This window comes from Ovis canadensis, chromosome 1 (genome assembly GCF_042477335.2).
Source record: "Ovis canadensis isolate MfBH-ARS-UI-01 breed Bighorn chromosome 1, ARS-UI_OviCan_v2, whole genome shotgun sequence".
NCBI lineage: Eukaryota > Metazoa > Chordata > Mammalia > Artiodactyla > Bovidae > Ovis > Ovis canadensis.
Window position 1 is genome coordinate 30,089,326 of NC_091245.1, and position 288,358 is coordinate 30,377,683.

Sequence of the window (288,358 nt, forward strand, 5' to 3'; positions counted from 1 at the left end):
CAGCCTGCTCTAGCCTCCTGTGTCCCTGGGCTGGAGAGGGAATTGGTTTCCATCATTTAGGTGGGGAGTCCTAGGCCATGGCTGAAGGGAATCTGACCAGCCCCCTGGGCTCGTTGGAGCAGCTGGAAAAGACACAAACAAAACCCAGACGCCAGTTAGTCCAGAACTGCCTCCCTCTGACCCAGGTGAACTTGTTGAGGGCTAACCTGCCTATGACTTGGCCCACCCTCTGCACATGCTGCTCCTTCAGCCTGGAGGCTCTCCCCCCATTCCTACCCTTCACAACTCAGCAGTCCCCAGCAGAAGTTTTCACATACACGCCTCACCCGTGCTGACCCTTCCTCCAGGCTCCTGAATCACTTGTCCACAATACCTGCCTCCAGCTTGCACCTGTGAAAGGGTGACCTGAAGACCTGTGGGGTGGGGTCCCAGCCCTCCTTTGAGGCAGGAGTGGATAAGTTCAGAGAATTTAGGTCACACAGTAGATGGGAGGCCTTGTTCTCCAACTCCACTCTCCTTGCCTCTCACTGGCTGGGGCAGTGACTTGATTCCTGTAGAGGCTGGGGAAGAGCTTAAAGGCAGGCAGTTATTTCTGAGAACGCTTATCTCCTGGGGATGTTAGGGTTCGAAAGACCTGTGACTTGCTCAGGATGCCACAGCCCTTTCAGACTGAGCGCGATGGCTCTTGGAGGAGTTTCGTGTCCCCTTCCCAAGCCCGCTCCGTGGAGCAGTAGGGACGGGATGGCCCCCCGAGGACTGCGGATTGCAGACAGTTCACGGAGGTAGCAGTTAATAGGGGTCTTGCCTCTCCCCCGACCCCGTTCGCCCTGGGAAACCCCATCCCCAGCCAGCCGTCTCGCTGTTCCTTTAAGGTCGGGCGCGGCACCTGGAGCCACCCGGAGCCGGTCCACCAGGGAGTCTCCGCCCGTCCAGCTGCCAGCCGGGAGGACGCGGATCCGAGGAGAGGTGGGGCGGGCCGCGTCCCGGAGCCCAAGCGCAGGTTCCCCGCAGCAGTCTGCTAAGCCTGGGGCAGGAGTGGGGCTGGTCATCACCGGAGTCGACAGCCAAGCAGGACTCCGTGCGCCCCTCAAAGCCCCCACCCGGTGGCCGAGCCCCTGCGCGGTGAAGGGGACTTGGCACCGCTCCCACCGGGACCGGGACGGGACCCTTGAACCAGACCCCCCGCCGGACGTTAGCGTTTCTGCGGGGGCGTGGAGAGCAGGGCTGGGCGACGGTCGCCAGGGCCGCCCCTAACGCTAGGCGCCCCCAGCAGGCCGGAGGGACCGCCTTTCCCAGGTTCGCGCTGCCCTCGGGCTCGACAGCCACCATGTCTTCACCCCCGGTAGATTCGTCTGGCTCCTCGCGCGGGGACCACGCCTGACCCCACGGCGGGATGACTGCGCCCAAGGTGGGTATAAACTTCCTTAACCGCGCCCCCCGCCCCGCCCCCGTCTTCAGGAGCAGCTCCTCCTAAGCCAACCCCGCCTGGTCCCCTTCCCTTCTCCCTGACCTCAGTGGTTTAGTGCGCAGAGTTTGGACACCCAAGCCTCCTCCCATCTGTCTTGTGACTCGCTGGGTGGCCTTGGGCCATCGGTGCTTGGAGCCTCAGTTTGCCCCGGGGTTATGGTGAAGATAGTTCAGAACACTTCTAGTTCAGATGGTTTAGTTCTTTACAGAAAACTGCCACCTAAAGTTCTCTGGTTGGTAGTGGGGACAGTAGGATATCATTGTGCTCACTTCACAAAGGAGGAAACGGAGGCACGGAGGATCTAGGCAACTCACCCAGGGTCAGAGCCAGGCTTCCTCCTCTGTCCAGCTGTGCCACTGCTTGCCAGCCTCCCATTTCATCTTCACAACCTGCTCCTCCCCGGGGAGGCAGTAACTTGAGCTCAGAGATGTTGAGCACCCTGATCAAGATCACAGAGCAAACAAGAGTGGCCACAGTCAAAGGGACATTACTTCACCAACAAAGGTCGTCTAGTCAAAACTATGGTTTTTCTGATAGTCATGTATGGATGTGAGAGTTGCACCATAAAGAAGGCCGAGGGCCACAGAATTGATGCTTTTGAGCTGTGGTGTTGGAGAAGACTCTTGAGAGTCCCTTGGACTGCAGGGAAATCAAGCCAGTCCATCCTAAAGGAGATGAGTCCTGAATATTCATTGGAAGGACTGGTGCTGAAGCTGAAACTCCAATACTTTGGCCACCTGATGTGAAGAACTGGCTCATAGGAAAAGACCCTGAGGCTGGGAAAGATTGAAGGCAGGAGGAGAAGGGGATGACAGAGGATGAGATGGTTGGATGGCATCACCGACTCGATGGACATGAGTTTGAGTGAGCTCTGGGAGTTGGTGATGGACAGAGAAGCCTGGCATGCTCCAGTCTATGAGGTCGCAAAGTGTTGGACACAACTAAGCGACTGAACTGATAGAGGGAGTGATAACTCTAGCTGGTGGGAGGTGTGCGTGGTAGCAGCAGAAAGACTTCTGCAAGGATGTGGTGTTTGGCATGGGTCTCAAAGGGGGCTGTGAAATGAGGGCCCTGTATGGGGACAGAGGGCTCCCTAGGCCGAGGGAGCAACAGGTATACAGGAACCCAGGTGGCAGGAACTTGGTTGCATGGATTGGAATAGGAGGGAGCTGGAAGGAGGGGGCCAGCCTGGCAGCCTGAGTGCTGGATTGAGAATGGCACTTCTCTGGGGCTGGACTGGGGTCATGCCCTCCAGGGCAGGGAGCCCTTCCTTCCTCCCCCCTGATCAGGGTCCAGGGTGCACTCCTGTGAAGGGTGAGTAAACTGCCTGAAGACCACCTCTCTGAAATGGACCAGGGGAATCTTGAAGGTGAGCACATCCTGCTGATAATCCATCAGAGTCCCAATCTGTAAAAATAATGAAAACTACCACACAACAGAGCAGTCTGTCCTTCATCCAGCAGACACTGACAGCTTCCACTGCCCAGGGGTGGCAGGTCATTGTGCGCTTTGCCTGCCCATGGAGCAGGGGAATCCACATGCAGAGGGGGTGACTCACACAGAAGGAGATGACATGGCCTGCAGTGAGACCATGCTAGGGGTGATCCAGGGGCTTCTCTGAGGTTTGGAAGCATTCGAGTCAGGAAAGAGGGCAGGGCATTTTAGAAAGTGGGAACTGACTGAGCTAAAGACTTACAAATGCATCTATTCACAGCATGGTCTTGACTTTATATACTGAAAAATACAGATCTATCTAGCTGTGCACTCACAGATATTTGAGTTAGACGTGTGTGTGTGTTAGTTGCTCAGTTGTGTCTGACTCTTTGCAACCCCATGGATTGTAGCCCACCAGGCTCCTCTGTCCATGGAATTCTCCAGGCAAGAATACGGGAGTGAGTAGCCATTCCTTCTCCAGGGGATCTTCCCAGCCCAGGGATCAAACCTGAGCATCCTGCATTGCAGGCAGATTCTTTACCATCTGAGCCACCAGGGAGTCAGAGTAGACCTGGTTCAAATTTGGCATTGACCTCAGACAAGCTGTCACCCTTGCAGCTCCAGTGTCTTCGGGACCTAATGCTGTTGCTAGGATTAAGATGGGGGACACCTGTAAGTTGCTGGGTGTGGTTCCCAGCCCCTGTAAATGCCCAGTACACACCAGCTGCCACTATCATCAGGTATGCAGGCCAAGGGAGGAGGACCCGAAAGGAAGGGTCCACTGTGGACCGCGCTCATCTCTGATGGGCAGCATTAATGATATTTGCATTTTTATTCTCTTACCCACAATGAGGAACTATTGCTTTTGTAGAAATTTAAAAGCATCATAAGTTACCTTACAATGCAGGGGTTGACACACAAGCTGTATGCTGCTTTGGTAAAGTCTCTCATCTTCCTGGACTCACTCTCAGTTCAGTCGCTCAGTCGTGTCTGACTCTGAGACCCCATGGACTGCAGCATACACACATACACACTTCTTTTAAAAATTTTTATTTTTTAATTGAAGGACAATTGCTTTACAGAATTGGTGATGCTTTACAGTTGCTTTACAGTTGGTGATGCTTTACATCACCAACTCCTGGAGGTTGTTCAAACTCATGTCCATCGAATCAGTGATGCCATCCAAGCATCTCATCCTCTGTCATCCCCTTCTCCTCCTGCCTTCAATCTTTCCCAACCTCAAGGTCTTTTCCTATGACCCAGTTCTTCACATCAGGTGGCCAAAGTGTTGTAGTTTCAGCTTCAGCATCAGTCCTTCCAGTGAATATTCAGAACTGATTTTCTTAGGATGGACTGGTTGGATCTCCTTGCTGTCCAAGGGACTCTCAAGAGTCTTTTCTAATACCACAGTTCAAAAGCACCAATTCTTCAGTGCTCAGCTTTCTTTATAGTCCAACTCGCACATCCATACATGACTACTGGAAAAATCATAGCTTTGACTAGATGGACCTTTGCTGGCAAAGTAGTGTCTCTGTTTTTTAATAAGCTGTCCAGGTTGGTCATAACTTTTCCTGCAAGGAGCAAGCACCTTTTAATTTCATGGCTGCAGTCACCATCTGTAGTGATTTTGGAGCCCCCCCAAAAATAAAGTGTGTCACTGTTTCCACTGTTTCCCCATCTATTTCCCATGAAGTGGTGGGACCAGATGCCATGATCTTCGTTTTCTGAATGTTGAGCTTTAAGCGAGCTTTTTCACTCTCCTCTTTCACTTTCATCAAGAGGTTCTTTAGTTCCTCTTCGCTTTCTGCCATAAAGGTGGTGTTATCTGCCATAAGGGTGGACTCAGTCTAGTCATTTGCAAAACAAGAATTTCTTTCCCTGCCCCGACCATCTGCCTCAGTTGTGGTCAGATGAGATGCCAGGTGTGAAGGGGAACTGTCAAGTGTCAACATATAGGTGAGGGGTTAAACTGTTACCGATTTGCTGGGGGGTTTTTTTCTTTCAGTTTTTCCTTCTGACAGCCTTTCCTCGCTGTCTTTGGAGAGAGTGTAGTGAGGTTCTTTTTCTCCCCCAGAGAAAACGCCTTGAGCTGGAGATAGGAGGCACTTGCCCCATTGACAGATTCACAGGAAGAGAACCAAAGGTAATTTACAAATGGCATGCTTCTATATGCTTCTGGTGGCCTGGAGGCTCAGGAAGATTGGGGTCCACTCCTTGAGCACCTCATTTCATGTATACATTTTATCTTTCTCGCTCACATGTGTACATAGACACACATACACACTTTTTAAAAAATTGTTATTTTTTAATTGAAGGATAATTGCTTTACAGAATTTTGCTGTTTTCTGTCAAACCTCAACATGAATCAGCCATAGGTATACATATATCCCCTCCCTTTTGAATCTCCCTCCCATCTCCCTCCCCACCTCATCCCTCTAGGTTGATACAGAGCCCCTGTTTGAGTTTCCCGAGCCATACAGCAAATTCCTGTTGGCTATCTGTTTAACACTTGGTAATGTAAGTTTCCATGTCACTCTTTCCATACCTCTCACCCTCTCTCCTCCCCTCTCCCCACGTCCATAAGTCTATTCTCTATGTCTGTTTCTCCACTGTTGCCCTGTAAATAAATTCTTCAGTACCATTTTTCTAGATTCCGTATATGTGCATGCACATGTTTTTAAACACATCTGGAAACATGCCCTTTTGAAATCTAAAGTCTCACCTACTAGATCTTGAACACTTTGCCATGCTCTTCAGCTCCCTGAGCATGCTTCTCTGGTGGCTCAGAGGTTAGGGCGTCTGCCTGCAATGTGGGAGACCTGGGTTCAGGAAGATACCCTGGAGAAGGAAATGGCAACCCACTCCAGCATTCTTGCCTGGAGAATCCCATGGATGGAGGAGCCTGGTGGGCTACAGTCCACGGGGTCGCTAAGAGTCAGATACGACTGAGTGACTTCACTTTCAGCTCCCTGAGGAGTGTGTCTTTGAATGACTGCACAGCAGGGCATCGTTCAGATGTACCCTGTTAGGCTGGGCAAGCCCCATTTGGAAGGCTGACCATTAGTCTTCCTGAGGTCTATGAGTCCCCGGCCCTCTCCTTCACTGGCTCAACTTGTGGGCGAGGAGAGGGGGATTCTGTAAGTCTTCCTGCAGAGCACGCATCCCCATCCATCTATCTGTATGGATGAGGAGACAGGTCAGGCGCAGTCGGGAGGCTTTCCCAGGACACGGCTGGCGAGCTGCAGAGTAGGGCCAAAACCAGACTCCAAGGCTGGGTGCTGCGGCAGTATTCCCTCCCCTCTCCCAGTCCCTCCCAGCTAGGAGAGGGGCTTTTCACCCAACAAGGTTTATTCAGCAACACTCTTTCTCATTTAGGAGATTTTCTTCAACACCTGTTTATGGAGCAGCTTCTATGTGCTAGGCACTAGGGGATAGAGCTGTAAACAAGGCAGATACAGACCCTGCCCTCAGGGAGCTTGCTGTCTGGTGAGGACAAGACACAAAGAGAAGTCAAACAGACAGATAACAGCTTGGACAATGAAGGCCCAGGGGACTCTGAGTTTAAAGTGTCCGCTTTGAAGGCTTCTTGGGTGAGAGTCAAGCTGAGCGTGGAGAAGACATTGATGATAGCAAGTTACCAGGGAGAGGGAACAGCGTGTACAATGACCTGGATGTTGGTTTTGGAGAAATCCTTTCCTGTCTGTATAATCTGGAGCCAGGGTTCCTCCCAGGTGTTTTTTTCCACCCCCTGGGCATTTTGTTTTTCCTCACTGAGATAACACTGTGTGCTTAATTTGGCACCTAAGTTGGAAAAAGTCAGATATCATAAGAATTTCCCTCTGTTAAATATCTGTGCTGAGCTTGATTTTTTTTTTTAAATCAGCCATGAATATTCCATCTAGATTTTATGCCATGGTTTATTCACCCTTTCCCTATAGTTGGACATTTAGTCTCTTTCCAAATTATGACCATTAAAAATAAGGCCACAAAACCATCTTTTTGCATGAAATTTTGCTTTGTGCTGTGAATCTCAGCTCCAGGCTTCTCAATGCCCTTTCCCCACTGGCGCCGGTACCTGCCCCCAGTTTCAGTGTCTTCCTCTGTCAGATGGAGATTTGAAGTTGTTGTTTAGTCACTAAGTCATATCCTACTCTTTTGCAATTCCATGGACTGTAGCCCACCAGGCTCCTCTGTCCATGGAATTTCCCAGGCAAGAATACTGGAATGGGTTGCCATTTCCTCCTCCAGGGAATCTTCCCAACCCAGGGATCCAGCCCAGGTCTCCTGCATGGCAGACAAATTCTTTACCAGCTGAGCCACCTGGAAAGCCTATTAAATGGAGATAAGAGCATCACCCTTTTGAGATTGTGACCTGGGTGAAGTGAGACAACGCATAAGCAGCAAGCCCCTCTCCTGGCAGGCCTGGTGGACCCCACAGGGTTCACTTTCCTCCCTCCCAGCCTGCAGGAGACGCAGAGAGGAGTCTCATACCCACCAAGCAGATGAGGCCTCTGAGTCCTGGGGGAAGGCCGGGCAGGAAGGAGCCACACTGAGTCCTGCCAGGTCCCAGGTGTGGTGCCAGGACCTTGGGACACATGGTCTGTGGCCTTCAGAGCAGCCCTGGAGGGCTGCGAGCATCACCTCCATTCCACAGACGAGGAAGCAGAGGCACAGAGGAGTCAAGCGACCCCTCTGAGAGCGCACAGTGATCTCAGGCAGGACTAAAACCCACGTCTGGTACCCAGCAGGCGTCTCACAGCGCTTGTTTCCTCTTTTCTCTCCTTTCCTGTCCAGACTTGTGACAGGGCCCGCGTGGCCTCCACCCTGAGCTACTGCATGATGGCCAGCGGCATGGTGGTCCTAGTGGCTGGGACCCTCTGCTTCGCCTGGTGGAGTGAAGGGGACCCAGGCCCCCCGCAGTCGGCCCCGCCCACTGGATACCCTGAGCCTGAGGCCCCTGGTGCCCTGCTCAGGTCGGTCAGCTTCTTCTGCTGCGGCGCAGGTGGCCTGCTGCTGGTCTTCGGCCTGCTGTGGTCGGTCAAGGCCAGCACCCAGAAGCTGCCTCGATGGGACCCATACCACCTCTCCAGGGACCTGTATTACCTCACTGTGGAGTCCTCAGAGAAGGAGAGCTGCAGATCTGGTGCAGCTGTGGGGAGTGGGGCCCACAGGTAGGGCTCGGTCACACCATTAGGCATTTACTCAACAAACTCCCATGGGGTTTCTCCTCTGGTCTAGGCTTTAGCTATGCTTTGGGGTCCTGGAGGCTGATCATCACTCCTGGAAGTGTTTTAAGTCCCTTGACAGAGGCAGGCTTTGACAAACCAGAGTAGTTAAAGCTGTGAAATAGGGCAGATGTGGTCCTGTGGGACATGAAAAATCCAGGAAGGCTTCCTGGAGGAAGTGGCAGTAGAGATTAGCATGGTATTGGGCAGAGTAGTGTAGGGGTTAAGAACTTACCCACAGGAGTCAGACCCATAGGGATCCTCTCCTGGTTCTGTCACTAACTAGCTATGGGACTTCAGGAGATTATGCAACCCCACTGAACCTCAACATCTCATCAGAAATGAAACAGGAGTCATAAGAATGACAAATGTAGCAAAGTCCTGTATAGCAGTTGCACGTTGTTGTTGAGTCGGTGAGTCCTGTCTCACTCTTTGCGACCTCATGGACTGCAGCACACCAGGCTTCCCTGTCCTTCACTATCTCCTGGAGTTTTTCAAACTCACGTCCCTTCAGTCAGCAATGCCATGCAATCCAAACACCTTATCCTCTGGCTCCCCCTTCTCCTCCCGCCCTCTGTCTTTCCCAGCATCAGGGTCTTTTCCAATGACTCGGCTCATAGTACTTACCTGAGATGATGTATATGAAGAACTAAGCCCAGAGCCTGGCACACGATAGATACACAGCAAATGTCAACTTTTCCTTAAGCGGATAAGGTGGAGAGAGGTGTCTTAAGCAGGCAGAGGAGCATGTTCAAAAGCCCAGGGATGAGGTAGGGAATGGAGAAAAAATCTTACATTGACATAATATTTCTCATATTTTTCTAAATCACTCCCTCCCAGGAGACTGTTTAGGCCTTTTCCCCTTAATCCTCCCTCATGGAATGTTAATACCACAGATACACTATATATCTGGTCTGCATGTATATCTGTGCTTCATACATAAGCACAGTATCAGCAAGACTCCCAGAACCAGTTTTTGCCCTGTTGAGAATGCATGTGTCTTACATGCTCTTATTATGTACTTACTCTTTCACCAAGTGTCTGCTGTGCCTGCATATATCAGGGGCCTGCATGCACCTTCCCCAGTCCAGCCCACCTGCAAGGTAAGAATGACTACAGAAAAAGAAGGTAGGGTTATACAGCTAGAAAGTGGCAGAGCCTGCTGGCTGTGAGGTGTGTGTTCCCCTATACCACTCTGTAAGCACTGGATTTGCATGCACTAAGGGCTAAACCAGATGTCCATGAGTTGGCCTGGGACCTGGGAACTCTTCTTCCCTGAGTGAGAGAGGAAAATGCATCCTGAGTTAAAGAAGGTAACAGATTAGTCCCTGCTACTGGCCTGTGACTCCCTGAGGTCACAGACAATAGCATGTTCAATGGAAGTCCCTTAGTCCAGTGGTCAGGCCTTGATTTGACGTTAGAGGGAAGGGCAGGACCTTGGGGCCTCTTCACTTCTCAGATGAGAAACCTGGGTCTCAGAGAGACCAGTGACCTACCTGGTTACACAGTGAGTTATTGGTTGGAACCAGATTATGCCTCAGGGTACCTGTCCTTCCCCACCCAGCCTGACCTGAGGACAGAGAATGGGTGTTGTCAATACACACAGTCATGTTGATCCAACAGGGTCTGGGCCACAGCTGCATGTCAGGTGGAGGAACTCAGCCTTCTTTCCCAGCTGAGCCAGGGAGGAACTCACCCACTGCAGGGTACTCATGGTCCATCAAGTTCAGAGACCATGTCTTAGACTCAGAGCTGGGATGGTTTCATGTTGGTGAGGCTGCTTCTGCTAATGGTTTTTTCTTGTCCCTGGGGCTGAGCCATCCTGGCCCTCCTACTGAAAGCCCAGCATCTGGGCCCCATGGGAAGGTCACTTAGCTGTCCCTGCCTCCAGGCACCTTGCTCTCTGTGGGTAACTCCAGGTTCAAGACAAAGGCCATCTAGGCTGATGACTTGGGTGGGCCCATTTCCCTCTTGGGGCCTCAGAGTCCTTATTTATTCATCTGCTTATTCTTTCATGCATTTCACCAACATTTACTGAGTACCTAATTCTGCAGGGCACTTACAATGAAGCAGTGGACAAAATAGACAAAACTGCTACTCTCAGGGGCTCCCGTATGAAATGTGAGCCCTAGATGAAGTGTCTGGGTGGGAGGCCTCTGGGATTCCCCACTCCCAACCACAGTGAGAACAGCAGGAAAAAGCATGGGTCTAGTCGGACATAAGGCTGTCAGTGTCTACTCTTTCCTAAGCTGTGTGTTCTTGACTTAGACTCTCTGAGCCACATCTAGTTTTTCCTGTCTGGAATTTTCCCTAGGATTGCTGTTAGGCTCAAATGAGATGATAGATGGGGAGGTGAATTTACTGCAAAACTCAATCCTCTTCCTTTGCTTTTATTTGATGATGTACTTTCATGCCCACTGATTTAAGCCTCACTGATTAAAAGGCAATGTAAGGTCCATTTTACAGATGAGAAAGCTGAGGTATGGAGAGATTAGGGATCGGGTTGGGGAGGTGTGATGGTTGGCGTTGGCTGGGGCTTTGCCGCTTAGTTGATGTGTGGCCCTAGCTTACCTGTGCGATGACTGACCAGGCTTGTCACGAACGTGAAATGAGATTAGAGAGCTTGAGTGTAGGGCAAATAGTGCTTCACCCTTGGCCCCTTTCCCTACTATGTTTGTCTGACTGAGCTGAATGGTGGAGAAGCTGGTGCTAGGCTCGGATCTCCTGTCGCCTCCAGGCTCAGTGAAGCTTCCTGAGCACAGAGACCACAGCAGCCTGCCTGCCCCACCCAGCTGCAGGGAGCTGTGTCCAGAATGCTCCATGAATGGGTCTGCCCCTCGAGTGTGCGATGGGGTCCCCCTGCCTCGGGCTTCATGTTTGCCAAGCTTCTGGCTTCCGGGACCATGCCGGTGACCCGGGGCTGGGTGGGCCCAGCTGGCTAGGTGAGATGGTGTGAGGGCTACTGTATCTGCCCTCTGAGCAAACTTCCTGCTGTGGGCTGGTCTCACCTGGCAGCTGTGCCCTGCCCTGCCAGCTGTTGCCTGCTGAAACAGTGCCAGGGTACCCAAAGCCTGCCTTGTGTCTCCCAGGCTTGGAGAAGTAGGGAGTGGCTGGGGCATGGCCAGGAGGTGAGCAGGGCAGGAGATGTGGGCTTCTGGAAGCCTAATCACCCATATTTTCCTGAGTGTTGTTAAAGCATTTTCCCTTTTCCTGAATCTATAAAATAGTAATTGTTATCCTCATTTTATGGATGAGAAGAAAGAGGCTCAGATTGGGTATGAACATAGCCTAGGTCACGTAGCAATTGAACCTAGCTTGCCTGCCTCCAGGAGCAATATTCTTTGTCTGCCCTCACTTCAAATGACACTGTGAGTCAGAGGCGGGTGGGACCCCTTATCAGCTTCCTTGTCTGAAGTGCCCTGTATTACCTCATTTAATCTTCACATGGTCCTGTGAGGTCAGTGCCTGTATCATGCCTGTTTACAGACGGGGAAACTGGGGCTCAGGTTAATAGAGTTACTGACTGTTTGCAAAAGTTTTCACTTTCATCTCAGGTTTAAAGGATTTGTTAACAAGCCACTCGTTATATACAAGTAAATAATACAGATATTTATTAGAGAATTGTCTAACTTATTTTTAACATACTAACATTAAAAGAAAAGAGAACTAGACCAGAGAATACATCACCAAGTTGGGTTTTGACCAACATCCAGACTTAAACAGCACTGGGACATCCCGGGTCACAGCACATCTAGAGTCCCAATTGGGAAAGGGTCGCAGGCAGCGTGTCGGCTCTGTGGGTGAGACTTCAAAGACTGCAGTTTGGGGTTCCCATTTATAATCCCAGGATGGTGGCAAACTGACATCATCATCAATCTGTGACCAAACTGCAGCTCTGGCTTCTTGTTGCTGCTGCTGCTAAGTCGCTTCAGTCGTGTCCGACTCTGTGCGACCCCATAGACGGCAGCCCACCAGGCTCCCCTGTCCCTGGGATTCTCCAGGCAAGAACACTGGAGTGGGTTGCCATTTCCTTCTCCAATGCATGAAAGTGAAACGTGAAAATGAAGTCGCTCAGTCGTGTCCAACTCTTTGCAATCCCATGGACTACAGCCCACCAGGCTCCTCCGTCCGTGGGATTTTCCAGGCAAGAGTACTAGAGTGGGGTGCCATTGCTGGCTTCGTGTTAATTGCTGTTTACTTTGTCTTGTAAAACTTGGAATGTTGTTAAGCCTGGGGCGTGGTTGGCCGGGCCCCCTCTAGTGGCTCAAGAATCTCCAGATCTCTCCCGCATCTTATCTCTGGTGCTGCAAGACTTGCACTCACGGCAGACAGTCACTCACAGTCAGGGCAGTGCCCAGGCAGGTTAGAAGCAAGGTCAGAGGCCTGCTCTGCTTTGTCTCTGAAGCCTAAACAAGACTATTCATTTAATTTCCCTAACACTGACCCACGATCTCCCACCGAGAATGTAGCTGAGCAGGGAGCTGGACCAGCCAACACTGTGACTCATAATCAACCTTAGAGACGCTTGGGGTGGGAAGGGACCTCCAGAATCACCTGTCAGCCCCTGTATGTGGCAGTATCTTCCCAAAGCAGAAGCAGCCCAGACATAGGATCAGTGACATTCTTACCCCCAAGGTCCTGGGAAGGGAAGGAGCACTGACTCCCCACAGGTGATTCTCCAGGGCCCTGAGAGGACGGAGGGTCAGCCTCGTTTCCATCAGCTTTGGTGTGGCTGGGATGCAAGTGACCTGTTCTTGGAATCTAGAGGGCAGAACCTGGTCAGAAGAGCCTGGATGGATCTCAAGTCCCTCCAGGGTGGTTCATCTAGGGGAGGTGGGGGAAAGTCACAAGAAAGCCAAGCTGCTCAGTGATAGGTATGGTTGACTGGGTAGATAGTGAGCTCTCTGTCTCTGGAGGTATGCAAGCAGAGGTAGTCACTTAGCAGACTTACCATATCAGGGCCTCAAGCATTCAGATGGGCAGGGGAATTAAGGTCTCCCATCTTTCCCTGAGCGGCTGCAACTCTAGACCTTGTAAGGGAGATTGCAGTAAGATGGAAGTTTTTCTCCCCATGGATCATCATTTAGTTTTTCAACAAACAACCCCCCTGCCCCAGCATCAATCCCTGGACACTTTTTTTTTTTTTTAATTTTCTTCAAATTTCTTTATTGTTGGCTTTTGTTAATCAGGTTACATTTAGTCAGTTAGATAATTGGCACTTGGAAGTTTTGCTGTCCAAAAGAAATGATCTCCTTTTGGCATCTGTTTTTGAAGACAATGGTCTGCTTTTCTGGTTGCCTGATGTCCTCTGCCAGCCTACAGAAGTTGTTTTGTGGAGTTTGCTCAGTGTTGAAATGTTCTTTTGAGGAATTTGTGAGGGAGAAAGTGGTCTTCACGTCCTATTCCTCCGCCATCTTAGGACCGCCCTCAATCCCTGGACACTTAAAGTCAGTTCCTGCCCTAGGGGACCACCAGGTGGGGTCAACGCAGTGACAGAGGGGAGAGTCCTGTGGGGGCGCAGAGCAGGGAGTGGGAGCTTGGTGAGGGGAGGTCAGCAGAGCTCCCCAGAGGAGACTCCAAGGACAAGCGGGAACTGACAGGCAAGCAGGGAAAGTATGAGGGAGGTGGGAAGGACTTCCCCTGCAGAGAGAATTGAGGAGACAGAGGGTGTGACGAGCCCGGGTGGAGAGCTAACTGAATGGAGAGCTGACTACAAGGGAGGGAGAGCAGAGTCTAGGAGCTGAGGTGGGCAAGGGGTGGTGGCTGTCAGGTGTTTGCGGGGCCCAGGGAAGCCTGTAGCCTCCCTCCCCCTCTCCCTGGTGTGCAGTCGGGTTTTACCCCACCCCTGTTGATAGCCTCTCTTCTGTTCCTCTAGGACCCCAAAGGTTATTGTCCCCACTTACGAGGAAGCTGTGCGCTGCCCTCTGGCTGGGGGACTCTCGACACCACCTGCGTCCCCTGTGGAGGAAGACCTGGAGTGCAGTGCCTCAGGGGATGCCCTGCCTGGGGCCCAGCCCCCCTTGCCTCCACCTAGCTATGAGAGCCTCATCTTCGCTACTGGTGGCATCCCTAGAGAGACAGCACCTGGGGCTGCCTGCTCCCTCACGGGCCCTGTTCAGATTGCAGAGGGTGGAAGTTAAAGTCTTCTAGCAGGCCTGGAAGCTGGAGACCAGTGATGGGCCTCTTCTAAGTGTCTGGTCCAGTGCCTGATACACACAGGCAGTCAACAAATACTGCTGAATGCTGTTTTGTTTTTTCTATTGCTGTGTAACAAATGGCTGAAAATAAATCCATTTTATCATCTCTCATGATTCTGTGGATTGCCTGGGCCCAGCTGGGTGGTTCTACTGCCCCTTGTGATGTTGGTGGGGCTGCAGTCCAGGGGGCCCAGTATGCCCAAGATGGCACTTTCACATGGCAGTTACTGTTGGCTGTCAGCTGGGAAATATTCTTGTGCTGATGAGGAAATTGGGGCCTAGAGGCAGAGCCAGGACTGGCCCAAAGTAATACATTGAGTTTCAGTTATACCAAAAAACATGAACTCTGAATTCAGACCATCTGTGCATGAGTTCCACCAGGTACCCGCTGAGTGACTTTGGACAAGTGACTATACCTTTCTCTGCCTCAGTTTCCTCATCTGTTAAATGGGAATTACAGAGGCCCCAGCTCCTACCTGAGTGAGCTGAGTTTTGAGCATTAAATGAGATGATAGCAGGTGACATTATGAGATCACGCTGAACCTGCAGGCTTGGTGTTAATGTAGCAAACAATAAATGCAGACTTCTGAGCTCAGCAGCAGCATCTCTTAAGCATGCAGTGATTGTCGGATTTTGTTAGTAGAGGTAACTACCCCCTCCCCCTGCCGCCCCACTAGGCGCCTCTGCTCCTAGACCTCCTGTGACAGGGAGCTCCACACCTCTTCTGTATTCCAGATATGATAGAAATGTCTGCTTCCAGAATGTCATACTCTATTCACAGATGAGAAAACTAGCCCAGAGAGGTTAAGTAACCTTCCCAGGGTCACTCCACAAGCAGGAGTTCAAAGTCCTGGGGCTCAGTCAACTGTGTAGGTACAGCATTCCCTGAGGAGCTTCCCATTTGCCAGGCCAGGCTCCCTGCAGTTCTTTCACATCCTCAAGCTCTTTGCTACAGGCAGTGTCCCCATTTAACAGGTGTGGAAACTGAGTCTAAGAGAGGTAAAATCACAGAGAATAAAAGTTTTTCATATAAATAAATGTGTTTTCATTCAGGCCTGGTTTGGTTCCAGTCCTTGGATCCTCCCATTTAGGCCTGGACCAGCTCGTTACCTGCCATCCCATTTCCCTGTTCTGCCAGGGTCCCCTGACGTCTCTTCAAAGTTTAGTGGAAAGTGTTAGTCATTCAGTTGTGCTGACTCTTTGCAAACCCATGGACTTATGGCCCACTAGGCCACTCACCCATGGAATTCTCCAGGCAAGAATGCTGGAGTGGATAGCTATTCCCTTCTCCAGGGGATCTTCCTGACCCAGAGATCAAACCCGGTCTCCATTGCAGGCAGATTCTCTACTGTCTGAGCCACTGGGGCAGCCCACTGGAGAGAATGAGCCTGATCAATCTCGGATCTGTGACACCCCTCCTGGGCTCAAAAGCCTGAGTGGTTCCCAGTCACTCTGAGTAATGAAACCTCTAATGAGGATGGTGTGGGTGGGTCTGGGTCCCCACCCTTGCTCTCTGCTGCATTCGTCCCTCCTACGGGCCTTGGCTCCTGTCTTCTCTCTCTGGAAGTTCTCCTCCAGGCTTACTTCTCATACCCCTTACATCTTTGTCTGAACCTCTCTTCAAGATGCTATCCTGAGCCAATCTTTTAAAACTGTTATCCCACCTAGCATCCTGCACTCCCAGCCTCCTTCCTGCTCTACTTTTTAAAGAACACCTGTCATCATTTAATATTTAAAATTTAAAAAATATAAAAAATTGTTAGTTTATTATGTTTCTACCCCAGCAAACTCTCCAAGAGCAGGGGTATTCTCGCTTCTTTCCTTTACTATTATATGCATACAATGTATACAATTTCTTTACCTAAAGCTTAGAAACAGTGCCTGGCCCCTGGAAGATGCTCAGCAGATATTTGTTTACTGAAAATGAAACAAAAAAGGTCCACTGTCTCGGTCATTCCTGGGCCCTCTCTCGGCCACCTGAGCCAGGTCTTGTGGCTCTTCTCGTGGATCTTGTGGCTCTTCTTCCTTCCCCATCAGCAGATCCCAGACCGCTATCCTGTACTCCTACTCTCTCTCTTCTTGTGTGTGCCTTGTACTTCCTACTGTGATGGAGATGCAGGTTTGAATTCTGCCTTGGCCCTGACCTTTCTGTGGGACCCTGAGATGCACAGGTGCAGGCACATGTGTGCGTACACGCACACACACCCGCTTTCAGTGTGTACCTTGCGGATTTGGCTGGGGGAGGTGCAAGGGATTCATCAGGACCTCTGCAATTCCTAAGGGGTTAAAGGGGTTCCAGGCTGGGAAGCAAAGCCCAGCTTCCGTCCGTCCTACCTCCAAGCTGAGGAATTTCCCCCAGGCAGGTGAGTTAATGAGTTGCAGGTGTGATTTGGAGGCACCACCTTTGCCAAGCAGGAGCTGGAAGAGGCAGGGGTTGGGGAGGGCTGGAAGACTGGAAAAACTTTTTCTATAGTTCTAAGTCATTTGCGTCCCAACTGAAAGTCCCCAGGAGGGGCAGTGATTTGCTCAAGGTCACCAGCTCCTTGGAGGCCAAGCCAGGGCCACGCAGCCAGTCTCCTGGCAAGCCAGGGTCCTTTCTGAGCAGTGCCCTCGACTGTGAACTGGGAAGGACTCGGGCTGAGCAGCCCCATGAGGCTAGGTCTGTCAATCCAGCCCCCAGGAGGCACTGGTTCTCTTTCTGGCCTCTTTCCTCCCGGGCCCGGCTGACCAGTTTATTCATCCATCACTCAGAGCTCATCTCTGATGCCTGTCCCCAGGCCTGGGGCGTCAGGGACACTCTGGGCTCAGGCCTCTCCCCTGCTTGCACTGGGCTCTTCCTTTGCCCTGCTTTCCCCCTGGAGCTCACCACCTCAAATCAGTTGGAAAATTCCCACGCTCTCCATCCCCTCAGCAGCTAATGAATCTTTTAAAAAGTGTTCGTTTTAATCTTTATGGCCCTAGGTTTCTGCTAGGGTCTGGTGACTGCCCCTCACTTCCAGCATCTCCTTGTGCTTCTTCCAACCTGATCTCAGAACCAGAGGATGGGTACAAAATGAAAATCCAACCCGTGTCACTCCCCACATAACTCCCTTGGAGACTCTCCACTGGCCTCTGAAAGATGCTGGCTCCCCTGGCCTGACCCCAGGTTTCCTGCCTGCGCTTCCTCTCCGGCCTCCCTCTGCTCTGGAGCTGACAGTCATCCCTCCATTCCCAAGTGTGGATTGAGAGTCAACCAGGTCTAACCCCTGGAGACCAACAATGAACAAAACAAAACCCTGAGCCTGTAGGAACTCGAGTTCTAGTGGGGGAATTCAGACAAGCGGTGAGATTCAAAACTTATGCGTACAGAGTAATCTATGGTGCTGAGCACTGCGGAGAAAAGTAAATTAGGAAAGGAGGGCAGGGAACACCTCGGGGAGGGGTTCGACGGTTTTGGATGTCACACCAGAGAAGCTGACATCTGGATACAGACTTGAAGGCGGCAAGGGAGGGAGTTGTGCAGATACCTGGAGGAAGAACCTTCTAGGTGGAAGGATGAACAGGTGCAAAGGCCCTGGGGTGCTTGTGTATTCCCAGAAAAGCATACAGCCAGGGTAAGTGGGGTGGAGTGAGTGAGGGGAGGTGTGGCAGGAGTCTGTCTCAGAGCAGTGATAGGCTGGCAGATTATCTAGGGTTTTATAGGCCATTTTAAGTCTTGAGTGTTACTCTGATAGGGAAGAGAACCCTTCCAGGGCTCTGAGGAGAGAAGTGACATGGTCTAACCTGGCATTTGGGTTGGAAAGACACTGCAGCCGGCAAGGGTAGAAGCAGAGACCACTTGGAAGGACAGACATGATGGGCCTCAGACCAGAGTGATGAACTGCACTGGAAGCGAGAAGTGATTCGGTTCTGTCTCACGGAAGTGAAAGTCTCTCAGTGGTGTCTGACTCTTTGCAACCCCATGGACTGTACAGTCCATGGAATTCTCCAGGCCAGAATATTAGAGTGGATAACCTTTCTCTTCTTCAGGGGATCTTCCCAATCCAGGGATCGAACCTAGGTCTCCCGCATTACAGGCAGATTCTTTATTAGCTGAGCCACAAAGAAAGCCCGAGAATACTGGAGTGGGTAGCCTATCCCTTCTCCAGGGGATCTTCCCGAGCCAGGAATCGAACCGGGGTCTCCTGCATTGCAGGTGGATTCTCTACCAACTGAGCTATCAGGGAAGCCCTCCGTCCCAGAGGCAGGGCCAATAGCATGTGGATGAGCGAGAGGGGGTGAGGATGGCGGCCAGGATACCCGGGTGGTAGAAGGGTGGGGCTGCCATGGAGGTGCAGGTAGGGGAAGAGGGGGAGGATTCTGCAGTGTGGGGCTGCCATGGAGGTGCAGGTAGGGGAAGAGGGGGAGGATTACGCAGTGTGGAGCTGCCATGGAGGTGCAGGTAGGGGAAGAGGGGGAGGATTATGCAGTGTGGGGTGGTATGCGCGCAGCATTTCGTTTTACCTCCAGCCTGCGTCAGTGCTTACCTGCCTCCGGGCCTTTGCGCATGTTGATCTCTTTGCCTGAACTGCTTTTCCTGCCCTGACAGAAGAATGCCAACTGGCTTCTCAAGAATCCCTCCTGGGACTCTGACTTTCATTCCTCCCTTGGGCCACCCCCTCCCCAGTCTCTGCCTCTGGCTGCCTTGTGTACTTGCTGGACCTCAGACATCTCAGAGCCTTTACCGTGTTGTGTCCCCCGAAACAGGAAAGAAAGTGAAAGTGAAGTCGCTCAGTCGTGTCCAACCCTTTGGGACCCCGTGGGCTGTAGGCTGCAGGCTCCTCCGTCCACGGGATTTTCCAGGTAAGAATAAGTGGAGTGGTTTGCCATTTCCTTCTCCAGGGGATCTTCCTGACCCAGGAATCGAACCCGGATGTCGCACACTGCAGGCAGACTCTTTGCCATCTGAGCCGCCACCAGCCATCACGCTGAATAACCATGTTCTCAGACACCCACACCTCGGAGTGAGCTACATATAGCGGGAACTCAACAAGGACTGGCCTGGGGCCTCGTTTGAACCCTGGCTCTGCTCTTTACAGGCTCTGCCATTTTGGGCCGCTTATCCTGTCTTTGAGAGCCTCAGTTTCTGTCAAATGGGTGTGATATTTCACCTACCTGCAGACGCAGCTCTTAAGATCTTGCAGGGACGCTGAATTCTGTAAACGGGGAAGAAAACAGTGGTTAGCGCGCCCTCTGCTGCAAGATGGTAGAATCTGCAACTGCTCCTCAGGCTCACCCCGCTTTGCAGGGGTGGAAGGCAGAAGTCAGAGGCAGGTGAAAGGCGAGTGGGAACCAGGATCACCCAATACTTCCAATGCTCTGTACACATGTGTCCCCATTTCACCCTCACCACGGCTCTGGGAAAGAAGTTAGATTAGACCCATTTTACAGAGCACCTACTTGTCCCAGAGCTTCTTACTCTTGTCACTCCCAGCCCCCAACCTGTTTTAAGGAGAGAAAAGGCAGAAAGTGGGTGAATAGTGGAGAGGAAAGAAAAGATGGGGAAACAAGGAGAGTGCTGGGGTGACCAGGAGGCTTCTCAGGAAGCCCTAAGGACCAGATTCATCTACAATGGGACTGGGGCTGCGTGGATCCAGGTCCGCGTTCAGCCCCCAGGTCAGTTTGGGGAGATCTTTGGAGAGGTGTCCCCGGACTCAGTTTTCTTGCCTGTGAAATAGGCAGGGTAACCTCTTCCGATAGCCTTACGGGGTTGCGGGACTCTGGCACGACCTAGGAGATGCGAAAGCACCTAGCCAAGCGCGTGCTACTATGGCCACCAGGGGGCGCGAGAGGCTCCTGCTGGATTGCGACCGAGATCTATTCCCGCCGCCGTGGACCCGGCCTCCAGGACCAGAAAGGGCAGGCTGAAGCCCCTCTGGGCCCCGGATTCATGTTCTGGGAGAGGCGTGTAGCCTCCCTTCTCTGAGCCTGTATAAAATTATGATAATAGTGTTTCCCTGGAGGGTGTGTGCTCAGTCGTGTCCGACTCTGCGACCCCACCAGTCTGCTCTGACCATGGGATTTTACAGGTAAGAATACTGGAGTGGGTTACCATTTCCTCCTCCAGGGGATCTTCCCAACCCAAGGATCGAACCTGTGACTGCTGCGTCTCCTGCATTGGCAGGTGGATTCTTTACCACTGAGCCATCTGGGGTTCTGCCCTGTAAATAATCCCAGGTTGCAAAACGTTTTTCCCCTCTGTCATATCACGTCCCTCTGCAACCCCTGGGAGGTAACTTGACACCACATTCAATCAAAGACGACAAACTCAAGCCCAGAGCAGAGCCATTAGGCCAAGGTCACCCCGGAAAACAACAAACGTAGATGTCACCCGGTGCCTTTCAGCCCTTTCTGATCGCTCAGTCGCCTCTCACTGGAAGGGTCACCTGAGTTCTGCTACAGGACACCTCCTCTGCAAACTGTAAAGTGCTGGATCTGAGGGCTGGTGAAGGAGAAACTGCTTCATAATGAAACTCCAAGGTGCTGTGGGCAGTGACACCAGTGTATCATGTGAACGTAGGTGTGGTGTTGGGAACCAGTACAGCTTGCGTTGGGGGGGAGGGAGAGGGTGGCAATGACAAACAGGAAGATTCCCCAAGCCTATGAAATCAGAATGCCAAGTGAAAGCCTTTTATCCTGCAACGCCAATTCAGAGCCTGTTCAACCCCGTACAAACAAGTTAACGCTTTTTTTTTTTTACAGATACTATTGACCATCATTTTCCTATAATCCTCTATGAGAATCTGATTTTTCCCATCAGCCTGCTGCAGGACTGAAATTCCACCATTAGAATGTCAATCTTAGAATGAGGGCATCTTCCTAGGTTAGGAAGCAAGGAACTCACTATCAACCAGTCACACCCTAGAGGGGCATTGCTCACTAGAGCCTTTCCTGGCCAGCTCATGGCCAGTAGGACTGGAAGGATCGCAGGGCATGGGAAGGGGGCAGAGGCACCCAGGGAGGCCAGGCCTGGAGACAGACCTAGTCCTGCAAGTTGCTATCATTATCCCCATTGTAGAGAGGAGGAAGACTGCGGCACAGGAGGTAACAGGACCACACTGCCCCATAGTAGAGGAGCCAGAAGCCAAGCCAGGAAGTCTGTTTGACCATCAGAGCCTGCACTTTGAACCCTTGTGCTACAGTTAGGCAGTTTCACCTGGGGACAATACTAGGTTCAAATGCCTACTGCCCTGTCCTTTCTGGCTGTGTGACCTTGGGCAAGCTATTTTTTCATTTAGAAAGTAGGGATAATAGTGCCTACCTTATGGGGTTCCCTAAATGAGTTAATACTAATCACATGTTTAAAATAGAGCCCTGCAAGCAGGTACTGTTCATAACTAGTGGCCAGGTGGGCCCATGACCTTGAAGAGTCTGAAATTCTTCAGGATTCTAAAATGCCAGCCTGTGGGGTCCTGGAATCCCCCAGTGGCATTCCGATGCTTTGGGGCTGCAGTATTTACCTGCTCCCCCTGGCTAGATGGTGCAGGCTGCCTGTCCGCCCAGCTCAGCCCCACACAGGGAAATGAGGTGATGTCAAAGCCTGGGCTGGGGCCCAGCCCCTGGAACCTCCCCTTCCCTCCCTCGTGTCTCCCTCACTCGGATTCCCTCACGCTCCAGAGGGCCCAGAGGGAAGGGGAGAGGAGTGAAGGTGGGGGCGCGTGGCCACCTGCGCGTAACTCCTCCAGCCTGGAGCACGGGGTGTGCCCGGTGGCTGGGCTGGGCCCGCAGGGAGCCTGCCTCCCTCTCGGCTTAAGTCCTGATCTGCAGCGATCCCGGAGTGTCACTCCTCAAGTGTGAGTGCGTGTGTAGGTAGCTGGCTGCTTTCCTGGCCCCCTCTGCAGGTGGCTCACAGGCCAGGCAGCCATGACTGATGAGAAGGCCTTCCGCATCGGCTTCATCATGCTGGGGCTCTTTCTGCTGGCCCTTGGCACGTTCCTCATGAGCCACGACCGGCCCCAGGTCTACGGCACCTTCTACGCCATGGGAGGCATCATGGTGATCGGGGGCGTCATCTGGAGCATGTGCCAATGCTACCCCAAGGTAGGTGGGAACAGTGGCAACAGTGGGAACAGGTGGGCTGGGGGGCCAGGGCCCAGGAGGGTCTGGGGCTGTGCCTCTATTCCAGGCATCAGTCCCCCATCCTTCAATCATCTTGTCATCCTCTCCCCTTTACCATTTCTTTTCTTATCTCCACTCTCCTGAGCATCCATCCATCCATCCATCCATCCCTTAGCATAAAGATTAATCAGAAGTCCCCTGAATCTGGAGCCCTGAACTAGGTACCATGCAGGAGACACTAGGTACCATGTCTAGGTACCCAGGAGAACTAGGTATCATGGGGGAGACACAATCCAGGTTCTTGAAACCAGAGTTCTTGAGGGCTTGCTGCCTGCCAGGCACACCTGTATCCCTGGTGAAGTTCAGCATCCATCCTGAGCTTTTTGGTACCTTTGAAGTTCTATTTTATAGTGGAGAAGCCTGAGGCTCAGAAAGTGAGGTTCCTTCAGCTCCTGGGTATCAGAGTTGGGATCAGAGCTCAGATGTGTGGTGTCTAAAGCATAACCTTCCTCGGGAGGATGGTCCTTGTGTCCCAGAGCTGCTGAGAGTTCTGAGTGAGTCAGCTGGAACCTCCTGGCTTGGGCACTGCTCTATCTTTGGGGTTTTAATGTTCTTCTAATGAGTGACTTAGTGATGGGAAGAGCACTGGTTTGAGAGTCTTGAGTTCTTCTAGTTCTAGCTCTGTTCCAAAGTCTCCATGTGACCTTTGTCTTTCTGAGCCTCAGTTTCATTTATCTGCAAAATGAGGCTCCTATTCCTCCCAGCCTCACGGTTTTTATGGAGAACAGAGAAGAGATGAACAGTTTTGTGAACTGTAGAGTATAATATTCAGGTGAAAGGCTGTCACCCTTACTATTATTGATCCTCCTAACAAACGTGTGGAATGGGCATATCAAGTATAATCTTTTGGCGCCCAGAGAGGTTGAGTGGCTTTTCCAAGGTCACGCAGCAGCTGGTGAGCTAGATCCAGGGAGACAAGGAAAGAAGCACAGATTCTAACTTGCACTCTGCCTCTGATTACCTGGGAGACTTTGGTTAAGCTCCTTCCCTCTCTGAGTCTCAGTTCCCACATTTGTAGAATGTGTGAGTCAGGAAGAGGGGGTGGGAAAGAGGGTTTATCTTAAGGACCCCGCTGGTCCTGCCACCTGGGGCTCCAGTCCCCGGGCAGCCACCACCTCCCCCTTCCTCCCCACCCCTCCCCCCTCAGCCCCCTCCTCACCTCTCGCCTGGGTGGCTATGCTGGAGTTTGAAGGAGGGAGGAGGCTGCTGGGGCCTGGGTTAGGCTCTCCTAGCCCTGCTGCCTCCGTGGGCAGCCCCTGGCTGTCAGAGCATTTACTCAGCGCTGGGGCAGTCCAGGCTGGTTTGTAGTCATTTACCGAGCAGTTTACAGTCAACTCGACTCTGTGCAATGCCCTGAGCAGAGGTCACCGGGAGAAGAAGGCCTTGGGGCCGAGCCGCCCACGTCACCACCATCTTCATCACCATCCTCCCAATGAGGAGCCTGGGCCTTGGGCAAGGCAATGGCTGTGGGGGAGGGTGGGGGAGGGTCCTTCTTGCCCTGGCCTCCTTCACGGAGCTGGCTGTGGGCGGGGAAGGGGAGGGGGGCAGAGTGGCCATGGGGATGAGGGAGAGAGATCGGGGACAGGGAATATTCTCGGGTATTAATGAGTAACTGTTGACAGATTCACGTGCTCCTGTGCTGCAGAGGCTGCATGGTGGGGTAGAAGGAGCACGGCTTTCAGTGTCCACCAGGCCCAGGCTCAGATCTCTCCTCCCTGTGCCCCACTCCTGTGACCCTTGCAGAAGAATCCCCCTCCTCCCCGAGACTTACATGGCCGGGTGGGAGGAACCAATACGGTCTTGTATGTGGGGACCTGGCATCATGCCTGGCCCGGAGCCGATTCGAAGGCAGCCGTCTCAGGATCAGTGTTGTGGCTTTGAGCGGGTCTTTGTATGTATGTGCAGGTATGCGAGCACAGAAGTGGATGTGTGTTTCAGGGACGCAGGCTGTTAGGGCGGCACGCTAAGGGAGAGAAGGCAAGTGTGTCGTAAACCAGGGAGGTGTGCTAGACGAGGGTCCCCTCTCCCGCATCGTCCCACTGGAGCCTGGGCCACTGGAGCTCTCAGCAAATACTGATGCCCGTCTTCCCTGCCAGATCCTCTCCTGCCTCAGAGCCTGACAAATGGGAATTTTCTGGATTGAAAGAAATATAAAGGAATAGAATTAGACGATTATGATATGGGGGTAAAGTAAAGTAAGTAAGTAAAGTTGCTCAGTCATGTCCCACTCTTTGCAACACCATGAACTATGTAGTCCATGGAATTCTCCAAGCCAAAATGCTGGCATGGGTAGCCTTTCCCTTCTCCAGGGGATCTTCTCAACCCTAGGACTGAACCCAGGTCTCCCGCATTGCAGGCGGGTTCTTTACCAGCAGAGCCACAAGGGAAGCCCAATATGGGGGTAGGGGGTAGCCAATACCAGTGTGAATTAAGCTGTCCATCTTTAGGGGACTGAGGGTCTCATGGAGGAGACAATTTCTGCCTGCTGGGGAGGGAATGGGTTTCACAGAGAAGATGATTTGGGGTTTGTAGGTAAAGTAGAAGTTCACCAGGCAGAAAAGATGAGGAAAGACATTTCAGGCAGAAGGAATAGGGTGAACAAAGACATGATAAGAAGCAAGGCAAGTGGGTCGACATGGTGACTGGAGGGTGTGGGGAGCAAGGGAAGGGGGAGAGGGAGTGGGGCTTGGGCCCGCGGGGCCTGGATGCCATGCTGAGGAATTCGGACTTACATTGTAGTTGATGGGACAAGAGGGGGACACGAGCAGCTTTGCAGTTCAGGAAAGTTATCAGGCTGACATCTGGGAGGAGGAAGTTTCAAGAGCAACTGGCCAGTGGTGGGGGGACTCCTTCTCTGGTCCAGGTGAGAGATGATCATCTTCTAGATTAAGGCAGAACTTGAACCCAAGGCTGTAGGAGCAGAGAAGACATTTCCAGTTCATCAAACATACAGTACCTGCTGTGGCTAGGTGTGGCCCCGGTACTTCCAGCTTGCTTACCTTCTTGAATTTCTGAAGTAGACTTGCTCAGATTTAGTGGTCAGCAGGGTTTTGGGCTTGAGAGGAGGAGGAATTGGGACAAATCTAGCTGGTGGGACAGTCAAGGATGCTGTGCTTGTTAGCTGAGATGGGGCAAGGGGAAGGATTGGCTGGGAAAGCTGGACCTCTTTGCCTGGCTTCTGCTTCTACCCCCAAGTTCCCCACTCCCTAGTCCCCACTCCTGCCTGCTCTGCTGGAGCCCAGGACCAGACCCCTGATTGGCGACTGATGGACTGACCTCTCCGTGGGCCTCCCTCCATCATCCCTCCGTCCCCTTCTCTGGGAACTGCCCAGAACTCTGCCCAAACACAGATCTGTCCATGTACTTTTCAGCTGAGAACTCCTCCAGGGCGCCCTCTGCTTCTGGATAAAGGCTGAATTCCTTAGCCTGATGCTTTGCTGTCTTCATGGTCTCATTTCCCCTTCCCAGCTTTAACTCTGCCTGTCTCCCTCTCTTAAAAGATTTTGTGTTGTAAGATGCTCAGGACTTTCCTTCTCCTCCAGGCTTTCATGGTGGCAATGGCATTGATGCTCTAGGGTGATAATGCTGCTGTTGATGAAGGTGCTGGTGCTGATGGTGATGAAACGATTATGATGTTGGTGGAGATAATGGTGGTGACTATGATGATGAAGAGGAGGATGACTGGGGGAAGGGGAAGCTTCTAGGAAATACAGAACCATCTGGCAAGTGCAGAACATACTTAGTGGCTGTGGAAGATACCCAGGGCCCTCCCTCATTTCCAGACATTTGGGGGGAAGCTTACTACTCACAGGTGTTCTAAGAACCCCTCCAGCTATCATTCCCTTCTCCCCATCAGGATCGGGCTTTGATGGTGCAGACAAGTGACTTTCACTCACTGTACTCTGTGGGAAGGGAGAAAGGAGGCTGCTGCCTATGAATCTGGTGTAACACTGTAAAGTGAAGTGAAAGTGTTAGTTGCTCAGTTGTGTCCAACTCTTTGTGACCCCACGGACTGTAGCACACCAGGCTCCTCTGGGGCTCCTCTGTCCATGGGATTCTCCAGGCAAGAATACTGGAGTGGGTAACCATTCCCTTCTCACCAGGGCATCTTCCCCACCTGGGATCGAACCCAGGTCTCCCCCATCGCAGGCAGATTCTTTACCCTCTAAGCCACCAGGGAAGCCCAAGGGTCTTATAAAATATTTGTTGAGGGAATTTTCAGTTGAGGAGGACAAGACTCAGACAAGTCAGATAATTTCATCTTCAATAGCGTCAAACTATGATTTATAGAGCAGCTACTATTTGCCAGACACTGTGCTGAGGGACCCCTTATGTATTGTCTCATGGAATCCTCACAGCCAGGAGACAGGCAATACTAATCCTGCTTTTTTAAGCTGTGAAATATACATAACCTAAAATTTACCATCTGAAACATTTTAAAGTGACCTTTCAGTGTTAATTACATTCACATTGTTATGGAACCAATTTCCAGAATGCTTTTCATCTTGTAAAACTGAAACTCCATACCCAATAAACGATAACTCCCCATCCTCCCTGCTCCTATCTGTGGCAACCACCATTCTCCCTTCTGTCTCTGTGAATTTGACTATTCTAGATACTTCATTGGAGAAGGCGATGGCACCCCACTCCAGTACTCTTGCCTGGAAAATCCTATGGATGGAGGAGCCTGGTGGGCTGCAGTCCATGGGGTCGCTAAGAGTCTGACACGACTGAGCGACTTCACTTTCACTTTTCACTTTCATGCATTGGAGAAGGAAATGGCACCCCACTCCAGTATTCTGCCTGGAGAATCCCAGGGACCGAGAAGCCAGGTGGGTTGCTATCTTTGGGGTCGCACAGAGTCGGACACGACTGAAGCGCCTTAGCAGCAGCAGCAGCAGCAAACACTTCATGAGAGTGGAATCCTGTGGAGTTTGTCTCGTGACTGGCTTATTTCCTCAAGGTTCATCCATGTTGTAGCACGTGTCAGAACTTCATTTTTTTTCTTTTAAAGGCTGAATAATCTTCCTTTGTGTGTGTACACCACATTTTGTTTATCTAGTCCTCCATCAATGGGTACTTAGGGTGCTTCCACCTTCTGGCCATTGTGAACAGCGCTGCAAATATCTCTTCGAGGCAAACCCCATTTTACAGAGGATCACAGACAGGCTCTGGGAGGAGTGATGACCTGCTCAAGGAAGGCGGCTCACCCAGCCTCTCAGACCCCAAAGGCAGGGCACCTTCTGCCCCATCCCACTGCCTCCTTTGTGACCTGCCTCCCCTCCACTGCCCCGTGCCCACCTGTGATGTGGCACCTGCAGAGACCTCGAGATCCTGGAGAGTTCAGGGGTCGGGGCTGGGCACCACCCCGGCCGCCCCCTTCTCTGTCCTCTGTCACAGCCTCTGTTGGTGCCAGGAAACACCTGACAATGACCTGCTTCTCACCCATTCACCAGATACAGATGAAGGGCCTGCTCCATGTCAGGCAGGACAAGATATGACCTCCCCCAGGGAAGGGGTGCCTGTCTCATTCACTCACTGCTGCCCCCTACTGCCTAGAGGAGTGCCTGGCACACAGCTGATGCTCCAGGAGTGTTTGCTGGGTGAATGAAGGGCCAGTGGGAGCAGGAGGCCAGAGATGGAGATAGCCAACAGTGCTGGGCCCTCCTGTCAAACAGGGTGCGCTCCCTGGTGAGGTCTCTGTCCCAGGGTATCTGGAGAGGTTAGGCCCCTGCTCTGGGGGAGCAGCAAGTATGAATGTGTGCGGGCAGCTACAGAGAAGCCTTCTCCCCTTTGCCCTGCAGATCACCTTCGTACCTGCTGACTCTGACTTCCAAGGTGTCCTATCCACCAAGGAGAAGACACTGGGCCTTCTGGAGAGTGGGCTTGCTGCCGAGATGAAGAGGTGGGTGCTGAGCCCTCTGGGTGGAGCGGAGGGAGGGGAGGGTTAGTGACCCTCAGGCCAGTCTCCCTCTGCTGAGGAGAGTGATGGGGTGGGGCATGAGCAGAGGGGCAGTGTCTCCCTTCTGCTGCAGGCTCTGGCTTTACCTTCTTACTTACCGAGAACAGACTCTCAGAAACCATAGATTGTTTTGGCCTCTCAATTCTATGAGGTGGCCATTATTGTTCCCATTTTACAGATGAGGAAACTGAGGCTTGGGGATTTTTGTCTTGCCTTACAGCGAATTAGTGGCAGCCAGATAGGTGTGACCCTAAATCCCACACAATGGTGATGACTACTACGCTAGTAAACAAGAGGCATAATGATGGCCAAGGCACAGCCCTGGGGCCTTGCCACTTTTTGGCTGAGTGACTTTGGGCACTTGACCTGCCTCTCTTGGCCCCATCTTTGAAATACAGATATGGTGTATTTCAAATACAGCTTCAGTGGAAGGGCTAAATGAGATAATAATCGTCTCTTGGCATCTGTGGGGAACTGGCTCCAGATCCCCCTCAGACATCAAAATCTGCAGATGCTCAAGTCCCTTATATAAAATAGCATATTTGTTTATAATGTAAGACATTCTCCCATATACTTTAAATCATCTCTAGATTACTTCTAATACATAGCATGTAAATGCTATGTCAATACTTGTAAATATAATGAAAGTGAAAGTGAAAGTCTCTCAGTCCTGTCTGATTCTTTGCAACCCCATGGACTATACAGTCCTTGGAATTCTCTAGGATTGTATAATATAATGTAAATGCTATGTAAATAGTCGCTGGTGTGTGACAAATTCAAGTTTTGCTATGTGGGGCTTTCTAGAATTTTTTTCCTGAATATCTTCAAACCACAGTTAGTTGAATCCACGAATGTGGAACCTGTGATATGGATGGCAGACTTTATAAGCCAAGCACTAAGAACAGAGCCTGGACCATAGCAGGCCCTCTATAAGCCTTTGCCATCATTGGTAGGAAGCGCTTCCAAAAGCACCAGAGACCAACTCAGGCATTTTGCGCCCATGACCTCTTTTGGTCTTCATAGAAATCTATGAAAGGGGTGGTGGTGTCGGGCCCTTTATACAGATGTGGAAACTGAGGCCCAAGAAGTGCAATCACAAGGCCAAAACTTACAGTCAATACCAGACCATACCTGCCTTCATCCTTGGAAGTGCCAAGTGCTGTCTTGCCGAAACACGGCAGCCCTGGAGGGGTGACCTGACTTGGTCCCCTGTCCCCACCCCTGAAGCCGTGATGATTGTGCTCAGAAGTCCAGGTTGCAGATCCAGGATCTGTGGCCAGGGCTCTGGGACTTTCTCTGTTTTGCTTGGGGAAGGAGGTGGTGATGGTATTTTCTGTCCCTGGCACCCAGGTGACGAAATGTCCCAGGGGATGGAGGCAGATAGACCCTTGGTGGGTATTGGGAGCAGCCTCAGGACTGGTCACACGGAGAGAGCTGCTGGAATAGAGCTGGGGCTCAGGTCACCCTGAGCCTGGGCTCCTCCCTGTCACTCCCCAGCCCTGGATCATAGAGCAGTGGAGAAGGCGGTGCTTGGAGCCCCAGCCCCTTCCCTGGGTCTGTGTCACCCAGGCAAGCCAGCCAGTGTCTGTGCCTTAGCCTCCTCCAGCAGCTCCCAGAGTTCCAGCAAGGACTCGATGAGCTAACCCATAGAGCCCGGCCCGCAAGGACCACTCAGTCGCTGGGCCCTTGCTGCTGTGTCCTCATCTGAAAAATGGGAACGACCACTCGGCTTCAAGGGGTTGTTCAGAATAAACAGCATAAAGCCTTCAGGCCACAATCTGGAACCCAGCAAACTCCCAGTTAATCCAAACCGACCTTCATTTGGTAGTTGCAGCCTTGGGGTTCACTTTGGAGACACGGGGAGAAAGGAACGCTGGCCTGAGTATCTGAGCTCTGCCACTCAGCTTACCTTGCTGGGCCTCAGTCTCCTCATCCATGAATTGGGTATAGTAATCGCTCCCAGAGGCTTCTTGGAGATCAGGGGAGACCCGCTGCTCAGAACAGGTGGGCCAGGGGACAACACAGAGCGAATCTTTGCCTACCTGCCTATTCTCTCTCCTGCTGTCTCCTGCACCCCCATTCAGCCCCCAGCCCCCCTACGTCAGGCTGTGGGAGGCAGCTGCCTACGACCAGAGCCTGCCTGACTTCAGCCACATCCAGATGAAGGTCATGAGCTACAGTGAGGACCCCCGCCCCCTCCTGGCCCCGGAACCCGGACAGCGGCAACCAGGAGCCAGCGATGGAGGAGAAAGTGGCCCTCGTGACCCTCAGGGCTGGTTGGAAGCCGCCGTGGTCATCCACAGGGGCTCAGACCAGGATGAGGGAGAAAGAGACCCAAGTCAGGGCAGACACAGGTGAGTGTGCAGAGCAGAGGGGTTCTGGGGTGAAGGAGGAGGGGGTGTGGGCCACTGAGGGTGATGGGGACCCTGGGCAGGAGAGAGGCTGGGGACACCCTGAGGAGACACGTGGGTCTGGGCTTAGTCACCTGGGCGTGGTTCAAACCCCAGCTCCTCCTCTGTGTAACCTTCAAATGCTCCTCACCTTGCCAAGCCTGTTTCCTCACGTGGGGATAATCACTCCTATCTCAGAGTAGTTTGGACTCTCACCATGAGGAGCCAGGCAGGGAGCCAGAGGACCTGAGTTCAAATCCAGGCTCTGCTGCTGACGTGCTCTTGGCCTCGGGCAGGTCACTCCACCCCCTCCCCAACCCCCCACCCTGTCCCCAGCCATTCATGAACGGGAACATGAATATTCCTCATTCAAGCCTGTAGTCACTCACCCACCAGCATCCCTGGGCGCCTACTCCCTGCCAGGCCTTGACAGCCCCACCCTGAGGAAGCCCCTTGTCCAGCGGGGGGAAGACGAAGGAATGGAAGGCGACGCCCAGTGTGACAGGGGCGGTAGTCCCAGAGGAGTCCCTGAGTGGTTGGAGAGGCAGAGGAGTGACCTGGTTTGGATAACATAATGACGGTCCATTTCTTGAGCACCTACTATGTGCCAGGCCTCATGCAAAGTGCTTTGCACTCATTCTTTGCTATAATCCTCAGGGAGAACCATAGGAGCGAATGCTGGTATTTCTCTCATTTTACAGGGGAGGAAACTCAGGCCCAGACAGGTGAACTCACCTACCCCAGGCCTTGCAGCTCGTGGCTGGGGTTCAGACCCAGGCAGTCTGACCCAGGGCTACCCTCACCCTCTCTGCCTTTACCCCTGCAGCTCCCCGATCTGTCCCCAGGGTCCTGCACCCTTGGCTTCCTTCCAAGATGACCTGGACGTGGACTCCAGTGAGGGGAGCAGCCCCAGCCCATCTCCACCTGAGGAAGCGGAACCTCAGCCCCCGCCTCCAGAGTCCTGGACCTGCAGGTGCCAGCGGGACCGCTTCCATGACTTTGCCCTGATTGATGCCCCCATGACGGAGGATGTGCCTCCAGAGAAGCAGCGACGGGAGGCAGCCGTGCCTAGCTCCCAGCAGAGGTCCCCAAGGACAAAAGAGGAAGAAGAGGCTTCAGACACAGGCACAGAGGGGCCAGCACAGGAAGAGGAAGACCTGTACTATGGGCTCCCTGACAGCCCCGGGGATCCTCTCCCAGACAAGGAACTGGGCTTTGAACCTGAGGCCCAGGGCTGACATGGAACTGCTCCTGGGGTTTCAATCTGGCTCCACCACCAATCTCCGTGTGACCTCACAGGGCTTCCATTTCACAAACTGCAAAATGGGGTTTGATTTTGCAGACTCTCAGTGGGCCGAGAGCACTTTGAGAACCACACAGAGAGGAGATGATTACATTACTGGGCCATTGCTGTTTCGATTAATACATTTTTGGGGAGCTTTGAAGGTAATAGGATTTGTTGAGAAGATTCGCAGCAGCCAGGGCCCTCAAGCGCCTTTATAGCCTCACCTCAAACCTAGCCTCTGACCAGGAACCCTCCTTGGTGCTGCCCCTGGGTCCCTCATCCCCTGTGAAAGGCCCTCAGGGTTCTCATTCCTGATGAGTCTTTTGGTCCACTTGATGGATGGCGAAATGGGTCTTCATTCAGAGATGACATCTGGTCCTACATCCTTCCTGTAGCTTCTGTTCTGGGATCCAAAACCTCCCATGAGTGACCTCTGCTGACCTTCCGACTTTCTCCTGGTCAGCCCACCCCACACTCACCCTGTGCCTTATGCCCTTGCCAAGCTGTCTTCTCCACCAGGATGCCCTCTGTCCCTGTCTGCCTGGCACATTCAGGCGCATCTTTCAAACCTCTGCACAGACCTCCCTCTTCTGAAGGCTCTTCCTGATGTCGCTGCTTTTGGACCGAGTTAGTCCTGGCCCTTCCACATTTATCTTGGAGTGTGGCTGCCTGCTCAAGACCAGTACCTTTGATTCACTTGCCTTGGTCTCTTCTATGCTCAACTGGTAGTCCCTGAGGTTGTACAGGAGTGAACAGAACCCGGAAGGCTTTTGCAGGGAATGCCCCATCCCTCATTCCACTGACTCTCAGACTCCTGACTTAACTCATTTTGTTCTGGTGGCATTTATGGAGCATCTACTGTGTGCCAGATGGTAAGCTGGGATCTTTAGGTGGAAAGAGACACGAACTGATGACAGTTCTCACCCTCAAGGGGCTCACAATACTCTGAGCCTGGCATCTTGTAGGTTAGACACAGAGTGCAGAGCAGAAACTGAGGTGGGAACAGAGGAGTTAAAAACTGTCCCAACAGAGTGACACCCACAACCACTGCAGCCACGGAGCCCAGGAACAAACGGCTCTGGCTGTCTGAGCAGCCCCTGAAGGTATGGCAGCATCACTGAGTGATGCTTTCTTAGGCTGATCTCTGCAAAGCCCCTCTGGGCCCTAGCATGGGTGGTACCACTTCAGCCCCGGCCCCCACAATCAGAGCGGGCACCCTGGGCCTCTTAGGAGGGCTGACCTTCACCTGGGCCATGCCTCTGGGTCGGGACTGGGGTCATGGCCGAGGGAAGGGCATGCCCCTGGCACCCCCTCCCTCTCCTTTCTGGGTCATCGCCTCCTCCAGTAGGAAAGCCCAGCTGTTCCTGTGCTCTGCTCATTCACGCAGGGGCGGGGCGACCTGCATCAGAGAGAACACCAGTGGGAGGTTCAAATAAAAAGTTCTCAGTGTCTAGAATGGTTACCTTCATTCACCTGCAAATTCTTTTATGTGAACCCTCTTCCCACCCAACGCTGCTTCCGCTGTCCCCCTCTGGGCAGCGTAACCGAGGCGGATCAGTGAGGGGACTCTCTGGAAAGTGAACACGAGACGCAGCAGTGTGGCCGGCGGGACAGCTGTGCGGGTGGAAACTCGAGGGTGGCCCCTGCCTCCATGTCACACTGCAGGGCACCCCAGACCTCAGCAGGGAGCCGAGCGTCTGGCTGCCAGCCCAGACCACAGAGAGAAACCTGTCCCAAGGAGGGGCCGGGGACTGAGGCAGGGACACAGATGGCTGGGCCGGGCTTCCACTCCAGACCAGATCTCCCTTCATCCTGCTGCGTGATTGGGAGACCACATGCCTGGCCTGCCCTGGCAGCCCTCGTTCCGGCCCACTGTCCCTGCCTAGTTAGACCTTTCACCCTCAAATTATCCCCTCAGGATGATAAATTACACATTCACCCTAATCTGTGACCTTGGGCTTGGACCTCACTTTCCTCACCTGCAAGAGGGAGGTGATGGATCCTTGTGTTTGCGTTTTGCAGGGTGGGTGGGAGAGGTGGGGGTTTGATGGGATCCTTCTGCCAGTGCCCTGCAGGAGAGGGCCACCAGGAGCTCACCTGTGGTTGTTTATTGTTTGGTCGCTAAGTCGTGTCGACTCTTTGGCGACCTCCATGGAATTTCCCAGGCCAGAATACCGGAGTGGGTCTTCATTTCCTTCTCCAGGGGATTTTCCTGACCCAGGGATCAAACCTGCGTCTCCTGCCTCTCCTGCATTGGCAGGGGGATTCTTCACCACTGTTCCACCTGTGGTTACTTGTTGGGTTTGTTACTCATTGCGGGCTTTGCAGGTGGCTCAGTGGTAAAGAATCCACCTGCCAGTGCAGGAGACATAGAAGATTTGGGTTTGATCTCTGGTTCGGGAAGATCCCCTGGAGTAGGAAATGGCAACCCATTCCAGTATTCTTGGTTGGAAAATCCCACGGACAGAGGAGCCTGGTGGGCTCCAGTCCATGCGGTTGCAAGAGGTGGGTATGGCTGAGCACGTGCACATTTGTTACTCATTGCAGTGAGGGGAGAAACCCCAGGGGATCCATGAGGTGTCACTGTAAGAGGCTGTGAGAAGGGACTTAAGGGATATGGGCTTGTCCGAGGTGACTGAGGGGAGGGTCTATGGAAGCGGGTCTCTGCTCTAGACTGGATGCCATTGGGGAGTGGGGCTGATCCCATGATGGGGCATCTTGATTAAGATCGTACATGGAAGACCAAGCTAAGGATGTAGCTGACAAAGAAGCAGAAGTCAGGCTCCAGCCAGGAGAGGCTGTGTAGTCGCTGATGTAGCTTGGACAGTGTTCCTGTTTGCTGTGCTCGGCCATGGCTACTGAGGGGTCTGGACGTGTCATGACCCATCACAGTCACAGAGTGCTTATCTGATTCTGATATTCTGTGAAATTATTCAAGTTCATCAGACCATTGGGGCCCAGGTGTGAGGGCCTCTGGAATGGGCCCTCTCGTTGGCTGATTAACTGGGAAGGCAAGGTCTTCATGCAGGTCCCTGGGGGTGGGGGTGGAGCCGAAAGGAGTGACCTTGGCAAACCCTGGGCTTCCCTCTCTCAGCCTCAGGCTCCAAATTGGCGTACCATGGCAGCATTCCTGCTCTTTCCACCCCTCATCAGCTCAGAGGCACTTTTGGAAGTTTCCATTCTCTGGAGAGGGGTAGCCCCTGCCCTTTACTGGGGAAGAGTGAGCTGGGACAGTGAGCTTGGGCCCTGTGATTGCCCGCTGTGACCTTGGGCATGTGGTGACCCTCCCTGGACATCTCTCCCTGTGTTCTAAATGATTAGATGGAGGTGGACAAGATTCCTCTTCTACTCTTGGTCCTTAAGCATGATGCCAGACACTCTCACACCAATTTCCCCATTTAGCCCCTGCAACGGCCCTGAGGGACAGATCTGTCAACCCTACATTGCAAATGTTTGCTCTAAATCCCAGACTCTCAAGTCAGAAAGACCTGGGTCTTCACTCAGCCTCTGCCAGTTCCTTGTTGTGTGAACTTGAATAACTCACTGCCCCTCTCTGAGCTTCAGCGTCCGCGTTTATGCAGTGGGGAAGATACTACCAGCCTCTCAGGACGTCGTGAAGAATTAGTGGGTATGACGCCTCCGACACATCATAGGTGCCTGAATAGTGTCCGTGTCCTTCTCTCTCATCTGCATAGTGGGGATTAACTCTATCCCCCTAATAAACAGGGCAGTAGGTGAGTGGATTTGCCAGGGAGATCGTGCATGTGAAAGCTCTTTGCAAAGGGTACAGAACACGCCCAGTGTGCCAGGTGCTCGGGGCAGGGGAGCTGACGGCAGGCAACAGGGAGCTAAGCGTCGGGAGGAGAGCCGCGTGCTGAGAAAGTGGCAGGGTCCCAGGAGCAGGGGTGAGGTGAGCAGGACTGCTTGTGCCTGGGCAGACGGGGCAGCCCACAAAGTTACTACGCATGTGCAATGTGTCGCGTGCTGCCCGAATGGGACCCTCGCACCAGCCCTGAGAGATGGGCATCCCAGGGGACTGGAGAATGGACCCCAGAGCCTGTGCTCTTCTTCCAGTGCCACTGGGTCCACACATGTAACAAGACCCATAATTACCTATGCTGTGCTCACCTTCATTTCACCCTCACAGCCTGCAAGGTTGGCGTGCATCCCCAGGTTACATATGGGGAAATGGACTCTGAGAGGCTGAAGAGTATGCCCATCCTCCCAGAGAAGGAGTCAGTGGAGGAGAGGAGGTGTTGCTGTAGGGCCTTCCATTCCTGGCAGGAATCATCCAGTTTTAGTCCCAAGTGATCCCAGCCCTGGTGAGGACAGGAGACACACCCCAACAGTCCAGGCAGCAAGGTTGCCCTGAGTGTCTACCTGTGTTGGCCCTCAGGACAGACGCATCCCAGCTCCCCCACCTCTCATGGTCCCTACGCCCACAGGATAAGGCCAGACTCCTCGGCCTGGAGCTGAGCCCTTTTTAGCCAATTTGCCCACCACTTCCTCCAGTTCGGTAGCTGCTGGAAACCTGTCTGTCCACCCCTTCCGCTTCATGCCCTTCCTCCCCTTCTCTGTCGTCCCTGCAGGCTGTTGCTTGGAGCCTGAGCTGGCTTGCGCTCCCTCCTGGGGCAGAATCCCACCCTGTCTTCTGCATCCTTCCCAAAGGGCGTGCACTGCTCTGGTCTCTGTGCCCCTAGTTGTGAGTGTGCCAGTCTTCTTGCCTGGACTGGGGTGTCCTTCAAGGACAGGGACCTCTGCCTACCCACGTTTCTATCTCAGGACTTAGCAAAAGCAAGCGGCAATAGTGCTGGTAGAACAGGATGGAATTGACCCAAATTGAACTGAACCACATGGCCCCTCTGAAGGCTTGTGGCCCAGTTGCACAGACTACATATCACAGGGATGAGGAACTCTGGCTTAAGCATAACCAGTCCTGGGTTTGAGACTGGGCTTCCCCCAAAAGCTGTGTGACTTTGGTTACGAGGCTGACCCTCTCTGGTCCTCAATTTATCAATAAAATGAGATTAACACTATCTGCTGCTGCTGCTGCTGCTGCTGTGTCATGTCAGTCGACTGCTGTGTCCGACTCTGTGCGACCCCAGAGAGACGGCAGCCCACTAGGCTCCCCCGTCCCTGGGATTCTCCAGGCAGGAACACTGGAGTGGGTTGCCATTTCCTTCTCCAATGCATGAAAGTGAAAGTGAAGTCGCTCAGTCGTGTCCAACCCACAGCGATCCATGGACTGCAGCCTTCCAGGCTCCTCTGTCCATGGGATTTTCCAGGCAAGAGTGCTGGAGTGGGGTACCATTGCCTTCTCTAACAATATCTACCTAATTGCATATGAAGGTTAGACGGGATCATGCATGTCGAGTGCTCAGAGTGTATCTGGTGAGCCCTCAGTAAACGGTAGCTATCCTTTGCAGAGAAGAGGGGATTGTGCACAGTGTGTAGACATCAGGAGCCAGAGTAGACTTGGAGTTGGCATCCAAGCCCCATACAATCAGCACTTCCCAAATGCAGGTCCATGGACCCAGCCAGGCTAGTGGCATCAGACACTCCTGGGAGTCTTTAAAGGCCCAGTGCCCCAGAACCCCCACAGAGGTTTGGGGTGGTCTGAAATGCGAATAGGCAAACCAGGTAATTCCACAGGGGAGAAGGGCTTAGTCTTTTGTTTTTAAACCGATTATCAAGGACTGAAATGGTTGGAAGAAGACCCACAGAAGGTGGGGGTGGCAAGTCAGAAATTAAATAGGTTGGATGAAGGGGTATATAGGGTGAATAGGTGTATCTCAGGCAGAAGGCATGGTACATGCAAAGGTCCATAGGAGGGAAGGAGGAGGGATGGTCCCAGGAACCTGAAGGAGACTAGCCTGGCTAGAGTGATGGCAGACGGGGTCAGAGAATGAAGCTGGAGCTTGGTTGTGGGGCATCTTGAATTCCTACTGCAGAGCTCAGATTCCATGTGATGGACAAGTGGAATCCACTGATGGTTCTTGAGCAGAGGAGAGACATGAAGAAGGGAATCGTTAGGACATATTCTAGTTAGTAGGTGCAAAAGAGGGTGGAAGAGCACATATCAGTGGCGAGAAAGCCAGCTTGTGGCCTGTGGCAGGGTTTCAGTGCCTAACCTGACCTGTGAAAGGTTTTTTCCACCGTGAAGGGAGAACTGAGTGGATGGTAGGTCAAGACTGAAGCTTGGTGGAGCCAACGCCCCAGATTCCTCGTTGCTGACTACAAGCCCAGCCCAGCAGAACAGGACACCATGTGGCGGAGGCTGGACCTTTAATCCAAGTCTCCAGAGCCCTGTCCAAGACAGTGCTCAGTTCAGAGAGAGCCCAGGGGAAGAGGGGCGAAGGTCTGAGTGACGCAGGCAGTGCCCAGGTCAGATAACGAGCTCCACAGGAGATTCTGCAGATGGAGAAAACTCCCAAGCCACCTGCACATCCTCATGTTAACCTTGAAGAGAGCAGACCTAGCTAGGGTGGTGGGTAACTGGGCAACTGCATGCTTTAGAGCCTGTTCTGCCGGCCTGGAGTCAGAGAGGGGTCAATTTCATTCAGTCAGCCATTTGTTACTTCATTCACTCATAAGCACACTCTAATCACTTGCTTGGTGCCACCCTCTGTGCCAGGCAGTACGGGCAGAGAGATGTGTGGGACCCAGGCCTGTCCCCCTAGAGCCCCCACTTCCCTGAGGTAGCTGCAGAATGAACCGTGACAGGTCAAAGTTGTTTGTGCTGGGCAGAGGGAGGCACAGCGGGGTCTGATCCCACCTGGAGAATCAGTAAAATCGTCTCAGATTTGTCCTGAGCTACACCCTAAGGGTTCACTCAGGGAGAGTAGCCTGGACGGAGGCTGGAAGCCCTAAATCACCCCAAGTCAGCTGAGGAGTGACCAGGGGTAGATGCGAACGGAGCTTAGGATGGAGAGGATGGCTGGAGAGGACACTGGTGGGTGGGTGGGGAATTGATCAGGAAGGGCTGTGGATGCCACCCCGAAGCAAGTGGGAGAGCCCCAGGGGGCTGGAGGACAAACACACAAGTAGAGTCTCCACGGGAGGAAGACCTTGTAACACGCAGAGGTGCCCAAAGAGTGGCGGCAACATCTTACAGACAGAGCTCACAATCCTTCAACAGAGAGAGCGCGCCACAAATCAGACAGGAAAAGAAAAGGAGCTCACTCACAGGAAAGATCTGTGACCACGTAAAAGAGACAAATGGAAACATGTCAACCTCAGAAAGAATCAAGGGAATGCGCTTTAAAACATCAAGAAACCATGTTTCACCCTATAACACTGGCGACATTTCACAAAGACAGTAACAGAAGATGTGGAGGAACAGGGCAATTTCTTACATCCCTGGTGGGAACAGAAATGATAAGAGGTTTGGGGAGGAATGTGGCAGCCTGTGCTAAGAGCCTCAGCACATGGGTGGCTGAGATTCTGCACTTCCACAGGAGGGAACTCATCCTAAGGAAATAGATGCACCAAGATGTACTTAGGGAGGTGTTTGCAGTGGCAGTGTTTATTATAGCTCAAACATGGAAAGAATCTAAACCTCCAGCAATGGGAGAAATGTTGCAATAATGAGGCTACAGCTCTGCGAGGGAATGGTGCACGGCTGTTAAAATGGAAACCCTCCTGGTTGACTCACACCCCATTCCCCAGCCTCTCCTTGGTAGCATGTGGGATTGTTGTACTTGTGAATTTCGAGGATGACTTTCTGCATTTCCCATCTGATGCTAAGCCCCATGAAGGCCAGTTCTTTATTATGTTTAATATTGTGTCCTCGGTACTGACTTCAGTAGTTATCAAATGACTAAGTCTGTACTTATTTTTAGTGTGGTAAAATACCCATAACATAAAACTTACCATCTTAAGCATTTTCAAGTGTACAGTTCAGTGCTATTTAGGTCATTCATATGGCTGTGCAACTATCTCCACCACCCGTCTCCTTATTCATCTGCTCAAACTGAAACTGCACCCATTTAACGGTAACGTCCCATTCTTCCCTTCTTGCTCTCCAGCAACCACCATTCTACTTTCTTTCAATTTCCCCCTTTATCCCTGTCCCCCTGAGTCTGTATTTATGGATGCAGAAATATGTTCATGATATATAATTAATAAAAATAGAGATTATAAAGTAGAAATCAGCAAACATTGCTAATTCCCTCCTTCCTTGATTTTGTTTGGAGGGATCACATATCTGCAGCCAAGTGATAAACTATGATTGACCCAAAGTCAGTCATGGCAATCCTATTCTCTATCAACAATTCTAGCCAATGAGACCTAAAAAGGAATTTGTTGGAGTCAACCCTGAAAAAAACTTTTACTTTTTTCATTAGCAAGGCAGAAGTGATTAGCTTTGCTAGCCTTGAATACAGACGCAATGGTTGGAGCTGCAGCAGTTGTCTTGCAACCATGAAGGAAATGCTAAGAGAAACACCCTGAAATTGGCCCCCCAGGCCTTCTCTGCTGATTGGCCTGCCACGCAGGTTCTCAGCCAGCTCCAGGGCCGATGACTGGATAACTGGGAGGAAGTGCCCCTCTGGGACCCACCTGGGCCCGAGGCCCCAGGAAGATGGAGCGGCTATGGGGGCTGCAGCTGGGACTGATGGTCAGGCAGCACCTGTATTGGCTGTAAACACATTTACCCAAGCAGCGCCGTCATCTCTTCCTACAACAAACCCAGATGATCTCTGTGAAAGTGACCCTGGGACAAAGAGGAAATCCCACTAAAGGAGCACTGTTGACACTCTACTCGGCAAACGTCCCCAGGGTCGCTGCTGTGCCGCCGGAGACATGGTTGGCCGGACAACCGCCAGCATTGTTCTGTGTGCCCGATGGTGCCTCCTCAGCCAGGCACATGTGCTGGCTCATCAGATCTTCACCCGGGAGCAGTGCCTTCAGAGATGAATCAGAGGAAACTGTCCTGGAGAAGCGAGGGCAGAGAGAGCACCAGGGACACTTAAGGGCAGCAGGCTTTTATCCTGGGATAGGAGGAGGCTGGGCCGTCAGGGTGCTTCATGCCAGCATCCCCTCGGGTGAGGAACCTGGGTACCAGCTCTGTCCCCACCATCTCCTTTAGAATGTAGACCAGTCTGGAGCAGCTTGCCATCCCAGTAACCCGTTTTCTTACCTCTCTTTCCTTCCAGCCTCCTCTTTCCTCTTGCCTCTTTTACCCTCTGAGTTCTGATGTTCAGCCATCTGCATGAGCCTTGGTTTTTCCCAGTGAAATGATGGGGAGCTGGCCAATGCCGCCCACCTCTTCCCAGGGAACTTTTTTTTTTTTTTGGCTGCACTGTGCATCTTGCAGGGTCTCAGTTCCCCCATCAAGGATTAAACCTGGGCCCTGACAGTTTAAAGTCTGGAATCCTAACTACAAGGCCACCAAAAAATACATATATTTAAAAATTTTGGCCACACCATGAGGCTTGCAGGATCTCAGTTCCCTGATCAGGGGTTGAACCTGGACCAGAGCAGTGAAAGCACAGAATCCTAACCACGAGACTGCCAGGGAACTTCTCTCAGGGAACCTTTTGATCTTCCCTGTCTGGAGAAGGGGAGCCAAACCCCACCCCTTATTCCCTGTAGGATCTGCCCTTGCCTCAGTTTCCTCATCCCATAATGGATCAGCAGCGCCATGTGGCTGATATAAGGCCTAGGAGGGATTAAGGAGGTTACTGCTTGGCTGGGCTTCAGGGCTTCTGGCCCTCCTCCTGCCTCAGATGGCTGCCTTCCCTGCCCCATTAACACCCTGAGCAGCAGATGATGGAGATATTTTGGCCTGGGGGTGAGGGTTAATGGCCGGGAAGCTGCCAGCAGCACATTCCTCCTGGTCTCCACTCCTGGCCCTGGGGCCCTGGGGCTGCCTCGGATTCTTTCACCCCAGACCTCTGGACACTTGATGCCAACTGAGTGCATGCCTTGGGGTCTTTAGAATCAAATCGCCAGTCCATGATACAGTTGGGTGTTTGTATGGAGTGGGGGGTGGGGGGGTTGGGAGGGCTCTGCCATCCATCCATTTATACCTCCCATCACCTTCTCCCTCTATGTGTGTCTAAAATGTGATGAGGCTATAAAGCATTTTCAGATCTGTCATCTCTTTTGGCCTCACATCTCCCTGGTAAGGTTGAAATTATTGTCATCATTTTACTGATGAATCCACTGGAGCTTGGTGAGGAGCAATGACCCACCCAGGGTCACACCATGAGTTTAGTGGCAGAGCTGGGATTAAAATGGTGCCCCAGGTCCTGCCCCACCTGCTGTCCAGGCCTGCCTGTTCTGGGAGTGCTGGCTGGAGGAGGTGACTCTGAGTGAGTCTTAAAGGACGTGGAAGAGTTATCACCTGAGGAACGCTGGGCGGGCCGTTGCAGAAGGGAACAGCACTGTACGGAGGCATGGAACTGCCTGGTGGCTGCAGAGTGGAGCTGGGCAATCCAGACCATGCTAAGCAGTGCTGCGTCTTCAAGGAGTAAATCTGTGGCTGCGTGTTTCAGGGCTACCTCAGACTCTCCTCCTGGAGAGCTCATGACATGCAGGTTCCTGGGCATGTTCCTAGAGATTCAGGGTCAGTCTGAGGAACCTGCACTTCTCACAGACTGGGGCTCCCACAGCTCCAAAGCGGTGGTCCTTGGGTCCGTGGAGAAGCACAGCAGGGCTGCAGAGATGAGCAGAGCAGTGGGCAGGGGTCCGGGGGAGGCTGTGGGGGTGCGGCGAGTCATAGGAACAGCGCTGGAGCAGACCGTCTTGGACCTCCTGTTTGAAACTGCACCTCAACCCTTTCCTTTTCTCTCCTCTCCGTGGCTCTCGTCGCCCCCTCACATACTGCACACTTGACTTAGTAGTTTCTTGTGTTTTACTCTCCAAGATGGAGGGCAACATGAGGGCAGGAGTTGTGTCTATCTTGTTCACTGATGCCCCAGCGCCTGGAGCAGTAGCTGGCACATGTAAGGTGATAGAGGAGGCTGTATTCTGTTTTGATTATTTCATATGTCTTCACGGTGGATGATCTCGGAGCATCCTCAGAGGCTCACAAGCCTTAGTGCGCACAAGATGGGGACAGAACATCAGAGCACAGTTCCTGGAGGAAGCTAGCGGAAAGGACGGGCCCCTCAACCCGCTGGACATCTCCTCGCTTCAAACCTGCAGGGACAGAGCGTGATGGGGAGGCGGTGCAGGAGATGGGCGACACTGGCCTCATTTCCTCCATGACCTGCGTGCAGGAAGAGGGGGAAGGGTGGGGAGGTTCATGGATGGAGATGAGCCTAGAGGAGTTCCTGAGGGGGATTCCCTGGGGAGCATGTGAAAGCCTCACTGGGGCTGACACTCTGATCACCTCTCTCTTTTGTTCAGAACCTCCCAGGACCCCTCCACCCTCCAGAAGGGGCCATACCCTTCCTTGGCCTCAAGGGAATCATTAAGAGCTAGCCTCCTTCCCAACGTCCCCAACTAGGCCATGCACTGCTCACTAGGCATGTCACCCCATTACAAATGGAGCAAAAATCCAGAGTCATCTCCTCCAGGAAGCCTGCCTAGATTCAGTGTCCATTGGCCAGGTTCCACAGAACCTAGCTTTTCTCTCCCTTATGTAACTTGTCTCCTCCTGTCTCTCATCACAGAGGCCTGAGCTCTTACCTGCCTTGCTGTGGGCTCGCCAAGGGCAGAGCAGGGTCTGCTGCATCCTAGGGGCTGGAGCAGGCTGCCAGCGATGCCGGGACTATGCCTGGCCTGGGTGGTGAGCCATGGGCTCTCACACTGGGTGCTGGGAGCCCTCTGCTGGCACATCTGGGCATAGCCGCTGCTTGCAAGGAGATGGAAACTTTCGGGAGATGCCTCTTTCTCTAGGCCCAGCCCAATATATTAAAAGAAATTTTTGTTTCCTTTAGTAAACAATAGCCTTTATTTTTACACAAAGCAGTACAAGATGAGGCAGTTCCTCAAAGGGTGAATTGAAGCTAGAAAATCCATCCTGAGCATGACAGCGTTAGGGTTAGTTGCTCAGTTGTGTCTGACTCTTTGTGACCCCTTGGTCTGCAGCCCACCAGCCTCCTCTGTCCATGGGATTTTTCAGGCAAGAATACTGGAGTGGGCTGCCATTTCTTTCTCTGCCCAATATATTGACAGTCACTGTCATTTTACAGATAAGGAGACGGAAGCATTGGTTGGCGGAGGGGATGCAGAGCAGTGCTAAGTGGCCTGCACTAGGGCCCCATGCCCTCAAGCCCCCAGAGACCCTGCCTGGATGACATCACCCCTTCTCCTTTCTCCTCGCATCCCCAAGCCTTCTCCCATCCCTCCTCCCAGCTCATTCCACAGGTGCTTCCTATTTCCATGAGAAAACAGATGCAGTAAATAGAGACCCCGACCACCCCAGCAGTCCCCGCTCCACACAGACCCGGCTGCTTGTGCCTCTGCCCCCTTCTCCACCTCCGCACCTGTTAGGATAAAGTGCTTCTGCCCTGTCTCCACCACACCAGAAAACACCCCTTCTCACCCACCGAAATTCTCCCCCTCCTGGTTGCCAGCTTCCTTCCCTTCTCTGCTGTAACACTCCCGTCAGCTCATAAGCTTGCTTTACAAGTTCCCATCTAAGGAAAAAAGCTTTCTTGGCCTCATACTCTCTCTGACCACAACCTGCTTTCCTGAGCCCTTTCTAGGCAAGTTGCAACCCATTCCAGTATTCTTGCCTGGGGAATGTCATGGACAGGGGAGCCTGGCGGGCTACAGTCCATGGGGTCGTAAAAGAGCTGGACACGACTGAGTGACTATCACCCACTCACTCACTCCTTAAAGGAGCTGTCTATACTCTCTGGCTTTCTCAGTTCCCTTCCCACATTCTCTCTGTGAGTATATGCTATGTTGCTTCAGTCATGTCTGACTCTGCGCAAACCTATGACTGTAGCCCACTAGGCTCCTCTGTCCATGAGATTCTCTAGGCAAGAATACTGGAGTCGGTCGCCATGCCTTTCTTCAGGGCATTTTCCCTAACCCAGGAATCAAACCTGGGTCTCTTACATCTCCTGGATTGAAAGACAGGTTCTTTACCACTACCGCCAGCTGGGAAGCGTGCATTCTCTCTGCTGCTGCTGCTAAGTCGCTTCAGTCGTGTCCGACTCTGTGCGACCCCATAGATGGCAGCCCACCAGGCTCCCTCGTCCCTGGGATTCTCCAGGCAAGAATACTGGAGTGGGTTGCCATTTCCTTCTCCAATGCATGAAAGTGAAAAGTGAAGTCGCTCAGTCGTGTCCGACTCTTAGCGACCCCATGGACTGCAGCCCACCAGGCTCCTCCGTCCATGGGATTTTCCAGGCAAGAGTGCTGGAGTGGGGTGCCATTGCCTTCTCCATTCTCTCTAGAACCCTCTTTATTCAAGCCATTCTGGTGCTAAATCTGATCTTCAGGTCTGATCACTGAAACTGTTAAATCAAATTTCTGGTCTCACCTTACTTGACCCGTGGGCTGTGTTTGACCCGAATGGTCCCTTCCTCCAATTGGAAACATTCCCTTAGATCCCTGAGAGTCGGTGGCCCTGGATATCATCGATAAGCTGACAGCTTCCAGCCAGTGTCTCCCTGAGCTCGGGTCACATGTCCCACCATTGATATGGCAGCTTGGTTGTTTTGCGAAAGCTCCAAATAGGGGCAACCAAAATCCTGCAGCTGCCCTGCCAGGCCTCTCCCCCTGGACTTCCCTGCTGCCTAATGCCAACTCTGTCCTTCCAGTAGCTTTGGCTATAACTCGGAAGCTTCACTCTTCTTTCTCTCGAATGCTCATCTAAACTGCAAATGCAACAGCCTTTATCTTCAAAATACACCCAGAGTCCAGCCACTCTCACTGCCCCAGTGCTCCCCTGGGTTCAAGCCTCTAGCAGTGGCTCGTGGTCTGGCCTTGCCCCCTAACATCTGTTTTCTATCTAGCAGTCAAAACAATGCTTTAAATCATCAAGGCATTTCACTCCTCTGATCAAAATTTGCCTTTAGCTTCTCACCTTTTAAGACAGAAACCAGAGTTCCCAGAATGGTCTACATGCCCCTGTTGGGTCTGCACCCCAGCCCTGCAGGTGCCATGCTGCCTCCTGGTCACTCTGGCTGCGCCCTCCGTCACTGGTCTTGTGCGCCTGGCTCCCGTCTGTTTGGAGTGCTTTTCCCCCACCCCCTATCAACATGGCTCATTCCCTCAGCTCCTTCCTCCCAGTGTCTCTTTCTTCCTGAGGTCTTCTCTGACCACTCTATTTATTTATTATTTTTTGACTGAACCATGCTGTCTGGCATGTCAGATCTTGGTTCCTCAACCAGAGATTGAACCTGAGTCCCCTTTGTCACAGAAGCAGCTGGAATTAGGGTCTGGGTTCACTTTGACAGGTAATTGTGTGACATTGACAAAGTGCTCCCCTCTCTGGATTCAATTCCTCATCTTTTAAATACAGATAATGGTCCCGGCTCAGTATGCTCTATGGGATTGGGGCAAATAGATGGCGACTATGAAAATGCTTTGTAGACGGGAGACTGTGGGCAAAGGTGACGAGTTCTAAGTGGCACTAGGGGAGACACCACGTTTCTTTCCCAATTCCAAACATAGAACACATAGAATTCCCTCAAATTAGCTCAGGGTCTATAGCATTGATTTTGTTTTGATTACGCAGAGGCAAGCATCGTATATACACGTGTAACCATCTTATGGAAACGAGCATAATCGACTTTAAAAACATGATTACTTTTGGACATCTTTCCATATCAATATACATGCATCTTTTTCATTCTTTTTAACACCTGCAAAATATTCCACTGTGTGAACAGACTAAAACTTGCCCGTCCATATTGATGGATATTTGCTGATCCAGCAGAAGAATTCAGTAATAGTGAATTAAAATGCGACATCGTGGCCGATCAAAGTCAAAGTTTTATTCCAGAAGGCAGAAAAGCTGGAAGGAGAGAGCTGAGTGAATCTACATGTGATCGTGGGACCTTCTAGGGGACTAGATGAGAGCATCCCAACATGCCACATGGAGACTCCCACGTGTGCAAAGAGGCATGGATGAGGCTAGGCATTGCTGCTTTGTAGCAGCAAAAGACAGAAAACAGAGACTGGAACGTACACAGAATGGATCATCTGCCACGAGAGAAACGACAAAGCAGATGTAGCTGTACCAGCAAAGTTGTAACCCCCAGGATAAGACCGGAGTAAGATGATGGAGACCTGATATCTAAGGACTAAGATGACCCTCTCCACCTTGCCCATGTAAATAAAAAGTTAACAATGAGTCATAAATGCTACACTGTTTTAAAGTATTTTTATAAAAATATAATACCTGAAAAGTTATCCAATAAATGGGTATATTAGTTCCCTAGGGCTGCTGTAACAAATTAGACAATTTTGTACATAGTACAAAGAAAACAATTGGGTGGTTTGAAACAACAGATATGTGTTCTCTCACAGTTCTGGGGCCCAGAAGTCTGAAATGAAGGCCCTGCAGCCTCTCCAGGAGAATCTCTTCCTGTCCTTTCCAGCTTCTAGGGGCTCCTGGGTTCCCTTGGTTTGTGCCACGTTTCCATCTGTGCCTTTATCTCCACACAGCCTTCTTCTCTGTGTCTCCCTGTGTCTCTCTCTCTCTTTTTTTCTATTTATTTATTTATTTAATTTTTATTTTTACTTTATTTTACTTTACAATACTGTATTGGTTTTGCCATACATTGACATGAATCCACCACGGGTGTACATGTGTTCCCAAACAAAAAATATGGAACGCTTCACAAATTTGCGTGTCATCCTTGCACAGGGGCCATGCTAATCTTCTCTGCATCGTTCCAATTTTAGTATATGTGCTGCCGAAGCGAGCACTCTCCCTGTGTCTTAGCTCCCCCTCCCTTTTGTCTTCCCACAGCGGTCATCACGTTTGGGGCCCATCCTAAACCCAGGTGATCTCCCCAGGACATCCTTATCTTAAGCACAGCTGCAGGGACCTTCTTTCCAAACAAGGTCATAGTCACGGGTACCAGGAGTGTTAAAGAATCCACCTGCCAATGCAAGAGACGTGGGTTTGATTCCTGGGCTGGGAAGATTCCCTGGAGAAAGGAATGGCAACCCACTCCAGCATTCTTGCCTGGAGAATCCCATGGACAGAGGAGCCTGGCTGGCTACAAACCACAGAGTCGCAAAGGGTCAAACATGACCGTGCACACACGCACAGGTACAGCTCTTTTGACGGGAACACTGTTTGACCTACTACAACTGAATTGCCCCTGGGTAACAAGAATTGCCCCTGGGAAGGTGGGGGGTGGTCAGGAACGGGAGAGAAATAAACTTTTCACTGTATACAGTTCTGAGCTACTCACATTAAAAAAAAACCCAAACATTTCTTATAATTTTTTTTTAAATGAACATACACACAAAAAGGATAGGTCTCTTCTGAAAGTGTGCATGTTAAAAATGTTGACACTGCTAAATTGACCTAATGTCCACTCACAGCGGTAGTGGTGGCAGACTCCAAGTTTTCTGAGGCTGGAGAAGTAGAAGGTGCAAAGAGCGGGTTCTGTGTATTGTTCAGGCTGAGTGGGCGTCAAGGGGAGAGGGATCCATTTGGAGGGATGAGGTTTGCGGGGTGGAGAAGGCTTGAGAAATCGTACGTGGTGAAGAGGAAGAATAACAGGAGGTAAGGGTCTTGGAGATAGGAGGGGGAAAAGAAATTGTGGATACGGAGATCCCCGAGGAAGCCTGACTGGGGCAAGGAGGGGAGGTCCTCTGTGGACAGGAGGATGGTCCCTTCTGCCCCAAAAGAGAAAGGACTGAAGGAGGAGGGAAGGGTGGGTATTGGCCAGGAATCACTCAGATGAAGGGACAGATGTGCAAGAGGCTCTGTCTCCCTGATACCTGAATCTCTGGGGTGGAGATGAGGGTTGGTGAGGGGCACAGTGAGTGTTGGCTGGTTGTCAGCTGGCCAGATCAGAGGCGGGATGCATCTGAGAAGAGGGAGGAGCTGACACAGCTGCTTTGGACAACTCTTGCGAGTGTGAGTGGGTGTGAGTATGTGTGTGAGTGTGTGTGCATTTGAGTGTGTGTAGGAGTGTGTGTGTGAGTGTGTATATGTGTGTGTGTTGGGGGAGAAGTAATTAAAGAGGGACAAAAGCCCTGCCAAGTGGCAAGAGGCCTGGATGGGGCTGACCCCCAAAGGGTGCCGTGGAGGATGTGGGATAAGGGACTGCCCTCCGGGTCCACCTGTTCCAAAGTCCAGGTGCTTGCAGGGCTTCCTGGCTCCCCACCTCCATCTGAAGCACCCACTGCACACTCGACAGCGCCCCCTTTCTCAGCCTGGCAGCATCACGTCCCTCTGTGCCTGTGCTTGGTCATCTGCTGGTGGGTCAGGACCCAGGGTCCCCCAGGGAGCATCAGGGAAGCTTGCTCCCACCTCCCAAAGAGGGAGGCAGCCCATTGATGAGGAAGCTGCCCAAAGCACGTTTCAAATATAGGTCTCTTTATAGGTGACAGGAAAGGGACCACTGGCTGCCTGCTGACAGCCACAAGCTACCTCTCTTAGTGAACAATCAATGTGCCAGGGAGGGTGGAGTATTCCACGGGAGAACAAGGTGGACGAGATCCTGACATTGCAGAGGTTGCCGTCAGCCCACTGGCTGCACAGTCGTTGTTCAGTTGGCCGTGCCCTGGGAGTCAGATGTCTACAAGCCAGGAGGAAAGAGCTTGGGCTTTGGAGTCCAGTGACCTAGGCTCATGGTAAGTCATGTCTCTCAGAACCCACAGTTCATCTGCAAATTGGGGGCCGGAAGTCTCCAGGTTACAGGCAATGCAGCCCTTCTGGGAGGGGTGCCTGGCCCGGTGTGGCACACCGACCCAAGGCCTGGGGATGCTGGCCTCCTGCTTCCTCCCTCCCGTAGCACCTGTTCACCAGACCCTCAGCAGTCACGTTCTCAGACGTGGTTTGTAAAAAAAAGAATCTGCAAACTGAATCATTTAACACACACATGCCACCCGTGTGACTGGTGAGTAGCTGCCCTCAGCCATCATGATTCTGACAGCCCATTTGTCAGGCAGGGTCTGCAACAGGACCCCTTGTGCCAGGCTCTATGCTGGGCGTGGGGACTAAAGATGAGTCAGATAGATGGTGCCCTCAAGGTCGCTCAGTCTGATGGGGGAGGCAGATGCACAGAGTAGCCAGGGCTGTGTGGAAGGGAGCCCCCAGGAGGTGCCTGCCCACACTAAAGGTCGGGGAAATTTTCCCAGAGGAGGGACATTTCATCTTGGGTTTAGTGGATGAATAAAAGTTTACCTGGCAAATAAAACAGCAACTGCCAAGGCTCAGAGGTGTGAGAACAGGATTAAGAGAGTCGTGCTCTCGCTGTTTTTTAAGCATGAGATTGCAGGTGGTTTAATTTCTGAAGAACAGTTTGGTGTGTCCATGTGCATGCATGTGTGTGTGCTGGGGTGTCTGTGTGAGGAGTCCCAGATCGAGAAGGAGGGCTGGGCCACCACTGTCTCTCACTGCCTGCCCCCTGACCAGGCGGTGTGGTCATGATGCTGACCACCGAGCCAGAGCTCACCCTGGCTGCGCTGAGGCAGAGCTGATCTGTTTCTCTGCCAAAGATGTTATCAACAAGGCCTGGTTCTTCCGTGAGGACCAGCTCGGGAACCGCAGCCTGGTGGCCACACTGCAACCCTCCGCACCTATGGAGCAGGTCAGCAGGATGGCAGGGTGGGCAGAGTCCAGGCTGGGGCTTGGGAGGTCTTGGGTGGTCTGTGTGACTGGGCAATCTGGCCCCTCCCTCACCTATGGAGGGAGGATTCAGCCGCCTGCTTCTGGGGACTGGGAGAGATTGACAAATATGGGCTCTGAAAGGACTTTGCAGGGCTCCGTTGATGTGTTTTAGTGGGAAAATTGATCACCTTCTTTAAGGCCCCTCTCTCCCATGTGTGCAGGATAAGTCTCTTTAGTTGTGTCTGACTCTGGACTGTAGCCCGCCAGGCTGCTCTGTCTGTGCGATTCTCCAGGCAAGAGTACATCTGACTCTGGACTGTAGCCCGCCAGGCTTCTCTGTCTGTGGGATTCTCCAGACAAGAGTACAGGAGCAGGCTGCCATGCCCTCCTCCAGGGGATCTTCCAGATCCAGGAATGGAGCCCATGTCTCCTGTGACTCCCACATTGCTGGCAGATTCTTTACTGCTGAGCCGCCAGGGAAGCCCTGCTCTCTTCCACCAGGAGCCAAGACCTGGAGTCCTCCGCGGGCAGAGCCCTGATGGAGGCTCCCCTCCCCAGCCATCCCTCCTCACCCCAGGGCCTCCTTGAAGGCGGGCAGCTGCTCTGTAGGACCGTGTGGTCGGTGTACTCTGGGCCATGCAGATGGCATGACTGAGGCCCACTGCACCTCCTTGAGGAGTTGCTGGGCTGCTCCAACTTCTGCAGGGGCAGGAGGCCGTGGGGCGAGTGCATCGAGGTGACCTGTGCCCTCCCACAGGAGTATGAGGGGGGTTCTCGCTTTCAGGCCCAGATCTGCCTGGACCCCTTCCTCCTCTGAACTCCAGTGCCCCTTCTGCAAGTTAAAGTTAAATGGGGGCATATCTGTCACTTAGTTTGGGTGCTCTAGAAGGAGCCACGCTGAGGGGTCCTGGGAGACTCTGTAGGATGAGGCTGGATGGATTGCAGCACCTGCCTCGAGGGGGTGGGGCCAGTGTGTGTGCCAGGGACTCACTGCCTTAGGGGAGGGGAGTACCAGACGTGTGCAGGGGATTCGTTGCCTCTGCACACAGTGGTCTCCAGGGCCCTTTTCTCTCAGATGGTCCATGGTTCTGGCAGATGAGAAATCTCAAACCAGCAAAAGAGTGGGCCTGAGGTTAAGGCCAGAGAGCCTGGCACAGATGCCATCTGGTCATGGCCTTTTGGTGGAAGGGTAGCACTTAGGCCAGGAGGACAGGGGCAGGCAATCATTTGTGCCCAGGAGACAGTGTCCAGCAGCGTGCTTGACGGTGCCCTTGGACCTGCAGGTTAGGGCATGTGGGAGAGGCTGAGAGTGGGGCAGGGCTGAGCAGTCTGGGTCCTGGCTCTGGGGTCTATGATTTCCCTGTATCTGCATTCTGAAGTCACTCTCGGTGTCCAGAAGAACTTGATAACATTCAGAGCTGCCCATCTGCAGAACAGTCTGTCTTGGACAGCAGTGAGTTCCTTGTCTTCAGGGGCTGGCTGGCCCCGTGCTGGGACATTGGAGAGGGTTCGAGGGGCTGGGACCCAGTGTCTGAATTGGTCCCCTCCCACCCCTCATCCTGTGTTTTAATGCCCTTTCTAAGACAGGGTTTCTGTTTTTGGCTCTCAGGCCCGAGAGGGCAGTCATGTCTGCCTGGCCCACAACGCGTTTGGGGGCGAGGGTGTCTGCGCTGTTGCCAGATGCTGCCTGCCTCTGCGGGCCAACTGCAGCATCCACACAGCTTTGCCAGCTGGGGCTGGTGTGCAGACCCATGTCTGATGCCCCCAGCAGGGCTACGTGTTCACAGGTAGGAGGCTGGGCTCACCCTGGGGTGAGGCGGCATCCTTGGCTCCCTGTGCACCAGCTTACATCTGGCTGGTCCCACGCTGGAGTGCAACTGTCTGGTGGGAAGGCCAGTGCTACCCCTTCCATCTCTGGAGCCCTGAGCAGGCACCTCATCTGTCTCAGTCTCAGCTTCCTCCTCCCTAAGAGGGGCCGTGGTAGCTCCTGCTTCACCGCGTTGCTGGGAAAATGCATAACACCTAGAGCACCAAGCCTGGAGCTTCGCAGGCACTTAACCATGGGCAGCGCAGTGCATGAGGGGCCGTTCAGGGAGAGGCTCGGAAAGTGGACCTGGCCTTGGCTTAATCCTGGCTCTGCCAAGTCATCCGCTGTGTGACCCATGCAAATTACTTAACTTCTCTGTGCCTCCAGCGCCTCATCAATAGCATGAAGGTGACAGGTGCTAAGCATTTAGCTTGGCGCGAGGACAGTGTGCTGGCTGTCATGGGTATCACCCATTGCTTTAAAATCCATTCTTCATATAGGTAACTGTGGATGGGTTACCTTGTGTCTAAAACATGCCCTGTGTAGCTAGCAGGAGGGCATAGATGGGGACCTTGCGGGGGATCTGGGGATGGAGCCCCTCAAACCGGTGGAGGGACTGAGCTGTCCTGCTTGGTGGAAACGTGGGCTGCCCTGGGGAGGGCTGAGGGAGGGGGCAGGTAGTAGGCCTGAAATAACTAGCTCGAGCTGATTTGCCATGGAGTTTGTACTGGGGAGCCACTGAAGGCTGAGGAAGAAGATGACAAGGGCGAGTGACAAGTTAGGAGCCGGCTGTAGGAGTGGCTGATGAAGGCTGCAGGATGGCTTTGCAGTAGAAAGATGAGCCCAGAGAGGCGGAGCGGCTGGGACAGGCCCAGGGGGCCACTGGCCAGCTCATCAGGGTCCTGGCCTGATGGGAAGTCCGTGAGTTCTTCAGATCACCCAGCAGGTAAACTCCAGGGCACGTGCCATTTTGAAGGCCATAGAATCCACTACCTGTTAAGCAGCCCTGAAGTCCCACTTTACAGTGGAGGGGAGTGTGCCCTGAGTGCCTTCCGCAAGGCCCCTCAGCTAGCGCCCAGGGATTCTAGTGACCACGACCCTAAACGAAGCGAGCCCTTGCCCAGTGCCAGGCACTGTGCTGGGCTCCATGCGGCTCTCCTCATTCCATCCCTACAGCCTCCCTTTCTACTTCACATAGAAGGACATTGAGGCTTGCTCTAGACCAGGACCACTCTATGAGGTCTTGTAGCCAGGGTGTGTACCCTTGGGTCTTGTACCCAAGCTCTGGAGGGATGCCTAAGTCTCCCAGGGAGACATCAAGCTCACCCCTAAACTTCTGTCCTGGTGGCTGGGTTATGGCAGGGTGTCCCATCTCTTGGTCTAGCATCTCAGGCCTTGGAACCCCTTCCCCATTGCTCCCCATCTTGGGGTGAGAGGAGATGATGTTTTCCTGAGAGGCTCAGAGAAGGTGAATGGCTTTCCTAAGGTTACACAGCATGCCAGCAGCAAGGTTGAGAACGCCAGAGTCCTGTCACTCAGCTTAGTGCCTCTTTCCTTCCCTGACTTGTTTCTGGATTTCCTAGCTTCAGAATCAGACCCTAAAAAGATGGAGACTAATGAGGATGGAAGAGGAGAGACAGAAAGTCCCTGAGCACCCGAGTGTCTGAGCCAGTCCTCCTCTGCCCCAGGCTGCAGCTCCCACTGGGCAGTGGTCCCTGGCACCAGTGGTCAGCTCCTGTGACTGTCCTGGCTCTGGTGGTGGGGCTTAGCCAGGGAGGGAGTGTGCAGGATACTGGGCCCTGAGAGAGGAGCCCACAGCTCTGATGGACTGGCTGTGGCAGGGGCAGTGGAGGGGGGCTGCCAAGGTGTTTTCGCTTTGCCCCTGATGGGGATGGTGACAGCTGCGGGAGGCATGGTGTCAGGGGAAGAAGAGGAGCTTGTGTTGGCCTGCAGATATTCGCTTGTGCCCTGCAGGCCTAGCTTGCAGAGTGCCTCATGTGCCCTTTCTTTTGTCCTGGGGCCCTGGTAGGTCACCGTGGCCTGGGACAGCGCTGGACACTGACTGGCTGCGGGACTCACCTGGAGGCCTCCCACACCACGGAGACCTACGTGGTGGACAACACGCGTGTGATGTGGGGCTGGGACGTCGGTGTAGGAGGCTCCTGTAGCTGTCACCATCTGCTGCCGGAGCCAGCCGTTGGGGAGAGCAGGCCTCTTGGGAGGCCCAGTGACTGCCCTGCCCAGGACACTTGCACGGGGAAGGGGTCATGTCCTGGATGCTGTGGTGCCAGGCCTTGGCTGAGCTTTGAACTGGTTCCTTCTTCCCCCCTCTTCAGCCCTCTTCAGCCTGGAGCCCGGGCAGAGGCTACTTCCTCCTGGAGCTCTGGTGCTGGCACTTGGGGTGCGCCGGCTCCTGCCTGGGAAAACCCCAGGTCTCAGCCTGCATCACCCCGCCCCAGGCCTGAGCTGAATGGAGCCTGATGGAGCAAGGCTGCAGGCGCCAGGCAGGCCCTCCCTAACTGCGGGACGGGGTCCACATGCCACCGTCAGCACAGGCCAAGCTGTGCTCAGCTTCCTGCCAGCCACTCCGCAGATGCCAACATTGTGGGCAGAATGACCTTTTATGGAGCAGTCAGTCAGTGCTCAGGCCTCCATGAAGGAGGTGGTCATCCTCCCGTGGGGAGGCAGTGAGGCACTTGAAGGCTAGAAGAGGCCAAATATCAGTCAGGGGGACGTGAAAGGTAGAGATGGCCCCTCACTTCCTACCCACTTTGGGGAGGCCCCGTGAGGAGGCCTCCTGATTAGTGGAGGATGTTTTCCCTGCCTCTGAGGGTACTGGGTGGCCCTGATAAGGGTGATACTTCTCAGAAAAGGCCTGTGTTTCAAAATGTCCAAAGGGCTTCTCCACCCAACTTCTCACAGGTTTTCAGAACAGCCCTGGGGCAGAGGCAGGGCCTATGCTACCCGCTGGATAGATGAGGATGTTGGGTCCAAAGCACCAGCCCAGAGTCAGCTGCCAAGTCTCTTTGGCTGAAGTCCTTTCTCTTTTTCTGGAGAGACCTCCATCAGTTTGATCTCCACGGGGCACTCTTAGTTCTGCCATTAGGACTCAGCTCCTGAAGACAGCCTTTGTTGATAAAATTCCTAACTCTCCAGGCAATTATAGTCAATATATTGTAATAACCTATAATGGAAAATCATTTCAAAAATAATACATGTGTATATCTGAATCACATGCACAAAAAAGAATTCTACTTTTTGAAATTTAGTAATGTTTATCTTGCCAGTTTTTCTAAATGTCCTATGGACATCTAACATAGTATGAGATACAAAATTTTAAGTGCAATTGGGTAGGATATGATTAATATGGTGGTGTGTGCTCAGCCATGTCCAACTTTTGCAACCCTGTGGACTGTAGCCCTCCAGGCTGTGGGATTTTTCAGACAAGAATACTGGAGTGGGTTGCCACTTCCTTCTCCAGGAGATCCTCCCAACCCAGGGATTGAACCTGCATCTCCTGTAACTTCTAGACCACCTGGGAAGTCTATGATTAATATAAATTAATTAGATAAAGATATATTACATTAATGACATCATTCAAGATGCTTTTTTTTCTGCACATGATATTCTCAGAAAAAATGTTAGTATGTCTCACTACGGTTTTCTTTTCCCTTATATTTCTTCTGATTTTTGCTTTGTTATCTTTGTTGTTAAGGTGTCTAATGGTATATGATGATGTTTATCTTTGTGACTTGTATCTTTTATCATTACAATTGTTCATCTTTGTTTCATTAAAAAAAGAAAATCCTCTTTTACCCATACCTTGAGCCACCACCAACAGCATGACAGATGCAGCCAGATCTGTCCCAGGTGATCAGGGGCCATGCCTTTGATTCTCTTAGCTGTCCTCACCTTGCTCTGGTTCAGGTTTACAGCCTACTTGGCATCAGCCTGCAGGGGGATATCACCCAAAGGCTGACTCTGCATTTGCAGCAGAAAGCCACCAGCTCCATCCGGCTTCTTACCAGGTCCATGCATCCACCTTGCATAGCACACAGTCATCCCTGATTCAGGAGGAAACTGGGAACCAGAGATGGGGAGGTGGGTGCTCACCTAGCTCACCGAGCCAGAAAGTGAAGTAGTAACACGATATAAACCCAGATTTGGCCTTAAAGTCAAGACTTTCTACTGCACCAGTTTGGGCCACCTATCTTCAGAGCTTAGGTTTCGAAGGGGAACATAGACCGTGTGAGCCAGGAGAGAGCACTGGGGCCTGAGTGGAGAGGCCTTTGGAGGGATGCAGGTGGGAGGCGGGAGGCGCAACTCTCCCTCTGAGCTCCCTCAACCCCGCCCCTACCCAAGCAAAGAAACACGCATTTATCTTTTTGGTCTGTGTTTGTCATCAATCCTCTATTGCCTTTTTATAGCAAGCACCTTTTCTGAATCTGTTTTCCTTTCGTAGTTTGAGGATATTTATTCTGGGTTTTGTAGCAGTTTTATTATATGGTGACTTTTTAAAATAAAAACAACTTAATCATGACTTTTGCCTGAATTTGACCATCTAGGATGAGACCTTGCTTATATGAGGTGCTAGGTAACAGTGTGTGGGATGGTTGAGCAAATTAAGCCTTTGAAGAGTATGTGTATTTTGAGTATAAGTATTTGAGTACTTAAGCCTGTCCTGGGATAAAACTGGAGTCTGCCTGTAATTTCCAAGTCCCCCCAGCAACCAGGCCTCTCCCTCCTCGGCATCCCGTGCCTCACATGCTAGGTGCTCAGGGTCCCTGTGTCCTTTCCATTCTCTCCCAGGGCCTGGCACAGAGTCAGTGTATATGGCAAAGGTTTAAACAAGTGGCTGAGGCATCTGTAATGAGAATTATGTCCAGGGTCATATTTCATGATTTGAAATTAAGAACAGTCTCAGAACTTTCCACTTTGCAAAAAGGATAATTATCCCATGCAATGTGGCCCCCCATCCCCCAGCCCCATTTTGAGGGTGGCGAGTGTTGCTGTCTTGAGCAAGGCCTAGCTCTAAACAGCTCATATTATAAGTGATCAGGGAAAGTCCTCTCAAACTTGGACAACTTAGTGTCATGGAAAGTGTTCAAAACCTGCCAGTTGCTAAGGGCCGGACTGCCAGCTTGCTAAGGACCCAACTGCCAGAGGATATCTGTATAAGTGGGCCCACTGGCACCCTGTCTATGGTACATGCCAGAGACCCCTCTTCCCATCACCCAAGAGCCAGAGTTTAGCTCCTTAGCTGTTCATACCCAGAAGGCTCTAAGCTTTGAGAAAAGGAACACCTGGTTTTTGCAGAGGTTGGTAGCTGGTCAGTGGGAGCCGGGGAGGAATGGGTGTGGACTGCAGAGTAGCTGGAGCAGCAAAGAGCCCAGGAGAGGGGAACCATGTGGGCAGAGGCAGGGCATCAGGGATGAGGCTGAGACCCGTGGGGTCCAACAAGAAATCCGGCTTGACCAGGGATGTGACTTATGCTGGGGACCACGGGGAGGCCTGAAAGCTAAGGGGAAGACAGCTGCAGGCCACTGGTCTGAGCTCTGCACATCCTTATCCAGCTTTGCAAATGAATCCTCAGGATATCCAGAGGGAGAAATAGTAAAAAGCTTAGAAAAAGACCCACTGCCCTTCATTATGAAAGAATGGACCCTATTCACATCATTGGTACAAAGTATGAAAAGGAATCAGCCCTATTTCCTTCCAGATTACTGGCCCCAGGCACCCCTCCCCGAACCAAAGCCATTTTCTGGTATACACAGAAAAATGTCAGTGAGCCTCCAACTCTGTTTTTGAAAAATTTATTTTATACCTTTAGAAGCTAAGAACTCTGCCACTCAGTGAACCAAATTTAGAATGAAATTTCTTCCTTAGTTTATCTACTTCTTTTTGAAATTGTATAAACAAGATTTTGTACACAAGAGGTAGCAGAGGAAAATTCCAGTCTGCCTGTTCCAAGCTCAAAAGGTAACTGCACACACCTTGATGTTCGCAGGGAAAGTGTTTAGGGTGAGTCTGGTGACATGTGCTCTGGGCCCAAGTATGGGCTCCAGGGGAAGTTCACAGGCTGGGGTGCCTGTCCGAAGGCTCCTTTGCTTTCTTTCCCAGGACGTCTCTAAGGGACTGACTTGGCCATCCTAAGAAGGATCTCATGAAGGGAGCTTCTTGAGGACACACAGCACTGGGTTTAGTTGTGCAATTCCTATTCGACTTGCAGACCATTTTGAAAGATTTATAAAAACATCTTCATCCAAAAAGATTGGCAGTAAAAATGAACCTCTTCCAAGGTAAGCCTGTCGTAACTGTCACTTTGTTGTATGACATTAAAAAAAGAGTCATCAGCAGGTTGGTAGACTGCAGCCATGGGGAAATCAAGGTTACTGGCAAAGGGAAAGTGATGTTCACTGCAGCAACAACGTGAGCAAAACCAACCAGGGTGCCTCGTGTCAGCGACGGGTGGTCCTGGTCCCGATGAACGCTACTGTGAGGATAGTAGGTGCTGGGGGCTGTGGAAGGCATTGTTTCCATAGGAAATAAGGGACAGAAGTGGCAATTTCACTCCTGAATCTGGGCTCCTGAGTGCAGCTGCCAGCGCCATATCCTTGTGGCTGGCATTTCAAGGTCACATCCCGCGGGGTTGCTTTGTGAGGAGGAGGGCGGAGAGAGGGTGGGGGGGCAGCAGGGCGTGGGTATTCATGGACTCAAAAATCCACTTTAAAACATCACATTTGAATTTGCAAGAACATCAGAATCACATAAAATCTGCTGAGGACCTCTGGCCCTTTCTCTGGGGCGCAGCTCTGCTCTGAGGTGTTGGCCCTCCACCCAGCTGGTGTCTTTGACAGACATCACCACTGGCCAGCCATGCCATTACAGACTGCAGCCTGGCCGCACTGTAACTGCACCTCGGCAGTGAGGCCACTGAGTCTGCGGTGTGCGGCAGGAGCAGCTGTCAGCCCTGGCATGGGTCTTCTGTGCCTCTCTGACTCTGCAGACCCTTGACCGGGGCTGCTCAGTGCTTCCCGAGGCTCCCCTACTCCTGTGCGTGGGAGCACAGAACAAGGCAGAGCACGCAACTAAAGACAAACAGGACTGAACATGTGTGCAGTGACTCAGAACCCCAAAGGTACACAATATATGAACCATGTCGGCATCCCCTCTCCACTCCAGAAAAAGGAGTGGGCTGGCAGCTAACCTGAAATGAGTGAATGGTGCCAAGACCTGGGCAACACAACTAAATGGGTGGCTGTTCAGTGGCTTGCTAGTTATTTCTTATCCTTATCTTTTCAGTGTCAATTAATCATGCTGAGGAGAAATCAAGTCTCCTATTCCTTCTCTGTGGTAAAATGTCCAGAAACTCACAAAGCAGTGTCTCTCAACTCAAATATTTAACTTCATATACAACCAGTACTAAGGGTTTTAGTAATTAAGTTTCCAGCAAAAGCAAATGATTGCAGGTCACATAATTTAAGACTACAGTTTATTCAATATGTCTCCAAGCATTAAAAAGATTTTATGAAGTCAAACTCAATAAAATCATATCTTAAAGTGCTTTTTATTTTGCTCTTTGTAAAATTTGTTTTGGGAACAATTAGTGATTGATGTCAAAGAATGCACTCTATACTTCTAGAGAACACAACATTTTCTTATTGCTCTTTCAATCTCAATTTTATCAGAAAAATACCTTAAAGAGCTTAATTTCCCAATTTTTGATCCTGGTAACATTTCATTAAGATCCAAGTTTATGCCCAGGGCTCTCATCCAGACCCACCTGAAATTCTATACAAATAGGGAGACATATTAAATACAAAGGTCTGTGTAAATTGAATTCTTTAACTACTATTTTACAGTGAAAAGGAATTTTTATCACATATTTTTACATCATTTTAAACTTGATATTTCTATTCAATGTTACTGCAAGATTAAAAATTTGCCCCCATATATCTAAAGGCAGCTTGCTTTTTTTTTTTCAATATAAAAACCAAAGGAATTTCTTTTGTAGCATCATAGAGAAAGCAATAGTTTTATCTTCACTCACTCCTGTATGTTCATGTAACAAAACAGTCTGCCACCAGCTTTACTTCCTAAAATCTGTACAGAATTGTCAGTCCACACATGGACCATGCCCCAGGTAAGCTGAACTCCACAGGCTGGAGTATTCCCACTGCCCAACAGCTCCCAGGCCTTCCCCCGGAGGCTGAGAGTGCGTTCCTTAAAAACATGGGCTCCTCCTCTCATGGTAGGTTCTCCCAGTCCAGCCTCTGGGCTCTGCTAAAGGGTTCAAGAATGAGATTCTGATTTCAAGAAGGTGCTGAGCATCCAGTAACCATGACATGACTGCTCATCGCGTGCTGGGCATGGCCCCTAGGGATCCACATCATCCAGGTCACTTCTTAACTCACCGATCATCATGGGTGATTCAGAACCCTTTGGGAAATGAAAGGAATAAATACATACTTAATAAAGTTAAGAGAAAAAACTTTTCCTAAGCCGATTGACTGACTTGTGTTCTGCAGTTTAACATGTCCTCATTTAACTACTTAATGTTTATCAAAGGGCAATAAAACATAACAAGTGTATGTCTGACCTCATATTTGACAATTCTTGATTACACAGAGCTTCCATTTCTGTGTTCTTACTGAGTTACAGGAACAATCTAGTGACTTGCCTAGAGGCATAATGTGGCCTTGAGTTAAATCAAATCACTATGCTGAGTGTCAGTTTCCTTCTGTGAAATCAGGGGAACAGCGACCTCACTGGTTATTACCAGGACCCCAAAGATTATGGAAACTTTCAGAAAGTTACAGACTGGAGGGAAGAAATGACACATGTCATTACGTTTAAACCTGCTGCATTACTCTACATAGTAAGTGTTCAATAAATAATTCATTCCTTTTTCTACTATAGTGATTAGTATTGAAAAATACTTAAAAATTTGACACCACTGACAAGCACACAGATTCCAATGGCATGAGGCCCTTCTTTTCAAGCATATGTGTTTCTAGGAAGGCTGGTGAGAACAGAAGGGAAAAGCGGTAATTTTTTGTAACCCAGCAGAATGAAGTACAATCTGGAAGGACTGTATCTGCAAACCGGGCTTTACCAGGATGCTCTCCAAGCTGAGTAGAACAGCCAGCAGACTGAGACCAAAGCCTGGATAAACGTCACGGTGCAACGACGCTCTGCTTTCTAAGCACAGAGGATGAGTCCTGAGCAGAGGTTCCCAGGGGGCGGAGCTGGGGTCTCCTTTCTCTCTTGATGACTGAGGTTGTCCCCGGGAAGCCTCAGGGCAGCACTGCCCTCTCACCCAGGACTGGCCCTACGGATGTACCTGCTGTAAGAGTCTCTCTCCGCTCCCGTTCGCAGGACTGCTCTCCGACCCGTTGCTGCTCCCTGACTGCTCCTTCTCATTCAGCAGTGCTGTGGCGTACGCCAGCGTGTCCTGCCAGAGGTGGAGGCACAAGGAGAAGTCAGGGTGTGCAGTGGCAGCGGCACCCGGGAGACCGCCCTTCACTTGACCTTTGGAGGCGGTGCCTTCACGTCAACGTCTGCGGCAGGTGGGGCCGCACTGAGTGACCCCCACTGCTTTCCTTCCAGGCCAACGACTCACTTGCTGCTTTTTCACAGAAAAAGCAACCGTGTCTTCAGTACTTACTCACTTTTAATGAATACCTCTTTTCTGAGACAGAGGTTTCTGAGAAACACACTAAAAATCCTTACTAAGGGATTTCAGTCCACACAAAACCAAAAGACAACTCTCACCTGAGCTGAAATTGTTCGCTGAAAGGTTTTTCCAGTTGATGTTTCATTAGAGACGTTACTCTGCGGTGTCCAATAATGTTCTGACATCTGACAGGGAAGGTCAAAAAGGCCGTTAGAGATGACAAATAAGCCCACATGAATCTACAATTTCTACCAATACATATTTCAGTATAAAAAGCATATAGAATAGTATATAAGTTGACCCAGACTTTCTACCACATCAGGAGATTCTTTTTGATAAGACTGCACTTCTGCTTTTAACAGTTCACTGAAATACTACCTCTTAAATAATCATCCTTACCTTTTTATCCATAAAATTAAGACAAATGTATTAACATACAAATTACATGTATAAAGATAGGTATTAACTGTTCCCCAAAATGTGTGAATTCTGAAAATACTCTGACAGTCTCCAAATCAAGTCTGAGATTTTATTTCCTGATAAGATATGTTGTTATTGATTCCTATGAAATAACCAGAAAAGTGAAAAACTCCATTACCTTCTTCTGCAGCCACTGCACAGCCCAGCTCCAGTGGTGGGAATTCTCCTTGAAGTATTCTTTAGCAGCAGGACACCTGGTGATTGCAGGAAATTTTTATTAGCCAAACGCCTTCTTTGCAAATATTCTTGTTGAATGTGGTCCACTGGAGAAGGGAATGGCAAGCCACGTCAGTATTCTTGCCTGGAGAAGCCCATGAACAGCATGAAAAGGCAAAATGATAGGATACCCAAAGAGGTACTCCCCAGGTCACTAGGTGCCCAATATACTACTGGAGACCAGTGGAGAAATTACTCCAGAAAGAATGAAGGGATGGAGCCAAAGCAAAAACAATACCCAGATGTAGATGTGACTGGTGATAAAAGCAAGATCCAATGCTGTAAAGAGCAATACTGCATACGAACCTGGAATGTCAGGTCCATGAATCAAGGCAAATTGGAAGTGGTCAAACAAGAGATGGCAAGGGTGAACGTTGACATTCTAGGAATCAGCGAACTAAAATGGACTGGAATGGGTGAATTTAACTCAGATGACCATTATATCTACTACTGAGGGCAGGAATCCCTCAGAAGAAATGAAGCAGCCATCATGGTCAACGAAAGAGTCCGAAATGCAGTACTTGGATGCAATCTCAAAAACGACAGAATGATCTCTGTTCATTTCCAAGGCAAACCATTCAATATCACAGTAATCCAAATCTATGCCCCAACCAGTAATGCTGAAAAAGCTGAAGTTGAATGGTTTTATGAAGACCTACAAGACCTTTTAGAACTAACACCCTAAAAAGATGTCCTTTTAATTATAGGGGACTGGAATGCAAAAGTAGGAAGTCAAGAAACACCTGGAGTAACAGGCAAATTTGGCCTTGGAATGCGGAATGAAGCAGGGCAAAGACTAATAGAGTTTTGCCAAGAAAATGCACTGGTCATAGCAAACACCCTCTTCCAACAACACAAGAGAAGACTCTACACATGGACATCACCAGATGGTCAACACCGAAATCAGATTGATTATATTCTTTGCAGTCAAAGATGGAGAAGCTCTATATAGTCAACAAAAACAAGACCAGGAGCTGACTATGGCTCAGATCATGAACTCCTTATTGCCAAATTCAGACTCAAATTGAAGAAAGTAGGGAAAACCGCTACACCATTCAGGTATGACCTAAATCAAATCCCTTATGATTATACAGTGGAAGTGAGAAATAATTTAAGGGCCTAGATCTGATAGTTAGAGTGACTGATGAACTATGGAATGAGGTTCGTGACATTGTACAGGAGACAAGGATCAAGATCATCCCCATGGAAAAGAAATGCAAAAAAGCAAAATGGCTATCTGGGGAGGCCTTACAAATAGCTGTGAAAAGAAGAGAAGTGAAAAGCAAAGGAGAAAAGGAAAGATACAAGCATCTGAATGCAGAGTTCCAAAGAATAGCAAGAAGAGATAAGAAAGCCTTCTTCAGTGATCAATGCAAAGAAATAGAGGAAAACAATGGAATGGGAAAGACTAGCGATCTCTTCAAGAAAATTAGAGATACCAAGGGAATATTTCATGCAAAGATGGGCTCGATAAAGGACAGAAATGGTCTGGACCTAACAGAAGCAGAAGATATTAAGAAGAGGTGGCAAGAATACACAGAAGAACTGTACAAAAAAGATCTGCATGACCCAGATAATCATGATGATGTGATCACTAATCTAGAGCCAGACATCTTAGAATGTGAAGTCAAGTGGGCCTTAGAAAGAATCACTACGAACAAAGCGAGTGGAGATGATGGAATTTCAGCTTGTTTCAAATCCTGAAAGATGATGCTGTGAAAGTGCTGCACTCAATATGCCAGCAAATTTGGAAAACTCAGCAGTGGCTACAGGACTGGAAAAGGTCAGTTTTCATTCCAATCTCAAAGAAAGCCAATGCCAAAGAATGCTCAAACTACCGCACAATTGCACTCATCTCACATGCTAGTAAAGTCATGCTCAAAATTCTCCAAGCCAGGCTTTAGCGATACGTGAACCGTGAATTCCCTGATGTTCAAGCTGGTTTTAGAAAAGGCAGAGGAACCAGAGATCAAATTGCCAACATCCGATGGATCATCGAAAAAGCAAGAGAGTTCCAGAAAAACTCTATTTCTGCTTTATTGATTAAGCCAAAGCCTTTGACTGTGTGGATCACAATTAACTGTGGAAATTTCTGAAAGAGATGGGAATACCAGACCACCTGACCTGCCTCTTGAGAAATCTGTATGCAGGTCAGGAAGCAACAGTTAGAACTGGACATGGAACAACAGACTGGTTCCAAATAGGAAAAGGAGTACGTTAAGGCTGTATATTGTCACCCTGCTTATTTAACTTCTATGCAGAGTACATCATGAGAAACGCTGGACTGGAAGAAACACAAGCTGGTATCAAGATTGCCAGGAGAAATATCAATAATCTCAGATATGCAGCTGACACCACCGTTATGGCAGAAAGGGAAGAGGAGCTAGAAAGCCTCTTGATGAAAGTGAAAGAGGAGAGCGAAAAAGTTGGCTTCAAGCTCAACATTCAGAAAACGAAGATCATGGCATCTGGTCCCATCACTTCATGGGAAATAGATGGGGAAACAGTAGAAACAGTGTCAGACTTTATTTTTTGGGGCTCCAAAATCACTGCAGATGGTGACTGCAGCCATGAATTTAAAGATGCTTACTCTTGGAAGAACAGTTATGACCAACGTAGATAGTATATTCAAAAGCAGAGACATTACTTTGCTGACTAAGGTCCGTCTAGTCAAGGCTATGGTTTTTCCTGTGGTCATGTATGGATGTGAGAGTTGGACTGTGAAGAAGGCTGAGCGCCGAAGAATTGATGCTTTTGAACTGTGGTGTTGGAGAAGACTTGAGAGTCCCTTGGACTGCCAGGAGATGCAGCCAGTCCATTCTGAAGGAGATCAACCCTGGGATTTCTTTGGAAGGAATGATGCTAAAGCTGAAACTCCAGTATTTGGCCACCTCATGCAAAGAGTTGACTCATTGGAAAAGACTCTGATGCTGAGAGGGATTGGGGGCAGGAGGAGAAGGGGACGACCGAGGATGAGATGGCTGGATGGCATCACTGACTCGATGCACGTGAGTCTGAGTAAACTCCGGGAGATGGTGATGGACAGGGAGGCCTGGCGTGCTGCGATTCATGGGGTCACAAAGAGTCGGACACTGAGCGACTGAGCAACTGAACTGAACAGAACTGAGTACTTTAAAATTCTGAAACACAAATGCTACTTTCAGTTGTCTTTATATGAATTTGTATTTTCTTTTGCTTTGGATACATTCACATGTTTAAAACTCCAAAAAGCTGTAAAAGGTAAATATGTAGTAAAAAGTTTCTTATCTATCTCTAACTCATCCAATCAGTTCTACTAAAATCAAGGTTGGAAAATGAAAAATAACAAACAAAAATAGCCACAAGAAATTGTACATTTGATAAATAACCTCTTAAATATTTTTAAAAAATTAAAAGTATAATTGATTTATAAAGTTGAGTTTCTGGTATACAGCAAAATGAACCAGATATACATATACTTTTTCTGATTGTTTCCCATTACAGATTATTACAAGAAACTGAAGACAGTTCTCTGTGCTATACAGTAGGCCCTTGCTGCTTTTCTATTTTGTACATAGTAGTTTGCATCTGCTAATCTCACACTCCTAATTTATCCTTCCTCAACCTCCTTTCCACTTTGGTAACTGTAAGTTTGTTTCCTATGTCTCTAAATCTTTTTTATTTTTTTTTAATAAGTTCTTTTGTACCATACTTTATATTCCACATATAAGTGATATGACGTTCCTCTTTGTCTGACTATTTCACTTGCATAATGACTTCTAGGCCCATCCATGTTGCTGCCAATGACATTGTTTTTTTAAGAGCTGAGTAATATTCCATTGTATATATGTACTACATCTTCATCCATTCATCCGTTGATGGACATTTAGGTGGCTTCATGTCTTGGCTATTGTAAAATAGTGCTGCAATGAACACTGGGGTGTATGTATCTTTTCAACAGTTTTTTCTGGATATATGTCCAGGAGTGGGATTGCTGAATCATATGGTAGCTTTATTTTCAGTTTTTAAGGAACCTCCATATTGTTTTCCATAGTGGCTATACCAATTTATACTCCCACCAACAGTGTAGGAGGGGTTCCCTTTTCTTTACAACCCCTCTAGCATTTATTATTTGTAGACTTTTAATGATGGCCATTCTGATGGTTGTGAAGTGATACCTCACTCTGTTCTGACTTTGATTTACATTTCTCTGACAACTGGCAATGTTGAACATCCTGTCATGTGCCACTTGGCCATCTGGTATGTCTTCTTTGGAGAAATGTCTATTTAGGTCTTCTGCCCACTTTTTGATTTTTGTTGTTGTTGTTGTTGTTATTAAGTTGTATGAGCTGTTCATATATTTTGGTAATTAAGTCCTTGTTGGATGCATCAATTGCAAATATTTTCTCCCATTCTGTAGGTTGCCTTTTCATTTTGTTTATAATTTCCTCTGCTGTGCAAAAATGTATAAGTTTGACTAGGTGCCACTTGTTTATTTTTGCTTTTATTTCTATTTCCTTGGGAGACTCGCCTAAGAAAACATTGCTAAGATTTATGTTAGAGAGTATTTTACCTATGTTCTCTTCTAGTAATTTTAAGGTATACAATAAATGACCTCTTGATAAAATCAAACTAATCTTTAATTTTTATAATTTAAATAAGAAAGAATGATATGAGGGAAAAACAATTTTAAAACCTGCTTTTGGAGCCTCTCTCTCCCTTTCCATTTGTATTTGCCCACCTAGAAAGCTGTCCTTATTTGAAGATAGTACTGATGGGGAGACTACCATTAACATATGTACAAAATGGGATACGTGCAGGATAAGGAAGTACATATGAAGACACTACTAATATATGGACTTTGTGTTTGCTGGCATCAGATATGCTATGTGGCCCCAACACTACTTGGAAATACCACTCTTTTAGCTTTTTATGTCATGATGATGACATGCTGTCAGTATGAAGCCTAATTAATGAACCCACAATTGTGGCAGGGTGATCTCCATCTGTGTTTACAATACTGTCATCTGGAAAATGTGTGTTCATGTGCTGTTTCAATGGGGCTCTCATTTAAAACTGTTGAGGATGCTCAAATGCAGCAGATTAATCCCAACAGATTTCTCATTCTGGTATAAGTCCAAGGATAGCGAAAAATCTGGAGCAAAATAAATTAAGCTAAAGAGAGCTCAGTGCAAAACTCAGTGATGGCAGTGCTGTCTGCTCAATAATCCTGGGTTAGTTACGCTCCTGGGTATGTATCCTGAAAAGACAAAAACTCTAATTTGTAAAGATACGTGCACCCCAATGTTTACTCTGCAATACTATTTGCAACAGCCAAGACATGGAAGTAACCTGTGTCCACTAACAGAAGACTGGTTTAAGAAGATGTGATGTATCTATATATACACAAAGGAATATTACTCAGCCATGCATGTGCTAAGTTGCTTCAGTCGTGTATGACTCTTTATGACCCTATGGACTGTAGCCCGCCAAGCTCCTCTGTCCATGGGATTTCCCAGGCAAGAATACTGGAGTGGTTGTCATGTCCTTCTCCATGCTCGGCCATAAAAAGAATGAAATATTGCCATTTGCAGCAACATGAATGGACCTGGAGAATATTATACTTAGTATCCTTTATATGTGGAATCTTAAATAATACAAAAGAATCTATATACAAAGCAGAAACAGACACACAGACACAGAAACAAACTTATGGTTACCAGGGGAAAGGGGTGAAAGGAGGGATAAGTTAGAGGAGTATGGGATTAACAGACACAAACTACTATATACGAAATAGGTTAGAAACAAGGATTTACTGTGTAGCACAGGGAACTATATTCAGTATCTTATAACAACCTATAATGGAAAACAACCTGAAAAAATAATATTAACTGAATCACTTTGTTGTACACTTGAAACTAACACAATATTGTAAATCAACTATACTTCAATTAAAAAAAGTAACCTTGGATTAGCATGCAGTCACTCTGATCTTTTGTGGGCCAACATAATAAATAAATAGGGGAGCTGAAGTTGCAAACAACTCAGGTTCCTTCTAACATTGAGAACCTTTCCAAGGATCTACTGACAGATGAATGGATAAGTAAAATGCAGTACATATACATATCTGTACAATGGAATGTCATTCAGCCTTAAACAGAAAGGAAATTCTGATATACGCTACAATATGGATACACCTTGGGAGATGTCATGCTATGGGAAATAAGCCAGTCATGAAAGGAAAAATACTGTATGATTCTATTTATGTGAGGTATCTACAACAGTCAAATTCATGAAGACAAACAGTAGAAGGATGGTTGCTGGGAGCTGGAGGGAGGAGGAATGGAGAGGTACTATTTAACGGCTACAGAATTTCAGTTCTGGAAGATGAAAAAAGATCTAGAGATAGATGGTGGTGATAGTGATGGCTGCACAATGCTATAAATGTACTTAATGCCGCTGAACTGTACACCTAAAAGTGGCTAAAATGGTGAATTTTATGTCATGTATATTTTAGGGACCTCCCAGGTGGAGCTAGTGGTAAAGAACCCACCTGCCAATGCAGGAGACCTAAGAGACACGAGTTCAGTCCCTGGGTTGGGATGATCCCCTGGAGAAGGGAATGGCAATCCACTCCAGTGTTCTTGCCTGGAGAATTCCATGGATGGAGGAGCCTGGTGGGCTACAGTCCATGGGATTGCAAAGAGTTGGACATGACTGAGTGACTTAGCACACACATATTTTAGCACAATTAAATATAAGAAGAAAAGAACCTTTGCCTTGAAGTCAGTCAGCCTGTACTCGAGTCCTGGCTCTGTCAGCAGGCATGTCATTTAAACCACCCATGAGCACCTAACCTCATAAAATTGCTGAAAATGTTAAATGAGAATACAGGTGATATTTAGCACAGCGCCTAGGTTCATAGGTTTAAGTAGCTGTTATATGATTTGGCCTCTTGAGAGAGTGTTTTGAAAGTGGGGACCTAGAAGCTGACACAGCTGATAGTTAACTAAAGATATCCTGAGTGATAGTTCATGAATTCTTTCTGTTGAGGTCCCTAAACCTGCCTTGGACTTCTCTCCTTCCTACACAAAGCTGTCAGTTTAGCACTTTTTCCCGCCTTGGATTCCATAAGATCTGTTACTTTTAATACTCTCCTTTTATGTCTCTTTGAGATTGTCTGAATAATTGTCTGTACCATCCAAGCAAGTATGCCCTGACTGACTCAGATTCCCTAGGTACCAAAACAAGGGAATTTTTTTTTCTTGAGTAGTATCTGACTTGTAACTAAAAACATCATTTACGCAACTGCATTTTGAGTCAATACTTACTTTTGAGCCAGAGTTACAAGGAACTTGACACACTGGTAGCAGCGGCTGCTGTCCACATGATTACTGTGGTGCATCAGAGCTGAGGGATAAAGGAAGAAGTTTCAACAGTAAAGCACTGAAGTGAAAGCAGGCCCAGGTGCCAACAGGCCCAGGTATCCTGTTCCGAAAATTCACAGCAAACTTTTGATAAGCAGATGAAGAGCTTAACCAAAGCACAGTAGTGCTGACTTAACAGGGTTTTCCAAATTCTAATGGACAGAAACACTACTTTAAGTACTCAAGAAAAATACAAGATGGTGAAGGTTTGACTTTCAGAAGAACTGAAAGGAACTAAAATTTATATTCGCTGATTTTTCACCTAGAGACTTGCAAAGTTTTTCATTCACTACAATACTGACAAAGAGTAGTTAAAATACTTCAGTGTGATAAATGGAGACTTATGGTACTTTCACTTCAACAAGTATTTACTGGTCAGCGCTTTGGGCATTTAAAGATAAATATGGCCAACCCTTGAGCAACATGGGCTTGAACTGCACAGGTCCACTTATATGTGAGTTTTTTCCAATAAATATGTATAGCACACTACACAACCTGTGGCTGGTTGAATCCTCAGGTGCAGAACCATGGATATGAAGGGTAGACTATGGAACTAGAGCATCCATGGGTTTTGGTGTCCAAGTAGGTCCTGGAACCAGTGCCCTATGGTTACCAAGGGATGACTGCAATGCCTGCTCCCTGCCCTTGAGGCGTGTATGGTCTGTAAGTTTCAGAGAGCCTGGGTGCTGCTCAGAGCAGAGAGCACCATTTCAAAGCGGTGGCCTAGAACGTTGTAACTACAGAACATTTTAAGCATAAATTTCTTTTCTGCAATAAAAGGAGATGCTAAAACTTCCTTTAAATACACAGCAATATCTAAAATGACTCAAGTTAACTGGGAATACAGGTGGATGGTGGGAGTTGGATAAGACTATTTTTAACTAAACTTTTTCTAAGAAATAGCTCATTAAAGCCACTTTAGCCTTCTGAAAAAGAAAAGGCTGTCAAAAAACTTCTATGAGCAGATAATAAAAATTTGGGTGCATTCATACCACAGGTTAAAAGAAAAAAAGAAACTGCATTTCATGAGTTTGACAATATCCTGAGTGTAAGGTTTTAGTCTTTTCCCACTTCAATGGCTACAGAATGGAAGAAAGGTTTCTTGTTAAAGTGGCAAACCTTTAGCTTGCTGAAGAAAGTCACAGCACCCTGTGTATCTTACCTGACCCAGTAAAAGGACCTCAAGCTGTTGTCTTACGAAAAGCAGGGGTGTTCAGGGTAGTAAGATCCTCTGGCTTTAAATCTCCTGACTAGACTGAGGGAGTCTAACAGCCCTGACCAGACAACTCCTGGATTCCTCAGCGATCCTTGCCAGGCAGAGTGTGCCAGGCAGACCCTGGGGAGGAGAGGCTGGCTGGAATGATGGGCTCTTTACTGCAGGCGCTTCTTCACAGGGCAGCCATACTTGCCTAGTAATCCATTTTCTGTCTCAAACACAAACTTGACTCGTTCCACTTGTATGGGATCCTCGATGACCTGTGAGAAGCAGGAAACAAAGGCTGGTAAATGAAAGAAGAAACTTGTGTTACAGCCACTGGTGCCTTTAAAAAAAACTCGTTCAAGGGACTATAGTTACTAACATAGTAAAACCAAAACCAAATATGTTATTGCCCTATTTTGAACAATATATTAAATTTCAAACTAAAGATAAAAAAAAGTGTTAAGCAGTATTTGAAGATCCACACATTTCCTAATACATGCTCTTAAGAACTGACTCTAGGGTTCTCTGTGGGTTATAAGGACATGTATTTCATGATCCCAAAGATCAGAGATTTATGGTTCGCAAAATCCTGTCAAAAGTTTTGATATAATACAGGCTCTACAAGTCGATGTGGAGATTTACGCCACACCACACCAGGCTGGATCTATGGCACACTCTTGCTGGACTTCTAATGCCTGACACTGAGCTGTGCACAGTTCAGTAAACTAAGTGGGTCTGCTGTTGAGCAGATGAACATCACTCAATCCCACTCCTGAGAAGCAATGATCTTACAAAAGTGCTAGAACCAAAAGGAGGGAAAGGACCAGAGAGCCAGGCATTTTAGAAATGGCACCCATGGTGTATCTCCATATTCAAAAGTGTTTATTAAATGCTTACCCTGTGCCAAAGCCTTAGGGACCTAAAGGGAAGCCAGCCCCCATCCCACTGCCCACTCTTTATTTTAAATGGTTCTTGGGCTAGTCTCTCTCATTGGTTCACAACCAGTCACCAAATTCCACTGATTCTCTTTCTAAACACCTGTTGTTCTGGTCCTAGCCCCTTCTGCTCCGGTCTCTCCTTTATAAGCCTTGGTATTTCACACTCAGATTACTGCCACAGACTGCTATATGGTTTTCCAATTCCAACCCTGCTTCTTTCTTTAGCCCATCCTTTAAGACAACTGCCGGGGGAATCTTTCTAAGACATAAATCAGGTTATATCACTTTCCTGCCTCAAACCCTTCCATGGTGTCCACCACTGATGGCAGAGGTTACTAACTTAAATGTCTACAGAATCCGAGATGGTAAGAAACGAATGAGCCACGTGGCAGACAACAGCAGTGCCGAGGGCAGTGGGGACTGGGGACCACAAGCTTCATGGCAAGGATATGCTGTCACTGCTCTGGGTGGCTGGAGCATGCAGGAAACAGACCAGTGTGGCCAGATGACCTGATTTCTGAAGACAGGTTGGAATCCAGAAGTTAAAGAACAGAACAATTTGGGCCAAACAGACAAGACATGTAGGTGGAACCTGGCCACCAGTGTGTCACCACTGGCCATCAGGGAAAAAGTCCATAGGCGCTGGAACCTGAAACTCTTCCTGGTCTGGTCTGGGCTCCTTCCCCAAACCCCACCAGTTTCCACTCCTTTTAGTCCTATCTCTTCCAGTCACTCAGCAAACCAGGCGTTTGGTAGAGAGCACAGGCTCCACGGCCAGTCACCTGGCTCAAATCCTGACGGTCACTTAGTGACGACGTCCTTGGGCAGGTCACTCCACTTCTCTAAGTTCAGCTTCTAATAATACCTTATTTCACTGACTACAGTTGTATTTTCCCCCCTGCCTTTTGTATTTCCCAAACTGGGATGCACCCTATAGTGGATTACATTTCAGTTTTGTGGCTCATAGAGATATTTTCAGTAGCACATGGACAGGCTGCAGAGCCAGCCATTCACCTCTCTTGGTTCTTGCGAGGTTCACACAAGATCACACTTGAGCTGAGCACCATTTTCTGTGCATGGTAAGTAAGGCCTTCGCTTTCTGCACTAGAATTGCTTGCGTCCTTGTCTAGCTCCCTCACTAAACAGAAGGAAATTTATTACCACTCACCTCTGAATCAGTTAAGGAAAGAAGAATGGGTGATGTGAAGAGGGCTTGGTGAGTGCAGACCCAATGGATGCAAAAGCAACACAAGGACACACAGTGTTATCTGCAAACGCACGCTGCCTAGTAACTACCTAAACGCCAGCGAATCAAAACATGCGTGACTTACCAGTATCTCATGAAGTAGCTGGAATGTATTCTTTAACTCATGGGGTGGAGCTGTTTCTAGTTGGTTCTGAAATATTTTTTAAAAGCACAAAGATTCCAGTAAGTCTTCAGTGAAAAGCAGGTCCGAGTGGCAATCAACAGTGCTGGGACTCCAGCCTAAGTTCTACCATCACCTGGCTGACCTTGGGCAAGTCATTCCCTTCTCTGGGTCTCAGTTCCCCAAATGCTATGTCTGGGGACTGAAACAACACCACGACCCTCCCTGCTATAACCCTCCGTGATGTTTCACTATGAAATTAGGAAGGGGAGAGGGAAAGCAGCAGAAAGGAAGGGAGAGAGTTTTAGTCACTAAACAGGCCTCAATTTGTACTTATATTTCATTTATACTTATTCTGTTTTGTTGACTATTCTCGAGTAGCTGTGAGAATGCTAATTACAGTGTTCTGAGATCAACATGCTGTGAGTGAAATATAAGAAAAGTTCAGCTTAGGAAGTAGAAAAATCTGCTAAGACACACTAAACAAAGAAAGCAAGGTTGAGAAAACTCACACCCATGTGCATTTTAATAACCTTATACATGATATGCAGTGGGAAAGGACGCGGCATGACGACAAGGCATGTGCAAGCTGCCGGGTCTGACACTAAGTACTGCATGTATCCTGCCTCACTGAATCTACACAATCTGTGAGGCCCGGTCAAACTTCCTCCTGTTTTCCAAGAGAGGAAACTGCCCTTGCTTATATAATTAGTAAACAGTAAAGAGAGGTCTCAATCAACCCTGATACAGCAGACCTGTACAGAAAAGGCTGAGGGCAAAACATACTTTAATTAGAGCTTGGAGACATGATCTACTGATCACAGCTACTTGTTAACACTACCTGTATCACTGTTACAAATCCTGGGGCAGGCAAGGTGTGGGACAAACTAAAATATCTCTCGTAATTTCACACAAAGAGGACTGGAAAGACGCATAACCGATGTGACAATACTGGCCCATGGGGTAGGGTGGAGAGGAGACATGGCTGGCTGGTGATGTCGAAATGGACTTTGCATATTTTTTCACAAAGAGAATGAAGTCATGTATTCTCCATGTAATTAAAAATTAAAGATTAAAAATGAATAAAAATGGTATGCATAGGTTTAAAGGTTTTTCTAATAATCCCTAGCAAGGCAGTAGTTAAGAGCAGAGCCCTGGAGCCATACTGCTGCTATTCGAACTCCCACTCTGCCACTTACTAGCTGTGTGACCCTGGTGTCTTCAGTACCTCCAATACCAGTATCTGTACCTCACAGGACTTACGTACTAGAGAATTCAGTGAGTTAAATACGAAATATGCTCGGAACTGAGGTTGGCATCCACAAAGCGCAACACAAGTAATTACTACACACTGATCAGAGCTTCATAATGAACTATATATATTACTACTTCAGAAGGTGAGAAAAATCAATCTACTTTTGATTTTTTAGATGTGGCCTGGGGAAATAACCTGAAACTTTAAAACCATTTTATACAATAATGGTCACCACAGCATTATCACTAACTATAAAGTATTATTCTTAATAGTTAAAAACTGCACCCAATGCAAATATGCCTCACTGAGAAGGGAATGGCTGAGTAAATTGTGATACATGAGAGATGCATGAAATACACTCAGGTAGCTTTTAATGATATGGGAAGTACTTATAATGTCAATTGAAAAGAGAGGGCACAAACATCATACAGACAATAAAATCCCAATTATGTTAAAATATACGCATAGAAAATAAAAAAGGAAACATGAGAGAATATTCATGATAATCATCATAAATGGTGAGATTTTGAATTCTTTTTTATTCTTCATTTAAAAAATGAGCTATACTATTTTTATGATTAGGAAAACAATTTAAGTTATTAAAAGAAGCAAAGTGCCTGGGAGCCAAAGCAATGCTTTCCTAGGTCTCAACCAAAGGCTCGCAGGCTGCCACAGGTGTTTACAGGGTTCTACCTTAATGAAATGCAGCATGGTGAAGGAGAAATGCTCGTTACAGAAACAGCAGTACACCACCATCTCGATGAGCGCCAGCAGTGAGCCCGTCAGCTCTCGCAGAGCAAACATTACCTAGTGAGGGCAGAAGAGGAGTGTTTCTTTTGTCACAGTTCACTGTTAAAACGCTGTTTCTGACTTTCACTGAAATCTGCTCAGATTAAGGACCACCAACACTGCCTCAAAATAGTTTGAGTCTGTCTGAGAGTTAACACAATTTGTGCAAATGTGTACCTTTTTCTCACTTTTATCAGATTTTAAAGGGGATCTCCCCCATTAAAATAACCACTGATAGGTCCAAAAAATACATGATGTTAAGCTTAAAAAAAAAAGAAAGATATAGCACAGCACTCTGATGTAAATAAAAACCAGTATGATTATGTTCACCGAGTCATATATATAAACATCAAGGTACAGAACGAGGACTGGAAGATTACATTCTTAAGGTGTAGTAGCTCTGGGTGGAAGGGAGAGGGACCTCAACAGGAGGTTGTGAAGAGCTCACTTCTATACCCCTGAGGTTGAAAAACCCGTATGCTTCAGAGCTGTAGTATTTCAGGACAAAGGACACACACAAGATTGGGAATAAACCCTCCGATAATAAATGGAGTGACTGTGGCTCGGCCGGGGGTGGTGGTGGTGTGTGTGTGCCATATACACCTCCTCCTGGGACCTGGAGGCCCAATTCTTAGTCGCAGGGAGGACTAATTATATTCTTTTCAGGTGCCTATTTCTTTCTGACATACATACAGGAAGTAAAATTAATTTGAAATACTGCTTCTTAACTATACTCCCCTTTAAGAGAGTAACATAACAAAATGCAACTAATAACAAAAGGCATTTTTCCCTCAAAAAGAAAAAAACAAATAAAAGGAAAATGGCTTTAGTAGAACAAGGACATACCTCTAACAGGTAAGGTTTCCCTTCAGACAAGAACAACAGGGCTTCGACTTCCTCGTGGAGGGGCAGCAGGGGGCTCGAGGGGGCAATGCTAATAGGCGGCCGTTGTTTAAATACACCGGGAGCTTTAGGAAATCAAAGCAAAAAGCCACCTCATGTTACCATGTGAAACCGATGTCTACAAGGTAAGGCGACTGCCTCAAGATTCACACACCCAACTGCTGAACATGTACAGCTGTCTCTCACAGTCATGAGACTTGAGAAAAGGCTTCCTCTCTCTTTCAATGTATGCCCTGGACTAACTGTTAAATCCCTAGACTTCCAGTGATTCACAGCCAAGATAATCCTTTTGAAGAAGTTTAAAATGAGAAAAAAAAAGGCTCAAAGTGCCTCTGAAGAGACGGAAGACAAGGCACTTCTGCTGCTTAAACAACTGCCAATGCTGAGCAGAATCTCTCACATGGAAGGGGTACCCTACATGCTGGAAAAGCTAGGACTCTCACTCTCAATTTTCTTTCGCAGACCTGTCTGAACTCAAAATGGTGGTAGCTTCATCTTTTAGATTGGTGAATCAGGATTTAGGAAGCACAGTCTAGCTCACGACTATACGAGAGCTCCCCCACATCGCCTCAGAGAGCCAACGGCGTCTCCAGCTCAGAGGGATGCACTGTGATTTTTAATCTAGTTTCCTGGTCAGATGACGTGAAAACCCTTCCATAGGCTCTGGGGTCAGAGGCCTGTGTTCCACACTGGCTGCTACGCCTCTGACCTGCTGTGAGATGTGGGAGTCACTCTCGCTCTCCCCATCTTAGCTCCTGCACACTCAGAAGGGGAACCAACCTCACAGGTCTGCTGAGGGGAGCCCCAGGAGAGGCACAGCACACGGGAACACTGAGTGCTTTACAGCAGCTTTACTGTACTATCGTTGCTACTGCTGTTGGTGCTGTCACGAGAAGGCCTGATAACAGTATAGAAATGCAGCCTTTAATCCCAGTGTGTTTTGAAATGCTTCCATATCCCACCCCAAATAAATAAAGACTTTCTATTGTGACAAACTAGTAAAAATAAGGTGAAGCTTAACATGAACTGAAACAAAAAATTTAAAGCATCCCTCAAATATCAAATAGTCAAATGAGAAGCCACTAACATACATTTAATTCCCAACATTATCACTGTCTATGTGTTACTGACAAATCCACCATCTCTCCATTTCCTTGACATATTAAAGACAGGCTTTAAAGCTTACCAACATTCCTCTGGGAGGAGACATCTGAATGCAGGACGAGCAATGCCACTGTATTGTGGAGGTTCCCAAATTCTCGTGCTTGTGCAGAACTCCACCGACGTATCTGTTGTCAGAGAAAATAAAGTGGGTGTTAGTGCTCTGGTGAGAAACAAGTGACAAGGAAGGAAAAGTGTGTGGCTTCATGATATTCTGAGCCACGTTCTTTCCCAATGTTTGACAGTACGAGAGATCAAAGTACAAAAAACTCACAGGTTTTAAGCCAGCTTGCTGCTAAGTCACTTCAGTCATGTCCGACTCTGCGTGACCCCATAGACAGCAGCCCACCAGGCTCCTCCAGCTTAACACAGATATATACGAATTTCTATCCTAAAACAAATACTATCATGCAATCCTATTTAGGCACTGAGCTCTCACCATGTGCTAGGTAATTTTCCTGCACCCAGTACAGTGGGGAAAGCCTGTGAGGCTGGAGGTCTGCAGGCCTGGCCCCCTCTGCCACTCACTGATCTGTGAGGATGTGGGCGAGTTCTCTGCCTGACTTCCTTGTATCAGGACAGGGACAACCTACCCGCTACCTGTTCCGCACCCACCTCATGGTTGGGAGGACCAAATGAAACATTAAAAGTGAGAATGTTTTCAAACTTATGTGTTCCATAAATGCAAAACAATATTAATCATACAATATAACATCATTAATTAAACTGAGTATTATTTAAATTACAATGAATTTAAAATAATCGTCAGTGTCAATGGAGCCCCTGATAAGGCAAAGCTTGAAGTAAAAACTGATACTTAACATAATATCAGCACACAGAGCAAGCTACTGTCAGCGCATTTATTTATTTAGGCTGCACTGCGTGGCACGCAGGATCTTAGCTCCCTAACAAGGGGCTGAACTCGTACCCCACCCCCTCCAGTGGAAGTGTGGAGTCTTAGCCACTGGACCACCAGGGAAGTCCTGTTTTCCACATTAAGGAGTCAGAGTGGCTAGGTGGTATGACAGGAAGCTGAGAGGAGGCCTAAATGACAAGTCTGTCTCCCTTAATAAAAAGAGGAAAGCTTTCCTAGGCAGTGAATCACATGTAGTGGAAACTAGAGCTTAAGTCCTGCGATCCTCAATGAGTTACAATTTCTCTCAGCTGTAATTCTTGCCCAAGAAGGGGGATGAAACTACCTGTTTTACTGAACTGTGAACTTCAGAGGTAGAGCATGAAAAGTAACCAGTTGTGTCTGGCACATAATAACTGCTCCATACATAGTATTTATCATTACAGCATGTTGACATTTTGTGTATTTTAAGTCTATCAAACAGAAGAAATATAATGATTGGAAAAAACACACCAACATAGGAACTTCAAACAGCAGAGTCATTTGAGGGTATATTTGACTCTACTATTCCAAAACCATTTCCCTTCATTTTCTGAATATGAGTATTACATCTGCAGCAATGTTGCTCAGCACTTAATGGTTCAACTTCACATGTGAATAATGGCCTGTGACAGCATCCCATGTAAGCACCTCCACCGGGACCAAGCCTTGTGCACGGTCCCAGAGAGTGAGTGGAGGAGGACCCGTGTCACTCTTTCTGAAGGCTTTCGAATCCCCCAGGCAGAACCCATCTTTCCTCCTAGGACACTTGACACTTCACGTTTTGACTGATGTCTGAGTTAGTCATTCCCACTGGTTATGGCATTTAAAGTAAATTCTATGAGGAGGCTGTAAAAATAACTGAACTTCAAAGAATTTTAAAAGCTATACAGCATTTGTTGCACCTGGGCTCTGATGAAACTTACAAAGAGAGACACTGTGGCTCTGGCCAAAACCGTAGCCAGGCCACTGGGCTGCATGAAACAAAAGCAGGCAGTACCTGGGTGCTCTGCCGGCTGGCCCCAAGGAGGAAGCTGATCATGTGTCGCAGGGCAGAATGCTTCAGAAGGAGATCCCCGGCCTTAATCCCTTGCTGTCATAAGAAAGAGAGAATGACAAATGACGTTCTTACCCAGATAGAAAGCTATTCCAAAAATACAGCCAAGAGAGAAGCTTTAAGTAGTAAGTGTTTAAATGCCATAATTTACATATAGAAAGTACTTGTTGAAAACCTAACAGCCCTCTGGGGCTACACAATGGCCCCTCATTTCAATGCAGACTCTTGCTCCAACAAAGAGAAATCATCCCCACCTACCTATGCTGGGATTCTTACAAGTAATATAACATACAATTGAAGATTTTTTCAAAAACGAACACTTGTAAAATTATATCATACAGGTCCTATGTTGACCAATATAAATGTTTTGCATATATAAAATTCCTTTAGACTATAAATCCCTAGTGGAAAAAAAAAATCATTTACCTTTTGCACAAAAGTGTTGAACAGGAAAAAGTACTGAGCACAGTTTTTACAATTTTCGGGGACATCTTTATCCAACAGAGCAAGCAGGACCTCCAGTAACTGATGAAGGCTCTTTAACTGGTTAGAGGAAAGATGAAATTACATAAAGAAAAAGAAGGTAAGATGGACATCTGTAATAGGATTAACCTGAAATAAACCACCATAAGAACAAAAGGAAAAGTCTGATTGGTACAATCGAGTCTCAGATTTAGATGGATTTATGCTTTGGGGAGCAGAAACAGAATTATCCATTTGATCTTCCAGGGAAGACTGGTAGAACTGTAGAAATAATGAAAGAAAAGCCTAGTTTTGTTTCCTCGCCTTCAGACTCAAGGGCATGGTTCCACTGCCTAAAGGTCACATTTTCTAAAAAGCCCAGTTCTTTCTGTCTTTTTAAAAAAAGGCAGGGGTTTTAGAGGAAACACTTCTGAATCCCTCCCTCCACTTTGCTACTTCTTCACATAATCACAGATGCAAAGAATAAAAAACACAGACACAGGCATAGAGGCTAGGAACCGAGCCAATGGAGCGAATGGAGAGCAACAGCCTGACGGAATGACAACGGTAATATCAACTCAACTGTGAACTTACTTGAAAGCCCGCTGACGCCTCATGGAAAGCTTTGAAAAACATTTTATTTGTTTAGAAACCATCTTGGTTATCACATTGCTTCTTCTTTCCCTCCCACCCCAGCTGTTTCTGGACAAGTCCCTGGACATCCATGTGTGACCTGAGAACTGAGACCAGGCTTACTGCTCTTGTCAGCTCCTTTCCTCTGGAGAAGGTTCTCGCAGACTTTTGAAATGTTCCCATCCATCCTGTTATACTCATTATAAATACAGTAAAATCTACCATGTACGTGGCATTCCATTTCAAAGTGCTTTCCAATATAAAGTGGGTGGCAAGAGGCACCATTTCCATTAAGGGGGAAAATAGACATAATATAACAACAGCTGAGTATCAAGTGGAATTTACTGAGGCAAATGGTTTACGTCCTCCACCACTCTCTTCACTTTCTTCCCCCTGCAGTCCTGCTTTTAGAGGCTGGTGGGGTGATGTGCTATGGCCTGACCCCATCTGTAGGTAGACTGCATTGATTCTGCTTTTGTCCTTTGTCTAGGTTGGTATGTGGGAGGAAGCAGGAGAGGGAGAACATTCTTACGTTTACTATCTCAGAGAACTTCCACAGGGTACTTCAGAGCAACGGTATCTAAGCTGTCCTAGGCAGCTCCCAAGGACCTATTTTTTAATACTCTGCAACCAAGTAAGGTTTTGTGAAGAATGCTTCTGCTGTTTAAGCTGACTGAAAGCCACTGCCTTAGAGTAAACCTCCCTCCCCTTTCTTAGGATTCTTGGAACTGAGACGGACAGTGTTCTTCTTCTAGGTCCTTCCTGAAGAGTATATTTGGCCTCCTTCTCCATCCTGGACTGAAACTTGTCTGCAAATGGAGCGCCCGGCTCAGGAACGTTGAAGGAACCAAGTGCCGGGGTGCCATGCACTGGGGCTGCAGCAACAGCCTCCTGCACAGTAAAGCCAACAGCTGAATTTGAAGCAGCAATTCCTAGAATTTACATTTAGCTCACTGAGACACTGCCTCCAGCCAACGTTTATAAGGAGCCAATTCATTCTGAATACAACATTTTTCAAAGTTTTCCATGTAGTGTCAGCTGTTTGAAACAGCAAACTTGGGAAGTTACTGCTGTATTTGCTAGGACTTAACAGATTGAATAATCAGACTCATGTCATTTATGTCCAGAAGACTTAAAATCTGGGGGAAACTGAGAATGGTAATGAATACCATGTTGTTTGAGCATGTGTGGAATTGTGAACTAGAAGAGAATATGTTACAGAAAACAGGGTTAGGAGGAGGAAGAAATTCAGAATAACAGGAACAAGGATTAGGGATAACAGAGATCAAAGGAGGAGCTACTGTGGTCAGTGCCCCTGGATGGAGGGCACTGCCTGGTCCGTTGCCAAATGAAGGTTCAGATCACGAACATAGCTTCTGAGGAAAGAGACAAAGCCAGGGTGCTCAAAATGACCGCTGGTCTAGACTGCAGACTCTAGACTCAGGCTGGTCTTTATGCAGAGAGACTGAACACAAACTCCTGAGCGAAGACTCTGAGAGGGAAGAGCTCCAGACAGAAAGCCCTGATGCAGATCAAAGCAGATCTGAATTCTGAGCCTACCCTGATGTCTGGGATCTGAGGAAGAGAGGACAGAACGCCTTCCAGCCTGGCACTGATCAGGATGTCAGTTCACGGAACATGCATTTTTATGTAAGTTACCAGACTCTAATCCTAGGCTTTTTTTCTTATTATGTGCAATTTAAAACATTTGGTAAAAACAGAATGTGTAAACAGTATTTAGAAAACAAGACTAACCTTATCCTGATAAAACAAGGCACTGTCTAGGGTTTTCTCCAGGATTGTGGCCACAGCAACGCGTACTTCTCTCACATTGCACTCCAACAAGAAAATCCTAACACAAAGGGAAAGAGGTGTAAAAAAGCAAAATAGATTTCTATAACCCAACCTTCCCAACACGGGTCCCACCTACTTATCCAAGGAAAAAATTACTCCAAAATGTCAGTTCAAGTCTCCTGAGAGTGTTGGCAAACACGGGCCCTCATGAGAGAGGAAGAAGATGAAAGAGGAAAAATGAGACCTTTGAACTTGGAAGTTAGATTTTTTTCTGTTGCTTCCTTTCTTCCCCTAAGATGAGTAGCTGTATAAATGTAAATTTGGACTTCAAGAGATATAAAAGCAAAGAACCTAAGGTTTTATAAATTCTGTTTACTCAGGAGTAATTTTCCCTGGCACCCCTTCGATTTCTCAGAATAGGATACTAGTTAAGAGTTCTCAGTCAACACAGTACCTCCTAAACCCTCTTTTGACCTACAATGCCATCTGATTTTCACTTCCCTTTCCTTTCCTCTCCCAACTCTGACTTATTACGTGGTCCTCCTAGAAGCACGTGAGGCTGAAAATGTCCTGCTCCCTTCCTTTCTTCTCCTATGATGACAACGAGAGCAGTTAAGGTTTACCAGGCATGTCCATTATATTTGGTGCGTCCAGTGTTACACTCAGACACCACACTGTCCACTGAAAAGGCGTGACCTAACCCAACCCTTTGCACAGCGAGGTGGTAGATGCAGCGGCCTCAGGTGTGGTGGGGGCAGTGGGGCGGGGCGGAGGGGGCACCATCAGTATCCCTGGGGCTGGGTGAGAGTGGTAACTAACTACCTTAGAGCAACCAGGTAATTGCATGCATTCCCACATGCAGTGAGCCTTTCTCTGCTTCATACATGCACTCTGACATGACAACCCTTATTATAATCAGCACAGTGAAAACTTAACTGTTTCTAATATTTCTCAACAGAAAATTCTATTTCATGAGCACGATTTAAATACAACATAATTTTGATGACCCAAGTCAAAACGGTCCGGATGAGACAGTCTTCAGGCCACAGCAGTGAAAGCTGCCCACGTCTGTCTTGAGGGCAGGATGAGCTGACAGCCCTGCCCTCCTTCTCCTCATAGGAAGACGAGAGAGGAGCTTTCCAAGGCTGCTTCACTTCTGCTCATTCCAAGTCACTGTTAACGCTAATAAGCATTAGCTACTTCATGTGAACCCGACACAAAAGGCTGTTCAACATCCACTAAGGCTCTTTTCCTAGAGTTAGGAAAGGTAGGAAAGTTTAAAAGATTCCTTCTGTCATATTTGGCTCTAGGGGTCTGATTAGGTTCAGGCACAATTCTTTTGGGAAGAACATTTTTGGCGGTGCTCCACATTACCTATCACGGACATTAGGAAGCACTGTGAGGATGCAAAGGAACCCAGAATATGGGCAACTCTATAGGTCGAATGGCCTGTCTCACGCCAAATACATGGCATGACGGAAAAGGTGGTGGGGATATGGGACAATTACAGATTAAAAGAACAGGAAGAGACATACACACCAAATACAACATGTGAAGCTCATCTGGATCCCAATTTGTACAAATTCGATGGTAAAATGACACTTTTGAGGCATCTGGGGAAATCTGAACATGACTGTGCATAGGATGGTATGATATGAAGGAATTATCATTTTTGCTTGGAGTGATGATGGTGAAGTGTTTACTTTTTTTTTTTTTACCTTAACCTGTTAGAGATACATGCTGCAAAATTTAGAATGAAATAATGATGTCTGAAGGTTACTTTAAAATACCTCAGAGAATAAAGGTATGAGAATGTATAGAGCTGGAATAAGTAAACATGACTGGCCAAATGCTGACAACCTGAGCTGGGGATGGGTACAGGCTGTCTACTTTGCTGTATGTTTAAAAATTTCCACAGGAAAAAAAATTTTTAAAAAAGATGTTAAGTACCCTTCAGGTTAGTAATTTTTTAGATCAATTTAAAAGCAGTATTTGCTTCTAGTTTAATTTTTTACAGTTATAATTATAGTTAAAAATTTCCCCTGAAGAGGACTACATGGAGCGGCTGATCTGAGACAACAGCCTCTTCAAGTTTACTAAGATATTAATATAGTGCATATTTATTCGTTGTAACACTGACAAGTTGTATTAAAAGTGCTAAAGAAATTAGTATTTAGAGAAAAGTGAAAGTGAAAGTGTTAGTTGCTCAGTTGTGACCAACTCTGTGTGACCCCGCAGACTGTAGCCCTCCAGGCTCCTCTGTCCATGGGACTCTCCAGGCAAGAGTACTGGAGTAGGTAGCTATTCCTTCTCCAGGGAATCTTCCCGACCCGGGGATCAAACCTGGGTCTCTATGTTGCAGGCAGATTTTTTTTTTTTTTTTTACTGTCTGAACTACCAGGGAAACCCAATTAGAGAAAAAAGAGAATAGAAAATATTAATTCTTCAAATAATGAAATCAGAGCAATTGATAATGATGAGTAATTGGGCTTTATAAAGAAAGGGACAAAATATAATAAACTCTGTCAGAAAAACTTTAGATTAGGTAATTTACTAAGATTCTTTTTACCATGTAGGAATTCTAAGAAACCAAATCACACTATCAAAGGAAGTTACTGAGTTTTTCTGGAGATATTTAAGAGCAAGCCTGCTTGAACATAAAAGGGAGTCAAATAAATATTTTGCCATATTCCTTTCATATGGATGGCTCTATGATGTTCTACTGCTTAACACAATACTCAGGAGTCCTGACGGGAGGATATTTTGGAATTGAGCTGGAAAAATGGGTGAAAAATTATCTTAAAGTAAATTCTAAAAGGACAGGCAAAAATACTTGAAAGACACATTGATTTATTCTTTCTTTATGAACTGTATGCATGTATATATGCACAAATACTGAGCACTTAAGTCTGCCAGGCTCTATGTGTACAGTAGGGAATCAAACACACATAGCTTCTGCTTGTCAAGAAGCTGACATCTAGTAGAGGGGACAGGCAAAACAAAAGAACAGGGCAGACCTACTTTAAACTGGGTGGTCGGGAGTGAGCATCCTCTTTGCCATCTGATGGATGAGAAAGTGTTTGTTTGCTATGCAGAGATGAGGGGAAACTGTTCTAGGTAGAGGGAATAACAGGCAAAAAGGTCTTCATGCAGAACAAAGAGCTTAGTGTGTTCAGGAATCAACAAGCTGCTGAATGCTAAGATAGGAGGAAAGTGAAACACACAGGCAAAGCCCATATTCAAGGGAGGCCTTTTGTGTTCTATTATGGTAAAGATTTTGGTTTTATTATGAGCAGTGAGAATCCACTAAAGAAATTTTAAGCAGAGAAGTAACATGATCTACCTAGTTTTAAAAGGAAGGGGGAGGTAGAGATACTAAGCGAGCCAATAAATGAATGTTAGAAGCTCAGACCTAGAGATGAAGGGGAAATGGGATCAAGAGTTTCTAGATCTTAACTTGCCACTGGATGACAAACTCCCTGTGAGAAAGGAGTGGCATTTCTGAATTCCCGGTGGTCTGCTTTAAGTTGAGAGGTATGAGAGCGTATTTGTATGCTGACAGCAGTGACCTGATAGAAAATTCTGGAAGATAAAGATGCTGGAATGATAAAGAACCAACTTCCTTGAGAAGCCTTGCTCATGTAGAGAGATTCATTTTGAGAGGAGAGAGGACACTTCTTCCATCCTATCAGGAGGAAAGGAGAAGGTGGGAAGAGACTGGTTGGTGTGTAACTTGTGATGGGCGATGGTGGGCGCCGCTGCTCATCGGCTAGACTTGTGCCTGAGTGAAACCCGAGGCAAGGCCACTGGCTAGGGTGGTGAGCCAGGACAGCTGTGGCAGAGGGAGGAAGAGGTCCCTGGGGATAAAAGAGCCTGGACACTGAGAAATCAAGGTGCTCGCTGCAATCCCCATAGGAATGTTGAACTCTCTGAGGATAAGAGAATGAGAGGGAGCAAGGTATAAACATTCACAGTGATTGGACCATCTTGAAAAACAAAATTATGTTTTAACTACAGATGCACAAGTAAATATACTATCACAGGTAACACACATCAAAAGATTTTTGAAAAAGAGTGTTTTAGCCAGAATCCAAACATATCAGCAATACTGTGGTATTACTGTGCAGTAACCCAGGACTGCTGATCTTTATCTGACACCAGACTGTGAGTCCCTGAGGGGACAGACTTGTATTTGAGAATCCCCTGAGTGACAGCAGGGGGTTCAAGACATGCTTGCCTCTGAGCAGCTGGCTATCTGCTTAAAATTGATTCCAATCAGAAAACTAATTTCAAGTTGAAAAACAAAGCGTTACAAGAAACTTCAGCTTTAAATCACTGGAAGAGAAACAAATTTCTTTTAACGAAAAGATACTGACACTTACTTTATCAATTCTCGTCCTTCAGAACTAATAAAGTATTCAACTAGCCATTGACAAGCATCAAAACTTTTTGAAAGTAGTGCTTCAATAGTGGCAATCCATTCTTCAGTGTCGACCCTTTAAAAAAGCAAAGACAGTGATGTTAGATAGCCTGGCAAATAAATTCATGGAGTGTCTTTCACTTAAAAAAATTTTTTTAAAAATTTTCTCGGGAGTAGGGTGGAGGATAAGTATGTATTCAATGATCGCTGGACTAACACAGATAGTTAGTTCAATCCCCACGTCTGGATATAACTTTCCCCAGGTTCTAAAGATAAACAGCATCTAAACCTTATACCACAGTTATTTCTTTTTCTATTTTTTCCATCTTTCCTCCTGGATTAGAAATTCCTTAAAAATAGGAACTCATGTCTTCAGCATCAGAATGTATTAGTAATTGCCTTCAAATATTTAAAAGAATGTTTTGAATTTTTGAGTGTCTGAATTTATAAATTCAACTTTTGTTTAATTAATGCCTTTTGCAGAACAGACTGTGAGAACATAACATTTCTTACCTGAGTTTTTTCTTTGTTCGTAGGTAAGTTTGAAAAAGGAATTGAATGGCAAGCTGTAAGCTAACCTTTGCCATGCAAGGATAGTATGGATGCTTTAATTTAGTCTGTGAGAGAGGGAGGAAAAAAAGAGATTTTTTTTCACAGTTTTATAGATTACTATGCATTGTTACAAACTGAGTAAAAAGATATATAACAATAATAATATATATAATAAAGTTAAATACTAGTAAGAAAAATAAAGCCAGTTTGTTATAGAAAATGTTCCAGTTAAATTTTAAAAAGATTAAGAAAGATATCATCTGCATTTCTTACATGAAGCCTTCTCAAAATAGAGCCTTTAGACCATAAGATGTTAAGTAATGTACTAACAGACTAAGAAAGTCTTCCCCTTATTGGCAAACTGTGATCATGGTACTCACAGAAAAGAAGCACTTGGAGACTAGCAACGTCTGACTACAAATTACGATGATCAATCTCCTCACAGCACAATATCCATTTACGTCACTTATGGCTATTAAATTCTTTACAAAATATAATAAAAGCACTTAAAAAAGCCAATAAGTGGAAAGCTGTACTCATTCACAATCTGCACTGTACATTCTGAATACTGCCTGTATTTGAATATCACTCAGTGACTGACACATTTGTGAGAATTTCTTTGGGCATATAATCTAAATGCTAACATGTAAGAATAAGGATAAGTTACTGAATGCTTTGAGTTGAGTGAAAGTCGCTCAGTCGTGTCTGACTCTGCAACCCTATGGACCGTCCATGGACTGCTCCAGGCCAGAATACTGGAGTGGGTAGCCATTCCCTTCTCCAGGGGATCTTCCCAATCCAGTAATCGAACCCAGGTTACTGCACTGAAGGCGGATTCTTTACCAGCTGAGCCATAAGGGAAGCCCACTGACTGCGTTAGTGGAAAGATTTTCAACTATGATCCTTTCTAACGTCTCTAGTGAAACTCCGACTAGTACTTACGGCATTCAGTGATGCTAACGACAAAACAAAACTGAAATAATCACTACTGTACACATCTCTATTCTTCATAAACTTGAGGTTTTCGTCTCTCACCATCTACAAAACAAAAGTGTTAATTAGTTTTAAGAAACAGGGTAAAATTATTCAACATGTAAAAGATATTTTAGTGATAAGTTAGGGTAAAACAGGTTCATAAAATACTTCTCTCAAGCTTTGAAATTTTTAAAAAGGAGAGAGGAAAAACTTTCAAAGATAAAGAGTTGTAAAATGGTGAATTATTATTCACTAAATGACCCAATTCTTCTGGGAAATTCAGGAAAACCACCATGTGACAAGTCAATTCTAATCTGTTACTCTGAGTGGAAAGGGACAATCAGAGTTTTTCCAAATACAACCAACTCCATGCTCTCCATGTATCAGATGGCTTAATTTACCTTTTTTTTTTTTTTTTAAACCAAAGACTTCATATTTCTCTTAAATTTTTTGATTCTGGCTACTTAGCTCTTGATTACTTAGTGTATAAAGTCTGGACAGGGAAATGGGACAGTCTGAATTAAAATCCTGGCTCTGTGACGCTGGCAGCATTATTTCTCCCTTCTGAGCTTTCTCCCCTTTTCACCTGAAAAATGGGAATTAAACCTGCTACTCCACAAGAGTGTTTTAAGAATTAGGGATTTAAGCGTGTAGCACAGGGTAGGTATTCAATAACTGATGATCATCATCGTTATTATTAGTTCTACCCAAAGGTTATGAACCTTATTTTTCTTTCCAGATTTTATAAGTTAATTTCAGCAATGAGTTTCTGCACTGCCCTCTCCTTCCCCCTTGCTTACAGGGGGCACCCACAGGCACACAGCAGGCCAGGAACGGTGCTCATCAACCCTGAGTCTATAGCCACTTCTGGGACAAGGAGGGTCAGAGGACACTGTGCTAGGCTGTCGCTGAGTCAGAAGTTCTGGACATAACTATGTCCACAAGAAGGCCGGCAACAGTAGTTCTGGACCTATGAGATAAGATTTCGACATTTATCTGGGTTTTCTCCCTTAGAACTTGTTATACAGTTCTTACCTGGTATATTCGAACAGGCATTTTCTCCACAAATAGTCCTTTCTTCTCACCTTTTTTCACTAGCTTGGTTAGAATAGACAGTCGGTCATTGTTAGGCCTATGGGGCCGAGGAGACGACTGAGGTGAAATCTCTGGTGAAGATGGTGCTGACCTAAGAGACATAAATAACGTGTTAGATTTAAAAATAAACTGTACAGTTTCATGATCCAATGTATTAAAATGCAAATTTGTAGAAAATAGGACTTAAAAAAAAACACCTTTCAGACAGTGCTGGCATAGTACTAGGTTCTGGACATAAAGTGCACTCAATAAATGAGATTTTTAAAAATCTCAATTCTAAAATGAAATAATTTCTCTCCATGTTTCTAAATACAAAGAACTTCTTGCCAAGGAGGTAACCACCAAGGTTACTTCCCAACTTGCCAAGATAGCAGTGAGAAGAAAGACAGGGGGTAGAGGGATTTACTTACTTGCTTTTTAGAATTTCTCTTTAGTTTAGCTAATTACCTTTAAATACCAAAGAGCATGCTCTAAAGATCACAATATCACCTACTGAAATCACACAGCAAACTACACAGAGGAGACACTCACAGAGAGAGGTCCTCGGCTTCCTGCCGTACGACGCTGACTCGACTCTTCTTTGGTAACACGGGGGAGTTCTGATCAGACACCCTCTGGTAAAAGAGCATGTATGCGTTCCAGTATCTTCGGCGCACATCAGTATAGGGGTTCGCTTCATAATGAGACAACGGGAAGAACTCTTTGTAAATAGAAAATTTTCTCTTGACAATTTAAAACAACAAAAATCCAGCAAGTAAGTACTTCCAAAATTCATTAAATGCAAAGTATAAGTAAAGTGCATGTCTTTTCAGAGTGAGACTTAAAATCACTCAGACGGTGCTCCAGAGGGGCAGGGAGTAAGGGAGCTATATGGTAAAGACGTAAGGGAAAGAAGGTAAACTTTCCCAGGCAAGCTGAAATCCAATCAAAGGGCAAGTCACACTTGAAAGTCAATTCTGTGGCACCGTTTGGGGCTATAATTGGCCTCCCTTAACCATTTCTGCACAAAACAGCCAAATCCACGTAAATTTTGGTAAAGACACTATATTCAGCCACTAAAGGCTGCCACCTTTAGATACATGACTACCACGGTCTGGTATCAAGATCTAATATTGTGCATCTCACACAGGGGGAAAATTTTAAATGCCCCTAGACTATTTTGAAGTCAAGTATAAAAAATGCCAAGGTTTCTTCAAATAGTGAATTCTGATGGGATTCTGTCAAGTACTTTTGTGTTTTTTCTTCTGGGGGTGGGGGCTGTGGAAAGATTCGTTTGCCACACTAACAAATACAGCTTTAAAAACACAGGTGCTAGAGATATCTTCTCTATTAATCATATACCTCTACGTAAGTGAAAAGGAAATTCGAACATTTTAGTGGACAACTACTTCTTCTGAAACTATTTTTAAGGTTGAAATTCTTTCAAGTTGTTCTGTAATATTCATTTCTCACACTTAACTTACTCCTTACCCTAGGAATGTTGTAAAGAATCAAAAAAATTAAAAAAATTTTGTAAGCAGCTTGAACTTTTTCACTCTGGCTATCAAGGAGTTTGTGGATCTATATGCCTAGAGCAGCTGTAAGTAAACAAAATAAATAAATAAAATTGGTTCTATTTTTATATAAAAAATACTGCTTTCAATGTGATAGAAAAGTACATATTAAAAAATAAAACCAATGGAAAATATACATTTGTAAAAACTTACTTTGATCGTAAACTTTTGGTCTATATTCTCCTCCAAAGCATTCATACTCCAGGGTCTCATCATTAAGGTCAAATTCTTCTATAACTGTGTCATTAAATTTATACCACTTTCCTTTTCCACATCCCCTAGAGTGCACATTTGATAAAACAAACATGAGGTTAAAAAGCCAAACTTCCGTCCCCAGCATTCATCTCTATGTACTGTCTATAAATACAGAAGGTAATTACCATTTGAAAACACCTAAGAAAAACATAGCAAAAGTTACTTCAATTTTTTAAACAACTTTTCAGAATAAAGGGATAAAACAGTTGCAACAAGTTTTAAAAATCCAATACGGGAAATAAGATCAAAGAGCAATGTGAAAGCTTCTGCTCTACATAAGGGTAAGTGTGAGTAACAGTAGGGAAGAGGGAGCAGAAGACAGATACTGGAGGGCAAGGGTGAAGGAGGGACACCGGAGGAAGAGAATGCACAGAAGAGAGACAGGAGGGCGGGAGGGGGAGCAGGGGAGGGGCACAGGAGGGCGGGGGAGCAGAGGAGGAAAAGGAGGGCAGGAGGAGAGCCTGCCGGAGGGGTGGCGTGGCGTGAGAGCCGCTTACCGCCTATCCTTGATGAAGGAGTAGTAGTGGCCCGCATGCGCCTGCCCACTATGTACAATGACACCAACAAGTTCATAGTTTTCTGTGAGGGCAACTTTTTTCCGTGGAGATCCTCCACCTCCTTGATCTGTACTTCGCCCATTTTCACCAACTTCGGAAGACGAATCTTGGCGAGCCATTCCTGAAACCGTGTAAGGCTCCATGTTTAGCATCCAGGGAAACTATTTAAAAGCAAAAACAGCACATTGATGATGGTTAGCAACATACAGGGCCACAGCCACTGAATTCTGTACAAACAAGAGGGATGTGTTTTCCTAATTTAAGCAAGGAATACCCTCCAACTCAAGCACACCATCTCAGAATGGCTCGCAGGTCCGGGAGAGTCTAAGTAGTCTCCTGTTGGAGCATTAAGGAAGGGCTTCCTCTTCTGTCACCGGGACGCCTTCCAGATATGAAGGTCATTGTCCAGAATCTGCCTGTGCCGCTAGTACCAGTGGCTTAAGATACGGGCTGTGTTCTTCTCAGAATGCTAAGGTTTCCCATTTTAAATGAAATTTGAAAATACAGAAAAGGAAGCAATAAAGAGAGTGCAGTAATAATAGCTATTAAAAAAACTAGGAAAACAAAAGTTACCCTTATCTGTTCATCGTATTTAATGGAGCGTCCACTCTCCCAGTCAAATCCAAATCTCATCAGGTGAATGACCAAGACACTAGGTAACGATTTAATACAGGTCCTTTTCACTGTTGTTCTCTACAGAGAAGCAAAACCCAATTATTTCCATGGAGATGATAAAACATCAAAGTAATTAATACAGAGGTCATAGATTTGTACAGGGTTTTCCCATCTGTGTGAACACTAGTCAATACACAATCTAATGGAAATAACAACAGGAGGTTAAAACTGATCTTACATAAAACATGAATAACAAATTAAACCTATTTTTTTTTAAAGGGCAAATGTAATACCTTTTCTTTACACTTTTCGCAGTAATACGCATTACTTCCCTCAAGAACTTCTCCTCTAACAAACTGGTCCAAAGAAATTTCCAAACTCTGACAGGAAGTAACTCCTAGATTGAGAGCCATGAAAGCTTCTTCACGCTCGTATCTTGAATAGCAAACAACAGAAAAACCATGATCAACAATGGAATGAAAAAATCTTGAAATTACCACAATAATTGAGACTAAACTTAGAACTACATTCATAATCAGCGTAATTAACAATACCTTCCCTCATCCTTCTAAAAGTAAACTACCAAATAAAAACGCCAAATTTTGACCACTTAGAACTGCTTAAAATTAAGAATTTCAACAAAAAAACTTTAGAAATGAAACCAAAGAAATTTAATTCAAAAAACAAATATAGATCTATTAGGAGATATATCTGCAAGCCTCTCAAGGAATAAAAAATCTACACCATATTAGAAGAATCATTCAAAAAGGATGATGGTTATTTTTTTGATGTCAGTGTTATTTTCACTAACCTGTGAGGACAGTCTTTACAGATTTTCTGATCAGAATAGATGCCCTGAAAAGTATTCTTAAAGATTTGGTCTCTCCCCATTTTCTGTTGAAATAACAGAGTTAAAACTTCAGTTGACACCTTTAGAACTTTCAGGTTGTTTATACAGAATTTTATTTAGACCTAAGCTAAAGCACAGATTTTAATTTACCCAACAAAATAAACTTAGTCGGCTTGGTAGTTTAAGCTAGGAACTAATGAAAGCATTACAACCCGTAGACCCACTGTCAGAGGAACGTAAACAATCAGAAAAGGAAGAGCAGAGCCGTCGGCCACACTGATGACAAGGACGGCACTCTCCATGGTCACCTGAGTCCTTCTCCCCTTGCCACAGTCCCCAAGCTAGCAGGGACTCTCCATGATTTCTTTCTTCTTGTGGATAGAATGCTACAAATCTGTAAGTTATTTTATTTTGGGCCCCCTGCAGTAGAAGCAGAGTCCTAACCACTGGATCACCAGAGAAATCCCTGTACATTATCTTTTTTTAAAGAAACAGGTAACTTGTGCCTTCTGATGAGAGGACAGGTAATGCTGGCAGTGACGGAGGCGGTCTGTGTCTTAGAAGGCAACACCACTTAGGAAGCTTGTGACAGGTTTTACTGGGTAGTGGTAGGAAGCTCTGGGTCACGTAACCACAAACAACTTCTGAATCTGGTTCTTTCATTCCCTTTGACAAAGCAAGACAGCTCTGTGTGGAGCCACGGGTTCACTGCTGACAGCTGCACTGCTCTGAGGCAAGGTTATGTCAATGCAGACACATAGTGCACAGCTACAAATAGTCATTACTATGGGATATAGGTTAAGAACTACATACAAGTGTCAGATGAATTAAGAAAATAAATCTATAATCTATAGTGTTCTGTATATTTTGATATTCAAACCCAGATGAAATGAATTACAGTTGTGGTGTTAAAGATAATCACTTTCTGATTTGTAATCCCAAATTCTAAAGCACTGTTCTCATGCTAGACTTTGACAGAATGAGAGGGAAAAATGCAAGTTTTTTCTACCTTGAGATACTCATCCATCTGATCAATGAGACTGGTGAAGAATTCATATGCATCCTGCTGTTCTCTCACATAAAGTTCTTTGTTCCACATCTTGAAAATCTATGTAACAAGAATTAAATACATTGTTGAAGGAAAAATAGCAATTTCTGAAGATGGTAGAAAATGAATGCGAGAGAATCTTTAAATGCTTCTAAAAATCAAGTTCACTATGAGGATATAAAAGTTTTTACTGATGTGAGATTAGCTTGCATTCAGCCATCTATGTTTTTCCTCAGTCTCTTTATAGTAAGTGTATGAAACCATATAGGGTGAGATTTAAGGTCAAGGAACAGACAGTTTCTCTCCTAGAAACTATCCAACCTATGGGGGAAATATAAGGCAAACCATAATACAGCAATGCTTTAAAATATTCTTTATTTAGAGGTACTAGTGAAATTGGCATATGTGCAGAGGAGTAATTTGAACAAATATTTCAAACAGATAAGTAAGAATAAGGGGAAAACAGCCCAAACAATTAAGACTAGCAAATCTCTAGAAATTATCTAAATGACTATTTTCAACATTCTAATCACCTGAAGAAGAATGGTAAAGATATTTCTTTTATAGGTTCTTGGCAATGGCATTAGTCTAGAGTTAATAAACCAGAGACAGTTATCACTAGAGAAAGAATGTAGCCACATTCCAAATAGCTAACATCTTTCAATCTAAAGAGTTACTGGGTGAAATACCTTCCAAAAGTTCTCAGGTACATAGTACTGTAGTTTGCTTTCCATCAAATGCCCAAAGAGAGACTGTACTTGATAGAATACACTATCATCTGGATTGTCCGTGTCATCATCCACTGAAAGTAACGACTGAAAAGAAATTAAATGTATTAAATTAGAAATGTTCAACCACTTTCAGAAAACCTTGATTTCTATACTCCAAGTGCCCACCTGTTCTTTCAGAATGACATGTGTGTTTAGCTGTGGCTACAACTCTGCGCATGTTCAGCTCCAACACTGCTAGCTACTATAATAATGAACGAATCACCTCTGAGCTTCTGTTCGGCTATGAAAAACTGAGACCAGCAATACCAGGATCTTTACAAGAAATGAGTACGACATAGTGACACAGGATATTCTCAAAACTACTTGCTGCTATATCATGACCTACTAGTAGATTATTACAAAGTGCAAATGATAGAGTCTAAATATTTCTGAAACAGAAGAAACATTGATAGCTTTATGGGACAGAATTTGAGAATAATTTTAGGAGTTAAAAAATCACATTAGGAAAAAAAAAAATCACATTAGGTCAAATTCATCTGTCAGGCAGTATGAGACCTCAGCAGATTTGTAAAAGTTTACGACTATGAGCAATGTCATCTATACAGACTTCAGAAGTTACTACAGAGTCTCTAGTTAGGTCTAGTTTTAGTAAACCCCAAAATGCAATATATGAATATGGAACAGTTCTCAGGCACACACATTTACGAAACTAAACAGAAAAGAGGAAGGAAATCACCTCTGGGAGACCAGGTTGCATATATAGCTGTTGGAAGACTGCATTCATGTAACACGTAGCACCACCATTCCTCAGCCCCACAAACCCTGAGCTGGACCTGCTATCCACAGGGGGAAGGTACTAGGAAAAAAGGAGTAGAAACCGTAGAGACAGAGTTAGTATCTTGGCCACTAGCAGACTTCCTCACAGCAATGTCAGATATCCCAGAGGAAAAGAGAGAACCTTGCAAATGTATCCATCCAGTGTGTCAACGAGCTATGGTAGCAAACCCATGTCCACAAAGCATCTCCACAGATGCAACGCAATTCTAACTGACCATCTTAGTGTTTCCATTTAGTTCCTAAAATACCTCCCATATATGAAGCATGTATTTACATATTCACTACGTAGTCATGCATTTAGTCACTTCATTATCATTCAACAAATACTTCTTTAGAGTACCCTGAAGCCAGGGATATGAGAGAGCAGAAATATATTTGTTCTTTGATCTCAAGGAGCTTACATTATATAGTAGGGTAGACATTAAGTAAAAATATTGATAGATACGTATTTTCAAACTGAGGTAGTACTTTGAAAAGTAGGAAGGGTTCTGTGAAGCATTTACTAGGAAGAATCCTAACATGTCTGGATGGTCAAGGAAGGCTCATATTCCTCTTACTTTCTGAGAAGGTAACATTCTTCTACTGAATTTCCTCTAATAAGCATGCAATTAAAAAAATATGTAAATACTGTAGCATTTTACTTAAGGATGTTTTGTAATAATGCAGATTCTAGTACAGTGTTTTCCTAGGTAGAAATAATTTAGAAAAGGCATCCTGAATAAAGTTCAACATGGCACGTCTCCAAGTGAAAAAGGATACTGTAGTGACACACTCTGAAACGTGATTACAGTAGAATTTGGTGCGAATGCTATGACCAGAACCATATTTTATCTGCATATATCAAGTACCTGCATCCATGTAATAACTAACAAAGTGACAAGACCCTGGAGATCTTCTGGACTGAAAGGAATTGCTAAATATCATATACTTTTCATCAACATTCAACATATACTTAGAGCAAGGTGATTTTTATGATCTAATTAACACTGTAATTTATTTGTAGTCCAAAGCACAGATTAAAAAAAAGTTGCAAAACAAGAAAAAACTGGTTGATAACAGTGCTAAAAGTGTATTTATATGACAAATATTTTCTTGATTATGCTGATATAATCCCTGGCTTACTAAAGTAAGATTGTCATTTTAATCTGATTATTAAATGCATGTAAAACTTAAAGCATAGCATAAAGTAAGCATTATAAACTAAACAGTTCATACCAAAACAGCTCCCAGTTTACGCACACATTTCACTTTGCAAGTACTATTTCCTCTATTTAGAACACCTGTTCTCACTTCTCTCCCTGCTTGCTTCACAGTGCTCAGCTCAGGCATCCAAAGGGGTAAGGCTGCCTCTGCATGTTCATGGAGGGTGCTTTAAGTGTCCTCTTGCTCTTGGTCTGGTGCTCCAGGGCATCTTTCTGCAGCTTGTTTCCCTCTTGTAGATGTTGACATGGCTTCTCCTGTCTGAAATGACTTTCCCACCTTGCCTCAATTGGCTCACTACTGTGAAGGGCTCTATTTTAAATGCTATAATTTCTAAGAAGTGTTCTGAAATACCCACCATCTGGTGTCAAAGCGCCTCTGTTATCAGAGCATTCAGGATATACCTCTATCTAAGGGCTGGAATCAATATCTTCATTTTTGAGCTCCAGAAGCCTCAGTTCAGTTCAGTTCAGTTCAGTCGCTCAGTCGTGTCCGACTTTTTGCGACCCCATGAATCGCAGCACGCAAGGCCTCCCTGTCCATCACCAGCTCCCAGAGTTTACTCAGACTCACGTCCATCGAGTCCGTGATGCCATCCAGCCATCTCATCCTCGGTCATCCCCTTCTCCTCCTGCCCCCAATCTTTCCCAGCATCAGAGTCTTTTCCAATGAGTCAACTCTTCGCATGAGGTATCCAAAGTACTGGAGTTTCAGCTTTAGCATTATTCCTTCCAAAGAAATCCCAGGGTTGATCTCCTTCAGAATGGACTGGTTGGATCTCCTTGCAGTCCAAGGGACCCTCAAGAGTCTTCTCCAACACCACAGTTCAAAAGCATCAATTCTTCAGCACTCAGCTTTCATCACAGTCCAACTCTCACATCCATACATGACCACAGGAAAAACCATAGCCTTGACTAGACAGACCTTAGTCGGCAAAGTAATGTCTCTGCTTTTGAATATATAGCACCTCAATGTACAGTAAACTCAATAAATCTTAGTTGAATTTAAGTGAACACAGACTAGATTGTGCCAGAGCCAGTGTTTGTTTGAGTTTGTAGCCCTAGTGCCTGTCACTGTACCAAGCATAGTTTCTCAAAAAATAGGTTGAAATGCTAGTTTATACTGTGAATAATTATCAGTTGACTTAAAAATGTCAAAAGTCAAATGTCAAAAAGTCCCTTTTTTGGGGACTTCCCTTGTAGCCCAGCAATGAAGCATCTGCCTGCCAAAGCAGAGGACACGGGTTTGATCCCTGGTCTGGGGGAGATTCCACAAGACTAGCGGCAACTGGGCCCGGGAGCCACAACTACTGCTCCAGAAAAGTCAGTGCTCTAGAGCCTGTGAGCTGCAACTACTGGGCCCATGCTCCACAACTACTGAAGCCCACGTGCCTATAGCCCATGCTCCGTAGCAAGAGAAGTCCCTGCAATGAAAAGTCTGTGCTCCGCAACTAGAGCAGCGCCCACTTGGCCGCAACTAGAGAAAGCCTTTGTGTAGCAACGAAGACCCAGAGCAGCCAAAAATACGTAAGTAAGTAAAAAACAAAAATTAAAAAGTCTTCTTTTTTTAATTAAAAGGGTACCATTTAGTAATGTATTAGGATAATACACTATAGCTTACAGCTAATTTGAGTATGTGAACATGATAAGCAAAGGAATAACACTGACTTTGTGACTAGGATAATGCAAATATAGTTTTAAGATACTATGTTTAAACAAGAGCTCATTCTAAAAAAAAATCAAGTGCATCAAGGTCTAGAAAACTTACATCAAACTCCTTGGTAAGAGCAGGATCAGGTTGATGATGCATAGAAAGTAGTTCTTTTGTAATAATTTGAAGATTTGAAGGTGAGCTATCAGCCAGCATGACAAGGACTTCGTAGGCTGCCAATCGGCTGTTCACTGTACTACACCTAAAAACAAAAGACACAAGTGAATTTCAACAGTGAATAGCTTACTTAAGTCGCTCATTAAATTAAACCAACATTTGAAATGAAAATATAAGAGGTGCAATCTCTAAAACAGGGTTAAGTCAGAACCCAGGAATCTAGTGGGAGGTGATCAGGTAACAAAGGAAGAGACCATGAACAGAGGAAGGATGATTATGATTTAGAGCTAAGTATCTTCTTGGCCTGATGATAAAGTAGCAATTCTTTCCATTATGACTCCAGGATACTCTTATCTAAGGGATGATTAGCAAGAATATAAAGAGTCTGAAAACTTTACCAAAAAATAACATGGAAACAACTATCTTTCAATCAAAATAGGTAGGAAGAAAAGTTTTTGTATATATTACCCTGAAATTCAAATATCTACATGGCAGAAAGCTATACAAATCAGAACAGATGCCCATAAACATCAAGGATACTAGTCAACTTTCTATTTTGCTGAAAATGTGGAGACAGAAATAGCTTGCCAAGTCAGTGTGTTTATAAAGTGACAGTGAAAGATATCTTGCAAGCATTCTGCAGGAAACCAAAGGCTTCTTTACTACTCCCCTTTAGCAGAAATCATTTGGGGGATGGACAGTAATTTCTCACTGTCACCTAAGTCAACCTTGCATTTCTTAGGAGGTCGCAGGTTAGGAAGGATACACAGAAAAGAGGACATCCAACCTCTGAGAGAAACAATTATGGAATGGAGTGTAGGAGATGTGTTCAAGAGGGGCCTGAGGGGCATGGAGATCAGAACTGCATCAGGCACCGAGGATACAGGCCATGGACCTGGCACTATCCTCTGCTTTTAACTGCATTTCTGGGTTGCAAAGGACAGGTAAAGAATGAATAGAAGGTACCATTATAGAAATCTATATATACATTAAGAAGTTATTTTGTTGGTATGATACAAGAATAGTATTACTTGTGAAGAGAGTTTCTGTGTATTTTAAATCTCTTGCTGGCTTTAGAATTTAGGTAGGAAAAAGCTGTGAGTCGCTGTGATAAATGAACGCCATTCAGTACACCAGGGAGCGACGAAACAGTATTTCCTTTTCTATTCAAGGTACTGTATGTGATTTAAAATCAACTCCTTGTTGATGGATATATTACTTTTATAATAATAAATACAAATGGAAGGATTCATGAAAAAAACATTTCAGTGAAAACTGCTGAAGATTTGTTGTCTCTGTTCACTGAAAGCTGAGATAATCATGTGTTTCCACTGCTTTAACAAAAGACTCTCACGACTTAGCACCAAATCTTCCAGAACAAGACTAGGGCAGGGGTAAGGACTGGGGTCACAGTGTGAAGGGCACCCCGAGAGTTTTAATGAAGATTACCTAAAACAGATTTTGCTAACAAGGAATTTCTAGATAGAGAAATATCTATACATGATAAGACACCTCTTAAGATTTCATAAAATACTGCTTATTATGCCTTGCCCATTTCAATAATTACTAAAATTGTATGGGAATTTTTTTCCCTGGTTAAATACCAAATCCTCAGTTTCTTCAGGATTACCTCAATTAACTCTGGTTTTCATGAGAAAAGAACAAAGTAAGTTAGGTTGAGAGCAAATAAGATGGCAGCTTGTAGCTGCATCTTCCTCTCTCCAAGAGCATAAAGAGCACCCATGCAGGGTCAACACTTCCAAATTTCTACCCATAAAAACTGATACAAAATTGGATTTTAAAATTACCACTGTAGTAAAGCACTATCAGTTTTAATTATCAGGACACAGTCAATACTCAGCAAGTTGCAGGGTTCATGCACTGAAGCACCAATACTTTTCTGCTCACAGAATCCCTCAAGACTCAAAGCCTGATTTACTCTGGAAGCCATTCTTAAAACCTCAGTTTCTCTCGGAATTTGTTACTGATCAAGTTAACATTCTTACTCTTCCATCCTGATGATAGCATCAATTCTAGCATACTTGCTCAGCAATACTATGTGCCGGTAGGCTTTATCCTAAGCCCCCTTACATGCATTTCTTTACACAGAGGGTAATATCTTACAAGCTACACACACTCACAAGATGGAAGACAGACTCCAAGTTAAGCAAATCTTTTGGACTAAAGTTTCGAATTAGAATTTTTACCAAAACTGAACACAACGTGCATTTTCCATACTTTGGATGAAAGTCCTGTTGACTGATGGCGGCACTGCCAGCTGGAGAATGACTATTTAAAATAATTCTAGAAGCTCGGAAAAGGAAGTCATCTAACAATGGTTTAATGAGTGATGAACCTGGAATAGAGCATAATATTCATGTTGAGGATGAACACACATTTAATTGAAAGATCCTGTCTTGCACTTTCATATCAGAGCAGCAAAGGCTCCTGTGGCCACCCAGTGGCAGGACACTCATTCTACTTGATGCTCATTTTTCGAGCACTTACGGGACCTGGCAAAGCTCTGTGGGGCAGCAGGGTGGGGATGGGTGGGAGAGTCAGGGAACAGGATACAAAGATAGACAAGTGCAGGTACCTTCCTTTAAGAGCTGACAATACAGTGAAAGGAGTTACACTTTCACTTAAGGAACAGAAACGCCAAGAACACCACAAGGCGTATAGTTTGGGTGAATAATGTTCTTTACTCTGGGCACAGGGGGAGTCCACATAAAAGGTCTGAAAACTTTAAAAATCTTCAGGTAAGAATGATGTGCCCAATCTCACCCTGGTTTAGGATCACTCTTTTCTATGTATCCCCAGTAGCCAAGAAAATTTTTATAGAACTTAGTTTGTGTGACAGAAGTGATAATCAACATTTTGATTTGTTTTCTGAATATAATTTATAATACTGAATATGCCTTTACAAATTATATATGTATCCCACCACCCAGGGGGTGGTGGTTGGGGCCTGGCTCTCCAGACAAGAATAATCTGTGAAAGACATAGATACAATGGACTATATTTTAAAAGTATGTAACTGTAAAAAAAAGAAAAATCCATGATTTAGTAGTTTTTTGTTACGTGATCCAACTATTTTGAACACTTTAAAATTCTCTATATGGTTTTATGACACAGATAAAATACACCTTATATTGGTTAGCCAGATTGGTTAAAATTCCAGACAATCTCCTATTGTCTGAAGGGTTGGTTCTCTATGGAACACTCAGCACCTGTCTTATGTTCCCAATTTCATACAACACTATGTCAATACCTGAGCACTGAGGTACTCTGTCACATGATAAGATGAATAATTACCAAGCATTTCCTTTTCGGCCCCACAGAGTGAAAGAAGGGTCTTGATGAGCCGTAAGTGTCCTGCCAATAAGATGTTGTCTGCTTCACTGGTCTCACATTCAGCTGTACGATTGGGTTCAAAGTTATCCAGCCAGGTAATCTCATCTTCAAGCATGGTAGCTGGGCTGATTCTTAATTGCTCCATTTCTGAAGCTAAGATAGAAAAACAAGACAAAAGAAAAAACACCCCATTTTTGAAGAAAGAAGAATTTCTTTTCATAGAGTCAAAATCCTGAATTAAAATAATCAAGCAGAGACAAGTCTCAATCTTCCATCTCACAGATTAAAGAAATCATCACTGATGAACAGCAACTGCCCAGGGGACTACGAAGGCTCACACATGTCTGTTCCTTTCCTGCCTCCTCCTCTCAGTCACAGATCAAATGGCCCTGAGTGCATCCTCTGTGGGTCATGGTGCTCATGCTGGGATACAAGCTGAAGGGGACAATCCTTGTTCTAAAGAAGCTCCTGTTTGGTGGGTGTGAGCAGATGTCTCAGGCAAGGAATCCTTCCAGAGCAGGAAGTGCTCAGTCAAGGGATGAGAGGAAAGCCAGTGGTCTCGGAGTGTTACCTACACCCTAGGGAATGGTGAGCTCTGTGGAGAAGAGAGAGGTCCACAGCAGGTGGCAGGATCCAGGCTTCCAGACAATGAGCCAGCCTTGAGAGAACTACTCCGCTCTTTTGAATTTAGTATTTTGTTTTCCCCTCCAAATAAGGATTGAAAATAAAATTCCATAGTGGAAGCTGGGACTAGCAGGGAGAGCAGGAGTGATCAAACTCTCTTGCCGGTGCACTGGGGCCACAGGCACGCAGGGCCCCGTGGGGTGAGATGGAAAGATACTTCAGGGGACATTCTGTCCTGGTTTCCCCATTCACAACTGGGGCTAGCACCTACACTGCAGAGTGCCGTGTGTAAAGGGCCTAGGATACGCACTGGCATACAGACAATACTCCAGAAATGGCAAAGACTGCTCATTTCAAAACATATTCCCACTCTGCCCTCAGTATCAATGAAGGGATCTTGGATCCCTTACTCGATGGCTCAAAGGCACAGAAAAGGCCTCCACTAATAACCTGTTCATGCATTCTGAGGATGTACGTGTCCAGCCAATTCATGAGTCCAGTTCTCAAGCAGCAAAACAGAGTACCCTCTGTAAGCCCAAGCCACAGAGCAAGCCTTTTCGGGCTGCTGCCTAATCCCACACTGGAAGCCTGGTTGGAATATGCAGGGCCAGGCTATACGGACATGCAGTCCGTTCACTTCTCTAGACAGTATAGGTCGTATTCCTGAATTAAGACACAGACGGTATCATCTCAGGTTCCAACAAAACCAAAGTCACCACAGTGCGCAGAGTACTCTGTCCTCAGCCTCTGAGGGGCACTCATGAAACCCAGGATGGTGTCTGCTTTAAAGATGCTGCTGAGGTTTCCTAGTCGCTCTCCCTTTATGTGTCCGTTATCTGAAGACCTTTGTGTTAAGTTTCTTTTAGGTTCTTGTTTCTTTTGAGAAACCATTCTGTTTCTTCCTCTAGGGTATTGAGAACAACCGAAGAAATGTGATTCCCCTTTTACCTTTGTCCTCCAGGAACCTCACAACCTAATTCTGCATATACACAAGGTATTTTTTAACCTCCTGGGCTTGACATTCTTTTCCAATCAATGCTTTTGTTGATCCTGAATTTCATTTTATTTATATTTATTTATTATAAATCTTCCTTATAAGCTTTGTATAAAGGGTAGGAAATAAAATTAACAAACTCTTGATTGGAACAACTAAAATTCAGAGCATTCCAACGTGTATTTGCATTATGTAAGAGTAAGTACAGATGATTAAAAGCTAAACACTCTAAAAACAGTGTTTCTAACAATGATATTGCAAGTCACCTAACACTAAACAATTACTTGACTTTCATCACTCACTTCTATTACTATCAACATATCACAACAGAGCTTCCTTCTTTCCTTCAAACCTTCCAAATTGTCAGAATTGACTGTAATGGAGAGAAAGACTCTTCCTAACAATTCTGTATCAGCGTGATTAAAATATGAGCCTTTGACAATTTTTAATATCAACAAATCTCAATAAGTTAATGGTTGGACATATTATAGAGAAGAGCTAATTAGTACACGGGGTTACATACTATTGTAAAATATTTTCCAGAGAGTAAAATTCAACTTCAAACAATAATCATAAAGCTGTTTATAGCTCAGATATATTAAGCCAGATTTAGGAATGTCTGTTCGGCTCTCTTTTCCAGTTCTTCTCAACCCCTTCCCTGACATGAATCAGTTAGACATCTACTTACTTGTCAGATCATCTAATAACTGGCACCTCAGATCAAAATACTCCATGCACTGGGATAACAGTCTAAAAAATAGATAGATGTGAATTATTAAAAAGAGGCTGATTTGAAAATAAAAAAAATTACTTGTAAGAATAAGTTAATGAAACAGATGAATAAGATAATTTTCCTAAGCATAAAATAACTACATTAATTCAACTTAAGTATTTCAGCAAGACACACACTAGTGACTTTACTTAAGCAGATATAATACAGGAATAATAGTGTAAAGAGAAGAAACTTACTAAATCCATCACATTCTGTAATGATGCACACACTGCCTGCACACGTAATCTGCTGGTTACACTCACTGTTCAAATAGTAACTGACACACGCTAGCGCCTACTGCATGCTTGGAGCTGTCTGGGGACCAATGACCACGAATCAGTGGAGACAGACGACAGATGAAAAATACACACATGTCAACTGGTGGTGAGAGCCAAGAGGCAAAACGCAGCGGATGAAAGAAGAAAGAGAGAGCCAAGAGGCAAAACACAGCGGACAAAAGAAGAAAGAGAGAGCCAAGAGGCCAAACGCAGTGGACGAAAGAAGAGAGAGAGAGCCAAGAGGCAAAATAAAGCGGATCAAAGAAGAACGAGAAAGCCAAGAGGCAAAATGCAATGGAGGAAAGAAGAAAGAGAAAGCCAAGAGGCAAAATGCAATGGAGGAAAGAAGAAAGAGAAAGCCAAGAGGCAAAATGCAGTGGATGAAAGAAGAAAGAGAAGGGTAAGTTCTTTTTCCTAAGATGATCAATGGAGCTTTTTTTGGGCAGTTACAGTAATGAAGAGCACAGGTTTACATTTTAGAGTAGGGTGGGCCTTACTTTTACTCCTGGCTCCATTACTTATGGCTCAGACAGTAAAGAATCTGCCAGCAGTGAGAGAGACCTGGATTTGATCCCCTGGGTTGGGAAGACACCCTGGAGAAGGGAATGGCTACCAACTCCAGTATTCTTGACTGGAGAATTCCATGGACAGAGGAGTCTTGTGGGCTACAGTCCATAGGGTCGCTGAGTGACTAACACCTTCATTTTCCACTACTTAATAGTTGGGTGTCCAGGGATGATGTATTTCAGTTTTCTTAGTTTCCTGATTTCTATATGCTTACCAGAGTATTAGAAACAGACGTGCACACATATATACAAACAGAAAGGGCTCAAGAATGCACTAATGATGACACTGCAAATGAACCAAGAATCATGATTATGAACAAAGTGAGGATAATAACACTGCCAAACTCATTTGGCTGCTGTGAAGATTAAATGATAAATATATGCAAAGAACTTAGCATACTGTGAGGCACATAATCACCCCATAACTGCCATTAACATCATTACTATACCTTATACTTAAGCACAACAGCTTATTACTTGGAAATGGCTTACACATTTCAACTACAGATTCATTGAGCTTACTAGTTAAGAAAAGGGTCATCTGATTTTAGAAAACTTTTAACTAGGAAAAACTGGAACACTAAAGTAAAAAATGTACAAGCACACACAAAAAAGAAGTTTCTATAACTTTTTAATCCACGTCTTTGTCAGGGAAAAATCATTCTCTGAAATTTGGCTTTATACTATTAAGAAGAATTACTTTTCATTACAGCGACTGAACTGAACTGAACAGAAATATACAACTAATATCTAACTTAGGTTAAATGGGGTCAGCTGTAACAAAACTCTAAATTTTAGTTAACTTTTTAACTTTAAAGTCTCACTCAAAATTATCTTGTCTCAGCAACTGAAATTCTAATTTCTTCCTTATTTATAAATTTATAAAGTTAAAATAGGTTAAATGCTTCAAAACAATATTTGAGACTTAGATATGTGGGTCAGGAATCTCCACATATGAGAGATTATAAGAGATTATAAGATTGTACTATGAGCAACTGTATACCAACGAACTGGATAACCTAGATGAATGGAAAATCCTTAGAAGCATAACACTTCAGAAGACTGAATGAGGTAGAAACAGTGATTGTACACTATCACTAACAAGAACACTGAATCAATTAAAAATCTATCAACAAAGAAAATTCTTGGACCAAACGGCTGCACTGGTAAATTCCATCCAACATTTAAAGAAGAATCAACACCAACCCTTCTCAAACTTTTCCCAAAAAATTGAAGAGGAAGGAACACTTCCTAGCAAATCTAATTTGGCAGTAACATTAAAGAATTAAACACCATGAACAACTGAGACTAACATCTGGAATGCAAGGATGGTTCAAGATACAAAAACCTATCAATGAATATCCTACATTAACAGAATGAAGGGGAAAAAAACCCACATGATTACCTCAATTAACACAGAAAAAATGACAAAATTTAATGCCATTTCATGCTACAATCATTAGACAAAGAAGGAGCATAAGAATGAGAGAAAATAAATGCAATTCATATATGCAATAAGGGATTAATATTCAGAATACATAAAGAACAACCAAAAATGGAAAACCTAACTTAAAAATAACAAAAAGACTTGAACAGACATTTCTCCAAAGAAAATATACAAATGGCCAATAAGCACATGATGAGATACGGAAAATCACTGACCACTGGTGACATGCAAATGAAAACCCCAAGCTGCCACTTCACACTCAGGGTGGTTATTATCAAAAGCAAACAGCAAACAAGTGTCAGCAAGAGTGTGGAGAATTTGGACTTTTATACATGGCTGGTGGGAGAGGAAAATGGTGTAGCTACTGTGGAAACGATGTGGTGGCTCCTCAAAAACATCACACCGGGACTATTACAGGACCCGGCAATTCTACTGCTGGGCATATATACACAAGAACCAAAAGCAGGACTCAAGGTGGTATCCAGAGACTCATGGTTGATAGTAGCAATAATTATACTAGCTAAAAGATGAAACCAAAAGTCTACCTATGGGTGAATAACTCCAGAAAGAACGAAGGGATGGAGCCAAAGCAAAAACAGCACCCAGCTGTGGATTGACTGGTGTTAGAAGCAAGGTCCGATGCTGTAAAGAGCAATATTGCATAGGAACCTGGAATGTTAGGTCCGTGAATCAAGGCAAATTGCAAGTGGTGAAACAGGAGATGGCAAGAGTGAACATCGACATTCTAGGAATCAATGAACTAAAATGGAATGGAATGGGTGACTTTAACTCAGATGACCATTATATCTATTACTATGGGCGGGAATCCCTTAGAAGAAATGGAGTAGCCATCATAGTCAACAAAAAAGTCCGAAATGCAGTACTTGGATGCAATCTTAAAAGCGACAGAATGATCTGTTTGTTTCCAAGGCAAACCATTCAATATCATGGTAATCCAAGTCCATGCCCCAACCAGTAATGCTGAAGAAGCTGAAGCTGAATGGTTCTATGGAGACCTACAAGACCTTCTGAGAGTCATATCCTAGGCAGGTCGATAAGAAGTCTAGGGGTCCCCAAGGAGAAAGGGGTCTGGAATTCTCAAGGAGGAAGAAAGGACAAACTTTTTTTTCCCCCTCTACATTCCTTCAGTTCAGTCGCTCAGTTGTGTCTGACTCTGCGACCCCATGAATCGCAGCACGCCAGGCCTCCCTGTCCATCATCATCTCCCGGAGTTCACTCAGACTCACGTCCATCAAGTCCGTGATGCCATCCAGCCATCTCATCCTCTGTCGTCCCCTTCTCCTCCTGCCCCCAATCCCTCCCAGCATCACAGTCTTTTCCAATGAGTCAACTCTTCACATGAGGTGGCCAAAGTACTGGAGTTTCAGCTTTAGCATCATTCCTTCCAAAGAAATCCCAGGGCTGATCTCCTTCAGAATGGACTGGTTGGATCTCCTTGCAGTCCAAGGGACCCTCAAGAGTCTTCTCCAACACCACAGTTCAAACGCATCAATTCTTTGGCGCTCAGCCTTCTTCACAGTCCAACTCTCACATCCATACATGACCACTGGAAAAACCATAACCTTGACTAGACGGACCTTAGTTGGCTAAGTAATGTCTCTGCTTTTTAATATACTATCTAGGTTGGTCATAACTTTTCTTCCAAGGAGTAAGCACCTTTTAATTTCATGGCTGCAGTCACCATCTGCAGTGATTTTGGAGCCCCAAAAAATAAAGTGTGACACTGTTTCTACTATTTCCCCATCTATTTCCCATGAAATGATGGGACCAGATGCCATATCTTTGTTTTCTGAATGTTGAGCTTTAAGCCAACTTTTTCACTCTTGTCTTTCACTTTCATCAAGAGGCTTTTTAGCTCCTCTTCACTTTCTGCCATAACGGTGGTATCATCTGCATATCTGAGGTTATTGATATTTCTCCTGGCAATCTTGATTCCAGCTTGTGTTTCTTCCAGTCCAGCATTTCTCATGATGTACTCTGCATAGAAGTTAAATAAGCAGACGTACTCCTTTTCCTTAGGATTATATAAAAATAATGTATCCTGCTTGAGGACAGTCTCTGGATTAAACCTTCTGGCTAATCCTGTTATCTTAAAATGTAAATTATGGGAGTAGGTCTGGTGAGGTCTTCACACCCTCCAGACATTCTTTTGATTCACTGGAGAGTATATAACGCCACTGCTAACACTAGCAAGGGGGTACTCTTTCTGCCCCCTTCTGATACCTATGTCAGAAGCTTTCTCTATCTCCCTTATACTTTAATAAAACTTTATTACACAGAAGCTCTGAGTGATCAGGCCTCGTCTCTCGCCCTGAATAGAATTCTTCTCCTCCAGAGGCCAAGAATCCCAGTGTCTTTTCGTGGTTCAGCAACAACCTTTCATCTTGAGGGCTTGTCCGGGATTCTTTAGGACAAGGTAAGGATGCTTGGAGCTCTAGTTCTTTCTTCTCCTAGTGAACACGTTTTCTGCTGTACTTTACTAACTCTATGGTGTGCTTGCGTGAATGAAATAAACGCCCTGCGTGAAGCAAGTGAGGAGCCCAGCTCTGCGATTCCATGGTGACCTCATTTGGCTTATGGTAGAAATCTGTCGGAGGTTTATACCGACCTGCCAATGACCAGAAATGGGCAAAGCATGTGGACCGAACTCTCCTTTCTCAGTTAAACTTTTCAGTCTCTTTGACCATTTCATAACTCCTTGGAAATTAGAAAAGTGAAAGAAAGTGAAGTCGCTCAGTTGTGTCCGACTCTATGCGACCCCATGGACTGTAGCCTACCAGGCTCCTCCATCCATGGGATTTTCCAGGCAGGAGTACTGGAGTAGGTTGCCATTTCCTTCTCTAGGGGATCTTCCCAACCAGGGGATAGAACCCAGGTCTCCCACATTGCAGGCGGATTTTTTAACCAGCTGAGCCACAAGGGAAGCCCAGAAAGGAAATGAGAGGCATGAACCTAATCTGTCAGATCATAGACTTTCAAGGGACTTGTGATCTATGCTGTTACTGTGTACTACAACTTGGGTCCCAAATTTGGATTGGTAGTCAGGAAGTGCCTAGCCTCGCTAGGAACTGAAAGTTTGGAAGTTAGATGGGAGTTTTAGCCACAAGAGCATCTCTGAGGTTAAAGGTTACTCAGATTGGAACTACAATGGGTTTTTTTCCTTTGGTAACGCTGGCTCTTAGTGGACCAGAAGAGGCTCTTATACTGGTGTGGAGACGCTTGGAAGGAACATCTGTTTTATGTCTGTATCGGCCTTATCGTGGTCAGGAATATACTCAGGGTTGTGCATAGGCACTCAGGTGATGAGAATGTTTCCCCCAGCAGTCTCAGCCTGGGAGGCATTCTGGAGGGTTACTCTGATTGGACCCCAGGTGGCATCAGAGGCAAGCAAGGTTTTAATGGTGAGGAGCTGGATGTCAGTCAGGGATGCCATCAGGTCTACCCCTGATGCATGCCCACCCCGTCTCGGTGGTAGAACTGGGAGGGACGAGTATGTCGTCTGTGTCAGTAAGGGACAGACTAAGTCTGACCAGGAAAGAAAAGCTTTGGTGCAAAGTCTGTCTACATCCCCATCTGCAGCAGGGAGGGACGCCTCTGGTAGAAAGAGCGCTGGTCACTTTCTTCTCTCTTACAGATAGGAGCTAACAATTCTAGCTGTACTCCTTTGAACTGTATCCTGAAAAACTGGGATAGATTTGATCCCCAGGGCTTAAAGAAGACACACCTGGTCTTCCTATGTGATACTGCATGGCCGCGGTACCCACTGGAGGACGGTAAACGGTGGCCGGTTGGAGGCTCTCTTAAGCATAATACTGTTTTACAATTATACTGGTTCTGTAGAAAACAAGGGAAATGGGTAGAAATAGCATATGTGCTGCCCTTTTTCTCTCTGAAAAATATGCCAGACTTATGTCCTAAGGGTATAGATTTGGGTGTGACTCCTTCAGCTCCCTCCTGTCCTCCTACTTTGCTAGATGAGATGGAGGACAGGAGACAAAGAGATAAAGAAAAGCAGGTTTCTCCAATCTATCCCTGGGATCATATGTGCAGAGCAGCCAGAGAGACTGAGGAACGGCCACACAGGCTGCTGCCTCTTCATGAAGCACCCACCAGGAGAAATAATCAGTCTATGAGAGTTAATAAGCCTTTTTCTTATCAAGAAATACAAAGAATCAAGGAGGCTCTTGGAGACTATTTAGAGGACCCCCAAAAAATATATTAGAGCTTTTAAAGGTGTTACTCTGCTTTATGATCTTACTTGGAAGGATGTGATGTAGATCTTGGGACAAACGCTGACTCCCGACTCAAAGACTCGCGTTTTGGGAAAAGCGGTTGCTTATGGAGATGAATGGCTTGGTAATGAATCAGTAGGGAAGAGGCATGACAGAATAACTGCCCTGCCCACTGGGAATCAGGTGGTCCCAACTACAGAACCAGAATGGGACACAGCTAAAGGAAGATGGGATCAGAGTGATTTTCTCAGATGTATTCTTGAAGGACTCAGGCACTCACGTGCTAAGCCTTTAAACTATGGCAAATTGGCAAACACAGAACAGAAGGAGAAGGAAGCTCCTGGTATCTTCCTAGATAGACTGAGAGAAGCCCTTTGCAGATTCACTGAGATTGATCCCGAAAGTGAAGAGGGAGAAGTGACCTTAAAGGATAGATTTCTCACTCAGTCAGCTCCAGATATCTGCTGTAAGCTATTAAAATGGGAGTATGGACCAAAAAGTTGGCTTAAAGCTCAATACTCAGAAAACTAAGATCATGGCATCTGGTCCCATCACTTCATGGGAAATAGATGGGGAAACAGTGGAAACAGTGTCAGACTTTATTTTTTGGGGCTCCAAAATCACTGCAGATGGTGACTGCAGCCATGAAATTAAAAGACGCTTGTTCCTTGGCAGGAAAGTTATGACCAACCTAGATAACATATTGAAAAACAGATATTACTTTGCCAACAAAGGCTGGTCCAGTCAAGGCTATGGTTTTTCCAGTGGTCATGTATGGATGTGAGAGTTGGACTGTGAAGAAAGCTGAGCCCTGAAGAATGGATGCTTTTGAACTGTGGTATTGGAGAAGACTCTTGAGAGTCCCTTGGACTGCAAGGAGATCCAACCAGTCCATCCTAAAGGAGACCAGTCCTGGGTGTTCTTTGGAAGGACTGATGCTGAGGCTGAAACTCCAGGACTTTGGCCACCTCATGAGAAGAGTTGACTCATTGGAAAAGACCCTAATGCTGGGAGGGACTGGGGGCAGGAGGAGAAGGGGACAAGAGAGGATGAGACGGCTGGATGGCATCACCAGCTCAATGCACATGGATTTGGGTGGAGTTGGTGATGAACAGGGAGGCCTGGCATGCTGTGATTCATGGGGTTGCAAAGAGTTGGACATGACTGAGCGACTGAACTGATGGACCAAATCAGTCTTTAGATAATCTGTTACAACTGGCTCAGACAGTCAATTGTGGTAGGGAATATGAGGAAAAGAAAGAAAGGCAGAAAAAGAGAAAGGAACAGGCGGAAGCCCTTGCAATGGCTATGAGAACTGTTCTTAAACAGCCTGAGAAAAACTCTCAGAGGGACCCAGGTGGAAAGGAGGGGCACCTCAAACGGAATTGCCCTCAGGCATCTAAGCCTCCCCCAGTTCCCTGTCCGGTCTGCAAAGGACCACAATGGAAGAGAGACTGCCCCCAGAGGCATAGGTCTCAGGGGTCGGACTCTCAAGACAAACAGGACTGAAGGTGCCCGGGGGTCCCCACACAAGCTCCCATCCTAAATACACCTGAGGAACCCTGGGTATTAATAACTGGGGGGCCAATCCGTCAATTTCCTTTTAGATACTGGGGCAACTTACTTGGTGCTTACTGAAGCCCCTGGCCCACTTTCTTCCTTATCAGCTTCCGTAATGTGACTGTCTGGATGAGCCAAAAGGAATTACTTCAGTGTTTCTGTAAGTTGTGACTGGGATTCTGTGCTATTTTCACACAAGTTTCTGATTGTGCCAGAGTCTCCCTCACCCCTTTTGGGGAGGGATATACTGAGCAAGGTCCATGCCTCTGTTTTCATGAATATGGAGCCCTCCATTTCTCTCCCTTTAATTGAACAAAAGGTAAACCCTAGAGTATGGGCTGATGGAAAATCTGTGGGTTGAGCACAAAATGCTATTCTGTCAAGCTCAAAGACCCACACTTATTTCCACATAAGAAGCAGTAGGCACTGAAACCTGAGGTTAAGGAAGGGTTAAAACCCATCATCGAAAATTTAAAAGGAGCAGGGACTATTAATCCCCTGTAACAGTCCATGCAACACTCCTGTTTTAGGTATAAAGAAATCAAATGGTAAATGGAGACTAGTTCAAGATTCACGAATAATAAACGAGGCTGGAGTTCCTTTACACCCAGTGCTGCCTAATCCTTACACTCTATTGTCTGAAATTCCTGAACGAGCCAAATATTTCTCAGTAATTGACTTAAAAGATGCTTTCTACCCCACTCCAGTACTCCTGCCTGGAGAATCCCATGGAGGGAGGAGCCTGGTAGGCTACAGTCCATGGGGCAGCAAAGAGTCGGACACGACTGAGGGACTTCACTTTCACTTTCGGCGGAGGAAAGTCAATTTCTCTTTGCCTTTGAGGACCCTATGCAGCCAGCTTCTCAGTTAACCTGGACAGTTTTGCCCCAGGGATTTCGTGACAGTCCTCACTTATTTGGACAAAGTTTGTCATGGGATCTACAAAACTTTAATAGCTCCGAAGCAGTAGTGTTACAATATGTAGATGATACTTTGCTCTGTGCTGAGACAGAGGAAGCTTGTTCATGAGCCTCAGAAGACTTCTTAAACTTTCTGGCAGGCTGCGGTTACAAGGCATCAAGAGAAAAGGCTCAGCTTTGTCAACAATCAGTTAGATATCTGGGCCTAATCATATCAGAAGGGACTAGGCCATAGGCCCCGAGAAAATTAAACCTTTACTAAATCATCCCCTACCTATGACAACTGAGAGGATTTTGGGGAATCACAGGCTACTGTTGCATTTTGATTCTGGGTTATGGGGAACTTGCCCGGCCTTTATATAAACTTATAGCTAAAACTCAGCAGGCCCAAACTGACAAACTGCTTTGGTCTCCAGATACTCAAAAGGCTTTTAAGGTTCTTCAGACTGCTATCCTGCCAGCTCCCGCTCTGAGCTTGCTCACAGGGTCAGAATTTAATTTTTTTGTTATTGAAAGAAAAGGTATGGGCTTGGGAGTTTTGACACAACCCCGAGGGCCTCACCAGCAACCTACTGCTTATCTAAGCAGAGAATTAGATGTAATTTCACGTGGGTGGCCCCACTGCCTAAGAGTAATTGGGGCAGCGGCTTTATTAGCACCTGAAGCTTTAAAAATAATTAATGGACGAAACCTTACTGTACTGACTCCTCATGATGTGAGTGGAATCTTAAATTCTAAGGTTAATATTTGGATGACAGACAGTAGGCTTCTTAAATATCAGTCACTGTTGTTAGAAGGACCAGTAGCTAAGCTTAAAGTCTGTGGAAATTTAAATCCTGCCACTTTCCTTCCTGAGAAGGAAAATAAAACACCTGATCATGATTGTTCCGAATTCCTAACTTCAAACTATGCAGCTCGGGAAGAACTAATGGATACCCCATTAGACAATCCTGACACGGAAATATTTACAGATGGCAGTTCTTTTGTTCGGGATGGAAAGGGTAAAGCAGGTTACGCAGTGGTGACTGCTGAAGAGGTTTTAGAAGCAAAATCTCTCCCCCAGAGAAACAGTGCTCAGTTAGCAGAGCTTGTGGCTCTGACCTGGGCTCTAGAGTTAAGCAAAGGGCAGTGGATAAACATCTACACTGATTCTAAGTATGCTTATTTGACTTTACATGCTCATGCTGCAATATGGAAAGAAAGACAGTTTAAAACAGCAACAGGAGCACCTATTAAACATTTCAGAGAGATCAGATCGAGAGACTTTTAACTGCTGTATATTGTCCTAAAGAAGTAGTTGTTATGCATTGCAAAGGACACAACAGAGATGCGAGTAAAGTAGCTGAAGGTAATCAGCTGGCTGACTGTCAAGCCAGAAAAGCGGCACTTTACGAAACCCCTTCACAGACGCCTTTGATCTATACTGAGGAAGAATTAGAAAGATATGAGAAAAGAGGAGCAAAGATTACTGATAAAGGGTGGTTACAGTCAGAAGATGGACGATTACTAATTCCTGAAAATGCTCAATGGAAAATTCTTAAGGGTTTATAGCAGAGTTTTCATTTGGGTGCAGAGAGTACTTACGAGATGGCTTCTCGTTTGCTTGAAGGTAAAAATGTAATAAAAGCTTTAAAGATTATCACAAGGTGTGAGGTTTATCAGAAAAATAACCCAAAGACTGAAAGGCTAGCAAAATCTGGACTGCAACGAAGTGGAAAGTATCCTGGAGAGGACTGGGAAATTGATTTTACTCATATGCCAAAAGCTAATGAATACTCTTGCTTACAAGTTTGGGTAGATACTTTTACTGGATGGATTGCGGCTTTTCCCTGTCATAGTGAACAGGCTAAGGAGGTTATAAAGATTTTAATCCATGAAATTATCCCCAGGTTTGGGCTACCACAGAGCCTTCAGAGTGACAATGACTCCGCCTTTAAAGCTGCTGTAACTCAGCGGGTGTCTAAGGCTCTAGGAATAGAATATCACTTAGACTGCTCCTGGAGACCCCAATCCTCAGCAAAGGTTGAAAAAGCTAATGACATTATCAAAAGACATCTGCGCAAATTAACTCAAGAGACGCAGGACAACTGGATTAAAGTCCTACCCATAGCTTTAATGAGGGCTCAAACTGCCCCCAAAAAGGAGGGACTGTCCCCCTTTGAATGTATTTATAGAAGGCCTTTCTTACGCAAAGACATTGTTATAGACCCTGAAGCCTTGGAACTGCTCTCAGCTTTTCAACAGGCATTAACAGAACTCTGGGAGATGACTCCTGACCCAGCCTCTGAGTCAAGCAAGCCTATATTTGAGCCAGGAACCAAGGTCCTCATAAAAACATTGGGATCTGGCGGCCCATCCCTCGAGCCCCTCTGGGAACGCCCTTACCAGGTTATTCTTTCTTCTCCCATAGCTGTCAAAGTGCCAGGAATTGATCTGTGGGTACATCACACTTGAGTTAAGAGGTGGTACCCTGACCAGAACTAAGTGACTTCATTTTATGTCTTTATTTTCTATGCTCTGACTTTGTACTTTTCAGATGAGCCCGATAATCTACGTGAGCCTACTTATGCTGACTCCAAAAGTCCTGAGTGTGCCGTTTGATCCTCAAGACAATGCCTTCCTGTCCTGGGCTCATTCCTATGCTGAATTCCACAATCAGTCTAACTGCTGGGTCTGTGGAGCATTTCCCTCTTCATCAGTGGAAGACTTCCTGTGGTGGACACCTCTTCAAAGAAAAGACTTTCTCCAAGTCTGCAAATACCTTCAACAACAACCGCATGTGATGCCTCTTCTTAAACTGATACCATCTAACAATCCTAAGATGGACTGATGCAACTATGGACATAACATGACTTTTAATTTTAACTTGCTTTGATGACTATTTTGGCTTGCGTCTGGAACTGCGTAAGTGGATTTGTTTCTAATTGCGTGAAGGCTTTTAAGTTACAAATGGTTGTCCAAGCTCCTACGAGTGCCACAGCCTCCTCCAACTATTACTTGGGGCCCCTGGATCAGAGACTCTCAATACGAGGGTTAGGAGAATATGTTGCCTCAACAATTTAGTGACCATGCCCCTAAACATCAGGAAGTGGTTATGGAATGAAAATGATGCCCCTTCCTTCGGCAACATAATTCTCTTAAAAGAAAAGGGGGGAATGAAAGAGTCATTTCCTAGGCAGGTTGATAAGAAGACTAAGGGTCCCCAGGAGACAGAGGTCTGGAATTCTCAAGGAGGAAGAAAGGAGAATATTTTTTTTTCCTCTACATTCCTTAGGATTATATAACAATAATGTATCCTGCTTGAGGACAGTCTCTGGATTAAACCTTCTGGCTAATCCTGTTATCTTAAGATGTAAATTATGAGAGTAGGTCTGGTGAGGTCTTTATAACATCCAGACATTCTTTTGATTCATTGGAGAGTATATAACGCCACTGCTAACACTAGCAAGGGGGTACTCTTTCTGCCCCCTTCTGATGCCTATGTCAGAAGCTTTCTCTGTCTCTTCATACTTTAATAAAACTTTATTACACAGAAGCTCTGAGTGATCAAGCCTCGTCTCTGGCCCCGGATTGAATTCTCCTTCAGAGGCCAAGAATCCCGGCATCTTTTCATGGTTCAGCAACAACCTTTCACTTGTAGAACTAACACCCAAAAAAGATGTTCCTTTCATTATAGGGGACTGGAATGCAAAAGTAGGAAGTCAAGAAACACCTGGAGTAATAGGGCAATTTGGCCTTGGAGTAAGGAATGAAACAGGGCAAAGGCTAATAGTCTTTTGCCAAGAGAACGCACTGGTCATAGCAAACACCCTCTTCCAACAACACAAGAGAAGACTCTACACATGGACATCACCAGATGGCCAACACTGAAATCAGATTGATTATATTCTTTGCAGCCAAAGATGGAGAAGCTCTAAACAGTTACCAAAAACAAGACAGGAGCTGACTGTGTCTCAGATCATGAACTCCTTATTGCCAAGTTCAAACTAAAATTGAAGAAAGTGGGGAAAACCACTAGACCATTCAGGTAAGACCTAAATCAAATCCCTTATGATTATACAGTGGAAGTGAGAAATAGATTTAAGGGACTAGATCTGATAGAGTGCCTGATGAACTATGGACAGAAGTTCATGACACTGTACAGGAGACAGGATCAAGACCATCCCCAAGAAAAAGAAATGCAAAAAAGCAAAATGGCTGTCTGAGGAGGCCTTACAAATAGCTGTGAAAAGAAGAGAAGCGAAAAGCAAAGGAGAAAAGGAATGATATACCCATTTGAATGCAGAGTTCCAAAAAAATAGCAAGTATCGATAAGAAAGCCTTCCTCAGTGATCAGTGCAAAGAAATAGAGGAAAACAACAGAATGGGAAAGACTAGAGATCTCTTTAAGAAAATTAGAGATACTAAGGGAACATTTCATACAAAGATGGGCTCAATAAAGGACATAAATGGTATGGACCTTACAGAAGCAGAAGATATTAAGAAGAGGTGGCAAGAATACACAGAAGAACTGTACAAAAAAGATCGTCATGACCCAGACAATCACGAAGGTGTGATCATTCACCTAGAGCCAGACATCCTGGAATGTGAAGTCAAGTGGGCTTTACAAAGCATCACTATGAACAAAGCTAGTAGAGGTGATGGAATTCCAATTGAACTATTTTAAATTCTAAAATATGATGCTGTCAAAGTGCTGCACTTAATATATCAGCAAATTTTGAAAACTCAGCAGTGGTCAAAGGACCAGAAAAGGTCAGTTTTCATTCCAATCCCAAAGAAAGCCAATGCCAAAGAATGCTCAAACTACTGCACAATTGCACTCATCTCACATGCTAGTAAAGTAATGCTCAAAATTCTCCAAGCCAGGCTTCAGCAATACATGAACCGTGAACTTTCAGATGTTCAAACTGGTTTTAGAAAATGCAGAGGAACCAGAGATCAAATTGCCAACATCCGCTGGATCATCGAAAAAGCAAGAGAGTTCCAGAAAAAACATCTATTTCTGCTTTATTGACTACGCCAAAGCCTTTGACTATGTCGATCACAATAAACTGTGGAAAATTCTGAAAGAGATGAGAATACCAGACCACCTGACCTGCCTCTTGAGAAAGTGGAAAGAGTGGCTGACTTTACTTTTTTGGGCTACAAAATCAGTGCAGATGGTGACTGCAGCCATGAAATTAAAAGACACTTACTCCTTGGAAGAGAAGTTAAGACCAACCTAGACAGCATATTAAAAAGCAGAGACATTACTTTGCCAACAAAGGTCCATCTAATCAAGGCTATGGTTTTTCCAGTAGTCATGTACGGATGTGAGAGTTGGACTATAAAGAAAGTTGAGCACCGAAGAATTGATGCTTTTGAACTGTGGTGTTTTAGAAGACTCCTCAGAATCCCCTGGACTGCAAGGAGACTGGGTGTTCATTGGAAGGACTGATGTTGAACCTGAGACTCCAATACTTTGGCCACCTGATGCAAAGAGCTGATTCATTTGAAAAGACCCTGATGCTGGGAAAGATTAAGGGCACGAGGAGAAGGGGATGACAGAGAATGAGATGGTTGGGTGGCATCACCGACTCAATGGACTTTAGTTTGGGTAAACTCTGGGAGTTGGTGATGGACAGGGAGGCCTGGCGTGCTGCAAATCATGGGGTCGCAGAGAGTCGGACACAACTGAGTGACTGAAGTGAACTGAACTGATGGTGAGTGGATAAAGCAAGTATGATATACACAAAAAGGAATTATCATTCAGTCTTGAATAGAAATGAAACCCTCACTCACATTGTAACATGGATGAACCTTGAAAATATTATGGTAATTGAAATAAGCTAGATAGAAAAGGACAAACACTGTATGGTTTCACTTTTACGAGGTACCTAGAATAGTCAAATTTATAGAGAAAGAAAGTAAATTGGTAGTTGCCGGTGCCTGGAGGGAGGAGGAAAACGAATGAAGTATTATTGTTTTATGGGAGAAGATTTTCAATTTGAGATGATGGAAAAATTCTGGAAACAGACAGTAGTGATGGTTACACAAAAATGTGTATGTACTTAATTTCACTAAGTTACACCCCTAAAACGGATATAATTGTAAATTTTATGATATGTATATTCTACCACAGTAAAAGAAAAAAAAATCTGGCAAAAAAAAAAATATCATCTACAAGATTGTCTCTGAACTTTCTCATCACGTCCTTTGTCCATTTTTCTATTTAGCTGTTGGTCTTTTGTGGTTTATATCTCTTCATATGTATTATCAAAATTAGCTTGCTGTCTGTCACATATATTATAAGTCTATATAGTTAGTCTAACTGACTTTTGACTCAGGTATATTTTTTTTCATAGATATTTCTTGGGGTCAAATTTACCAGTCTTGCGTTTAGTGATTTCTTACTGGGTACAGACTTGCAGTTTAGAATGCTAAAGAGCTTGGCTGCACAACAAGGTGAATACACTTAATGTTACTGCACTGTACAGTTAAAAATGGTTAAAATGTTAAATGTTACGTTATGGATCTTCTTGACCCAGGGATCAAACATGGGTCTCCCACACTGCAGGCAGGTGTTTTTACTACCTGTGCCACCAGGGAAGCCCCTATGTATATTTTACTACACTTAAAAAAAAGACCGAGTTTGGTATTTGGAGTTGTTGTTTAGTCACTCAGTTGGGCCCGACTCTCTGCGGCCCCATGGACTGCAACATGCCAGGCTTCCTTGTCCTTCACTATCTCCCAGAGTTTGCTCAAACTCATGTCCATTGAGCCGGTATTGCCTTCCAATCATCTCATCCTCTGTCGTCCCCTTCTCCTCCTGCCCTCATTCTTGCCCAGCATCAGCATCTTTTCCCATGAACAAGCTCTTCAGATCAAGTGGCCAAAGTATTGGAGTTTTAGCATCAGTCCTGCCAACGAATATTCAGGGTTGATTTTCTTTAGGATTGACTGGTTTGATCTCCTTGCTGTCCAAGGGACTCTCAAAAGTCTTCTCTAACACCACAGTTCAAAAGCGTCAGTTCTTCAGTGCTCAGCCTTCTTTATAGTCCAACTCTCCGTACATGAATACTGGAAAAATCATAGCTTTGACCAGATGGACTTTTGTTGGCAAAGTGATGTCTCTGCTTTTCAATACACTGTCTAGGTTTGCCATAGCTTTTCTTCTAAGGAGCGAGTGTATTTTAATTTCATGGCTGCAATCACCATCCACAGTGATTTTGGAGCCCCAAAATGAAGTCTGTTACTGTTTCCATTGTTTCCCCATCTATTTGCCATGAAGCAATGGGACCAGATGCCATGATCTTAGTTTTTTGAATGCTGAATTTTAAGCCAGCTTTTTCACTCTCCTCTTTCACCTTTATCAAGAGACTCTTTAGATACTGTTTTCTGCCATTAGGATGGTGTCATCTGCATATCCAAGGTTATTAATATTTCTCCTGGCAATCTTGATTCCAGCTTAAGCTTCACCCAGCCCAGCATTTCACATGTTGTACTCTGCCACTTCAGCATTCTTGCCTTGAGAACCCCATGAACAGTATGAAAAGGCAAAGAGATACAACACTGAAAGATGAACCCCCCAGAACGGTAGATATCCAATAAGATACTGGAGAAGAACAGAGAAAGAGATCCAGAAGGAATGAAGAGGCTGAGCCGAAGTGGAAGTGACGCCCAATTGTGGATGTGTCTGGTGGTATTTGGAGTAGCTCTAACATTTTTACTAAGGGCTCTAATTTATAAAGCATATACAAAGGAAAATATATACTTATTTCACAAATCTCTGTGGTGTCTTCTAAGCCCCAGAGCAAGGGCTTGCTGGTAAAGTTGAGCTGGAAATGCGGCTTAAACTTGAGGTCAATGTGGGATTTCTGACTTCCCAGCCTGAGCCTACACTGGGGCACCCTTGTAGGCAGGCTTGCTTCAGGAGGTAAGATGGGGCAGGCAGAATGGTTTTATTCAAGTCTCTGAACCTAGACCACAAGCTTCCTTCCATGTCCAGGATGTATAAACCCAAGAAAAAGCTAGAAGGATACCCTAGTACCTCTAGACATGGAGTTATAAAGTATGCTAAAAATGTGATGTACAGATGTGAACTCTTTACACAGTGATCTGGCTCAAATAATGCAGTTTCTCAACCACCAGGTGAGTCTTCTTTTTGAGGAGGGGGACCAGGTAGGGTGGAGGTAGAGGTGGTGGAGAGAAAGAAAGCCTGGTATTGTTTCTTCTAACTCTTTGGTCCTAAATGGGAGGAAAACCTGAAATGCCTTCTTTCAAGGTATACATGCTGGAAGAGAGAAGGAGAGATTCTGTCATCTCAGTCATGCACTGTGGCCTGTAGGGGAGCAGTACACAAATCATTACTCCCTCTCTGTATGACGTGAACGTTTTCATCTTTATTACATACCTCTGATTGACTCCTCGCATGATACTGGTTGGGGACCAGAGAGGCAGCTGAGCAGTAAGAATCACACCCAGCAGAAACTGATTTGGCTTCTGCACATCTGGGTGGGCTGAAGTATCTGTCTGACTCAGAGTATACAGTTGATCGCAGGCCACACGGCGAATCTGAAATCACATTTTTAGTGGCCAAGGATGTACATCAACCAACACACAGACTGCTTAAAAAATGGTTTTCCTCCAAAGTCCATACTCCGAACGATGCTATAAGGGTGTGAGCATGTCGGTCAGTAAAGTTTACATTGAATAAACTAGGGCTAATTTAAATCAAGGGTGGTCTGGGTACTGATTTCCCAAATTATTCTAGTACTGTATTCTACTCAGATAGTAAAAGCATCGGCCTCCAATGCAGGAGACCTGGGTTTGATCCCTGGTTGGGAAGATCCCCTGGAGGAGGGCATGGCAACCCACTCCTGTATTCTTGCCTGGAAAATCTCCATGGACAGAGGAGCCTGGTAGGCTACAGCCCATGGAGCTGCCAAGAGTCAGACATGATGGAGTGTCTAAGCACAGCACATTCTACTCTAATCAGCAGGCTTATAATTTAATGCAAATGAAAATTAGGAAAAAAAACAACAACACCTAAAAACCTCTTCTTCATGTGTCTCAGAGTTAATTTCCAAGGTCATGTATGAAAATGAGAATTCTAAGATCTAATGAAAGTTCATGGCTTGAAGTTGGTCTTTCTTGATTTGGGCCAACAAGTTAATGTTTAATGTTGGCTGACGTGGCCAGCTATGGATGTTGAACACTGTAAGATTTTGTTTGTTATAAACAAACACAAGTTGATCACAGCACTAGTCTCTTAACTCCTGGTGAAAACCACAGGCAAGGAAGGAAGGTGTGAGTCTAACCGGTCACTGTCCTAATGGCCTGCAGCGTGCGCTATGACTCCCCAAGGGGGCTGACACCACTCCATCTACAGCCCCCACACTGCCACAGGCATCCAGGGGCCCAGGCAGAGTAAGGCCAAAGGGGCTTTGTGTAAAGGGACCCTTACCTCAGCACTTGGTGATCCAAGCAGAATGTCAATGATGAAGTCAGCAACACAGGGCAAGTTATAGAAAGAGGCTGATGGTAAGAATAAGGAGAATGGGGGCAGGGGAGGAAACTAAGTTAGGAAATGCATTTTCAAAATTTCAGAAGTTTTGAATAATTTCTTACCCTTAACTATTGTAGACATCATCTCTTCTTCCACATAGAATCAAATTCAGCACCTCCATAACTGCCCCCATGAGCACCTAAGGTGCTCGGGAGCAGGACTGTGTCCAAGTAATCTTTGTACCCACACTTTTCCCCACAATCTCTTGTGCTTACTAGTGACAGAACAAATATGTCTTGCTTTGATAAACTATCAATACCTCTGAACTATAAAATGTACTCTACAATAAACTTACAAATGATAAAAAAGCTTGAAGTTATAATTTTTCTCATCCTGATCTGAAAATATTTCTGTAATCAATTATAGGAAACTGAACTAAAAGCATGGCTTATGCTCAACAGTATTTCACAGTGACTTAGACTTCTCATATATAAGCCTTTAAAAGCAAATCTGACCAAAGTAAATCATTTTTGATACTGTACTGTCAAATTTTTGATACTTAACTGTCCCACAAACATGTAACTTTTTCTATATGTTTATCTTAATATCTTATATGGATCTTCCCTGGTGGCTCAGAGGTTAAAGCATCTGCCTCCAATGTAGGAGACCTGGGTTCGATCCCTGGGTCAGGAAGATTCCCCTGGAGAAGGAAATGGCAACCCACTCCAGTATTCATGCCTGGAGAATCCCATGGACGGAGAAGCCTGGTAGGCTACAGTCCACGGGGTCGCAAAGAGTTGGACATGACTGAGTGACTTCACTTCATCTTATATGATGAATTTGGATGTTATACTAAATAACACATAATGATCACCAATTCTATGTAACAGGCAGTCTGAACCAGTAATGATAGTAATGAATTGGGCTCCATGTATTGGTACAATTTTTAGAAGTCAAGTTGTTAAGACCTCATCTCCAAATAAGTATTTATTGAGGGCCTACTACATACCACACAGTGTTTGGGTGTTAAGGATTCATTAGGAAACAAATGGGACAAAAGTCTCTGTTCTTATGGAGCTTACCATCTAGGTGGGAAGGGGATAATGACAATAAACATGATAAGCAGAGAAATTGTACTGTATGCTGTACAGTGATAAGTGATAGAGAAAAAAACAACAACAAAGAGTTTATAGGTGAATGCTAGGAGAGTTGAGGACTGTGATTTCTCTAAAAAAAGGTGGGGGAAGTGGGAATAGCTAGTGCCAGGGCCCTGAGGCAGGCATGCGCCTGAGTGTCAGGGAACAGCTAGGAAGCCAGGGTGGCTGAAGCATGGTGGGTGAGGCAGGGAGTGCAGGAGGCGACGGCACACAGACATCACAGGCGTGGATGGTGTCAGGCCTGGAAGGCCGTAGGGAAGATTTGGCTTTCACTGGATGTGAACTGAGGCCACTGCAAGGCTGTAAATAGTGGAGTGATGCGATCTGACTTACATTTCAGCAGGTCCACTCTGGTTACTGTGTGGAGGATAAACTGCAAGGGTAGAAGCAGGGAGATTAGTCAGGGCACTGCTGCTATAATCAAGGTAAGAGATGATGGAGGAGCAGAGGGTACTAACAGCAAAGGTGGTCTAAGGGGTGGACTCCAGGTAGAGTCTCAAGAAGGCTGTGTGGGCAGATTAGAAGTAGGGTGTAAAGAGAGGAATGCTGGAGTAGGATGACTCCAAGAACGAGAAACGCCGTTAATTAAGATGGGCAATCTCTTGGGTGGTGTAGGCCAGACCAGTGTTCAGTTCTGGACATGTTAAGTTCCGGAAGTCTATTGTATCTAAGTAGAGATGTCAGGGGAGGGGCCCAGGTCACAGAGCCAAATTTAAGTGTTACCGACACATATAGGGAATTTAAGGCTGTGAACGCGGATGTGATTATGTGAATGAGTGATTGTGAGAGTAAGTGTAGGCAGAGGGAAAAAAGTGACCAGGGACTGAGCCCTGGAGAATCTAATGCCAAAAATATGTTTAGCAACAGCCCCAGTTTGTCAAAACCAACAATAAAGATAAAAGAATAAATCTTGTTTCATTTTTAATACTGGAGTTGTTATCAGTTTAGGGATTGATAATATAATTCTACTTTTATAGCTTATGACCTACAACTTTGGCTTGTTTTAATTCCTCCAACAGATGGTAAGCTCTCCTGGACAGTAGACATATTGCCTTTGTAACATCAACTATGGAACCGTGTATACAGAGGTGCTCAATAAATACTTGTTCAGAATTTAGGTACTCTAGCACTATTCTTACCTATTCCACACGCCAACTTTCCCCTTTCTATTAATATGACCTTATCTATGAAGGGATATAAATGACTCCCAACAGAAACCTGGCCATTTCCTAAAACACGAATGGCAAGCAGGCCTCCTGCATACCCAGCTGTTGGCTCCGAAGCTGCAGGCAGGTGACAAGAAGGGACAAAGCCTCTCCAGCAATCAGCGAGTCTTTGGTGGACACGGACTGCTGTCGTACACAGATGCCTGCGTGCAAGGCCACTGGGTCCCCTTCACTTCCAGAGCTGCAGTTGCTGCCTGGAAACATACAAAAGGAAGGTTACTGAAGGGTTACTGTGGATCCCACAGGACTCTCGAGATTATAACCCTTTAATGTGTCCATAATCCTCAAGTGAAGGTAAAGAGTTAAAGAAGACACTTTGGTCTAAGAAACAAGAGAGAATTAATCATTTACTTTGACCCCCACTGCTTTCTTTGTACTTAAAACACATTTGGAAGCACTGAAAAATACATTTATGACGAAAAACTAGTTTCAGGTGCCAGAAGCAAAAACAGTGCAATTTTGGAGGCATGTGGGAGTCTTTCTGGGTTATTAGAAATGTTCCTTATCTTGATCTAATGGGTTACACTTGTGTAAAAACCCTAAAACTTCTGTACATTTAACATTTCTGCCCTTTACTGTGTGTATGTCAAACAGTTTAAAAGCTCTATTATCAGTGAGTTATATACACAGCAGGGAAACCAAATGAAGCTGAGAAATAAAGCTATTTATAAAGACCTAACAGAAAATAATAGGCCAAACCAAGAAAATGATTTTTCCAGGTAAATATTCTAAATGAGTTTTTATTACAGCCATAATTATTGGCCTCATGACACTTTTACACTCAGCGAGCTAAAACTCTGCTTGGTTTCTCTGTTTATTTTGCATTTATACACTTTTTCATATGACATATATAAATGAAGGATGTATATACATACATGCATACTTGAATATGCAAATCTTGAGGGTTTATTTAGCTTGATGAATTTCTGTTCATGCTCAAAAGCAAGAGAAAAGGCTTTCTTCTTTCTGTGACCCTGAATAACCTATACAAAGACGATTCTTACAGCTACTTCCTGTTCAATATTCTAATTATTTTATCCTTCTTAATCAGTACCTGAACTGCTGAGTCTGTTTCGAATTCCAGCAGGAAACAGAGAATTACTTTCTTTAATCGGCTGGCTACTCCCCACGAGGTCAAGCCGTCCTGCAGCCGCAGCCCATGACAGCCGCATGAAGCAAGCCACAGTAGACGTGAAGTCACCGACTGCCATCGTCTAAGGAAGCAAGAAAGAGCGCTGTGAGTGCCTGAACACGCCCCACTGGCTTCCGTGACCTCCTCTTGGTCTCAGTTTGCAGTCTCATTTCCCTCCAATATCATCTACAAGACAGACAGCCTTTTTCATGCTTCTGTACTGTTCAAAGACTTACAACTGCCTCTCTGCTACTCACAGTAGAGACCCTGCTCTCCAGGTTCTGGCTTCAAATCACCCATTCTGCTGTCACCATTTCCCCTCTTCACACACAGCATCTGGTCTATGTGAACCACCATGTGACCTCCTACACAGGCTTCTTTTCTAATTGCTCCCACCTTCCCTTTTACCTGAACAACTTTCCTCTCTCTAAATGAATCCATGGATATGGAATCCCTACCTATTCTTAAAGGCTTAGCCCCTCCTACATAGAATCCTGTAACAGCCGCACGTGAAGATGACTATTTCATTCCTCTTAAGCCCTGTAAAATGTCTTGCTTTGGTAGTCTTCTTACAACAATGGATGTTTTCCAGCTGAATTACAGTGAACTCTACACTAGTTGATCTCTTTCTTACTTACTGTAAGCTCCTTGAGGATGATACTCACATCAATAATTTTTATATCTGCATAGGCCCTCCCCACCAGCGGTGGCTTCTGTAAAGGAGGCCCTTGGGCCTTCTTGAACAAACACAGGTCACTTACTTGTATTGCGACTCGTGCAGCAGGAATGATCTCCTCAACTCTGATGGAAGACCGGTCAGACACTGATACCTGTCGGTAGGATGACTTCTCTGGGGTGCCACATAAGGACATTTGCCTGCTCGTCTGCCGGCTGACATTTCGGAATGGGCGAGAAGAAAGTGCTTCTATGCCGTCTTTGGTGAGGTCTTCATCCAGTAAGGTTGGCAATGTCTGTCCCACGAGTAAAAATCTTAAAAGGAAATAAGCTAGGCTAAGCCAAGGTCATTTCATACTATGTTTAAAGGATGGGATCTGGAAGAAAGAGTCAAGAATAGCCATCTGAGAGTAATCAATAGATTTACGTACCTTGCCAGTTGTAGACAGATGGAATAAACGCCCTGCCTTGTTTCATAGTCTACTTCTGATGGAATGGAATCCCTCTGCATGACATTTACAACCAAACTTCAAAAAAAAAAAAAGAAAAAAGAAAAGGCAGGATATTTAAGACTTCTGTTTCTTCCACAGGCAATTTTCTATAAGTAGTTTGAAAGTGAAAGTGAAGTCGCTCAGTCATATCCGACTCTTTGCGACCCCATGGACTGTACCCTATCAGGCTCCTCTGTCTATGGGATTTTCCAGGCAAGAGTGCTGGAGTGGATTGCCATTTCCTTCTCCAGGGGATCTTCCCGACCCAGGAACTGAACCCGGGTCTCCCACATTGCAGGCAGATGCTTTACCGTCTAAGCCACTAGGGAAGCTCTCCATATAAGTAGTTTAATGCTTATCAATTACTTAAAATTCTTACATGATCCTTACATATAAATGGATCACACAGATTCCTATCACAACAATTTCTTATGGTACATATAACCTTCCTGGTTCAGAATTAAAATCAGACTCCTTTCTTAGCCAAAAAGATAACCAATACAGAGTGTTTGGACAGCTTTCCTTCTCACTAACTTGTATAAGTTCCTCAATCAACTGCTATCTTGGTATTAGAAGAGCTATCAATTCAAAAGTATATCCAGAATTGCTGTATTCTCCAAAGCTTGTTTTTCACATCTACTATCACCTACATTGCTGTAAAAGCTCCCCAACTCTTCTTCTTGCTTCTACTCTTGAAGCTTCACCTCCAAAATCTATTCTCAAAAGATCAACCAGAATGATCCCTTAAAAATGGAGGCTACCATGGGATTCCTCGGGACAAAATCCTCCCATGGTTTCCAATTTCCTTCACAGTAGCCTGTAAAATCCTGCATACCTTGACCTCTGGTATCTCTGTAGCCTCACGCCCCCTACCCTTTTCCCCTCACTCAGCCCCAATCACACTAGCCCCCTGCTGGCTTTACAGACACCAGGTCGACCCTCACAGGGGCTCGCGTTGGATGCTCCTCTGGACAGCTTTCCCCGGCATCTCCAGATCTTGCCCCCTTACCTCCTTCGGGTCTTTGTAAAATATCCCCCCAAGAAGTGAAGTCTTCTCTGATCACTCCATTGAACAAACCCTCCCCCTACCAACCTTCCCTAACCACCCGCTCTTCTTTGTCTTATTTTGCTCAATAGCTTTTATCGCCACCTGACATACTTTTACTTCTTTATTGTCTTCCCTTCTAGACTATCATCTTCACAAGGACATGGATTATTGTTTTATCAGTGCACTGCTCTGTTTCTAGTACTCAGAATGATGCCTAGCATGTACAGTGACATTCAGAAATAAGCCAGAATTAAAATGCCTTTGTTAGCATAGCTCTGTAATTGGCTGAGTGATCTGAAATGAGTTTTCACCCTCTATTTCCACTTCTGTTTCTAGTCCCCTTGATCTCTGCAAGGTCTCACCCAAGCTCTCTTCCCTAAAGGCCTCTAACAGAATTCCTTCAATTACCCTCTGCTCAAAATTCAAGCTGGTTTTCACTCTTTTCTTTCCTGAAGGAGACAGCAGGCCTACTTTATGGAACATATCTTCCAACTGCAGTGGAATTTAGCCCCACTGGTTGATTGCCCCCCTTTATCTTTATTCTTTTCTTTTTCATTGGCCTTTAGTCAGCTCACAATGAGAACCAAGGCTTCTCCAAGGTAAAATGGAAAAGCAAACTTTCTCTTCAGTTATCCTATCCTTCAAACTTCGGTCACCTCCTTTTCTCTCACTCGTACGGTAGAGATTTCCACTTACTGATTCTGCTTCCCAGCCTTTCACTTGCCAGGGTCTCAGGCTGCAAGGCTTTCTTTCCTTATACACGATGCCTCCTTCAACATCCAGTGCCATTCTCCACTTCTCTCAAAAGCATCATGTCCAAACCATCCCCTTCATGTGACTCACAGAGATCTTTTGCACAATCAAACTCACTTCTCTTGACTTTCCCAGTTTCCTCCATCTTATCTTCATTCCCCATATGGACTCAAGAGTTATCATTCACTCATTCTTCCAAACTAGAAATCATAGGGCCATTTAAAAAATGTTTCCTCCTCTATATCTGTGCTTCCCAGGTGGTTCAGTGGTAAAGAATCCACCTGCCAATGCAGAAGACACAGGTTTGATCCCTGCATTGGGAAGATTCCCTGGAGAAGGAAATGGCAACCCACTCCAGTATATTATTGCCTGGGAAATCCTATGGCCAGAGGAGCCTGGTGAGCTACAGTCCAAGGAGTCGCAAAAGCTGGACGTGACTTAGAGACTAAACAGCAACAACAATCTTGCATCTAATCATAAAGACTTTTCTACTTCATCTTAAAAAGGTCCCTCTACCACTGTCCCAAATTTAGAAGCTGTCATTGCCTCTCTGGAGCACTGCAACAGTTCTTACAGTCCTCCCTGCCTCCAGTCTCTTCCACCTGCATTCACCGTTTCTACTGCAGTCAGAGTAACTGTTCTAGCTAACTCCTGGCTTAGACACCTCCTGTTTTTACAAGGTAATGCTGAAATTCCTCAGTATGACCCCCTATTCACAATCTTTCTCCTTTGTCCTTTGCTCTAGTCTCACCAGGCAACTGTAGTTCCCAAGACAGTCCCGGGCTTCCATGCTTTCCCTCATCCCCACCTCTCCTCTGGCTGAGAATGTCCTTCCCCGCTTAATTACCTAGAGAATGGTGACTCATCTGTTTCCAGCTCAGATGTCACTTTCTGGGAAAGTGAAAGTGAAGTCGCTCAGTCGCGTCCGACCTTCAGCGACCCCATGGACTGCAGCCTACCAGGCTCCTCCGTCCCTGGGATTCTCCAGGCAAGAGTACTGGAGTGGGCTGCCATTTCCTTCTCCAATGCATGAAAGTGAAAAGTGAAAGTGAAGTCGCTCAGTTGTGTCTGACCCTTAGCGACCCCATGGACTGCAGCCTACCAGGCTCCTCCATCCATGGGATTTTCCAGGCAAGAGTACTGGAGTGGGGTATTACCCCAAGCAAATCTTACCATTTTAACCACTGCTTTCTTCCCCACTTCATCCCACAAAGCACCTTTTATAAGCCTCTGTTTCAATACCTGCAATAACCATTTGTTATTCTTTGTTAAACCCTGAGGCTCTCAAAGGCAGGGATAATATCTTCCCCCAGTGCTAATGCCTTGCACAACATAGATTACTAAGAATCAGATCCACCTTATCTCAAACTGATGTGGGAGTGACCAGAAACAGCACAGTCTCCTCTCCTCTTGAGAATTTCCCCTACCACCAAAGGGGAAAGACACATGCTTCTGTCAGTTTTCCAAATAATCAAAAGTCATTAAAATATTTAAAAATATTCTAAAGACAGAAACATCATTCCTTCTTATTACAACTCCTATAATACTTCAAATCACGTCTTGTAGGCATAAATAAGGCCTGGGAGGAGAAATTAACTAAGATAACTCTATTCATTTTCTGCAATTCCTATAATACAATATTGAAACTCTAACCTCAAACCTCCTGCTTTGAGGAAGTTCTCACAAAATGATTTTGCACAATTTCTTGCCATGTCATCATCAGCTGTTGGCATGAGTTTGGAGCTTAGAACCTTGGAAAAGAGATAAAGCATAATTAATCATCCCAACATTTCCAGTAGAAATTATTCCTTTAACCAAGTAAAGCAATCAGACACCTTGAGTCAGAATCTCTTGAACTGCTGCTCTTTCTACCTCCAGTAGTATAAGGAGGCTGATGTTTCACAAACAGTTCCATTTACTTAGCATGAAAAATCTTCCTGTTTTTAGAGAGCTAGTATGCTCCTCTTTCATGAAACCAGCAAATGTGAATGTCTCAGGCTCCAGACCTGCCTAAGAGCAGGTAACATTATGTGTTATGCGGATATGTTCTAAAAAAAGTATATAAACCGAAATTTTATAACAGTCCATTTATTATAAATACTGGATGAGTTTCCTGATAATGATTCGAACTCCTATTTACTCAGCAACTGTCTACCAGGTACTACGCATAAGATGAAGTACTTAATTTGCTCTGTCTCTTAATCTCGCTCTGTAAGGCATAGGTATTTTATTCTACAGGGAAAGACTGAGACCTGAGAGGTTATGTGACCTCCCACCTGTGGTCACACAGTTAGAATTTGAGTCTAGATGGGTCTCACTCTAACATCCATGCCCTTTTTACGACACTGTAGTGTCCACCTAAAGGAAACTATTTTCACATAAATAATCAACCTGTAGTATGAGACTACAAATTTAGCTCACATCCTAGTTTTACCACCGACTAGTCGGCAGATCTCACATACGTAATTTTCCCTTTTGCCTCAGTATTCTCATTGGGTAAATGAGGACAATAATTACCTTTCTCAGAGTATTGTTTGTAAGTAAGATAGCACAAACTTAAGGTGCTTAGTATAAGCACTGGCACAAGACAAGTGCCCAGGAAACAACTGCTTATTTAGTTACGACTTAAATTTTTTAAAGCTCATAGCCTCAGTTTTCCCAAGGTTTTAATCTAGATGTAATTCAAGATCCTTTCTTTATTAAAAAAAAATCTGCTTCTATGAACTTATTAGTAATTTTAGGAGCTTAGATTCTTAATGTGATATTTTTGTCTAAAGATGCTTTCTTCCTAAGTTGCCCTTTGGGAAACTGGTTTGCCAGCTTCAGATCACAACCATCATTCAGGAGAATGGGAACCTTCTGCTATCCTAACCCTTTCTAAGTGTTGACAGACACAGGCACACACTCCCCATGCTTAATGGACAGCAATTTAGTGAGGGTGAAAGGTTTTCCCAAAGGAATGGGTACTTGGAATATCCACTCTGAATTTCCCTAGAAGCCAAACATAAGTTAAAGATCGAAATGCAAGGACATTAACCTTTCAGGTAACAGTAAAAAGAATGCTTTGGGGGTGTTATGGTTTCTACATTTTTTATAGAGCAAAAGGCAACCTATCAGAGGAATTCCCAGTTAATCTGAAGTTCTAAAATAAGACTGGGGATGATTTATACAGTCCTTTGGCTCTAAGATAATGCAATCTAAGTAGCTGATAACAAACCAGACCCACTGCTGGGTCATTGTGCTTTTCAGGGTGCTCTCAAATGTGGGTGTTAAGATTTATACCTTAACTTTCTGAGACAATCATTCAAAAGCAGATAACAAATGTGGCAGCAATGCAAGATACAAATTTTATAAGACTGAATTAGCCAAGAATTTCTAGGTTATTTTCTGTTTTGGAATACTGTATGTATTTTTAAATGTTCACAAGAAATGAGGTCATACTTTATTTTTAAAATACACGCTAAATATTTTTTCCTTTTGGACCCAACAAACATTTACACAGGAACAATTATTTTAAGGCAACTAAGAAACATTATCACAGCTCTGCCATACAAACATAAATAATGAGTTAAGCACAAACATGAGTGAATATGACTTTATACTCCAAATTAGACTGTCAGATGAAATAAAACGTTGAAATCATGCCTGAGTAGGTACCTTCTTGCCAATTGTGACCTTTGTTGTGATTCAAAACCTACTGAAGATAAATGGTAATTTGATAATTAAGGTTGCTCAGGCACTGATCTGGATTCCTTAATAAACAACTAACTAAACAGAACAATTTAAGGTAAAACAAAATCATTCAGGGCTTTATATTCCCTAGAACTTTCTGTGCCCTGAGGGTCTGGCCCATCACTTTCTAAGAGCAGGGCAGTTTCCACCTCCACAGTGCTTTGCTACGGTTCTGATTCCAGGACTCGGCCTATCCAGCCTCTCCTAGGTCTTACTCATAAGAACCTGGAGCAATTATCACATCTTTTCAACTCTGTGGTAGTTAAAACTACCACAATGATTTGTAGACACTAAATAATTAGTAAAGTTTACTGAACTGAATCTACTAATTTAAAGCTACTGTTAGGAAGGAGGGCAACAAAAATATTCTTTTGCTTTTTAATAAAATAGCTTTCTAAAAAAACCCTAAAATAATAACGTTAAATGTGTTTCCTGAGAAACTACTTATAAAGCTTCATTAATGGCAACAAATTGCAACAGCTTTTTTAAAAAGTTAGGATGCATTTAGTAACAAGGCTGAAGATTAATAACTGACATTATAAACACTTGCAAAACTTCCAGAGGAAGTTAATTACACATTTTTATATACTAGGCTTCCTAATTATTTATTTACATGCTATTTTACAAGTATAACAATGCACACAGGTATAAGTTGGGGGAAAAAAGAGCATTTTCAAAGTCGAAAACAATAAAACACTTCAATTTATAGTCTATTTACTTATTTCTGACATCTGAAAGCATGAATTTTCACACCAAAATGAATCTATTAAAATTAAATTTTAAAAATAAGCTTTCTTACTTCTAAGTTGTAGAGCACTCTGAAGGTGGACATTCCTGGAGCGAAAGATCGAAACAGACTTTCTAAAATTGAACTGGCGCTTGGCTGATGCTGCTGCTTAGAAGACAGGGATGGAGACTTTGAAGACTGAGAACTTGTTTCAGACAGCAATGTTTTCTAAGTTTAAAATAATGAAAAAGGACACAGATGAAGGAGAAACATTATCACTATATATTATAATATTATTTTCCACTTTAATATACTCAAATCATCGACATTTTCTAAAAAAATTAACCTGAAAGCCACATCACTCTTCAATTATTAACGAAGCACTGAACTCCATCACACAGACCGTAAGTGGTCTACAGCATTCCATTCTATAGGAATGCCTCTGGGATTGTATTCTAAGCAACACTAGCAAGGCCATCCTAATTTATTTCCAGGTTTTTAAAATTTGTACTACTGAACTCTGATAATTAAATTATAAGATTGCAGAGTAGTAGTTTTGAGAATTTTGGGGGGTTAGTTCTAATAATAGAGTTTACAATTACATTAGTTCTCTTCTCCCTCAAATTAATAAATAATGTATATGTGATAAGGTTCTGACCTGATCTAAATAATAATCACTGAAATACAAAGTTCATAGCTTAGTTTTAACAACTTTGTTCTAAATGAATTTATTCTGAAAATACAATTAAACAATATTATAAATAAAACATTTTTAGTATAAACTCTTAAGGAACAAGATTCTAAAAATTAAACAAAAGGAACTTTAAATACCAACTGTGAAAAAATTAAGTGATAACTCATTTATGCAAGCAACTCAAACATATGCAACAATCACACTCAGAGAGGCATCATGACAGAAGAAAAACATCACAGTTGAATGAGAATGAGAGTCTGACCCTAGATGAGACACTTCATTACTCTGGGTTTAGGTTTCCTCATATAAAACATGAAGGCGGCAGAAGTAGATGACATTAAAGGTTCTTGCAGTTCTAAAGTTTGATGTTATTATTGGCTATAGATAATTTAAAAGTCATTATGAAGTTCAGATTTCCATTTAGAGCAACAGTATTTTTCTAAAGAAAAAAATCTGTTATGGGAAAGATGGTATCATATGACCTTTATGTGATGCTATGTTGCATTTTTACTGAATCATGATATAAAATTTCCATGCCTGTTAAATAACTATCCAAGATACTCATACCTTTCTTCCTAAAGAATCAAGTTGATCAAGGGCTTCCTGAATGGCTGGATCAGTAGGTATCAAGAGCAGAAGCTTTCGTACTCGTAGAGTTATCCTGAAATTTTTCAAATGTGAATTTTTTTTTCTTAAGAGCCACAGTTTCAAATTAAAAACAGTCAAATGTAGCAGGGGATGTGAAGTGATATACATATTAAGAGAACATTTATTTGGTTCCCTAACTTTAATAGCTTGCTCTCTTGCAAGCTTCACAAACATTTCTATTTACCTTGGCTCCTCCAGATTGGCCAGCTGGTAAAGCATGTCGAATACATTACACACAAGTGCCATCACCACACCAGGGAGGGATTTCTCCTGAGGGAAAAAGCAAAACAGAGATACAAACTCACAAAAGAATTTTCTTCTTTTCTAATCAAAGGTACAAACAATAAAATGACTGGTTCTGAAAGACTGGCTACTGTAAAACTTGGGGATTCCATGGCGGTACAGTGGTAAAGAATCTGCCTGCAATGCAGGAGATGCAAATTCAACCGCTGGGTTGGAAGATCCTCTGGAAAAGGGAACGGCCAACCACTCCAGTATTCTTGCCTGGAGAATACCACGGACAGAGGAGCCTGGTGGCCTACAGTCCGTAAGGCTGCAAAGGATTGGACACGACTGAGTGACTTTCACTTTGACTTCTCTGTCTTAATACTGCTCTGAGTAGGATTTCATTCTTAAATTCTTACTACATGAAGAATATGGCTGGAACGCAGGAGACCTCGGTTTAATTCCTGGGTCAGGAAGATCTGCTGGAGAATAGGCTACCCATTCCAGAATTCTCGGGCTTCCCTTGTGGCTCAGCTGGTAAAGAATCTGCCTGTAATGTGTAACACTGTACAGGAGGTGGTGACCAAAACCATCCCCAAGGAAAGGAAACGTAAGAAGGCAAAGTGCTTATCTGAGGAGGCCTTACAAACAGATGGGAAAAGAGACGCGAAAGGTAAAGGAGATGGGGAGAGATAAACCCAACTGAATGCAGAGTTCCAGAGAAGAGCAAGGAAAGGTAAGAGAGCCTTCTCAAGTGAACAATGCAAAGAAATAGAGGAAAACAATAGAATGGGAAAGACCAGAGATCTCTTTAAGAAAACTGGAGATACCAAGGGGACATTTCATGCAAAGATGGGCTCAATAAAGGACAAAAACAGAAAGAACCTAACAGAAGTAGAAGAGATTAAGAAAAGGTGGCAAGAATGGAAGAACTGTTCAAAAACCTCTTAATGACCCAGATAACCACGATGGTGTGGTCACTCGCCTAGAGCCAGACATCCTGGAGTGTGAAGTCAAGTGGGCCTTAAGAAGCATTACAAAAAACCAAGCTAGTGGAGGTGATGGAATTCCAGCTGAGCTATTTCAAATCCTGAAAGATGCTGCTGCTAAAGTGCTATACTCATTATGCCAGAAAATTTGGAAAACTCAGCAGTGGCCACAGGACTGGAAAAGGTTAGTTTTTATTCTAATCCCAAAGAAAGGCAATGCCAAAGAATGTTCAAATTACTGTACAATTGTACACATTTAAAATGCCAGCAAGATATGCTCAAAATTCTTCAAGCTTAGGCTTCAGCAGTATGAGAATCGAGAATTTCCAGAAGTACAAGCTGGATTTAAAAAAAGCAGGAACCTGAGATCAAGTTGCCAACATATGCTGGATCACAGAAAAGGCAAGGGAATTCCAAAAAAAAACCACATCTACTTCTGCTTCATTGACTATGATAAAGCCTTTGACCGTGTGGATCATAACAAACTGGAATACTGTTAATGAGATGGGAATACCACACCACCTGACCTGCCCCCTTGAGAAACCTGTAGGCAGGACAAGAGGAAACAGAACTAGACACGGAAAAATGGACTGGTTCCAAATTGGGAAAGGAGTACGTCACAGCTGTATATTGTCATTCTGCTTATTTAACTTATATGCAGAGTATATCATGTGAAACGCTGGGCTGGATGAATCACAAGCTGCAGTTAAGATTGCTGGGAGAAATACCAACAACCTCAGATATGCAGATGATACCATTTTAATGGCAGAAAATAAAGAGGAACTAAAGAGCCTCCTGATGAAGGTGAGAGAGGAGAGTGAAAAAGCTGGCTTAAAACTCAGCATTCAAAAAATGAAGATCATGGCATCCAGTCCTATCACTTCATGGCAAATAAATGGGGAAAATGTGAAAACAGTGTCAGATTTCATTTTTTTATGCTCCAAAATCACTGCAGAAGGTGACTGCAGCCACAAAATTAAGAGACATCAAGTGATAAAAGACACTTGCTCCTTGGAACAGTACCTATAACAAACCTAGACAGTGTATTCAAAAGCAGAGACATCACTTTGCCAACAAAGGTCCATCTAGTCAAAGCCATAGTTTTTCCAGTAGTCACATACTGATGTTGAGAGTTGTACCATAAAGAAGGCTGAGTACCGAAGAACTGATGCTTTTTAATTGTGGTGCTGGAGAAGACTCTTGAGAGTCCCTTGGACTGCAACGAGATCAAACCAGTCAATACTAAAGGAAATCAACCCTAAATTGGAAGGACTAGCACCAAAGCTGAAGCTCTAATAAATACTCTGGCCACCTGATGTGAAGAGCTGACTCACTGGAAAAGCCCCTGATGCTGGAAAGATTGAAGGCAGGAGAAGTGGGCGACAGATATGAGATGGTTGGATGGCATCATTGACCTAGTGGACATGAGTTTGCGCAAACTCAGGGAGATAGTGAAGGACAGGGAAGCCTGACGTGTTGCAGTTTACGGGGTTGCAAAGAACCTGACAAAACTTAGCGACTGAACAACAATGATGAAATATAAAAATGTTAAACTTGAAGATGCTATGTACATCACTTCTGCTATTGATAAACTGTCTTAATAATGCTCTGAGTGAGATTTCATTCTTAAATTCTCACTACATGAAGAATACGCCTGCAATGCAGGAGACCCCGGTTTGATTCCTGGGTCGGGAAGATACGCTGGAGAAGGGATAGGCTACCCATTCCAGAATTCTTGGGCTTCCCTTGTGGCTCAGCTGGTAAAGAATCTGCCTGCAATGTGGGAGACCTGGGTTTGATCCCTGGGTTGGGAAGATCCCCTGGAGAAAGGAAAGGCTACCCACTCCAGTATTCTGGCCTAGAGAATTCCATGGACTGGGCAGTCCATGGGGTTGCAAAGAGTTGGACATGACTGAGTGACTCTCACTTTCACATGTAAGTATAGTTAGTTTTTAAGAAACATCACAATATTAACATTAACCCTGTAAGCTTCAGTGGTATCTATAGCAAGACTATGCTCTCTAAGTTTTAAAGAGACAGCCACACAACAATCTTACATAAGTTATTAAATGAAAGAGCTATATATAATAATCCTCTCCATTACTTAAATACTTTTACTTCACATGAGAGCTGGTTACTATCTTACTTTGTAGACTGTAAATGCATAAAGAGCAGAATGTCTTTTTTCAGTTTTGTACCCCTGGTGCTGAGCTCAGTTCCTGCCACAGAGAAGGTACAAAAAACCTTGAATGATTCATAAAATCATTCAAGAAATACTGACTACCTATTATGTTTCACTATTGTTTTAGGTGCTGGAAATACAGTACTGAGCAAAACATTCAGAGGTCTGCTCTCACAGAGCTTACATTTCACTGGGGAGAGAAATAGGGACATTAAACAAAATGAATATTTTATATAGTATGTTGAGATGGAAATAAAGCAGGGAAGGGAAATGAGCCATGCAGGAGTAGGAACAGACTGAAAGTTTAGATGGGATCGCCAAGAAGGCTACAGTTGAGTGAGAGCAGGAGGAAGTGAGAAAGAACCTGGGTATCAGCAGAGAAAATGCCTGGGTATTGGGGAAGAACAAGTGCACAGGCCCTGCTATGTCTGAGGACCAACATCGAGGCCACTGCAGCTGGAACGGTGAGAGGGAGGGTGGGTCCTGGGGGAAGACCTCAGGGGAGAACACTAAGTGAGGTGGGAGGTGCTGAAGCCTCTGAACTGAGGAGTGGCATAATCTGACTGGTCTGTAAAAAGATCATGGGATGCTGGGTGCTATGCACCAGAGAGACTGAACTGGAATAAGGGCAGAAGCTCTGGGACCAGACGCACAAACGGTTACCCTCAGGTGGTGGGTGGGGCGTGATGGCTGCCTGGATCTGTGTGGAAGCTGTGGAGGCAGAGGAGAGTAGCTGGCTTCTAGATATAGAGGTATTTTAAAGGTAGAGTCAAAGATTTGGTGATACATAGATGTATAAGGGAAAGAAGGGACCTCAAGATTCAGGCACGAATCCCTAGAAGAATGAAATGGGCATTATCTGAAACAGGACAAGACTGTGGGATGAAGAGGTTTGGGGAAGGAGCAGGTGGTGGGAAAGCGGGCAGCAGCTCAGTTTCAAGAGTTAGAATGGAGTGTCTATCACACATTTAAGAGGAGATGCTGTGTTGAGTAGTTGGTTCCATGTAGAGATGGTAAAGAATTCGCCTGCAGTGTAGGAGACTTGAGTTTGATCCCTGGGTTGGGAAGATGCCCTTGAGAAGGGAATGGTAACCCACTCCAGAATTCTTGCCTGAAAAATCCCATGGACAGAGGAGCCTGGTGGGCTACAGTCCATGGGGTGGCAAAGAGTTGGACTAGACAGAGTGACTAACACAACAACCTACACTTCAAGCTAAAGATAAAAGTTGGGGTGTTATCAATGTATATGTAATATATATAGTTTTGAAATTGGATGAGATTCCTAAGTAAGATTCCTAAATAAGTGTAGACAGAGGAGAGGTCAAAGGACTGAGCCAGGGAACTTCTCTGCATACAGATCAGGAAGATAAAGCAGCAGCAGCAGAGGAGCCCAAAGAGGAAGACCTAGAGAGGGATGGAGAGGCCGGTGAGTTCTGGGAGACAAGTGGAGAAAGTATTTCAAGGGGAAATGATCACAAGGAACAAGTCTGCTGAGACGTCAAGAAGATGAGGATTAAGAGGTGGACAAAACATGTGGAGTCTCTCTTCAAGAGGAGTCAAGAGGGGATGGTAAAGAGAGTCCAGACTCTTTCAGGGAGCTTTGCTGATTTGAAAAAGAGAGAACTGAGGCAAACTGAAGCTGAAGTTTGGGTGAAAAGACGGCAGAAATAAACAGCACATCTGACTGTTAATGGTAATGACCCAGCAGAGGACAATCAATGAAGAGAGATGTAACAGAGCAGCAGCAAGCAGGGGCCAGGCAGAATCACTCAGACTCACAAGAGTCTGGTTCAGAAGACTGATAAAGGACATAGTCTTCTCCCAACTGCTACTGCTGCTGCTAAGTCACTTCAGTCGTGTCCAACTCTGTGCGACCCCATAGATGGCAGCCCACCGGGCTCCCTCGTCCCTGGGATTCTCCAGGCAAGAACACTGGAGTGGGTTGCCATTTCCTCCTCCAATGCATGAAAGTGAAGTCAAAGTGAAGTTGTTCAGTCATGTCCAACCCTCAGCGACCCCATGGACTGCAGCCTACCAGGCTCCCCCATCCATGGGATTTTCCAGGTAGGAGTACTGGAGTGGGGTGCCATTGCCTTCTCCTTCTCCCAACTAAATCCCAGCATTTCTGTGATATGGTTCTGAAGAGTCAGGACTTACTAGGAAAGGACATAATCATCCAAGCCTGTATGGGCTGAAGGCAAAACTTCATGAGGTTAAGTTCTCGCTTTGCACTTGAAGATTATCACTGGATACCTGTTCCATGGCGTATGATGAGCTGAACACCCCGCTGCTGCTGCTGCTGGAGCTGGTTGAGGAATCTGCGGAGCTCCCAGATGGTGTCCCACTGCCAGAAGTCTTCACTGTGAGGATTTGTTCATCAGAGAAGCCCAGCTGGTGGAGTAGCTTTTGATCTTTATTCACTGTCAGCTGCAGAAAGTGGTTTCTTAATTACTACTGAGAAGGAAAAGAGAGGAGAATATTGACAACAGACTAAAGTGACACAAAATGTGTATTTACACCTACCAGACTGTCATTTGTAAATATCTGTATACTGTCCACTGGAGAGCACAACTGCTTGGCTATCTTCCACCGGACACTCCCTATAGTTTCATTACTGTGAGCCTGTAAAATGAAGTGAAACAATATTGTAATTCGCTCATCGATTAATTTAAACAGCTACTAGTGAGCACCTTATATGTACTGGGCACTGCTGCAGAAGCTGGGAACATAGCAGAGAACCCAAAGACAAGAACCCTTGCCCTCATGAGGCTTCCCCGCTGCAGTAATTAAACATCCTATTCCATACGTCACTCCCCATCATGCATGTAATCAAATTTCAAATCCTTCCACTGCAGAGCCTTCCATTCTTCCCCTTCTCACTGTGCTCTAGTCACACCAGCCACTTTCCTTGCCACTGAATAAACCAAACAGACTCCCACCTTAGGACCTTTGTACCTGCTGCTCCCTTGGTATGGAGAGCTCCTCCCCAGAAATAACTTGCTCTGTCAATTCATTCAACTCTCCATTCAAATGTGACCACCTCAGAGACCTTCCCTGTCCATTCTAAACTATGTCATGTGGTATTCTTCTTATATCTTTATAACACTCATTATCACCTGATATCATGTACTTATGTATCTGCTTAGACCCTATCAACTTCCTTTCACTTCAGATCTTTATTCTAAATTTGTTTACTAAACAACTTTTAAAATAGTCATTCTTGCTGCTATCTTAATCAATGAGGTTCATATGAAAATAACAAGACAATATGGCTTCAGAACTTAATGGAAACCTACCTCTACAGTGAAGGTATCTTTGGTAGACTCATAAGTAACGTTAAGAGTTAAAAGATGTCCATGGAATGAGGCACCATGAGGTAGAATAGTTCGGGGAACAGAGTAAAAATCCTTGAAAAAGACACAGCAAGTCAAACAAACAGGACAGTGCCACAGTTAAATGTCACAAAAAAACACTCCTAACAGACTAATTATAGCATGATAAAGTTGTTTTACAAAGAAGAGAGGCTTACCTCTATAGTGATCACGTAACGTTCTGCCAGAAGCAGTAATCGTTCAATTATTACCAGTTTAGTGGATCTATGAATTAAAAAAATTTTTTTGAACATACTTGAATTGTTAACATGAGCTCAATTTCAGTCTCTTTAACCAAAACCACAATCACATTTAGCCCTCACTAAAATCTGCAAAACTAAACTTCCCTTTTACTCAAGGGGGAGATGGCTCAAGCGGGTCACAGCTGTCACACACAGATGGAGAAACAGTGGAGAAGCTGGCCCTGCCCCACATTTCCTTTCCTGTCCTTTTCTTTTTTTAAAACAGTTGTTCCACAAATAGAAGGCCTGCGCTTCTTCTGGGTCTGCAGACTTATTTGTTTATCAATTCACCAAGAATGAACAATCAGTGAGTTTGAATCTCATAATCTTACAACTAAAATATGCCATATAATTCTGTAAACACACAGAACTGACAAAGTTCTGAACTGTCTGAAATTTAGAAGACAAATGTAAACCATTTAGTTTGCCACAAATGAGAACTGCTGTTTAATTAGCTCAAGAATGAGGCAGAAGAAAAAGGACCCCCCACCCCGAAGTGTTCATCTGGTTTATGTGACTATCCTGTATAGTTAAAACATATAACAGAATATGGTATCCCAAGGATTTTCAAAATAGTTAAATCAACACACATCAAGAGATATAATCATCTGTGGAACAGAAAACACATAGCAAGGAAGTGCGGAGCTCTCAGACTCTAAAAATGAGACCTGAGGTCTCTTTAGGTCATAGTTGAGGAATCTTACATATCATTTGAAATAAGAGGACTCCAATATTCAGCAGCTTGTACAGTGACAGCTCCACACTTTATTAAACATGACATGTGTTAACACTGACGATCCAAGTGCCCTCAAACACCTGATATTCCAGAAAGTCTAAATAGTTCACATAGGTCTATTTCTAAATCTCAGGCATGTTGATTAGCAGTACTGGAAACTTCACTTTAAAAAGAGTTGGTTAGCACAGGGAATTATACTCAATATCTTATAATAAACTATAATGGAAAACAATACAGAAAAAAGTATACATATATAACTGAATCACTTTGCTATAAAGTGCTTTAAAGGCTTTAAAAAGAAAAGGAACATCCCCAACTGTAAATAAAGAGAAAGAAATACACACATAAAGTGATTCCAGAAGTAGAGACTCTATCAGCACCAACCACTGGAGGGCAGCAGAATGGGACACAGAGGGAGCTCTTTTGAGCACCTGAGCATCACTGATTTGGGGCTGCTCACCAGTAATGAAAGACTCATTAAAATCCCACAGAAGTAGTTTAGCTGCTTCAATTTAATTTTCTAAATATCCACCTATTCTCCTTACTATACCAAAGAAGTACAGAAGATGCTTAACTCAAGTTTCACTGACAACATCTGAAAACACTCAATACAGCAATGTGATTTAGAGATGTCAATTCCAACTTTTAACAATTATTTGAAAAATAAATTTAAGTACATAAATTTTAACTATGACTATCTTATAATGTACAATATTAATCATCATAAGCCACTTCATTTTGCTTACACTGTTGGTGTCATGATTTGTCTATTCAGAAAGTTATGTCTAAGTAAATATTTCAAATCTGAAAAAAATTATTCTTCATACAAAGAATATATCTTGGTTCAATCATAAAGAGTAGGCTACTCATATTACACAGCGTTAAAGTAAAATGAATCAAATGATAAAATATATGACAGGGAATACATAATTTTCAAGGATATGACTTATTTGAAAAATACATCAAATAAAATGAGGAAATGAACAATTAACTGAGAGATCGCCAAGGAAGAAAAAAGATCCCAATTTTATTTTTCAGCTGACCTGTCTTCGTGTGTTGGGTGCTTGCTGTGACTTCTGTAAGTGCTTACCTGTAAGGAGACTGGACTGATGTGGCTACAGTTGGCATGGCAGTCGCTGTCAGCATTTTCGTTGCTCTGGTCACAGCGTGTGTCAGAGTGGGGCCACCAAGTGCTGAACTGGCTGCCTATGTAACAAGAAATTATTCTACATCAGGGTTTCTCAGCGTCAGCTCTGCTGACATTTAGGGCTGGAAGGTGTTTCGTCATGGAAGACAGTCTTGGACTTTGTAGGACGTTTAGTGGCATTTCTGACCTGTACTCACCACCCACTGGCCACCAGGTACCCAGCAGGACCCAAATAGTGGCAACCAGGAAGTCTCTAGACACCGCCAAATGTCCCCTGGGAGGCCAATAGTCTCCAATTGAGGACGGCTGTTCTACACGTGTTACTTCTTACACAGCACCTTATTTAGGGTACCTGAATACTGTAAGTGTTTTTATGACCATGCATTTGGATGAAAGTCACAACCTGGGAACTCCTGTACAGATTCATCGCTAGCATATATTCATCACCAGAAAATTTAACTTTTTAACATTTGAGGGCAGTAGCATTTTATGCTTTTGGGACACTATTAGGTATTAAACTTCAACAAGCACAAATTAAGAATGAAAAGATGAATGCTTAATACTCTAACCATCATGCTAGAAATAAGGCACTGGAAATACACATGAGATAGTATTATGTCACAGGCTACTAATGGACAAAGACAGCCAGTGCCACCTACTACTGAGTGTGTTGCTGTGGCTTTTAACAGCATTTATGATATAAATGAAATGACACATGAGGAATGATGGGAAAAGAAGCAAGTGTGTATATAAAACTTCTGGACCAAGAAAGGAGAAAAAGAATCTATTAAAATGTACACTGTACAGAATACAGTTTTATACCCCAAAAGGAGGTGGGGAGTGAGGTGCGGCAGGGTAGGTGAAACAGGGAAGGCAGATGGTGGAGGGAGAAGGAATGATTTCCCATAAAGTTACATTTATTTCTATATTGTGGGCATCAAGGTAAATGCCTGTTCCCTATGCCAATACGATACTGCTGGCAAATTCTTCCAACGGGATCCAGCCAGAAATATCAGAACTATACATGATCTCAAAATACAAAATTATAAATGGAAGAAAACTCAAAGCATTTATTTCAAAAAAAGGTTAAATAAAATTTGCTACTCACTTCTAATCTTGTGTAGCAATCAGCAATGAATTTCTTATGTAATGATACAGAATCCTAAAAGTTAAGAGGTAAATGGAAATTAATGAGTCTACTATTTAGTTGTAATCATTATTAAGGATAAAACGTCAAAATAAAGAAGCTCAACTTTCAGGCACACCAACTTATCAATTAAAAATACATTACATTTTGTGTATGAGCACCTTTTCTCCTTACTTACCTTCTTTAACCTAGGATTTAGATTAATGTAACTGTAGTTTATAATTAACTGAATAGCCTCATTAGCAATTTCTTCATCAGGTGATTCCATGGCTATTTTCCAAATGAAATCCATTCCTATCAATTCCAGTTTTTCTACATACTGTTCAAAAGAAAAAAAAATATAGCACATCAAGGTCACAAAAATACAAGTATTTTCTGCTACACTGTAACTCCATACCTCTCACAGTTCACTATGAATTAAGGCTACAAAAACCAAGCTACACTTGAGAACATTAGTATATAAAACAACAGTTTTATATAATAATTTTTCAAAACAAAAAACAGCCAACAACAGAAACACTGGGCAACTTCTACGGAATCGGGACAGATAAGGAGATTTTTCTCCAGATGTTATCCTAAACTGAAGCTGCAGCTCTACTCAGATGGGGAGAGTCAAGCCAGAGGTGGTTACTAATCCTCAGGGCTCAATCTGGTCTTTTCAAAGCTCAGTTAGAAATGGCAAGATCGAGGGCTTACAAGATCTCGTAAAAATTCTAGGAAGTTAAGCCATGAATGAAACAGATCTGGAAAAAGAGTTATTTTTCGCCTTTTTAAAGCTACTCGACGTAAATATAAATGTAAGCTGTATACGTTCTCATTTTCCTGCTTTGTCTGTTCTTAAAAATTTTCCCCCAAATCCTTGCTGCTAAGACCCCAGAACTGAAGATTTTGGTATATTCTCAGGTACCTGTGAACTGTTGCATGAATCTGAGAGGTTAGAAGCTGGGCTAGAACTATCCCTACTCTGTGTTCACCCAGCCACAGGGGGCCACTGGCTCTCTCAGATCAGCAAAAACCAAAGAGGAATCTGAGTAGTCACCTATATGGGAAGCGAAATGCCCTCACACTCTGAGGAGCTCTCTGAATGATGCAGGAGACTGCAGTCAAGGGGGAGCCCATTCTTTTTAAAGAAGCCCATTCTTTTTAAAGAAGAGAGAAGACCTCATGTCTTCTCTCAATTAGAACGTTTTCTTTTTCTTTGCTGAATATCAAGTTCTACTAGATGACCCAAGTTATCTAGGTCTGAAAGCAACGCTGCTTACCAGCTGAGCTCCTTGTCTTTTCAATCGGTGGTCACACAGATTCACATTCTCAAAGAAAGTCTTAAATAAGGTAAACCCTGAAATTATACAATGTCAGATAAATTCATGTGCTCTTGGTACCACAGATAATCAATGAAAAGACAAAGTATATCAAGAGCTAAAACGATAAAACTTTCAGAACAAAACAGGCACAAATCCTCAAGACAGTCAATTAGGCAACCCTTAAAACTCAAAACTAAATGGGCAAATAACCCCATTTAAAGATGAGAAAGATTTTAACAGACATCTTTTCAAAGGGGATAAGTGACCAGAGAGCCCATGAATATCCTTAGTCATCAGGGGAATGCATATTAAAGGCCATGAGATTCCATCTCAAAACCACTAGGATGGCTAAAATAAAAATGACAGTTTATAATTATTAGAGAAGATATAGAGAAATCAAAACCTCATATACTGCTGTGGGATTATAAAATGGTATAGCCACTTTGCAAAAAAGATTGACAATTCCTCAAATGTTAATTATATCATATAGCAATTTCACCCCTAGGTAGATAAAAACTTGTACACGGACATTTACAGCAGCATTATTGACAATAACCAAAAGTGGTAATAACCCAGATGCCTATCCATTGATGAATGGATAAACACAATGTGTTATATCCATTCAATGAAGTGTTATCCAGTCATATGTAATGAAGCTCTGACACGTGCAAAAACCTCGGTGAACCTTAACCACATTATGTCTCAGCATGATCAAGAAGCCAAATACAAAAGGTGACATACTGCAAGATTCTACTGATATAGAATGTCCAGATCAGAGTAACCCACAAGGACAACAAGCAGATGCGCAACTGTGGAAAGGGGAGAACGCAGTGTGACTACTACCTAGTTTCCTTCCGCGGTGATGAAAATGTCCTGAGATGAAAAATGGTGAAGGCTGAACAACATTGTGAACATACAAAAAACACTTCGTGCACACTTTAAAAAAATAAATTTTATGGCATGTAAAATTCATATCAAGAAGAAAAATTTCAATTAAAATAAACAACTGAAAAGAGGATTTTTATACTTGGACCTTTTTTACCTTAAATGAATCCTTTTTATACTAATTTCATGAAAACAGTTTGACAGTTATTAGGCTGTGTAATTAAAAAATACCATTCATGTAAAAATAAGTTCATTTGTTTATATAAACATGTTTATATAGATGTATCTTTATATGCATAAGGCCAAGTCCAGAAGCATATACCAAACTGTGAAGCTGTTTCTCACAGTGGGCTGAAAAGAATAAAATTTAAAGAACTGAAAAACAATTTTAATGTTTTTCCTTACCATTCATAGTGATTTCATATGACTCCAATTTAAGAATTTTCTCCTTGAAGAGCTGCTGCTGAACATCACTCTCAAGATCATGTTGCCCTTTTGTAAACCATTCAAAACACATCTGTGAATCAAGACAAATATCACCCTGTAACTAAAACTCACTTCAGGCAAATACATAATCCAAATGAGGAAAGCAAAGACAAATGATTTTTAATTCTTCAGAAATTTATAATGCCTTCAGTTCATTCAGTTGCTCAGTCGTGTCCAACTCTTTGCAACCCCATGAATCACAGCACGCCAGGCCTCACTGTCCAAAACCAACTCTCGGAGTTCACTCAGACTCACATCCATCGAGTCCGTGATGCCATCCAGCCATCTCATCCTCTGTCGTCCCCTTCTCCTCCTGCCCCTAATCCCTCCCAGCATCAGTCTTTTCCAATGAGTCAACTCTTCACACGAGGTGGCCAAAGTACTGGAGTTTCAGCTTCAGCATCATTCCTTCCAAAGAAATCCCAGGGCTGATCTCCTTCAGAATGGACTGGTTGCATCTCCTTGCAGTCCAAAGGTCTCTCAAGATTCTTCTCCAACACCACAGTTCAAAAGCATCAATTCTTCAGCGCTCAGCTTTCTTCACAGTCCAACTCTCACATCCATACATGACCACAGGAAAAACCATAGCCTTGACTAGACGGACCTTTGTTGGCAAAGTAATATCTCTGCTTTTCAATATGCTATCTAGGTTGGTCATAACCTTTCTTCCAAGGAGTAAGCGTCTTTTAATTTCATGGCTGCAGTCACCATCTGCAGTGATTTTGGAGCTCCCCAAAATAAAGTCTGACACTGTTTCCACTGTTTCCCCATCTATTTCCCATGAAGTGATGGGACCAGATGCCATGATCTTTGTTTTCTGACTGTTGAGCTTTAAGCCAACTTTTTCACTCTCCACTTTCACTTTCATCAAGAGGCTTTTTAGTTCCTCTTCACTTTCTGCCATAAGGGTGGTGTCATCTGCATATCTGAGGTTATTGATATTTCTCCCGGCAATCTTGATTCCAGCTTGTGCTTCTTCCCGCCCAGCGTTTCTCATAATGTACTCTGCATAGAAGTTAAATAAGCAGGGTGATAATACACAGCCTTGACGTACTCCTTTTCCTATTTGGAACCAGTCTGTTGTTCCATGTCCAGTTCTAACTGTTGCTTCCTGACCTGCATACAGATTTCTCAAGAGGCAGGTCAGGTGGTCTGGAATTCCCATCTCTTTCAGAATCTTCCACAGTTTATTGTCATCCACACAGTCAAAGACTTTGGCATAGTCAATAAAGCAGATATAGATGTTTTTCTGGAACTCTCTTGCTTTTTCGATGACCCAGCAGATGTTGGCAATTTGATCTCTTGTTCCTCTGCCTTTTCTAAAACCAGCTTGAACATCTGGAAGTTCATGGTTCACGTATCGCTGAAGCCTGGCTTGGAGAATTTTGAGCATGACTTTACTAGCATGTGAGATGAGTGCAATTGTGTGGTAGTTTGAGCATTCTTTGGCATTGCCTTTCTTTGGGACTGGAATGAAAACAGACCTTTTCCAGTCCTGTTGCCACTGCTGAGTTTTCCAAATTTGCTGGCATGTTGAGTGCAGCACTTTCAGCATCATCTTTGAAATAGCTCAACTGGAATTCCATCACCTCCACTAGCTTTGTTCACAGTGATGCTTTCTAAGGCCCACTTTACCTCACGTTCCAAGATGTCTGGCTCTAGGTTAGTGATCACACCATCGTGATTACCTGGGTTGTTAAGTTCTTTTTTGTACAGTTCTTCTGTGTATTCTTGCCACCTCTTCTTAATATCTTCTGCTTCTGTTAGGTCCATACCATTTCTGTCCTTTATCGAGCCCATCTTTGCATGAAATGTTCCCTTGGTATCTTTAATTTTCTTGAAGAGATCTCTAGTCTTTCCCATTCTGTTGTTTTCCTCTGTTTCTTTGCACTGATCGCTGAGGAAGGCTTTCTTATCTCTTCTTGCTATTCTTTGGAACTCTGCATTCAGATGCTTCTATCTTTCCTTTTCTCCTTTGCTTTTCGCTTCTCTTCTTTTCACTGCTGCTGCTGCTGCTGCTGAGTCGCTTCAGTCGCGTCCGACTCTGTTCGATCCCATAGACGGCAGCCCACCAGGCTCCCCCATCCCTGGGATTCTCCAGGCAAGAACACTGGAGTGGGTTGCCATTTCCTTCTCCGATGCAGGAAAGTGAAAAGTGAAAGTGAAGTCGCTCAGTCGTGTCCTACTCTTCGCGATCCCAAGGACTGCAGCCCACCAGGCTCCTCCACCCATGGGATTTTCCAGGCAAGAGGACTGGAGTGGGGTGCCATCTCCTTCTCCCTTCTTTTCACAGCTATCTGTAAGGCCTCCCCAGACAGCCATTTTGCTTTTTTGCATTTTCCATGGGGATGGTCTTGATCCCTGTCTCCTGTACTATGTCACAAATCTCAGTCCATAGTTCATCAGGCACTCTATCTATCAGATCTAGTCCCTTAAATCTATTTCTCACTTCCACTGTATAATCATAAGCGATTTGATTTAGGTCATACTTGAATGGTCTAGTGGTTTTCCCTACTTTCTTCAATTTAAGTCTGAATTTGGCAATAAGGTGTTCATGATCTGAGCCACAGTCGGCACCTGGTCTTGTTTCTGTTGACTGTATAGAGCTTCTCCATCTTTGGCTGCAAAGAATATAATCGACCTTATTTTGGTGTCGACCATCTGGTGATGTTCATGTGTAGAGTCTTTTCTTGTGTTGTTGGAAGAGGGTGTTTGCTATGACCAGTGTGTTCTCTTTGCAAAACTCTATTAGTCTTTGCCCTGCTTCATTCCGCATTCCAAGGCCAAATTTGCCTATAACCCCATATGTTTCTTGACTTCCTACTTTCGCATTCCAGTCCCTTATAATGAAAAGGACATCTTTTTTGGGTGTTAGTTCTAGAAGGTCTTGTAGGTCTTCATAGAACAGTTTAGCTTCACCTTCTTCAGCATTACTGGTTGGGGCATAGACTTGGATTACTGTGATATTGAATGGTTTGCCTTGGAAATGAACAGAGATCATTCAGTCATTTTTGAGATTGCATCCAAGTACTGCATTTCGGACTCTTTTGTTGACCATGATGGCTACTCCATTTCTTCTGAGGGATTCCTGCCCGCAGTAGTAGATATAATGGTCATCTGAGTTAAATTCACCCATTCCAGTCCATTTTAGTTCACTGATGCCTAGAATATCGATGTTCACTCTTGCCATCTCCTGTTTGACCACTTCCAATTTGCCTTGATTCATGGACCTGACATTCCAGGTTCCTATGAAATATTCCTCTTTACAGCGTCGGACCTTGCTTCTATCACCAGTCACACCCACAACTGGGTATTGTTTTTGCTTTGGCTCCATCCCTTCATTCTTTCTGGAGTTATTTCTCTACTGATCTCCAGTAGCATATTGGGCACCTAGTGACCTGGGGAGTTCCTCTTTCAGTATCCTATCATTTTGCCTTTTCATACTGTATAATGCCTTAGGACCACTCAAAACTAAAATGATTAGAACTCTGGAACTAAATGAAGCAGTTAGTTACAGCAATCTTTCTTCTAGATAATGAAAATACATACTCATACTCTCCACTGAATCATTACATTTCAGTTTTTCACGACATTTACTAATAAGCTTCATGCTGTGTTAGGCTCTGTCACATACTTGATCCTTTCAATAACTCTATGATGTAGTTAACGTTATTCTGCAAAATGAGAGGAGGAAATAGCAATTCACTTTAGGAAACATTGAAGCAGGGCAGTGCTCCTGGTTTAATCCACCCTCAGCTGTGCAACCGTAGTTCTAAAGATTTGTCTAGGCAGCAATTCTTTCTTTAGGGTTTCTGGGATACAACATCATTACAGGAACTCAAAGTTTCTGCTGGTTAACTTAAAATTAGTTTCATGGGAGGAAAAAAAAAAACAAACTAAAGAATACACTAAGTTCGCTATACTCAGCTGAATTTGGTTTTATGCAGAATGGTTACCAAAATTACCAAAGATCTCATATGCTTGTGTATATCACACATATATAAAATATCTTTTCAACACTCTCAGCTCCTAGCTTATTATAAATGTATGCTTAGTAAACTGAAAAGTGTTTAGAATTGAAGATATGAGACATGCACAAAAATGTGAGATACACACAATAAAGCAAAATACTATTTATTAAGTCACACTTTTGTCTCACTTCATCCATAACGCCGTCTTCTTACCTCTCTATCTAATTCACAAACATCCGGGCCAGTCACAAGACACTCCCAGATTTCCTTGGCACGATTCCAACCCAAATACAGAGTAGCTTCTTGCAAGAAAAATGCCAGGAATTTAAGATGGGCCTCTAAGTACTGGAAAAAGAAATAATGTTAATTAGTCAACTTCAGGCATTTATACGTAAAAGCAAAAAAAAAAAACCAAAAACAACTGAAATTAAAAAGTAGTTTTACCTTTAAGTAAAAAGTAGTTTACCTAATGCTTTCTCTTGTAATTTAGGGTAAAGTAAATGTGAGAAATCCGTTTATGAGGTGACAATACAATGTAGCAGAAACTACGTGTCTATTACAAATTCAGGTGACTTTAGATGCCAAGCAATCTCAGAGTAAAACACCAGAACACAACTGATGAGTGAAGATACTTTTCTATTTTTTGGAAAACAATATTACTGACACCCTTGAGAAACAAAAAGCCATTGAGCCACAGAACTGACAATTATATTTTTGATCAAAGACAAAAGATATTTATTTTTAATACCATATGATATGCAGTTATGTTAGGTGATTTACTGAAAGATATATCCACAAATGTCAATTTTCTAACCTTTTACTTCAAGGTGGTTTTATTAAAGATTAAAAACTGTTCCATCATGACAAAGACACCTCATGCTTCCTCTTTAGAGTTCCTTCCAATAAATATTACTTTTATAGTTCAAATGCAAAAAGGTCAAATGGATGCTGTAAGTCATGAAACAACAGCACAATGCCAGGTACCTCCCGGTAGGTATATCGGCCATCCACTAGTGTTGAACCAGTTAAGCCTCCAGGTCCAGCCACAGCTGCTGCAAGCCGATGACAAGCTATCAAGCTTCCTGTTACCAGTTTTACTATTTCAAAATTTTTCTTCAAGTCTTGAATAATGCTCTTGGTGAAAACAAACAAAAAAAAGGTATGAGAATGTGCAGCTACTTTGTCAATTTAATATAAGCTTCTATTTGAGCATACAGTTGAAGAACAGCAAAAATAAAAAATTTTCACTCACATTTACTACATAAAAGTAAATGAAAACAATCTGATATGTACATTTACTTGGGAATTACTACAGAATAAACAAACTTCCCTGGTAAATTTCTGGTTCTAAAGGAATTTTTTGTTTTATTTATTTACTTATTTATTTATTTATTTTTTTTATGGAAGGTTTGAGTTTAATAACAAATATAGTCTTGCAAAAAAAGCCAAAAAAGTCTGATTGTTCCTCAAGAGTTTTCCTTCCCACCCCCTAAAACATTGAAAGCACAGAGACTAATACTATAGACACAAGTTGTACACAACCCTCAAAATTAATATGTAATTTTCCCTTCTCCATTCCCCATCAGATATTTCCAGGAAAAAAAGAAAAGATGTATTGCTCCAGTGCATATTTCTATGTATGTATTCAATATATGTATAACCATAAACTTTACAATGATAAATTTTATGAACATTTGTAATTCACATAAGTTCTGTCCTGTTATCCTGCCTCATAGAAATTTGCTACTTTCATTTAATATAATGTTTTGAAAACACATCTTTGTTGATACATGTGTGTACTAAGTCACTTCAGTTGTGTCCAACTCTTTGTGACCCTGTGGACTGTAGCCCACCAGGCTCCTCTGTCCATGGGATTCTCTGGGCAAGAATATCAGAGTCTGTTGCCATTTCCTTCTCCAGTTGATACATGTAGATCAAGGAAATTTTCTCTATGTGTTCCACAAAATCTCACTATATGATTATGAAGAACTCTTCCTTTAATCATTGATTTCTCTGTTTTTTTTTCATTAATTACATATCATAACTTTATATTGATTAATTTCATACTCATTATAATCATTCATCTTTTGTTCATGGAATATTTAGAATGTCTTGTTTAATAAAACAATATAATTAGTAAAACATCACTGATTTAATATACTTTTTTTTTTATTTTGAAGATATATATCCATCCATCAAGGTAAAAATATTTTCTTTGTTTTAATTGCTTTCATGTTTATATGATTTTGAATGGTTTTATATCTACTGTGTTCTTTTTATATATTTAGGTTATCTAGCTTTTGTAGAATTTATTAGTCATTTTTTTATTATTTTAAGGTTCTTCTCGTTACAGCAAAATTCATATATATTTTTTCCTCTGAGTCTTCATTTCAGTCCACTATTTAGTTCTATAATTTTGTATAAAACTACTAGATTTTGACTGGTATATTTTATAATATGTCTTCATTTTTTAGAATTGCAAATTGCTTTCTACTCTTTGGGTTTCTCATAACAGACTTAGATCCGTAGGCCATTTGTTATAATGATATTGTGTTTTGCTTTGTTTTCCTTCAAATGAAAATCTACTAGGTCTTTCAGCCATACTTTCAATTTTTTTTAAATTATGGTTTGTGGAAATTTTGTTAGGTCCATTCTTAAATATTTTTTTTAATTTTGTTGCTATTTAAATTGTGTCTACACAGTATTAACTTTATTTTGAAATGCTCTCATTGTTTTTCTTGTATTATCACTACTACTTCTTCCTCCCTCCTTCACTTCCTTCTTATCCTTGCTCTCTCGCTATCCTTGTCTTTCGTCATATTTTGCCTCTGAGATTCAATCATATACTGACGGTGGGCAGATTGTCTTAGTGGCAATATTCTCATTATCAGGATCTCTATTTTTCCCTTCCTACTACAAGTCTTTAGATTCCATACCATGAGAATTTACTGTGTTAAGGGTCCATATGATTATATTGGATTCATTTTGATAATCCACGATTTTCTCTCTATGATAACCATCATTGGTGAAAGGGAGCTGTCTGCAACTCAATATAGATGAAAATGAATAGAGATTAACTACAAATGTAACCTTGCTAGAGAAATTATAACAATTTGAGACACGTCTCTTAAAGATACTAAATAACTATATAATATAGTTTATGAAACAATGTAGTTTCTCATCTCTTTCAGCAAAATCAAAGCCAACTCCCTTTCTATTTCTTTCTCTTTCTTCCTTCCTCCATCCTCCCTAATCCTTTCTTCTTCTTTCCTTCCTTCTCTTTCTTTCTTTTCAGTGTCGCATATGTTAATTAATTTATGTCTCAATTTATTCATGTGTAAAATTGGGACACCAATGATACTTCTCATGATTATAAGGATTAGAAATAAAATGTTTTCAACTGTCTGTCATGGTATTAAGAATGTGTTGTAATATAATTTTTTCACATCCTTATCAATTTCTTACAAGACATTCAAGTCTAAACTTCTGTACCTTATACTGTGAGACAAGAGCTGTGATTTCCTCTCATAATGTGTGCAGTGGGCAGAATTCCTCTCAGAACTATCAATGCCTGATTTGCTAGAAGCTGTAAATATGTTACCTTACATGGCAAAAGAAAATATTTATTTATTTTTTTTAAATAAGTCTTTTAAAAGCACTATCTCACTTCTTGCATACTTTTCCAGATTTTTCTTCCGAAGTCTTTTACATTGAGGAGCCTCTAGTTCCTTAAGTGAACTGATGTTTTTTCACAATATAAAACAAGTCTTGCGAATCTTTTCAAATTCCTACAATACTATTCTAACTTTTAAAACTTGGCTTACTTCAGTAAATTAAGGAAATAAAATATAAATGAGTTAGGGATATATCAAAAGAAAAGCTCCACAGACGTGAAAGTAGAATGATGCTTAAATTCAAGATTATTAAATAATATAAATGAATTATATTAATAACCATAAAACTGTAAAACAGTCACTATAAAACTTAGCAATCTTTTGATGTTTAGTCATTACAAAAGGTTATGCAAGTAACTGCATAATAATCAAATATAGCAATCCTCTTACCTTGTCTTGCTTCTGATAGGTTTGTTTTATGAACGAGCGGGTGATTTCATGTAGCTGACGCAAAGCTGGTACCACCCATACAAACTGGGGATTGTTAATCTGAGACGACTAGAGTTAAAAAGAAGTTACATTAATTTAGAAATAAATGGCAGATTAAATTTATTAGCTATAAAAAAGTTCCAAGTGAATTAGGTTTTACTGTTACACATTCTATTATTTTTCTCTTCACATTGCTCATTTATAGTTTATCTCCATGCACTCATAATTCAGTCTCCAACTTCTTATTCTGCATGCAATCCTAAAGCCAAGAACTGCAAACAGGAGTGGATATGAAGTGACAGTAAATGTACAGGGGTACATCAGCAAAAAACAGACAAGGAATTAGCAACTTCAGAGGATAGATTATAAGTAGCACAGGCTGCTAGGATATGTTGACATAATAAAATAAATCAATGGCACAAGCTTAACTTGGATAATACAGACGTGGCTGATAAGTAAAATGGTATAAAAATATGATTTTCTACAATGATATGATCAAGATACCAATGATATGATCAAGATACTAACAGTGGTCTAAGTATTAAAGAAAATATCCATGATCTGCTTGTATTTCCTAGTTAAAACAATTTTAGAAGAGAGAATTCTGGTTTTACTAATTATTACAGCCACTTTATAGTTTATATTTTTCAAAACACTTTAAAATATGTTATTTCTGAAACTGGTGCATGACAATCCAGATCTTCACATACATATCTGAAAAGTCTGATGTTCATGCACTACTCTTTAAAAAAAGAACTGCTTTTTAATAAATGACATCTTTCAAACTATGAGATTTCATTAAGAATGTCATATTAACACTATTAATCAACTGATCAAGTAACTCTCTAAAAACTGAATAATAGTTAGCATTTACTTTAAAAACTTTATTTTTTTAAAAAAGCCTTCTTGCTTCTTCAAGTCTTTCTGTAAGATAAAGATGCCTATAGGGGAGAAAAATACTTTTGATGTCATTTGCAGAAAACGGTTGTACTACCAAATACGTAAATGTGAGACAGCTATTGCCAAAATAATATTGGCTTTCCTAGAGATTAGCCAATCAATCAGCAAATACCATATTTCCTGGATTCTAAGATACAAATTTTATAAAATTTAACATTTCTGATAGTGATACTTCTTAACAATTATATAAAAGAAACTTTCTGGCCATTAGGCATAGGAGTAAGTTTAGATACTGCTATCCTTATGTGGGATGTGCACATCTGACTGTTAAAAATGTATCTGTTCATCTACCCATCATTTCTGTTCTTACATGGCATAGTTAGCACCAAACAAGGATGGGTTTTTAATTTAAATGTAGATCACTGATTTGTTTCTTGAATACTATCAAAGGATAATACTATGACGTGGTATTGACTAGCCTATCATGTCTATCAATTCAATTAAAAGCAAATAAAACTGCCAGTCGTCTTAAGACTAAAGCATTTTCCAAAGCCAGGTGAATTTGGTGTGACAGACTTATACTCTGTGAAGGGTTACATCCTTTGGCATTAAACGTCTCTCTGCCCAAAGTTACAGCTTAATTCAAGAGGAACTATTTAACTTGTAGTATACACAACTTAATGAAGGAAAAAAGCAGCTTGAGTTTTACAAAAAAGACAAGGACACAAAACTCCATATTTCTCAACATGCCTCAAAATTCTATACTCTTAAAGATCTCAAAGAAGTCCAACGCACTACACTGCATAATGGAAAGCAGCATGCCACAGTGAGGCTGTACATACGGGATTAACCCTGTGATGCATGGTGCAATCACTGGCATCTTAGAATCAGAGAAATAAGGCATACATTAAAGGGCAACTACTTGCAAGACTAGCTAGGGTAGCTCTGCTAAGACATAAAAGTTGCAAAATGACAGAAACTAAAATTCTGAGGCTTAAGTCCAAACTGATACCTTCTGAAAGGATTACAAACATTGGGATATAAATATAAACCTTTTAGTAAATAATCAGGTATATTAGAAAGTATCATTATGAGTCAATTATGGTTAGATTATTTTTTTGACACTGAAAATTAGCCTTTGGAATCTGAAAGGTATTTCTGACATAGCCTTTCTAGAGTTCAGCAAACAAGACAGATGTTATTTATTCCATCATATCTATGCTATGACATTATGCTGCTAAGCTATAAGAAAATTTTTAAATTACTCTTTTCCATTTACAAAAGGGGCAAGAGAATATGGTGAACAATTAAAACAAAGATATTTGATAATGTCTGATAACAAAGCTGAGGTTTCATAAGTAGCAGTTAATGGTATATCCAAATTAAGACTGAACGTTAGCTGAAGCTGTAGAGGTCAACTAGTTTAGCCTGCAAACCTGTGCCTAAACTCTCCTTATTCATTTTTGTTAAAGAGTTGTCTTCTGGTGTTTCCAGTGATGAGAAACTCAGGAGACAGTGCATTCTGTGTCAGACTGTCTTCCCACAAAGTTCAGTGATCTATGATACTGAAACATGCCTTTACCATAACTGCTTATGAGACATAAAAACTAAGTTGAATTAAACGTCTCTAACAATCCTAAAAGTATCTATAAGAAAGCTTTCATATTCTTTCTTGAATTCTCACTTCTCAGAGCTGAATATCCCAATTCTTCATCTGCCTTGTTTTTTCAGACCTAGCCATTTATCTAGAACCAAACTAAAAATTTTTACAAGGGTGGACACTTTTAAAAAATATTTCCTCCTGTGCTAATCAATCACACCATTGTGAGACTGTACTGAGGGCACCTTGCTATTTTTGCTTTCAGTTACGTATTTTGTCAAGTGGGGGTCATTCAGGTATGTGTAAATGATTTTAGTGTCTTCACAGGTGAAGCAGAGGAAGTAAGAGGAAGGGAACCAACATTTACTGAACGGCTGCTGGGCACTGTGCTAAGGGGACTTCATATAATGACTTAAGGATATGCAAACACCACTGATCAAGTAAAAATGATTTTTTGTTGTTGTTTAGTAATATTTTTTGGATGCGTACATTTAAACTTTTTAATTTTAAAGTAAAAAAGAGTGAAATAAGAGGGAAAGGGTTGGGGGCAGACAGTGGAAGGTATAAAGGAAGCAAAGGAAAAGAGGACCAAGGAAGCCAAGGGTATCCTGGCAGAATCTACAGAAATAAAGTTAAGAAATAAAGGTCAGAATTTCTGAACACAACAATGGAACTTGGGAATTTTAAGAGTGTCAAAAGCAGAGGGAAAGGGAATCAGTTGGAGGAGTAGAGGTAGCTGGGGGTGGGAGGGGAGTAAGAGGTGGGTGATCTTGTCTTACCCTTTGCTTAGTTTCTGTGTAGCCTGGCAGGGAGACATAATTCCCAGTCAGCCCACCTTGCTGCCTGGCAGGAAAGGGCATAGCATAGAAAAACACCTTTAGTGGCAGTATATAACTCACCCCCCTGCCTGGAGTCATGTCGGGGGCTTTGATCTTCCCACTGCCCCCCTTCAGCCACAGGTACTTTAAGAGAGTATTGCAAAAGCACTCAGTCAATGGAGAAGCTCTATGTAAATGCAAGTTGTTATTATTCGCAATGAAGGAATGGTACATCAGAATTTCCTTACTGGGAGCAGTGGGATATAAAAAATGAAGGATATTTCTTTCAAGACTAACAAAATGACTCCAAAATTCTCCCTGTTACTTTTTGAGTTTTGTTGTAAAACATCAGACATGAGTGAAGTGACTGCAAAGAGAAGCAATAAAGATGCAGCGATGCTACTGGCTAGAAAGGCTAAAGTAATGCTCAGCTGTAACAAGGAAGGAACAGGGGTCAGGAAGGATTTTCTGGTTTCAAAAGTCATTTCCCTGGAGGGAAGAAAAAGTCCCTTCAGCTTTGACCTTCAGACCTATAAAGAAATGTATCTGTTACAGTGAAGAAAAGACCACTTTCTACAGATACCTTTTCTTTCTTACTATTAGTATCAAAAGATATAAACTGCTTAAATAGCTCTAGATGAATTTCAATCATAAAGACAGAGGGTGCTAAATTATCTGAATCGCTGAGCTGAGAAAACTGGAAAAATTCACATTGTATCTGAGTAGAAAGAGAGGAATGTTGTTGAATTAAAGGGATAATTTAATCATAACCTGAGATACCAGCTCCAGTTTATGAATAATTTTAATGTAGAAAATTCACTTGATCAAATTTCAATATCAGAAATATAACCCACAAAGTTCTTAAATGCCCCCAACTGAACTTTATGACCAAGCATAATTCAGGAGAATAAAAGCCTATGAGTTACCAAGGGCACTTAACATGAGTCTCTGAATTTACCAGCGTGTAAATTAGCAGTATTCAAGATCCTTTAAACAAATACTTATGGGGAAAATCAAGAAATACGGTTTACCAACAGAACTGTTCAGCGGTTAGCTATTTACTAAAGTCTTTTCTTAAGTCAACAGTGAAATGAAACCCCTCTTGCTGTGAGGTTTCATGTTTCATCTGAGCAACCTGAGGGCCTGCGTGGAGGAGGAAGACATGCTCTCATCAGGGCTGCTGAAACCACGGAGGCAGGCTCCAGGGAGTGGCCACTGAGGTCAGCCCTCTTCAAGGAGAGCCTTGATGTTTAAGGACCACAGCGACAGGAGAGCTACAGCCATCGCTGGCCGTTCTGCAGCCCCCCCTTACCAAGGACAGACGTGAAGCCTCCAGCCACCTGGAGGTCAAAGCCCTGGAGGGGAGGGGCTCCCATGCACTCATCCCTACGCAGTCCCAGCAGCAGGTGCTCACAGAACAATCACTCTTCTGAGGAAGCACTTTAGGACCACGTCTGAACCAAGCATCCAAAAATGACTACATGCCAGCACTGAATGAGCCTCCTTCTCCCCTTCTTTCTCTTTTCTGACTCTTGGGAATTCCTCCATTTCTCTCTTATGAGAGAAAAATGGGCATGATATTTATTAAACTTGTGCATATTTTGGATTTAATTTTAAAAAGAAAAACTAAGTTGAAGGTCTTATAATCTTATGAAAATAATACAGTAAAACTACTCTTTGAACGGGACTCTGGGTTTTTTTCCCTTTGTGAGTCAATAATTCCCCAAGCTTTAAATAATAAAGCACAGGTCATAAGAAAATATTCAAACAGCAGTCTGTGTCTGAATACTACTTGAAAAAACACGATAATACTTTACTATTATCTTAAAATTATAACTCAATTTATTAAAAAGAATTATTAAATTAGTATACCTTTTACTTATACCTCATCTGCAAATTCTTACCTTGAATCCATCCTTCTTGTTTTTATCCAGACCTGACCATTCTCCAGGCTGAAAATTAATTTTAAGAAAAATGTAAGTGACTTGGTAAAAGCAGTACCTATAATTTCCCAATTTTGGACTCTAAGGTTAAAGAGCTTCCACACAGGACATTTAGCTTAATTTAAACAATAGGGGAGGAAAATTATTTGGTTCTAATTACTAAGACAATACTATTACTCTGACAACAAAACTAGACCAAAGGTAAAACCAACCCTTTTAATATCTTCTATGCATTTAATTATGTAGCTCCTCTTGATTGCTTCTTTCACTGCATATGCGTCACTAAGGATTGTCAGGTGCTCCTCCAGAGCTTGCTGAATAAGGCTACTGGGCAGCGTGGGGAGATGAGCCAGTTCCCAGAGCACATCCAGCACCTACGGTAAACCACATGTGGTGAGCCAGCCCATATGCAAATAAAGCTGTTTTAAGCGCTTAGAGCTGGAAAAATTTGATTCTCCTGCCTTTCCAGAAGTGGTCTCAAAGCGAGCTTCCCGGCCTATTCGTCCAATAAGGCTCAACAGCTTCTGTCTCACTCTATCGCTCTCAGTCTCCCAGCTCTGTAGAACGAAAAAGACAAGACATAAGAATTGCTCCCCAGTCCGTTTTGATCCCACTGGCAAAATATGCAGAAACTTTAAACTTGGGCTAAAAAAGTTTAAGAAGAGTATGGTTAAATATTGCTAATCTAGAGGAAGGAGACCTCATTTTAGAGAAATTCAAAAGCACATTTGAGCACATACCTTCTGAATAAGAACAAACAAATGATTAAGCTGATCTGAATTAAACTTGACAGCTGCTGCAGCAATAATAGTATGAATGTTCTCAATCACAGTAGATGATTGTCCTGACTAGAAAAGAAGACATTGGGGAAAAAGCTAAGTCTTGGAACCTGGAAAAACACAAGTCTTTCCCCAGAGACATACAGAAAGCAAAAGTAAAACAGTAACAAAAATAAATTGATTCTAGACTATCAGCATACACTTGCATGATAAAACTGGTAAGACTACATGAAGCAACCATTATTAGTGGTTATCAGTTGGCCTTATTTTAATTTCTTGAAGCATTAAATTTCTAAAAAGAAAAAAAGATGAGAACCAAGTTCTCAATCTGACATATTCATTTTAAGAGGAGAACAAAATATTTTCAACTGGCTTAAAAACAATTTATACTGATTAAGTTTATAAGAAATACATACTAATCTTTCACATTTTATAAACAATCTTGAGGGCTTTGCCCATAGATATTTTGAGTTCAATTAATACTTATTTATCCATGGACAGTAAGTCAGCATCCTTCTCCTTCTCTGATTAAAAAATGTCAGAAAAGGGCAAAAGCAATTCTGATCAACTTACCTGTATCTTCCAAATTTTAGTGAGCTCATCTAATGACAGTTTACTGCCCAAGAGTTCAATAATTCCCTTTATACGATCACAGTATTGTGCTTGGTCTATGTTGCCTAAGAGAAGAAATACCAGAGAGGCAGACAGATAATGAACGCTGACTTTCTAAACATGATTCTATTAATTCAAAGCAACAGGAACTTGCTATAAGATTATTTAAAGGCTAGTACAAAATAAAGACGACAATAGAAAAAATAAATAAAGGCTAATATAGTCAAAGCAACAATTTCATACATTTTTAACACAAAAGTATATTATTATGAGTTAGGTAATTTTTTAAAGCAAGTTAACTTACCTTCCAATGCGATTGACAGAACTGAGTTTTCAACTAGCCAGTCTAACAATCTGTCTGTATCTATAGCATTCTTCACAGATTTGGATAAAGTGCTATCTTCTATGAGTTTGGTTACCTAAAAAGACAGGATTATTGTGATTTAATCTAATGCAAATATTCATAATCAAAATCTTCACATATATCTTGTGACTTTTACAGTATTACAATGTAGTCTGATAATTAGCCTAAATGTATCAAAGGCCAGTTATTAGAAGTTAATAGACTACCTATTTTTAATGTCTTTAAAAACAACACAGAGCTCACATTCCCTGGGCCACTGCTGATTGGCTCAGGGAAGCACATCCGACCCAAACTTCAATCAGAGAGCGTCTCCAAATTCTATACTTGGGACCCGAGAGAAAGCATCAGTCCTTCCCCGGTCATGAGAACTATCCGTGGCCATGTCTACCTTATGAAGACGCCACTCTACATGGAGAGAGAGAACAAAGAAAAGCAGAGATAAGACCTGGACAGAGTCCTGGCTGTGGTTTGGTCTTGGATTCTTGTTGGTCCTGTTGCCCCCACGTGTCTCTGACCTTACGAGGTTTGGCTATTTTTATGAGCTAGCCCAGCCTTCTTTTATTAAATTCTTCTTTTAATTTAAAATAATTCAAGAATCACTCAAATGATCAAGTGATTCACTCAAGAATCAAGAGTTACTTGTAGCCAAGGATCCTAATTAGTACAAAACTGAAGGAAAATAATTGGAATTATGGCTGAACTCTATTGGCCCCACCTATCACTCACCAAAACCAACTATGCTCATGGAAAGTTTAGGAAGCTGCAAGATCTTATTTCCATCATTTTGCTTAGACCATTCCAGTTGTAAACAAAACAAAATTTTGCCCAAACCCCAGTTAAAAGATTTGGTTTAAGTAAGTGCATATCTGAAATATAATAAAAGTAATTATACCCTTGGGGTAAAAAGTAAACCTTAAACTTCATATTCCGAGGAATTGTGTTTCAGAAAAATCTCACTAAAACACTGAATACTTCATAGGATGAATTCTGAATGTAATACATATGAAAGTATTACTTTATTAACAGACAATTGTAAACACAGACCATTTTATATATAATCACTGTTATCTCTTTTTGTGGAATTACAAGAAATTATTATTCATTTCCCAACATTTTTACATTAATAACAACTTTTGGAAGAACTTAAGAGTATCTATACTTTAAGCCTTCTAGAAACAAGTGCAAAACTTACTTCTTTGAGGGAATTCATTTTGGCACTGAAATGTGGTGATTTCAGCATGCGCAGCAGGATGTCCAGCCGAAGGTCGTCCACGACGGTCACCAGATCCGGCTGGAAGCGCATGCACAGTAACTTGATGGCAGACAAGAGCTCAGGGATGCTGACCAGTCTCTTTCATTTGAAAACAAAACACACACACACACACACAGAGAAAACAAAAAGGAACCGATAAAACATTTTGATACCGATTCTTCCACACACAGGAATAAAGGACATATTCAGTGACCAGGATCTAGTGGTGCTTCACATGGCTGATGAACTACATTCTGCTTTTAACCAAAAATCAGCGCGTGACTGAGCAAAGAAAAGAGAAGGGGTCTGAGGGAAAGTCAAGGCAGACAAAATGAATCATGTTAGAACAACTCTGGCTAGCTTTCAGTACCAAATTATTTTAAAGCTTCTTCAATGCTATACCAATTGTACTACTATCAAAACCAGCATGTTAGTTAAATTCTTAATGGTGTCACTTACTGAGAACCCTCCATTCATTTTACTGACTGAAGTAACACCAACCATTCGGTACTTCAGAAAATAACATTTTTTCGGTCAGGAAATGTAAAATTAATTTCATGTGAGCTGTATGTGACCAGAATCCAAAGAGCAATGACATGTGAACCTTGCCCCAAGTCCTGGTTCTGCTTCTGTGGACCAACATGCGCTGCAATCCCGAGACTGGGGATGCATTACCTTGTCTTTGAGGTCCTTTTCCTCCACACTCCGCACATCCTGGATTGTATTAAGGATGACTGGGTCTAGCATGGGCTGTAGGAAAAAAGTGCTAAAGTTAATAAGGACCCTTGAATCTGTCCTTAATCTAGAGAGGGGAATCCTTCTTCATTCACATTTCACAAAGGAGAAGGTACAATGCAAAGATCTGAATCTAGTATCAGACTTCCACTAACTAACTAACACCATCCCAAGTAAACCCTTTTAACTGATTCTGAGCCTCAGCTCCTTTACTATCATATGGGTGCAGTTCCTCTTTACTTTCTTATGAGGGTCCTTTGAAGGGCAGCCAAAGACAACCAAAGACACACAGACTGACTTAAAGTATTAAACATGAGTATGTATCATTTGGAATAAAGTATTTTGCATTTGATTTTTAAAGAATAAACAGAAGCACAAACCACAAAAATATGATGCTTTATGCACTTACTTTTGTTAGCTGATACGTAAATGAGGCCTACAGATAAGACTCATACAACATACTGTTTGTTCCTGAATGGTAGCAGAGCCAGATAACTAACTCTAAGTAATATGTGAGAAGTAGTGAAAAATTAGCACGGTCTAAATGATCACTTGTCTTTAAGTAAAATAATTTTTTTTAAGTAAAGTAAGTTTTAAACTTATCTGGTAACTAGAAAATATTTGGCTGTCAAAGCAAGAACACATCAGCAATGAATTAAAATGCCATCATGCAATCATCCACATAGAATTCCCTTATTTACACTTATGCCAACTGTATAGTGAAAACAGGGCTGTCAGGATAAGAGGCAAGTCACAATGCTCTTGTCAAGCATGTGCCAGCCTTACTTAGCTTTTACCACAACTCTGTGGGACAGGTATGGGCATTACTACTACTTTACAGATAAATAGGGAAGCCAAGTCCCAGAGGTCACTTTAGTCTTCTGAAGGAGCAAGTGTCAGAGACAGTATTAATGTACATAACTACAGCATGAATTTATTGCCAAGTGAATTTAAGGTTGGATGTGTTGTTGTTTCAGTTGCTACTGCAGGAAGTTAAGCATACTTTGGTTGGAAATTCATAAACTTTTTTTTAAAAGAACACTGTCTTATATATAAAACCTGGAATTCTAAAGAACTTAGTATTAAGTAGCAGTTGGAATATTTGCACTAAATCTCTTTCCATGGAGCAATACATGGATAAAGAGTATGCATTTAAAAATTCAATCCTGGCTTTGATTATTAAAAAGCCAATTATTAAATTGCTAATACAGATTATTAAATTGCTAATACAGATTATTAAATTATTAAGTCAAATCATTTTGCCTCTTTATGTTTCAGTGTTTCACTACAAAACAAATGATTACATTCATATGCTTATAAGTGAGAGAACACGAGATGTCTCTAAAGACTTTAATATCAGGATGAAGAAATACTTAGTCACTCTGCTTCATTTAAATAATTTTGCAGAATTACTCTGAAATCTAAAGAAGGCACTTGAAACTTAGAAATAACAGAAATTTCCAGAACCTACTAAAAAAAAAAAAACCCATCTCCCTTGTTAAAATGGCCTTATGTACCCTAGACATTAGACGTGAGGACGAGGGCATACTATTTGCTCCCAAAGGACACTAAGCTTTCAAAACTATTTATGGTGATTTTAAAAAAAATCTCTGTGACAGCTAAGTTTCACAGACATATTTTTATAAAGAAAATAATAAATGGAGGTATTTCAACATGACATTTTATTCAGTAAAATTTGTTAACTGAAATGGAAAGGCAACCCGAAAGTGCAATGGGCCCTAAGCCTCAGAAAGCTCAACACTCACAACTCTGACTATCCTATGACCTGCTGACGTGCAGACAAGATGTGCTGTCAAACTGTTACTCAGATTCTCAGTGACTTGGCTAGAGGGAGCCCAGCAGGCCACTCAACACTGTTTAACGAAATGCTGAATCCTTAAATAACCCTGTGAAGGGGGAAGAAAGTTGCGGGGGGGGGGTGGGGGTGGGGGTGGGTGTTGAAAGCTATAATCTGTAATTATATGTGATAAAATGATAAACTGAAAAGATAAGTAACCTTAAATGTTTAGACGTTACCTATAACTTATTAATCACTTTTATTTATCTTCTGATAAAATTTTCACTACAAGGATAGCTAATAAAAAGCAGTTATTCTGATTGGCACAATTCTGAACAACCTGATAAAAAGATAATTTTTACTGTTTGTATGCCTTAGATCACTTTCAAAATAAGTGTAAAATGGTTTATCTTACCTGTACCACTGAGGAATTGAGGTACTCTGCACATACCCCTAAGGGCTGCACTAGTGCTGAGACTGCCTGAAGAAAAGACAGCAAATGTGAGAAATAACTGTGAGCAAGTTCTTTCCTTTCAACATTAAACAAATCCTTTTTTATATGTCAGAGAACATTTTATACTCTTGGGCAGGAAAAGCTGATATAAAGATGTCAATTCATTTAAATTATTATAGAAATTTAATGTAACTTAAATCATACTATGCCAATAAAACTTCTTTCAAGGCTTGGATGAGATGATTCTAAAGTTCACATTGTAGAGTAATAAAAATTTTTATTTGAAAAACGAGAGAATAGTTGGGAAAGGAATGAAATGTGCCTTTAACAAAGAAAACATTTAAGACTTTCATTAAGAAATCTATAAAACTTTACAGAAATACACAAATGGTCCAAATAAATGAGGAAAGATCATGTTCTTGAAGGGAAAGGACTAGTACTATAAACATGTCAATTCTCTACACCTAGAAACAGAACACAGTTCCACACAGGATCTTGGTGGCACTTTCTGCAGGAGATCCTGACACGTTGCCTCCATTTGGAAAAATAGAAACATGAGAATGATCAAGAAAATCTGATAAAAGGAAGATGCTGAGCAAAGCTGGCACTACCAAGAATGAAAATAGTGGAGAAACAGTATCAAAATGGCAGTGACCGAGTGAGTGAACGACAGAAGTCCAGGAACAATTCACATATAACGAATACACACACTCAGACACTTACTAAAGTCAACAAATCAAAATAGTGGAAAAAAAAAAACCAAAACCTTGTGGGGAAAAAAAGGAAAGTTCTTCAGAAGATCTTAAAATAATTAGTTACCCTTTTGGAAGAAAAGAAAACTGGATTTCTATCTTATGTGACATATATAAACAAATTCTAAATGAACTCAAGAACTAAGTTTAAAAAATGAAATTGTTTTGAGTATAAAATGAAATGAGTACTTTTATAAACTTTGAGATGGCAACGAGAACATCCCTCAAGCAAATTAGAAAAATTTTAAGCCATTAGGGAAAAACTGACACAAAAAGACACCATCAGCAGAAATGAAAAAAGAAGAGAAAAATCTTAGAGAAATCTTTAGCCTCAAGACATCTGATAACGAGGACAAGCCTAGATTTCTATATAGCCACCATTAGCCAATTTTCATCCAAGTAGCGGAGAAACTTTGAGCTTCTCTGTTTAAATACACTTTGCAGGAAATTAGTGGGTGTTTCATTTAACCTTTTAAAAAAATGAAGTCGATTTCTATTATTGCCCAGTGACCTACATAGCCAGTTCTTGAGAAATAAGCAAGCTGGATAAAACCCTCTATGTGAATAGGTTTTGTCTTGCTTTTCCAGTCACTACCTATTATCTTCTAGGTCAATAAAGTCTTCTCTAACATACTTGATCTGTTTAATGGGGATCAAAAAGACAGCCTAACAACCTAGTCAAGGTTCAGGGAGGGAGAACAGGCCTCTGATCAGTGTCACTAGAAGTATTCATGATCTGCTTGACCTCTGGTCTTCAAGAGTAAGCAGCAGGCAGCAAGCAATAGTCTGTTACCAAGCAGAGCGCCAGTCTCTCTCCTTGATTGTTGTTACTGCTCTCATGCAAAGATGGACCATCGGGGTTAGCTGAACAGCCACGGTCCCACAGAAATAACGGGTATTACTCTAAGCACAATTTGTATCACTTAGGCACATTATTTCACAACATCGTTTTCTACTCTGGTCAATTTGCAGTAGCTGGCACAGTGTCTTCTGCATGGCAAGAACATAATAAGTAGTTTCTAATTGAATGAGTAGAGAACAGAATGAAGTGCTTTCAGTTACAAACAAGTAGTCTGTGAAAAATTAAAGATGAAGGTATTCCCCTTGCCATAAGGTTAAATTTTTTGAGAAAGTGAAGTTGACATGAAAACATACTGGTAACTGCAACCTAAGTGGTGATTCTAAGCTCCAGTTACAGCCCTTTATTACCTGCGAATCTCTGTAATACCAAAAAGCTGACTGAACAATCTTAAAATATTTTATTTGCTTCTGGTACTATAAATAAATTGTGACTTAACTGAGGCATAAGATTGCTATGTACATATATACTTGCCACACGCAGCAATTATCCCTAAGCAGCAAGATAATTTCATATAACCACTACAAGTAAGGAGTTAAGAGAAAAACATTACAAAGAGAAATGAATGCGGTGGAAAAACAAAAACGAAAAAACACAACCAAACGCTCTACCCTAAAATTTGGTTATTATGATTAAGAAAGAGTAAACATATCTGTGTTTATCAGAACCATGGGAGCTACTCCCATAAAGATTAACTTGAGTTTTAACATTTAATTTAATGTGTCCAGACAATGTCCCGGGGGTTACACACAAGCTCAATGAAGTGAACTTCCACACTGTGTACATACAGCGGTTTAACCTACCCCAAGTTCTATATCTTCTGAATGGAGCTTGGCTTGGATTACCGCAAATCCACCTAATTCTCCAAACTGAGAAGAAAAAAGGTATACATTAATTTAAAAATACTATACTTTAATAATTTAGCAAGCAACCACAGCTCATATTCTAGTTTATCAATGTGCTTATAACCCTGGTCTTCAGAGTCACCACAAAGATGATTCTAATGCTCCTGTGATACACTACAGGAAATGCACCAAGTCCTAAAGCTGATGTTTATCTGTTTAAACAGCACATATAAAAAAGAGGAAGAAATGATAAAACATATTTGATTATTCTCTGTAGCTGTCATCTACCTGAAACTCTAGGAAAGCTCATTAGAAAATGAAAAACATGCCCATATTAATAAAAGCTGTATACCTTATTTACCAAATCCACAAGCCATCCATGAGGCTCCTATGAGAAAAGAAAACAGAAATTGAAATGGCAATACAAAAACTTCCCTACTAACTCTCGTATTTCTTTTATCCTAAATCAGAAAGTTGGAAAACAATTTAACATTATTTCAAAAGGTTTTCCCAAATGTTTCTTAATGTGAATCTTTGACATCACTGAAAACAATTTTAGAAGTAAGTCTGTATGTTGATGGAATTGCTACAATACAAAGCATTTATGCATTTTGGGTAGGTGAGATCAGTTGTTTAAGCTTTCTGAGGTACAGGATAAATAATTATTAACTCAGAGTAGCAAATCAAGAGATTAAAGATTTAGTCCCAGCTGTACCATTAATTAGTGTCCCAGAGTAAGCACTTCTTTTCTCCTCCTTTTCTTCCTTTGTTTCCTCTCTCAGGCATTCACTGTTCTAGAAGCTGCATAATGTTCCAGTGGCTTGATACAGAACAGTGATGAAGAAGAGATGTGCTACGTGCTTTCATGGGATTCATATTCCAGCAGGGTTGATAAAGACAAGTAAACCAACACATGCATTTCCACAAAAGGCCGTCAAATGAGAAATAAGAGCCCACTCTGTTCAGAGTGGTGGTCATAGAAAATCTCTTTGAAAAGGCGGTCTTTAATCTAGAACTTAAAGGATGAGACAGATTTAGCCATTCAAAGAACAGTCCAGGCAGAGAGGCTAAAATGGAAAAGCTCCTGTTTGGGGAAGGCAGAAAAGCCTACCTTCATTTGAAAAACGGAGAGGCAACTCTCCCAACTGGGAGGTGGTGAGCAGGGGAGAATGGCACAGATTAAACTGTAGAGAGAAGAAAAGCTGGAACCTACAGAAATTTGTAGACTGTGATTAGAAGGAAAGCAACAGAGTTGTTTAAAGCAAGAAAATGATACATTTTATGTTTTAAGGGGACTCTTATAATTATGTGGAGAATGGAAAGGAAGGGATGAATGGAAGAGTGATGAGCAGAGATACCAGAGGGAAGACTAGTGTAGTAACTGGGCAGGACGCGATACCAGAGGGAAGACTAGTGTAGTAACTGGGCAGGACGCGACGGTGTTGGAGTGGGATGGTGGCAGAAGACACAGAGAGACGCCAACCGAAGATCTATGTGAGACTGAATCAAAGGGCCTGTTTATGCTTTGGATATGAATACGAATCATGGCTGATTCCTATGTTTTCAGCTTGGGTGCCTAGGTAGATGGTGATGCCATTTACTGAAAGGGTAGAGAATGAAGGCTGGGGAAAAATAATGAAGTTCTGCTTCAGGCACAGTCTGAGATGTCTCTGTGGTAACCAAGTGGAGACGGCTGGCTCTTCAAGTCTGCTGTGCTCAGGAAAGAGGTCTGGGCCACAGAGATATAACGCAGAGGGCCATCAGCACAAAGATGACACTTAGATCTGTAAGAATGGAAGCTATTTCTTACAGAGACTATGGTGAATGAAGAGAAGGCGGCTCTGGATGAGTCAAAAAAGGAGAGGTAGCTGAGGGGGCACGCAGAAAGCAGGAGACTGTAGGAAGGAAGTTTCAAGGAAGAAGAAACTGTGACCATTGATGCTGACCGGGGCAAGAGATGGTGTCTCTGGATCCAGAAGCACAGTACCTTAATGACAGCAGTTTCACTGAACTGGTGGCAAAAGGAGGAGGGATGGAATGCCTAGAAGATCTAATGGAGACTTCAGTCCAGCTGCCTCAAACATCTCTCCAACTGAAAACAACTAACATCAAACATTTAAGGGCTTCCCTGTGGTCCAGTAGTTAAGAATCTCCCTTGCAATGTAAGGGACTCCAGTTCAATCCCTGGTCTAGGAAGATACCACATGCTGTGGAGCAACTCAGCCCATGTACCACAAATACTGAGCCCACGTGTGCAACCGCTGCAGCCTGCATGCCTAGAAGCTGTGCCCCACAAGAGAAGCCACCACACTGCGCCTGCAGAGCAGTCCCCACTCACTGCAGCTAGAGAGAGCCTGCTCACAGCAACAAAGAGCCACTGCAGCGTCAAAAAAAATTTAAATTAAAAAAAAAATCTTTTAAAACATAGAACTGAGTCGGCAAAACGTCCTCAGAAGTGTAACCAAAAAAAAAAAAAAAAAAGAGAGAGAGAAAGCAGAAATCCTGTGAAGCAAACAAACCGTGAGGCCAACTGTCATGCTGCAGGCATCTATGGAACTGAGGGGATCTCTAGCTTCCGTTTTCATAGCCTTACGGTGGCTCAGAAGCAGGACACAACGTCAGTATGGGGCTCAGAGACTAAGAAGAGGTTGTCACAGAAAGCAAGAACCCAAAGCGCTACAGCCTGAATGTAGAGTGAACTGAAATAAACTTACTGTGGAATGGAAACGACAAGCCTACCTTGACTCTGATAGTGGATGGCGAGGAGAAAAAAATTCTCCAGGAATTTATAAACATCTAATTGTCCTCACATGGCTTTGCTGCTCTAATTCAAATTGACTTTATTGTCTGAAAAACCTTGAGTTGAATATTTATTCTAAAATGGTCCCAAATCATAGTATTCCCAGGCACCCAGAAGAAGTAAATCCTTTTTGGAGGAAAGAACTTGCAACTCAGGCCTCAAAAAATGTCCCTAAATTCCAAGAAACATAAGTTCATAGAAAATTAAAGAAACAAGTATAAATATGTTTTTCTACACACACATAGACAAACAAGTGAGTAAAAGTTGGCAGAATCAGACCAGCTTTTAGATATCAGACATAGCATATAAGTTAAGCATTAAACAAGGAGGAGACTGAAAATATGACTCAAGAATATGAGATAATTAGAAACAAGCAGAGTCGAACTGGACCACAGATCTGAAAAACGTCATCTCAAACACTGCACAGGAAAACAAACAGATAAAATATATGAAAGAGGTTAAGGGACATAAGGACAGAATGAGAAGGTTGAACATGTAGCCATAGTTCTAGAAGAGACTACTGGGGAAAAGGCAGTATTTTAAAAGGTAATGGCTGAGAATTTTCCAGAACTGATACAAGATATACAACCTTAGTTTTGGAAATTAAATGCATCTGAGGCAAATAAACAAAAAGAATATCTCAGTTAACTGTAGTGAGAGCCAAACTGCCAAATATCTAAGAGAAACAGATCTCAAAAAATAGCCATGAAAAGAGACTTCTTAAAAACAAATAATAGTCAGACCATCAGCCGACTTTCAAAAGCAATACTCAAGGCCAGAAGACACTGAAATGATATCTGTGATATTCTGACACAAAACATATGTCAATCTAGAATTTAAAACCCAGAAAAAATGTTCTTCAAGTAACAGGAAATAAAATCAACGTTAGGCCATCAAAAACAAAGACTCAGCCGCCAATGGACCCCTTATGAGAGGACAATTCACAGGATGTACTCCAGGAAGAAGGAGAATTATCCCAATGGAAGGCCTGAAATACAGACGAAATGGTACAGAGAGAGACAGCATGCAGACAGGGCTGAGTCACGGCACTGCCTAAAATCAGGTGGACGGTGCCTATTAGAGGGGAATAAAACGAGACAGGAGAGGACCAGGACAACGCATAATAAAGACAAAAGGAGGAGTCAGGTGAGGAATGGGCACACAGAACATACTAAGGTCTTCATGTACTGCTCAGAGGAGGGTAAGGATAGTGATGAAACGTATGCTTTGTTTAGGCTATAAGTTAGAACGTCAGAGTAAGCACTAAAAGAGTATCTGAGAGGGAAGGACATGGAAGCTTTCATCTGGTTGGTTGTGAAGAGGGACACACCACAATGCTGAAGCTAGAGGTGGATGCAGTGTCAAAGGCAGGATTTTTAAAAACGGGAAAATACTAGACCATGTAATACACAATGGGAGTAACTGATAAAGAGAAAAAATGAGCATACCAAAGAAAGAATAGAAATGCTAAGGTGTAAAATGCTTCAGAAGGCCACTGGAGAGGAGAGGGTACACAGGGCCTTTGCACGAGAGAGAATTCCTTTCACGATAATGAGAGGAAATTAGAGACTGAACATTTCTGGGTGTCTGTTGCTGCATATATAAACTGGGCAGGGGAGAGAAAGAACATTTGCTGAATACTTACTAAAGTGACCCACTGTGTTCAGTGTTTTTGTATACATTTGTCATTTCATAGTCATGACCATATTGAAGATGAGATTTTCATATCTTGAGAGGCAAGGCTATATTCAGAATTCAGCCTATGGAGCTAGCTCACATAGGTCCCTGCTATAACTAGGCTTGTGAATTTGGACAAGCAGTTAACCTCTGCGTGCCTCAAATTTCTCATCTACAGAATGGGGTAGAAATAATACCTAACTCACAGAGTTGCTGTGGAGGTTAAATTTCACAGGATATACTCACTGTCCTTTCCACTCAGCTCTCACCTCCTCCCTGGAGTACTGCCTGACCCTCCAAGGTGGCAACTCCTTTCCCTATATCCCATGAATAGCACATTATTATTATAATTGCACCTGTTGTTTGTTACACTGTGATTTTTTTTATTTCCTATTTCCTCTACTATGCTGTAAGTTAGAAACCATGTCTTATTACTCTATACTAAGGGTAAGAACTATCTATGCAAGAACTATTTATATCTCCAAAATCTAGAATAATGCCAGACACACAGCAAATGTTGAATGAACAATCACGGAACTAAACCTCTGCTTCTACTAAAGCAATGGACAAGTTTCTTATCTACTATGTTGACTTCTTTCAAATATTTCTCCAAAACCAAAACAGTGTTTGATCAACAAACTGTTTGAATTATGTGCTCTTTGTGGGTACGTTATTGGCACATTGTAGAGTTTTAAATATAAAATGAAGATATTGGCCTGTGCTTGAAAAAAAACAAAAGCTTTAAAGCTTGTGGAGTTTAGAAGAAAATTATATGTGAGATTAATTATTATTTTTTCTAGCAATAACTAGTCGTTTCAAGTAATTTCAAATGCTCTAGCTTCTCAAACGTCTCTAAGAAACTGGGACACCCATTAAACAGGGGTTCTGGTAATTCAGTAAATAGGGCACTTTTCATGTCATGCAGTTATTTCTTATTCACCAAACATTTCAAATCTATAAAGTTCCTCATGAAGTTAATTAACAGCTATGGAAAAATACGCTATAGCTAAAAAAACTGTTGAAATATTGAGCTATTTTAAGAGCTGCATGCAGTATTCGCGATTTTTCATGGGCTATTTTAATCTTTCCATGTACTGTCATTTTTGTGGTAGACAAATCTTTTTCAATACATAAAACTATGAAACAAAACTATGTTTACCTTTTGGAAAGTAGATACAGGTGAAATAGCAAACATATTCCCCTCTCCAAATACTTCTGCCCAATTCCTTTGAGATACTTTCATTCTGTTTTTAAAATGGTATTCATTATCAGGATTGAAAGCCTATTAGATTCAAACAGAACAGAGAAACATTATTATTATCTATTTCTATAGCAACACATATTAGCATTAGAAAAGAAGATAAAAATATCACCTTGGACTTCCTCATTAATGGAATCTTTCAAGTATCTCAACAAAACATACTCCTTAGCAAGTGCTGAGGAGCAAATGGCCAAAGTACTACTCTCCTACTTCGCTCAATGTTTGCTACGGGGAAAGAGGAGGGCTTGGGACCAGAGGTCTGAGCGAAGGCGAGGTGAAGCCAACGCTGCAAATGTACTAGGGCCGCCACCAGTGGAGATGGGCAATAAGGCAGTGAAGACAGAAGTTAGGAGGCAGGGACTTCCGGCAGTCCAGTGGTTAAGACTCCACGCTCCCAGTCCAAGGGGCATGAGCTGTGTACCTGATTGCGGAACTAAGATCTTGGATGCTGCATGAGACGGCCCCAGCAAAACAAGTTAGGAGGGAATACACGAGCCCCGCTTCCTCTTGCAGCTACTGTTACTAATCAGAGGAAAGCCTGGAAACCAAACTACATCCGCACCCTATATGATAGTATTTGTGATGTGAATAATAAGGGAGACAAAAGGGAAAGCAATTTAACCATTCTAATTAATCATTAAGCAATTTAATCATTTTATTCATTCTATTTAATATATTTCTTTAAAACTGAAAGCAGATTGGCTGCTCTACTTTAAAAATAAAATGGAAGAATGTCTTTAATGATAATATCACTATGACTCATTACTAATTACTAGTCAGAAGGTAGTAGGTATGTTAAACAAAACCAAAACGCAAAGCGCTTCATTTTAGACATCCTGTACCATTGTAAGCACAGCCAGCAGCCCAGTGGGGATCGGATCTTGTTTCATTCTTTCTGCAACCAGTTCTATTAGCAGCATCAGCATGTTGTAGATCCCTTCATGAATTTCAGTACCCCACTTGTGAACAGCACTTGATGTCAGGAGCTATAAAAACAGGAAGGGCAGTTCAGAGTCTTATTTGGAAAGAAAGAAAGAAAGAAAAATGTCTGCAGTTATGAGTGATTATTATTAAAATACTTTCATGCAGATGACTTGCTTTAACAGACCCATAGCTGCAGTCCATTTACTTGTTCATTTATTTCAGTCAACACTTAGCTTTTTGAACTTTAATTCCCTTATATTAAAACAGTTTGTTTAAAGAGAATGTTTATTGTTTCTCTACCTTTCATTATTACTAGGGGAAGTGAAATGGTGAAGAGCAAAAAAGAACCTGAGCTCACTTCGGTACTACTTCCTAGCTGCGTGGCCTTGGACAAATTTACCTGAGTTCTCAGAGACTCAGTTCTCCTGTCTCAAAACAGGCATAACTCCTACCCACTTAACAGAGATGTTACAAATATTAATATCAAAAGGTATACTGAATGCAAAAGTATTAGCAAGGTTTTATGGTGTGTTTTGTCACTATTAATCAACATTCCTGGAATCTAAGAAATGGATGTTGTATTTCATGATTTGAACATGCACATTCTCTTCATATTATTTATACCTCAGGAACAGAAATGGATCTTCCCACCTGTTGACCAGATGGCAGCAGGGCTCTGAGTGGGAAAAAATTTTTTAGGAATACCTTACCAATTCATTTTGATTGTGTTTTCCTTTCTGGTGTGCATAAAAGTTAATATTCAATTTTTTTTAAAGTTTAAGTAAATCAAAAATAGCTCTAAGTAATAAGGCATTATAACACTGTTTACTCTGCAGTTGTTTTTCTGAAATATAAAACACAGAGTATAAAATAATGGTACATCTTATAATCAGTATCTTAGATTAAAAAAAAAAAAGGAAGGAAGGAAAAGGCACATACAAATCTAAAATCTTCATCTTTGGAGTTTCCCAAATTTTGATCTAAGTACTAAGGGAAGTCTAACTCAGGAATAACCACCAGAACAGCGAATGAGAAATCAAAGGATTCCACTTAATAAAATACTAGCAAATGGGTACAGTGGTTTCATGTTTTTGTAAGATTTCCATTGAGAGGGAAAATATTGCGCTATAAAAATTTCACCTTGGCCACACCGAGAACTGCTTAACAAGAGGGTTAAGATCCTGAAATAATCCAAACTTCTTTAGCATCAAAGGAAAACCTCAGCTTCAGACTTTCTATATAGCAATTAGCTGCACCACTTGCTCAAATGAACAATAACCGTTAAGACTGATTTTATGTAAGCCAATGAGTTAATTTTTTTGCCAGAATTCTTTTGCCTGCCTATCTATCCTTCCTGTACTTAAAACGTATATAATAAAGCAAAATAAAGCAGAGATTAAGATTTAAGAAGCTCCATGTAACAACAAAAATGCCCACAGACAGAGGAGCCTGGCAGGCTATAGTCCATGGGGTTGCAAAGAGTTGGACCGGGCTGAACAACTAAGCACATGTAACGAACTAAAATTTATGTGAGCTAAGCACCACTCCCTGTGTTGCCATCTCATTTGTTCAGTTTTGCTACCTTCCAGAGAAAGGGGGGCAAGACAAGCAGCACCGAGCAGGGAAAAGGTATACAAGGGTTAAACATTACTATGCACTATTAACCAGATTTGCATGCTTGTGCCTGCCTGAATACACTAGAATCTAGGCCAGCCTGAAGGTGAAAGGTGAAGAAAGCAGAAATTACAACAGAACTCCTTTTCTGCACCTGACTCACACAACTGCTTATTATTTATACTCTTAATTCTTTTTTTTTTTTTTTCTGCTTTTAAAAATCAGGCAGCTTGTAAGAAAAGCCCAGGGAAGAGGGCAGGGAGAGATTTATCATATCAGGAAACACAAGTCTAAACAAACATGGAATTCTGTAGCTCTTCTGGTGTAGAGAAATCTTTTTAATAGCTCTAAATTCTAAGAACCGAATGACAATGAACACAATGCAAGGTACTTTTGTGCTCAGAGTTTTATAGGAAACAACTCCCAACAACCACTTGACCATTTGCTACACTATTAGTTTGCTGCTGTTGTTGCTGTTCACTCACTAAGTCATGTCCAACTCTCTGGGATTCCATGGACTGCACATGCAAGGCTTCCCTGTCCTTCACTGTCTCCCTGGATTTGTTCAAATTCAAGTCCATTGAGTTGGTGACGCTATCTAACCATCTCATTCCCTGTCACCTCCTTCTCTTCCTGCCCTCAATCTTTTCTAGCATCAGGGTCTTTCCCAATGAGTCAGCTCCTTGCATCAGGTGGCCAAAGTACTGCAGCTCCAGCATCAGTGCTTCCAATGAATATTCAGGGTTGACTTCCTTTAGAATTGACTAGTTTGATCTCTGTGCTATCCAAGGGACTCTCAAGAGTCTTTTCCAGCACCACAATTTGAAAGCATCAATTCTTTGGTGTTCAGTTTTCTTTCTGGTCCAACTATGACACCCATACATGACTACTGGAAAACCCACAGCTTTGACTATATGGACCTTTGTCAGCAAGGTAATGTCTCTGCTTTTTAATACACTGTCTAGGTCTGTCATAGCTTTTCTTCCAAGGAGCAAGTGTCTTTTAATTTTGTGGCTGCAGTAACCATCCACAGTGAATTTGGAGCCCAAGAAAATAAAATCTGCCACTGTTTTCATTTTTCCCCATCTATTTGCCATGAAGTGATGGGACTGGATGCCATGATCTTAGCTTTCTGAAACTTAGTTTTTTGAGTTTTAAACCAGCTTTTTCACTTTTCTATCACCCTCATCAAGAAGCTCTTTAGTTCCCTTTCATTTTCTACCTTTAGAATGGTATCACCTGCATATCTGAGGTTGTTATTTCTCCCAGCAATCTGGACTCCAGCTTGTGATTCATTCAGCCCAGCATTTCACATGATGTACTCTGCATATAAATAAGTAGAGTGACAATATAAAGACTTGATGCACTCTTTTCCCCATTTTGAACCAGTCTGGTTCTAACTGTTGCTTCTTGACCTGCACAGAGGTTTCTTAGGAGTCAGGTAAGAGAGTCTGGTATTTCCATCTCTTTAAACAGTTTTCCATAGTTTGTTGTGATCCACACAGTCAAAGGCTTTAGCATAGTCAATGAAGCAGCAATGGATGTTTTTCTATAATTCCTGTGCTTTTTCTATGGTCCAATGGATGTTGGCACTTTGATCTCTGGTTTCTCTGCCTTTTCTAAATCCAGTTTGTAAATCTGGAAGTACTCAGTTTACATACTGCTGAAGCCTAGCTTGAGGGTTTTGAGCATTACCATTCTAGCATACGAAACGAGTGCAATCATATGGTAGTTGGAACATTCTTTGTCATTGTCTTTCTTTGGGAATGGAATGAAAACTGACCTTTTCCAGTTCTATTGCCACTGTTTTGAGTTTTGCAAATTTGCTGGCATATTGAGTGTAGCACTTTAACAGCATAATCTTTTAGGATTTGAAATAGCTCAACTAGACTTGCATCACCTCTACTAGCTTTGTTTATTGTAAGGCTTCCTAATACCCATTTGACTTTGCATTCCAGGATGTCTTGGCTCTAGGTGAGTGACTGGGTAACAACATTGTGGTTATGTGAGTCATTAAGACTTTTTTATATAGGTCTGTGTATTCTTGCCACCTCTTCTTAAGCTCTTCTGCTTCTGTCAGGTTCTTGCCATTTCTGTCCTTTATTGTGCACAGTTCAATTCAGTTGCTCAGTCGTGTCCGACTCTTTGTGACCCCATGAATTGCAGCACGCCAGGCCTCCCTGTCCATCACCAACACCTGGAGTTCACTCAGACTCACGTCCATCGAGTCAGTGATGCCATCTAGCCATCTCATCCTCGGTCGTCCCCTTCTCCTCTTGCCCTCAGTCCCTCCCAGCATCAGAGTCTTTTCCAATGAGTCAACTCTTCACAGGAGGTGGCCAAAGTACTGGAGTTTCAGCTTTAGCATCATTCCTTCCAAAGAAATCCCAGGGCTGATCTCCTTCAGAATGGACTGGTTGGATCTCCTTGCAGTCCAAGGGATTCTCAAGAGTCTTCTCCAACATGACAGGTCAAAAGCATCAATTCTTCGGTGCTCAGCTTTCTTCACAGTCCAACTCTCACATCCATACATGACCACAGGAAAAACCATAGCCTTGACTAGACGGACCTTTGTTGGCAAAGTAATGTCTCTGCTTTTGAATATGCTGTCTAGGTTGGTCATAACTTTTCTTCCAAGGAGTAAGCGTCTTTTAATTTCATGGCTGCAATCACCATCTGCAGTGATTTTGGAGGCCAGAAAAATAAAGCCTGACACTGTTCCCACTGTTTCCCCATCTATTTCCCATGAAGTGACGGGACCGGATGCCATGATCTTCGTTTTCTGAATGTTGAGCTTTAAGCCAACTTTTTCACTCTCCACTTTCACTTTCATCAAGAGGCTTTTTAGTTCCTCTTCACTTTCTGCCATAAGGGTGGTGTCATCTGCATATCTGAGGTTATTGATCTTTCTCCTGGCAATCTTGATTCCAGCTTGTGCTTCATCCAGCCCAGCGTTTCTCATGATGTACTCTGCATAGAAGTTAAATAAGCAGGGTGACAATATACAGCCTTGACGTACTCCTTTTCCTATTTGGAACCAGTCTGTTGTTCCATGTCCAGTTCTAACTGTTGCTTCCTGACCTGCATACAGATTTCTCAAGAGGCAGGTCAGGTGCTCTGGTATCTTGGCATAAAATGTTCATTTGATATCTCCAATTTTCCTGATGAGATCTCTAGACTTTACCATTCTATTGTTTTCCTCTATTTCTTTGCATTGTTCAGTTAAAAAGACCTTCTTATCTCTCCCTGCTATTCTCTGGAATTCTGTTTTCTTATGGGTATATCTTTCCCGTTCTCCTTTGCCTTTTGCTCCTCTTCTTTTCTTAGCTATTTGTAAGGCTGTCTCAGACAACCACTTTGCCTTCTTGCATTTCTTTTTCTTGGGGATGGTTTTGGTCACTGACTCCTGTACAATATTACAAACCTCCATTCAAAGTTCTTCAGGCACTCTTGTCTACCAGATCTAATTCCTTAAATCTATTTGTCATTTCTACTGTATAATTATAAGGAATTTGATTTAGGTCATACCTGAATGGTCTAGTGGTTTTCCCTACTGTCTTCAATTTACACCCAAATTTTGAATAAGGAGTTAATGATCTGAGCCACAGTCAGCTCCCAGTCTTGTGTTTGCTGATTGGATAGTCTCTCCATCTTTAGCTGCACAGAATATAATCAATCTGATTTTGGTACTGACCATGTGGTGATGTCCATGTGTAGGGTGGTCATCCTGTGTTATTGGGAGAGGGTGTCTCCTGTGACCAGTGTGCTACATTATTAAAGTGCTGCTATTTTTAACAGCTACTATAATTCTTAACAAAATTCTTTAAAAAGTTACAACTGCAAAACTACAAAATGGTAGATGAATTCATCCAAAATGAAGAGAAATCTTGATTCTATACAATCCCGGCCCAAATGACAATTTTAAAAGAGTTCTCCCTTTTTACAAAGATGAAGCTGTTTTCAATCCTAAAATTAAGTTTTGTTCTCCCTTAAGCCTTGAATCAATGGAGATTCTGTCAAAATGCAGACGGGAATAATAGTTTGCAAATGAACAGTTTATTTTACTGGGTTTTATGATAAATACAAACTTCATCCATCTGTAGTTTTAGTAACTTACTTGCATGTGAGACAAAAATAGATGTCAAAACCCAGAACTATTCAGACTGCAGGAGACTCATTTATTCATTCAACAAAGATTTACTGAGCTCTTTCTCTGTTCTTGGCACTGGCTATACGCTAGGAAAAACAACAGTGTCTGTGACATGGTTTCTGCTCTTGCTGGGATTCAGGACTCAAGTCCTGCAAAGGCAGCCGTGCCGAGTTAGACTGCTTTCAGAAACACAAGTCCTGTGATCTTCTATCCTCACTATTAAGAAAAACTGCTTTGTAAGAGATGTGACCAGAATGGGGGCAAGCATATCAGTCTCGGTCCAGAAGAGGTGCTGCCGTCCGCAGGACGTTTTGCCAGATACAATATTCAATCCAGTTAAAACTTTCTGTAGTTTAAACATCCACTTCTGTCTCAGTAGAATAGTGAGTACAAAACAACCTATATTTTCATAAATAAATATTATCTAAGTGCCACAATCCATAGTTTAGTAAGATGTCTAATTTCCTAGTATAAACCTTTACCTACTCTTTAGCAGTTAAACAGAAGAAAGTAAAAGCGATATTAAATGAAGCAATGAGCAAACAATAAATATAGAAGAAACAAATCATTCCTGAGCCGCAAATTCAGAGCTACTTTTTTCATATTAGAGCATTCCTCAGTTGAACAGGATTCATAAACTGGGCTCACATATGAAAAGCTAAAACTGAAACAAAAAGCCTGTTCAGCTTCACCCCCACCAAAAAAAAAAAAAAAAATCAGCCCAGCATTTTTCTTACCTTTTTAAATGCTTCAGGCATACACCTATCCATAAATCTTTTACAATTCTCATCAGACTCGGAAAAACCTTAGTAAATGAAAAAATACGCTTTATTGAGATTTTAGGTAGTTGTAGAAATCACAGATATCATTCCAAATTCATACATATGGAACTACTTATCATAGAAACCTTGATTCTTAAGGGATTATTAAAAGCAGAAGATATACATTCTGATAAAGGAACAGACTGAGAAATAGTTACAGCATTATTTACTAATAGCAGGATATATTTATATTATTAATATATATTTACTTAGAGTATAATAAACACTAATTATAATTGAAATGGTTGGACTTACGTTTCCATGTCAGAGGAACTGCCAATGATCTGACAAAATAGCTAATCAAACAGCAACAGCAGCTACTTATTAGCCATCATTATTTTTCTAAACATCTCTACTAAAAACAGAACTATTCTCAATAAATGCCAAGATCACTCTTCTTCCCTAAAACAAGCTGAACTCTGTGCAGTAAAACACAGAGAACTATGCCTGGCACAGCGATAAATACTTGGTAAGTGAGTGAATGAATCCACTGTAAAAGTATCCTTCAGAATACACTTAAAAAAACCTCAGTAACAGATTTTGCTTATCAGTGGGGAGACTGCTGCATACATTTTCTTTTTTCAGGCCTGGTATTTAGCATAGTACCTGCATTCTCTCAGGCACTCAAGAAATGCTGCTGTGGAGAAGCCAGTCATAAATACACCGTGGAAGCTGGCCAGAATATTTCCTTTTGATGTGCCTCTACTTAATCAAGATGGTAAACTATGCACTTTAAAGGAGGAAAAAAATAATTCACAAAACAGCCCAATTTTATTTATAACTGAATTCAATATGAAAAACAAACCATTTTCTCTTTAGTGAAAGTGTCAGTTGCTCACTTGAGTCCAACTCTTTGTGACTTTATGGATTGTCGCTCACCAGGCTCCTCTGTCCATGGAATTCCCCAGGCAAGAATACTGGAGTGGGTAGCACTTTCCTTCTCCAGGGAATCTTCCTGACTCAGAGATCAAACCCAGGTCTCCTGTATTGCAGGCAGATTCTTTACCATCCGAGACACCAGGGAAGCCCCTTTTCTCTTTAATATATAATATATTCACAGTATAGAAGCCTCCTTATGATGATACATATTCTCCAACCTAGTGATATTTTATTTAATTATATAATTTAAAAGTGTGACAAGATTTCCTTTTCTTGGGCTCTAAAATCACTGTGATGGGGACTGCAGCCATGAAATCAGAAGACAATTGCTTCTTGGCAGGAAAACTGTGACAAACCTAGACAGTGTGTTGAAAAGTGAAGACATTACTCTGCCGGCAAAGGTCCATATAGTCAAGGCTATGGTCTTCCAGTGGTCACAAATGGTTATGAGAGCTGGACTGTAAAGAAGGCAGAACACCGAAGAGTTGATGCCTTTGAACCGTGGTGCTGGAGAAGACTCCTGAAGGTCCCCTGGACAGCAAGGAGATCAAACAGTCGATCTTAAGGGAAGTCAACCCTGAATACTTGTTGGAAGGACTGATCCTGAGGCTCCAGTATTTCGGTCATCTGATGTGAACAGCCGACTCATTGGAAAAGACTCTGATGTTTGGAATGATTGAGGGCAGAGGGAGAAGAGGGCATCAGAGGATGAGAGGGTGGCATCACCGATGCAATGGACATGAAAGTGGGCAAACTTCAGGAGATGGTGAGGGACAGGGAAGCCTGGCATGCTGCAGTCCATGGGGTTGCAAAGAGTCGGACACGACTGGGTGACTGAACAACCGCCACAAAGTACCTAAGACAGTGCCAAGCACTTAATAAGCATCAAATGTGTGTTAAATAAGCAGTACTTTCTCCTCTTTCAGTTCAGTTCAGTCCCTCAGTCATGTCCGACTCTTTGCGACCCCATGAATTGTAGCACGCCAGGCCTCCCTGTCCATCACCAACTCCAGAGTTCACTCAGACTCACATCCATCGATTCAGTGATGCCATCCAGCCATCTCATCCTCTGCCGTCCCCTTCTCCTCCTGCCCCCAATCCACAGCATCAGAGTCTTTTCCAACGGGTCAACTCTTCACACGAGGTGGCCAAAGTACTGGAGTTTCAGCTTCAGCATCATTCCTTCCAAAGAAATCCCAGGGCTGATCTCCTTCAGAATGGACTGGTTGGATCTCCTTGCAGTCCAAGAGACTCTTAAGAGTCTTCTCCAACACCACAGTTAAAACACATCAATTCTTCGGTGCTCAGCCTTCTTCACAGTCCAACTCTCACATCCATACATGACTACTGGAAAAACCACAGCCTTGACTAAACGGACCTTTGTTGGCAAGGTAATCTCTCTGCTTTTGAATATGCTATCTAGGTTGGTCATAACTTTTCTTCCAAGGAGTAAGCATCTTTTAATTTCATGGCTGCAGTCAACATCTGCAGTGATTTTGGAGCCCCCAAAATTAAAGTCTGACACTGTTTGCACTGTTTCCCCATCTATTTCCCATGAAGTGATGGGACCGGATGCCATGATCTTCGTTTTCTGAATGTTGAGCTTTAAGCCAACTTTTTCATTCTCCTCTTTCACTTTCATCAAGAGGCTTTTTAGTTCCTCTTCACTTTCTGCCATAAGGGTGGTGTCATCTGCATATCTGAGGTTATTGCTATTTCTCCCAGCAATCTTGATACCACCTTGTGTTTCTTCCAATCCAGCATTTCTCATGATGTACTCTGCATAGAAGTTAAATAAGCAGGGTGACAATATACAGCCTTGACGTACTCCTTTTCCTATTTGGAACCAGTCTGTTGTTCCATGTCCAGTTCTAACTGTTGCTTCCTGACCTGCATACAGATTTCTCAAGAGGCAGGTCGGGTGGTCTGGTACTCCCATCTCTTTCAGAATTTTCCATAGTTTATTGTGATCCACACAGTCAAAGGCTTTGGCATAGTCAATAAAGCAGAAATAGATGTTTTTCTGGAACTCTCTTGCTTTTTCCATGATCCAGCGGATGTTGTCAATTTGATCTCTGGTTCCTCTGCCTTTTCTAAAACCAGCTTGAACATCAGGAAGTTCACGGTTCAGGTATTACTGAACTCCTCTTTAGAATACGTTAATTTCAATTTCCATAATATCAATTTTCAAGTATATTTAATGACTCTTATACTCTATTGGAGCTAGAAGAAAGCAGCTGATTTCATACAACATTTTTATTTCACAGGGGTTCCCTGGTGGCTCAGATGGTAAAGAATCTGCCTACAATGTGGGAGACCTAGGTTCAATCCCTGGATCAGGAAGACCCCCTGGAGAAAGAAATGGCTACCCACTGCAGTATTTGTGCTTGGAAAATCCCATGGACAAAGGAACTTGGCAGGCTACAGTCCAATAGTAAAGAGTCTGACTCGATTGAGCAACTAACGCTTTCACTAAGAAAGACTAAGAGAGTATACTATCTAAGATAATAGAGATGGGCAACAACAGGAGCGAAGATTAAAGCCAGGCCTCCTATCAAAAAAGAAATCTCCCCCTGTGTCCTGGGGTATGGACTTACCAAGTCTTGCTAGGTAGGTAGACGCCAACAAGCATTTGCCTAGTGACTCTTCCCGCTTGTAAGGTATGGACCAGTGATCTGTCAAAACGCGGCTTTCCAGTTCATATAAATTTGTTGTAGGGAATTCAATTCTTTCCCCTGAGCAGTTTCCATTTTCATCATTCTTCTGACAAAAAGGGATTATGGTTTAAAGAAAAAAACAAACTAATTAGTGACTACTTAAAATTTTTTCAGTTTAACACAAAGCAGACACTTGACGGTAGCCATTAATGCCGAGTGTGGATTCCACATTTCTTTCACATCATTTCTATAATCACATCTTATACCAAGATTATCTGAAATATTCTCAGCTTTTATCAACGTGGAATCCTTACTCCCTCAGAAAGTGAACTCATCTCAGTCTTCAAAAATGAACTCTCTTTATGTCACTATAGTACCCAATCTACCTTTAGCTACAGCCATCCTCTTTCTTCTTTCCCTTTTTTCACCAAGGGCATAAATTTCTACTTAGAGGTATTATCTACACCTGCTATCTCCATCTCCTCACACTGACTCACTCCTGGTATTACACCAATATAGACTCCAGAGTCCCTGCTCTCTCAAGGTGGCAGTTGTTAAGGTCACCACACTGAATGCTGTACCATTCAGTCCAATGGACATGTTTCAGTCCTCATGTCACTCTGCAGGAGTGTCTGACCTGCAGGCTTCCTCTTCCTGGTATGCCAGATTCACTCCCCTAACCTCCCAGGATAGCCTGTTTCCCTCCTTTCCTCTGGGGTCTGCTGTTCCTGCTATCTCCTATTCTTGTATATCCTCCCCTTCCTAGCCATCAAACATTGGAGTTTCTCAAACCTCAGAGCTGTGCTCCCTTCTTTCCACTCAGTGAATGGTAGGTACCATATTCATTTGGCAGCACAGACAGAAATCAGGATCACATTCTTAAAACCCTAGTCTCCCATCTCCACCACTAAGACTAAGTGATCAGACTCCCTATATTTCTCTCAAACCCATCTATATCCGTCCTTCTCCATAGGGATGCTTCTATTTCTGAACTCATCTTTCTGTTCTTTGCAATCTACTTAACTCTTATACACTCTAAACTCTTTCAGAGAAAAGCCTTTAAAGTACTGCTAAACATCACCAAATTCCATTAATTATTTTATAACTTTACCATGCTGAACTTCTCCTTTATAACTCACAGATACAATTTTACATTTATAATATTTGTGATTTATTCTGTTTGTCCCCATTAAAACAAGTGAGCCATAAGCACAAAGACCCTGTTTCTGACAATTTCTGTATCTCTAAAACCTAGTGCCTAGCACAAAGCAGGTATTTAAAACATATTTTTAAATGGAAAATAATTCACACAAAGTTGAAACTATCAATGGAGTAACTGTCAGATTTCCATCAGTTCTTACTATGATAATCTGTGATAAATCAAACAGAACATCTCCTCCCAAATGGCCCAGTATCTAGTTTCTTTGAAAACCTATCCATTTTCACAATCCACTCTATAACTGAATAATTAAAAATAAAATAATTGCATTAAAAAATTCACCTTGAGCCTCAATGAAGCAAAGGAGCATAAATATAAAACAGAATGATTTAAAAGCACATTAAAAAAGAATTTTCAAACCCATACAAATGCTATCTAAAGGAATGCTACAAATTTTTTTCAGGTTCAAGGCTAAATTAGGATGAAAACAAGACAAAAAGCAGGAAGGTGATAAAAATAAAAATGGAGTAGAAGATGATATAAATTGGAGGTGAAGAATGAGGGGTGGTGGATGAAGTAAATTTAGAATTATGATATCTGGGGATAATTCAGGTTTTAAAGCACAACATCTTTAAGAAATACTTTTAATTAATAAATTCTGTAAATAAACCAACTGTACTTAAAGGAATTGAGAAGGACCAAATGTATAAAGAGTTTAAGATAGTATTAAAATTATACACTTGTTAAATGCTTCAGTTTATGAACCTAAGATCAAAGTAGGATTAAGGTATGTAAAAACAGAACTCAGTTGGATGATGGAACTATGTCATTACTGTGAGATGTCTACCATTAATTGCCACAGGAAGTTAACAGATCAAATCATGTATGAAGTATCTGATACACCTAGCAGCTATGAAAACTAAGAGCTTCCAAATGGGATCAGTGCCCCTGTGAGAGTCACAGAGGAGCCTGTATCCCCTCTCTGCTCTTCACACTGTCAGACAGCAGCCTGGGACCCAGAGGAGGGCCACACTAGGACTCAACCATGCTGGGATCCTGATCTCAGACTCCCAGCCTCAAGAACTGTGAGAAGTAAATTTCTACTGTTTACAAACCAACGAACCAACAAAACCCACCCAAAGCGAAGCGCTTCCTTAGGTGAAGGTGGAGGGAGACCTTTAACATCAGCAGTAATGACACAGACATCGTGTACCTCCTCAATGGACGCACTATAAACAGCACAGCATCATTTCTGTGACAGAAATGCCAAATATGCATCCCGACTCGAGGCACAGTTCAGTTCAGTTCAGTCGCATCCAACTCTTTGCGACCCCATGAACCGCAGCACACCAGGCCTCCCTGTCCATCACCAACTCCCAGAGTCCACCCAAACTCATGTCCATCGAGTCGGTGATGCCATCCAGCCATCTCATCCTCTGTCGTCCCCTTCTCCTCCTGCCCTCAATCTTTCCCAGAATCAGAGTCTTTTCAAATGAGTCAGTTCTTTGCATGAGGTGGCCAAAGTATTGGAGTTTCAGCTTCAACATCAGTCCTTCCATTGAACACCCAGGACTGATCTCCTTTAGGATGGACTGGTTGAATCTCCTTGCAATCCAAGGGACTCTCAAGAGTCTTCTACAATACCACAGTTCAAAAACATCAATTCTTCAGTGTTCAGCTTTCTTTATAGTCCAACTCTCACATCCATACATGCCCACTGGAAAAACCATAGCCTTGACTAGACCGACCTTTGTTGGCAAAGTAATGTCTCTGCTTTTGAATATGCTGTCTAGGTTGGTCATAACTTTTCTTCCAAGGAGTAAGCATCTTATAATTTCATGGCTGCAATCACCATCTGCAGTCATTTTGGAGCCCCCCCCCCCAATAAAGTCAGCCACTGTTTCCACTGTTTCCCCATCTATTTGCCATGAAGCGATGGGACCAGATGCCATGATCTTAGTTTTCTGAATGTTGAGCTTTAAGCCAACTTTTTCACTCTCCTCTTTCACTTTCAGGGAAACTCAAAATGAGGAACAATCTAAACAATAACTAGCCTGTATTCTTCAAAAATGTCAACGACATTAAAGATTGAGGCAGACTAGAGAAATACAACATGGGATCCTGGATTAGGTTGTGAAATAGGAATTTTTATTTGTTTTTACTTCTTGGGTTTAAAGGATGTTAGTACCTGATCAGTGTCAATATCCTGATTTTGATAATATACTGTGGTTACATAAGAGAATATCCATTTGTAGGAAATACACACTGAAGTATTTAAGGGTAAAGGTGTATCATGTCTTTATTCTCAAACATTTCAGAAAAAAACAACAAAACACACATATATTAATACTTTGATAGCTTGATAGGGATTGCATTGAATTTGTAAATTGCTTTGGGTAGTATACTCATTTTCACTATATTGATTCTTCCAATCCATGAACATGGTATATTTCTCCATCTATTAGTGTCCTCTTTGATTTCTTTCATCAGTGTTTTATAGTTTTCTATATATAGGTCTTTAGTTTCTTTAGGTAGATATATTCCTAAGTATTTTATTCTTTTCGTTGCAATGGTGAATGGAATTGTTTCCTTAACTTCTTTTTCTACTTTCTCATTATTCGTGTATAGGAATGCAAGGGATTTCTGTGTGTTGATTTTATATCCTGCAACTTTACTATATTCATTGATTAGCTCTAGTAATTTTCTGGTGGAGTCTTTAGGGTTTTCCATGTAGAGGATCATGTCATCTGCAAACAGTGAGAGTTTTACTTCTTCTTTTCCAATTTGGATTCCTTTTATTTCTTTTTCTGCTCTGATTGCTGTGGCCAAAACTTCCAGAACTATGTTGAATAGTAGCGGTGAAAGTGGACACCCTTGTCTTGTTCCTGACTTTAGGGGAAATGCTTTCAATTTTTCACCATTGAGGATAATGTTTGCTGTGGGTTTGTCATAGATAGCTTTTATTTTTATTATGTTGAGGTATGTTCCTTCTATTCCTGCTTTCTGTAGAGTTTTTATCATAAATGGATGTTGAATTTTGTCAAAGGCCTTCTCTGCATCTATTGAGATAATCATATGGTTTTTATTTTTCAATTTGTTAATGTGGTGAATTACATTGATTGATTTGCGGATATTGAAGAATCCTTGCATCCCTGGGATAAAGCCCACTTGGTCATGGTGTATGATCTTTTTAATGTGTTGTTGGATTCTGATTGCTAGAATTTTGTTGAGGATTTTTGCATCTATGTTCATCAGAGATATTGGCCTGTAGTTTTCTTTTTTTGTGACATCTTTGTCAGGTTTTGGTATTAGGGTGATGGTGGCCTCATAGAATGAGTTTGGAAGTTTACCTTCCTCTGCAATTTTCTGGAAGAGTTTGAGGAGGATAGGTGTTAGCTCTTCTCGAAATTTTTGGTAGAACTCAGCTGTGAAGCCGTCTGGACCTGGGCTTTTGTTTGCTGGAAGATTTCTGATTACAGTATCAATTTCCATGCTTGTGATGGGTCTGTTAAGATTTTCTACTTCTTCCTGGTTCAGTTTTGGAAAATTGTACTTTTCTAAGAATTTGTCCATTTCTTCCACGTTGTCCATTTTATTGGCATACAACTGCTGATAGTAGTCTCTTATGATCCTTTGTATTTCTGTGTTGTCTGTTGTGATCTCTCCATTTTCATTTCTAATTTTATTGATTTGATTTTTCTCTCTTTGCTTCTTGATGAGTCTGGCTAATGGTTTGTCAATTTTATTTATCCTTTCAAAGAACCAGCTTTTGGCTTTGTTGATTTTTGCTATGGTCTCTTTTGTTTCTTTTGCATTTATTTCTGCCCTAATTTTTAAGATTTCTTTCCTTCTACTAACTCTGGGGTTCTCCAACTCTTCCTTTTCTAGTTGCTTTAGTTGTAGAGTTAGGTTATTTATTTGACTTTTATCTTGTTTCTTGAGGTATGCCTGTATTGCTATGAACTTTCCTCTTAGCACTGCTTTTATAGTGTCCCACAGGTTTTGGGTTGTTGTGTTTTCATTTTCATTAGTTTCTATGCATATTTTGATTTCTTTTTTGATTTCTTCTGTGATTTGTTGGTTATTCAGAAGTGTGTTGTTCAACCTCCATATAAACTCAAAATGGATTAAAGATCTAAATGTAAGACCAGAAACTATAAAACTCCTAGAGGAGAACATAGCCAAAACACTCTCAGACATAAATCACAGCAGCATCCTCTATGATCCACCTCCCAGAATTCTGGAAATAAAAGCAAAAATAAACAAATGGGATCTAATTAAAATTAAAAGCTTCTGCACAACAAAGGAAAATATAAGCAAGGTGAAAAGACAGCCTTCTGAATGGGAGAAAATAATAGCAAATGAAGCAACTGACAAACAACTAATCTCAAAAATATACAAGCAACTTCTGCAGCTCAATTCCAGAAAAATAAACGACCCAATCAAAAAATGGGCCAAAGAACTAAATAGACATTTCTCCAAAGAAGACATACGGATGGCTAACAAACACATGAAAAGATGCTCAACATCACTCATTATTAGAGAAATGCAAATCAAAACCACAATGAGGTACCACTTCACACCAGTCAGAATGGCTGCGATCCAAAAATCTGCAAGCAATAAATGCTGGAGAGGGTGTGGAGAAAAGGGAACCCTCCTACACTGTTGGTGGGAATGCAAACTAGTACAGCCACTATGGAGAACAGTGTGGAGATTCCTTAAAAAATTGCAAATAGAACTACCTTATGACCCAGCAATCCCACTGCTGGGCATACACACCGAGGAAACCAGAATTGAAAGAGACACATGTACCCCAATGTTCATCGCAGCACTGTTTATAATAGCCAGGACATGGAAACAACCTAGATGTCCATCAGCAGATGAATGGATAAGAAAGCTGTGGTACATATACACAATGGAGTATTACTCAGCCGTTAAAAAGAATTCATTTGAATCAGTTCTGATGAGATGGATGAAACTGGAGCCGATTATACAGAGTGAAGTAAGCCAGAAAGAAAAACACCAATACAGTATACTAACACATATATATGGAATTTAGGAAGATGGCAATGACGACCCTGTATGCAAGACAGGGAAAGAGACACAGATGTGTATAACGGACTTTTGGACTCAGAGGGAGAGGGAGAGGGTGGGATGATTTGGGAGAATGACATTCTAACATGTATACTATCATGTGAATTGAATCGCCAGTCTATGTCTGACGCAGGATGCAGCATGCTTGGGGCTGGTGCATGGGGATGACCCAGAAAGATGTTATGGGGAGGGAGGTGGGAGGGGGGTTCATGTTTGGGAATGCATGTAAGAATTAAAGATTTTAAAATTTAAATAATAAAAAACTAAAAAAAAAATACTTTGATATACACATGTACATTATACATGCATGGGTATTTACATATACAGAAAGAAAGATTAATAAAGAGAATGTGATAAAATGTTAACATTTTAAGAACTTGAATAAAGTTTATATAAGAATTTCAGATTTATTATGGCTATTTATAAAGATCTACAGAAAGGTTGCAAAAATAGTTTTGTGCTATTCTTACAACATTTTTGTAAGCCTGGAATTATTTTAGAAGTAAAATAATTTAGTATGATATATATTAAAATACAGATTTTTGAAGAATCTAATAAATTAGAGAGGTAGGGATTCACCTGTAGGGGTTAAAAAAAAAATGGGTATATGTTCTACTGAAGAACTCCATTCCACTTGGTAACATAATTTGGTTTGTAAATACCTTTAGGCTTTTGTCTTAAATTACCAAATAAGTAATATATATTCATTGCAGAAAATACAAAAAATATGAGTAGCAAAAAACAAAACCCATTGTTAATTTCACCATTTAAAAATTAATCACACTGACATTTTAATAAATATTTTTCCAGTAAAATCCTTTTCTTTATGGATTTTTTTCTTAAAAATTCACAAATGTGAAATTAACTCTATTTTCATCACCTCCATGGCCCATCATCATCCTCTCATTAAAGACAGTATTAATGGAGTCTTTCTTCTATCTTGATTCAAAAGATAGATGCATAAAGCAATAATTGCAAAACTGTGTTAATGGGCTTATAATGATTACATGTGACCTATATGATAATAACAGCACAAAGGAGGGGTGAGAGAACAGAGTTATAAGGCAGGAATGTTTTGTATGCTACAGAAATTAAGTTGGTATTAACTCAAATTACACTGTCATAGATTAAGATGTTAAATGTAATCTATGGGGCAACCACTAATAAAGTAACTTTAAAAATTACACAGTGAAAGAAAAAACCAGGGAATTAAAACAGCACACTGGAAAATATCTCCTTAACACCAAACAGAGTGATAATGGAGGATTAGAGGATCAAAAAGGCATAAAACAGAAGACAAATAGCAAAATGGCAGCTGTAAACCTTGTTTTATGAAATAATTATATTAAGTTATAATTACCAGTAATATATTAAATGAATATGGACTAAAGGCTTGAGCCAAAAGGCAGAGATTTGCAGAATGGATTTTTAAAAATGGACTGAACTCTATGCTGTCTACAACAGATACCCTTTAGATTTAAAGACACAAAGAGGTTGAAATAAAAGGACGGAAAAAGATATGTACACACAAAGGAGCTGAAGCGGCTGTATTAGTATCAGACAGAATCTGGGCATACCTTGGTTTACACTGCTTTGCTTTGTTGTGCTTGGCAGACTTCGCGCTTTTTACAAATTGAAGGTTTGTGGCAACCCTGCATACAGCAAGTCTATCAGCACTGTTTTCCCGAGAGCATCTGCTCAATCATATCCATGTGTTGTGTTCATGCTACTGCTTCAGTCGTGACGGACTCTGCGAGACCCCATGGACTGTAGCCCGCCAGGCTCCTCTGTCCATGGGATTCTCCAGGCAAACATACTGGAGGGGGTTGCCATTTCCTCCTCCAGGGATCTTCCCAACTCAGGGATCGAACCAGTGTCTCTTATGTCTCCTGTACTGGCAGGCAGGTTCTTAACCACCTGTGACATTTTGGCAATTCTCACAATATTTCAAACTTTTTCATTACTGTTACATTTGTTATGGTGATCTGTGATCAGTTACCTTTGATATTACTATTGTAATTGCTTTAGGGCACTATGAACTGTGCCTGTTTAGAATAGCAAACAATAAACGTATGTGTTCTGCCTGCTTCACCAACTGGTTATCTCTGGCTTCTCTCCCACTCCTCAGGCTACCCTTGTCCCTGAGATATAAGAGTATTAAAATTAAGCCAACTAACAGCCCTGCAATGGCCTCCACATGGTCAAGTGAAAGGAAGAGTGAGTAGCACATCTCTCACTTTAAATCAAAAGCTGGAAATGATTAGGCTGAGTGAGGAAGGCAAGTTGAAAGCCAAGACAGGCTGAAAGTTAGGTGTCTTGCACCAAACTGTTAGCCAAGCTGTGAATGCAAAGGAAAAGTTGTTGAAGGAAATTAAAAGTGTTACTCCAGTGAACACACAAATGCTAAGAAAGCCAAACAGCCTTATTGCTGACAGGGAGAAAGTTTCCGCAGTCCAGGTAGAAGATCAAAGTGGCCACAACATTCCTGTAAGCCAAAGCCTAAACTAGAGCAAGGCCCTAACTCTATTCAGTTCTATAAAGGCTGAGAGAGATGAGAAAGCTGCGGAAGTTTGAGGCTAGCAGAGGTTGCTTCGTGAGGTTGAAGGAAAGAAGCCATATCCCCATAATACAAAAGTGAAAGGTGAAGAAGCAAGTGGTGATGCAGAAGCTACAACAAACTGTCCGGAATATCTAACTAAGGTAATTAAAGAAGGTGGCTACACTAAACAATAGATTTTCAGTGCAGGCAAAATAGCCGCATATCGGAAGAAGATGACATCCAGGAGGAGATATCAACACCAGATGTCAATCCAGGAGATCTAGAGAGGAGAAGTCAACGCCTGGCATCCGAGCTTCAAAAGACAAACTGCCTCACAGACACAGAGAACAAAGCAGTGGTTACCGGTGTAGGGGACAGAGAATGCAAGGGTGCGGAGAGTGACGAACAAACTCCTGAGTGAAAGACTGGCTCAAAGACGTACTGCACACCACAGGGAACAGAGCCAATAACTGCAAATGAAAAGTGACCTTGAATAGAATCTGTATCCTACTGTTGTGGGAAAACTGTATAAATCTTAGTTACGTGGAATTGGGTCACACGGCTTTTCAGGTCTACTCTATCATTCTACTTCTCTGTATAGCCTATTAATTTTTGAGAGCTTGATGTTGAAATTTCAAGTAAAAATCTACTAAAAATTTATCTACTTAAAAAGATAAAAAAATCTAATATATAGTGGAACTATATGTTACCTTGTTCTGTATTTTCCAAGTCTCCTGTAAACATGTTACCATATTTTCATAATTAAAAAAATAAAAGCAAAAAAGAAGAAAAAAAAAATTAATGGTTAATTAAACAAGCAAATATACCTCTCTTCCACCACCAAAAAAAGAAGAAAAAGAAAAGATGAGCTGACTCTCTTGTGAGGGACTAATGAAGCTGGTGATGTGAAATAGAAGCCAATGCTCATTTGTGTTTCCAAAGATCATAGGGTCCTTAAGAATTATACTGAATCTACTCTGCCTGTGCTCTACAAATGGAACAACAAAGCCTAGTGACAGGACATCTGTTAACAACATGGTTCACTGAATATTTAAAACCCACTGTTGAGACCTACTATTCAGGAAAAAATTTCTTTCAAAATATTACTGCTCACCGACAATGCACTTGGTCACCAAAAAGCTCTGCGGGAGATATACAATGAGATTAATGTTGTTTTCATGCCTGTTAATACAGTATCCGTTCTGCAGCCCAAGGATCAAGGAGTAATCTTACCTTTCAAGTCATCTTATTTGAGAAATACCTTCTGTAAGGCTTTAGTGCTATAGATAGTGATTCCTCTGATAGATCTGGGCAAAAGAAACTGAAAATCATTTGGGAAGGATTCACCATTCTACATGCCATTAAGAACATTCATAATTCATGGGAAGAGGCCAAAATATCAACACTAACATGAGTTAGGAAGAATTTGACTTCAGTCCTCATGGATGACTTTGAGGGGTTCAAGACTTCAGTGGAGGAAGTCATTGCAGATGTGATGGAAACAGCAAGAGAAACTAGAATTAGAAGTTGAGTTGAAGATGTGACTAAATTGTTGCAATCTCATGATAAAAGCTGAACAGATGAGGAGTTACTTCTAACGGATGGGCAAAGAGAATAGTTTCTTGATGGAATCTGCTCCTGGTAAAGATCCTGTGAAGACTGTTGAGATGTCAACAAGAGTCAGAATATTTATAAACTTTGATAAAAAAGCAGTGGCAGGGTTTGAGAAGATTGATTCCAGTTTTGCAAGAAGTTCTAATAAAATGCTATCAATCAGCACTACACGTTACAGAGAATCCATTCATGAAACACAGGGTCAACCGATGGAGCAAACTTCATTGTTCTTATTTTAAGAAAATGCCACCGCTAACCCTACCTTCAATAACCACCACCCTCATCAGTAAGCAGTTATTCACAAGGAGGCAAAAAAAAAATATATATATATGTATTACAACTTACTGAAGGCTCAGATGATGGTGAGTATTTTCAAGCAATACAGTCTTGTAACTGAGGTATGTACATTTTTTTAGAACAATGCTGTTGTTCTTGGTTAGTCACTAAGTTGTGTCTGAATCTTTGCAACCCCATGGATTATATACAGCATGCCAGGCTCCTCTGTCCTCCACTATCCCTGAGTTTGCTCAAATTCATGTCCACTGAGTTGATGATACTCTCTAACCATCTCAACCCCTGCTGCCCCCTTCACATTTTGCCTTCAATCTTCCCCAGCATCAGGATCTTTTTCAATGGGTTGGGTCTTCACATCAAGTGGCCAGAGTACTGGACATAATGCTACTGCATATTTACTGATGACAGTATAATATAAACACCTTTTTTAGGTACTGGGAAACCAAAAAGTTCATGTGACTCACTCTATTGTGGTATCTGCTTTACTTCAGCGGTGTGGAACTAAAACCACAGTATCTCCAAGGTACGCCTACAGATGTTAAGACAAGAAATATATTACTAGAGACAAAGAAGGACACTTCATATGACAAAAACAAAGGTCAATACAAACAGGAGATAGAAGAATGGAAAAAGATACACTATGAAAACAGAAACCAAAAGAGAGCTGAAGTGACTATACTAACATCGGAAAAAAATAGAAGTTATGTGAAAATTTATTACTAAAGATAAGGAAGGATGGCCGTAACAGTTCTAAACAAACATGCATCTCATGACAGAGACCCCAAATTCAGGAAGTAAAAACTGACCGAACTCAAGCGAAATACACAATTCAACAAGAGAGTTGGAGACTTTCACTTTCAATAATAGCTAGAACTAGGCAGAGGTCAACAAAAAAAATACTACAAACCAAGTATACCTAAAAGACATTTACAGAATGCTCCGCTCCATAACAGCTGCAGGATGTACATTCTTTTCAAGTGCACATGAAACATTCTCTAGGATAGAGTACGTGTTAGGCTATAAAACAAGTCTCAGTCTATTTGGAGGGATTAAAATCATACAACATATGTTCTCTGACCACAATGGAATGAACTTAAAAATCAATAGCAGAAGAAAATCCAAAAACATGTGAAAATTAAATAATATATATAAAATGGACAAAGACATCCCAAGAAAAATAAAACTATAGCCCAATGATCCTATGAATATAAACACAAAAATCCTTAATAATAAACTAGCAAACCGAATCATAAAAAGGATTGTACACCATGACGAAGTATGCACACGAGGTTGGTTCAGCATACAATAGTAAACCAATAACAACGTTGTAAACAGTCACAGAATAAAGATTAAAAAAAAACACAATCATTTCAATAAATGCAGAAAAAATATTCACAAAATCCATCACCTTGTCATAACAGTTAACAGAAAAAAAATCAACAAATAAATAAAATGGAATTTCTTCAACTTGATGAAAGGCATCTACAAAAACCCTACAATTAACATCATACTTAACTGTGAAAGGCTGAATGTTTTCCTCTAAAATCAGAAACAAGGATGCCTGTTCACCAGCTTTCATTTAACATTGTACTAGAGATTCTAGCTAGGGCAATTAGGCAAGACGAGAAAGCAAAGGCATTCATTCAGATTGAAAAGGATGAAGTAAAACTATTTCCATTCACTCATTACATGATCCTGTAGGTAGAAAATTCTAAGGAATTCATGAAAAAAGAAACCATTAGAACCAATAACTGAGTTCAGCAAGGTTGCAGAATAAAACATCAGTATCAAAAATTCAATTATATTTCTATACACTAATGAACAATCTTAAAATTAAGAAACCAATTCCATTTACAATAACATCAAAAGAAATAAAATACTTAAGAAGTACAAGATTTATACACTGAAAACTACAGAACATTATGGAGAGAAACTAAAGAATTAAATAAGTGGAAAGAGTCCACGTTCATGGGTTGAAATTTAATATTGTTAAGAGGGCAATAATCCCCAAATTAGTCTACAGATTCAACTCAATCAGCATCAAAATTTCAGCTTATTTTGCAAAAACTGACAGGCTGACTCTAAAACTCACATAGAAATGCAAAGAACCCTGTATTACCAAAATAATCTTGAAAAAGAATAAAGTTTGAGGATTCACACTTTCAACTTTCAAAATTTACTATAAAGCTACAGTAATCAGGATCATGTGGTACTCGCATAAAGATACACATACAGGGAATTCCCTGGAGGTCCAGTAGTTAGGACTCCATGCTTTCACTGCTGATGGAGCAAGTTCAACCTCTGACTGGGGAGCTAAGATCCTACAAGCCACGTGGCACAGCCAAAAATATAAAAAGGCACACATACAGAAAATGGAATCAAACTGAAATTCCACATATATGCCCTTATATATGTGGCCAATTCTCCCTCAACAAGAGAGATAATACAATTGAATCTCTGACAGAGGCATAAAAGCAACTCGGTGGAGGAAGGTTAGCCTTTTCAACAAATGAAACCGAGACAACCGTTAAGACTCAGGCAAAAGAATAAAACTGAACCCCTCTTTCACACCATATAAAAAAATTAACTTAAAATGTAACACAGGAGTGAACCTACATAATCTTGGTTTAGATAATATTTCTTAAATAGGACACACAAAAAATACAATGACAAAAAAGAAAAGATAAATTTTGAACTTCATCGAAAGTAAAACCTTTTTTGACTTCCCTGGTGGTACAGTTGATAGGCATCTGCCTGCCAATGCAGGGGACACAGGTTCAATCCCTGGTCTGGGAAGATTCTACACGCCACTGAGCAACTAGAGCCCGTTGTGCCAGCAACCACTGAGCTTGCGTGCCCTAGAGCCCGTGCTCCACAAGAGGAGCCGCTGCAATGAGAAGCCTGTGCACAGCAACAAAGAGTAGTTCTCTCTGTGGATTCGCAAATGTTGCTGTAGCCATCTGCTTCAATCTTACATTAATATGACAGAAAACGTAAAAATAACCAAAGGGGAAAAATGCATGCAAGGTTTCTTATTGGGGGTGATGAGAAAACTGTCTGAAAGAGTGGTGATGGCTGTACAACTCTAAGAATGTACACTAAAAAAGGGTAAACTTTAGCGTATGTGAATTATATCTTCATAAAGCTGCTATTTGAAAAACTTGATTAACAAATACGAATTCAAAGATGATAGTTATTAAATATAAATGAGCTTAAAATCTCATCTAAGAATTTCAAAACCCAGCTGTATCTAATGATCTATAATAAAAATAAATATGCCAGTTTTTAAAAATAATTTTAAAAATAATATATTTAAGACATAATAGGAGGAAAAATCTCACGTTGCCTTCTAAGCAGTTAACATCCTTGGTCTTTAAAAGGGGGGAACATACAAGGTACACATCAGAGTTAGCAAGCGATACAGAGCAGCACTGCATTCTGAGAAGGGTACTACCAACACAGATGAGAGACGGAATCACAGGAGGGGGAAACAGTGACAGGAACCCGCATTTAGGTTGCTTTAATATTCTGAGTCATCATTTTGAGTAGAGCCTGTCCCTGGCAAAAATTACACACTAAACAAGAGAACACATGCAAAGCAGCTCGGAATTATCCTATTGCAAAATAGCTCCCAACAGACATAATGGTACAGGGCTTTTAATAAGAACTCTGGAATGTAATATCTTATTTTCTCATTAGATGTCTAATGCAAGTGATACCCAAGTAACAGTTAATGAGCACTTAACCTAAATTGATAATAAATACACTTGTCAACGGGCTTCCCTGGCTCAGCTGGAAAAGAATCCACCTGCAATGCAGGAGACCTGGGTTCGATCCCTGGGTGAGGAATTTACCCTGAAGAAGGAAATGGCAACCCACTCCAATATTTTTGCCTGGGAAATTCCACAGACAGAGGAGCCTGGCAGGCTACAGGCCACGGGGTCACAAGGGTCAGACACAACTGAGCCACTAAACCACTACCACTACACTCATCAAAAGTTCACTATGTTCCAGACGAGGTGCTGAGCTTCGGGGACAGAGAGGAAGACACAGTCCTCATCTTCAGAGACCAGGACAATGTGCAAGAAGAGAAAGGCTGGATGCAAACCACGCTGAGGGTGGCGGTGTACACGCATGCCAACAGCTGATGTTTAAGGGAAACAGTATTATACGCAGAGGGTTACAGAGCTTTCATATTTCAAGACTGGTATTACTTTATTTTTCAAGTATAATAAGTGATAAAACTTCAACATTTTCAGCTTTTTTGACCATCTGAGGCAATGTCTTTTCTTTTTATTATGATAGCCCACCAATTTTATTTAAAATTGAAAGACATTTAAGTTTTGAAAATGCTTTACAATATTTATGTAAATTTAGCATGTTAGGGATGCACAATTCTGTCACTAAGGCAGAAAAGAAATAAGCTCACAAAAAATTCTTGATTATCACTTTTAACCTGAAAAATTTCTAATAACATTGAATCTTGTGTATCTGGTCATCCAAGAAAAATAACAAATGAGTTAATGCCCTACATAATGATTCCTAAACTAGACATTTTAAGATTAGAACCAAAACAATTGCTAGAAACATAATTTAGGCTATTTCCTAAAGCAGTAATTTTACTTATGCCCATAAATATAAATTAATACAAGTATAAACAAGATCTCTGTAACTCCCACGATATTTGATAATGTCATAAACACACTAGAAATTCATATAGTTGTGATTATAACCTCATTACTGGCAAATGGTTCAGAATAAGGCTTACTGTTTATCTATAAATGGGCTTAGCACTTACTGGAAATAGTTTTTCACAGAATTGATAAATGCTGTCTCTGCATAGTGTAAATCTACCTTCACAGAGGTAGAGATCTTTAGATTCAACATGTAGATTATCTTGACAAAAATATTTCTTTGCATGAAATCTTCTATATTTACAGTTAGACATGAGCATATATGTCACTATCCATATCTAGAAACTTGCCTGTTTGAAAAATGCAGATGAATCAACATAAACATTGTACAGGCGCTAACTATATGAGGGTTGCCTACACAAAACAGTATAATTTACTCAGCCTTTGCAATTGGGCTTTAAAATATGATTGTATAAGCATTAAGGTTAATCACAGCATTTTAATATTTACTTAGAAAACCATCTTCAAATTCAAAGAAATTAACAAACCTTCTGCTCTTAAACTCAATTTAAACCTTCTTTGATTAAAGAAGTGGAACTTACTGGAGTAAATACCGCCTGCTGTTCAGACATAAGCTCTGCTCCGGTATAGCCACTAACCCAATAAATACAGAAAAAAAAAAAAAAAAAAACTTAAGGGACAGAAGATTGCCAATATTGCTTTGCTACTGCTAAGTCACTTCAGTCATGTCCAACTCTGTGCGACTCCATAGACGGCAGCCCACCAGGCTCCCCTGTCCCTGGGATTCTCCAAGCAAGAACACTGGAGTGGCCTGCCATTTCCTTCTCCAATGTATGAAAGTGAAAAGTGAAAGTGAAGTTGCTCAGTCATGTCCGACTCTTGGCGACCCCATGGACTGCAGCCTACCAGGCTTCTCCATCCACGGGATTTTCCAGGCAAGAGTACTGGAGTGGGGTACCATTGCCTTCTCCAATATTGCTTTAAGTTTATGCTAATACTAAATTTGATTACTGAACTATTTTGTTAGCCAACAATGTAGTCAAAAGAACTTCCAAATGTTTGATTAATGTACAGAAAAATGAAGATGCCAAATTGATGCCAAATCATTTTTCCATGATTTTTAAAAACGCATCTGTCCATTGCCTAAAATAAACAATAATTAGCACCATATGTGTCAAGTGCTTAAGGAAAAAAAGATGAAAACATGAACATTTGATTCCAAATCACTAACTTAAACAACTTTCTAATGAAAGCTGAGGCCTCAGGCTCGTCAGTCTTATTTAATATTTTTCAAAGCAATTCAGAGTTAGTTCTATGCAAATCTACTAATAATATGATCTGTTATTCTGGACTAGATGATTCCTAAAATACTGCTTACTGAAGAAAGAGATGATGGACAAGTGCAGGCGGTTCCCAAGTCACTAATATACTTGTCTGTCGGCAAATTGCTTTCTTGAAATTCATTTTCATTCCATATTATAAGCAGTAGAGAATTTCCTAACTGTTCTACAAAAGCGGACATTTCTCGGGGTCCCTTTCTTTCATAACCCTTGGTGTTGATTCAATACATAGAAACAAGGTTTTCATGAAAAGTTGTCTTTGAATTCAAAGGTGGTATCTTACATACGGGCTTCCCTGGCGGCTCAGATGGTAAGGAATTCACCTGAAATGCAGGAGACCCGGGTTTGATCCCAGGGTCAGAGAGATCCCCCTGGAGTGGACAATGGATACTTACTCCAGTATTCTTGCCTGGAGAATCCCATGGACAGAGGAGCTTGGTTGAGTTACAGTCTGTGCGGTCACAAAGAGTTGGATACTACTGAGCAACACATAGGATTTATCCTTTATAATTTAGATTTAAGGTCTGAGATTTATATATCGTTGATCTCAGGAACACAAAAGCTGGTAGCTGTAGTTAGATCTTCAGTTTTAATAGACAGCAGGAAGAAGGAGTGAGATGGTAAAGGGGGATTTAGATATATGCAGAGAAAAATAAGTGCAAGGCAAAGGAGAACTAGCATGTCTCCTGACGACTTAGCTACTCTGTGTCAGGGATGGTGCCCAACCCAACGAGGAAAAACCTGTCGTGCCCAATATCTGTCATGGGCAAAACTGAGGCCCAAATAAGACAAGTTACTCAAATCTATTTCTTATGGTCTCTTGCCTAATGCTAACAGTCACTCATGGACTCAGAATGGGATGAAAATTCAGATCAAGGTTTCTCCGAATCTCGTGTCCTAGATTAAGCACTCTGGAGGTATTCCAGCTGCCCCTAAAACTGGTAGGAGGGCTCAGTTCCTAAAAGTATCACTCCAGAACGGAGGTAAATTGTTATTAAAAAATAATCTAACAAAAATTTTATATAATGTACCCTAAGCTAAGAGTTGACACGGTAAGAGAGAATTGATTCTCAACTGCTTTTCTCCCAAAGCACTCATATTTCTCAATCCATTGATATTCCTAAAGTTTTAGGTAAGAGGTTTTCTAGGATAAACAAATACCTTTTATTCTTAAATTCTGTTGAAAGTTCCTTTACTATATATTCCCATCCAAGTTTGGAAAACTCAGCAGTGGCCACAGGACTGGAAAAGGTCAGTTTTCATTCCAATCCCAAAGAAAGGCAACGCCAAAGAATGCTCAAACTACTGCACAATTGCACTCATCTCACATGCTAGTAAACTAATGCTCAAAATTCTCCAAGCCAGACTTCAGCAATATGTGAACTGTGAACTCCCTGATGTTCAAGCTGGTTTTAGAAAAGGCAGAGGAACCAGAGATCAAATTGCCAACATCCGCTGGATCATGGAAAAAGCAAGAGAGTTCCAGAAAAACATCTATTTCTGCCTTATTGACTATGCCAAAGCCTTTGACTGTGCAGATCACAATAAACTATGGAAAATTCTGAAAGAGATGGGAATACCAGACCACCTGACCTGCCTCTTGAGAAATCTGTATGCAGGTCAGGAAGCAACAGTTAGAACTGGACATGGAACAACAGACTGGTTCCAAATAGGAAAAGGAGTACGTCAAGGCTGTATATTGTCACCCTGCTTATTTAACTTCTATGCAGAGTACATCATGCGAAACGCTGGACTGGAAGAAACACAAGGTGGAATCAAGATTGCTGGGAGAAATAGCAATAACCTCAGATATGCAGATGACACCACCCTTATGGCAGAAAGTGAAGAGGAGCTAAAAAGCCTCTTGATGAAAGTGAAAGATGAGAGTGAAAAAGTTGGCTTAAAGCTCAACATTCAGAAAATGAAGATCACGGCATCTGGTCCCATCACTTCATGGGAAATAGATGTGAAACAGTAGAAACAGTGTCAGACTTTATTTTGGGGGGCTCCAAAATCACTGCAGATGTTGACTGCAGCCATGAAATTAAAAGACACTTACTCCTTGGAAGAAAAGTTATGACCAACCTAGACAGTATATTCAAAAGCAGAGACATTACTTTGCCGACTAAGGTCCGTCTAGTCAAGGCTATGGTTTTTCCTGTGGTCATGTATGGATGTGAGAGTTGGATTGTGAAGAAGGCTGAGCGCCGAAGAACTGATGCTTTTGAACTGTGGTGTTGGAGAAGACTCTTCAGAGTCCCTTGGACTGCAAGGAGATCCAACCAGTCCATTCTGAAGGAGATCAGCCCTGGGATTTCTTTGGAAGGAATGATGCTAAAGCTGAAGCTCCAGTACTTTGGCCACCTCATGCGAAGAGTTGACTCATTGGAAAAGACTCTGATGCTGGGAGGGACTGGGGGCAGGAGGAGAAGGGGACGACCCAGGATGAGATGGCTGGATGGCATCACGGACTTGATTGACGTGAGTCTGAGTGAACTCCAGGAGATGGTGATGGACAGGGAGGCCTGGCGTGCTGCGATTCATGGGGTTGCAAAGAGTTGGACACGACTGAGCAACTGAACTGAACTGGCAGATCTAAATGTTGATTCTGTCACCACCATCTGCTTGCTGTGTGACCCTGAATAAGCTTCTTAACCTCTCTATGTGCCGTAGTTTTCTCAACAGAAAGTAAGAACAGTGCCTGCCTTGCAGGATTATTACGCAGATGGGAGAGCATCCTTATAGAAGACCAACTACCACAAACAGGCACATCCTACCCAGTGGCCCAGACCGCTCTACAAGCTTCAGATGAGTGTTTCTATATCCCTGTCAGGCTCCTCAGCTTCCACGAAGCTGTTCTAATTTGAATATGTTTCTTCTCTGAAGAAACTATTCCAAGTCTCTGAAACTTAGTGTCATCTTCCCAACTAGTCGGTCCCCATACCACAGTGATTCTTCCTCAGAAGCTTCTCCTCAATAGTCTCCCCTGGCTGACCACCACTGTGGCTGAGGCCCTTGCTGCATGCTGCTCAGACTGCAGCCGACACTCATAATCAGGACTGCGTCCCTACTGCTGCTCTAGCCCCACTCTTCTGTCCTCTTCAAAATGCCAGTGATCTTTCTTAACAAAACAAAACCTAAACTGAACCAAGAAAAGGATCTGATCCCATCACTTACTTGCTCATAAACCTCCTTTAGACTCCCGCTGCCTTAAGTACCTAGAAAGTAAAAGCAGGTCTCCAGCACTGACTGGCATGCGAAGCTCTTCACCAGCTGACCACAACCTACACACAGACCTCATCTGCTTCTTTCCTAAACCCTTCTGCTCTAACCACACTGAACTCCTAGGCGCTTGAGCACACAGGACTTGCCGTGATGCCATGCTACCTCGATGCTCTTTCCTCTGCCTAGAGTGCCTTTTCTCCAACACAATAAATTACTACTTTTATTTTGCTATAGGCTGCATCTTTGTGTCCCTTCAAAGTTCATATGCTGAAACTGAATCCCTGATGAGATGGTATTTGGAGATGGGGCCTTTAGGAGGAGAGTCATGAGAGCTCTGTTCTTTTCAAAGAGACCACAGGGTGCTCCCTCGGTCCTTTCACCATGTGAGGTTAAAGCAAGGAGGCAGTTGTCCATGAATCTGGAAGCAGGTCCTCACCAGACACCAAAGCTGAGGGCACCTTGTTTCTGGACTTCCCAACCTCCAGAACTATAAGAAATTAATTTCTGTTCTTTAAAGCCATCCATTCTATAGTATTTTAACATAGTACCCTAAATAGGAAGTCAAGAAACACCTGGAGTAACAGGTAAATTTGGCCTTGGAATACGGAATGAAGCAGGGCAAAGATAATAGAGTTTTGCCAAGAAAATGCACTGGTCATAGCAAACACCCTCTTCCAACAACACAAGAGAAGACTCTACACATGGACATCACCAGATGGTCAACACCAAAATCAGACTGATTATATTCTTTGCAGCCAAAGATGGAGAAGCTCTATACAGTCAACAAAAACAAGACCAGGAGCTGACTGTGGCTCAGATCATGAACTCCTTATTGCCAAATTCAGACTCAAATTGAAGAAAGTAGGGAAAACCACTAGACCACTCAGGTATGACCTAAATCAAATCCCTTATGATTATACAGTGGAAGTGAGAAATAGATTTAAGGGACTAGATCTGATAGATAGAGTGCCTGATGAAATATGGACGGAGGTTCGTGACATTGTACAGGAGACAGGGATCAAGACCATCTCCATGGAAAAGAAATGCAAAAAAGCAAAATGGCTGTCTGAGGAGGCCTTACAAAGAGCTGTGAAAAGAAGAGAAGCGAAAAGCAAAGAAGAAAAGGAAAGATATAAGCCTCTGAATGCAGAGTTCCAAAGAATAGCAAGAAGAGATAAGAAAGCCTTCCTCAGCGATCAATGCAAAGAAATAGAGGAAAACAACAGAATGGGAAAGACTAGACATCTCTTCAAGAAAATTAGAGATATCAAGGGAACATTTCATGCAAAGATGGGCTCGATAAAGGACAGAAATGGTATGGACCTAACAGAAGCAGAAGATATTAAGAAGAGGTGGCAAGAATACACAGAAGAACTATACAAAAAAGATCTTCATGACCCAGATAATCATGATGGTGTGATAACTCACCTAGAGCCAGACATCCTGGAATGTGAAGTCAAGTGGGCCTTAGAAAGCATCACTACGAACAAAGCTAGTAGAGGTGATGGAATTCCAGTTGAGCTATTTCAAATCCTCTAAGATGATGCTGTAAAAGTGCTGCACTCAATATGCCTGCAAATTTGGAAAACTCAGCAGTGGCCACCGGACTGGAAAAAGTCAGTGTTCATTCCAATCCCAAAGAAAGGCAACACCAAAGAATGCTCAAACTACCGCACAATTGCACTCATCTCACATGCTAGTAAACTAATGCTCAAAATTCTCCAAGCCAGGCTTCAGCATTACGTGAACCGTGAACTTCCAGATGTTCAAGCTGGTTTTAGAAAAGGCAGAGGAACCAGAGATCAAATTGACAACATCCACTGGATCATGGAAAAAGCAAGAGAGCTCCAGAAAAACATCTATATCTGCTTTATTGACTATGCCAAAGCCTTTGACTGTGTGGATCACAACAAACTGTGGAAGATTCTGCAAGAGATGGGAATACCAGACCACCTGACATGCCTCTTGAGAAATCTGTATGCAGGTCAGGAAGCAACAGTTAGAACGGGACATGGAACAACAGACTGGTTCCAAATAGGAAAAGGAGGACGTCAAGGCTGTATATTATCACCCTGCTTATTTAACTTCTATGCAGAGAAACGCTGGGCTTGAAGAAGCACAAGCTGGAATCAAGACTGCTGGGAGAAATATCAATAACCTCAGATATGCAGATGACACCATCCTTATGGCAGAAAGTGAAGAGGAACTAAAAAGCCTCTTGATGAAAGTGAAAGAGGAGAGTGAAAAAGTTGGCTTAAAGCTCAACATTCAGAAGACGAAGATCACAGCATCTGGTCCCATCACTTCATGGGAAATAGATGTGAAACAGTAGAAACAGTGTCAGACTTTATTTTTTTGGGCTCCAGAATCAGTGCAGATGGTGATTGCAGCCATGAAATTAAAAGATGCTTATTCCTTGGAAGAAAAGTTATGACCAACCTAAATAGCATATTCAAAAGCAGAGACATTACTTTGCCAACAAAGGTCTGTCTAGTCAAGGCTATGGTTTTTCCTGAGGTCATGTATGGATATGAGAGTTGGACTGTGAAGAAGGCTGAGCGCCGAAAAATTGATGCTTTTGAACTGTGGTGTTGGAGAAGTGGTCTTGAGAGTCCCTTGGACTGCAAGGAGATGCAACCAGTCTATTCTGAAGGAGATCAGCCCTGGGATTTCTTTGGAAGGAATGATTTTAAAGCTGAAACTCCAGTACTTTGGCCACCTCATGCAAAGAGTTGACTCATTGGAAAAGACTCTGATGCTGGGAGGGACTGGGGGCAGGAGAAGGGAACGACCCAGGATGAGATGGCTGGATGGCATCACTGACTCGATGGATGTGAGTCTGAGTGAACTCCGGGAGTTGGTGATGGACAGGGAGGCCTGGCGTGCTGCGATTCATGGGGTTGCAAAGAGTCGGACACGAATGAGCGACTGAACTGAACTGAACTGAAGGACCCTGAATAGACTAAGACAGTCTTTAAGACCAGTTCAAGTATCATTTCTTTAATAAATTTTTCAAGATTCCACCAGACTAAGGTATTCTGTCTTCTGTTTTTATACTGAATTGTCATTCAGTACTATCTAGAAGCTGTGAATATATCAATGAATAAGACAAACACATTCTGTCTTTGAGGCTTTAAACACTACCTATCAGAAAAGACAATTACATAAGGGATTATAATTTCTTATAAGGAGCATGTATAATAATCAGAGTATTATGAAAGTGTATAAGGGGAACCCGTGGGGTATTATTTCGCCTTAAAAAGGAAGGAAATCCTGTTATATGCAATAACATGAATGAACCTTGAGTACACTGTGCTATTCCACTTACATGAGGTATCTGAGATAGTCAAATTCATAGAAACAAAAAGAAAGGTGGTTAGCAGGAGCTGGGGGGAGGGGAAAAAAGAGGAACTGTAGTTTAACTGGTATACAGTTTCAGCTTTACAAGATGAAAATGTTCTGGAGATCTGCTTCACAAAAGGTAAGTATAATTAACTATGCACTCAAAAATGGCTGAGATGGTAAATTTTATGTTTTGTGTTTTTCATAATTTTTCTATTTCATATTGAATAATTTCAATATCCTTTTCAAAAAGAAAAGAATAAGAAGGGGACCCAGCCTATCATGATCAAAGAGAGCCTAACAATGAACTGACATGTAGGCTGAGGCCTAAGTTAAGCGTCCAGCATCTTCAGCCTCGCACACAGGCTTACTGCTCAGTCCTCATCTGAGCTCACCCTCCAGCCACAGTTCACACTGCTGACTGCTCCATCCTTTCTGAAACACCTCCTCCATGTGGCTTCCAGGAGAGATCACTCCCTGGGTCCTCTTACTTCACTAGCCACACCTCACTCTCTTCAGCTGGTTCCTCTCTTGTCACCCCAGTCCCTAAACACTGGAGTTCCCAGGAACCCAGTCCTCAGAAATCTACGTTAGACACACGCCCTGCCTGGGTGGTCTCACTGAAATACTAAAGAGTAAGATTGTGTTGGGTAGGGCTGAGCTTTGGACCAAACCACTGTTTAATATCTAAGACATCTGTCAACCCTGAGAAACTAATTTTTGCTCCTTTGGAGGGCTGCTGGCCCTGCTGAGAATGCACAGTGTAATGGTCTTAAATACTATCCCCAAGCTGAAGGCCCTCACAGTTTATCTCCAGCATGGACCTCTTACTCAACACCAGGCACGTATCCAATGCCTCCTCTGACATCTACACTAGGAATATTTACTAGGCATCTTAAAGAAACACATCTGAAAACAAGCTCTGGATCTTTCCTGTAAGATCAGATTACGTCCCTGCTCAGAACCCTCAATGCTCGACTCCATTCTGACCAAAAGGCCGTTTCAGTGGCCTCCAGGGCTCTAGTGAGGAGCTGCCCTCTGCTTCACTTCTGAATCTCATCTAAAAGGCATACCCACCCCCTAGGCCAGCATGCTCTAGGCCCCATTCCTTGCTTCTTCTTTTTCTATAGCACTCACCATCTAACATTCTATACTTGTTTGCTGTCTGTCTTCCCTTGGCCAGAATATAAGCTCCTCCAGGGCAGAATTTTTGCTTTGTCTGTTGCATCAACAGCCCTTGATACAGAGTAGGTGCTTAATAAATATTTGGTGAATGAATGAATAAATGTTAAGCATCTAATAAATACTTAGGAAATGAAAGAGAAGGGGAAAGGATTCTAGGCCTAGAGAATTGTATGTGTGAGTCTACCACCAGAGAGAGAGTGTGGCATATTTAAAGCACATTCTTCTATCTCCATAACAACAAATACTGAGTTGTATTAAACTTTACCTATTTACAGCTGTGGGGCCCTAATTGGATTGTGTTACTCAACAAGCTGGGGGCTTCCTTGTAGCTCAGCTGGTAAAGAATCTAGGTGCAATGAGGAAGCCCTGGTTCGATTCCTGGGTACAGAAGTTCCCCTGGAGAATGGATAGGCTACCCACTAGTATTATTGGGCTTCCCTGGTGGCTCATACAGTACAGAATCTGCCTTCCACAACCTCAGAAATGTCCCAGAGCTTCTGCCTGCTAGTCAAGTAATGCTCAAAATTCTCCAAGCCAGGCTTCAGCAATACGTGAACTGTGAACTTCCTGATGTTCAAGCTGGTTTTAGAAAAGGCAGAGGAACCAGAGATCAAATTAACAATATCCGCTGGATCATGGAAAAAGCAAGAAAGTTCCAGAAAAACATCTATATCTGCTTTATTGACTATGCCAAAGCCTTTGACTGTGTGGATCACAATAAACTGTGGAAAACTGTTCAAGAGATGGGAATACCAGACCACCTGACCTGCCTCTTGAGAAACCTATATGCAGGTCAGGAAGCAACAGTTAGAACGGGACATGGAACAACAGACTGGTTCCAAATAGGAAAAGGAGTACGTCAAGGCTGTATATTGTCACCCTGCTTATTTATCTTTTATGCAGAGAAACGCTGGGCTGAAAGAAGCACAAGGTGGAATCAAGATTGCCAGGAGAAATATCAATAACCTCAGATATGCAGATGACACCACCCTTATGGCAGAAAGTGAAGAGGAACTAAAGAGCCTCCTGATGAAAGTGAAAGAGCAGAATGAAAAAGTTGGCTTAAAGCTCAACATTCAGAAAACAAAGATTATGGCATCTGGTCCCATCACTTCATGGGAAATAGATGGGGAAACAGTGGAAACAGTGTCAGGCTTTATTTTTTTGGGCTCCAGAATCAGTGCAGATGGTGACTGCAGCCATGAAATTAAAAGACACTTACTCCTTGGAAGAAAAGTTATGACCAACCTAGATAGCATATTCAAAAGCAGAGACATTACTTTGCCGAATAAGGTCCATCTAGTCAAGGCTATGGTTTTTCCTGTGGTCATGTATGGATGTGAGAGTTGGACTGTCAAGGAAGCTGAGCACCGAAGAATTGATGCTTTTGAACTGTGGTGCTGGAGAAGACTCTTCAGAGTCCCTTGGACTGCAAGGAGATCCAACCAGTCCATTCTGAAGGAGATCAGCCCTGGGATTTCTTTGGAAGGAATGATGCTAAAGCTGAAATTCCAGGACTTTGGCCACCTCATGCGAAGAGTTGACTCATTGGAAAAGACTTTGATGCTGGGAGGGATTGGGGGCAGGAGGAGAAGGGGACGACCGAGGATGAGATGGCTGGATGGCATCACTGACTCGATGGACGTGAGTCTGAGTGAACTCTGGGAGTTGGTGATGGACAGGGAGGCCTGGCGTGCTGCGATTCATGGGGTTGCAAAGAGTCGGACACAACTGAGCGACTGAACTGAACTGACTGAACTGAACCAAAAGCCTATGACACTTTAAGGCTGCCTGTCCCTTTTTTTTGCACAGATAAAAGTTCAACTGAAATCTCTCTCCATGTAATTTTAACTAATATCTACCAGACCACAGTCAGATAGGATATAGTATTTTCTGTGACCCTTCATTTCTACACTTGTGAAAAGGAGACTGACATTTGCTTGCTTCTAACTACAAATGGGCTTTGTGAGTACTAACTAAGGTAATGTATGTAAAAATGCTCTGTAAATGCAAACATTAAATAAAGTAAAGATCTGTTATGGTTATCTAAACTGCTCTTAAAAGGTTATCTTGCACACACTTTTGCTTACAGGAACAAAACTCCACTGAAAACACTTTTATATTTCTCTTTTAAAAAGATATTCCATGCTCTTCTGGTAACATGCTCTAATTCGCCTTAATCCTTACAGGCATAAAGAAATACATTAGGCTTAACAAAAGAGGTTCAAAGTGCAGAAACGGAGAATGAAGCCAAGGAAAACAAAAGGGAGTGAAAGTAAGGCACTGTATGTTTTGTGTGTGGAAAGAACACAGAACTGAGGGTAAAGACACACTGGTTTAAGCTCACCACTAGCTGTATGATTTTAGACCAGGGTTTCTTAACCCTGGCATTACTGATATTTTCAGGTGGATAATTCTTTGCTAAGGGGGGCTGTTCTATTCATTGTGGGATGCATGCAATATCCCAGGCCTCTACCCACTATGTGCCAGTAGTTCCCCTCTCGTGACAACCAAAAAGGTCTCCAGACATTACTAAGTATCCCCTGGCTGGGAACCACAATCTTATGTAAGACTTGGTATCTTCATACTTAATTTTAGATCATCTTTGAAATGAAAACTTTTACCCATAGATCTAAGATCCCTCTTTGGCTCTAAAAATGCTAAAATTCTATAAAAGATCAAAATAAAGATGACTGTAAGTGCAACTTCACTTTCACTTTTCACTTTCATTCATTGGAGAAGGAAATGGCAACCCACTCCAGTGTTCTTGCCTGGAGAATCCCAGGGATGGGGGAGCCTGGTGGGCTGCCGTCTATGGGGTTGCACAGGGTCGGACACGACTGAAGTGACTTAGCAGCAGCAGCAGTCTTATTAAAGAGAAATAAGTTATGTCATGAAGGAAGTTAATATTTTTGTTCAGTTTTCCTTATTACCTTAATCAGTTCAGTTCAGTCGCTCAGTCGTGTCTGACTCTTTGCGACCCCATGAATCGTAGCATGCCAGGCCTCCCTGTCCATCACCAACTCCCAGAGTTCACTCAGATTCACCTCCATCGAGTCAGTGATGCCATTCAGCCATCTCATCCTCTGTCGTACCCTTCTCCTCCTGCCCCCAATCCCTCCCAGCATCAGAGTCTTTTCCAGTGAGTCAACTCTTTGCATGAGGTGGCCAAAGTACTGGAATTTCAGCTTTAGCATCATTCCTTCCAAAGAAATCCCAGGGCTGATCTCCTTCAGAATGGACTGGTTGGATCTCCTTGCAGTCCAATGGACTCTCAAGAGTCTTCTCCAACACCACAGTTCAAAAGCAACAATTCTTCGGCACTCAGCCTTCTTCACAGTCCAACTCTCACATCCATACACGACCACAGGAAAAACCATAGCCTTGACTAGATGGACCTTATTCGGCAAAGTAATGTCTCTGCTTTTGAATATGCTATCTAGGTTGGTCATAACTTTTCTTCCAAGGAGTTTAAGCGTCTTTTAATTTCATGGCTGCAGTCACCATCTGCAGTGATTTTGGAGCCCCCCAAAATGATAAAACTTTCTTGTGTATTTAAAATGATTCAATTATAAAATCTTTTAAAAATATGAGAAGATAATTGGGTTATTTGTGAAAATGTCAATATCAAATGACTAAAAAGATATAAAGACTATTCTAGAATCTATATTAAAGGGATATGATAAACAAATGCAATGCATAATTTTGTATTCAACCCTGTATTTTTTTCCAACACAAGGATACATCTGAAGTGCTTAATATGGGGCCTAGTACTTTATCACATGATTTTTTTAAAGGTTATATTTCATTTATAGTTATTATAAAATATCTGCTATACTCCCATGTTGTACAATATATCCTTGCAGCTTATTTTATACCTAATAGTTTATGCCTCTTAATCCCTTACGCCTATGTGGCCCCTCCCGTCTCCTCTCCCCACTGTTTACTCACTTTATCTGTGAGTCCACTTCTTTGTTGTTATATTCACTAGTTTATTTTCAGATTCCACGTTTAAGTAGTATCAAACAGTGTATCTTTCTCTGACTTATTTCACTTAGCATAATGCTCTCCAAGTCTATCCATGTTATGGCACTTGGCAATATTTCTTTCCTTTTTATGGCTACGTAGTATTTCTTTGTATATATGTATATGTGTATATAGACACATCTCCTTTATTTATTCACCTGTTGATGGACACTTAAGTTGCTTCCATACTTTGGCAATTATAAGTAATGCTGCTATGAACATCAGCATGTATGTATCTTTTCAAATCAGTGTTTTTTTTTTTTTTCCCAGATACATACTCAAGAGTGGAATTGCCGGGTCATACAGTATTTCTATGTTTAGCTTTTTGAGAAACCTCCATACTGTTTTCCACAGTGACTACACCAATTTACATCCCCATCAACAATGGACAAAGGTTCCCTTTTCTCCACACCCTCACCAACGTTTGTCATTTGTATTCTTTTAGATGACACTCATTCTGACAGGTGTGAGATGACAATTTTTGATTCAATCCTGGACTGTTTTTGAAAACATCTATAGAGGATATTTTCGGTACAAGTGGGAAAATCTAAATATGGACCAAATAATAGAGAATATTAATGTATTGTTAAATTCCTCTGGTTGAGACAATGCTATTGTGGTTCTGTTGGACAATGTTTTTGCAACTTATGTTCAAAAGGTTCAGAAAAAAAATGTGTGTGTGTGTGTGTAGGTGTTTGTCTTTAGAGACAGATGAGATAAAGTCAGCATGACAGAATGTCTGTAAATGTTGAATCCAGGTGAAAGGTATGCAAGTGTTCACTGTACTATTCTTCCAACTTTTATGAAGGCTGGAAATTGCTCAGGACAAAAATTTTGCAAAAATACATCTAGTATACAAATCAAATTACATAAACACTGGATCTGTCATTGGCTAGAGCACATACACCTTTTCTAAAGCTTTATTAAGTACTTTTACCCAATCCTCTCCACTCCTGGGATAGCTGGGGGCCCTGTTGGGGACAAGTCATCCTGAAAACACAAGCTGATCTGTTGCTGATTACCCCTGCCACCCTTCAGGATCACTGTAATAGGCTACAAGCTCGTAAGAAGCAATAAGAAGCCAGACCAGTGCCAAAGGCATTCAAAAAACATTTGTCCAATGCTGCATAAATGCTCCCCATACTACTGTTTCCTTCCTCTTCCTACTTTTACACACACCATTTTTTCCCCCCCTTTCAGATTAGGGTAAGGAAGGAAGGGTAAAAACCAGTCAGAGTCTCAAATAGCTTTACTTAAAAATAAACTCACTTGGATTAATAGTAATATCATTAATCATTATTATATTGATAAATGAAACAAATAGGACAATCTGAAACAGAAAAGACACTAAAAATCAGTTTACTATTATAATTATTCTGTATCCTATTCTTCTTTCTTTTCCAGAGGTGACAGTTTCTGCAAATAATCTTCTCCTTATTGAAGGTGAGCTCAACTAAGACATGTAATAAGAACCGACTGGTAAACAGTTCTACAAAGGCTAAAAAACACTTTTGTTTCTTCTAAGTCATGTATGGATGTGAGAGTTGGACCACAAAGAAAGCTGGGTGCTGAAGAGTTGATGCTTTTGAATTGTGGTGCTGGAGAAGGCTGTTGAGAGTTCCCCGCACTGCAAGGAGATCCAACCAGTCAATCGTAAAGGAAATCAACCCTGAATATTCATTGGAAGGACTGATGGTGAAGCTGAAGCTCCAATACTTTGTCCACCTGATGCAAAGAGCTGACTCACTGGAAAAGATCCTGATGCTGAGAAAGACTGAAGGCAGGAGGAGAAAGGGACGACAGGAGATAAGATGGTTAGATGGCATTACCGACTTCATGGACATGAGTTTGAGTAAGCTCCAGGAGTTGGTGATGGACAGGGAAACCTAGTGTCCATGGGGTTACAAAGAGTTGGACACAGTTGAACTGATCATATATTATGTTCTTTCCTGTGTACAGTATTCTTCTATGAGCTACAGAAAAAACATACAAAGTAGAGGGAGTGGTGCCGAATACCAAGTTCACATTTAATGCGTTATGTCCGAAATGGTGTCCATTAGAAAGATACTGGCAACAGTTCAAAAAAAGCTGCCACAAACTGTGTGTGGTGTGTGTGCTCAGATGCAAAGTCGTGTCTCTTTTCGACCTCCTGGACTGTAGCCCACTAGGCTCCCCTCTCCATGGGATTATCTAGGCAAGAGTACTGCAGTGGGTTGCCATTTCCTCCTCCAGGGGGTCTTCCTGACCCAGGAATCAAACCTGCATCGCAGGTAGAGTCTTTACCACTGTACCACCTGGGAAGCCCTCCACAAACTGTAGAACAATGAAAATACCATGACAGAAATCTGCTTTAGGGCTACCAAACTACTTCTTACCTTCAAGCTACGGTACAGGTTATTACAGGCAAGATTCACTTTAAGAAACTGGGGTAAGAAAGGAGGGATAAAAAAAAATTTGAACAGTGTCTCCATAGCTTTACTTCAAAATAAACTCACTTGGATTTAACAGTAACATCATTAATCATTATTATACTGATAAATGCACCATCCCCAACATTACTTGACGTACGTAAACATAAGAAAATGTGTTCCAAAATGTTGACGCAAACGTAAGAAAATGTGTTCCAAAATGTTGATGCAAACTAAGTATTTTCCAGATCAGATTTTTTTATTTAGTACCTCCTATGTGCGTGGCCCCCTCAGACAACCGTATACTACTTTTCAAATTGGGAAAGGAGTACGTCAAGGCTGTATATTGTCACCCTGCTTATTTAACTTATCTGCAGAGTACATTATGTGAAATTCTGGGCTGGAAGAATCGCAAGCTAGAATAAAAATTGTCAGGAGAAATATCAATAACAACAGATACACATATGACACCACCCTTATGACAGAAAGCAAAAAGGAACTGAAGAGTCTCTTGACGAAGGTGAAAGAGGAGAGTGAAAAAGCTGGCCTAAAAACCAACATTCAAAAAAGGAAAAGAACAGCATCCAGTGCCATCACTTCATGGCAAATTGACGCAGAAACAATGGAAACATTAACACTTTATTTTGGGGGGCTCCAAAATCACTGCAGATGGTAACTGCAGCAATGAAATTAAAAGATACTTGCTCCTTGGAAGAAAGGCTATGACAAACCTAGACAACGTACTAAAAAGCAGGGATATTACTTTGCCAACAAAGGTCTGTATGGTCAAAGCTACGCTTTTTCCAGTAGTAACGTACAGATGTGAGAGCTGGACAATAAAACGGATGAGGGTCAAAGAATTGATACGTTCAAACTGTGGTGCTGCTGAAGATTTTTGAGAGTCCCTTGGACATCATGGAGATCAAACCAGTCAAACCTAAAGGAAACAAGCCTGAATATTCATGGGAAAGGTTGATGCTGAAGCTGGGGCGCCAGTACTCTGGCCAGCCGGTACGAACAGCCAACTCATTGGAAAAGACCTTGATGCTGGCAAAGATTGAAGGCAGGAGGAGAAGGGGACAACAGAGGATGAGATGGTTAGACGGCATCACTGACTCAAAGGATGTGAGTTTGAGCAAACTCTGGGAAACAGTGAAGAACAGTGAGGCCTAGCGTGCTGCAGGTGCTGCAGTCCACGGGGTGGCCAAGAGCCGGACGTAACTCGAGTGACTGAGCAACCGCAAACGTCAGGTGTTCCCCCGGACTTTGCGGCAAATAGAGATGATCAGACCCTGACCTCAAAAGACTCACAATTCAGTCTGGGTAACAAATATGTAAGGAATTCCAATACAAGGGGATAAATGCTATGACTGACCACTGTATGTATGGGCTTCTATTCAAACTCGAGAAGGGACTTTTACCTGGGTAGAGGGGAAGACTGAACAGGAGGAAGTGGAATAGAAGGCATCAAGCTCTAAACGAAAACCAGCAGCGAACCTAACAGCACATACGGTCTAGTTACCATCTGGAGTTTCATGGGACTCATGGGACCGAAACAGGAGGATGTCCAATATCTAACTCTGCCAACTACAAGCTTGTGGTAAATCTACTTTGTGGAGAAAGAATCAAGCACAAGGATCAAACTGATGTCACATAGTGCTGTTGGACTAATTCTCCTGGTCCAATATGACAAGAGAATTCCCCTTTCCCTAGGGGTGAAGATTGAGGGGAACAGGTAGGAGGAAAAGTATGAGTACAGGCTGGGAGTCATAAAAGAACCTGGCATGTTTTAAGGCTAATTTTTTTAAATGGATCCTCTAAGAGTAAATCAACACACACTATGTTTTATTTCTATATTCATTAAAATATATAATTAATGCAAGTATCATGTTTCTAAGAGTATTAATAGACTTTCAAAGTATCATTCAAAATGTTTTTATTTCAAACCTACAAGTGTATAATATTTCCGAGTGGATATATATGATAATCACTGTATTTGATACACAGAGAACAAAAAGGCAATTTTAAGAAAGTAAAAGATATACAAATCAGACATATGTTATTTCAAGAAATTTATATACTAACTATTAAGCTTATTTAAAAATATCAGTACCCATGTACAACTGTGGACACTCAGGCAGGGGATCACTAATCCTTGTGAGGTTTACAAAGATGCTAAGTAGACAGATGGACACAGCTCCTTCACAAATGACAGTGCTTCTTCAACCTTCCTCTCCTTAGTCCTCACCGCCTTTTATAAACTTACCAACAGCTGCTGACATTAGAAAGTCCTGAATGAGAAAGTAAGGTAAACAAGATAAATATCTTCAAAGGGGAAAAAAGTGAATCAAGTGTCAACTTTTTGCCCCCTAACTGAAACTAGAATCTAACAAAGGAAATGGTGGTGATGAAGATACAGCAAGCTTATGAGGAAGGATATACTAAAGATAATACAGTGAAAGACTTCCTCATGTCAGAAAGACAGTTTGGTCAAGTACACAAAATGCTTCTTGAGAAGCGGAAAGCTAGTTCCCTTCCTGACTTTGCTAATGATCCGAGCCAAGGTCCTTAGCCCTAAACTGACGAGATATAACATCACAAGACCCCGATGGTCTCTTCCAGCTTTGAAACACATCTTCAACCTTAACCTTTAAATTTATAACTTTTAACATTTTTATAGGAACAGAGAGAGGAGAGGACAGAAAATATTCTCAGTTCTACAGATAACTGCTCTGTTTTACAAAGTGTATCTTGCCAAGTATTCTTGATATTTCTCTCCCATGTTAAAATTACTGTGAACTGGGTGAATCCAAGGTAACTCAGCATGGATTCTGATAGTTGATCCTCCTTAACAAATACTTGGAACTTCTTTATCACAGACATGTTTTATACTCCAACCATAAAAACCCCAAAGTAATGAAAAGCAAACAGGACTTGCTTGTTATTCTCTACAGATGTCAGTATGTCTGCACACATCTCATGAACCAATTGTTTTTTATGGTACAAGTTTTATATATCACACACACATTTTTTGCCTGGTATAACTGAATAATGATTGCTCAACAGACAACAGATATCTTCTCAAAACCAAATATGATATACAAACTAGTGAAATATAGGATGATCTGTTGCTACTGTTGTTTAAATGTTTCATTTAAAAACATTTCAAATGAAGCAGAAGGAAATCTTACAAAATGAAAAGCACTAACATTTTAAAAGTATTATAGTATTTTAGTAAACATAAAACACTCCAACATAAAACTAACCACTCCCCCCCACACACAAATGTTGATAATAAACTAAGGATTCCTAATTCCTAATGTTACTAATAACAGACAAGTTTTTCATTTAGCTTTAAAAACAATCTTTTTAGGGGGGTATTATCAACAATTATAAGAGATTTTTAGCCTAAAAAAAGGCCAATTTCTAGAGCAATTTCTCTTTCCTGGGGGGAAAAATGCACAAATACGATTTTAGGACAGAACATAATGACATTTAGCTGAAATAATTAGCACCATTCTTAAAAGAGGTGCTGGTTGAGAGAATCATTAACCTAATATTAAACATGCAACAAGTACATAAATACAAATTCTGTACATTCCATGGCACTAAAAGAAATACCACTTGAAAGAATAGTATCACTTGGTTTCTGGGCAATGGATACCACTACAGATCAAATTACATCACAAAAAAATTCTTGAGGCACTACTTAAATGCTTTGGAGAGATCTAATCTCTTCATACTTAACCCACAACTCTTCAAGGCCTTACTTTTCTGAATTATAACATTATAATTTATTGGACACAGAGCAGAGGAAACCCATCAGCCTTGAAACTGTAACAGGGAAGGGACTCTGTGATTGGTTCACTCCTGTATTCCCAACATCTACTTAGGGCCAAGCATACATTCAATGCTCAATAAAAACTTACTGAATGAAGGTAGATTTAAGTGTTTTATTGAATGGACTATTACCTGTCTTGCTGCTCTGACATTTTGGGTATAATGCCTGTTTTTATCATTGGAATTTGATTTCTATCTTTATTTAATGTAAATCAGAGAACTCTTCTAAGAACTCTCTACCTTTTTCCTGTATTTTAATAAAAATTCCAGAAACAGCAGTCTTGCCCTCTTAGAAATAAGTAAGTAGATGTGAAAGAGTACATTAAGGTGAACAAATGACCGAAAAGAGTCAAGTGAGTGGACTGTTTCTCAAAAACAGCTGCTGCTGCTAAGTCACGTCAGTCGTGTCTTCTTGAAAACAGCAGATGAGGCTAAGTCTGGAGCCACCGAGAGCCCAACAGTCAGGAGTAGCAGTGCCCAGCTCAGCTCAGTTAGTCATGTCTGACTCTTTGCAAGCCCATGGACCGCAGCATACCAGGCCTCCCTGTAGCAGTGCTACAAGTCCCAGAAATCACAGGTGACCAGGGAAAGCCGTGATGGCCAGGTATGCATCTCTATTCCATCCCTTTGGCAATGCAAAGCTAAACAAAAAAATCTATGCTTTAAAAACTGCCGTTTCCAAGACAGAGTCATAGATCTCAGAGAGTCTCTAAATTCTGGTGGGTTAATCTAAAGGTGAGTCCAAACATACCTGAGTCATAGATAACAAAGTTCTAAAATCAGTCAACAAGGCAAAACGCTTGGAGATATTAGGTGAGGAATGGGGGAACATGGAGAAAAGGAGAAAGGCAGGAAAAGCAACTAAACAGAAGCTCCATTAAAGCTCAAAATGTGACTCAAATTTGAAAAGTCCTGTTGAACCACATCTTCTGAGCCAGTTTTCTTATAGCTAGAATTAGGAACTATCTAGTAAGTATATAATCAAATATGAAATTTAGATTAAAAAAAAAAGTTCCCAATTTTATGTTAGGAAGTAATATACTTTTTCCAGTTTTTCAGTTACATAAAACACAAAACCTTCCTATATTTAACTCTCCTCAGTTGCAAAGTTTTAAAACAATTTTAGAATCTAGGCAAAATTTTCCTAAGAATCATGAAATACTTTAATCATTCTTTAAAGCTATTTTCATTTTTAATGGACACCAGAGTTTGGTTTGTCTTCATTTAATAGAGTTTATATACTTTTTAAAAACTTAATCTTTTTTTAATTCAGTAATACAGAAGAGAATTACCTGTGTACCCATCACCCCAAAATAACAGCCATTAGTGTTTAGCATCAGTTTATTTAGAAAACCAAGTGCGTATATTTACACATGCTATTTTCTCAAAGGCCTCATAGCTTTTAACTTCTCAAAGAGATTAAAGAATGAAAATTAACCATAGAGTTAGTGTAAGATGCCCATTTCATGGATGAGAAAACTGAGGCTCAGAGAAGCAAACTGACTTGCCCAATAAACTTAACAGCAATCAACAGAACCCTGAAGAGAAATGTACTATCTCCCAAATTCCTGGTTTAATATTCTTTCAAACACCATTTGATTTTTTATTTCCTTAAGGTATTCCTTCTCCATTCATTTATTTACCCAGTCAAACACTGTGAGCCAGGGGTCTGAGGGACACAGAGATAAAAAAGAAATATTACTGCTCCTCAAGTCCAGTGGAAATACAGATACATACACGTAAATACACCTGTTTGTTAGCTAAAATATGATCATCTCTTTACTTGGTGTACCTACAAAATGCCGTTGGGAGAATGTGGCCACGTGAGACAAGCGTGCCTTGAAGAGAAACGGCATTTAAGGTAATCTCGAAGAATAAATCCATGTTAGCCAGAGAGATGCTTACTGAGGTTTGGGGAGGAGAGTGAGGGGACAGACAGCCCCTGAACACGGCATTGGAAGGCAGGAGGCATGGTGGGGTAGAGAAGGATGGAGATCTTGGAAGAAAGGAGTTCAGATTTTATCTACAGGAATTAAAGAGCTACCAGACATTTTTAAGAAAGGTTATCTCATAACTAAAATTTATATTTTACAAAGATCATTCTGGTACCCATGAGTGGCACAGAGAAACAGTAAGAAAGGGACATGAACAAAACCAGAGCAGTAACAGAGAGGGCAGGAGAGATATTTATGGTTAGAATTAACAGGCTACTTGATAAGAAGACAAAGTAAGGAGTCTTAAATAGATTAAAGATGGTGTTGCCACTGGCAGTATGGAATACCTTCATATTTTTTAGGATCTGTATTTTAAATTGCTATAATTTAAATTGCTACTAAAATGCTACACGGTAGGCTTCTAATGGCAAGTTGCAGAAAGCAATTCAATTTTCAACCAAAACTGCCAATATGAGTGAGGAATGGAAAGAAGGGGGAAAAAAAGCCTAAAAATTTTGATCTGTTTATGAAAGCTAGATTCTAAAAGAAGACAAAGTAGAAATTGAAAAGCACTGGCAACAGCAACTAACAAATCTTTCTGGAAAAGATTTTAACTTCAGAAACCATTTTGGAAGACTACTGATAAAGAATGTATCATATTTATTTTTTAATAAAATATTTCTAACATAAACATTTTAAGTGAAAGTATATCAAATGCTGTCAACTTAATTTCACAATGCACATAACTGAAACAACTTAAGATACTACAAGAAAGCAAACTATACTGGAACTTAAGAAGTGAGAAGACTTTGGTAGGCACTGAAGATATTACTTATTTCCAAGAAGAAAAATAAAATTTTCAACTTAGCCCCAGAAAAAGATTCACCTTCATGGCTAAAGATTTCTACTTCATGGCTAAAATATTTCAATTTTGGTAGAGGTTATCAAAATGAAATGCCAACTTAATTGTGTTAGCTCTTTTCTTCAGAACAAATAAACATACACCAAATCTAATGTCACCTACTACTAATATGAGCTTAAGAAAAAATTTTTACTACTCAATTGTGACTGAAATATATTTCAATACTGAATAATAAAAATTCCTACTATAATAATGAGAATGAGAAATACAAACTTAAAAAAGAAACTAAAACTCCCTGGAAGGAAGGTGAGAAAAAACATCTCCTCTTGAAAGTGAAGTACAACTTTCTTAGCAATGCCTCCACAATGCAAAAGTCTCAGGCTGATATGTCCCTTGTATCTCAGTTTTCCAGGTATCTGAATGCTTGCTTCTTTATACACCCAACTTTCTTCTTATTTTCTTATTTTTGAAATCAAAACCGTGGTAAAATGTATTACACACTCCAGAACTTTCTTAAACTGAACAGACTGTAACCTTTTCTAGAGTGCGGCATCAGTAGAAACAGCCTCCCGGGGGCATGCAGCACACCGAGCTGCATACATCACTCCACACACACTGCTTTGCTTTCAAAGCTTCCTGTCCCTTCCTTCAGCCCTGAGCTACTTGTCACTTCTCACTACTGTGTCTGCCTACAGCCGCTCATCACCTCATGTCTGGACTACTGCAAAACACTTCTAATTTGACAGGAAACCTAATATTAAAGCTTATTTGAACTATGTTTTTTTTAAAAAAAGACAAAACAGCTAGGACTTCCCTGGTGGCTCAGTGGTAGAGAATCCACCTGCCAATGCAGGAGACACAGGTTTGACCTCTGATCCGGGAAGATCCCACATGCTGCGGAGCAACTAAGCCCATGTGCCACAACTTACTGAGTCTGTGCTCTAGAGCCCGTGAACCACAACTACTGACCTCACAGGCCTCAGCTACTGAAGCCCTCATTCTCCAGAGCCCGAGCTACAAAGCAGGAGAAGCCACCGCAATGAGAAGCTAGTGCACTGCAACTTTAGAGCAGCCCAACTCGCTGCAACTAGAGAAGAGCATGAGCTTTTCTGGGCCAAAAAAGACCCAAACAGTCAAAAATAAAAGCAATTAACAAATAAAATAAAACAAACTAAAACATAAACAAGTGAAGTGCATGATCTTGAGTGCATGCAGAATATGAGGGTGTTTTGAAATGGTTTAATCTTACATATTTTACTTCTGATTTCTCTTTGGTATTTCAAATAAGAAAAACTTCTGGGGAAAACTGAACTCCACAGACAGGAAAATTATTACTGAACCAAATCTTCCTAAATATGTTAATTCTTGTAAGCAACAATTTTTCATTTTTGCACTCAAATTCAAATAAAATCCATGTTATATGCTTTTTGAGCAGTAAGCATGAAGCTGTGGAATACCTTGATGTCTGCTATTTAGGTTATATTACGGTTGAAATTCTTTCCTCAAATTATCAAAACAACATTTACTTTTCTAATATTGTTACTGGTTTCAAATTTTAAGCTAACAGGATTATTATGTTGCATAAAGCTGTCCCTACCTACTATGATTTCACTAGAATACACCTCACTGATACACAAAAGGTACTTCTTTCATGCCAAATTACATTCATTCTAATAGCAAATGGTCAGGTAATTACAAGTCAGATGAACTCATATGCCTAGTTCACAAAGGAGACACATATATACTAGATAATAAAGAAATTCTTATTTCAAAATTAATCTTTCAGAGTCTCTATTTATCACGTACTTTCAACTGAATTTTGGAATTCTTTTTTCCCTTTTTTTGGTCTTGCCCCGTGGTATGCAGAATCTTAGTTCCCAGCCCAGGGATGGAACTGCTGCCCCTTGTACTGGGGGTACAGAGTCTTAACCACTGGATTGCCAAGGAAGTCCTGCGAATTATTTTAGTTTTTTAACTCTAAAACTTATAAATAGATTTCACATTTTCTAATTTAACAAGTCACAGTAGATCAGAAACTGTAAATCATACACTCAAATCACAAATAACTAAAATTTATTTATAAGGTATTTACTCCACATTCAAAGGAGGTAGGATTGTGTATTTTAGAGGAAAAAAAGGACACGAGTTTTAATATAAACCTTAGAATATTATGTAATATATAATGTATAATTTTAATTCATGTATAACTACCCACTTAATACCAAAAGAAAAAAAAAGAGGCAAAAATAAGTTAAGGAGTTACAAATTAATGTGATTTTTATGTGATTTATATATAGTCTAGCAGGACCAACTTTGGGGCTCTTTAACAAAAAAGCAATGAAATCATGCAAATACTTCTGACAAAGTATTTCCAAAAGACTATCCACAATTAAATGGAACAAAACAAGGAGTTCACAATATTAGTGAGATCATAGCATTAAATGTCACTTCTAGGAATAAGAATTAACATGAAACGCAACAGTAAGGTATTTCTGTTAAAAGTCTCCTTGCAAGAAAAATTCCATTTTAGTATTTTCTAAAGACAAAACAAGGAAACTTAGTAACAAGTAAGGTATACTGCACAAGTGTTAAATTTTAAAACGTGCCTAAAAGGGTTCCTGCTTCTAAGTTCTAACTCTCTGGATAGGATCACAGTTCTTAAAAGGACCTACTCTGTCCCACCTCTAGGAGGGCAGAACCAGGGGGCACGCCCTGAATAGTGGTCAAGGGGGCTGACATTAACCATAAAAGAAACACTGAAGAATTCTAACAGTGGGGGTATTAAACATCTGGATAAGTTATTTGGAGCAGCTGTGAGATCTCACTCTTTAATAATAGAACAGACTCCTACCTGCTGTGGAAAGGCTGTGAAGTAAAGCTATTCAAAATCAAAACTGGTGAACTTTTCAAAATCCCATCCAGACCAAGACACCGAGAATTAAAACACATCTACACCCAGCACAACTTTCTGCAAAGCAGTACCTTTACGTCACTGGAAGATTATCTTAAAAAGTGGCTTTCTGTGCAGTGTTATGTATTCTACTAGGTATCTGAGTCTTTTCTACCTGCATTCTCCTTGGTGCTACTGAACCAGAAGTTAACTGCTTTTACTTTCCAAATTTTAATTTTTAAACCAAATCCTAATTATAGCACAAGCCCAAATCACTAAACTGATTTACCTAACTGCATGACCTTGGGAAGTCACTTCTTGTAAAACTAGAGGCTTGCACTAAGATCCACCAGAATGTAACCTCCACATTCTGTTCCCAGCCCCGGAACCTGGAAGGATTAAATGCTTACCAAATGAGAGGACTGTTCCTGTTACCAAATGACAAATACAAAATAAATGCAATCATTTTTTTTTCTTTTTTAACAATTGGATTTTGATCTGTATATTCCCAAACATTTTTCAGAGGACACTGAAACTGAAATTTCCTATTGGGCCAATACAAATTTATATAATTTCAGACCAGGACCTCACTTTAAAGAAATAAAACAAGTAGATTATACAAGAGCTGACAATCTTCACCTTGTTTATGACACTTTCTTTTCTCCAACCTTCTACTGTGTCCTGTCCTTTTTTCATTTGAAAGGCAGGCAGCTGGTAGGGAGAGAGTGAACTAGACTTGCAGTGAGTGGGCCTGGATCCTAGTCCCATTTCTTTCATGAACTGACTCTGTGGGGACATGTCACTTCCCCTTTGGGGCTTGCCCGCTTGTGTATGTAAAGCCAAGGAGACAAACTAAGCATTAATTTCTGAAGTCTTCTTTAAAAAGGTAGGATTCTCCCTTCATTCTGTTATCCTATTCCCAATGCCTTGATTCAGCCCTTGCAAGCCACATCTTTCCTAGCTTGTACAGGAACCTCAAATTTGTCTCTTTCGTTATTTTTCTTTTTTATCTTAAAATGAATTCAATCTTAAACCATGAGTTGAGTAGAATGAAAAACACACTGTCTTTGAAGTCAGAGAGACCAGTTTCAAATTCAGATTTTGCCACTAGCTAAGCAGAGCTCTAAAATAGTGATGTTATTAACTACCTCACTGGGGATTAAGTACAATGTATAAAGCACCTAACAGCACCTGACACCATACAGATGTTCAAAAATGATCAGTGCTCCTCCTTATTTCCCAAGATCAAATGCCTCAGGTTCCCACTGTCGACAAGGATGACCAACTGGCTGCACAAGCGGCATGCAAGTAGATTTTGTAAAACTACAGAGGCAACAACTGGATTAAATATTCTCCCCAGGTTCCCATGTGCCTGTATCCTTGTTAGTCTTCTGGGTAAAGCATCCTCAGTCACCAGTAGCACCCCCCACCTCCCACTGTGTGACCCTGCAAAATTAAATGGTAGAACCAAATCCACAAGTCAAGAGGAAATGAAAACTTGACACAGGTCTTCAGAAAGTCATAGATTCTCTAGATTTTACGTGAAAGCAAACTCCTCAGCCTGTCATTCATGTGAAAGGAAGCCAGCTCCAATTCTCAGTGTTTAAATATTCAGGCAGGGCAGCTAATGTTAGTATTTAAACATACATTAGTACAGTTAATGTTAAAGTACCACCAAGCATTATAATTTAGTTTGGTTTTGCAATTCCAGGAAATTAAAAAGTGTGATAAAAGAAAAAATAAGAGTAAATTTTTTCACAAAATGAGGATACACTGAACTTTGAAGAACTATAAAAGCAGCTTCAGAAAAAGCAGTGGCTTTCTTCTTGATTTCAAAACTGGGTCAAAACTAAAAGGAACAAGGAGAAGAGTGATGGGGGCTTGCAAACAGAAGCTCATTTCTTAAAGTGATTTAAGTACAATTATTTAATTATATGGGACCTTTCCCCCAAAGCAGGAATAATTACAACCTTTACTTCCATACACTAGTCAGGGATACAGCTGAGTTACTGGGTAACAGAGGGCAATCAATCAAGTGTGTGCAAGTCTGGAAACCAAAGAGATCTTGTGAAGAAATCTAGTTTTTTCAAGTGCTACTTTCTTTCCCAAGCTACTTCAGCCCATGCTGCCTAAGCATGTGACTAAAAAGACAGAATATTATTTATGAAAAAATCCTTTCAGGAGGCTTAGCTTCATTAAGAATTATCAAAATTCACATCTCTACTTAAAAACCCAAACCACTAGAGTAAGCCAACCTGCTCTACTGAACCTTTGAAATGTACTATGCAGCAAATCGGACCAAAATCCCTATCATGAGCTGTCATTTTTCTGCAAAGGAATTATTCACCAACACTGTTGCTTCTGGTTGATCCTTTTTTTTAAAAAAAAAAAAGAGAGGTAAAGTCTGTTTTCTCCCTCATGTTCTTTGCTCACATCTCAAACTAAACAGAAGGAATCGTCTCCACCCAGACTTGAGATCTCTGATCAAAGCCATTCACCTAAGATGGCCCTTTCTCCTTAACAGACTCCTCCAGTCCCTTTATTTCCCACCCTGTCCCTGTCCCTCCGCAGAGCACCCTCATTGCTACAACCCCTTTCTCCAGTCTAGCTTTCCCTCATTTCTGACTTAATCGATGACCAGTACCCAGACTTGGTCCCAGCTTCATCTTCCAACTCCAGTCCCAACACTGCCGAGCCCCTCCTCAGCTCTGACTCCTGTCCTGGCCTCTAATCTCTAACCTTTCTCAGTCTAATCCCCATGGCTTTAATACCTGATTTTATCGATGACGCCCCAACCCACATCTCATATTAATTATTGTCATTCCTGGCCTTTCCCCAGTCCCTCTTCATTTTAGACCCCAAACAATCTCTTTTTTCTGGTCCTTGGCTAAAACCCAAATCCCATCGTAACCTCAAGTCCTCCTCTGACCCAGCAAAGGCCTTTACTCTCGCTGGCCCATCCCACTTTTTCTCTGACTCTGAACCTGGTGCCTTCCCCCACTCCTTCACTGAAACCCTGGGCCACGAAATCTCTTGCCTAGTCTACTAGTACCCCATTTCTGACCGCCTGATAACACGCGCCATCCCCCATCACACTCTCTCCAGGCCAATGTGTCATCTTCCCCCATCTCGGGGATGCCAGCTTTGGACCCTCCTCCTCATCCCCTTCCCAGGCCTGCCCCGTTGGTGACCTCAGCTCAAAGCCCGAGGGACCCCTCCCCACCCTGCCGCGCAGCCCTGCCCCGCATCCCCAATTCAATTTCATCAGCCCTTACTCTATGTACTCCATTCCCCACCTGACCGCAGCCCGGTGGCCTCCGTCCTGACGAACCCGTTGCTCCATTTGCCCTTTCTCCGTGCCTCCCCTGCTCCACACGCCCTCCGCACTTCCAGCCCAGTGGGGTGTGTCCCCTCCCCACGGAACTCCAGCCCGCTGGCCTCTCCCACGGGGGTCACGGGTCGCCCCTCCTCACCTCGGCGTCCACCACCTCGTGGTACGCGGGCGGGGGGTCGAACCCGCCGCCGCCTCCGGTGCTCCCGCCGCGGGAGGGGCCGTCGCCGCCGCCGCCGCCGTCGCCCCGCGAGCCCCCGCCGGGCCCGGGGCTGGGGCCGCCACCGCTGTCCATCGGCTCGTAGCCGCCGTAGTCGAGGCCCGGCCGCTCGTTGGTGAGCAGTGCCACAGCTTCGTTGATGTCGTTCTTGGCCAGGCGCAGGGCCTTGCGGATGGTGGCGGGGTCCGAGAAGCCCATGCACAGAAGCGTGGTCATGTGCTGCTCCTCCTCCGATTCCATGGCTCCGGCCTCCGGGCCCCGCCGGCCGGCGAGCAGCGAAGCTGCGGGTCCGGGGCCTGGCGGGCCCAGCGGCGCTGCCTCTGCGCCGTCCCCGCGCCCGGGCGGGCCCTTGCGCTCCTGGGCTGCGCGCTCCGCGGCCGCCGGGCCAGGTTGGGCGCGGGCGTGGGCACCGCGAGCCGAGCTACGGCAGTGGGGCGCTCAGGAGCGGCGGCGGCCCGGCCCAGCCCTGCGCGCCGCCATGTTGGCCTCCTCCTCCGCCTCCGCCTCCTCCGGCCCACGGGGCCGCGCCTCCGCTCCCGGAAGCCGCACGAGCCGCCGCGGGGCCCGCAGGTCACGGGTGAGGGTTGGGGGCTGATTTTTCTTTCGTTCTTTTTAAAAAAAAAAAAAAAAAAAAAACAGAGGCAACAAGGGAGGGGCCGGCCGCGCAGCGTCTAGGTCGAAAGGGCCGCCATGAGGGCCAGGCGGAGGCGATGGAGGGTTCGCCGCCGCCGCCGCCGCCCGCCCATTCCTCCAGCAACAGGTTCCCCCGGGATCGGGAGGGGCGGGAGTGAAGCACAGCTCGCGGCGCGGAACATCCCCGAGCCGGCGATCTTGCCCTGCGCTGACGGCTGTTCCCCCCGAACCTCCCCGGAGTCCCCGCTGGAGTCCCGCTCCCGGACTCGCTCGCCCCGGCGCGGCCCGGAACGCACTCCTTCCTAAACGCAGTGCGCTTGGCCGCTGCAGTAACGCACCCCCAACCCGGTCTGACAGGGACCGCAGTCCTGAAGGAAGTCCTTCAGCCACGCTGCCTGAAATACCCTTCAGCGCCCACTTTAATTCATGCCCCAAACCGGGCAAATCGACCCACTCGGGCTGAAATGCACCATACTCTTGACCTAAATCCTCCCAACTTTCGCTGAAATCACCCTTAACTGGTTTAAGTGAATTCCCAGACCTTGTTGAATTTGCCTTCGGTCCTTGACTGACCACCACCTACGTACCCCCGGCTAACCTGAGTGGACTCTACCAAACACATGCCAGAGTCCCCTGAGAGTCTGAAACATATTTTTACAATCCGAACTCTAAATCCCAGTGCTCTCTGTGTAGACCTCCCCAAACTCCAGACTGCATCTCCTTCCTTCAGCCTCTGACTCATCCCAGCACCTTGGACCTCTGTTACCTTCCTGATACCCACCCACCCACGTTTTACTGCACTCTAACTCAGGATTCCGGCTATGTTTCTGCCTTTTGAAGGGGGACTGTGCCCCCTCTTTTCTATATCCGTTGCAGGAGGCGACCGCACCCCTGTTGATTTCCACCTTTGAGCATTCCCCTTCCCCTTCAGAGACTGCCTCCTTTGCTCTCTCTTTCCACTTTTAGCATTATTACCCAGGGGGCATATCTTTGGGCCACTGACTTTACCATCTAAGCCCTGGTTCTTCCTATTTCCCCGCTTCAATTTCTTTTAATTCATGCTTCTCCTAAGTTATTTCCCTACCCTCTCCCAAGATCTTGATGCTTTCCTCATATCTCACTACATGCTAAATTAGTCCATCTCCTAATACCCTGACCCTGGTTTCTTCCTGAACCATGAAGTCCATCATCTATCTAACCTTTGTCTTTCTATCAAATCCTTCTGTTGCCAACCCAGGCACTCACTAAAATCCCCATTTACCCCAAATCTTTAAGGGTGGTACCCAGAAATTTTCTCTGCAGTCTATTAGTATCCTTTTCCCTGGACCATGAGCCTTACTTGCTGTCTACATTTTTAAACACCAGCAAATTGATTTACAGGGTGAATTTGTCATTGTTAGTTAACATGTAAATGAAGTAACTGTGTTCTTGTACTGGTTAAAGACTAGATTATAGACCAAAGACTAGGACTGATATGCAAAGGAAGTAAAGTTTTCTAAATGTGTTAATGAAAATAACAAAACTCTCTTCCATTTCTGAGCAACAACAAAAAAGAACTTGCTAAGGAAGAAAGCTTATAATTGGATCAGATCACAATGTGTATATGAAATAAAATGTTATTAAGTGTTATCAACTTCTAGGTATTCAATGACATTTTAGATATTTATCTGTGGTATATGAAGAACAAAAGTAATCTGAATCAGCCTAATCAACCTGTCATAGAGTACCTGCCAAAGGTGTTTAATTTTGCAACAAATATATACTTAGTATTTGTCAGGTGCTAGGAGAAGGCAATGGTAGCCCACTCCAGTACTCTTGCCTGGAAAATCCCATGGACAGAGGAGCCTGGTAAGCTGCAGTCCATGGTGTTGCTAAGAGTCAGACACGACTGAGCGACTTCACTTTCACTTTTCACTTTCCTGCATTGGAGAAGGAAACAGCAACCCACTCCAGTGTTCTTGCCTGGAGAATCCCAGGGACGGGGGAGTCCGGTGGGCTGCTATCTATGGGGCTGCACAGAGTTGGACACGACTGAAGCGACTTAGCAGCAGCAGCAGCAGCAGCAGCAGGTACTGTTCTTGGCTTTAAACAGTAGATAAAATATGAAGATGGCAAGGGGATCATATTCAATTTTGCCCTATGTTTAAAGAGTTAAATCAATGACCAAATTAAGAAATGTTATAAAGGAAGAGAAAGTAGCAGGTAAAGAAAAAAATTGTTTGCCACTGAAATTCAAAATAGAACTCAAGAGGTAATGAGACAGAGCCGACCGATTCAGATGGCACATAAAAAGACTCATCAACAGTGGCAGGTTTATAGAACATGACAGAGGAAGCTGTGCTGAACTGAGAAGAGGAAGCAGAGAAAAAGTCTGTGATAAAAACTGGAAAGGAGCCATAGCAGGCTACGAGAAACAAGGAAGGCCATTTTTGAACCCAATTTTGGAGTGAGTGAAAAGCCAGAGTGTCATTTGAGGATGCTGGTAGTATAATCACACTTTTTTTGCATGTAAGAAAGCAAGTAAAAACGTTAAACTCTGTTGAATTAGGATAGGATGAGAGGGACCTGTGGTATGAATATTCATACCTTCACTTACATTTTTATTTTTATTGCAGTAATATCTTGAAAATGTTAAAGGACCCTCCAAGATAAATATTTAATTCACATTTATCCTTATTTAGAAACTTTTAGAAGAAAAAGAAATAGCTTGGTCTGGAAGAGAAGTATAATGGACTGTCTTGAAGATAATATATGAGAGGTTTCTTGTAATAATTAATAAGTAATTTTTTAAAAAGTTATTGAATGTCAGTTTTGAGCCAGGCCAAGGACTTAGGGAGACAAATGTGAGCAAAATACACATAGTTTCTGCCTGTTTAGAACTTTAAAGCCTTTACAGAGAGAGAAACAGTAATCATAAAATGTGATAGGTGCTTTGATTGGAGAATTTCAGAAAGTAAGGAGCAAATTTCTTGCCCTCTATGGGCATAAATTACCAAATCTAGGAAATCTAGAAAGTTTCCCAAAGGAAATGTTATTTGAACAATAATGCGATAGAAAGTAGGAAAGCCAGGAAAAGGAGTGTAAGATAAGGAGAGAGTTCAAAGGAATAGGAACAGCATATGGAAAGGACCTGGAGTACTTAAGAGGGAAACAATTTGGGGGAACCTATGGCTGATTCATGTTGCGATTTGACAATAAACCACAAAATTCTATAAAGCAATTATCCTTCGATAAAAAAAAAATTTTTTTTTTTAAGTGGAGATTTTCCAGGTGGCTTAGTGATAAAGAATCCTCCTGCCAATGCAGGCAACATAGGAGACGAGGGTTTAATCCCTGGGTCAGGAAGATCCCCTGGAGTAGAAAACGGCAACCCACTCCAGTATCCTTGCCTGGAGAACTCCATGGACAGAGGAACTTGGCGGGCTGCAGTCCATGGGGTTGCAGAGAGTTGCACATGATTGAGCACACACACATGCATGAGAAAAAGTCAGTGGAAAGTGGCTGGAGTGTAGAGTTCTAGAGAGGTAACATTCCTTCTAGAGAAAGGAATCTAGAAGCAAATGTAAACAGACACCAGATCTGAGAGGGCCACCTAAGCTGTGACAAGGAGTTTGAACTTTATTCTGAGGGAGTGAGAAGTCACTGAAACGTTTATGTAGAGGAGAGAGGTGATGGATTCTATTTAAAAACTTAAGATCAACCTAACTGAAGTGTAGAGAATGGTGTAGAAGAGAGGAAGAGTGAAGATGGGGATTTTATTTAGGAGACAAGACCATTTAGCCTTCCTAGGTGACCTTTGAAATGAAAAAGTAGAATTTTCTTATTCCATCTATGATACTGATCTTTTTGTTCTTGGTTATGTCGAGGGGTGGTTTTCTTTATACTTGTTTTCAGTGGAGTTTGTAGGGATTTTTGAATATGTGGTCTGAAATCTTTCATAGCTTGGAAAATTCTTGGCTATTGTTTCTTTATGTTACTTCTGTTTCCTTCTCTCTCTTCTCCTCCTGGGACTTCAGTTAAATAAACATGAGGCTCTTTTCATTGAATCATATCTGTCTCTTCTGCTTGTTTCTGTATTTTTTATTCTTTTAACTCTGTGCCTGAGTCTAGATTTTTTTTTCTGTCCTTTCCTCTAGTTCACAAATTCTCTCTTCAGCTACACACTTAGACAGTGTATTCAAAAGCAGAGACATCAGTTTGCTGACAAAGGTCCATATAGGCAACACTATTGTTTTTCCAGCAGTCATGTACAGATGTGAGAGTTGGACCATAAGGAAGGCTGAGTGCCAAAGAATCGATGCTTTCGAATTGTGGTGCCAGAGGAAGACTCTTGAGAGTCTCTTGGACAGCAAGGAGATCAAACCAGTCAATTCTAAAGGAAACCAACTCTGAATATTCATTGGAAGGACTGATGCTGAAGCTCCAATACTTTGACCACTTGATGCAAAGAGCCGACTCATTGAAAAAGAATCTGATGCTGGGAAAGATTGAAGGCAAAAGGAGAAAGGGCGGCAGAGGATGAGATGGTTAGATAGCATCAGGGACTCAATGAACATGAATTTGAGCAAACTCTGGGAGATGGTGGAGGACAGAGGAGCCTGGTATGCTACAGTCCATGGGGTGGCAGAGTTGGACATGACTTAGTGACAGCCAACAACGATAACAAAGAAACTGTACCCATTCGTTAGCTGTCCTTATTATATCTCCTTATTCTCCCCAGGACTTCCCTGGTGGCTCAGATGGTAAAGCATCTGCCTACAATACGGGAGACCCAGGTTTGATCGCTAGATCGGGAAGATCCCCTGGAGAAGGAAATGGCAACCCACTCCAGTACTCTTTCCTGGAAAATCCCATGGACAGAGGAGCCTGGTATGCTACAGTGCATGGGGTCGCAAAGAGTTGGACATGACTGAGCGACTTCACTCACTTTATTTTCCCCAGTGCTGAGCAAATACAAATCGACTTTTATTCTCTATAGATTTCACCTATTCTATAAAATTCATGTAAGTGGAGTCTTACAATATGTGGTTTTTTGGTCTGGCTTCTTTTGCTTAGTTTAGTGTTTTCAAGCTTTATCTGTATTTATAGCATACGTTAGTACTTTGTTCCTTTTATGGCTGAGTAATATTTCATTATATGGATATACAACATTTTGTATATCCCTTCATAATGAACATTTGAGTTGTTTCTACTGTTAGGGTATTATGAATAATGTTTCTGTAACCACCTATGTGAAAGTTTTTGTGTGGTCAGATGTTTTCATTTCTCTTGGGTATATACCTAAGAGCAGAATTTCTGGGCCAAATGTTAACTTAGTGTTTAACTTTTTGAGGAATTGCCAAATTGTTTCCAAAGTAGCCTAACCAATTTATAGTCTCACCAGCAGTATATGAGAGTTCAATTTCTCCACATTTTCTCTACTAGTTATTATAATCTGACTGTTTGATTATAGCCATCCTAGTGGGCATGAAGTGTTATGGTTTCAATTTGCTGTTGCCTGATGACTAACTATGCTGAGCATTTATTCATGGGTTTATTTGGCATTTGTATATCTTCTTTGGAGAAAGGTCTATTCCAAGTCCTTTGTTCCTTTTTGAATCAAGTTATCTTTATTATTAAGTTGCAAGAGTTCTTTTATATTCTAGATCTAAATCCCTTACCAGCTTTATGATTTGTAAGTATTTTCTCCCATTCTGTGGATGTCTTTTCACTTTTTGGTAGTATCCTTTGAAGCACAAAAGTTTTAAATTTTGATGAAGTCCAGTTTATATTTTTTCTTTTGTTGCTATGCTTTTGATTTCATATCCAAGAAATCATTGCCAAATCCAATGTTATGAAGTTTTGCATTGATATTTTCTTCTAAGAATTTTATATTTTTGGCTCTTACATTTAGGTCTTTGATGCATTTTGACTTGATTTTTGTATTAATTTATGATGTGAGGTAAAGGTCCAGTTTCATTCTTTTCATTTGGGTATCTAGTAGTCCCAATTCTCTTTGATGAAAAGACTGTTCTTTCCCCAATGAATGGTATTGCATCCCTGTCAAAAATCAAACATAAACACATGTGTTTATTTCTGGAATCTCATTTCTATTCCATTGATCTATATGTTTATCTTTATGCCTGTACTACACTCTCTTGATTACTGTTTCTAACTAGTAAATTTTATAATTAAGTGTGAGTCCTCCAACTGGTTCTTCTTTTTCAAAATTATTTTGGCCATTCCGGGTTCCCTGCAATTATAAATTAATTTTAGAATCAGTTTGTCAATTTCTACAAAAAGTCAGCTGGGATTCTAATAGGGAGTGCACTGAATCTGTAGACAAATTTGGGGAGTATTACCATGTTAACTGGAACTTCTGGAACTTCCCTGGTGGCTCAGACGGTAAAGCGTCTGCATGCAAGGCGGAAGACCTGGGTTCAATCCCTGGGTCAGGAAGATCCCCTGGAGAGGGAAATGGCAACCCACTCCAGTACTCTTGCTTGGAAAATCCCATGGACAGAGGAGCCTAGTAGGCTATAGTCCATGGGGTCGCAGAGTTGGACACGACTGAGTGACTTCACTTTCACTTTCACCATGTTAACGACACTGTTTCAATCTATGAACATAGACTGTTTTCATTTATTTAGATCATCTTTAATTTTTTTCAGCACTGTTTTCTACTTTTCAGAGTATAAGTCTTATACTCCTGTAGACAGATTTATACCTAAATGTTTTACTCTTTTTTGATGCTACTATAAATGGAGTTGTTTTATTAACTTCATTTTGGATTATTTGAATGCAATTATATGATTGAATTTTGTATGTTAGTCTTGTAAACTACAACCTTGCTTGCTGAACTTATTAATTATACAGTTTCCTAACATTTGTCTTGGGACTTTTTATATACAAGATCATGTTTTCTGTGAATAAAGACAGTTTAGTTTCTTTCTTTTCCAGAAGATGGATGCCTTTTGTTTATTTTTCTTGCCTAATTGCCCTGGCTAGAACCTCTAGTCAGTCGGTGTCGAATAGAGATAGCAGTAGCAGCCATCCTTGTCCTGTTCTTGATCTTAGGAGAAAAGCATGCAGTCTTTCACCATTAAGTATGATATTCACTGTGGCTTTTTCATATATAGCTTTTATTTACGTTGAGATAGTTTCCTTCTATTCCTAGTTTGTTGATTGTTTTATCATAAAAGGGTATTAGATTTTGTCAAATACTTTTTCTTTGTATCTTGAGATAATTATGTGGTTTGTTTTTTATTCTGTTGATCTAGGGCATTGCCTTAATTGATTTTCAGACGTTACACCAATCTTACATTCTGGGATAAATCCCACTTAATCATGGTGGTACTACTTTATATATGTAACTGAATTTAGTTTGCTAATATTTTGTGTAAGAACACAGTGATGGTGGTTCAAACAGTAAAGAATCGGCCTGCAATGCAGGAGACCAGGGTTCAGTCCCTGAGTTGAGAAGATCCCCTGGAGGAGGGAATGGCCACCCACTTCAGTATTCTTGCCTGGAGAATCCCTTGGATAGAGGAGCCTGACAGTCTATAGTCCATGAAGTTGCAAAGAGTCAGACACAACTGAGCAACTAACACAATATTGGAGGAAAAGAGCAATTACTTTTAGAGGAACTCTTAGAGGAATCTAGATTCTGATTATTTCCTGAAAAAAAAAAAATCGGTATGTAAAAATGGAGAAAGCTAAAAGAAGAAAGAGGAAGAGGTAATTTTTAAGTTCAAGGTTCCTCCCACCCTTTAGTAAAGAAAGCATATTTCCAAATGAGGTGTCATTGAAAAGTTAATATGATGTCTTTCCATCCAGAAGATGATGCAACTGACCTGATGGCAGTCCAGCTTAGCTTTTGGATAGTTTTCCAGCAGCAGCAATGGGTTTTCCTGAGCCCCCATGACTAATGGGCAGATGTATCCCCTGTGTGTGCACATTGATTCCACTGCCCTCTCTTTGGGAAGCTTTTCACCTGTAGGGGATGAGCTAGGAATCCAGCAGTCCACAGCATGAGGAAATGCATGCTATCGGACTGTGGTTTGAGTGGGAGATAGGGCCAAGGTTTTGACTGCCAAACTGCCTTCTCCTGAATTTGTTAGGCACTAAACAGCTATTAAATATTGCGAGTCTGGGAATAACGTGATGGAAGATGTACTTTAAGATTAAACTGGCATTAGTGTATTGAATGTAAGAGATCAAATAAACAGCTATAAGGTGAGAATGAAAAGAAGTACGTAGAAGATAGAGTCTTTAAGATTTGGCAATTGGATTTTATGATCAAGAACAAGAAAAGACTCCGCGATTTTAAGAATGGATGATCTGAAGTCAGGATTCAACCAGAAGGGTAGGTGATAACTTAGGCTTTAGATGAATTGACAATTAATTAGGAAAGTTTGGTTGCAGACTTCACCAATCATATCACATGCATACAACTGGGAATAAAGCAGTTACAGCTGATAAGCATTTATAAGGCAAGGAGACTGCTGCTAAGTCGCTTCAGTCGTGTCTGACTCTGTGCGACCCCATAGACAGCAGCCCACCAGGCTCCTCCATCCCTGGGATTCTCTAGGCAAGAATACTGGAGTGGGTTGCCATTTCCTTCTCCAATGCATGAAAATGATAGTGAAGTCGCTCAGTCGTGTCTGACTCCTAGCGAGCCCATGGACTGCAGCCTACCAGGCTCCTCTGTCCATGGGATTTTCCAAGCAAGAGTACTGGAGTGGGTTGCCATTTCCTTCTCCGGGCAAGGAGACTAGAGCTATTTAATTTGGAAAGTGAAAAGATTTTACAAAAAGAGAAAGATGAAAGGAGTCATTTATTTCTCTGATGACCTCGTTCCTGGCCTTTAGCTCAGCATACCCACCTGCACATGACACTACATGGCAGCTCAAGAAAGCAAAGCCTGTTCAGGCAGAGGTGCCCCAAGCACACACTCCCATTTTTATTCTGCTGCTGCTGCTGCTGCTGCTGCTAAGTCACATCAGTCGTGTCCGACTCTGTGCACCCCCATAGATGGAAGCCCACCAGGCTCCTCTGTCCCTGGGATTCTCCAGGCAAGAACATTGGAGTGGGTTGCCATTTCCTTCTCCAATGCAGGAAAGTGAAAAGTGAAAGTGAAGTCGCTCAGTCGTGTCCGACTCTTAGCGACCCCATGGACAGTAGCCTATGCGGCTCCTCCGTCCATGGGATTTCCCAGGCAAGAGGACTGGAGTGGGTGCCATCGCCTTCTCCTACTGGTCCTCATTTCCATCTCCCTATTCTTGGTTAGCGGGTCCTGTACTCCAGCTTTCCATATTGTGGCTAATCTACCTGTGGCCTCTTGACCATAGTAATGTTTAGTAACCCTTTCTGCACGTTGGAGCCCTCTGTCCATGGGTTCAGATTTCAGTAATCTCACAATTTCCAGTACAAGACTTCCTCTGCTAGCTCAGCCCTTCAGAACCCTCCTGCTCAAGCTGACCCCAGAATTTCTATCAGGAGATAAGAATTGGGCAGTTTATCTCAATTATATTTTCTGAAAAACATACAGTCATAATATAACAGCTTACAGCTCCCTGATTAAAATTTTGAATAAGGAATATGTTTGCCTTGATAGTAGTGTTGAAACTCAGTTGTTCAAAAGAGAAACATGGACACCCCTCTCTGTAGGTGAAAACTCAGGATTTGAGGCTTTTAGTTCCCCTGAAACCAGGAGGACCTGGCTGTCAGGCTTTAGCGTCATTTCAACATGGATTTCAACACGATTTAGAAGTCTGTTTCCTTTCCCTAATGCTGACTCCCCAGTGTGGATTAATTTTCTAGGGTGTTGTGCTAATTATAGGCTAGTGGAACTAATGGACTAAATCAAAATGGCAACAAGTGAGAAAGTAGCAGAGGCTCTGGGTCTGCTCAGATGCAGATCTGTTTATAACTTCACAATTGTATGGTTACTACTAATTAAGAAGTATTACAGTGACCCTCAATTTTCAAAGGCGTCCACCGTCATTTTCTAGTTAACCTTTCCCATCTATTACCACATCCGTTTTATGTGGAGGGTGGAGCTGATAAATTACTTGCCTGAAGTAATGTCTGTGGTAAAGCAAAATTATACTTTTTTTTTCTGAATATCTTCTTCTTTTTATTTTATTTTTTTCCCCTATTTGGACATGTTAATTTTTTTAATATAAATTTATTTATTTTAATTGGAGGTTAATTACTTTACAATAAACGTTATGAATAATGATAAAAATAATATATTTGTGGAGCATTTGCAGTTTTCAAAAGGTTTCCTTTCATTCTCTTGTCATTTCATTTAACACTTTCTAAGCACCCCTAAGAAGATTTCCTGTTGGTTAGTTTGAGGAGAGCACAAGAGAAGGGATTGACAGCTCGTTGACAGCTGTCTTGGTTAAATTTCAATAAGGAGGACAAAGTTGTTGCTCAGGATTCCAGAGTTCTGAGTCATACAGTCTTCACTCTTTCTGTTAGGTTTTCTTGGCATTTGAGGATCCACAGGGCAAACATTCAGTTACATTAACCTTTTGGTTTTTGAGTCTCTACTTTTGTTCCATCAAAATCTGAAAGGTAGATGAGTCTAGTGGCATGAGAGACCTTAATTTTAAAAAGATGAGATGATCCAGATATTGTTATGCCAGAATGCTGGAAGAAAATCTCCAAAAAGTGGAGGTGATTCCAGTGGCTGCCGTGAGCTGTGATTGCAGTGCCCCAGCTCCCCTCCCATTCCCCACACACCAGCCTGGGCCTTTCCTGGCCTTCACAGGCCCAGTGTCCAAATACTGCACATTCAGTCTCCCAGAACCTTGTACAGTCCCGCAAGCAGAGAATTCAACAATTGGATGGGTTCCAAAAGGTCATGGAGTCTAACATCATCACCATACCGATGAAGAAGCTCAGACTCAAAGAACTGGCGTGACTTTTGCAAGTCCCACAGCCAGTAGTCGTCAGAAGCGGTGTGAACACCCTGCAGACATTTGCTCGGCTAGAAAAGGAACCGATGATGATGGTCACAATCTCACTGAAGCTGTGTTGGCCACAGTGAACTGGCGCATCAGCCAGACAGAGAGCAGTTCCCGAGATGTCTTCACAGTTGCTCCTTGACACACGGTCCTATGGTCATGTTACTTGACCCAGCTGGAAATTCATAAGGCAAATTTGAAGACTCTGGGAAGTCTCGTGGGAGAGAATTTTGTTTAATCAAGCACTTCTCAAAGTATTTCATTATTTTTTTCTAACTCAAAACCTAGAAACAGCCTGTGTAATTGGTGCTCCTTTGAATACATTGAAGAATAAATAAATAGTACTTGTTGAGAAGGGCCTGTCCCAAGCAGGGTGAAAGGGCTTCCCAGGTGGCTCTGTAGTAGAGAATCCATCTGCCAATATAGGAGACATGAGTTCAATCCCTGATCCGGGACGATCCCACATACCGCGGAGCAACTACGCCTGTGTGCCACAACTGCTGAGCCTGTTTGCTCTAGAGCCCACGCCCAACAATAAGAAAAGCCACTGCAATGAGAAGGCAGTGCACCACTGCAGTATACCGCTGAGTAGCCCCTGCTCGCCACAGTTAGAGGAAGCCCACATGCAGCAACGGAGACCCAGTGCAGCCAAAAATAAATAATAATTTTAAAAAAATTACTGCTACTATATTTGGGTATAAATAATAGAATCATAACCAACTAATTTGACTTCATTTTAAAGGAAAAGAAAGATGGAGAGGGTAAAGAGATTTACCGAAGGACACACAGCTGGAGAAGATCTGGAACTGAACTAGAGAGAGCTCACCAGGTGCTCTAGTCCAGTGCTCTCTCCGCATTCCATGTCACCACATAATCACACCATGAAAAGGGGAGACAATGAATATAAATCACAGCATTCACTAATTATAACTCTCCTGCTACTTTATTATAACTTGTTTTAACCTTTTGTTTTCTCGACTAGACCGTGAACTCCATGACAGCAGAAGCTACATTTACTTATTAATTTCTGCTCCATCCCCAGGACCTAGCTCATTGGAGACACTCAGTAAATACCTCTCTCCTCCGAATGACTAATGAGTGACGGGACAGTAGGAATTCCATTCCTTGAGGTGGAATAATACATCCCCTGCTCTTTCAGCAATTTCTGATGTGGTTTCTGTCACTCCACCCTCATTTTTCTCCCTTGGCACCTTCTGCGATTTCCCAGTGCTCCTGTCTCATCCCAGGGTTTCCTTCGTACATTATGAAGGCACAGGGACTTCTAACTCCTGGCTGATTGATGGGGCAGTAGGAATGCAGTGCTCACCTCCACTTCCCTCCTAAGTCTCACCGAGAGAGTTCTAGATCCCCGGGGAAAGCTCCTCTGACCAGTCCACCCCACAGAAAGTACCACTTCCTCCTCTTCATTAATGGATGCCAAAAGGGAGATAGATCTTTTCTAAATTCCCTTGAAACCCAAGCCAGCTTTGATAAAAGGAGAAGTGTTCCCCACTGTTTATTAGTCAAACCAAATGTCCTTAGTTACTTGGCAGAAGGTAGTGTGGATGCTATGTCTCTCAGGCAGTTTGTATCTAATTAATCCAAAGGAGATGTTTGATGTACTTTTCATTTACTGAAGAAGAATACGTGTTCAAACCTTTGGAAATTCACACTGAAATTAATTTTTCAAGGTCCACATAACCACAGCTTTGTCAAATCTTCCTTTAAAACACACTTCCTTTAAAGTATGACTAACCCTGATAAATTACACATATTTATAAATGTCATCTCTCATAGTGTTGTTGTGAAACTTAAAGAGAATGAAGTATGAAAGGCCAGCCAGCACCATGCTTGGCCTATCAGTTGCCTTTCCTCTTATTCTATTTCCAGCTCTTAGAGTGGTGGAAGGCAAAACTGATGAAATTCCTGTCTATATGGGCTAGGAATAGTTTTGGCTGTAAATAACAGAAAACTCATCATAGAATTTGCTTTTCCCCTCATGTAACACTAAGTCTGAAGGAGTCTGCTGGTTTGGTTTTTGTCTGGAAGACCAATAAATCCACAGCCAAACCCACTCCAGTGTTTTTGCCTGGGAAGTCCCATGGATAGAGGAGCCTGGTGGACCTCAGTCCATGGGGTCACAAAGGGTCAGACACGACTGAGCAACTTTCACTTCACTTTAATATACACATAATGTCTTTAAAATCATACCAATTGAGCAAAGTAAGTTTCATAAAGGTGCTTCAGAGCTTATTTAAACCAAATTAGACCTTTTCTATCACAAACAGTTGGACATGACTAGCAGCTGAACGACAACAGTCTTCAAAAATTCACAGGTCAATTTTCTTATTGTATTAGTCCAATGTTGAACATTTTAAATGCTTGTTCATAAGACTTGTTTTTGACAAGTTTATCTTTAGTGTATTGTTTTGTTTTCCAAATAAATACACTGAATAAAAAATCCACAGCTAGTAGCTTTTCAATTCTCTTGGCCTTTGCCTCACCCATATTACCTCATGGTTCCAAAATGGCTACTGCAGCTCCAGACATCATATTCATATCTGAGACAGAAAGGAAGAGTAAAAGATCTATCTAGTCTTTTCATTAGGAAAGCAAAAAGGTTTTTCAGACCACTCTCAACTGCCCAGCAGGTTCATGTTCCATTGGCAACTCAGCCTCACTGTAAGTTGAGAAAATGAGTGCTTAGCTTTTTTAGCCTTTCTAGTGGAGGCAGATGAGGGAGAAGAGGTCAGAAATGGGTCTTTGGTCCACTGACTTGAAATATCGTCTGACTGAGACTTTTAGTTTGACCCTCAATTGTTTTGCAGAGCTGAGGGAGAAAGTTGAGAGTTGCTTAGTAAGATCAACTTCACTTTCCCCTCTTGTCTAATGAAAGACCCAATTTAGCATAGCTGGGTTCCATCTGGAACATATATGGGTCAATTAAGCTGCACAGTAGATGGGGTCCTGGAGCTGGAGCTTACCATCTCATGAAAGCAAATTATTAAATTTTTAGGAACAGTGTGAGTCAGCTGAGAAACATAGTCATGATTAACATAGAATTATATTAACTTAAAATTAAATACATTATCTTGAAAAAGGTCATATAAGCTCCAAAAAGCTCACCACTTCCTAACATTTTAATACATTTCACTGCTAACTATGATCTTGAGATTATTTATGTCTGTAGTATCCGTGGAATTCTAAAAATGTGGTACTGTTCATTTCTTCCCATCTCTGTGTTTAGTGACAACTTGGTAGCTATAAATTGGCCATGGTGGGAGTATTTACACCACAGAAATCAGCAAATGCTACAAATCTGTTTTTTTTTTTTCTTTTGAGGTAGTCAGTTAGACATTTAGCAGCACTCCATTGTGCACAGTCCTAGAAAATAATAATTTGAAGAGAGGATAGGTGTGCATGGACATTTGAGGTAAGTAGGTAGGCATTTTAAAACAGTTTTCAGAGCCCTGCCAGAGATAAAACACACAAAGAGATGGTTCCCTGTGTTTTAAACCAACACAATAAGAAGGCATTCTGTAGGTTGCTTACTTTTTTTGCAGGGATGCAAAGAGAAGTAGAATTTCTTCAGCTCCTGGTACTTGATTCATCCTCAGATCATCCTGTTCTCCTTCATTGCTACTTCGTCATTATAAACACCCACTGCATACCTACCATGGCCAAGGGACATTAAATATGATCTCTATTCTCAAAGAAATTATTAAAATGGAATATACACAGAAAAAAAAAGTAGTCTATTCTTTTGTTCTAAATATTCAATATTTTTTCTTCATAGCACTTATCTTGATTTGTATCACTCTTTCTGAGTGTGTAATATATCTCTATATAAATCTTTATCTATTTAATGCCGTGTCCTTCCCTAGACTGTAAGTTCCATTAGGAAAGGCAGCTGGGTTTCTTTTGTTCACAGTTGTGTCCTGGTATCTACACAGTGCCTTCAAGATAGTAGACACTGAATTAATGTTTGTTGAGTGCATAAATGAATGAATGGAATGAAGTGAAACGAGGAGCATAGAGAGTTGAACTGTCGGAGGTGACAGGAAGGAATGCTTGCCAATGACTGGAATGGGTGGGAAAGCTTTATGGAGGTTCTAGGACTTCCGGAGGATATTGAAGGAAGGATAAGACATAAATAAGGTACATGGCACATTCAACAAAGACTTACATGGCTAGAGTGAAGAGTTTAATTCCCTTTTGTTAGAGTTGGAGCAAACTCACTGGAGCTGGTAGGTTGGGATCACCAGGGTTATATTCAGTTGAACTTGAACTATGGTGTGAAAGTGAAAGTGCAGTGGCTCAGTTGTGTCTGACTCTTTGAGACCCTGTGGACTGTAGCCCACCAGGCTCCTCCGTCCATGGGATTCTCCAGGCAAGAATAGTGGAGTGGGTTGCCATTTCCTTCTCCAGGGGATCTTCCCAACCCAGGGATCAAACCCAGGTCTCCCGCATTGCAGGCAGATGCTTTAACCTCTGAGCCACCAGGGCAGCCCACACTATGGTGTTAATTGGACCCAAAAGAGGAAAATTTAATTTAAAAAGCAAATGACTGTTAGGGCTGAGGAGGGAGCTCAAGGTTGAGAGAAGAGAAAAATATCTAATTAATTTCCCAGCTGCCAGTCTTGCTCTTCTACCTATTCTCCACAAAGAAATCAGAGCAATCTTTTAAAAATGTTTATCAACCACTATCACTCATGGATTTAGATGAAAAAATATTCATGAATTCAGGTGAAAAAATATTCAGCAAAATATTAATGATTGGATGTGCTACTGCTGCTGCTAAGTTGCTTCAGTCGTGTCCGACTCTGTGCAACCCCATAGACAGCAGCCCACCAGGCTCCCCTGTCCCTGGGATTCTCCAGGCAAGAACACTGGAGTGGGTTGCCATTTCCTTCTCCAGTGCATGAAAGTGAAAAGTGAAAGTGAAGTCGCTCAGTCACGTCCGACTCTTTGCGACCCCATCGACTGCAGCCTACCAGGCTCCTCCATCCATGGGATTTTCCATGGAGTAGGGTGCCATCGCCTTCTCCGAACTATTGGATCTAGCTATGTACAAAAAAATGTATATACTATAACCAAGTGGGGTTTATTCCAGGAATGCAAGGCTAGTTCAGTATTTTAAAAATTAATCAGTGTAATACACCATATTAACAGCCTAAAGAAAATTCAGAGTCATATCAATTGATGACGGAAAAAGTATTTCACAGAATTCAATATACAATCATGAAAACTCTCCAATAAATAGAAATAGAGGGTGAACTTTTCAGCTTGAGAAGGATAATCTACAATTCTACAGGTGTCATTATATTTAATGATGAAAAACTAAATGCATAACCCCCAAGATTAGGAAAAAGGCAAATATGCCCACTATCACCATTCTTCTTCAACATAGTACAAGAAGTTTTAGCTAGCACAATGAAGCAAGAAAAAGAAAAGAGAAAAAAAAAAGATATACATATTTGAAAGGAAGAAATAAAGCTGTCTTGATCTGCAGACAACAGGGTTGTCTATATAGACAGCCACAAGGAATCTACAAAAAAATTTCCCCAAACAAAACAAAACAAAATCCTCTTTCCATGCTATCATACTGGTTTGCATCAATGTCCTGGATGATGCTGTCAAGAGTATCAACAATGCTGAAAAGAGAGGCAAATGACAAGTTCTTATTAGGCTGTACTCCAAAGTCATCGTCTATTTCTGACTGTGATGATAAAGTAAGGTTACAATGGCAAATTTGAAATAATCTATAATCACAGGGCTGAGAAAATTGCTGTAAACCTCACAGGCAGGCTAAATAAATGTGGAGTGATCAGCCCAAGATTTGATGTGCCACTCAAAAACCTAGAAAAATGGCAGAATAACCTGCTCCTGTCTCATCAGTTTGGTTTCAATATACTGATAACCTCACTTGGTATCAGGGACCATGAAGAAGCAAGATGGAAAACACACAAGAGGGAAACTCTTTTAATTCTTTTGCTAGGGATGTAATACATACATGTAAATAAAATGCCCCAGAGGAAAAAATAAAAATCCTAGAATAAATAAATTTAATAAGGTAGCAGTTTATAAGATGAAAACACCAGGAAAATCTATATACAGATAAAAGTATATGGAAACTGAAGTTCAAAGCACAATACCAGTTACAAAAGCTCCACAGAAAAGGAAATATTTAGATATAAATCTGACAAAACATGTACAGGATCTGTATGCTATAAATTGTAAAATGCAGATGAAAGAAGATCTAAACAAATGAGAGATATACCATTTCGTTTATTGTTCATCTAGTGGTCATTTATTGAAACTCAACATAGTAAACATTTCAATTCAACTCGAACTGATCTATAAGCTTAATGAAATTTCTATCAAAGTCCTAGCAATCATTTTTTATATTAAAAACATATATATCAAACCAAAGGGCCTAGAATAGCTAAAACAAGTTTGAAAAGGAAGAATAATGTTGGAAGACTCACTCTATTTGATGTTATGTTTACTACATAGCTAAAGTACTCAAGACAGAAGGATATACAGATCAAAGGCATAAAATAGAGAAACCAGAAATAAACCCATACAAAAATGTCCAAGTAATTTTTGAGAAAGTAGTAAAAAGCAATTCAATGGAAGAAGGATAGCCTTTTAAACAAATGGTTTTAAGGCCATTGGACACCCTTAAGCAAAAAGAAGGTAAATTAAAAAATAAAAGACCTTTGACCTAATCCTCACAGAATTAACTCAAAATAGGTCCAAGATTTAAATGTAAGCATAAAACCATGAAACTTTTAGATAAAACATACAAAATCTTTAGAACTTAAGATGAAGTAAACATTTCTTAGACTTCACACCAAAAGCCCAACAACCCCCTCCCAAACAAAACAAACCCTAAAGGAGAATATGATAAATTTGATTGCATCAAAATTAAATACTTTTACTCTATGAAGACTGTTAAGAAGATGTAAAGATAAGCTACAGATGGTAGAAAATATTAAGCAAACAGTCCAATTAGAAAATGGGCAGAGGACATGTAGAGACATTTCACTGAAATAAAAATGACGAATAAGCACATGAGATGTTCAGTATCATTAGCTCTTAGGGAAATGTAAGTTACAACCACAAATAAGATATCACTATATACCTAGCACACTGGCAAAAATAAAAAATAGTGATAATGCCAAATGCTGGTGAGGATACAGAAAAACTGGACTACTAATCATAGATTGCTGGTGGGACTGTAAAATGGTATAGTCACTACAGAAAGCAGCAGTTCCTTTTAACACGAAAAGATCACTTACAGTACTATGCAGCAGTTGAATTCCTGGGCATTTATTCCAGAGAAATGAAAACTTAGATTCATGTAAAAACCTGCACACAAATTTTCATATTACTCATGATACCTAAACAATGGAAACAACCCGGATGTGCTTCAATTCATGATAAAAGGGCATTTATTCCAGAGAAATGAAACTTAGATTCATGTAAAAACCTGCACCCAAACGTTCATATTATTCATAATACCTAAACACTGGAAACAACCCAGATTTCCTTCACTGGATGATAAAGTGTGGTACATACATACCATGGAATATTATTCTGCAATAAAAAGAAACAAAGTATTGACATAAATAGCCAGTTGGATGGATCTCAAGGGAATTGCGCTGAGTGAAAAGAGGCCATTTCAAACGGTTATATGCTGTATGCTTCCACTGATTTAGTCTTCTTGAAATGTTGTAAATATAGTGTTGGCAAACAAATTAGTGACTGCCAGGGATTAGGGCTTTGGGGGAAAGGGTAGGAGTGACTACAAAGGGGTCACATGATTGGATAATTCTGCATCTTCACTGTGGTGATGGTAAGGCAAAGCTGTTACCGCTGCTGCTAAGTCACATCAGTCGTGTCCGACTCTGTGCGACCCCTTAGACGGCAGCCCACCAGCCTCCCCCGTCCCCGAGATTTTCCAGGCAAGAACACTGGAGTGGGAAGGCAAAGCTACTCATGTTATAAAATTGCCTAGAACTATTCCCTGGTAGCTCAGATGGTAAAGCATCTGCCTGCAATGCCGAAGACCTGGGTTCGATCCCTGGGTTGGGAAGATCCCCTGGAGAAGGAAATGGCAACCCACTCCAGGACTCTTGCCTGGAGAATCCCATGGACAGAGGAGCCTGGTAGGCTACAGTCATGGTGTCGCTAAGAGTCAGACACGACTGAGCGACTTCACTTCACTTCACTTCATAGACACACATGGCTTCCCTAGTGGCTCAATGGTAAAGAATCCACCTGCCAATGTAGGAGATGCAAGAGACGAGGGTTCAATCAGGAAGATCCCCTGGAGAAGAAATTACTGGCAACCCACTCCAGTATTCTTGCCTGGGAAATCCCATGGACAGAGGAGTCTGGCAGGTTACAGTCCATGGGGTCCCAAAAGACTTATGACATGACTTAGCGACTATAAACAACAATAGAGACACACATGAGTATAACTATATAATGGTTGAAATCTGGAAAAGCTGTCTGGATTGCAGCAATGTCAGTTTCACGGTGGTGTTATAAATATACTATATCAATGTATGTACTTTTTGTATTATATATAAATATATAGTTATAGAAGATACTAACAGAGGGTAGGTAAGAAGGAATGAAAATTCAGGAGGCCTGTCTGTACAGTTTTATGCAGTTCCTATGAGTCTATAATTATCTCATAATAAAAAGTTAAAATTATGTAAATCAGATCATATCAGATCTCTTACTGAAAATTAGTAGGAGGCTTACTAATCACAATGAAAAGAAAATTCGAATTCCTTCTCTTATGTCATCTGCTTCTTGCCTATATTCTGACCTCATCTCACTCTCCATCTTATTAATAAAGCTGATGCCATGCAAATCTTCCTTTGCATACTCCATGCTCTTTCACACCCCAGAGATGTTTCAACTGCTATTTGCTTCCTGAAAACCTCACATATCTCATTTACGTGTCTTGTCATCATTCAGCCTCACTTCAGTGTTACCTCCTGAGAGAGCCTCCTCTTTACTGAAAGTCTAAGACATCCACTCTTTTACTCTGTGACATTACACAGTTCATTTCTTGCTAGCACCTGCCATTATTGGAATTTACCTTTGATCTTTGTTTATCAACTGTCTTCCTCCTTTGGAACGTAAACTCTATTAGAACTGGAGCCATGCTATCCTGTCTCTAGCTGTTTAGACAGTACCTGTTCCTCAACTCCAAGGGACTTCCCCCTACACACACACACACACACACACACACACACACACACACACACACACACACAGCAGCATTCCTCTAGCCCTTCAGGTTCTGAACAGTTTCAAGAAATATAATAAAAGGGTAAAGACAGACATTAAAATAGCACCTGTATTACCAGTGAGGGCTAATTTGGAAGGGTAGCCTCGGCAAAGCTGACTGGTTATGGAATTAGGCGGCCTTACCCATTGGGTCCCAGCCAGCTCTGGGCTGGATTAAGCCCTCCTTCTCCAGTATGTGGAACATAAATGCATGCTAAATATTTTGTGAATGAGAGAGGGAAGAAATAAAGACTGTGACAAGTTCCCAAGTCCTCCCTTGTATTGGGTTTGGGAATGTTAGGCAGGAAGTTAGCCAAGAACAATGGGAGGCAGTTCCTTCAGTTAAATATCCAATGGCTACCTAATCCCACTGAGCGATTTACCAGTGCTGCCCCCAAATACACCCCCATCAATCAGTTAGGTATTTTATCTGGAGCAGTCTGGCTATAGTTATAAAAGATTTAAAGATGTGATTGTCAGTAGAATCAGAGGAAAGGAAGATATGTTTAGTTGGAATACACAATATTCAAAATGATGAGGGATAGGGACCTCCCTGGTTAAGACTCCACGCTTCCATTACAGAGGGTGTGGATTGAACCCCTGGTTGGAAAACCAAGACCTCACATGCCACGCAGCAAGACCAAAAAAACAAACAAAAAAAGGGAGTAAGAACTAAATTAAAAATTATTTTAAAAAGTCAAAACTAAGACAAACAAAAAAATAGGAGGGATAAACAATACAGCAACCTTGAAACAGAAAACCTTTGAGAAAGATGAAGGGATGTCTCTGTTCTGAACCAGCACCATCACCAAATGACCACAATGACCCAATATTGCTGGATACACATCCAACTTTCTCCTGACAGTTTCCCCATTATTTCTTTAGATACATATGAGGAAAAATAAAATTTAAAATACATCTATTTCTATTTTTCCAGTTTGGCATATGCCCACTAGGCAAGGTGAAGCCCATGAGTATGCTCTGCTCTGTCAAATGCTTCTATGTATGTGTTTATTTATTTTTAAATTTATTATTGTTTTTTTGCTCCATTGGTTCTTCAAGGTAGCACACAGCCCATGTGTGGACTTCTCTAGTTGTGGAGCATGGGCTTAGCTGCCCTGAAGCATGTGTGATCTCAGTTCCCCAACCAGGGATCAAACCCGCGTCCCCTGCATTGGAAGACAGATTCTTAGACACTGGACCGTCAGGAAAGTGTGTGTGTGTGTGTGTGTGTGTGTGTGTGTGTGTGTTTATACACTAGGAAAATAGAGGAGTGAGAGGTGTTGTGTGTAAAAACCAGACATACTGTGTTTTGGCATCATTTTAGGATTTTAAAGAGTTTTAATTGTTTGCTAACAGCTTGGGGTACTAGTTTTCTCCTTGCTTTCCTGTGGAAGAAGAGATCCAGAGCCCTAGAGTAGCATGAAAGAAGGGAAAGAAAAGAAAGTGAAAGTGTTAGTCGCTCAGTGGTGTCCAACTCTTTGAGACCCCGTGGACTGTAGCCTGCCAGATTCCTCTGTCCTTGGAATTCTCCAGACAAGTATACTGGAGTGGGTAGCCATTCCCTTCTCCAGGGGATCTTCCTGACCCAGGGAACGAAACTAGGTCTCCTGCATTGCAGGTGAAGATGAGGGAAAACACAGATTTTTATTTTCTTCAGAATTTTACTTAATACCTATTTATAGAAACCAATCCTTTGAAAATGAACAGACTACTGTATGTTAATGAATATTGCTCAGTACTGCAGGGAAAGAAATCTAAATCAATTGACATTTGAAAATGTCTTTTAGTCAGAACTTTACCCACTTTAGTGAAAAACACAAGTGACACCCTGTAAGTCACAATAAAGAGTTTTTGAGACAGATTTGGGAAATCTATTTCCATAAATTAGGAAGATGGACTGCTTGCTTGACAGGAACTTAGACTTTTCTCCTGTTGGTTATGACTTGACTCACCTCTCCATCTGATGCTTCAGTTGTTTACCCCTTGATAACTTGTCCCCCAGGTGTATCATTCAGGGCCCTGGAAGGAACCAGAAGTATACTCAGGTGGAATTCAGGGGAGACTTGGACAAAGGGACTGTTTACGGTGGTAAGGGCAGGTTAAGGCTTCTGGGGTCTAGCAGCAGGGTGTAAGTCTCTGCCACTCCTCAGGTCCCACAGAGCTGGCATTGTGAGGGAGCTCTCCAGAGGGAGCTGGGGCTGGGGAGGGAGGCCACCCTTCCAGAACCGTGTGCAGATCACAGAGGGATGGGGAAATATACTGACCCCACATTCCCTAGCTCTCCACCTCCCTCTAGTACCTCCTATTAGTACCTCCACAAACCCACCTGGAACCAGATGGCAAGGGAGTCTGAGAACTGTGTCCGTGGCAGCTAGGTCCTTGAAACACAGAGCAGGCACAGGAGGAAGGCAAAAAGAGAGAAGCATACCAATTACAATCAGTGCTTGAGTTTCAGATGAAAGAAAAAGCTGATGCAGCAGATTCTGTCTGGATCAGAACATTCAGCAGAGAAGGTGAGATAAACTTTATAGTTGTTTTTGCTCATAAAAAGCAGTGAAGTTGTCCAGCCTGGGATTATTCAAGGAATGAAAAGAGAGAAGAGAGCACCTTCTAGACTGGTCTACAGAGACAGTAGGAAACTACCCCATGTTTTGGGGTGATATCTGCCAGTTTATGCCAAAGCGTTGCTGCATTTTACAGGGAATTCAAGCAAAGTTTGATCTAAGAGGCCTGGGTTCTCTGAGAAATTGTCTTGGCTGAAGAAGTGTGGACTTAGCTCAGGTCTTCAATCCCTGAGGACAAGCCTAGTGGCATCGTCCTCCTGGGCTGCTTCTAGCACAGCCTGACACACTCAGATCCCTGTCCCTGTGTGTTGGTCAGAAGTCATCCTGTTTAAATACAGGGCTCATCTTGCCACCAGGGCTAGCTACAAGGATGAAGTTAGAGTTCCTACAAGTGGCTGAGATTTGATGGGACATGAAAAGTCCCTTCTGAACTCCAGTGTTCTCCTTTAGAGGTCCTATAACTATCTTGTTTTTGTTGCTGTTTACTTTTTCATTCATTCAGTAAGTATTTATTGAGTGGAATGGGTCAGGTAGAGCTAATTCCTCTTTCAATTATATACTATATATACTATAGTATATCCTACAATGCCAGAGCCTATTCTCCAGGACACCAGACCACCTGACCTGCCTCTTGAGAAATCTGTATGCAGGTCAGGAAGCAACAGTTAGAACTGGATATGGAACAACAGACTGGTTCCAAATAGGAAAAGGAGTACGTCAAGGCTGTATATTGTCACCCTGCTTATTTAACTTATACGCAGAGTACATCATGAGAAACTTTCGGCTGGATGAAGCACAAGATGGAATCAAGATTGCCAGAAGAGATATCAATCACCTCAGATATGCAGATGACACCACCCTTATGGCAGAAAGTGAAGAAGAACTAAAGAGCCTCTTGATGAAAGTGAAAGAGGAGAGCGAAAAAGTTGGCTTAAAGCTCACCATTCAGAAGACGAAGATCATGGCATCCGGTCCCATCACTTCATGGGAAATAGATGGGGAAACAGTGTCAGACTTATTTTTTGGGGCTTCAAAATCACTGCAGATGGTGACTGCAGCCATGAAATTAAAAGACGCTTACTCCTTGGAAGGAAAGTTATGACCAACCTAGACAGCATATTAAAAAGCAGAGACATTACTTTGCCAACAAAGGTCCATCTAGTGAAGGCTATGGTTTTTCCTGTGGTCATGTATGGATGTGAGAGTTGGACTATAAAGAAAGCTGAGCACCGAAGAATTGATGCTTTTTACCTGTGGTGTTGGAGAAGACTCTTGAGAGTCCCTTGGACTGCAAGGAATCCAACCAGTCTATCCTAAAGGAGATCAGTCCTGGGAGTTCATTGGAAGGACTGATGTTGAGGCTGAAACTCCAATACTTTGGCCACCTGATGCGAAGAGCTGACTCATTGGAAAAGACCCTGATGCTGGGAAAGATTGAGGGCAGGAGAAGGGGACGACAGAGGATGAAATGGTTGGATGATATCATCGACTCGGTGGTCGTGGGTTTGGGTAGACTCCAGGAGTTGGTGATGGACAGGGAGGCCTGATGTGCTATGGTTCATGGGGTCGCAAAGAGCTGGACACAACTGAGTGACTGAACTGAAGTGATAAAGGTAGGCCAGGGGTATAAAGATTAGTAAAATACAAAACATATAATGTACAACATACAAATTCAGGAACATACAATGAGTGGGAGACACAAGTGGTAAATCACATTGCAACATTGGGAGTACTGCAAAAGACACTAATCAAGTGTTGGAGACACAGGACAGAACAGTGAACTCTGCCTTGGGCAGTGTAATAACCTAGAAAGTCCCACATCATCTATTACTTGGGTTAAGTCATCAAATATCCACCCCAAAATATCAATATTTCCTGAGAGATGGGTGATGTTAACTTTACCCATCAACAATGTTTAGGTCCATAATGATCAACCTCTTTCTTCTGATGTATGCTTCTCCACAGCATTTAAGGATGCTCAAGCCTTGGACATCTTAAAGAATTCCCCCTAGAGTTTATTTCCCCCACTGTTCCATGTCTCCCCTTTCTCTGTGTAGTGAGACTTCACACTTTTTTTTCTCGCCGTCATTATTTTCTTACCTCCCAGTCACTCATCTCTCAACTCACTTCATCCTGGCTTCCACTCATGCCACCATCAAAATGATCCTCCCTAAGATTAACAGTGGCCTCCGCATCGCTTGAGCCAATTGGCAGCTTTTCAATCCTCAGCTTACCTGACCTCTCAGTAGCATTTGATGCCATGGACAAAAACCAACTCCACTTGCTAACTTGGTGTTTGTGACACATTCTCCTGGTTTTTCTCCTTTTTTAAAAAATAAACTTTAATTTTTAAGAGCAGTTTTAGGTTACAGCAGTACTGAGCACAAGAGAGTTCTCATATATTTGCTGCTGCATATGCATAGCCTCCTCCAGTATCAACATCTTGCACTGAAGTGGTACCCTTGGTTATAATTGGTGAACTTACACTGACACACCATTATCACTCAAAGTCCAAGTTTACGTTAAGGCTCATTCTTGGTGTTGTACATTCTATGAATTTGGACAAATGTATAATGACATGTATCCGCCATTATCATACACAGTAGTGCCCTAAAAACTGTCCGTACTCTGCCTTTTCATCTCTCTGGGACCTGATTTCTTGGGGAGTTTAGGGCTTCTAAATCAGAACCAGAATGATAAAATATCTGACTCCAAAGCTCAAAGCCCCTAGTATCCATGTGCTGTTGTTTTGTCAACAAATACTATCCTGGTCAGTAGCCAGGCCAAGGAATTTCAGGTATACTTGTTTGAATATGTGCTTTCGAAATCTTCGGGGTTTTTCTCTTTCTTTGGCTACATCAGCCTCTTCTCTGTGATTTTTAAATGATGTAATTTTTTAAAATTGGAGTGTAATTGTTTCACAGTGTTGTGCTGGTTTCTGCTGTACAATGAAATGAATAGCTGTATGTATGCATATATCCCCTCCCTCTTGAGCCTCCCTCTGCCCTACCCCTCTAGGTCATCATGGAACACTGAGCTGAGCTCCCCGTGCTATGCAGCAGCTTCCCCTAGCTAGTGCTTGACACACGGTACTGTATATATGTCTACTACATGTAAGTATTTCATATATGCTAGTGTATATGTGTCTCTCAATTTGTCTTACCCTCACTTCCTTTGCTGTGTCCACGATTCTGTTCTGGAAGTCTCTGTCTCTACTCCTGCCGTGCAAATAGGTCCATTGGCACTGTTTTTCTAGGTTCCACATGTACGCAATATATATTTTCCTTTTTCTGACTTACTTCACTCTGTATGACAGACTCCAGGTCCATCTACATCACTACAAATGACCCAAATTCATACCTTTTGATCGCTGAGTAATATTTCATTGTATATGTGCCACAGCTTCTTTAGCCACTGATCTGTCCATGGACATGTAGGTTGCTTCCATGTCCTGGCTGTTGCAAATAGTTTTGCATAAATGGTGTAACTCTTAAAGTCTTTTCCTAACTCTCTTTCTCTTATTCCTCTATACTCTCTCCCCAAGTGAACTCATCTGCATGCATGCTTCAATGATCATCTATGTAATAATAATATTCAAATGCATACTTTAGCTCAATCCTTTCTCCCGAGCCTCAGATCCATATATGTTGACATTTCTGTTGGAATGCCTCAAAGGTATTATAACTTCAGTTTATTTAATACCAAACTCATGGTGTCCTGTGTCAAAACTGACCTTTTTTTTTTTTAATACAGTATGTATTCTGGCAAATAACTCTACTATCTATCCAGAAATGTAGCATCATTCTCAATATCTTCTCTGCAGTCTCCCCAAACACCAAGTCCTGTGGATTTTCATTCATATCTCTGTCCAGTCTGATCACCTCTCTCCTTCTCCAGTGCAGTCATCACTTGCCCCTTGAGCCATGGTGATGGACTGCTAATTTGTCTGCATATGTTCACTGTCATCTCTTCTCCAGTTCATTCTCCGCAGGGCAGCCACAGCTATCTTTGCACACTAGAGCATGACCCATGTCTCTCCTTTGCTTCAAATCTTTCAGTGGCTGCTTGTTGCCCTGAGCAAAATCCTTAACAAGGCCCTAAATGACCCAGCTCCATCCTCCCACATCTCAGCCCAGCTCTTTTCACTCGATCCCTTGCTCTGACACACTGACTTTCTTTTGTGGTTCCTACTTCTGTGCTTCTGTTTCAGGACCTGTGGAATGCTAATCCTTCCTAGAATTCTCCTTCCCCTTTCGTCACCAAATGACCTTAATCGATTTTAGATCTCATTTCAAATGCTGCCTTCTCAGGGAGCTCTTGAATTCTACACTAGATAAGAACCCTCAGTTACATGCTGTCACAACAGCTTGCTTATGCTTTTCTTTCTTCGTGTACGCTTGCACGATTATTTGATTCCTACCTGTCTTTCCCTCTATACTATGATGCTCATGGTATCTGAGTCCACTTCTGTTTTCTCACTATGGGACTCGTAGTGCTTAGTGTAGTGTCAGGCACATAGTAGGTACTCAATAAGTATGTTCTGGAAGAAAGGAGACTTTGTAATCTGGAAGGGCTCAGGGGGAGAGTGACTGAGAGTAAGTGGTTTATGACATTTGGAATGACTTGGGTAAGATGTGGGGAAAGCTTCCCAAGTGGCCCTAGTGATAAAGAACCCACCTGCCAACACAGGAGTCATAAGAGGTGCAGGTTCAATCCCTGGGTTGGGAAGCTCCCCTGGAGTAGGGTATGGTTACCCACTCTAGTATTCTTGCCTGGAGAATTCCATGAACAGAGGAGCCTGGTGGGCTTCAGTCTATATGGTTGCAAAGAGTCAGACGTGACTGAGGTGACTTCATGTATGGGAAAGAGGGAGACAATTAGGTGGGTGGGCCAGGGCAGTGGAAACCTCTGGGCAGGAAAGAACTGAAAGGGCCTGTTGGGGACATAGGGCATGTCCGCAGACGCACTCTGAGTCTCTGAAAGGCTGCGCTCTGTGCCCAGACTGTGTCAGGAGACAAGAGTTTTTAAGGCCTGGATTTGATGCTTTTAAGGCCTGAATTTGATGCTAACTAGCTGTGTGTTTTTCCCTCTCATTCTTAATTTAATTTGTAAAATAACAGAGCTACATTATTACAACAGTCAGGGTTCTTAGTTGCAAAGAACAAATATTGCCTCTGGGCAATTTAAACAGAAACTTAACTGATTGAAGGGCTATCAGCCAGCTCACAGGATTCCCAGGAAGCCCGAAGAACCAGACGGAGAGAAGTGGTAAGAACAGGAAAGACTGTATGGGCAAAGCCTAGGCCAGCACCTCCCTGAGGAGCCAGGCTCCGTTGAAGCCAGCACAGCTACCATGCCACTCAACACTAGCGTCACAGCTTGTGTCCCTGCCAGGAGTGGGCACGGGCTACCCCTGTTGGCACCACTGTCTGGGCTGCCCTTGGGAACTGGATCTTGCTGCCTTTGCTTGCTACCCTCGGAAAGAATGCTCTGCTCTCTTTCCTTTGCGTCATTAGCTTCTGATTCAAAAACCTGAGCAGATGCATCTGCCATGCCTGGTGTGTGGGGGCAGGTGTGGGGATGAGGGTGGGGGGCTGGGAAGACAGCTTCCTAGAGATGGAGGCAGGCTCCGTTGGCCATCAACCCTCCTAAAAGGGGGACTTTCCCAGGGGAGGAATCAGAAGGTTCAGATCCCAACAGCCAGTCAACATCTAATGTCCAGTCTTAATGATCCTGCCAGTGTTAACAATCCGTGCGTGCATCAGCAAAATAAGAACGGATCCAGTCATCACCCCACCCCACCTTTCCATTAACCTCAGCAACTTATAAAAGCTACTACATCATCATTTTGCCCTAGAAAACTTTCTCCAGGATTACAAGTCCTTACTCCTAGGTACTTTAGGGACTAATCTGCATGTCCTTGCATTATGTGTTTATTTGAGCTGCTGAAGCCAGCCAGTGTTTCCTGGCTCCACAGCCCTAAAAATAGGGCATTATTGAGTAGCCTAATAACCTGTTCAGAGCTCTCAGAATGCAGCAAGGCCTGTGCTGGTTTGTATTTTTAGCAGATGCTCTTTCTATTGGAGGATCTATTTTTAAACTCACCAAATGTCAATTCTCTCTCAACTGTCCATTGTCATTCTCAAAGACATGCTGGTTTGTTTGTTTGTTTCTTCCTGGTAGAATTTACTCTTCAGTATGAAAGGTACATTTCAGTCATTGATGGTTCTTTTTGGACAGAAGTAACATTTTCTTGGCCACACTCTACAACCTCTTTTGTTTTTTACTTGGCTGAGATCTAGGAGAATCAATGAACAGGGAAGGAAAGGGTCCAGGATCTTGGAGCTGACTTATGGCACCTTCTTTTAATCCATCATATCTGCTTCCTTAGGCAAGTAGCTTGCATTTAAAGTCGTCAAGCTGTGGGAGCAAAGCAAGCTTTATAAAATCATTCACTGTGAATAGCTGATTCTGGCTTAATTTGTTACTACTCCAAGGTAACCAAGTGGTGTGAATGTTAAGTAACGTGACTGTTGCTTTTAAAAACCACCATAGAGCTTACACATCCAAATGAACATGGAATTCCCTGAAGAGCCTCCCACTTTGCAAGTCATTGTGCATGATCTGACAATATTTTTTCACTCAAAGCAGTTTTTGGAACTACTTTTCCAGAATTACCATCCCAGGTATGGATCAGGTTCTGAAATGTCCTCAATGATCATAGCTGTATGTCCTTGGGGCTCATGGGTCATTTGTTCAGCAGAAGATGCGGTCCCATTCTGGTGGTGTGTGTTTGTGTGGGGGGGGCGGTGGGTGGGTTGGAAGTGTGGTCATAGTGGAACAGGTGTGAACTTTGGAGTGAGATGATTCAAGTTCAGATCCTCTCTCTTCTACTTACAAGCTTAGTCAAACTGCTCAGTGTCTCAGAGCACCAAATTCCTTGCACGTAAAATGGAAGAAATCCCACCTTGTGGGGTTGTTGTGAAGATTGAATGTATTAATGCGTGCAGAGTTCTGGCACCTGCTAAAAATTTAATGTGTTAATGTTCTTCTCGATTTCACAGTTCTTCTCACACATTGTCTCCAGACAAGTGAAGCTGCCTTGCTCTTCCACGTTAAAGCCTCTCCCTGATGTTTGTTCCCATTCCATCTCCCATCTATAGTCTCCTTCTCCCATCTCTGTATGTCCAAATCCTATTTCTCTTTTAAAGTTTGGCTCAAATGAAAATAATACTAATGAAGAAAGAGGTAGGGACTTCTGTTGTGGTCCAGTGGGTAAGACTCCATGCTCTCCATGCAGGAGGCCCGGGTTCAATTCCTGGTCAGGGAACTAGATCCCATATTCTGCAACTAAGAGTTCTTTTCCTGAAACTTAAAGTTCATATGTCACAATGAAGATCTAAGACCTCAATGTGCTGCAACTAAGACCTGGCACAGCCAAATAAATATTATTAAAAAGAAGAAGAAAGAAAGCAGTGAAGCAATTTGCTCAAGGTCTTACAACTCTCATGTAAGCGGTAAAGCCAGGTTTTGGGTGCTGGCCATCAGACACTAGGGGCAATGTTCTACGATGTCTATACTACATTAGGCTACATTATACCCAAGTGTATAAGTGCCTCTCCCACTTCTACATGAAGCTTTCCAGATCCCTCTCTTAGAAACACCATCTTCTGCCTTTGTGACTAGCCTTATTGCCCTGCAAGACTGAGTGCTCATTAAGTATTATTTTTTCCACAGTCTCTTCTTAATATCATAATTTGTTGTAGGTGCTCAAGAATATTTATTGAGTGAATAGTTTAGGAAAAAATGCAAATCTGGGGACGTCCCTGGTGGTCCAGTGGTTAAGAATCTGCCTGCTGATGCAGAGGACACAGGTTTGCTCCTTGGGCTGGGAAGATCCCATGTGCTGTGGAGCAACTAAGCCTGCATGCTGCCGCTATCCAGCCTGCACTCTGGAGCCTGAGAGCTGCAGCTGCTGAGCTGCTGTACCCTAGAGGCTGTGCTCTGCAACAAGAGGAGACACTGCAGTGAGAAGCGCTATGCATCACACTAGGGAAAGCTGGCGTTCAACAGCAAAGACCCAGCGCAGCCATAAAGGAGTAGATCAAATGCAGATCAGACCGTGTCTCCCAGCTTAAAATGTTCCATTAACTTTAGGATGAAAACGAAAATGGTCAGCGCAGATGGAAGGTCCTGAGGGCCGTGTCCCCCGCCTCGCAGCCTTACCTGGAGCCCCTCGCCCTGGCTCTCTGCTTGTCCAGCTGACAGTGACTTTCTGGCCACTGTTTTACCCACCTTCCTCTCTCAGGGCTTTACCACAGGCTTTTCCGCAACCTGGAAGGCTGGACTCCCTTTCTCAGCCTTGGTTTTGGCTCAGTCATGACTGTGCTGATAACCTAGCATTGTTATATGGCCCCTGGGTAAGGCGGGGGGTGGGGAAGCACCCTTCTGGCCTGTTTAGGAATGGATTTGTTCCATCCAGGCCCAGCATAACCAGCCCTGAGAGAAGGGACCTATCTGGTGCCTTCACTTTCCTGGTGGTAATGCCAGGTTGGGTGATACTTGGGGATGTGGGCCTGACCTCTGCAGGGGCCTCTGAGGCCGCTTGTCCAGTCCAGCTTGCCTTGTCACGGACGAGGCGAGCTCTGACTCCAGGCCAGAGATTGATCTTGGCAGTGGGATTGTCTGAAGGCAACTGCACCCTTCATTTCCCCTTGGTTCATATATTCTGAGTGCTAGCAGGCCTGGCTCAGAGCCATCTTGGTAAAGAGGAATTTTTACAGCCTGATTGATTTAATTTTGCTTTCTTCCCAAGTTCCTATCCTTAAGCAGAAATAGTCTCCAAATAGCTTTTGTACCAAGGATGATTTGATTGGGAAAGCAAGCAGGGGAAGACAGTGATCACAACAAGGACACCTGAGCTGTAAATAGGTTAGTTCCTCATTTAATAATAATTTATTATTTCTATAATAATAGGTAACATTTATTAAACACTCACTAGGTCCCAGGTACTTATAGGGATTCATCTATATATTAGCTCATTTAGTTTTTAAAGTTATAGTCCTTTAAGCTGTGTTCTATTGTTATTCCCACTTTATAGATTAGAAAGTTGAGGATGAAGGAGGTTAAGAAACTTGCCCAAGGTAAGTAAGTAGCAGTGCTTAGTTGCTCAGTGTCCAGCTCTTTGTGACCCCATGGACTGCAACCTGCTTGGCTCCTCTGCCCATGGGGATTCTCCAGGAAAGAATACTGGAGTGGGTTGCCATGCCCTCCTCCAGGGCATCTTCCCAACCCAGGGATCGAATCCCGGTCTCCCACCTTGCAAGCTGATTCTTACCAACTGAGCCAGCAGGGAAGCCCAAGTGAGTAGCAGAAGCGGGTTTAAAGCTGAAGATAGGGGAGCTAAACTTTTTACCTTGAGGATGAGAATATAAAATTACACAGTGATTTCCAGTTAGGAGGTCTAGCAGAGAATGATCATGAAAACAGTGGATTCTAGAGAGATCCAAGTATGACCCAGAATATTCCCTGTAGGTTGACATGTTAATAATTATGGATATTTATCTAGTTCACTGGGAAGCAGCCTGATGTGAAAGAGAGAACATAAGCTTTGGGGTCATGAAGACCTGGGTTTGGAACTGAATGCAACCTCTTCAGTCTGTATTGCCTCATACAGTTTATATAACCTCATTGTGACTCAGTTTTCTCATCTCTAAAATGGTTATTGTGACTCATAACTCATAGGCTATGGAGATTAAATCAGAAAACACAACATAGCTTTTTGTATTGTGCCCTGGCATGGAGATAGTGACCAATAAATGGTAGCTATTAATATGGCATGAATGTGAAGGCAAGCCACAGTGGTGTTAATCAATACTAGCCTTCCCTTCCATAGGTCATTATAAGCTGATAAATTCCACTGTTGACATTTGAATTAAGTTGTGCTATCGCTGGGAATCCTGATCACAAAGAAAATACCTTAAAGAGAAAGCACTTTAAACCATGATCAATCTCAATTTTTAAGTCTTAATTAATAATTAAATTATTTATTGTGCAAGCTGGAAAGTAAGCTTGTAACCGCAAAAAAAAAAAAATCCTTAAATTATTAGTACAACAGCTGCCTCCATTTAATTAGGGTATATTATATATTTGATGTCTTTTATTGTTAATCCTTGTGACTACCCTGTGGGGATGGTGTTATTATCATTCTATTTATGATGCTTAGGAAGAGATTAAGCAACATGTCTGAAGCCACCTGAGGGTAAGTGATGACAAAAGGATTCAAATAGAGGCTTAACTTCAATGGCCATATTTTCCCCATGGTGCCTTGCTATTCTTTGGCCTGGAAGTCCCACTACTGGGAAAATGTCCTAAAGTAAGTAATTTTAGAAAGAAAAGAAGGTTAGTTGTTAAAACTAAAGTCCAAAAGTATTTATAGCTTATACTTATCACATAGCTCTATGACCCCAAATTGGACAGTGAAGTAGCCAGCTGCCACACATTAACATAATAGAATAAATTTTAAAAGACCAGTACATGAATCATGTCAATGGAGAACATCTAAAACTATATTTAGCAGAAAGGACAGAATGCAAAATAGTACTGCGATGACTATACACATACTTCTCAAGGCTAAGGAAAATTGATATCTGTATACCAATAGGGAATAGAAATGGTCAGAGTTATGCAAATGATTAGTGTATGAAGGCTCTGTTGTATTTTGGGGCAGAGTAGTTTAAATATAGTCTTCCATTTAAAAAAGTAAGATAGTGTATTGAACCAAGTTTTTAAAAAGAGAGAGATTTTCTAAAAAGCTGGATTTAAATTGTAAAACTAGCATCTTGAAGACACTGAAACAATAAGCGATGACTGTCTGATGACTGAGAGGGATTTGTTTATTACAGCATTTTCTCATCTGAAGTTTTAGGACTAGTGATAGAGGGGCTCCAAATCTGTGCTGTATTTCACAAAGCATGATGGAAATTAATTACTTTTAAAGCATGTTCGATAACTTTGACAATAGTTGTTGTTCTTTGTTTAGTGGCCAAGTTGTGTCTGACCGTGCAACCCCATGGACTGCAGCACGCCAGGCTTCCCCATCCTTCACTGTCTCCCAGAGTTTGCTCAAACTCATGTCCATTGGGTCAGTGATGCCACTCAACCGTCTCATCCTCTATTGTCCCCTTCTCTTCCTGTCCTCAATGCTTCCCAGCATCAGAGTATTTTCTAATGAGTCGGCTCTTCACCTCAGCTGGCCAAATTATTGGAGCTTCAGCTTCAGCCTCAGTCCTTCCAAAGAGCATTCAGGGTTGATTTCCTTTAGGACTGACTGGTTTGATCTGTCCAAGGGACTCTCAAGAGTCTTCTCCAACACCACAGCTTCAAAACATCAATTTGTCAGCACTCAGCCTTCTTTATGGTTCAACTCTCACATCTGTACATGACTACTGGAAAAACAGTAGCTTTGGTTTTGCTGACCTTTGTCAGCAAAAGGATAGTTAAATTCGGCTCTGTTATCAGAAACACCTGAATTTGCATCCCAACTTTGTTACCCACTTGTTAAGTGATGCTGGGCAAACAAATCTCTTCTATTTGTCTGTGCTGCTGCTGCTGCTGCTAAGTCACTTCAGCCGTGTCCGACTCTGTGCGACCCCATAGACAGCAGCCCACCAGGCTCCCCCGTCCCTGGGATTCTCCAGGCAAGAACACTGGAGTGGGTTGCCATTTCCTTCTCCAATGTATGAAAGTGAAAAGTGAAGTGAAGTCACTCAGTCATGTCCAACCCTCAGCGACCCCATGGACTGTAAACTGGTATTAATAATAATGATGCCCATCTCGGTGGCTTACTGGGCTTCCCAGGTGGTGCAGTGGTAAAGAATCTGCCTGCCAATGCAGGAGATATAGGAGACACAGTTTTGATCCCTGGGTCAGAAAGATCCCCTGGAGTAGGAAATGGCAACCAACTCCAGTATTCTTGCCTGAAAAATTTCATGGACAGAGGAGCCTGGCGGGCTACAGTCCATAGGGTCGCAAAGGGTCGGGCATGACTTAGCACACACACACAGTGAGTTACGGCCTGGCACGTGGTAAGGTGTCTGTAAACATTAGTTATCATTAAACTATAAAGTTTCTTTGCTTTGATCTGGAGCTATATCAACTCAGCACTAATTTTATCATCTCAAGCAAATAAAAAATCTCCATTAATGATTATATAGCATTTGATTGCCAAAATATGGGAAAATGGTTGAACTGTGAGTAAATGAAATGTGAGTCTGGTCAATAAAATCTTTCAAAATATGGCTGGGATGGGGGAGGAGAGGAGAAATAGCAGGTGTCCTTGGTGATAAAATTTGAGGATGAATACATAAGATGGACACATTTGACAAGGAAGAGGGGAACGGGAGCCCTGAGCAGAGCACAGAGGTGGGAAGGCATAGCTGCCACAAGCTTTCCCAGAGTCAGAGGGAGATGGTCAAGTTTTGTTAAGACCTGACCCGTCCTGAAGACAGATTGCTGTTCTCCTCTGCTCTCGGTGTCAAGCTCATATTGAACCCAATCCAGGACTTGCAGAGATGAAGATGCGTTTGTGCAATATGGGTACCAGCTGGGACTCCCCCATTCCGGGGAAGTCTGAGTAACCTTGGCCAGAAGCTGAATTCCACAGCCTGTGACATCACAAGGCTTCTGCATGATTTCTCTCTGCCTCAGATCACTTCCTCCACTTGTTGCTTTGTGCTGCTCCAAGTCAAAGCAGACACAAAGCCCAGTGCTTCCACCAAGTTCCACAAACAATACCCAGACACTGATTCTTTGATGAACTTAGTGCAGTGCCAATGATGATGGACGGGGGCAGGTAATCCAGGTCCCGGGCACATCCCAGACACATAGCCTCTGCTGCCTCCCAGTTTTCTTTCCTCCACTTTTCTGGTCTCTTTCCTTCTCTTCCTTCTGTCTTGCACAAAAATTCTTCCCTGTCTCACATGGGAGAGACAAACCAACCCCAGCCCAAGCACTTACCATTGTATTTTGCCAACAAAGATACTTTACCCATGTTAGGAGGAATTCTGGTCAAAATATGTTCTCATTCACATTATAGTTATGCATATTAGGTCAATACAACATTTGTGATTCATTTTATGCAAAGGAGTGCTTATAAATAATACAGAATTATAAAAAATATTAAAACACTTACAAATAGTGGCCTATCAGTGGAATTTTGACATATCAGAACCCCAGTTGTGGTAAAGAGTTGGGACTAACAGTAGGGGTAAGGGGAGGTGTTGGGTTATACCCCCTAGGCCTTCAAGTCCTGGACTTGCCCAGCCGCAAGCAAGAAGAAAGAGCTGGGAGTCAGCGACAGAGACACCAATTGTTTACTAGATGGAGGATATTACACATCTGAAGCAAGAGTGTTCTGGAGTGACATCCCACGGTGAATGGCAGACGGCAGGCAGGACATGGCAGCAGTCCTTGCTACTAAGGGGAGAAAGAGGTTACCAGCTACAGGGGGGATTGATGTCTCATTGGTTACCAGGGAAACCAGGGGAGGGACACATCCCTTACCACCACTTTGATAAGCTACCATAGATCTAAATATTAGAGCAATCACTAGCTGGGGCTGGGGGAAAGTGTGTAGGCATTTACTGATTAGGCTCTATGATGAAGAGGGAAAGTCAGTCATGGGAAGAGGGTGTGGGTGAAGCAGTAAGGGTAATTCCTACAGGGGGAAGTACAGAGAGCAAGAGAACAGCCATCTTGGGTGGCCTGATGATACAGGAGGCAAGGAGCCATTGAAAAATCCTAGTAGGAGATTTATGTCATTAGACTTAATGTCTTTCAGAAAGATCACCCTAGATGAAATGATAGGAGGGAGGCAAAAGTGGATTCAAGGAAACCACACGCAGAAGCCGAGAAGCTCTAAGATAAGGCATGGTTGGTGGCAGTGGAATGAAGGGGCGGATTCAGGAGGTAGAGCTTACAGAAGTGAGTGGTAAATGGATGTGGGAAGTTGACAGAAGGGAAGGATCAAGAATGAGGGTGACCAGCTTGTCCTGGTCGGCCTGGAATTTTACCAGTGTTTATTAAAATAAGTTTATTGGAGTACAGTTGGTTTACAATGTTGTGTTAGTTTCAGGTGAACAGTAAATGAATTAATTTTACATGTACATATACCCACCCTTTTAAAGATTCTTTTCCCATGTAGATCATTCCAAGGTATTGAGTAGAGTTCCCTCTCTATACAGTAGATCCTTATTATCTATTTTATATATGTGTGCATGCTGAGCTGCTTCAGTCATGTCAGACTCTTTGCAACCCTATGGACTATAGCCTGCCAGGCTTCTCTGTCCATTGGATTCTCCAGGCAAGAATATTAGAGGGGGTTGCCATGCCCTCCTCCAGGGGATCTTCCCTACCCAGGGATCGAACTTGCATCTCTTACCTCTCCTGTGTTGGCAGGTGGGTTCTTTACCACTAGCGCCACCTGAGAAGCCCATTTTATACACACCGGTGGTATACGGGCTTCCCCAGTGAGTGGTTCAGCAGTAACGAATCCACCTGCAATGCAGGAGGTGCAGGAGAGATAGGTTCGATCCCTGGGTTGGGAAGATTCCCTGGAGGACATGGCAACCCACTCTAGTATTCTTGCCTGGAGAATCCCATGGGCAGAGGAGACTGGTGGGCTACAGTCCATAGGGTCGTAAAGAGTCTGACACAACTGAAGCGAACTTGGCACGCACCACACTGTGTATATGTCGATCTCAATATCCGGATTTATCCCTCCCCCTTCTTTCCCAATAACCATACGTTTGTTTTCTATGTCTGTGACTCTATTTCTGGTTTGTAAAGATGTTCATTTGTACCATTTTTTTTTAGATTCCATATATAAGATAGATCATATAATATTTGTCTTTTTCTTTCTTAAACATCACAGTGTGATAATCTCTAGGTCCATCCATATTTCTGCAAATGGCATTAGTTCATTCTGTTTTATGGCTGAGTAATATTCCATTGTATTTACATACCACATCTTCTTTATCCACTCCTCTTTCAATGGACATTTAGGGTACCCCCATGTCTTAGCTGTTTTAAATAGTGCTGCAATGAACGATAGGGTGCATGTATCTTTTCAAATTATGGTTATCTCTGGATATATGCCCAGGAGTGGTATTGATGGATCATTTGGTAATGGGAAGACGAAGATCATGGCATGTGGTCCCATCACTTCATGGGAATTAGATGGGGAAACAGTGGAAACAGTGTCAGACTTTATTTTTGGGGGCTCCAAAATCACTGCAGATGGTGATTGCAGCCATGAAATTAAAAAACGCTTACTCCTTGGAAGGAAATTTATGACCAACCTAGATAGCATATTCAAAAGCAGAGACATTACTTTACCAACAAAGGTCTGTCTAGTCAAGGCTATGGTTTTTCCAGTGGTCATGTATGGATGTGAGAGTTGGACTGTGAAGAAAGCTGAGAGCCGAAGAGTTGATGCTTTTGAACTGTGGTATTGGAGAAGACTCTTGAGAGTCCCTTGGACTAGCAAGGAGATCCAACCAGTCCATTCTGAAGGAGATCAGCCCTGGGATTTCTTTGGAGGGAATGATGCTGAAGATGAAACTCCAGTACTTTTGGCCATCTCATGCAAAGAGTTGACTCACTGGAAAAGACTCTGATGCTGGGAGGGATTGGGGGCAGGAGGAGGAGGGGACGACAGAGGATGAGATGGCTGGATGGCATCACTGACTCAATGGACATGAGTCTGAGTGATCTCCGGGAGTTGGTGATGGACAGGGAGGCCTGGCATGCTGCGATTCATGGGGTCGCAAGGAGTCAGACACTACTGAGTGACTGAACTGATGGTAGAGGGATTCTACCAGTTTTAAAACTGAAAGTCCTATGTCTTGGCAACTCCCTAAGTCCCAAGGAAATTGGAGTGGCCGATCACCTTTTAGGTGTATTGCTTGAGAGAGTGGCGTTTGGCAGGGCATTTGCTGAGAGGAGGGATATAGGAAGAGTCAGTCAGTGGGTGATAGTAGGAGAGGAAGTGGTGGTGGTGGTGTCTGGTGATAACAGAATCTTGAATATCCTGTATTTGAGATGCCTGTGGGATATCCAAATTAAGATAACAGTCCGGTGGTCAGATAAGAAGTCAAGATAGGAAATAAAGATTTGATAACAAAAAATCCCCACAACAACTGAAATCTAACAACAACAAAAAAAACATTTTAAATACTCTTCATTTTTTGCCTCATTTGATCTTCACAGCAACCCAGTGAAAGGGGAACTATTATTGCCATTTTGTTGTTGTTGTTTTTCAGTCCCTAAGTCATGTCTGATTCTTTGCAGCCCCGTGGACTGTAGCAAGCCAGGTTCCTCTGTTCCCCACTATCTCCGGGAGTTTGCTCAAATTCACGTCCATTGAATCAGTGATGCTATCTAACTATCTCATCCTCTGTCATCCCCTTCTCCTCCTGCCTTCAATCTTTCCTAGCATTGGGGTCTTTTCCAATGAACTGGCTCTTTGCATCAGGTGGGCCAAGTATTGGAGCTTCAGCTTCAGCATTAGTTTTTCCAATGAATATTCAGAGTTGATTTCATTTAGGATTGACTAATTTGATCTCCTTGCTGTCCAAGGGACTCTCAAGAGTCTTCTCCAGCACCACAATGTGAAAGTATCAATTCTTTGGTGCTCAGCCTTCTTTATGGTCCAACTCTCACATATGTACATGACTACTGGAAAAACTATAACTTTGACTATATGAACCTTTGTCAGCAAAGTGGTATCTCTGTTATGCTGTCTCTAATATGCTGTCCAGGTTTGTCATAGCTTTCCTTCCAAAGAGCAAGGATCTTTTAATTTCATGGCAGCCATCATCATTGCAGTCCGCAGTGATTTTGGAGCTCAAGAAAATAAAGTCTGTCACCGCTTCCACTTTTCCCCCTTCTATTTGCCATGAAGTGATGGGACTGGATGCCATGATCTTAGTTTTTTGAATGTTAAGTTTCAAGCCATCTTTTTTCACTGTTTCACCCTCATCAAGAGGCTTTTTAGTTCCTCTTCACTTTCTGCCATTAGGGTGGTATCACCTGGATATCTGAGGTTGTGGATATTTCTCCCAGCAATCTTTTTCCAGCTGTGATTCATCCAACCTGGCATTTCTCATGATGTGCTCTGTATATAGGGCTTCCCAGGGGGCACTAGAGGTACAGAATTCGCCTGCCAATGCAGGAGATGTAAGAGATACAGATTCGATCCCTAGGTTGGGAAGATCCCCTGGAGGAGGGCATGGCAACCTACTCCAGTATTCTTGCCTAGAGAATCCCATGGACAAAGGAGCCTAGTGGGCTATGGTACACAGGGTCGCAAAGAGTTGGACACAACTGAAGCAACTTAGCAGGCACGTGCATGCACACACACACACACACACACCCTGCATGTGTTAAATAAAAACGGTAACGATATACTTTCCCAATTTGGTACCAGTCTGTTGTTCCATGTCCAATTCTAACTATTGCTTCTTGACTTGCACACAGGTTTCAGGAGACAGGTAAGGTGGTCTGGTATTCCCATCTCTTTAAGAATTTCCCACAGTTTGTTGTGATATACACAGTGGGTTTAACATAGTCAATGAAATAGATGTTTTTCTGGGACTCCTTTTCTTTCTCCATGATCCAACAATTGTTGGAAATTTGATCTCTGGTTCCTCTGCCTCTTCAAAAGCCAGCCTGTGCATCTGAAGTTCTTGGTTCATATATTGCTAAAGCCTAACTTGAAGGATTTTGAGCATTACCTTGCTAGCTTGTGAAATGAGCCCAATTTTACCACATTTGAACATTCTTTGGCATAACCCTTCTTTGGGATTCAAATGAAAACTGACTTTTTCCTATACTGTGGCCACTGCTGAATCTTCCAAATTTGCTGGCATATTGAGTATAGCACTACTTTGTCTTTTATGATTTTAAATAGCTCAAGTGGAATTCCATCACCTCCACTAACTTTGTTTGCTATAATGCTTCCTAAGGCCCACTTGACTTCACACCCCATGATGTCTACTTCTAGGCAAGTGACCACACCATTGTGGTTATCCAGATCATTAAGACCTTTCTTGTATATTTTTAATCACGGGTACATTTGTTGGTTTGTTTGATTGTGGGGGGGAGGGGGGAATGGAAGGAACTTGAGCAAGTTCATTGGCTTATTTGAGGCAGAGGTGAGACAGTAAGGTTGAATATTAGAGAGAAGGCAGTGTACTCCAAGGGGCTGGGCCCCGGGGAGCAGGAGCTGATGAGGGAACAAGGAAAAGGGCTAAAGAAAGAGGAAGTATCTGGGTGTAGATATAAATTTCCTTGCAGATGGAGACAGTTTGGGGGTCCATACATTGGCACCTCTGTTTTCCTAAGAGGTCTTCAGAGTTTGTGTGTGTGTTAGACAAAGGTCCCAAATATTTTTGGCACCAGGGACCAATTTCACGGATGACAGTTTTTCCATGGACCAGGGATGGGAGTGCAAATGGTTTGGGGATGATTCAAGTGCATTGTATTTATTGTACACTATATTTCTAATCTAATGCAGCTGCTGATCTGACAGAAGGTAGCAGTTCATGGCCTAGAGATTGGGGACCCCTGTGTTAGGGGGTGGGCAATGATGGGAAGGGCAGGGAGAGACAACTACAAATTAGCAAGAAGCTGTCGAAGTCTTGGTCAGCTGAGGTGGTTGCTGTGAACCAGCTGGCCTGTGCTGTTTTCTCCAGAAGCACTTGGGGTGCAGGGTATAGGAACCAGGAAGACCAACTGAGGCCATTGAGTCAAGACTGGAAGAGTGGTGGGGAGGTAGAGGAGAGTCTCTTTCATGCCAAACAGGCATGGGCTGTACTTGGGTAGCAAGGAAGGAACAGAAAGGGGTTGGCTAGATGAGGGGATAGTGGGGAAATCAAGGCAAAGAAATTATGGTTTGGCCCATGTTTTCCTCTGTGCCAGAAAGGCTTGCAGTGGCAGTACCATCATGCTGCCTGGCCTTGAATAAGTAAGTTCACCTTTCTGGACCTCAGTTTCCCCATCTGTAAGACTGCATAACCGTTGTGGTATTCTCCAGCTCTAACTGTATGATTGTGCAAACCAGCATATTGCAGCCTCTTGGGGCCCTGGGTGAGCTATTTCTGTACTGGGGGTGTAGAATCAGTGTGTATCATTTCTTCTGAAAAGAAACGAACCCTGAGGAGGCACATGAGATGTGAGATTTCAATTCATCAAGGCTGGATGCCAAGTAATGGCCCAGATTTCACATTCAGGTCACTTTGCTTCAGGGGTCTCAGTAAATATTAACCAATGTACTAGATGACCTTGATCAAGCTACTGAAACAATCCACCCCTTGGTTGGCTCATCCTCCAAGGAGAAGCAAGTAACTACATGTTCATGGTGGCCATAAAAAAGTGTGACTCAGAATGGTTGGGAGGACAAAGGTACAAACAGAAACAGTTACTCTTGGAGAGGCCTTGAGCTGGGTTCTCAGGAAGCAGAGCCTGAGAGAGGGATTCCTGTTGAAGGGATTTACTGGGAGAATGCTCTCAGGAGAAGGAACTGACACAACTGACATAGGACAGAGGAGAAAAGTGAGGCTGGTTTCCTCTAGAGCCTGGCTTCAGTTGGCTCTCACATTGCACTGCAGGGTTAGTCTCACCTCAGAGTAAGGGAATGGGCCTTCTATACCCAACTACCCATCAGTTATTGGTTGAAGTCTGGTGGACAGATAGGGTGGAGGAGGGAGTTGTGTAGCCTCTCTGGTGAGGTTGCTCTTGTTTGGTCCAGGGCACTTCCATTCAGAAGAGGACAGTAGAATTTTGTCAGCAATATTCACATTCGCTGGGTAGGAAAAGGGGCACTGATGGGATCCCACTATAGCTACCCTAGAAATGACAAACAGAAAATGTATCTTCAGGTTTGTGGAGGATGGAAAATGGCGTATTAGTAGTTAAGGATAAAAAAAAAAAAAGGAAGTGGCAGCCCTAGCATCTATGCAGAATTAAAAGACTTAAAGACTGCATACATCAACTTTACATAAACATTACTTACATTCTAGTGACAAAGCAGTAGCACTACCCTCATCCCTTCCACATGTATTTATTAAACTTCACAATGCCAGCAAAGAATCAATAACCATAATATATAAAGAACTTCCACAACTCAATAAAAATGAAGCCTTTTTTTTTTTTTTTTTGCAGGAGACATGGATTCGATCCCTGGTCTGGGAAGTGTCCCTGGAGAAGGAAATGGCAAATATTCCTGCCTAGAGAACCGCACAGACAGATGAGCCCAGTGTGCTACAGTCCATGGGGTCACAAAGAGTCAGACACAACTTAGCAACTGAACAACAACAAGAGGATATTAATCAACAGTCTACTAAGGGGGAAATAAAAGTAGCTAAAAGGTGTTTTTAAAAATAGCATTCAGCCTTGCTGATAATCAAAGAATCAGAAAGGAAAGGAAAATATAGATTTTTATCTATCAAATTAGAAAGATTTAAAAATGAGAGCACAAAAAGCTACTAAGGAAAGGAAAGATGGGTGCTCTCTACTCAGCTGGCAGGAGTATAGATTAGTTCTTCTTAGAAAATAATTTTATAGTCTGTTTCATGAGATTTAAAAATGTTTACATTCTTTGATTTGTACTTGTACTCCTAAGAATCATCCTAAGGAAATCATCCAAAGTCTTCACTGTTATCATAGAACAGAATGAGAAACTGCTATGTGCTAGGCATTGTGCTAAGTGCATTACTACGTATTATTTTATTTAATCTATACAACTGACTTATTAGGTGTGTACTTTCATTAAGTCCCTTTTTGCAAGAGGAAACAGAGGCTTAAGGAAGTTAAGTAAAGGTCATTTACTGTGAAAACGTGGAGAAGTTGGGATTATCTGACTCTAGGGTATAGACCTTTACTCTATGGACTCACTAATGCACTGGTCCAAGAAGAAGGTAAAAAGTCAGTCTTTTTACAACAAAATTAAATCAGCTGTGGAATTAATTAAAGAAACCTCAGCTAAAATTGGAGTAAGGATAGGCTTGCAGGGGGAACTACCCACTCCCCACCCACATGCATGTCAATTACTCTAAACAGGAAGAGATTTCTGCCTACATCTCTGAGAGGCACGTGTTCTCTACAATTCACCAGGAAGAAGAAAACTCTCTGTGAGAGGACAGCCCAGTCAATCAGAGACTGTAGCAGTTCAACCAATGAACGATTGTTCATGGTTTGGGAGTCCATGCTTTGGACTCCCAGCTTTCTCCAGTGAACGTTTTGGTTATTGCAGCCCTTCCAAAATACCCCCTTACCCTATAAAAGCAAATTCCTTTTCTTTGTTCTCTGGACTTGCCTATGGTCCTCCCTCCTTGGTTCTCATATCTGGAATTGCAGTTCCTTTGACCATTCCCAAATAAACTCACTTTTGCTTTAAATAACTGGCTATTATATTGTTAAAGTTGGCAGGGGCAAAATGTTCCTTGAACCATTGATCAGAGAACCTTAGCAGAATTTGAATTTCTAATAAGTCAGATTTAATTAGGTTTCCTGGGGCCATCACCTAGTCCTTTGAAAAGTTTTGTGATGAGTTTTATATAGAAGAGTTCTAGGCTTCTCTGCAAAATGGTGAAGTCAGCTAATGAGTTTGGCATCTTTTGGGGCTGAGGTAGCAGTGAACTGACAGTTTTATAACAACCTGCTACTGAAGAATCAATTGTAGAAACTTGTTTACTTATCTCTCTCTCCTCCAAACTGTGAACTCTGTAATAACAGAGATTATGTCTGTCTCACTCACTGAAATAACCTTAGAAGGTGCAAATGGATTATGGGCAGACCTCCAACAGTGTCTGCCAAGCTCTTGTATGCATATAGGAAGACATGTCACAACAGTGATCATTGCAGCAGCATTGTTGGTATTTGTAAAATATTTGGAAGGACATCTGGGTTGTTTCCAGCTTTGACTGTTTCAAATAAAGCAGCTATGAACATTTGTGTACAGGTTTTTACATGAACATAAGTTTTCATTTTTCTGGAATAAATGTCCAGGAAGGATATTTCTGGCTTGCATGGTAGTTACATATTAATTTCTAAAGAAATGGACAACTGTTTTCTGGAGTTGTGTATTATTTTACATCTGACCAACAATGTCTGGAAACTGGATCATTTGGCCTCACCATTTTATTTCAGACATTTGAATAGATGTATAGCGATACTCACTATGGTTTTAATTTGCATCTCCCTAATGGTTAATAATGTCAAACAACTTTTTATATGCTTATTTACCATCTGTATACCCTCTTCACTCAATATGCCAGCAAATTTGGAAAACTCAGCTATGTCCACAGGACTGGAAAAGGTCAGTTTTATTTCCAATCCCAAAGAAAAGCAATGCCAAAGAATGCTCAAACTACCGCACAATTGCACTCATCTCATACGCTAGTAAAGTAATGCTCAAAATTCTTCAAGCCAGGCTTCAGCAATATGTGAACTGTGAACTTCCAGATGTTCAGCCTGGTTTTAGAAAAGGCAGAGGAACCAGAGATCAAATTGCCAACATCTGTTGGATCATCAAAAAAGCCAGAGAGTTCCAGAAAAACATCTATTTCTGCTTTACTGACCATACTAAAGCCTTTGTGTGGATCACAACAAACTGTGGAAAATTCTTCAAGCGATGGGAATACCAAACCACTTGACCTGCCTCTTGAGAAATCTGTATGCAGATCAGGAAGCAACAGTTAGAACTGGACATGGAACAACAGAATGGTTCCAAATAGGAAAAGGAGTATGTCAAAGCTGTATATTGTCACCCTGCTTCTTTAACTTCTATGCAGAGTACATCACGAGAAACGCTGGGTTGGATGAAGCACAAGCTGGAATCAAGATTGCCAGGAGAAATATCAATAACCTCAGATATGCAGATGACACCACCCTTATGGCAGAAAGTGAAGAGGAACTAAAAAGCCTCTTGATGAAAGTGAAAGAGGAGAGTGAAAAAGTTGGCTTAAAGCTCAACATTCAGAAAATGAAAATTATGGCCTCTGGTCCCATCACTTCATGGGAAATAGATGGGGAAACAGTGGAAACAGTGTCAGACTTTATTTTTTTGGGCTCCAAAATCATTGCAGATGGTGATTGCCGCCATGAAATTAAAAGATGCTTACTCTTTTGAAGGAAAGTTATGACCAACCTAGATAGCATATTGAAAAGCAGAGACATTACTTTGCCAACAAAGGTCTGTCTAGTCAAGGTTATGGTTTTTCCTGTGGTCATGTATGGATGTGAGAGTTGGACTGTGAAGAAAGCTGAGTGCTGAAGAGTTGATGCTTTTGACCTGTGGTGTTGGAGAAGACTCTTGAGAATCCCCTGGACTGCAAGGAGATCCAACCAGTCTATTCTAAAGGAGATCAGCCCTGGGTGTTCATTGGAAGGACTGATTCTAAAGCTGAAACTCCAGTACTTTGACCACCTCTTGCGAAGAGTTGACTCATTGGAAAAGACTCTGATGCTGGGAGGGAGTGGGGGCAGGAGGAGAAGGGGAGGACAGAGGATGAGATGGCTGGATGGCATCAGTGACTCGATGGACACGAGTTTGAGTGAACTCCGGGAGCTGGTGATGGACAGGGAGGCCTGGTGTGCTGCAATTCATGGGGTCGCAAACAGTCAGACTCGACTGAGCTACTGAAATGACCGAACCGAGCGACTGAACTGAACTGACCCTCTTCATTGAAATATCTCTACATATGTCTTTGCCTCTTTCTAATTGGATTGTTTTATATATTAACTATTGAATTTTGAGCAATGTTTATACATTCTACCCTTTGTCAGATATGTGCTAACACTTTCTTAGTCTGTAGTTTGTCTTCTCATCCTCTTCATAGAGTACTGCATGGAGCAAAATTTTAAAATATTGATTAAGCATGTTTTACATATTTTTTCTTTTCTAGATCTTCAAGATTTTCTTCTGTGCTTTCCTCCCCAAGTTTTGTAGCTTTGCATTTCACATTAAAGTCTGTAATCCATTTTGAGTTAATTTTTTTGTATAAGGTATGAGATTTGGGACAAGTTTCATTCCCCACCCTCCCTTCTTTGTATGTTCAATTACTTCAGCACCATTTGTTGAAAAAGCTTTTTTTCCTCCACTGGATGACTTTTGCATTTGGGTATATCTGTGTGGGTCTATTTCTGGGTTCTCTATTCTGTCCAATTGATCTATGTGTCTTTCCTTCTGCCTATAATGTTCCAACATGATTATTGTAACTATAGAGTAAGTCCCGAAAGCAGAGAGTCCAATTCCTCTCATATTATAATTCTGTTTCAAAAATTGTCTTACCTATTCATGTTCCTCTGCCTTTCCATATAAACTTTAGAATACACGTCTCTATATCTCTAAAAATCTTGCTGGAATCCATTTAGATAAGAATCACATTAAAGTGTCAAGTGAAACTAAAAAACTGACATCTTTACTAAGTCTTTCAGCCCATGAATTCTGTATGTCTCTCATTTATCTCTTTGATTTCTTTCTTCATTTTATAATTTTTAGCCTACAAGTTTTATACATGATTTCTGGATTTCATTTTTTTGAGTGATTTTAAAAGTTATTTTATTTTTAATTTGTTAGTTACAGAAATACAATTGATTTTGAATAGCCATCTTATATCATATGACCTTTCTGAACTCACTTATTAGTTCTAGGGGTTAAAAATTATTTTTTAGATTTGTTGGCAATTTCTACACAGAAAACGTAGAAGATGTCATCTGTGAATAGGACGTTTTCCTTTTCTATCTATATGCATTTTATTTTTCTTGCCTTATTTTTCTGGCTAAAGCTTCCAGTATGATGTTGAATAAGAGTGGTAAGAGGGTACATCTTTGTCTTCATTCTCACCTTAGGGAGAAAGCATTCAATCTTTCACCAGTAAGTAAAATATTAGTTGTAGGTCTTTTGTAGATGCTCTTTATCAAGTTAGGTTTCCCTCTATTCCTAGTTTTCTGAGAGTTTTTTTTTTAATTATCATGAATGAGTGTTGAAGTTCATCATAAGATTTTTTAAATCAGTTGTTGATATGATCATGCAATTCTTCATCTTTAGCCTGTTAACATGGTAGATATTTGATTACTAAACTGGCCTTCTGGTCCTATCACTTCATGGCAAATAGATGGGGAAACAATGGAAACAGTGACATATTATTTTGGGGGGCTCCAAAATCACTGCAGATGGTGACTGCAGCCATGAAATTAAAAGATGCTTACTCCTTGGAAGAAAAGTTATGACCAACCTACAAAGCATATTAAAAAGCAGAGACATTACTTTGCCAGCAAAGGTCTGCCTAGTCAAAGCTATGGTTTTTCCAGTAGTTATGTATGGATGTGAGATTTGGACTATAAAGAAAGCTGAGTGCTGAAGAACTGATGTTTTTGAACTGTGGTGTTGGAGAAGACTCTTGCAAGTCCCTTGGACAGCATGGAGATCAAAGCAGTCCATCCTAAAGGAGATCAGTCCTGAATATTCATTGGAAGGACTGATGCTGAAGCTGAAACTCCAATATTTTGGCCACCTGATGCACAGAACTGACTCATTGGAAAAGACCCTAATTCTGGGAAAGACTGAAGGCAGGAGGAGAAGTGGATGACAGAGGATGAGATGGTTGGATGGCATCACCAACTCAATGGACATGAGTTTGAGTAAACTCCGGGAGTTGGTGATGGACAGGGAGGCCTTGTGTGCTGTAGTCCATGCGGTCACAAAGAGTCAAACATGACTGAGTGACTGAACTGAACTGAACTGAAACTGGCCTTGTATCCCTGGAATAAATCTTACTTGGTCATGGTATATAATTCTAATTCTAATTATATGCCATGGTATATAATTCTAATTCTAATTATATACCATGGTATATAATTCTTTTAATGTGTTACCAAATTCTAATTGTTTGCTAATAGTTTAGCAATTTTTGCGTCTATATTTATGAGGAATTTTGGTGTGTGAGGTTTTTTTTTTTTTTTTTGGTATTGTTTTCATTAGGTTTTGGTATCAGGGTGATATTAACTTTATAAAATAGACTGAGAGATATTCTATTCTCTTCTATTTTCTGGAAGAGTTTTTGTAGAACTAGTGCTAATTCTTATTTAAACGCTTGGTAGAATTGTCCAATGGAAACATATGGGCCTGGATGTTTGCTTTTGGGTAGTTGAAATTAATTAAATTTCATTAATAGACAGAATTATGGAGACAATAAAAAGATTGGTGATTGTCAGGGGTAGGAAGAGAGGGCTGAAGAGGTGGTACACAGAGGGTATTCAGGGCAGGGAAACTTCTGTATAATACTGTAATGGGGGCTACCCATCACTGTACAGTTGTCAAAACTTGTAGCATGTATGACGCAAAGTGAACTCTGATGTGAATTATGGAATCTGGGTGATAATGATGTGTCAGCGTAGGTTGCATTATTTACAACAAATGTACAACTCAAGTGGGGGATGTCTTAGGTGGTGAGGAGTGGGATTGGCTACGGTTGTGTGGGGTGTATGCAAGAGCTCTGTGCTTTCTGCTCAGTTTTGCTCTAAGCTTAAAAGTGCTCTAGAAAATAAGCTAAAAATATCCCGAGTCTGTGCAGTTGTAGAATGGGTAGTTTTACACCATTGTCCCCATCTTTAGTGTTCAGCTGGTAACTCACTTGGTGCTGTATTGGGCTGCCTTAATGTAGGCATTTTGTGAGTGACTGACCTCTACTGCGCCGAAGTCTGAGGCTGCTCTGGACTCACTGCAGCATGATCTGCTATCCTGTTACCTCCCTCTTCCCCATGGCTTGGTGGTAGGTCTGGAACCTTGGAACTAGACAGACTTGAGTGGCAGCTTGTCTAAGCCTCCTTCTCTTCACCTGCATAAAAGGGGATGCCACATATTTTGACACAAGGTCCTCTGGGCACAGCTTGGCACAAGGGCTAACGTTTTCCACTTGCTTTCTCCTCTCCCAGTGGAGTGGCTTAGGGTGGCCAACTCTGGAAGGGCAGCCCTTTCAAAACAAGATGAAAGGAGACCAGTGAGGGAAAGAGGATGAAGAGAGATGACCTCTGGCGATCTGCACACAGTAGCCAGGCCAGCCAGAGTCCTTTCCCACGGCCGACACGTCTCAAGATGTGTTGTGTTCCTGGGTTCCCTTGAGGGTGGGGGTGGGAACAGGGAGCGCACGGGTGACTGGGGAAGGATGTTGTTTTTCAACTGACAAGAGTGACTCCGTTTCCGATTCTCACAGGCGACCTGAATGCCCATCACATCGGGTAGGGAGAGCTGCCCAGATCTGACACTAACCCCTTGTCGAAGTGGCTGGCAGGCCCCTGGGGTGAGGGGATGCCTGTGGGCCGGTGGAGGCTGAATGAATTTAGAGCCTGTGAATGAGGCGGTGTTGGCAGCCCTTGAGACAAACTCCCTCTTTGTTCCTGAGTCGTACCTCCCAGACAAGGGCAGTGCCAGCTTTCTTCACTCCATCCTGTCCACATTCTCTGGCCCAGCTCAGCTGTGCAGAGGGGCACAGAGTCTCCCATGCTTTACACCCTAAAAAGAATAATCAGTTAATTTGTGTCTTGGAGACCCACAAGCAGCCAGCAGCCTGTACAGCTGGGGTCATAGAGCTGAGAGGTGCCCAAGACAGCAGTTTTCAAACATTTTTGACTATAGCCTTTAGAGAGAAATTAATTTTGCATCATGATCCAGTCACACACACTGACACGGTCATGTACACTCTCACGCATAATTTAAACATTAAAAAAGGAAATAGTATCAGAGTGCAGTGAAGATAAATATCGTTTGGTGAAACTTGCTTTTCTATGTCATTGAAAGCAAAGGTATTTTCATTTAAACACACGTTGAGGGTGTGTGTGTGTCTTGGATCATAATATAAATTGTCTTTCTGGCTATGGATTGTGGTAAAAAAAAAAGAAAGAAAGAAAAGGTTGAGAAACACTTGTCTGGATTGTTGTTTCCCCAACTATATATTAAATCACCAGTCTGGAGAGGGATGAAATACGTGTGCTTATTAAAAGCCCTGAAAATTTCTGTAGTGAAGACATTGCTGGTTGCCTTGTAAGATTATATAAAAAAAAATTTCTCCTGCTAAAAGTGTTTGAAAACTGCAAGTTTAGTTCAGCTTGCTCACATTATGATTGGAGAAACTGAGGCCCAAAGATGGGAAGGGACTACCCCAAGGTCACCCGGTGAAGTCATGTTAGATCCGGGACTCAGTGTTGCTGAGTTCTTAACTGTGACCTTCTGAGCTCACCTCCAGGGTCAGATAAATATCCTGGTTCTGAAGACTAGGGTGGGGGCATCAGAAGGTCAGCCTGGATGTATCCCTTGTTCCTTGCTCTCTGCTGCCCTTTTTGAGAATGGTTTGACTACTCTGTATTTGAGTTTCCTCATCTGTAAGATAGTAAATAAGAATACTACCTTAAAAGAGTAGCATGAGATATATGGGCTTCCCAGGTGGTGCTAGTGATAAAGAACCCACCTGCCAATGCAGGAAACATAACAGACATAAAGTTTGATCCCTGTGTCAGGAAGATCCCCTGGAGGAGGGCATGGCAACCCACTCCAGCATTCTTGCCTGGAGAATCCCAGGCAAGAGGAGCCTGGTGGGTTACAGTCCATAGGGTTGCAAAGATTCAGACATAACCCGAGTGACTTAACATGCACGCACACAAAAGATAATACATGACACTTTTTTGAAAAGTCAGATATTTTATAATAAATATAAGGAACTTCTTTTCTCTAAGCCTCAGAAGTGAGTTTCTCTACATAGTTCCACTAACCCTATTTTGTTGCAACTTAATGAAAAATTTTTTCTGTTGTCCCACTCTGAGAAAAGTCACTCATTTGCTATATTTAAAAAGAGTAAAAATGTTTAGGAATTCCTTTCTTGTCCAACTAAAACTCTCTTCTTGTTTCCCCAGAAGTAGCTTTTCTTAGACTGTATTCCCACCACCAAAGAATAGCTACTCCTCATCCACAGAGGTTGAAAGTGAAGCTGTTTTGCATCTAACAGTACCTGAATATCGTACTGCTCGTGAAGTTGAAGGGCCAGGCTGAAATGGTGTGTGATTGCGGTACCTCTGGAGCCTGTCATCCTCTGCCACCTTGCTCCTTGTCCCTGGAAACTCACTTCCAGGGACTTCCTTGCCTTTTGGTTTCTGGTTGAGTTTGGCTGGCAGGAGCTCAGAGGCGGAGGACAGTGGGCTGGAGTATTTATTCTTTTGGCTCCCTCCCTTTACCGAGGGAGTCCTTCCCACCCAGCCTGCCTTGTCGCTGGGTCTCATAGCCACTCCCTTGTCTGGCTTTGGCCTGCAGGTAAATGTCTGTCCGCTGTTCCTTGAGGTTTCTTCACACCTTGATTGTAACTGTTGTAATTTCTTTTATTTTTTCAATTGGAGAATAATTGCTTTACGATGTTGCATTTGTTTCTGCTGTACAACAACACAAATCAGTCATAATTATATATGTATGCACATATATACATATATATATTCCTCGTCCCCCACAGTCAGAGCCTTCCTCCCCTCTCCCATCCCACCCCTCTCAGTTCAGTTCAGTTGCTCAGTTGTGTCCAACTCTTTGTGACCCCTTGGACTGCAGCATGCCAGGCTTCCCTGTCCATCACCAACAGCCAGAGTGCTCAAACTCCTGTCCATCGAGTCGGTGATGCCTTCCAACCATCTCATCCTCTGTTATCCCCTTCTCCTCCTACATTCAATCTTTCCCAGCATCAGGGTCTTTTCCAATGAGTCAGTGCTTCGCATCAGATGGCCAAAGTATTGGAGTTTCACCTTCAGCATCAGTCCCTTCAGTGAATATTCAGGACTGATTTTTTTGAGCAGTGACTGCTTTGATCTCCTTGCAGTGCAAGGGACTCTCAAGAGTCTTCTCCAACACCACAGGTAAAAAGCATCAGTTCTTCAGCACTCGGCTTGCTTTATAGTCCAACCCTCACATCCATATATGACTACTGGGGAAAACCATAGCTTTGACTAGATGGACCTTTGCTGGCAAAGTAATGTCTCTGCTTTTTATATGCTTTGTAGGTTGGTCATAATTTTTCTTCCAAGGAGCAAGCATCATTTAATTTCATGGCTGCAGTCATCATCTGCAGTGGTTTTGGAACCCCCCCAAAATAGTCTGCCACTGTTTCCATTGTTTCCCCATCTATTTGCCACGAAATGATGGGACTGCATGCCATGATCTTAGTTTTCTGAATGTTGAGCTTTAAGCCAACTTTTTCATTCTGCTCTTTCACTTTCATCAGGAGGCTCTTTAGTTCCTCTTCACTTTCTGCCATAAGGGTGGTGTCATCTGCATATATGAGGTTATTGATATTTCTCCCAGCAGTCTTGATTCACGCTTGTGCTTCATCCAGCCTGGCATCTCGCATGATGTACTCTGCATACAAGTTAAATAAGCAGCGTGACAATATACAGCCTTGATATACTCCTTTCCCAGTTTGAACCAGTCTGTTGTTCCATGTCCAGTTCTAACTGTTGCTTCTTGACTTGCATACAGATTTCTCAGAAGGCAGGTAAGGTGCTCTTGTATTTCCATCTCTTGAAGAATTTTCCACAGTTTGTTGTGATCCACACAATCAAAGGCTTGGGTATAGTCAGTAAAGCAGGAGCAAATGTTTTTCTGGAACTCTCTTGCTTTTTTGATGATCCAACAGATGTTGGCAATTTGATCTCTGGTTCCTCCACCTTTTCTAAATTCAGCTTGAACATCTGGAAGTTCACGGTTCAGTTTGAAGCCTGGCCTGGAGAATTTTGAGCATTACTTTGCTAGCGTGTGAGATGAGTGCAATTGTGCAGTACTTTGAGCATTCTTTGGCATTGCCTTTCTTTGGGATTGGAATGAAAACTGACCTTTTCCAGTGCTGTGGCCACTGCTGAGTTTTCCAAATTAGCTGGCATATTGAGTGCAGCACTTTCACAGCATCATCTTTTAGGATTTGAAATAGCTCAACTGGAATTCCATCACCTCCACTAGCTTTGTTTGTAATGATGCTTCCTAAGGCCCACTTGATTTCAAATTCCAGGATATCTGGCTCTAGGTGAGTGATAACACCATCGTGGTTATCTGGGTTATGAAGATCTTTTTTTGTATACTTCTTCTGTGTATTCTTGCCACCTCTTCTTAATACCTCTTCCTACCCCTCTAGGTCATCACAGAGCACCATGTTGGGATGCCTGTGTTATATAGCAGCTCTCCACTATTATCTATTTTATACATTATGATAGTGTATATCATGCTACTTTCTCAATTTGTCCTACCCTCTTCTTTCCCCTCTGTGTCCATTAGTCTGTTCTCTGTCTGTGTCTCCATTTCTTCCCTATAAATAGCTTTATCAATACTATTTTTCTAGATTTTCTATATATGTGTTAATATACAGTTTTTTTTTTTCTGATTTACCTCACTCTCTATAACAAGCTCTAGGTTTATCCACCTCACTACAGCTGACTCAAATTTGTTCTTTTTAGGGCTGAGTAATAACCGCACAATTGCACTCATCTCACACGATAGTAAAGTAATGCTCAAAATTCTCCAAGCCAGGCTTCAGCAGTACGTGAACCATGAACTTCCAGATGTTCAAGCTGGTTTTAGAAAAGGCAGAGGAACTAGAGATCAAATTGCCAACATCCGCTGGGTCATCAAAAAAGCAAGAGAGTTCCAGAAGAACATCTATTTCTGCTTTATTGACTATGCCAAAGCCTTTGACTGTGCGGATCACAATAAACTATGGAAAATTCTGAAAGAGATGGGAATACCAGACCACCTGACCTGCCTCGTGAGAAATCTATATGCAGGTCAGGAAGCAACAGTTAGAACTGGACATGGAACAACAGACTGGTTCCAAATAGGAAAAGGAGTACGTCAAGGCTGTATATTGTCACCCTGCTTATTTAACTTATATGCAGAGTACATCATGAGAAACACTGGGCTGGATGAAGCACAAGCAGGAATCAAGATTGCTGGGAGAAATATCAATAACCTCAGATATGCAGGTGACACCACTCTTATGGCAGAAAGTGAAGAGGAACTAAAAAGCCTCTTGATGAAAGTGAAAGAGGAGAGTGAAAAAGTTGGCTTAAAACTCAACATTCAGAAAACTAAGATCATGGCATCTGGTCCCATCATTTCATGGCAAATAGATGGGGATACAGTGGAAACAGTGACAGACTTTATTTTTTTGGGCTCCAAAATCACTGCAGATGGTGACTGCAGCCATGAAATTAAAAGATGCTTGCTCCTTGGAAGAAAAGTTATGACCAACCTAGACAGCATATAAAAAGCAGAGACATTACTTTGCCAACAAAGGTCCATCTAGTCAAAGCTACGGTTTTCCCAGTAGTCATATATGGATGTGAGTTGGACTATAAAGAAAGCTGAGCACCGAAGAATTGATGCTTTTTACCTGTGGTGTTGGAGAAGACTCTTGAGAGTCCCTTGGACTGCAAAGAGATCCAACCAGTCCATCCTAAAGGAAATCAGTCCTGAATATTCATTGGAAAGACAGATGCTGAAGCTGAAACTCCAATACTTTGGCCATCTGATGCGAAGAAATAACTCATTTGAAAAGACCCTGATGCTTGGAAAGATTGAAGGCGGGAGGAAAAGGGGATGACAGAGAATGAGATGGTTGGACGGCATCACTGACTCAATGGATATGAGTTTGAGCAGGCTCCGGGTGTTGGTGATGCACAGGGAAGCCTGACCTGCTGCAGTCCATGGGGTTGCAGAGTCCGACAAGACTGAGCCACTGAACTGAACGGAACTGAACTGATGTGCACCACTGCCCTCTTGTGGACAGCAGTGCAGCTGTGACGGTGGCTGAAGTTTCACTTCATGGCCCCCGTCACCTGCTGTCAGGACTGAATGGGGCCTCAAGACATGGTTTGAGGAATCAATAGGAAAGGCTGCCCTTGACCACTCTCAGAAGAGAGTCATCTCCTTTCTCTAACCACCTTTAGTAAGGACCTACTCCTGGTTCCGGTACGTTCTTATTTCAGGAGTTTGTTAATTTGTTTAGGATTAGCTCTCCATGATGAGGGGATGCGGTGAATGAACTGCTTTGCAGAATAACCATGATTTCAAATAAGGCAGAGCATTTAGGAAAAAACCCAGTGACCACAAATTAGCCCCTGGGAGGCACAGCCAGAGAACAGAGTGGCCTAGTTCTGGGCACGAAGGAGCAAAATTTCTGGGTCCAGTTGCATTGTTGAGAATGCCCCGTGCACCTTCCTCCCAGACACCCCCAAACCTCTCCTAAAGTGTCCCCTCCAGGAGAGCCCCCCCTCTGGCTTCAGCCTCCTCTTTTTTTAATTTAGGTATCTGTGCTGGGTCTTATTTGCAGCATGCGGAATCTTCAGTGCCATGTGCCAGATCTTTAATTGTGACATGCAGGGCAGGATCTAATTCTCCCACCAAGGACTGAACCTGGTCCCCTGCATTGAGAGCGCAGAGTCTTAACCACCAGACCAGCAGGGAAGTCCCTCAGCTTCCTCTTGCCCCCATCTTCTGAGCACCTTCCTGCCTCTGATTTCCGCCTCCACTTCCGCTCCTCTAGCCCTTTTGTACAATGTGCTTTCCTTGACCCTTTCACAGTAACAGTGGTAGCAGTTTAATAGCGTTTTTCATCAAACAATTTGTGATATATTGCTCACTAATTATTAGTATATTTTATCGTATTGCTTTTAGGGAT

The 288,358-nt window shown here is 42.8% G+C and overlaps 3 protein-coding genes, 1 long non-coding RNA gene and 1 other non-coding gene across 11 annotated transcripts; 3 read left to right on the plus strand and 2 right to left on the minus strand.

Moving 5' to 3' along the window:
- The first annotated feature begins 894 nt into the window (after window positions 1-894).
- Window positions 895-14,430, plus strand: TMEM61 (transmembrane protein 61). Of its 3 annotated transcripts, none has more exons than XM_069562042.1 (4): window positions 895-1,408; window positions 4,977-5,045; window positions 7,697-7,875; window positions 14,003-14,430. In XM_069562042.1, exons 1-4 carry the CDS (start codon window positions 1,394-1,396, stop codon window positions 14,265-14,267), a joined length of 528 nt encoding a protein of 175 aa, XP_069418143.1. In that variant the 5' UTR covers window positions 895-1,393; the 3' UTR covers window positions 14,268-14,430. The 3 variants fall into 3 exon arrangements, with proteins under 3 accessions (XP_069418143.1, XP_069418052.1, XP_069417973.1); XM_069561872.1 differs by having other exon boundaries at window positions 945-1,408; window positions 7,697-8,073; XM_069561951.1 differs by lacking the exon at window positions 4,977-5,045 and having other exon boundaries at window positions 916-1,408; window positions 7,697-8,073.
- A 6,604-nt stretch (window positions 14,431-21,034) lies between these two features.
- BSND (barttin CLCNK type accessory subunit beta) lies at window positions 21,035-33,548 on the plus strand. Of its 2 annotated transcripts, none has more exons than XM_069561682.1 (4): window positions 21,035-22,382; window positions 28,265-28,365; window positions 30,507-30,776; window positions 31,639-33,548. In XM_069561682.1, the coding sequence occupies exons 1-4, from the start codon at window positions 22,206-22,208 to the stop codon at window positions 32,048-32,050; spliced, it is 960 nt and encodes a 319-aa protein (XP_069417783.1). In that variant the 5' UTR covers window positions 21,035-22,205; the 3' UTR covers window positions 32,051-33,548. The 2 variants fall into 2 exon arrangements, with proteins under 2 accessions (XP_069417783.1, XP_069417867.1); XM_069561766.1 differs by lacking the exon at window positions 21,035-22,382 and adding an exon at window positions 27,081-27,292.
- Window positions 33,549-47,830: 14,282 nt separating this feature from the next.
- LOC138431288 (U6 spliceosomal RNA) lies at window positions 47,831-47,937 on the minus strand. The gene has a single exon (XR_011253611.1). It is a non-coding gene; the product is annotated as a U6 spliceosomal RNA (small nuclear RNA).
- A 10,470-nt stretch (window positions 47,938-58,407) lies between these two features.
- USP24 (ubiquitin specific peptidase 24) lies at window positions 58,408-231,891 on the minus strand. Of its 4 annotated transcripts, none has more exons than XM_069592594.1 (69): window positions 231,056-231,891; window positions 187,116-187,281; window positions 183,556-183,623; window positions 176,973-177,116; window positions 176,029-176,151; window positions 170,745-170,780; window positions 170,351-170,416; window positions 167,898-167,963; window positions 165,625-165,699; window positions 164,890-165,048; window positions 163,638-163,752; window positions 163,295-163,398; window positions 162,683-162,790; window positions 162,404-162,499; window positions 162,155-162,316; window positions 161,904-161,951; window positions 159,961-160,020; window positions 156,643-156,750; window positions 153,563-153,712; window positions 152,792-152,923; window positions 148,527-148,638; window positions 147,195-147,271; window positions 146,111-146,251; window positions 145,894-145,947; window positions 144,729-144,844; window positions 142,819-142,885; window positions 142,586-142,696; window positions 141,813-141,911; window positions 141,543-141,716; window positions 136,078-136,163; window positions 135,813-135,906; window positions 134,624-134,779; window positions 131,746-131,843; window positions 128,232-128,327; window positions 127,887-128,115; window positions 127,048-127,207; window positions 126,032-126,187; window positions 123,569-123,639; window positions 122,516-122,676; window positions 105,016-105,077; window positions 102,671-102,862; window positions 101,594-101,711; window positions 99,296-99,440; window positions 96,228-96,347; window positions 95,450-95,575; window positions 94,722-94,820; window positions 93,674-93,756; window positions 93,156-93,297; window positions 92,821-92,940; window positions 92,188-92,408; window positions 91,589-91,713; window positions 90,414-90,555; window positions 89,823-89,973; window positions 88,755-88,850; window positions 87,774-87,877; window positions 87,223-87,336; window positions 82,802-82,898; window positions 80,378-80,494; window positions 79,895-79,987; window positions 78,028-78,130; window positions 76,785-76,906; window positions 75,843-75,956; window positions 73,859-73,924; window positions 71,798-71,864; window positions 70,293-70,371; window positions 62,885-62,960; window positions 62,385-62,471; window positions 61,954-62,064; window positions 58,408-61,049 (listed from the first exon to the last, which is right to left on the minus strand). In XM_069592594.1, the coding sequence occupies exons 1-69, from the start codon at window positions 231,371-231,373 to the stop codon at window positions 60,987-60,989; spliced, it is 7,917 nt and encodes a 2,638-aa protein (XP_069448695.1). In that variant the 5' UTR covers window positions 231,374-231,891; the 3' UTR covers window positions 58,408-60,986. The 4 variants fall into 4 exon arrangements, with proteins under 4 accessions (XP_069448695.1, XP_069448704.1, XP_069448713.1 ...); XM_069592603.1 differs by having other exon boundaries at window positions 187,116-187,278; window positions 231,056-231,763; XM_069592612.1 differs by lacking the exon at window positions 159,961-160,020.
- A 1,786-nt stretch (window positions 231,892-233,677) lies between these two features.
- Window positions 233,678-276,058, plus strand: LOC138441526 (uncharacterized). Its single transcript, XR_011257382.1, has 2 exons — window positions 233,678-233,835; window positions 274,824-276,058. It is a non-coding gene; the product is annotated as an uncharacterized lncRNA (long non-coding RNA).
- The last annotated feature ends 12,300 nt before the right edge of the window (window positions 276,059-288,358 follow it).

Excerpts from the sequence above, each read along its gene's own strand:
- USP24 (XM_069592594.1), bottom strand. The coding sequence starts at position 231,373 with ATGGAATCGGAGGAGGAGCAGCACATGACCACGCTTCTGTGCATGGGC. Across the intron at positions 127,208-127,886 it reads CTGCACGAGTCGCAATACAA|ACGATGGCAGTCGGTGACTT; the intron begins GTAAGTGACCTG and ends TTGCTTCCTTAG. Across the intron at positions 62,472-62,884 it reads TGCAGTGGCTGCAGAAGAAG|ATGTCAGAACATTATTGGAC; the intron begins GTAATGGAGTTT and ends CTTCCCTGTCAG.
- TMEM61 (XM_069561872.1), top strand. Across the intron at positions 5,046-7,696 it reads TCACAGGAAGAGAACCAAAG|ACTTGTGACAGGGCCCGCGT; the intron begins GTAATTTACAAA and ends TTTCCTGTCCAG. Across the intron at positions 8,074-14,002 it reads GTGGGGAGTGGGGCCCACAG|GACCCCAAAGGTTATTGTCC; the intron begins GTAGGGCTCGGT and ends CTGTTCCTCTAG.
- BSND (XM_069561682.1), top strand. The coding sequence starts at position 22,206 with ATGACTGATGAGAAGGCCTTCCGCATCGGCTTCATCATGCTGGGGCTC. Across the intron at positions 22,383-28,264 it reads TGTGCCAATGCTACCCCAAG|ATCACCTTCGTACCTGCTGA; the intron begins GTAGGTGGGAAC and ends TTTGCCCTGCAG. Across the intron at positions 28,366-30,506 it reads CTTGCTGCCGAGATGAAGAG|CCCCCAGCCCCCCTACGTCA; the intron begins GTGGGTGCTGAG and ends ACCCCCATTCAG.